Genomic DNA, 226841 nt, shown 5'->3' on the forward strand with positions numbered 1-226841 from the left:
TGCCAAATCCTGTTAGCATCAGAGGTGGGCTTAGTCTGAAATGCCTACTAGTTTTTATTTCTTACTTTCTCTCATGACAAGAGCTTCACATAGGACATAGAAGTTTGGGAATAAGTGTAAAGGGTGTGGCCAGAGAATAGAGCTCTTTTCTTTGTATGTAGAAGTAGTAAAAGAATGAGCTTGTCTAATTTTATGCCAAAAAAGTTAAAAAAAAAAGATACAAATTTACAGAAATCTAATGTATCATCAGTCATAATTCTGGTTGTTATCTTAAAATGCTATATGTAATACAAATAACTAAATTTCCTTGTCAATTGTAAAGTTTCATCAGGGTTTTACATACCACCATCATGCTATAACAAAAACTTAAAAACCATTTAAGTTTTTGTTATCCACAGTTGTTTTAAATGGTTTTTAAGTTTTTGTTATCCACAGTTGTTTTGAATTCTTTTCTAAAAACATTTACAATCAGATTCATGGGAAAGACTCCAGCAATTACTCTTAAATACAGATTTCTGACAACTTTAAGATCAATGAACTAAATAAAAATTTCCAGAACTCTAATAAATGAACTGATGGGTTTATGAAACTACTAATCAAGATCAAACTGAACAAAAGTTAATTAAATGAAATTAAATAATTGATAAAGATAATATTTTTATAACTTTTATTAAAACATTGCTGGTTTTTACTTAAATGTTTTGTTTTCCAGATTTAAGGAATTTTTTCTCCTAAGTGATCTATAATGTATGGAAATGTGGTGCTTGCTTCAGCAGCACATACACAGCAATTTGATAATGTATACTTTTGTAAACAAAGATAAAATCATTTGGGATTTTTTTTTCCTCCTTACTTGATTCCTCCAGAATTCAAAAACTATTTGTGAGTATTCTTATGGCAATATGGTTCTTTGCATAAGACCAATGAAACGCTATTCTCTCTTTGTAGCAGAATGCAATTGAAAACATTGGTTTTCAGGCTTTGACTGAAACATCACACTTGAAAACATGCATAAAATGCCTGACTTCAAGAGTTCCCAGCCTCACAATGAGTAAATAAAAACTGTCATTTCCTGGCAGGCCCAAGAACCTTAGAACTATAAGTAAGATCTAAAGTCTACCTTGGTTTGGCTTCCCAGTCTCCAGAGATTTTTAAATCTGAGATTCCTATGTGATCAATGCTAAAAAAAAAAAAAAACAGCTATGTTTTGAAAGAAAAGCTATAATACATCTGTTACTAGATTGTGGCTCTACACATTATTGATTTCTTATTATCTACCTATAGACTAGACTAGGTCCCAAATCCTTCTAGGTTCTTCCAATTCAACTTTCTTTCATAAAATTACTGAAAGTAGATAAATTTTAAGGACTATGTCTCATGCTTGATGTATGTGCCACACAGAAAGTACGCCAAGCTGTCTGCTGCCATAGCCAGAGACATTCAAACTGCACATCAGGATAAGTTGATGTTTTTCATGCTATAGACAGCTTTTTCCAATGCATTGGAACAACACTCCTTAATCTTACTTCCCTTAATGCTACTTTTTTTCATTTGACAAAGCAATGCTGCAATTAAAATTTCACAGTCAGTAAAAGCTATAGGTAACTTGACAAAATCTGACCTAAGAAATCCTGTTAGTCCACCTAGTGGGCAACTTTGACAATATCCCTCACACATCTTTTTGTTCAAATTGTATTGGTAGTCCCTTTTGTAGAGTTGGCATTCCTGGTTTAATTCAACGCAATCACAAAACGCTATTCAATGGTATCACCTGGTTTCCCCTATGGTCTTTCAATTTCAAGTTGATTTGTCTAGTTTGTTGCCCTTAGGCTTGGGCTAGTAGTTCAAAACCATTGTACAAACTAAATTTATTATATTGTTAATATTTTGTATTATAATTTTAAGCTTTGTTCTTATTGTCTGTTGGATCTTTGAAAAGCCAGCTCCCCCAATAGCATAATGTTAGCCAAACCCTTCAAGATGACTTCTAATACCTATGGAACTAGTCCGATGTAACTTGATGACGTACTCTAGACAAATTTACCTTGACAAAATTTTTCCTTCTGGCCTCTTTATTGCTAGAATGTGGCCCAGGTCCCTGACATAGACCCTCATACCTTCCCCTAATGTGGGACAGAGACAATAGGTCCATCCCAGCACCGACAATTAAGCCTATTGATCAGTGATGCTTTAAAGTTAATTACACAAATTAGGTCTTTCTTATCATACCCAACAAGATCACAGCCAAAGGGCCAGGGGGAAAAGCACTTGGGGCATACAGCACCTGCTCCAAGAATTAAATTGTCCACAAGCCCAGGTGCTGAACCTGCCTGTTGTGATCTGAAATCAGTTTTCTCTGATAGCTACTGAAATAACCTGCTGTGACTCTAAGACTAGTTTTATCCACCACCATCACCAATCAGAGCTTGCCAGCTCCCCTAAAACTTTACTAGTGGCAATAAACATTTTTCAAGACAATACATAACATTTCTCCCTTTTATAAAACCTCTTTTCTTTGTTATTTGGACATAGCAAAGACCACCTGCCCTGTGTATTGTGCCCTGAATTGCAATTCTTACTGCCCAAATAAAATATTTTAAATTTAGTGATTTGGCTCTATGTTTTATTTGACTTTTGACAGACCCAAAGTTCCCGCCACCTTTCTCTAACATCTCTGCTTTGTCATCCTTACCTGCTTGCAGAGGTGGCTACAGGCCGTGGGAAGCAGAACAGAAGGGTGGAGGCATGCCCTCGGTCCAGCACAGACCCCTACTCACACTCATTAGACAGAATGTAGTCACATTGCCACATCGACCTGAACGTAGTCTAACCTTGTCCTCTGGAAGAAGAGGATACTGGGACCTGGTGGACCACTGGCAGCCTTTGTATCTTTTTGCCCTGAATTCTAGAGTATTCCCTACCTTATTCCTCCACCTCACTAATTCTCTCTCTGTTATTGTAATATTAATTGAATCCATTGAGTTTTTAATGTATTTTGACAATCTTATCTTTTATTGTCAAGAAACAATTATTTCATTTCATTTCTACGATCACTAGTTCTTATTTAATGGATTTGATAAGCTATTTCTTTCTTTTAAAATCTTTTGTTTGCTCAGTTAACTCTATTTCCTTGGTGCCTCTATCCAATTGTGACTTTTTTTTTCACAACTGTTTGGTGTCTTGTTTGAGTGCCTTTCTTCAGTTTAAGGTTCTCTATGAGTCTTCAGAATTATTTTTGTTACCCAGAGGCAGTGAATGCTGTCTTCCAGGCTGGGGAGGTGGAGAGAATGCTGCCAGGCTGGGTGTGCTAGTAGTTGTTCTATGTGTGAGGGCTCCCTGCTGCTCCTGGGCTGCCCCCATCCTCCTACCCAAGTGCCTGCTCCCACCGTTGCCTGCTGCTGGGGAGGGAGGCCAGACCCAGCGGTCCCAGCTTTGGCTCCCAAGCAGTTTCCCTGCTGTTGCTCCAGGCCCTCTGCTCCTTCTCTGAGCCTCCTCCCAGCTGGAAGCACCCCAGGAGCACTCCCCCCTTCTTACTAGTCCTCCACTGCACACAGTGTGGGTTGTGGTTCCCTCCACTCACTAAACTCATCTTTCATCTTTGAGGGAGTCCTTGTACTTTCTGGACTGTTAAGGGTACTGTGACATGATCATATCTGGGGATGCAGGGAAAGAGGCAGGCTGTGAGTCCAGGATGCCCCTCGATTCCATCTCACTCCCACCCCATCCAGGGGTGGGAAACTTGAGCCCTTGGGGCCACATGTGGCCTTATGGATCCTTGAGTGCAGCCTTTTGACTGAATGCAAACTGAAGTTTGGATTCGGTCAAGGGGCTGAACTTTCTTGCTAATTTTGACAAGGAATCAGACAGAGACAAAGAGAACAGCTCCTTGGTATAGTTTCACTAGGGGTGGTCAATGCGTAGCAATTGCCAGACACCCAACACCTGTGAACTTAAAGCTCAGGTGGGCAAATGCCCCACCAAGAGGATAATTTTAACACTGTGCCTTTATTCTGGAGGGATAGTGCCTCTCGTTTTAGAGAACACATCCGGAAAACTCCCATCGTATTAAACAATTTAGAAATGTGTAATGCTGGCATTTCTAGTTTCCAGCCCTGTTCTGAGGACTCCTTCTTCCCCTTACTGCTCACTCCTTGTGTTTAGGATCTCTGCATTTCCCTTCCAATGCCCTTACCTCTGGTTTCTGGCACTCTGGTCCTAGATTGAGCATGGGGTAGTTTACAGAGTACCTTTGCTCTCACGTAGGGCCACAGAAACACATCTCCTGGGGCACCTTTCCAAGCCCCATCCACTATCTGTGCTCCCTGGCCACTGCTGGTGCTCCTTAGTCACACTCTGTCTCCTCCCCACAGTCCTCTGTCCCCAGGAGCATCCCTGGGCTCCTTGAGCCTGATGCTGCCGCATATGCCATAGAGTCTATGGCTCCACCTGCTGCTGTGCTTGGATTCTGCCTCCCAGGGCCAGAGCCCACCTTGTCCACACACAACCATCCCAGCTGGCAATGCCCCCTGACCCATAGGCTAGCTCAGCATTCAAAATGTTGGCCATGGAGCCATTCTTTCTTTTCCCTTACTTTTGGGCCCATATGTTTGCTTTCCCAGTAAATTCCTCCAAATTTTTCCTGGTATGGCCCTAGAATGTGAGCAGCTAAGTCAGGAAGTTCTGAATCTGCCATAATCACCCACTGCTGCCTACTGCCACTTCCCTGGTTACAGCAATTCCACTCAGGAATTGTTCCCTGTTGTCCATCCAGTACACTGTCTAACTTAGGCCCAGGCTCAACTGCTTACAGCCCTGCCTGCTGCTTTTCCCTGCATTTCACCTCACCTGTGCCTTTCCTTAGAGGCCTAACTCTAAACTTGCTGGGATATTCCCTCATAGGACTCTGAAATCCACTAAATAATTCCTAAGGCGCATGATAGTGACTGTTATCTCTTATTTTTCCAAATATAAGAAAAATAATCTTGCTATTTATTTTACAACCACCTAATATGTCTGTCCAGGTATTTCTGGGACTAGAGGGATGGGAAGGGGATGGAGGGGTGTGGAGAAAGGCAGGGGATGGAGGATTGGAGTCTGGCTTCCAAGAGCTCTTTCTTCCTGCATCTTCTGATACTTCCCAGGTTCAACCTATGCCATTTCTGAAGCAGAAATGGTTTCTAGAAGGTCTTTTTATAATATTTCATTTCAAATGCCCTGTAGTAGTTTGTGAGGTTGATGACGGTTTGCTTCTGTTTCCATGCCCAAACTGATTTCCACAGTCATCTGTTCTCATTTAGCTGTGTTTACTCCCACCAGAGTTCAAAGACAAGCTAGATTGCTCATGTCCTTCTCCATCACTTCCTTGAAGAATCTACCACCCCTCTGTGGCTGAACCCAGAATCGGGGTCTGAAAGTCATAGTCATGATCAGAGTTTGCCTGAAGCCCACTGAGGATCCTGCATCAAAAAAGAAATGCCATTGTTGTCCTCAGACACACTGCCATTAGGCTGTAAGGACTCCAAAGATGGTCTTTTTCCTGCACCTCATTTTACTCCCCACAAATCATAGCTCTGGACTTCTGCATGGACACACCAGAGCCAACTTGGGAGCTTGACAGCAGAGCAGGTGGGCAAGGCCCCATTGCTCAGCCCCATATAATCCATCTGGAGTTACTCCCAGGACTCTGCCTGCAGTCCAAACACTACCACCAGGTCCAGACGTGAGTTAGCCCATCTAGAAAGGTCTACTGATCCTGGGAGCCAACACTGCAGACGCCCAAACATCATAAACAAAAGCCACCCCTCCCAGGCAATGCAAAGCTTTGCTACTCTCATAGTGTGTGGTCCCCTCAAGTGGGCCCAGCCCCTAACATGAATGTCTATTCCTGCTAATAGCAATGAGAGCCAGGATTTAACTTTTGAAATTTCATCATGTCGTCCCATTCAGTGAGGGACTTTTGCTTCACAAATGCCAATTCTGTGCAGATACTGTACTTACATATCCTGCTGACTATGCTAAATTAGGTGTGTATATGTGTTGTGTGTATGTGGTGTATTATGTGGGATATGTACGTGATATGTGTGTGTGATGTAGTGTGTATGGTATATTGCATTGTGTGTGTGTGTGTGTGTGTGTGGTGTATTGCGTGCTGTGTGGTGTATGTATGCTGTGTGTGTGGTGTATAGTGCATGTGGCATATTGTGTAGTGTGGTGTGTGTATGTGTGTTTGGTATGTGTGCATACTGGTATGTGTGTGGTGTACTGTGTAGTATGTAGTGTGGTGTGTGTATGTGTACGATAGACGTGTACACTGTGTGTATGGTGTATTGTGTAGTGTGTAGTGTGGTGTGTGTATGCTGTGTGTGTGGTGCATTGTGTTGTGTGTGTGGTCTGTGTGTGGTGTGTGTATATGGTGTATCGTCCGGGGTATGTGAGGGGTTTGTGTGTTTGAGTGGAGAGGGCCTGAGGGTAACATTTGAGGGGCCCTAGTAGTACCCCAGCCTTCTTCCACGTCCCTCCCCAGGGTGCTTGCCTGCGCCTGGAGGCTGGCTGGAGTCTGCAGTCTGGCCGCACAGGGCTCCTAAGGTGACGGTCTCTGTAATCATCTCAGCCCTCGCGCTCCTTTTCCTTTTGTTCTTGAAGGGCTGCAAGTCCCACCTCCTCCATGTGGGAGCCGCCATCTTCCCCCGCCCCTGCGCAGTTGATTGGCCCCTGGACGTCACATGACTCAATCTTGGCCAATCGACTCTGAGCGCGGGATTCTCCACTGGACCTGGAGAAAGAAATGCCCTTCTCTGCAGAGGACGGGCGAGGGCTCTCTGCCCTGGGGGGCTGGCTGAGCTGAGCCCCACCGTGGCTAGGTGTTATATATGCTGAATATCACCTTTGACCTCAAAGAAGCCAGCATTCCCAATTCCGGGAATCAGGCATTTCAACAGGTAGAAATGCCAGGGAGGGAGAACAGCCCTGGGAAATGGGCAGCAGCGACTTTGAGCATTCTTTGGTGAGTCTCCAACAAGCCACTCTCCTCACCACACAACCAGCCCTAAAGAGGAGAGGAGAGGCTCTGAATCCAGGAAGCCTGTTGTGCCCTCCTGGTGACACACGTGCCTGTGAATAAGATGTGCCACACGCGTCTGTTGGGCCCCACCAATCACAGCAGAGGCTGCCCTGAGGCCTCCCTCATTAGTAGGGTGCAGGCCTTGGGGGAGAGGTTTACAGTCTGGGGTACCTAGAGAGGGAGGGGGATGGGCAGACCAGGCACTCAGGGGCAGAGGGGGAGGCCTGGTCAGGGGCATCAAGCTCCCTCTGACAATGGAGTGAAAAGTCTCCTCCAGGGCAGAGCCTGGGGAGGGCAGAGGAAGGGGAACCGTAGCAAAGAGTGTTAGTTGTGGACCAATCTGTCCTCCCTCCAGACTGGGAGCCCTCATCATTTTGCTATGCTAGCTCTCAGCACCACGCACTCCAGGAAACACTTAAGCAATCTGGAAAGAGCACATGCCCACTTTACAGATAATGAAACTGGGGCTTAAAGGGGCTGATGCAGCAGACTGGCACTAGAGCCAGGACACACAGGCATAGCTCCCTCCTCTCCCACCCAGCGGCTAACTTCCCTTCTGGTGGCCTGCCTCAGACTGACTGGCAGAGACCACTTGGAACAGCAAAAATGAGAGTGACAGGATCTGGGCTTGACATTGGGCAGATCTGGATTTAAATCCCAGCTCTGCTTCTGTATCTTTTTCATGAAATAAAGATAATTGTGCAAGGTTGCTGTGAGAATTCAGTGACTGACGTGTGCAGCATTCCCTACTCAGGGTGGCACAGCCTGTACTATTAGTAGCTTCACCTCTGGGGCTGCACCAGGGCCAGGTACCTATGCACAGAGAGTCCCCATGTCACTTCAAAGGACTACAGTTCAGGGAATTACCATCCTTCAGGCTAGGGGACTCTAATCAGAGCAAGGCATCACTTCCTGGTATGACAGCTGGAAGGGCAGGAGCTATTCACTAGGCATGAGAGGAGAGCACAGTGGAGGTGGGGCATTTGTAGAGAACAGGCCAGAGTGCAGAGAAGTTTCCAGCAACTTTCTGCTCCCAGAGGGATGAGACTGCCGCATCCAGTATGGGGGGAGGGCTGGTGAATGATCACAGCTCAGCTCTGCCACCCAAGAACCCGACTTTCCACCTGCAAAGGACAAAATGAAAATATGGCCACATGGAGGTGAAGGCCCCCACAGCACTGGGGACACCAGGACACTCCAGGGTCTATGGGAACCTGCCTTTTGCTTCTGAGTTGTGCCTAGGCAAAGCTGTCACCCATGGCCTCCATCTAAGGATTCTTCCAGCAGATGCTGCCTGGACCACAAGGGAGAGCCCAAATCTTTCTGCTCCATCTCGTTGCCTAACTCCTGCTGTCCCACAGCCCACAGACATCTGCTGGGGCTCACCAGCTCAGCAGCACAATGACCACATTGACAAGTCAGGAACTGCACTTTCTATTTAGACCTGATACCAGGCATGATTCCCCTGCTTATGCAGAAGTCTGTGCATGTAACAAAGTTCAGCCTTTTGCCCTAAAGATGAGTCCTTTGTTCCTGCCCCCACCCCCCACCATCTTACAGCAAAGAAGGAGGCAAGGAAGCAGGGTGGGTTCAGCAACTTTTCCAACTCCTTCCCCAGGTAAGAAAGGCAAAGAAAAAACCTAGAGATCCAGCCTTCTTTCCTGTGCCCTCCACTTCACCTTCAACCTGCATCCCTTCTTGCTACCTTTCTCCCTTATAATTTGCTCTCTATATATTTTAAATCAAATTAGCAAAATAGTTCATGGAAACACTATACATTTATAAATAATGATAATAAGCAATGCTCATGAAGGTGTAGGGAGATGGATACTTTCATATGTTGCTAGTAAGAATATAAATTGATAATGCTTTTTGGGGGGGATGCAGTTTGGCCATTTATATTAGAACTTTAAAAATTTCCATCCCTCTGATTGAGGCCTTTAATCTCTACAATGTATCCTAGAAAAATCTAAAATATCAAAGTTACAAAACTCAGTGCAAGAAGATGATATTGCCTTGCTGGCTACAGAAGTGGAAAGTTAGAAAACAACTTTAATTTACAACATATGGAACTGGCTGAGTAAATATAGCAACGTGATACAATATTGGACAGACACTAAAACAATGTTTACCCAGAATTTCTAAATGTTCATTTTGTAGTATCAAATAAATGTACTATAAAATTTCATATATGGTATCAACCTCAAAGATATTTAAAGATTTTTTTTCAAGCAATAGAAAACCAAATGAGAAGGAATAAATCAAAATGTTAACTTTGGTTGTCATTGAGTAATCAGGCTATGTGTCATTTATTTTCTTTCATGTTTTTCTGAATTTTCTAAAATGTTGATAATGTGTAGAATTTTTTTAATCTTTATTTTAAGGAAATCAATTTTTAAAGCTTAAAGTGGGTAAGTTTAATTTAATATGTTCCTTTTGTTAGAAATATTTGCAATTTAAACACACTCTAAACTTTGACTTCCCTCTTGTACCACCCTCTTGCCATTTACCAAACTGTAGTCTTCAGAGCAAGTGTTTATTATTGCTATAACTCTCATTGATTGTATTCTATGTTCCATGTACCTATTTAATTCTCATAATCACTCTTTCCATTATTTAATAATACTTCCTGACACTGAGGGTCAGAAAGCTTGAGTTGCCTCCTCAGGGTACCTCATCTGCAGAGGCTGCTTGATACTGCCAGTACTTTGCAGGTCATTGCCCTATCAGGGCCTTCATCCTAACTGTGCCCTGTAAATGGCAGCCCCACCTGGGGATTGTCCTCCTCATCCTTGAGCCGTCCTGTCTTGTCAGTTTTGTGTTGCTATAACAGAATACCACAGACGAGATAATGTGTATAGAAAAGAAGTTTACTTGGCTCACAGTTCTGGAGACTGGGAAGTCCAAGAGCATGGCACCAGCGTCTGGTGAGGCCTGTGTGCTGCATCATCCCATGGTGGAAGGTAGAAGAGCAAGAGAGCATTTGAGACAGAGAGAGAAGGGAGGAGGCCAAACTTTATCCTTTTATCAGAAACCCACTCCTGCAATAACCAACCCACCCCCACAATAACAGCATTAAACCATTCATGCAGGTAGAGCCCTCATGACCTAATCACCTCTCAAAGGGCCGCCTCTTAATACCATCACAAAGGCAATTAAAATTCAACATGAGTTTTGGAGGGGACATTCAAACCATAGTACCTCTCAAGAAGGGCACCAGCAGAACCTACTTGTGGCCCCTCTGATCCGTATCAGACTGTAGCATGGGCTGAAGGTCTCTGGTATCCTCAAGTGTCCCTCTTTGGGACTAGAGTCTCAAGGCCAGACTTGTTGATCCTACTACTGGAAGGCTGAGGAATCCTTGTAGAAGTGCGGCTGCCTTCACAGTTCCCTACGACAGATCACCAGCTGGAATCACAGAGTTCACCTCTGCTCTCCCACGAGAAGACAAGGAGAAGGGAGGGCAAGAAAGCATTTGGCAACTGAGAGAATTTAACAGGAGGGACTGTGCCTTGGAGAGCCTATGGGGCAGTTGGTAGAAGGGACCCTGATTTCCATCTGAAGAAGATATGGCCAGACCTCTGACATCAAACTCTGGAAGGAATGGGGGAGTTAACCCCACTGAGGATCTTTTTGGTGCGAGGTGCTCGACTAGGTACCTTGCATGGGATGCTGTGTTTAATCCTAGCAAACATAGTGAAGGAATGAGACTCCAAAGCATGGATGCTTCACCCACAGTCATGCAGCTGGTAGGTGACAGAGATGGACTGAACCCAGGCCCTTCCCCCCACCTAGTCACAAACTGAGACCCGGCATTGCCCTTGAAGGTTAGTGGCCTTTCTCCTCAGTCCTCTGAGGGCCCCTTGCCCTCTCTCTCAATAACTTCATAGAGAATGGGGTGCCAAGGCCACCAGTGAGCAAACCCAGGCCCTGCAGGCAGATTATAGTGAGTTGGTGGGCCTCAATACTCGGGGCAGACCCCTGTCATCTTCAGGGAGAGCCATCAGGAGCTTACTATCTGAGAGAGAGGATGACCTAACCCTGAATCTACCTGACTGGGGTCTCAAGCCCTGGGGATTTTCTAGTGCAAGCTCAAGGCCGGGGTTCTGGTGCCGCAAGAGAATGCCCCAGTTAGGAGTGATGGCCGGCTTGGACAATCTACCTGAATCCCACCAACAAAGGAAACAATGGCTTCCCAGTGACATTGTCTCAAAATGGACTGGGGCAGAGCAGGAACATGCATGAGTACTGGTGGTCTTCCAGGAGGCAGAGGTCAAGCTCCCAGTGGGGGCAGGGGCCCCCCAAGGTTCTCCTTCCCACCTCTATCTCTGGTCAGTTTGTGACTCAGTCACTCATTTAGGGGCCATGCAATTAGAGCATAAGAACAGAACAGAGGCAAGCATATGTATAAATCTATTATACGGTAAAGTCGTAAGTCAGTGAGTAAAGGATGAGTTAGTAAAAAAAAAATTGTACTGAGTCTTCTGGTTATTCATTTTAAAGAAAATAAAGTTAAATTCCTATCTCATAGCATATACAAAATTTCCAGATGGATTGAATATCTTGTTGTAAATATATACATAATATTAGAAGAAAATATTGTGTAACCTTGAAACTTTCTATTTAAACAAAACAGGAAACCTAGAACCCATAAACAGAAAAACTATTTTGACAAATTTGACTACATAAATTTTTTAAACTTTTAATTTAAAGAAAAGCCATTAAGAAGTTTTTAAAAAATAGACTAGATGCAAATAGTTGCCATATGTATAATGGACAATGGTTTGTATCCCTGATATAAAAAGAGTTCATGAAATTAGTAATAAACAGACAAACAATGTAAAACAGATAAAGGATACAAAGGGCAATTTGACAGAAGTGAGCATACCATGGACAATAGCATAAGATTTGCAACAGTGTGGGGTAATGCAAATTAAAATCCATCAGTTTGGCAAATGTTTAAAATGTAGGTACCTATAATCTAATGATGAGATTATAAATTGCTACAATAATTTTGAGAAATAATCTGGCATGTCATTACTGACATTTGAATCTATACCCTTGGACACCACTTCTGGGAAAGCACAGGGTCATGATCAAAATATTAAATTACTGGCACAACATGGGTATGCCCTGGTCAGAACAGACACTGGCCACAACAACCAATACAGCTGTATTGTACTTAAAAATAGGTACATATGAGTGCTCTCCTGCACAGTTGTTTATGTTAGCAAACAACCAACCCAGAAACAATTGAAATTTTCATCCACAGGGAGATAGATAAGTAAATTATGAAAGATCACCAATCTGAAACTCACTGTAGATATTTTAAAAAGAAAAAGAAGGTAGAACTGTTATTGACCTGGCAGGATATCCACTATAGCTGTAATAAAGCAAGTTTAGAAAATAAAAGTGAGCACAGGAAGTAATTCCATTGCAGCTTCTTCAAACTGAGATGGAAAGAGGAGCAATTAAGTAAGTGCAGTGTAATTACATCTCCCCAGGGGTTGGTTACATCTTGACCAAGTTTATCATGGCATGAACTGGTTTTGGATTCTGAGGACTGGAGCCCTAGATTTGAAGGAGCGAGAACCTCAAAAGAGGGACTCCTGTCCAGAAGCTGGAGAAGCTGTTCCCACCGCTCTTTCCCTGCCACAAAACAGCATGGCCTTGGTGGGGCAACAAGCTCTGGCATCGACCCTTCAGGTTTCTTTTCACAGTAAGATTCCCCTATTTTATCTCAGGCCTATGGGACGGTTGCTCAACACAGGAGTCTCACGTTGCTAACACTTCAGGGGACCAAGCACATGGAGCTGCAGTTCCAGGGATGTCCCTGACTCAAGACACCCTCCTCCTGAAACCCCAGACTCAGTCAGGGCCCTGACGTGCTTCCCCGTGGCACCAGGGCCTCTTCTCGGAGGCACTTACTACAAGTGCCATTTATGTTTAGATATGCACATCTTTCTTCCCCCCATGAGACTATCAGCTCCTTGAAGGTGAAGACACTTCGGGCGTCACCATCATCCTCAGCGCCTACACAGTGCCCAGCACTCTGCATACATAGGATTCATATTTACTATGAATGAATGAAATTAGTAAGTGGCTGCAAGATAGCCCAAGATGACTGGAGAGATGTTCCAAGATGCAATCAAATGACAGCCAGAGCATAGGTCAGTAGGCACTGGTTCCAAATACCTTATATCATCAATGAACTCGCTCTGTTCTTACCACAGCCCTGAGGTGGCCACGCATATTGTCTTACTTTATTGACGGAAAACAGGAGCACAGAGAGGTTGGGCAACTTTCCCAAAGTCACAGCATGAATGACCAGGAGTGTCTGGGTCCGGAGGCCATGTCCTTAACCACGGCGGGGGCTGCCTCACCTAAGTCAGTGCAGCCCCGGGGGTCCTCAGCATAACTAGAAAGGAGACCCGCTGGAGGGTCAGTGTTTGCTGAAGGAACAAATGGGCAAGGAGTTACCAGGACCCTGCGGCCATGGGGTGTGGAAAGGCCGCCGCCTCCTGCAGAAGGCAGCAGGGGCAGAGGCCTGGCTCCACTCGCTGTCTCCCCCAGGGGACGACACAGGGCCAGCCAGTCTCCTTCTGTGTGGGCCCCTGAACGCTGGTCCAGCACGCAACACCCCTCTCACTCTGAGAACGGCCTTCTGAGGCGGTGTGCTTGTGTGCTCACGTGTGCTCACGAGGACGTGGCTGAGAGAGGAAGCTGTGACCAGAGCCCACGCTCGGCTCCACACTGGGCGACAGACGGGCGTTTCCTCCTCCCCTTCTTCCCCTGCACAGGGCAGACTTGCCTGTCTACTCTGAGGCTTTCCCGCCGGCCCAGCATCCTTTCTTCCGGAGTGTCCCCAGGCTGGGTGGGGAAGGGAGAGCCACGAGGAGTAAAGCAGGAGTGGCAGAGACCAGCCCGGCCACTGCTGCTGGCGCGCCGGCCTCACTGGGAGCTCACTGTCGAGTCATTTCTTACTGTAACCATTTGTTTATTGGGGAGAGGTTGGCTGAGAGTTCCTTCTGATTTGTTTTTGCAAATTATCTTTGCTGTGCCATTTAAACGAAAAGGAAAATGGCGAGAAGGGGAGGTTTAATCAACAAGATTTCTATTTGGTTTTTCTTATCATGAACATGGAAACACCTGAGTTTGTCTTTGGAGAGAATAAAAAGGGTCACATCCACTGATGACCCGTGGGTGGGTAGATTTACCCTGGCTGCGGCCCAGTGCTGCCAGGAAGTGGCGATTACTCTCACTGCGGGGCTTCCTTGATTGGAACCAGGCGGGGCGCAAACTAGGAGACCTCAGCCTGGCTGTCACTGGCTAGCCAGGGACAGTGCTGGCTGCCTTCTCACGCTTCTGCCAGCCAGAATGCAGGGACTTTGAGTTTGAGCTAAAAAACTTGCTTGCTAGTAAGCTTGAGCACAGGCAGTTTTTGGTTAGAATTTCAGTTTCTCTGATGACTTGGTTGACATCTTAAATTGACATTCAGCAAACCCCAAATCCAGTTGATTAGGTTTAAAATATAGACATGCATGTGAGATGGCAGTGCAGGCTCTCCACTTGTTGAGATTCAGGACACCTGCTTGAATTCAGTCCATGCTCTCTGGAGGAGCCCAACGCATTCCTGGGGCCTTATAGTCTCACAGTTACAGCTCGTGCTAAAAGCTGGATCCTAGTGATCTTGTCACCAACCTTCAAGGGCCATCCTGTTCTGTACCATGGCGATAAGACACAAAGTACATTTCCCTACCTAAGGGAAAAGCAAGAAATCAGACATTCGTACAGGTTACTGGGTGTGCAGCAGACGCTCCTGAAGGTTTTGGGAGACGGAGCATTGACATCTCAGATCCACAAACAGCAGAACAGCTCCTTGGGGATTGCTACAACCAAGACAGAAGCCAGAATTTATTTTTTAGTCCAATCACCAACTGATGACTGAAAACAGTATCTCCTGGCACAAGAAATTATTTCTCTATGCTTGAAACAATATGAAACAGAGGAAAGTTATTTGCAAAAATTTGCCAACTGTGCAAATTATGCACCGGCCACTGCTTTGATACTTTCACATGAATAACGAAATAATTAAAACCATTTTCAAAAGGTGAATTGCTTTTTAAAACAGCGTGTTGAAAGTGGTCCAGAGTTAGTTTGAAGATTTTGAAAACGCAAACAAAGTTGGTACATGAATTCACAGATTATAGCCAACTAGAAATCAAAGCAGAGACAGACTGAATTTTGAGAAGGAGCAGGTGGTCATGCCAGGTGCACAATAGAGTCTGTGTGGGTGATGCTTGTCTTCACTGAAGGTCCTGCCCCTGTGTCACCTGCCCACTTGGTGTTTCCTCTTTTAACCATGCTTTCCTTTGACCTTCTGTTGTTCAAGTTTTTTCTCCTCGAGAACTTTAACTGGATTCCAATTGTAAAAAGACCGAGCCACTTTTATTATGACATTGCAGTAAGCAAATATGGCCCAAATTTGGACAGCCTTGCTAACAATATAAAAGTATCCCATAATAAATTGGCAAAACCTTGTGATTAATCTGAATTAAAATTTTATAGTAGTATCATGTCGTTATTAATAACAAAACTGTCCATTCATGAATAACAAAACCTTTCTTGATTGAATTATTCTTCCATCCTGGGATTTTTGTTTTTATAATTCAGCACATGAGTTGAAACCTTGTTACTACCCTCTGCATACTCGGCAAAGGGGCCTTGGGACAGTGGCTGTCCACACAGGGCAGGCCCAGCAAAGGAGGCAATGTCCTGAAACAGTCACTTCCCTTTCCTGAGTGCCTGGGGAGGCTGGGGGCAACAGGCATGTCAGTTCTGCCACAAGGGCTTCTGCCTCTGGGGGTGTCCTGGGGCCAGGGATTAGAATGTCTGTGGCTTACTAGGGCCTGCACGCCTAGTCCAGCCCAGACGTTTTGATTTCTGTAGCACAGAATTTTAAAAATTCAGATTTCCAGTTTCTCATGAAAGAATCTGAAGTTCTGGCCACATACTGGACAACAGCAGCCAGAGCTGAGCACCTGCTGCCCTGACTCCTTTTCTTTAAAGCCCCACTCAACATCCCCTCCTCTGGGAAGCTTCTCTGAGGCCTCTCGGGCTACCACATGTCCCCCTGATAGCACTGGACACCTCATATGCAAGGGGAGCATTTGAGTCTGAACCTCTGGACCATGGGTTTCCAGAAGAAGAATGTGTGTCTCATTCATCATTATAATCCCAGCTCTATGACCACAAAGTAAAATTTAGGCATGAACCTGACAGTTGATTGAGCTCTATGTTCAACCACATTTTAAGAGTGTGCCCCAAACCTAAAGCAAGCAGAAGGAAGGAAATAATATAGACTAGATCAGAAATAAACAAAATAAAGAAATTTTAAAATAGAGAAAATAAACAAAACCAAAAGTTGGTTCTTGAAAAAAAATCAACAAAATTAACAAACCTTTGGCTAAACTGACCAAGAAAAAGGAGAGAGGTTTAAAATCAGAAATGAAAGAAGACATTACCACCAACCTTACAAAAATAAAAAATTATAAGTGAATACTATGAACAATTATATCTAATAAATTAAATGACTTAGATGAAATGGACAAATTTCTAGAAAAATGCAAAATCCAAAACTGATTCAAGAAGAAATAGAAAATCTGAAGAAACCTATAACAAGTAAAGTGATTGAATTGGTCATCAAACACTCCCACAAAAAAAAAAAAAGTAAAGCTCGGATGGCTTCATCAGTGAATTTAAACATGTAAAGAATAATTAGCATTTAAAGAATATTTGTAAACATTTAAAGAATAATTATTATCAATTTTTTGCAAACTTCCAAAAATAGGAGAAAGCAGCACTTCCCCACTCATTCTATGAGGCCAGTATTACCCTGGTACTGAAACAAGACAAAGATGTCACAAGAAAACTACAAACCAATATCTCTTATGAATATAGATGCAATGATACTCAACAAAATACTCACAAACCAAATTCAGCAACATATAAAAAGGATTAGCCACAATGACCAAGTGCAATTTATTCCAGGAATATAGATTTAGTTTAACGTCTAAAAATCAACAAATATAATATACATATTACTAGAATAAAGAAGCAAAACCACATGATCATCTCAATAGATGCAGAAAAAGAATATGACAAAAATCCAAAACTCCTTCATGATAAAAACACTCAAAAGGAATAGAAGTGAACTTCTTCAACCTAATAAAGGTCCCCTATAAAACAAACAAACAGCAACAACAACAAAAAAATACCACCATACCTAACATCATACTTAATGGTGAAAGACTGGATGCTTTCTCCCTAGGATCAAAAAGCAAACAAGTATGTCCACTCTCACCATTTCCATTCAACACTGTATTGAAAGTTCTAGCCAGGGTAACTACATAAGGGGAGAAAAAGTCACCCAGACTGGGAAAAAAGGTATAAAACTATTGTAATTTATAGGTGACATGACCTTTGTATATTGAAAATCCTAAGAAATCCATAAAAAATCAGAACAAATAAATGAGTTCAGCAAGATTTCAGTACACAGCCAGCAAGATCAGTATACAAAAAACAATCCTACTTCTATACACTGTCAATGAACAATACAAAAATGAAATTAGAAAGACAGTTCCATTTACAATAACATCAAAAAAAATAAAATACTTAGGAACAAAGATAATGAAAGAAATGTAAGACTTACACTCTGAAAAACACAAAACATTGTTGAAAGAAATATTAAAATATCAAAATAAATGAAAATACATATCATGTGTTTGGACCAGAACACTTAATATTGTTAAGATGGCAATACTCTCAAATTAATCTATAGATTCAATAGATAGCAATCTGTATCAAATTCCCGGATGGCTTCTTTGCAGAAATTGCCAAACCAATCCTGAAATTCATATGGAAAGTCAAGGAACCCAGAAAAGCCAAAACAATCTTGAAAAAAAAAGAACAAAGTTGGAGGACTAACACTTTACAATTTTGAAATTCTCTACAAAGCTACAGTAATCAAAACACTGTGATAGTAGCATAAGAATAAACATATAGATCAATGGAATAGAATTGAGGGCCTAGATATAAATCTATACATCTATGGTCAATTGATTTTCAACAAGGCTGGCAAGAGCATTCAATGGGAAAAGAATAATCTCTTCAACAAACAGTGCTGGCACAATTGGGTCTCCACATACAAAGGAATGAAGTTGGACCCCTAATTCACACCATATACAAAAATTAACTCAAAATGGATCAACAACCTAAATAAAAGGGCTAAAACCATAAAGCTCTTAGAAGAAAACATATAAGTATATCTTCATGACCTGAGATTTAGCAATAGATTCTAGATATGATTCTAGATATGACCATGAGAAACAAAAGGAAAAGGTAGATAAATTGGATGTCATAAAAATAGTAAACTTTTTTGCATCAAGGAAATTATCAAGAAAGTGAAAGACAACTACATTAATTGGAAAAAATATTTGCAAATCATATATCTAATAAAGGTCTGGTATCCAAAATATATAAAGATCTTACAACTCAACAACAAAAAGACAAACAACCCAATTTAAAAATGGGCAAAGGACTTGAATAGACATTTCTTCAAAGAAAATATACAAATGCCAACAAGCACGTGAAAAGATGTTCAGCATCATTGGTGATCAGGGCAATACAAATCAAAATCACAATGAGGTACAACTTCACATTCACTAAGAGGAATATAACTTTTAAAATGGGAAATAACAAGCGTTGGCAAAGATGTTACAAAATTAGAGCCCTCATACGTTGCTGATGGGAATGTAAAATGATGCAGCTCCTGAGAAAACAGTGTAGTACTTTTTCAAAAACTCAAATATAAAATTACCATATGATCCAGCAATTCTATTCCTAGGTATATACCCCAAAGAATAGACAACGAGTATTCAAACAAGTACATGTACACACATGTTTATAGCAGCACTATGCACAGTAGCCAAGAGGTGGAAACAGCCTAGATTTCCATAACAAATGAGTGGTATAAACAAATAGTGGCATATATAATGGCGTAATAGTCATAAAAAGAAATGAAGTACTAATACATGCTAGAATGTGGATGAGCCTCTGGATCTTCCTATCAACCTGCAGGAAACACAGAGGATGGGGAACATGTTGAATGAGAATGCAATCAGCAAAATCCAGGCTATGGGAAACTCTACATGTCAAGTGACCTCAGTCTTCAATAAACAAATTAGAAGAATAAGAGAGGTGGGGGAGGGGAACCTGTATATTAACTGATATTTACAAGATATGTCACATTTTTATAAAATAGGTAAGACTTAGCTGTAGGGTATAGGGATGAACACAGGGCGAATAATTAACTAAGAAGCAAAGCAGGGAAGCGAACACTATAAGTCAGGAGTCAGGATAGCGGTTACTTTGGAGAGGAAGAGGGCAGGTGAGAGTGAGACGAGGCATCAGGAGGTGCCTCTGGGCAAAGTTCTGTTTCTTGGTCTGGGTGGTGGCTACAAGGTGTCCCCCTGTAAAAATTCATTGGCTGTGTGTTTGTTTCATGTGGCTTCTTATAGCTTTGTTTCATTTGCAAACAACGCACTGGGCCAGAGATTCTGATTCAGGGCAGGGTCCAGGTATGCTTTTAAAATTCTCCAAATGATTGTAATGCACAGGCAGGGCTGAGAATAAGTGAACAAGAACAGCTTTAAATATTAATCTTAAAGATTGATCTTACATATTACTGAACAGAAACAAAATAAGAGCCCCCAAAATATTTAAGTAAATCAAAGATCCATACATTCACAAAACAACTCTGAATACTTTTGTAAGGCCCATATGTAGGCAAGGACTTACTGCTAGAGTGGGTCATTGTAAGGAGAGAGGAGAATGGGAGGGGGATACAAAAAAAAGGGAAAAACAATAACAAAATTTAAAAAGAGAGAGGCCTTGTCCCCTCTGATGATGCCCTGACCCGAGAACTCTGATGCAAAGATCTTACTAACCCCATTTTACAGAAGAAATATAAGGCCTAGAGAGGGTAAACTGCGTGCTCAATGTCACACCGCTATGACATGGCAGAACCTAGACTCACACTTCTGGCCTCTTCTGATTCCTAGTCCAGTGCTCTCTCTGCAGTTTAGGTGCAACACCCCATAATAAAACCACAGCAAACCACACTGTGGGTCACACCTGTGAGTTTGCTGGCGTTGGAGCTCAGGCATCAAGACCACCCGTGGTATCTCCTCCAGGGGTCAGGGCCGAGAATACGTACTGACAGCATCCACTGTGTGAGTGTTTGTGATGTACCACGTGCTTTATAACTTACCTTCACTTCATCCTCACATCTCCCTGGAAATCAGTGTTATTTTCCTCATTTTGGAGATGAGCAGAAGGGATATCCAGGTTGAGGAGTAAGTGGCAAAGGTTGGCATCTGAGCCCAGGACTCCCTGACACCAGAACCTGTGGTGTCATTAGCCCTACAAGCAGTTGGGTGGGTGGGGGTTCATGGGAGGGGCTCTGGGGCGGGAGGAGCAGCCTCTTTGAAGGGCATCCCAGGCATGCCCTCTGGATCAACGCAGTTCCCTCGCCCTCAGCAGGGCATGGGGGCTTCCCATCTGAGGTCTTGTTACAGGGGAGCGAGGGCAGGCAGCCTGCTTCCGGAAGATAGTAGGAGGCACCTGGGACCCTGCTCTGATTGCGTCCTTCCCCTGCTCATAAACCACCCCATCACCCAGATCCCATCACCCAAACGCTCTGCTGCACACCTCGCGCCGGCGCCCCATTTGCATTAGGACAAGTCCAAAGTTCTTACCAGGGAAATCAAACCCTTCCACGTGCGGCTCCTTTCTCCTCTCCCTTCCTCCCACCACACCCAACGGACACCTCACGTTCCAGCCTCACAATGCACACTCTTCTGCAGAGTCTCCATGCTGCCACTTTTGCACGTGCTGTTTTATCTACCTGGAATTCTTTTCCCCACCTGGGACAGATTCTTTCTCCTCCTTGGAGCTGCTATAAACTCCCTCGACACCCACTTCTGCTAAGGACCCACCATGTTGCATATATATATATATGTCTGTCTCCCACACCGGGTTGGCACCTTTGAGGAAGGGCCATGGCTTATCGGAAATTTTTGCATCCCTGTCTGTCGGCTGCAGACTTGAGAGCACTCAGTACCTGGCACACAGTAAGTGCTCCGTAAATGCTGGTGAGGCTGGGCGGACCCGCGGTGGACTGATGGGCATGCCAGGTGGAGGCCCAGCAGCTCTGGAAACAGCCGACTTGCTGCACTGCTGCCGGAGTGCCACGAACTGCCCACTCCCACTGAGGACCACAAGGTGCTTCCCCCTCCCCTGGACAGTAAAGTCCAGAACACTGACTGAAGACATTCCATGCGGAGCCTGGCCAACATGCTGTCTAGGCCACATTCACTCCTAAGACAGAGGCATAGACAGAGGCGTCCAGAAATAAGGGACCTCTCAGCCCTGAAGGCAGAATTCTCAGGATACCTTGACCCTGAGAGAAATCCCCAGGACCAAGAGAGGTGGCCAGAAACCCCAGCAGAGGGGAGGGAAGAAAGTGCCTCTGAAATACACAGAAACACTGAAACAACGCTAGCGCCTCTTTCAGACGTGAGCCAGGCCAGCTGCCCATGGGCCCGCCTGGGATCAGAGCAGGATGCTACAGACCAGGCCATTCCCTGGGAACTGGTCCTCAGGGGCCACTAGAGCATCGTTGGGACCAGTTAACACGGGATACAGATGTGCAAGTCCACATGGAGCTACGAGCCCGAATGGAAAGGAAAAGGACACTTATCCGTGTGACACGCCTCTGTCGAGTCTTATTGTGAATATTGCAAGTTGCTTGAGTAACCACAGGTCACGTCCCCCACCCTGAGGCCAGCAACTGACAGTCCATGACATTGGCAGTTGCAGTCAGCTGAAATTCTGAACCCAGTGGTGCCTGCTGTTTGGAGGGAACAAAGTATTTACTTATCTCAAATTTAAACCCTCTAATATGTTCCCCCAAAATTGGAAAATTGCACACACACACAGAAGCAAGAACTTCAGAAAATGGGATCTGCATTATCGATGTGTAAGCCAGAAAAAAAAGAGGAGTTTTAAAATATATTTTGAGCCAGACTTCACAACCTCACCTATGCCGGTCCGTCGGTGGGGAGTGGGTGTGAGTGACTGACGCCTTCCAGTTACGCAATGTGAAAAATCTGAGGAATATAAGACAATTCTAATACAGTCATCAAGTCACATCACATTGTGTTCTGTTATTTTGAATATAAAGGAAGAGATGTGCAAATGTGCCAGGAATTCCCCTGTCACTGAAGACAGGGCGTTTAATAAGGAAAGAGACCATAGAAGAGAAAGAGTGGGGTCAGGGCACACAAGGCTTTCCAGACCAAGAGCCCGAGAGTAATTCCTCACTGGTATTTATTCATCCCAAGAACAAAGGATCATCGTAAATCACACAAACAAACATGTTCTAGAGACAACCCACAGGCAAACAATGTTTTATAGATTTCCATTGCCTATCAAAGCTATTTCTAGCCTAAAGCTAAACAAGAATATCAATTTGGGATTGCGGCCAGGCTGGTTTTCCAGCAGGTTGGGCATTCCTGATAGCAGTCCTAGAGCAGTTTTCCGCTCCAAGAGAGAAACTGTTTTCAGTTTCTCCTGCCCTTGGAATGTCCTTACCATTTGGAAAACAGCCACAGCTATGCAGACTGTCACATCCGCAGAGGTTCTTATGCCAGCAATATACCTAGGTCACCCTAACCCAAAATGCTTAATAGAAAATCAAATTCTCCTGCCCTCCCCCCAGCAAATCCAAGGTTACCTGTGCAAGAGGTGTCTCGGTGTCATTCACCTTCCGCGTGGCCTCTGCCTGCTCCTTCACTGACCAGGCAGCTGTGGCAGTGGCTGGTCACTGCTTAAGGCGGGCTCCCTGCAAGCTGCAGAGCAAGGGGGTGGCCTAGGACCCCGTGGGAGGTCAAGCAGGGATAATAGCTACTGCCAGCCCTTTTTATGATAATGAACTAGACTCTGGGGGCCAGATGACCTGGCCCAGCTCAAACAGCAAGGAGACCACCTGTGAGAACCAAACGGCCGCCATGTCAGGTTAACCCTTGGCCACTGGTACCTGCGAGGCAGTAGGGGTGGGGCTTCGGGCTTTGCCCTCCTGCAGAGGACGATCTAGCAACGAGCTTCTGTCCCTCACTCTGACACACCGACACCGGGCAGGTGGTGCGCCAGAGCCCCACCCTGGGGATGCACTCGTAGCAGGAAGTCTCCTGGGGCTCGAAGCAGCCCCTCTCCTGCAGGCCTCCCTTGTCTGTCCTCTCTTTCCCCTGGCCTGCTGCAGCTGAGCCGGCCTTACCAGGCAGCAGGAAGCAGGTCAGGAACAAAGCGCCCTCCCTGTCTTGAATGGGAGCCCTTCTGCAGACACTCCCTCAATGCCTCTTCCTTCAGCCAGGTCCCTGGGGCCTTGTTCTGGGCACTGGACTCAGTGCTGGGGACGGGGCTGGATGACAAGGAATGACCCTGCTCTCAAGAGGTGGGTCCCCACATGCCGGAGGAGAAGGCACGTCCCCCCAGTCATCTTATCACAATTCAGATTTCACCTCCCTCTGCGCTGGGCTCTGGGAACAGAGAGACGCCCCGCCATACCCTGTGCTCAGGGGCCTCCCCATCACCTGGGGAGCCAGACACAAAGGAGAATTGGGCGGAAGGCCCCGCTGGCCCATGCTGATCAGGAACCAACCAGCAGGAGGGGGAGCTGGCAGCAGTGGGAAACAAGGCTGGGAAAGGGAGTGGGGACGGGGATGACAGGCAGACAGCCAGAGGAGTGGCTGGCACAAGGTCCCCAAAACCCCCAGGCATGTCAGTGAGAAGAGCTAGAAGGGGAGCAGGAGGATAGGCAGGGCCAGATCTGGCAGGTCTGAACCTCGTCCTGGAAGTAGAAGGCATTATAAGCAGGAGATGGGGTTTGCATTCTAGAACAATCCTCGAGCATGGGCTAGCTAGCATGGGACAAGACCAAAGGGAGGGACAGGAAATGGTGGGTGAGCAGCCAGCCAGTGGAAGGTGCAGGCAGCTCCTGCAGACAGTGGCAAGTTGGAGCAATGCAGAAGCCTGGAATCAGTAGACCCAGCAGGGATGGGGTACAGGTGTGGGGGACAGAGTGGTGCGGGACAACTCCAGGTTTCTGTGTGAGTCCCTGGGGAGGTCGTGGCAACATTCCTGAGAGGGGGACAGGTTTGGGAGGAAGCTGGACAGTTGTCTCCAGGCCCCTGTGGTTCTCCAAGTGGGATGTGCAGGGGCATGCAGTCCCTCAGCCCAGGGCCTCATGCCCTCACCTGCACCATGGAGCCCAAAGGTTTGTGGTGGCACATGTGACAGTGGGTCCTGCTGGCGTTTGCTAGGCCATCTACTCCTGGGGTCCCTATGTCCTATGTGTGGTCCCCTCTGGGAATGGACTTCTGCAGGGGCCAGGGTGGCACACAGATAGCTGGGGACAAGGGAGGACTCAGGCTTCAAGAGGACGATGGAGTGTCCAGGAGGCCCCAATAGAGGCGAGGCACTCAGGGCCACCTTGGCAGAGAGCACCGCTAGCGTGTGACTTTGTGCGTCCCACGGCCCTGCAGGCGGGACCACCCCGCCTCTCCAGGGTCACAGCTGTGTTGATCTCCCCTCCCGCCTTGGCTGCAGCCTCATCTACGTGCCCCTGGCGAGCCCCCCTCCTTCCTCCTCTCCCTCCTTCCCTCAGCAAGGCTACTGGGTGCCTCCCGTCCCGGTCCTGTGCTGAGTGCTCAGGACGCAGAGGGAGCAGAAGGGGCCTCAGAGTCTCGTCATCTCAAAGCAGACTTACATGGACAGTTAACTCCAGGACGTGCCAAACGCCCCAGGAGAGGTGGGAAGGAGGCACCGTGGGAGACAGCACGCAGCCTTTGGCGGCGAGAGGCCGCCCAGAGCAGGCACGCATGTGCTGAGCAGGACTTCCTCAGCCGGACGCAGGGAGCAACGAACATTGCGACTGAAGACCAGCTAACGTAGATCTGTCGAATGAGACTTTATGATTTTCAAACAGGCAAACAAAAGGAACACATCCTATTCTGCAGCTGTCAGACACAGACGGCTCGAGCAATTTCTAAATAAACCTACGAGACAAAATTACATCCTGCCATGTTCTAGCAGGAAGGGAAGGTGAGGCGCCTCCAGCCCTGGCCGCCTATCTCTTCCCCCACCCACCCCGCTCTCCTCCTCAAGTGCCCGGACCTTGCCTAAATGCACAACCGTTCTGTCCTCTGAGTCCTCCAATGTCTGGTATTAAGCAGCACTCTCTCTGCAAGAAAAGCACACGAATACAGATGCACTGGGGGAAGTCCAGTCTGAATTTCAGAATGTGGATGCGGTAATGCTTTGAAACCCAGCATCTCATTCAGAAGTCATGCCTTAGGAGGACCCTTAAGGGGACTGCTCCAATTAGTAGATAGTGTTAAGCTTTAATTGCATCTCAGAACTTTCCACCCCAGATGATTCCTCTGGCCTGGCTCTGAGCTCCTCATGGGTGGAGTCTCATCTTAGTCATTTCCAAGCACCAAAACATGGCCCAGCGCCTGGCATACGGAAGGCATGCAAGAAATGTTTGCTGAATGAGCAGTTCACAAATAGGTCAGTTGTTGATTTGAATGTTTTGGAAGCACAAACTGTGATCAACTTCCATGAGTTTCCATGTGTTTCAAACAACCTGCCCTTTGGTATATCTCATATACAGTCTGGCGTATGCCTGACTCAGACTTCTGCTCACAGCATCAGGGTGAAGTGCCAGGCTCTGCACGGCCCAGCAAATGCAGACAGGAAGACCTCCAGTACAGCTGCATTTGTTCATTATTCTGATGGTTATTTTCCTTTGCCCTGGTTTTATTAAAATAGTGGAAAACAGTAAAGTGTAAGCACTTAGACTCGAGAACAATACAACTGAAAGGAGAGCCTAGGTCTTCAGGGGTGCCCAAAGAGGTCCTTAGATCTCGCTCCGGGTGTGTCTGTGTGTCCTGTGGGCCTGTAAGTCTTAGGTCACTAGGTGGTGTTCATGTGTGAAGGAAAAGAACAAAATTAAAGCATGTGTATGAAATGCCAGCAATATAGCCTCGAATGCTGTATCCGGACGTGGAGGAAGAAGCAGGGATTGTACCATCTCTTCCTTACTTCTCTGAGAAGGGACCCTCCCCCAAGTCAATCTGCTCCAGCCCCAAATGCACCACTGATGTAGGGCCCGCTCTGCAGAAGTGTAGAGAAGTCCTGCTCTGTTTGAAAACACTGAAAATGGCTTGTTCCTGGGAGCCCATCATATAACCTGCTGTGTCGTATACACTCTTCAGTTATTCAGTAAACCCTTTGCTTTTGGAGAGCGAAGGTCACTGGCAGCCCAACCTCTGCCTGAACAAGGAGAGGCAAGGCAGGCACAGCTCAGAGCCCTGGCTCTGTCCCCTTAGGAGCACAGGGTCCCTGGACTTCCAATTCTCCAAACTTAGATTCCCAGCCTATAAAACGGGTATAAGAATAACATCCTCCAAGGATGTTATAGGGATTAAATGATATCACAAATAGGAAAGCACTTTGGAACTCATAAAATGTCGTATCAATATTGGCTGATCATGCTGGTATTAAGATTATTCTATTAATAGCTCATCTCAAATGACATTTTATAGAGAATGAGTTTGTGCTTCTATTGGGCTGGCTGCTCTCCAAACCAGGAAGATCTCATGGAGAAGCTGGTCCTGCAACTTCCCTGCTGTGCCAGGGTGAGCCTGTCTGAGCGAGCCTGTCCCAGAGAGCGCCCCCTCTTCCACGCTCTGCCCCCAGAGCGGCCCTGCAAGTGGGCAGCCAGGCCTGTCCAGCCCAACCCGAGGGGGCCCTGGGCTTTGTTGTGGCCATTTGCCAGGCTCCACAGTAGCGATTCAGATGTCCCTGCACCTGGCCACGCGCTGGGGCATGTGCACGTGGTTTCTCCCAGTGCTGACTCACTTATCCATCAGTTACTCAATTATTTATTGCCCTGTGTTTATTGAGCACCTTCCAGATGCCAGGCAGCAGACAGACCACTTGTTGCGTGAAACACACAGACACACCCGGAGCGAGATCAGCCCTCGAATAATCCTGAGAAGTGTCCCTAGTGCTATAAAAGAGAAGGAAAGGGTGATGTTGAGGGCAGGGGGATGACAGCGCTAACCTGGTCTGGGGTCTGACTCTCCCCAGGGGCCCCCTGACTGACACTTTGGGAACGAGTGCTCTCGGAAGCCTGCTCCCGGCTGGTCTGAGAGTGTCCCTCCCTGTCCCACCTGCGGAGAGGGTAGCCAGCTCCCAGCCTAGGCGTGGTTTCAGGCCGGAACATTGCCCAGACTGGGAGCTGGCGAAGACCCCCTGACAAAAGTCTACTCAGGCTCCTCCAGGCCCTCTGGGCCTTGACCTTGGCCTCTGTCATTGCTGGGCCTGCATGGCTCAGTAGTAGCAAGAATCTTACCAGGTAAGTTTAGCAAGAACGGCCCCACCTTCAATATTTAATCACCTCCTCTCCCTCCCCTGCCCCAGGTGACGTCTGACCACCCTGGCCTGCCTTCAGCAAGAATCCCCCTCACCCCTAATGTTGCCTCTTGGTAATTTTCCATCCACCACTGACCTACCTGCTCCTTGGCGCTCAGTTCCACTGGTCTATGCTATACGTGGAATTGAGCCGGCTTCTATACTGAGGTCTCTCTTCCCTCATTGCAATAGTCCTGAATAAAATCTGGTTTTACTGCTTTATCTACTGTCCAGTTCTAGTTTTCTTTAGCAGTCCCCACAAGCCCTGCCCAAGGGGTCTTTCTGACAAAACCACATCTCCCTCCCAGCATGGGGTCCGCAGCTATGGCAAGGGCTGGGTCTCAGGCAGAGCCAGCCCAAGCCTGCCAGGCATCCCAGCCCTGCAGAAGGACCTGGCTTCTCCGCCAGGACAGCTAAGCCAAGCTCCATGTGTGTCCAACTGCACATGCTCAGGGCAGCACCCTGTGGCGATCCGCCTCCCACTGTGGTCCCATCCCCATCACCTCTCCCTCCCCAGGTGCCAGACAGTGCCGATGGGACTTCCTCCACACACTGCCCGGCCACCAGCACTTTGTGTGCTTATTTGCCACTGAGCCATTGCCCATTCTGGCTCTCTCTTTGGAACCTCCCCAGTCCCCTTCCTTGCCTGGCTAACTCTTCATTCCAGAAGCCTCCATCTCCTCCTAAAAGCCTTCGTTTCATCAGCATGACTAAGACCTCCTTTCCATGGGGTCAGGAGCCCTCTGGCACTGCCATGTTTGTCAGGTGAGCTTCTGCAGAGGCCACCCAAGGCTTCAAACACCAGCAGCCTCCCCTCACCCTGAGTGCCACATCTGTAGCCAGGGCACCATGGATAAGCCATAATGTGTGCTTACACAGAGATTCCCTCTCTGCAGCCTCAAGTACCCTGTAAATTCCCAGCTGGTAGGAGGTTGCTGCAGCCAGGACCTGGGGCCATGATCATCATACCTGACTCACCTGGACACCACACCTGGACATGCAACCTGGACATCTCACCTGGGCCCACAGTCTCTTTATGGACAGTATTGGCTGTTGCTGTCCCAGGTATCATTTGCTTTGAAATGAAAGCTCTTCCTATGCCTGCCGTTTCTCTCTTCCATTGACTAAATTATTAACCTCATAAACCAACTGCCAGCAAGGCGAACCCCAGGCTGGGTGAACGTAAAATTCGGGTGTGTTGATCCTCCATTCCTGCCCAGTGGCTTAATTACAGCTGTGTCCCTGTGCCTCCCAGGCAGGGCTTCCCTGTTCCACCCCAGGTGACCAGGGAACAACAGTTGCAGCAATCCAGGGACAGCCTGGAAAGCATTCTCCTAGACATCACTGCCCTGTCTCTGCGGGATTCTTATTGCCACTGGCAGAAAAATAGTTATCATTATCAGAAGTATCAGAAGCTGCCTCAAATCCTTTTTCAACGCCACAAAGGAACTAGTGCTGAAAAAAACTCAGTGAAGAGCTGGGCTTGGCTCTTTCCCTGAGGAGCTGGCCGTTTAAGCTCCACCTTGGAGCAGAGTGGTGGTGGTTCCTCGTGCCCAGGTGACGGTGTGTTTTACTCAGTGCCACAGATGCCCTGGGGGGCCTGCCGTGCACCAGCCCTGGGGCAGGTGGGGGCACTGCCCAGGCTTCTCTCTCAAACCTGCTGCCGGCATCCCAGCTCGCTGCAGCATGCAACCCACAACCCACCAGTGGCTGTGACATCTACCAAGGCTGAAACCAGTGAGTTTTTAATGAGAGGAAATGGAGGAAAAGCTATCCGAGAGTGTGTGTGCACCCGCATATGCACCGAGTCACACAGTCATTTGTGTATTTCTAACTGGGATTGTAGTCAAAAGTTTGAACAACCCAGCCAGGTGCACAATGCCAGCCTGCCTGCAAAAGCAGATTGGGAAGCCAAAGGCTGGGAATGGTTCCACTGAATCCTTCACAAAAAGCAGATTTGAGCAGAGAAGGCACAAGCAACCCTTGGGCGGACAAGCAGCATCTGCCCTGCTGGGCAAGCTGTTTCCAACAAACTTCATGCTGGAAGCAAAGACTACATTGTCCACAGCAAGGACTTTGGAGATCTCGGGGCTCAGCCAAAGGACCGCTGACTTGCCCAGGCTCCCAACTGGCCCCATTTCTACAGAACTGTGGGCCAACAGCTGTGCTCAGTGGGCTGCATGGCCCTGCCCCTCTGGCCAGTTTGGTTACTCTCTGTCCCTGCGGTTCTCACCTCCAGGTTCCAGCTGATGCCGGCCCCTGTGCTGGGCTGCCCACCCCACGTCACCCCTGGCCATGCTCCTCTCTCACCTGCACCCTACTCTTCCCATAAAAGCATTCCAGGCTGGATCATTCTTTAGGGCTGGAGTTCTTTAATCTGGGGCCTTTGCATACCCTGAATTGAACGCAAAAGTAGGTATTTGTGCCATGTGTCTTTCTAGGAAAAGGGCTTACAACTCTATTAGACTCGCAAAAGGGTCTGTGACCCTAAAGAAAGCCCAGAGCCCTGGTTGAGGAAGTCTCCTCTGCTCAGGCCGGTGGCCCTCTGTCTTTGTGTCTGTTCCCCACACAGTGCGGTTTGGCAACTGGTGCTGGAGTGAACTGCCCTGCCATCTGCCAGGACTGTAAATCATCAGGTGCGGGGGAGACAGGTGGGGGCTGGACCCCAATGGGCCCCTTCGAAGGCACTAGGGTTGGGATCTCCTGCATGCATCCCTGTCGTGCATGGCAAAAACCACTGCTGGGCAGCTGTGCAGACCTTGGTTGGATCCCAGCTCTGTCACTGGCTCACTGTGTCAGCATAGGCACCTGTTTAACCTCTGTGAGCCTCCAATTTCTTTCCTATAAAATGCCAATAATGAGATTTACCTCCCAGGATTATTGTGACAATTAAATGAGATACTGTAAGAACAGCCACTTTGCTGCCTGCAAATGCTAATTTTTAATTGACTCAACTGAAAACATTTTAACATTTGACACACCCTCAAATCCTGAAGCATTGTGGTTCTTAGCTGTGTGACCTCAGAAAGCTACTCAATATTTCTGCCCTCCGTCCCACATCTCACAAATGAGGATGGCTTCCTGCCGGTGTCTCAAGATGACAAGTCAATACGCAGAAAGCACTTGAGCAGTGCCTGGCACCTCACAGGTCTCAAGCTGTCGTTTTTGCAGGGAAGGAGTGGCGGGTGAAGAGTCCCTCCTTTAGACTGTGCCTAGGAGCACAATTGCCTTTCCTCTGTCTTGTCCATGCAGCGTTGCTGCAAAGGAACACCTGAGGCTGGGTGATTTACAAGAAACGGGGTTTGTTTCACTCCTGGTTCTGCTGGCTGGAAGGTTCAAGACTGGGCACCTGGAGACGGCCTCAGGCTGCTTCCACTCTTGGCAGAAGGCAAAGAGCAGCTATGCGGAGACCATATGGTGAGAGAGGAAAGAAAGGGGGAGAGAGAGAGCGAGGCCGGGCTCTTTTTATGGACTCACTCTCTCGGGAACTAAGAGTGACAACTCACTCATTACCATAAGGACAGCACCAAGCCATGCCTGAGGGATCTGCCCCCACCCACCCACTGTGACCCAACACCTCCCATTAGGGCCCACCTCCAATATTGGGATCAATTTCAACATCAGGTTTGGGGAAACAAACACCCAAACGCTAGCACCCTCTCTCCCTGCCTCACCAGCAGCCCCAACCTGCACCCCAGCTGACCATGTTTATAGCCATGTACCCAAAGGGCCACCAGAAATCTCTCTTCTGCCCTTCAGCAAACACCACTCAGTCTAGACAGCAGTTTGGATGCTAGAGACACACTTTTCATAGCACAGAAGCTTCCTTTCCTCAACCAAGGGCAAAACTGGGGGCTTGAGAGCTAATGAAATGGGTGCCCGAGACCCCAAACTCCCCAATGACGGGGAAGAGTCCCTGCTCATTGAGCCCATGTTTATCACCTCTGACCTCATCACCACCTCTGAGACAGAGCCAACAAGCCCATTTTACAGATGAAAAAACTGAGGCTGAGTGAAGTAAGTGCTTGCCCCAGGCCACACGGCTGGCAAAGGCAGCGCAGGGCTGCCTGAATTCATTGCCTCACTGCTCCTTCACACCACCAAGCTCTTGCTGGCATCTTCAACAACAAATGATTTTGAGAGAGAAGTGCCTGAAATATCACAGAGTCGGGCTGGCATCTCTCAGGGAGGGCCCATGGCACTGATGGGCAGATGACAATGATGGCTGCCTTCCCTCCACACCTGACTCTGGAGCCCTGGAGTCAGGGGTCAGGGAGGGAGGACAAATGAGGACCCCAGGCCAATCCAGGGGTGGCCCAAGCTGCCTCTGCACCAACTCTCCCCAAGAAAGCCTGGGGTGTCCACTCTGCCCTGCTCACCCAGAAGGGGGCTCCTCTGGGGCCAGCCCGGTCCTCCCACACACCCCAGCAAGGGCATATAGTAGGATCTAAATTTGTATCTATGTATGTATCAAATGCATGTTGAAATGCTCATAGGAAAATGACCAAAACATTCACAATAGTTATATTTGGAGAGTGGGATGATGGGCAACTTTTATTTTCTTCTTTCTGCTTTTGAAAAATTTCCCAAATGTTCTACTTTGAACATGCATCATTTTTGTGATCAGAAACATGAAAAATTCAGGGTACAGAAAGGTTTCTTTTTAAAGCAGGCAAAACAAGAGGATGCCAGGAGCCACGGACCCCAGGGCCAGTGCCGGGTGTGGGGGCCCCAGGAAATCCCCTCCCTGCCCTTCCCACTCCTTCCCGAGGCCACACTGCCCCCGGGCATTCCCTGTTTGCCTCCATGTCCGCCCCCCATTCCTGTCCATGGCTTTCCTTGCCCCCCAAGGTCAATGACCCCCCAGTGTCTGTGCCCTGCACTCTCCTCCACAGCTCACCCCCGCCAGAGTTTTCCCCCCTCCCACCCTCCCTTCTCACCCTTGACCCAGTAATTCCTCCGACCCCACCCGTCTCCACCAGCCCATGTACAAACTGGGCACGAGGACACAGGCAGAGGTTCAGCCCAGCAAACCTGTACTCTGGCTTCCCGGCTTTCCCTGAGTGAGCGCCATGCTTTGGTCATGTCGGAGGCTGGGTCACTAGAGGTCACCAGCACATCACTTGGCTTGACCCTGGCATTAAGACTGAGAAATAGCCAGGGGTCTCAGGGCATCTATGGGCTGTCCCTACACTGTGGCCTTGGGCCCACATGAAGTAGATGGTCCCCCCTTCCTTCCCAGGTTTGCAGACCTGCTGTGGAGCTCGAGCATGGCTGCCTCACTGAGCTTCCACCCCAGCCGGGTGGCGTTGGCAGGAACAACCCAGACCAGAGAGAGGCTGGAGTCAGGAAATTCCACAGTGACAGGCCCTCTGCCGAGGACTGACCTGCTACATGCACAGAGCGCGGGGCCCTGCACTGAGGCCTGGCCTGCTGTCTGCACAGTCAGGCTCTCAGAGGCCTTGGAGGGAAGGGCCCCGCCCAGCCTCAGCCTCTCAGGGCAACTCCTGGTCTTGGTGTGTGTTTCCTCCCCTAAGACCTTTCTTGTTCTGAGTACAAGGGTTATGAGAAAGCTGCACATACAAACACATACGCAGACATGTGTGATGTGTGCATGCACACACACGTACACTCATGCACATGTGCACACACACATATACATGCTTCAGAGAATTCCTCTTTTCTCTCTTCCATGTCAGATTTTGATGATTAAGCCACGGTAGCCTAAGGGAGCTGGGCTCCCACGCTGGCTGTCCAACTGCCGTCTTTGCGCACTCAGCTGAGCTACACACCCCTCTCACTGCACCTCGGCTCCTCTTCTGCCAATGCCTGGGCTGAGCGTGCAGGAGGGACTGTGTGTAAGGAGCCCAGGACATGGAAGGTGCCCCACAGAGGGTAGTGCCCACCCTCTGCTTCTCTGGAGCCCACTGCCTTGAACCATGGTAGGTGCTCCATGAGTACTCAGACAACGAAAGCAAAGGGTCAGGCTTTATGCTTCCTATAGCCTGGAATAAGGGGGGACCACCCCCCAGCCAGCATCTACTCACCATGGGTAAAGATATCAGGGACCACTCCAGGCTCAACCAGCCAGGCTACTCATGCCCCGAGGGCACAAGTGGTACATCCACAAGGCCAGACTTCAGCTGGGTCAACGATGGAAGTCAGGTAGTGTAGAGATAGCAGAAGAGGCCCAGCCCTGACAAGGAGCTGCAAGAAAATGCTTTCCTTTTTCCAGCCTTGGTTCAGGAGGTACCGAGTCGGGCAGGGTGGGCCTGCCAGCCCAGACATGCATTGTCTAGTTGGGACATGCTGTCACTCCCAGGCACAGCGAGTGCTCTGGGCACTGGCAGAGAGCCACTGGGTGGTGGCATCTTTAAGGGTTGCGGGTTGAATGCCCAATGAGCATGGGGTGAGAATGACCTTGACCCCGATACTGACTCTGCCTTCGAGACAGATGCCACTCAGTTCTCACCCTACTGTCCACAGAGCACCCAGCCACTCTCTAGCCCCAAGCAAGCAGATGCATACTGCTGGACACCCATCTGTCCCAGGCCTCCTGGCTGCCCTCTCTCCGGCCAGACCCTGAGTCCCAAGCCCATCACTTGAGCATCCACCAAGCCTCAGGCTGCGCTTGTCCTGCTGAGCAGGGATAGGGTTAAACTCTTCTCCCCATGACCAGAAAAACCAGGGGTCTTGCTGGATAATCCCGCCCTCAGGCTGACCCTCCCCTCACCTGCAGTATGTCTGTAGGCAAGATGCCCTGAGCCACCAAGCCACCATCTCCCTACCATCATAGCAGGCTGGCAGCAGCACCCCTCAAGCCAGGGGGCAGGAGGAAGAGGAGCTAAGGGGCAAAAGGCTCTTCCTCTCTCGTGCCAACTCCAAACTCACTGATTTTCTTCCTCCAAGGAAAACCTGGTAGGGGCCACATTGGTTAGTAGCAAACCACCACTGTCGTCATGGATACTGATAATAAGGCAACATCTCACGGCCCTCTAACACTGAAATGCTTTCCTTTCAGCAACGCAACCCGACTGCCCCCAAGTGCCTCCCAGACTGGAGAGACAGAAACCCATGGAGATGTGAGCCTCTGTGTGTCACAAACGGTCAGCCCTGCGGAAAGTCAAGACGCCTGGGAAAGAGCCATGCCATTGCTCAGATCTGCTAAACTATGGAACGTGAGCCTGGAAAGCCCTGGGCACTGGCCTGAGTACTCTGCCACCACTGACTTGTGTGTGTCCCTGAGCAGGTCACCTTCCTCTTGGGGCCCCACTTCCACCATCCGTGTAGGTGGGCTTGGATTGGAAGATATCCGATGGTCTGCATTCTAACCCCCTGGGTTAAAGCAATGAAATCTAGTAATAATAAAGTTGAAAGGCACCTCCATCCTGCCTCTGTTAAAAGGTGTATCAATACTTCCTACCTCCTACGATTGCTGGAGGATTAAACAAGTAGCAAATGGGAAAGGCTCAGAAGAGCCAGGTGATCTGTGGCACCAAATAAATGCTGCCTCGTGTTATCACTCTGGTTGTGGGTCTTGTATTAAACTGATTTCTGCCAAGATCTACGAGCTGTTGTCTCGAGTGAAGCATATGGTCACAGCAAGAAAGCCAGGACTGGAAAAGAGTCCCCTCATTTCCAAATGAAAAAGAAAACACTTTTGGCTACATCAAGGATGGCCAGTGTCCTGTAAAGCACTGACATTCACCTGCAATATTTACAATACTCCTCTTAAAAGCTCAGACACAGGGTGCCCCAGGAGAGAAGCCAGAAATTGCTGCAGTGCCCTGGCTTGAGGGACAGGCCCCAGGAAGTCCTCTTCTCCTGTGGGCCCCCTGCTCACCCCCACCAAGTCAGTCTTGACCCCCCCCCCGGGGCTGCAAGTGGGAAGAGCGAGGCAGCAAGGCCCTGTCAGCTGTGCCCCCACAGTCTGTGTGCTGTGGTGGGAAGAGGCCACCGCAGTCATGCAGGGAGGGAAGCAGCCTGCCTGGAGAGCAGCCGGCTCAGCTTTGCTGCCCTGCAGCGGGGCCCTGGGACTGACTCACCCCTGCCCCTGCGACACCCCTGCCCGGCTGCGATGGGAGCCGCTGGGCCTGAGGCCAGGAAAGGGCTCGTCCTGTAGCTCTGGCCTTAGAAACAGCCCCCTCTACCTACTCAGCGAGTGAGGTGCAGAGGCTCATCCCCCAAGCCCAGGCCGCAGACCCCACGCAAGCCACGCAGGTGATTCTTCACACCTTTGCGGTCCCGTGTCTCCTGCAGGGGGTGCCCTTGATCCCCCCTCGGCCTGGTGCTTTCACCATCCCATGCAGGCTCAGTCACCAGCCCCCGGCAGGCAGAGACTCTCCTCGGAAAATCACAACATTAATTAACACGTGCCATTTCCATTTAGCTGTTTGTGATTATTTATTTGCAAGTCTTTCTCCCCGGGTACATTTGTGTGTTTCTGCACAAAAGGAATATCTATATACGTCTCCTAGCACTGGGGGGACCTGTCCCAGAGCAGGAAAAGATTAGAGGAATGGGTGGCTGGGTAGATGGGTGGGTGAGCCAACAGACAGACAGGGGGAGGGACCCCTGGACGGGTGATGGGTGGAGAAGGTGGACAAGTAGGTAAGGACAGACGGTGCTTGGTCGGGAATAGTGGATGGTGGACGGATAGATGGGTAGGTTCCCGGCAAACCCCGGGTGAAACATGTCTCCCTCTCGGTCTAACAAGTTCTCCACTCCACTGTTCGGAACCATCCAAAATGGGTCCCTCCAGACCCAGAGAGTCAGAAACTCACACCTGCTCATTTACCTGTAGCTAGACTTTGGGGGCTGTTGTCTAGTTGTGTCATGTGCCTAGACCCAGAGGCGGGGTCGTTTTTTTCCACCCGAGAGTTATAAGTAACAGAATCCAGGTCCCGGTGGAGGAAGGGCTGGTGGACTCTCTTCCTTTTGGAGGAAAATGAGGACATTAGCAGAAATGTGACAGGACGTGCTTCACTGTCACCCAGCAGAAGCCTCTTGCAGACGAGGCCTGGAGCTGTGTGTGACCTGCACCCACATCCACCCCAGCGTTAGTCACAGTAGCCAAAAGACGAAGCGACCCCAGCGTCCAACAGACGAACAGATAAACAAAACATGTCCTACCTGTCCCGTGTGATATTATTCAGACTTAGAAAGAGAGGAAATTCTCACATATTACAAATGAATGAACCTTGAGGACATTATGCTGAGTGAGATAAACCAGTGTCAACGAAACAAACGTTGCATGATGCCGTCACAGGAGCGCCCTAGAGTCATCACTGTCACGGGGACAGGAAGGAGAGTGGCGGTGGCCAGGGGGAAGGAAACGGGATTGTCTCAGGGGTACTGAGGTTCGGTTTGAGATGAAAAGGTTCTGGCGATGGGTGGTGGTGACAGACGCACAACAAGGTGAACGTACTTAACGCTGCTGAACTCTACATTCGAAAACGGTTCAAAGCGTAATTTTATATTTATGTATATTTCACCACAATAACAAAAAGAGAGTGAGAGAGTTGTCACCTGACCAAGGTCCCTCAGAGAATTTGTTGCCGGAGCCAGGCTTGATCATTTCTTGACTGTCGGGGCAAGGGTGGGACCTTTCTGCCCGGCCACACTGCCCCCTGGCGGCAGACCCGCCCCGAGCAGCCCGCGACGCGAAGGGCCCCAGGTCACCGCAGAACCACACCCAGCAGAACCCCCCACGCCTGTTATTCTCTTTCATTGTGCCTATTTTTGTCCTTCCTAGCCCCCCTCACAAAGATTTTTGTCCATTTCCTAATGTGCTTGTCATTGTCTGTCTTCCCCACTAGGCTTTGGGCCCCAGGAGGGCAGATGGTACGTCTGCTCTGGTGTTTATCTGATGCCCCTGTGGGGGCCAAGTGGCAGTGTGGCCTCTTAGCACAGGGGCCAGTACACGGGAGGTGCTCAAAGAACAGGCATGGCCTGTTTACAGATGGGGCTTGAGTCCAGGCCATCCTTGTCCACCACTGGTGTCCACCCTGGGTTCCCAGGGTCCCTCCCCAGCTAGGATTTCCAGCCCCTTCATCTGACCCTGGGCCCTGGGCACCCCCTTCTGCCCCAGAACCCCCTGTGGCACCCTGAAGAAATGGCCTGTGTAGAAAAGAGGGTCAGAAGACGAGGCTGATGCTTCTGCAGACTTTGTTCAGTGGGGGCCTGACATCCCAGGCTTCCCTGAGAGCCGAGGGGTCACCAGATGAGGGTCAAACACCCTGGCCCCAGAGGCACCCCAGGGCCAGGGAAGGGGAAGCAGACGCCTCGTACTGCTGGCCCTGATGACAATGATGCGGCCTCCTGCCTTCATCCTCAGTGGCATTAGCAGGGAAGGGATGGCTAGAAGAAGGGCCTGGGTGGCAGGGTCGGGGGAGAAGCACAGAAAGACCTCCTCGTATGGGAGTTTGGGGTCAGTCCTTGACACCACGGTGTAATGCCACTTGTCTTGGTTTAAGATGAGCACGCGGATGTCCAGGTCAAAACTAGCAGGCAGTGGGTGGCTGCCAGGATCGGAAAATAAGAAGTCACCGGTCAACAAAACCATTCTCCAGCCTGTTGGCCAGCAGGTCTTCAGTGAGCAGCTTAGCTTCCTTCCACCACATGGCAGCTCTGTCCCCCCTTGGCAGCTGTAGTGCCAGGAGTCAGAGGGTGACATAGACTTGGGAGTTTGAGGTGGGAGAGAGGAGGACTTTGACCAAGGATTCAGTGACTAAATGGTGGTGTCACTTTTGTCTCCACAGCTATCAATAAGGTCAGGTCAAATAAACTAGGGACCAGCCACTTAATAGATCCATAACATACAGGCATTTTAAAGAGAGGGGTAAGTCAGCAAGTGCAGATGCGGAGTCATCTGTAAGATATTTTGCCAAATGAAGAAGGCAAGATGCAGACCAGTGTGCATAGTAGGCTTCCATTTGCGTCAAAGATAAAAAGGAAGATAATATATCCAAAGTTTGTTTCAAAATGCAAGGGCTGTTTTTGAAGGCAAATCAGTCAGGATCCCAGCAAGGAATGCACAACACACTCACACAAAGTAACCAAGCAGACCGTGCACCTTTGTAGGCAGGTGGTCTCCAGCCAGAGCTGGAGAAGCCCCTGTAGCGATAAACAGTGGAGACCCTAACGTCCCCTCGTACCAGCTGCACAGAAGTAAGGAGGCATTTCTACGTCTCAAACACTTTGTTTAAATAAGAAATTCAACAGAAGCGGAGATTCTACTATGTTCTTTACCCTTATGCACATGGGAGAAAACGGAAGTAGAAATGAATCATTTTGGTTTAATAAATAGAGCTCACAAATATTGATACATTTCAGAAAAGTGATGCTGATTTCAATCCAATTCAGTTTAAAAATTTGTAAGACCAAAAAAAAAAAAAATTGTAAGACAACCAATCTGAACGCCAGGCCTCGCAGAAATTAAAGGTTACTTTCGCCAAACACAGCAGCCATTTCTGAAGTCCAGGTGTCGCATAAAACTCCTTGGTTAGAAATAACATTTGCAAACACAGTTTTAGGAAGCAGGAAAAAAAAATGTTTTTGCTACAATTGTAGGGAAGAGGGAACATTGTCTTCCCTTAACCTTGCTGAGATGTCTTTCACCAACATCAAAAAGAGTCTAATGGTTTAACAACTGAGAACTGAAATTCTATTTCTTAACACTGATGGAAAATAGTGTGGACCTGGGAAACTGAAAAACTACAATATAATGAAGGAAAGGGTAGAAAAAATTATTAATAAATGAGGCCTAGGGCATACGAATCTGCAGGTGTAAGGGGGAAGTTGAGTCTGTCAAAGGCTGGAGGTGACTCCTGCTCACTCTGATGTATCACTCCAGCTAGGTGTCCACTGGTCCCCCCATTGTGGGGCACAGGGCAGCACCCCCCCCCCGACTCATAAGTAGCCCCCGTGAGTCTCACCTTTGTGCAGTCCCCTCCCCTTAAGTGCGGGCAGAACCTGTGACTCCTAACCGATGCAATATGGCCACGTTGAAGGGATGTTGTGGGTATAATTAAGGTCTCCAATTCATTGAGGCCTTTAAAAGATGAAAGTAGAAACTTCCTTGAAGGGAGAGATTTGAGGAAGTCAGACTCTCTCATTGGCCTTGGAGAAGCCAGCTGCCATGGATTCTGCAGGCATAAGGGAATCAGTCTGCCAGTAACCCGAGGGAGCTGAGAAGGGGATCCTTCCCTAGCCAGGGGTCTAGTGGCCGATGGCTTGGTTTCAGCCTTGTGAGGGCCCGAGCAGAGGAGCAAGCTGGGCCCTGCCTACACGCCTCACCCACGGTGACTGCCAGATAATTAATGGGTGTTGTTTTAGGATGGTAAATTTGCGGTGATTTGTTACTTAGCAGTGGAAAACTTATACAGAGGATCCAGAAGCTTCCTGTTCTATGTCCCATTGTAGAACATTGTTGATCTCTCTGCCTGTGTCTGATCACTTTTAGCGTAGCCTTTGGAGAAGCAAACACGTTAGTTTGCTCAGGCAGTACCTGTGGTTAGTTTCTCTATCAGCCGATCCTTCCAGGGACAAGTGCTGACATAGTGGTCATGCACAGGGCCACACACCCACCCTCCCCTACTCCCTGTCTTTTCAGGGGCATCCAGAGGGGACTGAGGCTCTGGAAGCTGCCACCCCTGTGGGGAATTCCTGCGCCTCCTGGGACACAGCACAGCCTGACCAGCCTCTCACCCTCGAGCTTCTGCCTGGGGGCTTCCACGAGCGCCAACCTGCAATCTGTGTCTCCTTCGCAACCTGGACCTTCCTGACAATGGTCATGGCACCGTGCCTGGGCGGCCAGCTGGCAGAGGCTTCAGACAAGGCCACTGACATTTGTTCTTTTAACTAAGCACTGCTTGAGAGTCTGTGTTTGCTGATTCCAGACATAAGTAATGTGGGAATGCGGACACAAAAGACATAGTGTCCCTGTCGTTGAGAAGACAAGATAAGTACTAACGCAGTTGAGCACAGGCCTGACTGCTCACTGCTGGCAAGAGCTGCTCACAAGGATGAGGTGCAGTAAAAGGAAGGTGACTTCATTCCAGAGCGAGCAGTGGGGAAATAGCCCAGGCTCGTGCCTCCAAGAAACCGTTTTGAAGTCGTGGACTGAGGCTAGGGGCTTAAAAAGGGAAGTTGGTATGCGGGGCATGTAGGAGTGGTGAGGAGGGTGACCTGTCCCGATGACTATCTTAAATTATTGCTTCACCTGGTGAATGGGCTGGGCCATCTCAAAGGCCCTTTATCTGTAGATTAACTGTGGCCTTCAGGGAATCTCCTGGTGGGGGTCTGGATTGTTTAGAGAGTTAGACGAGGGGCCTTGTGCAAGGGGGCGCCTGGTGGGAAGGAGGGTGTAAAGGTCAGTATTTCCTCACTAGGAGCATGACAAGCAATGGGCAGGAAAAGCTCAAAACGGAGCACTGAGAACCAGGGTACAGGCTACACTTAAGAAAGATGAAGGAAGTGCCACAAGCAGTTGCACCAAGGACTCAGCTGCCATGGGAAAGCGCTGCGTCCCTCCTCCCCGGGTGCACCTCCTGCTTCCTGTCAGGCAATCACGTGGCATTGTCTGTGCTGGGTGGGGCCCAGGCCTGCTGCTGCAAGATTTCACTCTCATTCTCTCTCTCTTGTCTCTCTGTCTCTGTCTCTGTCTTCTTTCTCTCTGTCTCTCTCCCTATCTGTCTTCTCTCTCTCTATATATATATATCTGTCTCTCTCTCTTCCTGTCTCTCTTGTCTGACCCTCTCTCTTTCCCTATCTCTCTCTGTCTTCTGTCTCTCTGTCTCTCTCCCTGTCTTCTCTCTCTCTATATATATATATATCTCTGTCTCTCTCTCTTCCTGTCTCTCTTCTCCGACCCTCTCTCTTTCCCTCCCTCTCTCTGTCTCTGTCTCTCTCTTTGTTTCTCTCCTGTCTCACTCTCCCCCACACGTCTCACTCATGCTGAGTGAGTCACCCCAGCTGGTCCTCCTGTTCTCTCTCTCCTCTCTCTTCCCCATCAAGACAATGACAATGGTCTTTCTAAACACCCCAACTTGATTCTGGTCCTCCCTGGCTGAGCCCACCCAGGGCTGCCTTTGGCTACTGGGCAACGTGGACAGGCCTCTCGCCTGTCCATGCCCCCCTACCCACCCCAGGCTCTTCCCATCTCTCCAGCCCCTCTGCTCAGGCCCCTCTGTCTCCCCTGAATGCCTGCCTGCCCCTGCTCAGGCCGCCCCTCAGTCTGGACCTGAGCACCACCCTGCGCACAGTGCCAGCCACTCCGCAGGTGGTGGCGAGTGTTAGATGCGCACAGTAGGTGCTCAGCCTCCCGGGACTGCCCCCTGACTCCCAGCTCCCACCTCTGGCCCGCACCGCCATTCCAGCCTGCACATTTGTTGGGTGTGTGTGGCTGGTGTCCTCTCTGCCTGAGCTTCATGAAGACGGGAACGAGGTCTTTCCCCTGTGTTTCCCCAGCACGGTGCCCGGCACAGAGCGGGCCTCAGGCAGTGTTTGCTGGAAGAGTGAATGAATGAATGAGTTCCAACCCTACGTATTCAGCAGACAACTATGGGAGGCGGCAGCTTCCCGGTAACCACAGCCTCCAACTCCAGCCAGAAGAGAGGGCAGGGCTTGGGCAGGCTGCCGAGGGTGTGGCAGGCAGGCCAGGGAACAGCGAGGAGGAAAGCTCCCTCGGGTGACAGCCCGTGAGCATCCCCTAGGATGTGACTGGGGACTCTGAGGCCAGGCCAGGTGGCCTGTGGTAGGAGGCCCACTGGGCCTTTTGTAGGATTTACTGCAAAGAGGCTGTGAGACCGCTGGTTACACGTGGGGGCCCTCGGGTGGGCCAGGCCATGCCCAAGGACCAGTCCCAGCCGCACCCCACTTCCTCACTGTGTCACACTAGGCACTGACGGCGTTTCCCCTCACAAAATGGAGGCGATGATGGTCCCTGCCCTGTAGGCTGCCGGGAGGCTGAAAGGAGATAAGTATAAAAAGCGCCTGGCATGTAACACTCAGTTAGCATGAATTATGATGACAGTAACGATCATTATCATGGAACCTGAGCCTCCAAGGAGGAAAGCTGGCAGCCAGGCTCTGGGACACCCGCAGGCTTGCTCACTGGCCCCACCCGGGAGCTTTAGGGATTTGCTGCAGGCTGCAGAAAGTGTCCCAGAGCGCTGCTCACCTGAAAGCGTCCTCTTCTGCCTGGGGCCAGCAGCCCGTCCCCACCCCACCCTCACCCTCTGCACCCAGGCAGCAGCCGGGCTATTTAAGGTGCAAACACAAGGACTGGGCACCTGCTGTGTATGTGTCAGGCACGTACTCAAACTAAACCTTCATAATAGGGCTTAGTATTCTAATTTTACAGATATGCAAAATATGGCTCCAAAAGAGGAAGTGACTTATCCAAGACGACACAGCTGTCTAGCTAGGTTAGCTCTGGAGCCCTCCACTGCTCCTGCCAATCTGCTGAGTCCCACGGGGGTCTGGGGGCTGGGGACCATGCCAAAGTCTAGGCTTCAGTATGTTCTTGGGGAGGGTCTTCCTAGGGCAGGGGGACACCCACGCATGCACTCCCCAGACCGTAGTGCCACGCCCACATCCACGCCCACGCCCATGCATGGCATTTTTCGAAGTATCAAACGTTTCCACAAAGTTTTCCTCGTGCTTGTTTTTGGCTGCCCTTGCTTTGCTGCTACCCTAGAAGGAGCTTATCTGGGTTATAAGGCCCTGTCCACTGGGACTCAGGGATGGTTCTTGGCCTCAACTGTATGCAGAGGGGTAGGCATGTGCCTTGTATGTCTTTCTGGGGAGAAATCTTTGGCACTCATGAGATTCTCAAAGGGTCTCTGGTGTCAAGACACCAGGAACTTCAATCTAAGCAACTCTTCTCTTTCTTCAAAGTGGGGGTGAACAGCAGTGTTTCTCAACTCGTAATGTGCTTATGAGTCACTGAGGGGTCTTGTTAAATGGAAGATTCTGATTCAAGGGCTCAGGGGTGGGCTGAGATTCCTTGTTTCCATCAGCTCCAAGATGAGGCTGAATCCCTAGACCATATGTGGGGTAGCACAGGTGTAAACCTATCCCTGCTCCTGGCAGCTGGCCCCATCAGGAGAGAATGGTCAAAGATTATCAGAAAAAAAAGGCCCAGGCTCTTGGGTCTGAGAGAGGGACAGGGTGAGGCTGGCTGTCTTGATGACCTTGACTTTTTCTTCCCTGCACCTGCAGATACCCCTCCCTTCTCTAAGAGCTGAGGAGGGCAAATCTAGGAGCCTGGACCCTTCATTTTATCCCTGAACCAGCCACTGATGCCCGTGTGACGTCAGGCAGGTTGCTTGCCCTGCCTGGGCCAGTCTTCTTTTGTATAGAAAAAGGAACCAGCTTGCCTGGTGTGGGCACCCTTAGAAGGAAATGACAGACTCTGTGAGCTTTAAAATGCTATATTTCTGAAAATGATGTCACACTGGTTCAGAGCCAGGGACTGGGAAAGCAAGAGACAAATGAAACACTGGAATAAAAAATACTTGTAATACATGTGAAAAAGAAAACATGTTATTAATATACAAACAGCTCTAACCAATCAATAAGAAAAAAAGAATCCAGGGGAAATGGAAATCAAGATGAACAGGCAGATCATAAACCAGGAAATTCAAATGGTCATGAACATATTAGATAATAAAATCTACCATTTGCCCAGCCCTTATTTTGAGCCACAAACTGTGCTAGCAGTTTATATATAGGGTGCTATTAAGTCCTCAAATCCAACTAATAAGACAAGGACCATTACTGTCCTCATGCTACAGATGAAGAAACTGAGGTCCAAGGAGGAGCAGCCCCTTGCTTAGCGTCACATAGCCCAAGAGACCAGAGCAGGAACTGTCACCTGGACAGTCTGGCAAAACACCACCTCACTCGTGGAGAAGGCATTGCAAATCAAAATAGCCATGAAGATATCTTTTTTTCACTTACCAAACTAGCCAAAGTAGTAAAGTTTGATAAAACTCAAATATTGATGTGGGTGGGAGAAAATAAGCATTTTATGTATCATTTGTGCTATCTTTCTGGAGAGCAGTTTGCCAATATCCATAGATACTTCATATATACCACCTGATGAAAATGTACCCAATGGTCTCACACATGCAAGGATATTTATTTTATATGGTTTTTATAATAGCAAAAGAAGGCCGGGCGCGGTGGCTCACGCCTGTAATCCTAGCTCTGGGAGGCCGAGGCGGGTGGATCGCTCGAGGTCAGTAGTTCAAGACCAGCCTGAGCAAGAGTGAGACCCCGTCTCTACTAAAAAAAAATAGAAAGAAATTATCTGGCCAACTAAAAATATATACACACACAAAAAAAAAAATTAGCCGGGCATGGTGGCTCATGCCTGTAGTCCCAGCTACTCGGGAGGCTGAGGCAGTAGGATCGCTTAAGCCCAGGAGTCTGAGGTTGCTGTGAGCTAGGCTGATGCCACGGCACTCACTCTAGCCCAGGCAAGAAAGTGAGACTCTGTCTCAAAAAAAAAAAAAAATAGCAAAAGAATATGGGAAATAGAAACTCTCACTCACTGCTAGTGGGAATGCAAAATTGTATAGCTACTCTGAGAGAGAGTTGGCAGTTTCTGATGAAGCTACACACAGTCTTACAGCAATGGCACTCATGGGTATTTATCCAACTGAGTTAAACTTACGTCCACACAAAAACCTGCACACAAATGTTTATAGCAGCTTTATTCATAATAGCCAAAACATGGACGCTACCAAGATGTCCTTTAGTAGATGAATAAACTCTGCCACATCCACACAATGCAATATTTTTCAGCAATAAAAACAAATGAGCTATTAAACTATGAAAAGACATGGAGGAAGCCTAAATCCATATTGAAAGGTGAAGGAAATATGCTACGTGATTCTGACTATATGACATTCTGGAAAAAGCAAAACTATAGCAACAGTAAAAAGATCAGTAGTCAACAGGAGTTCAGGAGAAAGTAGGAGGGATGATAAACTGAGGACAGGGTATTATTAGGGGTAAAACTATTCTGTATGATCCTGTAATGGTAGATACACGACATGGATTTGCAAAACCTAGAGAAGTGTGCAACACAAAGAGTGAAATTTAATGTAAACTATGATCTTTGGGTACTAATAATGTATCGACACTGGCTCATCCACTGTAACAAATGTACCATATTCTACATTATGCAAGATGTTAATTGCAGAAACTGTGTGCAAATGCAAAAGTACAGGGGTACTCTGTACTATCTGCACAATTTTTCTGTTAATCTAAATCTCTTCTAAGAAATAAAGTGTATAAATTTAAAAATATAGAGATATAACATAAAGTCCAGAAGAAGAGGATTGGTTTATTGAAAAAAGGCACTTGTATTCCATGCAATACAGTATACCAATGAGAAAGGGGATAGAATCTGTATATGGCAATATTATCTGCAAGATATCTTTATCTTAAAAAAAGAAATGCAAAATGGTATCTAAGTGGGATCTCACTTGTGTGAAATATTTAGAGGTCTAAGCTTGTAATTACAGAGGAAGGTTGTCAGAGAATCCACAGAAATTATTGTAAGTGGTAACCTGTGGGAATTCGAAGCAGGGAGAGAGCCAGACCTTCACTGTACACTACCTGAAATTCTTATCACGAACATGCATACGTTTAAAAACAGAAGTTCAAGTTCTGTACTGTTTTAAATTCTTATCGTAAATATGTATTACTTTCATTTTTGAAAAGACAGACGAAAAGACAGGCCTGTAGTCACAGACTGGAGTGTGAATTCTCACAGCTGAATTCCAGAGTTCAAATGCAGCAGCCCTCGTGTGACCGTGAGGACAGCCCCCACTATGCCCTAAAGACAGCAGAGCAGAAGTTTGGAAGAAACCTGAGGCCAAGCCTGGTGGCTGACACATGTAATCCCAGCACTTTGGGAGACCAAGGCAGGAAGGTAAACATCCCAATGGTTATGTAACTGTCAGTTCAAAATTCACTTGCTTGCAGCCAGAAGGAGCTAAGGGAGACGGCATCTTAGAGAGCCTTGTGAGGATGGAATGAGACAGGAGTGATGCTGGGGGACACAGTCACTCCCTGCCACCATTCCTACACCCCCACCAAGAAGAAAAGCCCCAGGCACAGCCCTCAGTACATCTGATGGACAACTCTCCCCAGTCCTCCTGCCACCCACCTGCTGTGAGAAACAGGCTCTCCCTCCTACCTGTATCTCAGCTACCATCACCCCTCGCTCAGCCTAGGGCACAGCTGGAGATGGAGCCAGGCAAGGCATTGTGGGGGGACCCTCTGGCTCAGCCTTCCTCCCCCCCGTAATGAACCTCAGCCCCCTGCCCCGCACCCCTCACCCCCCACCATAGCTCTTCTGCCAGACATTCCCAGCTGCAAAGAGGCCCAGTCCCCAGTGTCCACACCCTCTCCCACGGCCCAGGAAGAGGACCCTGTCTGGGCAGGCCCACTGGACACATTTAGAGGCTCTAGGTAAATTTTATGTTTTTTTATTTTTTATTTCAGCATATTACAGGGGTACAAATGTTTAAGTTACATATATGGCCTTTGCCCACCCTCCCCAAGTCAGAGCTTCAGGCATGTTCTAGGTAAATTTTAAAATGAAGGCAGACCACAGAAGTGTTACAAAAACATACAGCTTAGGTAAGATGAGGAAGTCTTCTCCATCTAGCCCCTCCGCGTGGACAATCCACATTTGGAATCAAAGGTCTAAGTAAAGTGAGGCCTGTCTTCTCTTCTGAAGGTCGTGGCTGTCCCCTACCTGGGCTCCACCCTCTCCCCTTCAATCCTCTTCTCTGGAATCTTCATCTGCCCTCCAGCTTTGTCTGGAGCACCCACAGGAGGGGAGGGAGACAGGGAAGTGCAAGGTGCAGCGTGGGCAGGCTCGGTGGTTCCCAGGGTGCACTCCCAGCTGCCCACTAGGGCTGCAGCCCCCAGCTCGTGGGCTGTGGACCAGTACCGGTCTGTGGCCTGTTAGGAACTGGACCACACAGCGGGAGGTGAGCGGCAGGCAAGCAAGTGAAGCTTCATCTGTATTTACAGCTGCTCCCCATCACTCGCATCACCTTCTGAGCTCCACCTCCTGCCAGATCAGTGGCAACATAATAATAATAAATAATAATAATAAATCAATCACTTGCAGACTCATATGAAAACCCTATCAGTGAGTGGCAAGGAGCAATTAAGCTGCATCTGGTGGCAGGCTTTATAGTGACAAGTGAGCATCTTTCTTCAATTGTACAGCTACACCTGGTGGCAGGCTCCAACACTTATTTTAGTCTACATGTGGCCTGCCCATTATTTTACTTACCACGTCCATCAGTGCCTCTTTCCCACACTGCGCACTTGTCTCAGTCACAGTTTCAGTAAGCCCACAAACTAACCCTGGCAAAAATGAGTAAAAAACAAATGCCACTGAGAAGCTCCTTTGAAAAGGGGGAAAGATCCAAGGATGAGACAGCAGAAGACCCTAAGACTGCCAACAAGATGAAAGCTGCATTTGAAAGAAAATACCAAGAGTCCTACTTAAATTATGGGTTCATTGCAACAGGCGATCATATTCTCCAAATCCACTTTGTACAATATGTGGCGACTGGCTATCCAACGAAGCCATGAAAACTTCAAAACTGCTTCACTACATAGAGACCAAGCACCCTGCATTAAAAGACAAGTCTTTGGAGTCTTTTAAAAGAAAACAACATGAACAGAAGCAATTATTGAAGGCGACAACTTCATCAAGTGTGTCTGCACCGAAAGCAGCATTTTAGTGGCTAACCACATCACTAAAGCTAAGAAGCCCTTTACTATTGGTGAAGAGCTGATCCTGCCTGCTGCTAAGGACATTGGCCGTGAGGTTGTAGGAGAGGCTGCAGTTCAAAAGGTAGCACGTGTTCCTCTTTGGCCAGCACCATAACTAGACAAATTGATGAAACAGCAGAGGATATTGAGGCACAATCGTTAGAGAGGATTAATGAGTCACTGTGGTACACAAGCCAGGTTGACAAGTCTACTGATGTTCACGAAAAGGCAACAATGCTTGTTTTTGTGTGATATATTTTTTTGGAGGACATGCATGAGGATATGTCATGTGCACTTTTATTGCCAACCAACACCCCAGCTGCAGAACTATTCAAGTCTTTGAATGACTGCGTATCAGGAAAACTGAATTTGTCATTTTGTGTCAGTATATGTCATTTTGTGTCATGACTGGACGGCTTTCTGGTTTCACTACTTGGGTCAAGGAGGTCACTTCTGAGTGTGAGTCTACACACTGTGTCATCCATAGAGAAATGCTGGCTAGTCGGAAAATGTCATCTGAACTAAACAACGTTTTGCAGGATGTGATTAAAATTATCAATCACATTAAAGTACTTGCCCTTAATAATGTCTGTTCACGCAGCTCTGTGAGGAGATGGACGCAGAGCACACGTGTCTTCTCTTACACACAGAAGCGAGATGGTTTTCTAAAGGCAGATCACTGGCCAGAGTTTTTGAGTTAAGACAGCCACTTCAGAGATTTCTTTTAGAAAAACAGTCACCATTGGCAGCACATTTCAGTGACACAGAATGGGTCGCAAAACTTGTTTACTTGTGTGACATATTCAACCTGCTCAACGAACTCAATCTGTCACTTCAGGGGAGAACAACTGTGTTCAAGTCAGCAGATACAGTGGCTGCATTCAAAGCCAAACTGGAATTATGGGGGTGACGAGTGAATATTGGGATATTTGACATGTTTCAAACATTAGCGGAGATTTTGAAAGAGACTGAGCCAGAGCCTTCTTTCTCCCACCTGGTGCATGGTCACCTATCTCAGCTCTCAAACGAGTTTGAACATAACTTCCCAACAACAAAAGACCCCAGACATGGGAAGGAATGGATCCGCCACCCATTTGTGAATAAGCCAGGTGAACTGACTTTGTGCTAGAAGATGATCAGCTGCTTGAGATTGAAAATGACGGTGGCCTTAAAAGCATGTTTGAGACAACTTCAAGTCTGCATACGTTCTGGATTAAAGTCAAAGCTGAATATCCTGAGATAGCCACAAAAGCACTGAAAAGCCTGCTTCCATTTCCAACATCCTATCTTTGTGAGGCAGGGTTTTCTGCAATGACAGCAACCAAACGAGATTATAGAATAGACTAAACATAAGCAACACACTTTAGGTGTCACTGTCTCCCATCACTCCCAGGTGGAACCTTCTAGTTGCAGAACAACAAGCTCAGGGCTCCCACTGATTCTGCATTATGATGAATTGTATAATTATTTCATTATATATCACAGGGTAATAATAATAAAAATCAAGTGCCAATAAATGTAATGCACTAGAATCATCCTGAAACCATCCCTCCACACCGTCTGTGGAAAAATTGTCTTCCGTGAAACTGGTCCCTGGTGCCAAAAAGGCTGGGAACCAATGCACTAGGGGGCATCAAGTCCCCTGAAGGCTTGCCACCTGGGCCCCACAACGGACAGGTGCCTCAGCAGCCACAGTGCCCCCTCCCCACTGCTGCCAGCACAGGGGAGGGGCGGGAGTGGGGTGGGGGGGAGGGTCCTTTGTCCCAATTCCATAGGGACCCAGGGCATTCAAGGCCCTGGGAGAGGAGAAGGCCAGGCAGGGACTAGGTACAACATTTAAGTAAATGCTAAAAGACTCAGTAACCAAGATAAATAATTTTTAATGCAATATTTTAAAATCAAAATTAATGAAAAAATAAATGACAAAATATTACATCAAAAATTCCCATAAAGCAGGATTCAATTTCCTGCCCAGCTGTCCTGCCCTTCAGCAAGGCTCAGGCAGTTCTGGCACCAGCCCCCCTGCAACCACATACCTGCCAGTTCCTGCCCCGACCCTTTCCCTGTGGCACATCACACCCCCGGGGGGAGGTGAGGTCCAGGGCAGAATTCAGTAGTTGGAATCTTCACAAGAAGCCCTTCTTCTGCCTGAATCCCTCCCCAACTCTGAAGGGAAAGAAAATTAAACGAGAGAGTCTTCCTCAAGAGACTCAGGCTGGGCTTAGAAAAGCCATGGAGCTTGCATATAAAATGACACCCTTGGCCACCATCTCCCAGACCCTGGACTGCTAAAAATAGCTAAAAATGAGAAGTGAACAGAGGGAAGGCCAGGCTACGGGTCAGGGGCTGAATGGGCAGGAATATGGGAAAGGTCCGAAGTGAGAAGGCGATTCTGCCCCTCCCAGCTGGGCTCCAGAGCCCCAGTTTAGCTCCTTGATGAACACATGGAAAATTCCAGCCTCAACAGAGTGTCTCCCCTTAGGCTCTACTTAGGCCTGGGAGTGAGGTGCATCCACTTGGGATCAAAGACAGAAATCTCCTCCCCTGGCTCCCAGCCCTGGGTCCTAGACACAAGTGCAGTTCCAGAGAAGAGGGAGGCACATGTATGGGACAGTGCATTGTGACCCCCCACGGAGGCTCAGGCCACACCCCAACCCAATTATAAGCTGAGCAAGAAGATTCTGAAAACATGGATGAGGCGATGGCCTGCCTGAAGCCAGCAGATGGGCACTACCCACCTAGTGTGCCCCTCCAGCCACCTAGCCAGCTAGTTCCCCAATAAGGGCCACCAAAACTTAGGACTGATAGGGTGCCCTTCCAGCCTGACCAAAATCCCTGCCCTCACCCAGCAGGACCACTGACAACCAGTTTTGCTTTCTGGGCAAAAGCGATGGAAACCTGGCCAAGCAACCCCAGGGAGGGCTCCTCTCTAGGAAGACGGTCAGAAGCTGTTTGGCAAGCACAGACAAGCACAGACATTGTAGTTTGCATCCAAAGCGGGAACGAAAGGACAGGTGGAGAGGGCCAGCCTAGACCCATGAAAATCAGGAATGCCAAGACCCCGGCCCAGCCATGGCCAGCCCGGGGGAAATGGCCAGATCACAAGAAGCGAGAGATGACTGTTTAGCTAAGGCAAGGCAAACCCTTGGCATAAAAGAGGGGCAGGCAGGCCGGGCGCGGTGGCTCACACCTGTAATCCTACCACTCTGGGAGGCCGAGGCAGGAGGATTGCTCAAGGTCAGGAGTTTGAGACCAGCCTGAGCAAGAGGGAGACCCCCATCTCTACTAAAAATAGAAAGAAATTATCTGGACAGCTAAAAATATATATAGAAAAAATTAGCTGGGCACAGTGGCGCATGCCTGTAGTCCCAGCTACTCGGGAGGCTGAGGCAAAAGGATCGCTTGAGCCCAGGAGTTCGAGGTTGCTGTGAGCTAGGCTGCACTCACTCTAGCCTGGGCAACAGAGTGGGACTCTGTTTCCAAAAAAAGGGCGGGGGGCAGGCAGAAATAAGGACAATGGGCGGTAATGGGGAGACAGAGGGACAAAATGTTTCTGAGGAACAAAGAGGATGTGAGGCAGAAAAGAGGGAGAGATTAAAGAGAAATGGGGGGTGGGGGAGACAGAGCACCCAGGGCAGCCAGTGCAGGACCAGCGGAGCCCCCGGCTTGTCCCTGGCTGCACACGCATAGAGACCCTGCAGCCCCGAGGCCACGTCCATAGGATACAGAGAAAGCGCCCATGTCTTTTCTTAGGAGAGATGCCGGGAAATGAAAAGTCCAGGCCAGGGCAGACTGGATAAGGCATATGTGGCTAAAAGCTGCACACCTTAAAATTGGACACACTTCCCCACCTGAGCCTAGACATCAACTGCTGTAGTCCCACAGTTTTCACATTCTCTCCTGATAAAGTGGGGCCGTGAAAGATGAATTTCAGGGTATGGATTTGGGGAGCTCATGTTTTGAGGCCCAGACCTGCCTCCTTGCTGAGCCATCTTGGGCTTGGAGGGGGAGAAATGAGGCCTGAGTCCCAGAGAGTCACTCCGAAAGTCACCAAGGGTGGCATTTACCTAACTCTTGGGACAAAGGAGTCAGACCCCACCCATCTGTCCCAAGTCCAAAGGCCCATGCCACTCTGGTTTGGTTTGGTTTTTCAATAAATATCAACTTTCCTCTGGTGTTTTTCCTGGTTTTATCATCTCTGTGTAGCCCCAGCAACAGAACTAGTCCCGTGTTCTCCGGATCAGGGAGGCCTCTACCCAGCTCTGGGAAGACGCCCACTAGAATGGGCTAGCAAACCTGAAAAGGGACTCAGTGAGGAAGGTGCTAGAGACCAGCTGCCAAGGAACGCAATTCCCCTGACCCTCAGTCACCTCCTGGAACCGCGCCGCAGGTGAGCCCTGGTGTGCTGGGAGCAGCTTCTGAGGATCCCGGAGGAACAGGAGGGGTGCCAAGGGCAGGGTGGGGCGGCTCCCAATCTCCAAACGGGCGAGAAGACAGAGCCTGCAAATCTTAGCTTGCCGCAAACTCATAGACCAGCTTGTGAAACAGATGTAGGTAAGATCTTAGAAAGGGAAGCAGCCGTCACCAGAACCAGTTTAGCCGAGAAGGAGGACTCAAGTCAGGCCATGCAACACTCTTTCGGTGAGAATAATACCAGATTACAAATCTGAATTTTAATAAATTTGCCTGAAATGAATTTGCCCATGATGACATGTAGATTCAGAGGGACCTGGGGACCTGGCTGACCTACAGGATCACCCAGTGACGTGCCCCACGCTGCACACTGGCCCTGCCCTTCCTGACAAGTTGGATGAAAACTGATAAGACTAGTCATAGCTTCAGATGACAAAACTGGGCCAGGCCAAAACGAGAAATGGGAAGGAATATAACACGGACAGATGCAAGCTCTACATTTAACTAAGGTTGCTTAGTGTGAACAGGAATGAAACAATTGTTTTAGAGCAACACACAGAGAAAAGGTCCAGGCATCTTGTGGGCCACAAGCCCAGCATGTGTCCACAGGGTGATGGGCTGCACAAGACATAAATGCAGCTGTCACTCAGTGCACCCCCTGACACCTGTGACTCCCTTTGGCAGTTTTTGTGTATGTCTTCCCCGGAGATAGGCCCTAGGACTCCATACAGAGACTTACCATGGGGCCCCTGGAGTTCCCTAGCCTGCATGCCAGAGAGCCAGCAGTGCCCAGAGGTTACACCCGCACCCCTGGGTGGCCCTTACTCTGAGGTGGAAGTTGCACCCTGGTGCTCCCCTGTGGGATCTGACTTGGCCTAAAATCACACCCTTGCTTGCACCTTCCCTGTCTAGCTCTCCCCTCCTTAATAACTCCAGATCCTCCTCCCAACCTGGGCTTCTTGGGAAACTGACCGAGGTTAAGCAATGGTGGGCGAGGGGGTGGTCCTCCTTGACGTGGCTCTGGGAAGCACAGTTTCAGAGGCACATGTTCCACACTGAGGGTGAGGGACTTGGAAAGAGGCTGGATAAGGGATATTTAAGGAAATAGGGTGTGGACCATGACCACGGCCAAGCTGGCAGGGCAAGAGCCAGCCCCCGAATGTAGCCATGGGAGTGGGAACCAAGACCACCAGCATGTGCCAAACACCATCTTGATGCCAGGAGCGTTACATGAGTTACCCCATTTCATCCTCAGCACATGCCTGTGAAGGAAGCACCATCATCATCTCCATTTTACAAACGGGGAAGTTTAGGATCAGTGAAGCTAGTAACTTGCCCGAGATCTCATGGATATAGGTGTGGAGAAAGGTTCAAATCTCAGCTTTCGGCCACTAGCTGTGGTGGCCCGCCCCATGACCCGAGTGTTAGGACCTGTATGGGGGAGGCCCCCTTCAGCCCCAGTCAAATAGATCTAGCACGTCTAGGGGAGGTGACATCACAGTGGAACAGGCCCGCTCCTGGCTCTTCTTCCACCCCCAGCACTGTGGCCTCAGGCAGCAGCAGCAGCTCTACTCTGGCAGGGACAGCTTCCTCCCCAGTTTGGATTAATGGTTTCTTGTGAGGTTGATGGCAACCTGGGGGCACGGCAAGGGACGCACACCTTGGGTCCTGGCCGCAGGACAGGCACGCAGAGAGGTGACAAGCTCCAGAAAGCCACGCTTCACCTGGGGACCCAGCCCTCCATGGAAGGAGAGCGGGTGGGCAGAAGTGAGGGGGGATTTCTGCTGAGGCTGTGAGTTCTAGGACTCTGGGGGTTTATACTCCAAGGGACAGAATTTACCAGGACAAAATAAACAAGACTGGCCAGGACCAATGCCCCTTCTATGATGGGGCCCAGCTCTGACCTTTGAACTTACATTTATTTTAAATGTAAAACAAAACTAACATATCAACAGTCAAATCCAACACCTCCTAGAGTGGAGCCTGAAAGGGACCCGACTGGATTCCAAGGGAAGGAGATCTGCAAACCAACCCAGTGGCCATGCTCTGGGGCCCTAAACCCCTGCAGGCATCAGGCCTGGCCCAGGAGGGGCTGTGGCCAGGGGTGGGGAATGCGTCTCCAGGTCCAATTCAGAAATGAAGCTGCAGTCGCTCCAGGCAGAGCCATCAGCAGCAGCCGTGCAGCCTAGTGAGACCAGGGGCGTCATTTATCCAGGAGGGTGGTCTGGGGGCCCAGGCAAGACACAGGCCAGGCTGGAGTCCAGCACCACCCTGCAAATATTCATCTTGGTCACAGTGTGGTGAGTGGGCCAGTCAAGTGGCCCCATGCCAGGCCCAGCCCTGCCTGCCATCACAGCGTGCCAGGTGCATGGAGGTGGCACAGACTGGCACACAGCCAAGCACAGCAGACTCATGAGAATCTGCATATGGCAGAGGAGAAAGTCTCTCCGTGAAATGGGTTTCACTGGTTGCAGCCAAACCCTGTGGCACGTGGCCCTTCCCCTGCCCCTCCTGAACCTGCCATCTGCCTTCTCCTGTCCCAGCTAGTGGCCTCACCCTCCTCTTGCACAAAGTGGAAACCTCAGCCTCCTGGAACTCCTCCTCCTTCCCGAATCCACCGCACGCATGCGTGTGTATGTGAGAGAGACGTGCACACACATGCGAAGCCAGCCCCCAGCTGCCCGCTCCATCACAGCCCCTCCTTGGTGGACCCCACCACATCTTCCTGGGCTCCGGGCTCCTACTTCCTCTGTGCCAATCTCTTCTCCACTGGCAGCCAAAAGGATATTTCTTTTTTTCTTTTCTTTTTCTTTTTTTTGAGACAGGGTCTTGCTTTGTCACCCAGGCTGGAGTGCAGTGGCGTCATCACAGATCACTGCAGCCTCAGACTACTGGACTCAAGCAATCCTCTTGCCTCAGTCTCCCAAGAAGCTGGGACTATAGGCATGTGACACCACACCCAGCTAATTTTTCTGTTTTTTGTAGAGACAGGGTCTTACTCTTGCTCAGGCTGGTCTCAAACTCCTGGCCTCAAACAATCCTCCCACCTCGGCCTCCCAAAGTGCTAGGAATACAGGCATGAGCCACCACGCTCGGCCAGATATTTCTAAATTGAAATCTGGACGCACCACCCCTTCCACAGCTCCCCAAAGTCCCTTTCTTCAGTCACACTAGCATCTTCACAATGGGGACCCCGTGACAGCCTCCCAACCCAACAAGCACCCCCACAGGGCCTCCACTGCAGTGACTCACCATGGCCCGGGCAGAATAGGCACCTCCAACCTCTGTCCAGGCTGTTCCGTCTGCAGGTCATTCTCCCCCTCCACCCACCGGTCCAGCCCCTCGGTGGGAAGGTCCCTCCCCCACGTCCCCACAGCCATTTGTTCTCTCCCATGTGGCCCCACCAGGCTAGAGCTCCTGTACCCATGTGTCACTACCCAGAATATGAGATGCCTGCCCTGACCACACACAGAGGGACTGGCAGGCCTAGATCCCCAAGGGGTGCACGGCACACACGGGAAAGGCACGTTTCTGGGTAAGAATGGCCCATCTTGGGGCCCTGGGAGGCATTTGGCAAGCCTTTCTCACCTTGTTCCTTTGGCCTATTAGAATGTCACTCCTGCTTTAAAAATTAACCCATTGTTGCACGAGTCATTTCCAACTCAGTGAGTACCAGGTCCTTGAGGATGGGGAAAGGTAAGGCAGCTTTCGGGTCTTGGGTTCCCAGGTGCAGACGGGGCCCCAGGAACAGAGCCAGGTCAGGGGCCCTGACACCACCCTAACCCTTGGGCTCCTTCACAAGGGTGAACTGGGGAATTCTGTCCCAGGAGCTTGGGATCTCCAACACCAAGTTCCAGGACAAGGACACAAGCTCACTTCCATCCTCTGCAGGCCTTAAGAAATCCTTGGGCAATGAAGACAGGCTGTCCCCTGGCCCCCACAGCCTCCCAGCTCAAGCCATTTCCCACCAGGTGGGAGTCCCCACCCTGTGTCCCACAGCCAGTCTCCTTCCCTGTCCCCAACTCTTCCTGCCTTCCCACCTTCCAAGACCTGCACCAGCTGGGAAGAAATCCTTAAGCCAAAGGAATGAGGTGAGAAGGGAGCAATTTCGGGCACTGCAACATATTTGGGGGGCCAGTGGCTGCCCACCTGTCTCCTCTTCCTGAGGCCACCCCCTGACACAATGACCTGCAAGGGGGGCTGGCTCTTGGAAGTGCCCTCTGTGATGCTCAGCACCCCTCCATCCCACCACACACCGTGAGCTTGGCTGGGGCAGGGCAGCCTGGCTCATTCACCATGGAATGCACAGAAGCCGGCACAGAACACACTTAATAAATTCTTCTCGCGCACACCCACACTGAACCAGACGGGCGTGTGCTGCAGGGAGCAGCATGGACACAGCCAGCCCTAGCCGTGAATCTTAGCCCAACACTTCAAGCTGTTCAATGTGGGCACAGCAGCTACAGCCTTGCCAAATGTCTTTTGTTTCATCTCTAAAACAGGGTGAAGAGGTGAAGACTCAGCAAGGTAAGGTGTTAAGCACAGTATGTGGCACATAGGAGGCTTTTGGCAAAATCAGTCCCCTTCCCTAAAGATCCAGGCAGTCCCTGTCACTGGGGTCCCACACTTCATGTAGGGAATTCATTATTTCTTGGTATTGCTTTAAAATAAAGCCACTGAGAGTCCGAGGGGAAAATATGGCAGAGCTCCAAGGGCAGGTTGAATAGAAGGTCAAGTTTTTTACACAAAACTCAGGGTCTCCCTTGTGCACAGTGCTGAAACCCTGTCTCGACATTCAAAGCCTGGAATGTGCAGAAATGTGGCCCTTGGGAAACAAGCCCTTAATAACCAGCCCAGCTACAGGGGGCAGAAAGCCCCACGCTGCAGTCCTGTGGCCTGTATGCAGCTGGCATGCAGATGAGAGCTGTGGCCAGCTGCCAGTGGGTCCAGGGGGCACGGGGTCCCCACTGTCCCTGGCCTTAGTCTAGGGCCAAGTCCGTGGGTCCAGGTCAGCTCCAAGGGCTGCAGCTCCTCACTCAGGGGCTGCGCTGGAGCAGCCACAGCAGCTGGGACGCCGCAGGGACTGCATGACAGCCCGCAGCGGCCCCCTCCGGCCCTCTGCAGACAGGCTGTCCTCGCTGGTGGGCACCCGCTGCAGCTGCTCAAACTGCATCTCCAGGTGCTTCTGGATGGCCACACCGAGCACCTCGGGGTCCACCGCGGCTCCATACACCTCCCACGTCATGCCTTCAGCATCCCATCGCACATCCCGCACAGGGGATGGCGCCTCCTCCAAGCTGGACCCCAGAGTTATCTCTGGGAACATGTGCAGGGCCACAGGTGCCTCCATGGATGGGCTGGTGGCCACATCCTTGCAGGCTGCCACTGGGGCTGCCTGCACGCCAGCATCCTGGGCTGGCAGAGGGGATGCCACTGTAGGGGCCAAGTCACTGGCTGAGGTCATGGTCCACACATCTTTGGTCCTGGAGCCAGGCTCTGTAGCCAACCCAGCGGGACCCCAATGGTGAGCACAGCAGTAAGAGTGCCCAGGGAGCCCCCCAGGCAACTTACAGTGAAACTTCACCCCATGCTGAGCCTGTAGCCCAGACTCACTCACTGATGCCACTAGTTTGGGAAAGGCCAGGATCCCTGTGGCAGGCAGGCCATGATAGCAGCTGCCAGCCCCCTCCTTACTCATGCCGCAGAATAGAGCTGCTGGGGGCAGAGCATGGCAGGAGGTGGTGGCCGGCTGCCCAGTGGCTTTGGGCTCAGCCTGGGGACTGCTGCTGCAGGTAGTTGTGCCCCCCAGGTCTGGTGACAGCACCCCCTTCTGACTCTCCCCCAGCATCCAGGCTGAGTTAGAAGTCCCATCCTCTGGAGCCGGGTCCCTTTCCAGGCCTGTAGGGAACTGGCCACCCTGGTCAGAAGAACCGCCAGGCTGCAGCTGAGCCCTGTGGACAGGGGAGCTGCCAAGGGCCACGCAGCTGAGGCTGGCCTTCCGAGCACTGCTATCATCCTGCATCTGGATGCTATGGACCAGGTCCGAGTGGCTCCTCTGCACGGCAGTGGCACCAGTGGTCCGCAGGTGACACAGGTCTGCACTGCCCACAGTGGACACATTGCCCACAGTGCTGCTCCGCCAGTAGCCCCCAGCACCAGGCTGTGGCCGGGGGCTGGAGGCCTGTGCTGGCTCCATGCTCTCAGCTGGGCAGCCCTCTTCCTCTGGGAGCTGGGGACCAGTGCTGGCCTCGCCCGGTTGGGCCTGCCACACGGTGCTGCTGGCACTCTTGCGTAGCTTGGGCCTCTGCCCTCGGCCTTCACCCAGCAGGCTGGAAGAGCTCCGGGACAGGGGCTGCAGGTGGGGGCTCCGGGGTGCCCGGGCACTCGGCTCAGGGCGGCTGGAGCTCATGGCTGCCTGTAGGAGAGAAAGTGAGGAGTGAGGTTGAGTTGGATGGTGGCACCTCAGCCAGACACTGCTGTGAACTTGCACAGTGCCAGGCCCACTGCGGGGACAGCTTCAGTCTCAGCCTGCCTGACTGGTCAGAACTGTAAGCAAGACAGTGACAAGATACCAGAGACTTCAAATCAAGGTCATCACATTATACACAGAGATGACACTGCAAATATCTCATAAGCAGTACAGAGCAGTTAGACCCTGCCCTAGGGCAGGGTCCTGGAGACCACCCACCATGTCAGCTGATGGCTCTTCACTGGCTGGCTCAAAGGGGAGGGGGAGGGAGTCCAGGGAAGAGGCCAGGTCTACTGGGCCTTGCAGAAGGGACTGCGGCACTAGGGGCAGAGGCTGTGGGACGATAGCTCTTAGTCGATCAGCACAGAAGTATTGCCGTATGTTAAGAACCAGCACAGCCTGACTGGCAGATCCTAGCCTGTTTCCTCCTGGGACTTGCAGCATCCATCACACTGAGGACTGGGGTCTCCTGGGAAGAGCAGGGGTTCCTAGAAGGTTTGTGGGTTGAGGGAGGAATGAACAGAGACACTGAGAACTGCCCTGGGCTCTCCCGGGGCCCCCTCCCCATCCTCTCTGGCCCAGCCTTGCTGAGCTGTCTTGTCTCTGGGGCTCAGTTCCCTGACTCCCAGCTCCAGCTCCAGGGGCAGGGAGAGGCCCTACGCATCAGCCTTTGGCATGCAGGAATCACTCAGGATTTGTTCATTCCAGAGCCACCTCCTGAGACCCTACCACATGCCCAGCTTTGGGTCTGGGGAACACGTGGCTCAGTTAGATCTGGCTGTGCCCCTGGAGATGGCGGGCCGGCAGCGAGGTGCTCAGAGCACGCCTGCTGTACGTCTGACCGAGAGAACGAGCACATACAAGAGCAAACCCACAGAGGAGGGCACTGAGTGCCAAAGGCAGGGTCTGAGGGAGGGCACGCCAAGGCAGGAGAGCTCACTTTGGGTGACGGATCAGAAAAGGCTTCCTGGAGGTCCAGCCATGTAAGTCGGGCCTAGAGAGAGAGGAGGGAGAAGGCGGCTGGATGGCAGGAACAAGAGAGAGGCCATGTGTTCAAAGCACACGACTGGAGTGGTAGGGTGAGGGTGTCTGGCCCCCAACCCTCGACAAAGCTGTGAACTAGGGAGAACACTCCAGGACTCCCTGCCAGGCAGGACCAGCTGGAGAAACAGGGTGGGGACAGCAGGCAACAGTTGCATTTGGGCAATCCCAGCCCTGCCTTCCCACCCCTGAGCTGATAAGGACTGTCAGGAAACTCACCACCCTGGCCAGGTGAGCAAGGCTACCTATGAGGGAAGGTGGGAAGGGCTCCAGAAGTCAGTTTCTGTGTAATTACAAACTTCGTGTTATCCCAGCACTCAGGAGACAGCTGAGCCACAGTGAGGATGATGCCAGAGCCAGAGTCCCTGAGAGTCCAGTTCCACACAACCTCCCGTGATGATGGGAGCAGCCCAATAGGTAGGCACTGGCCACATGTGGGTGCTGCACACTTGACAGGTGGCCACCACAACGTAGAAACAGACAGCTTAATTTGATTTAAGTTTAAGTAATTTAAATCTAACTGGCCACACATGGCTGACAGCTACCGCACTGGACCATGTAGCTCTGGACACAGCCCCAGCCTGGTAAGGTCTGTCCCATCCTGGCTGCTTCTTGCAGCCAAAGCCAGCCTGGTCCCTAGGAGGGTCAGGAAAAGGATGAGTAGCCAGGAAGGGACTCTGCCAGGCCTTGCCCTCAGGGAGCTCTAAGATGGATGTATAGACAGAGGAGGGCAATAAAGCCAGTGATAACTGTAGTGATGACAGTAAGAGTACCAGCTCCCAGTGCATCACTCACTGCGTGCCACAGCCTCTGCACACATTGTCTCATTTAATTGTCAGAGCAACCTCCTGAGATATGTCATTATCCCCATTCTATAGACAAGGAGACCAAAGCTCAGAGGGGTTCGGAGACTTGCCAAGGGCACACGGCTAGTGAGTGTTGTGAGCTCCTCCCCACCTGAGCACTGTGCAGAACTCCATCCTGGCAGTTCTTGCCCACCAAAAAAGTTGTCTTTTTACTTAATTGGTGCCCTGGGTTGACCAATACCAGCCCAGGGAGCACCAGCACCCAGCCCAGAGCCTGGCACCAGCAATGGTGCTCATGACATGCCCGTGGAACAGAGACTGAGAGGCCCCACCCACCCCACCTGCTCCTTAGCAGCTTCTGGGGCTGCCTGGAGTGAGGAGGGCAGAAGGTGCACCTGCTGGCTGGGAAGGCTGTGGCCACTGCCAGCCCCAGGCAGATAGACAAACACCCAGCTGCAGGTCCAAGAATGCCCAGGAAGTCCCATCTGGACAGCCCACACAGTCTCTGGCTGCGCCCCACCACCTTGGGCCCTCCTAGGGAGCAGGGCCATAAAGATCCAGGCCAGTAGCCCCTGGCCCCTGAGAAAACAGGTGGGATGGGGCACAGGGTACCCTCAGACCCCTGCCAAGACCTAGTGAGAAGCCATCAGTCATGAGGGTCCCACTGTGCCTATCCAGGGCTAGCCATCGCCCAGAAAGATCCTAGCTGGGGTTGGGGGTGCTATGTATCTGTTGTTTCCCTTCCCAAGTGTCAGTTGACAAAACTGAGGTCTGGAGCAGTTCAGAAATGTCAGAGAAACCACAGCTGAAAGTGGCCAGTTCAGAACCCCAGAAGAGTATCCTCCTACAATGTGCATTTTAAATGCCCAGAATGGCATGCCCCCCTCTGCCTTTATAACCATGAAAAAGGTTCTAGTTGCACCCTGGGAAGAAGTTTTAGCCCAAGATAAGAATCAGACACATAGAAGTATCCAAGACCCCTAGTGTTCCTTGAATGATACCTTAATGTTCTCTCTCCTGCCCCATTTGATGTCAAAGTTGCAATGGCTGTGGCTGATGTCCTGGGCCAATGCCGGCTGTCCTGCTGCCTCAGGTTCTGGTCGTCAGCAACTGGAAGATCAACGGGCCTCACATGCAGCAATTGACCATCGTTTCCAGTAAAAGCCCCAGTTCTGCAGACGCTTCCAGACTAGCCAACCAAAGAGACTTGGTCAGAGGTTCCAACTCCCTCCATGTTGCCCCAGCAGAGAAGCCCAAGCCTTTGGGACATGCGCAGGGGGACTATCAAGGCCACCACAAGTGGGTTCTATCTCCACCCACACCATGGCATCCATATAAGTCCCCTCGTGTTAAGCAGCAGGCATTAGCTGATAACTTCTGTGTCCAGCAAAACCAAAACAGGAAAATCAACCCCGCATGGTCAGGAGGGAAAACTGGTTACATGCTAAAATATAGACCTTACCTCTCAAGGACCAGGCAGGAATGCACACCCCACAAATCCCTCATTGCATAGTTGGGGTTTGGCAACCTCCAGCAGGTGGTTTAATCCATCCAGAGCAAAAGGGACCCTGGCAGGAACACACAGGGCCAAAGCTGTGCAGCACAGCAGGGAGCGCCCCAGAAAGGGAGTATCTGGAGAGGACAAAACCTGCCCATCACAGGGGGGATGAAGGTGCCTGTAGGGCAACATGCCCCAGGTCGCAGGCTCTGCCAAAAAATGGTTCTGGGGTAACTGTGGGACAATGGTCCCATGGACACAGCTCTGCTCATAAGAGGCCCAGGCTCCCAACGGCCCCTGAGCTTCCTCCTCAGGGAGGATTTGCCCACCCTCCCTGGGGGCACCCAGCTGACAGGCACTCATGCCCCAACATGGGCACACACCCCACTGTGGATGCTCCAGAGGCCGACTTGGACCTGGACACACAGGCCTTTTTGCAGTGGGGACCTGCAGGAAATAGCGTCTACACAGCTGCACTCTGCAGGCCAAGCACAGGCCGCCCCTGCTGCGGTGCCAAAGGCCTGAACACACCACACTATGCCGGCTCCCCCAGCGCAGGGCTCCCCGCCCGCCCCTACCGCACAAAGCCCACCCGGACCCTCTCAACACGGCCTAGGCTATAGACCTTCCCCGCAGCAAAGGCAGCGACTGAGGGAAGATGAGGCTGTGGGCTGCGAGGGAGGATGCGGGGCAAGAGGCGCGAAAGGGCACCGGAGGGGCGGGCCGGGCTGCGGGCGGGGGCTGGAGGGTGCGGTGGAGGACGGGGACAGCAGAGCAGCAATGGGACAGGGAAGCGCGCAGGAGCAGGGGGGGCCGAAGGAGAGGGGTCCTGGGCAGAGTAATGAAAAATGGGCGATAGGCAGAGGAGACTCGGAAGAGGGACAGGCCAGGGCAGTGAGAGGCGAGGTGGGAGGGGGATGCGGCCACCGGGGCGCCGAGCACCGGCGGAGCGGGATGCGGGGGTCCGGAAGCAGGCAGGGGTGAGGAGTGGGGTCCGGGAGTAGGGTCTGGGGCGCAAGGAGCGGGCGCCGTCATCGCACCCCTCCCCCCGGGCACCACGGAGCCCGCCGCTCACCCTGTCGCCCGCCGGGCCGCGCAGGCCGGCGGAAGCGCTGCTCCTGCGGCCGCCACAGGTGCCCGGCGCGGCGGCCCAAGATGGAGCCGGAGCCGACCGGCCCGGGCCCCAGACGCCGCCCGCCGCCGTCCGCCGGGCCGCAGTGCCAGCGCCGGGGAGGGGCCGCGAGGGGCGGCGGGCGCAGGGGGCGGAGGCCGGGCTCACCTGGGCCACCCCCGGGCCAGGCCCCGCCCCTGGCCGCTGCCCGCGCCGCCCCCGCGACCCCCTGTCCGAGCCGGCCCCGGGAGACCCCAGCCCTCCTGCCCGATGCCTCCCACCGCCAGGTCCCACCGTCCTCTGTCTCTTCGGCTCCGCCGCACCACGACCTCGACTTTCCAGCCCAGCCCAACGAACCCCCAAGACACCCACCTTCCCGACCCGCCCCCGCTGTGCGCGCCCCAGAATCCTCCGGCCCCCGCCCCCGCCCCCCGAGTCCACTTCCTCATAGCCCCGCCCCTCAATTCAGTCCCCTCCCGCCCAGCGCCCCGCACCGAGGTCTGCGGCTCCGCTGGCGACGAGGTTCCTCTCGGCCTGGCCCCCCTGTCCTTCATCCTGCTTCGTCGCTCACAGTTTTCTGCCCCCCGCCCCCGCCCCCGAGACCCCCTTCCTCTAGGGCCCGCCCCCTCGGATGCCAGGCCTGGTCCCCGCCAGCTCCGGACTTCCTAGACCCGCCCCCACGGACAGGGGATTCTCCAAGCCCTGGACCTCACAGTCGCCTACTCTCAGCTTCACCCTCACGAACCCCAAGCCTGACCCTGGCCCACTGGGCTTCAGGCTCCCGGCCTGGTCCCTGGAACCCTCCACCCGGCCTCTATGACCCCAACCTCGAAGACACCTTCCCCAAGGTATCGTCCTCAGCCCCGCCCCTCAAGGCTCTTTCCCGCCCAAGTCCCTTTCCCCACCCTTGCCCCCAAGCCAGCCTGACTCGAGGCCTTTAATCTCCCGGCCGGTCCCACGGACTCCAGTAGCCGGCGTGTGCAGGGACCGTGCGGGGGTGAACCGACCGCACCCAAGCACGCAATTCCCTGTAGCCCCGGAACTCCCTCCCTCGCTGCTTCTCCGCTCCATGACACCTGGAGCCGGTCCAGGCCATGGGATCGCCTGTTCCCGCCCTACCGGGCTGGGGGCCTGGGCATTAAGTTCCCTCAATATCCCAGAGTCTCTGACAACCGCTGATGGCCTAGGGGCGCAAAGGTGCCGGACAGGCAGCCACCTGCCCAGGCCTACTGGGACCCCTTCCGTCCTCACGGGATTCCTGCTACCCACGCTCGGGGCCACGCGGTAAGAGGAGCTTGTGCTACCTCCTGGCCCCAGTCTCAGAGAACTGGGTCCCAATGTGGGCCCTCCTCCTTTGTCATCAGCCCTGGGGACCTCCTACCCGTTTGCCCAGCCCTTTGCTGAGGGGTCTGTGCAGCTCCTCCCTTCCAGTGACCTGGGATCCAGCACCATCTCTGCTTCTCCTCCAGTTTGGGGGGCTGGGGGCTCAGTCTGCACAGGAGACTGGCAGATGGCTACACCCCAGCCCCAACAGGGGAGCCCACGTGGAGGCCCTAGGCTCCTGTCTCCCCAGTACACACAGCCTGGCAGAAGGATCCTGCCCAAAGGGGGCAAATAAGAAATTTGTTTGCTGAGGCCACTACCCACTTCTGCCCCTGCCCAGGAATTAGGGCCCCTCCCTCCACATCGCAGGAATCTCACTCATACTTTTAGTGAAGTTAGCTGAGCCCCAAGAAGGGGTGAGCTACATGTGGTTACACGGAGAGTTGGTGCCAGATCCAGGCCTCAGACCTGGGGCTCCCAGCTCGCTGGGCATCCTGAGAGCTCTCCAGTAACCTCACCAAGTGTGTTTCAAGGAAGCCCGCTTGGGGGTGGGTATCAGCAGATGTCTGCCATGCTGGATGCCCACAGACACAGCCTGGCTGAAATTTATCACCAGGGTCTCTCAGCACCACCTTAGCCTTGGCCTCTTGTCCCCCTTCTTCCATTCGTGGCAGCTGCCCAGGAAGAGCCTAGGATGGGGAGTCAGACGTGAATTGCAGTCCCAACTCCCCCACATAGTGACTGGCTCTGCGATCCCATTACCCAAGCGAAACTGTTCACCTGTCTGGGCACTGACTTTCTCATCTGCAGTGTAGCAGTGATTGTACCTGCCCCACAGGGGTGGGGGATGATGGTATTTGTGAAAGTGGGTGTTCTCGCTGCTATCAGTCATTCAATCAAATATTTACCAAGCTCCTCCTATGTCAGGTTCCAGAGGTACAAGCTAGCACTGTGTCTGGGGAGGACGGGACGGGGATGAGTAGACTGCTCTGGCAGAGAGCGGTGGCTCTGGCCTGAGGACCATATGGCCCAAGTGCCATCTGCTGAGACTCCAAAGCCTGGCAGAAGAGCAGCAAGTGTTGGGTGTGCTCTGGGATGTGTGAGACACCACATGGAGAGGTGGGCAGTGTGCACGTGCATGACTGGCGTTTCCCCGGAGGTCTGGGTATTGTGGGCACGGGGGTTGGCCCTGAAGCCAAGGGTGACTCAAGTCTCCAGGGAAAGAGTGGAGTGAGAAGAGGGCTTAGGACCCAGCAGTGCGTCTCCAGGTGGCAAAGGACTAGGGAGGAGCAGCCAGAAAAGACAGCAGGAAATGGGGGCATTGCAGTGACACCAGATGCTTAGAGCAAGCAGCTTCAGTGAGGTGACAGAGGCAGAAGCCACTGGAGTGGAGGAAAGAACCGGAGACAGTGTGTGTGTGGAAAACTCTTCTAAGCACAGCCGTAGAGGGGAGAAGAAAGAAAGGTCCCACTAGGAGAGGGATGTGGGGTCAAGAGGGGTGGGTTTAGTTCTGTTTCTGTTTGTCTGCCTGCTTGCTTTTTATGCGCTGCATCGTGTCGCAGGTTTCCTTGATTTCAAGCAACAGAAAACAGGTCTGGGTAAGTTAAGCAAAAGGGGACTGTGTCTGAAGATTGCAGGGAGTCCCAGAAGCTGATGCTGGGGAGGTAGCTGTGGTTCTTCAAGGCAGGAGCCAGGTGACTCCTGCCTCCAACAGCTGGAGCCACTTGCTCCATAGTGTCACTCTGTCACCACCACCGAAGAAAGGATTCCTATCCTTTGTCCTTGGTATTTCTCTCAGCTCAATTCAAAGTCCCAGTGGAGTGGGAGCTCATTTGGCCAGGCTACAGCCGCATGCCCTCTGTCCTGGGCTGGACATAGCTGGAGGAATACCTGGCCAAGTGCCTCTAGGAGCACCCACCGCCCCACCGAGACTGCACACTACAGGACGTTTTTCCCCAGGAGGAGGATTGCAGTCTGGGTGGCCAGAAACAGACAGATACCCACTGCACATTGTAACAAACTGAGCATACTTGACAGCTTGGGAGAAGGACTCACAGAGAGGGAGTGGATAGAGATAAAGGAATGGGAATCGCTGCCGCCATCAGGTCCCCAAGGGACGGAGACCCGGAAGGAGTTAAATAGGAAGAGGGGCAGATGGCTTCTTATGAAACAGAGGGCAAGAAGAAACGATGGGGGATTACTGAGATAGTATAGTCTCTCCTCTTAGGAAAGAAGGTTGCAGGCAGCCCTTGTCTACGTCCTCACATCCTTGGATCTGAAAATCCGCAAATCAAATCTTATCGACCCTGCTTGAAAATCCTGGGTCGGAGGGAGAGCTCTCCAATGGGCCAGCCTCTGCCATCTGCTCTTCCCGGGAGGGTCGGGGCACCGTGCTCAGACAGAGAGTGGGGAACAGTTGTCTCCCAAAGGAAGGGCAAGATGCTCTTGCCAGACCAAGGGAAAGTGACACTGAGCTGGCCCAAAGCATAAATGACCACTGGGGACAACATCTGTGGGAGTCTCTTGGAAGGAAGACATGCTGAGAGTTGGGATGTGTCACTGTGTCATTGATGCCTAAGAAAGAGAGAGCTTTGACTCAGTCAAACAGTATCTGCTTTTCTGACAAAAATCTTCCTAGAGTGCAGGAGAGCCCTCTAGCCATGGATTCGTTAGTGAAAAGGCTGTCTCTCTTGTCTGATAAAAAGACGCTGAGTCCCCGGCCCAGGCACGTAGTAGATGCTGGACAGATGCTGGATGGATAAATGGGTGAATGAATGCATGGAAGGCAGTTTATCTGGAAATACCTGTGACTGCCTCAGTCCAATCCCACAGACATTTTCCTGAGTCCCTAACAACTGCTAGTCCCAGGCTGTGAGCTGGCAGCACAGGCGGTATCAGAGGTGCCTTGACCCCCAGGCCTGAATGACTGGCATTCAAGGAAGGTGATGACACATGCACAGCAGACAGTGAGGTCACAGGGACTGAAGGGAACAGAAGGAGCTGGGAGAGCCCTGGAGTAGACGTCTGTTGCTTTTTGGCTCCCCACAATCCATCCCCCCATTTCGTTTGGGGGATTACCCTGATACAGATTGCCACTTGTCACCCAATATTTATTTTCCCCTTCTATAATAATAGAAGTCCTCTGGCCGGGAACATGACTGCCCAGAGCAATGGCCACATTTCCCAGGCCCCATGCAGCCAGCATGCTGCAGCACTAGGTTCTGAGAACCGAGATGTTAGCAGAGGTGATGTGTGCAACTTCTCAGTCGTGCGCTTTAGGAGGAATGTGCCTTGCCCCTTCCCTCTCCCAGGTTGGAGTGAAGTCATGGTGTCGAGCCCATCTGTACCGTTTAGATGAAGACAAGACAAACGAGCCTATGTCCCAACACAGTATGTTTGGCTGTCAGCCCTGGATGATCTATGACCAGGTTTTACATGAAAGAGAAATTAACCTCCAGCCTATTTAAACCACTATTTGCGCTGAGAGCTCTCTTACAGAAGGAAAGCCTATCCACTAATCAATACAGAATTCTCAACCTGGAAGAGAGGTGCTTCAGGCAACAAAACTAAAAATGTGTTTTAAATCCTGTACATAGATATGGCAGGCTGAAAATCCTCGTTATGCCATGCCTAAGCAGCTGATGGACTGATTCCTGCAATGCCTTGGAAAGTCAGCCTTAGCTCTAAAGGAAATGGTGAAATTTTCAGCATGTTGGTGTTTGTTGGATGCTTCTTGCCACTCTCAACAAAGTTCTGCCTGAGCCAGAAGCATTGGGCAGAGATAGCCAAGCAGGCAGGCAGGGATGCCAGGGAACCCAGCCGTGCTGAGAGAAGTTTCTGAAGAAGTATCAGCAGGAGGCAGGGCTGTGGACCCTGGTCTTTCTCAAGCACTTTTGATTAAGGCTCTCAGCTCGATGATGACAGCCCGCTGAGCAGCACAGACCAGACCAAAAATGTCGCCTTCCAGTCCAAGATGAGTGTTTTGGCTGGTCTCAAGTTGAGTAGAAGGGGAATGTGTAGAATACACAGGCTGATAAATAAAAAGCCACAGTTTTTAGGCTTCAATACTGTTACGGGTTGAGTATTCCTAATCCAAAATCCAAAATGCTCCAAAATTCGAAATTTTTTGAGCACCAATGTGACACTCAAGGGAACTGCACACTGGAGTATTTTGGATTTTGGATTTTCAGATTAGGAATGTCAGCTGTATTACACACACACACACCCAAAAATGAAATCCAAAACACTGTGGTCCCAAGCATTTCAGACAAGGGGTACTCAACCTGTACCTGACTGAGAGCTTGCCTAGAAGCAACTAGGCAGAAAGCCACCTGAGATGTTGAGGGGGGTGTGTTACCAAAGACAGCACGAGCCCGGCCAGTCTAAGCCTGCATTTTTGACTCCTGAAAGCAACCACCCCCTCACCACCAAACCCACACCAGGAAGAGGTGGGCTGCAGAAGCCATGCAGCCCTGCAATGCCCACTTCAGACACAGCCATGGGAGACAGCAGACAAAGAGGGGACCACCAGGCCCACAGAATCCACTCCCAGGGAGTAGTCCTGGAGAGAGGAGCTGTCATCCAAGGAATTTGCTCCACTCCTCAGGAACCTTCACAGTTGCTGCCCACCAGGATTTGATGGGTGCCATTTTCCCTTCTTGTGGATGAGGGTTCCCCTGTGGTTATCTCATTCTCACTGACTGCTGCGTAGGGGGTGTGAGGAGGCAGATCCTTGTGTAGGAGTTTGAGGGCGCTGCACCAGAAAGAACCACATCCAGACCTGAGGTGCAGGCCGTGCCTCCCAGATCCTAGGCTTGGAGCTGGACGCAGGCACCAGACAGAGCTTTGGGGCTGTCTCCCCTGGGAGAGGACACACAGACATTTGGCTGGCCAAAGGGACGGACTAGGGCTGAGATTGCCAACTGCCCTCTGATCACCCTCATCTCCTATGTTTAAAGAATCCCCGTTTTTTATCTGGGGACATGGAAATGCAGGAAAAAGCCTATATTTCCTCATCTCCCAGAAGATACGTTTGGCCAAGTAACTGACCGGCGGGATTGAAGTGGGGGAGGTGAGCGCTCCTCTTATCCCTTTCCTGTTTCCACCGGCTGGCGGTGGGGGTGGTGGTGAAACATCTCACACCACCCAGCTAAACGGTACCCAGGGAGAGTGGAGCGGCAAGATAGGAAAAAACCTGGGCTCCTGGGCTGATTACCTGCAGGCAGGTGAGGGAGAAAGAAACTTCTATCTTGCTTAAGCCAATCTCATTGGAAGTCTCTCTTCCAGCAGCTCAATACATATTCTAAAAGTTACTCACTCTCTCCTGCTCTCCGCCTACGTGCCCTGGGTGGGTCTCAGAGGAGGGGCACGTGGCCAGGCCTGAGCCAATCACTGCATCACATCACCCTGGCCAGAGATTGTTCAGGATAAGCATCGTCCCACTCAGAGCCAAGGATGAGCAATGAAGACTGTCTCTGGGAGTCCTGAGAAAGAAACTCACTCTTTTCCCAAGAGGATGTGGGGACTGAAGCTGCTGCCAACCATCCTACACACAACCCACTGCTAGAGCCACACAGGGGTGACCAAGTGAGGATGTGCAGAGAAGCAAGGTCCTGAGTACATCAAGTGAGCCTTGAATCCATTGAAGACTAAGGCTGGTCCCATCCCTCAATATCTCACTTAAGGAAGACAATAAATTTACTTTTTGTTCAAACTAGTTAGGGTTAGATTTCCACCTCCTGTTGCCAAAGTGTCCTCAGTGATACGCTCGCTCATCAGCCGGCGCTGGGAGGATTGCGGAGGCGGCATGAAGGGGGTGCCTGACTTCAGTCTTGACAGGTAAGTCCGTGACGACCTGAAGCTTGCTTGGGAAAAAATGTGTTTGTTATAAGGATGCATGTGGATTGGAACCAGAATTGGAAAGTCCTCAGGACTGGGCAAGATGGCTCCAGAAATATCCACTGCTCCATCTCTTCCTTCCTGGAGCTTCCTGGACCGCCTTCCTCCTGCATTTGTTCTGCCAGCTCTTTCCACCAACTGGCGCCCTCTCCTGGTGCGGATTTTCTGCTGCTTTGAAACCTTGAATGGCCACCACCCCAGCTCCTGGCGACATCCCTTGATGCATCCTGCCTGCTTCTTCTCTGGCAGCTGGCTGTGTAGCTCCTGCCGTGTTTCCCAACTCCCAATTCAAAAAAAAGTTACCAGGTAGGCATAGGTCATCCTTAATGCCAAACGAAAAACCACAAGTCCTGGCCAGCCGATGGATTTGGGGCCTGGCTCAGGTGCTCTCTCCCGTCCATGGTCACATGGTCTAAACTCTGGCCACTTACTTGCTGTCCCCTCTGCTAGGGGGCATGGCAGACACCATTACTGATGTGCCTTGTATGCCTACATAGAATTATTACATTAGGCATTACTCTTCTGACTTCAAGAGGCAGAAGCTCAACTCAAATTGGCATAAGCACCAAAGAAAGGGACTTTTCTTTGTCTCTTTAACGTGAAGAGTCCAGGCTTGGCTGGAGTCACTGGCTTAAATGATGTCATCGGAACATGGCACCTGTCTCCTCTTCTAGCCAGGCTCTCCCTACATGGAGGCTCTGGAGTTAAGGAGAAGCAGGATGACCCAAAGACATGGCCTGAGAATAGGGGAGGACATGTGGGATTTGTCACCAGAAGAAACAAGAATGGATACTGGGCAGGTGAAACAACAAACGTCCTCTGCAATCTGTAGCTTTGGCTGCCAACATCCACTCGTATCCTTCTTGCCATAAACACAGCTGTGAAAATATTCTTTCTCAAGATAATACAATTATACCACATACCACCAAAACGCTATTCGTATCCACTGCAACAGAAGACAACGCGGGACTTAGGTTCTCAACGAGTTGCCGCATCCAGCTCCAGGTCAGGAACCTCTGGGTTATGTGCAGTCCTTTCAGAGAGCCCAGAAAAAAACTATAAGTGAAGCTCTGAGGACCTAGTTAGCAGGACAGAATGAGTGCTCTCTTCGGAATGCTACCATCGGGGTGTATAAACTCTGATCAGTCTCCAATGAGTCTGGATGATTCCACTCAATATTCAAGTTTTGGAGAGAAAGCATCTGATTGGCCTCATCTGCACCCTGCACCTCCCCTTGCCCAGGGGACTGTGAGCGGAGCACATCTAGGGGATGAGGGAACGTGGTTTCGGTTACTGTGAGAGGGAAGCAAGGACACGGGACTCATGTGGGACATCCTCACAGCCCGCATTTCTATGCCTCGGTGATAAGATGGAGACACTGCCTAAAGGGCTGGCCAGTGAGCAAGTGGCCATGTCACCAGGCTTGTATGTGCCATCAATGGCAGCTCCAGATAGAAAGGTCTTCCCAATGCCTGGAGCTGTGGACTCTCAGTTCTTGTCATGAGGGCCACTGGCACAGCCCTTGCTCTGAGGACTTGGGCACTGTAGATGCCAGCTCAGGCCTGGGGCCTGGCTCCTCACTGGCATGACCATGACCTTGCCTGGGGCCCATGTCTGGGCACTGGTAAAAGCCCACCTGTGTCAGGATAGGCTAGGTTATTCTGCAATAACAACCCTCGTGAAAATGTCAGTGGATTAACTAAACAAAAGTCTATTTCTCACTCTTCCTGTATGTCAATCATAGGTTGACAAGAGCACTCTGTTCCTCACGGAGGCTTCTCGGCGCACACTTTTACAGTCACCACATCAAATCACACATCCATACCTAACCCCAAAGGGGGATTTCTACTACCTGCCGGAAAGAAAGAAAGCCAGATAGATGGTCACACGCTGCACCGATGACAACCACTACCCCATCTCTCTCTGCTCTGGGAAGCAGAGGGTGCAGTCAACACAGCCAAGAGGAAGCGAGAGGGCCTTCCCAGAATACACACAGGGAGGTGCCAATGTAGTCCAAGAGGACGAAGGCTGCTGTGTGACAGCAGCCCTAGATGTCCTCTCTGGGCCTTCTCTCTCTCCCCTAAGCTCACTGCCACCACTCAGAGCTCAAACTTTACCATGCCCACAGCCATGAAGGCTGTTCCAGAGAAGACCAAAGCCGGCCAGCAAGGAGAAGCAGCAAGATCACCCCCCACCACCCCACCCACCACAACTTTGAGGTGTGTGGAGGGGCACAAGGGGTGTGGTGCTGCCCAGCTCACCACTCTAGTCTCACCAAAGGAATCAAAAAGAGAGAGACAGTGTTTTGGTCAGCATTTGGTGCTCACAGAATCTGTGGTGTTATCCACAAGCATTTATATCTCCCTCTCACGTCTGCAGGTTGACTGCCATCAGCAGCATAGGCGGGACTGGTTGAGCCCAGGCTCCCAGTTGGGTTTGGACCTGCTCCACAGATCTGTCCTTAGCCTGGGACCAGCACTCTCTGGGCCGTGCTCTTCTCACCGCGATGGCCAAAGCGCAAGAGAGCAAGGCCCACCTCGCAGTGCATTTCCAGCCTCTGCTCACGTCACCTCTGCCAACGTTCCATTGGCCCAGGCAAGTCACACAGCCAAGCTCAAAGCCAAATCGTGGGGAAGTACGTTTCCCACCATGTTGCCAGGGTGTGGAAGTAGATGCCGGTGCTGGGAGAAGATGTGGGACCAGAGATTGAATTTGCCACAGAACATAACCAAAGAATGACCTTCCCCACAGGCACTTTCAGCTGACTTGTTTCTTACAGTGAAAGCTCAGCATCGAGCGCTAAAACCCAATAAAACAGCCTTGTCTAAGACCTCAGGATCTATTCTAGGGAATGAAGAGGATATGAGCGAGCCCTGAGCTCCCTATGGAGGCCACACGTGGAACTGTGCGGGTATTCAGAGGACATTCATTACTTTCTTCTATCCACTGCCCTTGCAGTTCCAGTTGAGTCATCAGAAAGGCCAGCCCAGGTAATAACCGAAATCTGCAAACTTGAGTTAAGTCTCCCCATCTGCCCCAGCTAGGGCCACCCCCTGAGAGAGCGGCATGGTCAGCATCCTCTCCCCTCTCACTGCCCAAAGCAGACTTCTGAGGTCAGAGTATGAACAGAGGATGGCCTTATGCTGTCTGGATCTGGAAGAGTTTAATGCTCAGATGGGCGCTTTGAAAGGGGGTGCCCATCCCCCACCCCTGCTCTGGAGCTGGAGTTCCTTTGACCCTGGCGGATCAACCAGAAACCACTTGCTCCCTCTTTAGTCCCTCCTCGGTCCCTGGAGAGCTCCCCTCCTTCCTTCTGCTGTGCTGGTGCCAGCCCCCACTCAGGGTAGGCCGGTGGTCAGCAGTGAGGGGATCATGCCCGGCTCTCCCATCACACGGCCCGCATTTGGTTGTGGGAGACGCGCACACATTTCACACCCTGACAAGTCCCCAGGCCCAGGCCAAGGTGATTCCTCATTACACTCAGGCCCACACTCCTGTCACAAGCTACATACCTGGTCCCCGAGATCTGCGGCCTGTGGCCCGCGTTAGAGGAAGTGCCGCTACTCCTCGACTCAGCAGCAGCTCCCCATCTCATGCCACAAGCCACAGTTGCAGTCACCAACAGTCTGTCCACCTCCCTAAGTCCAGGGGACAGGAAGCCAGCTCTCAGAGCAGTGCTGGAGGAGAGGCTGCCCCTGCTGCTCCTCACCCCCGACCCCTGTTGGGGGCCCTCGCCAAAGGAATCCGGCAAATTCCTCCCCTCTCCCCTTGCTCAGCCTTTCTATTTCACTGGGCACAAGTTGTCCGGTGGGTTCTCAGCCATCGTCGATGGAAACCTGCGTCTTAGTCTGCCACCTCTCTGGAGTTTGAGAGCTCACTTTGTGTCTCAGCCAACGCGTCAACTAAACATGTTGATGTATCAAAAAACAAAGTCTTTCCTGGCAGCCCCCTGGAAGATGCCCTCTTGTGTCATTGACCCAAACACTGCTGGGCGCCACCCTAGCTGCAAAGGGGCTGGTCGTGCAGAACGCAGCCCAGGCGCTGGGAGTGAGGCCATGCCGGCCCCTGCCGGGCTGAGCACGCTGCTCCCCTGGGAACGTGGGGCTACTGTGCACAGCGGGGAGGCTAGCGGAGGGGTGGGAGTGGGCAGGGGAGGCTGAGTCATAAATTAACTGTTGTTTGCCACAAACAGCCCAGCCTGATAAGATTCCACCCTCGAAGGGTCAGTACACCTTGGGACAGCTGAGTGACCAGAGGTGACGATTCGGGAAAGACAAGCCTCACCTCAGTTCCTGAATTCTGCTCTGTGCTGCGGGCAGCCTCGGTGCTCAGGAGCCTGGGGCTGGAAGAGCTCATGCCAAAGCTGGCTCAGCCCCCTCCCAGTGGCATGGTCTTAGCCACTCTTTGCCCTTCTGGGACAGCTGGCTGGCAGCACAGCAGGATGCAGGGCTCAGGGGCAGCAGCAGCCAGCTCTCTGTCCTCTCCACTTCCGTCCTGTGCTCCTGGAGTGGCTTCTTTCTCACATGTGCTGCTCTACACAGCGGCTCCTCACAGCCCGGGCTCAGCTCCTTCAGCTCAACAACTCCTGCCAAAAAGGGAGTGTCTCTTCCCAGTAGATCCCAAAAAATTCCAGGATTGGTCCAGATTAGCCTCCTGGGGGTCACAGGCACATCCCTGAACCTACCACTGAGGCCACAAAATGTACGATGCTGAGCCTGGGTCACGTGCAAAGTCCCCAAAACAGGTGCGAGGAGGTGAATGCCAGGTACTATGCAGACAGGGAAAGGGGAGAAATTGGTTCCTTCAAAAGAAAAGGCAGGGCCAGGCGCGGTGGCTCACACCTGTAATCCTAGCCCTCTGGGAGGCCGAGGCGGGTGGATTGCTCAAGGTCAGGAGTTCGAGACCAGCCTGAGCAAAAGCGAGACCCTGTCTCCACTAAATATAGAAAGAAATTATCTGGACAACTAAAAATATATATAGAAAAAATTAGCCAGGCATGGTGGCGCATGCCTGTAGTCCCAGCTACTCGGGAGGCTGAGGCAGTAGGATCGCTTAAGCCCAGGAGTTTGAGGTTGCTGTGAGCTAGGCTGATGCCACGGCACTCTAGCCCAGGCAACAAAGGGAGATTTTGTCTCAAAAAAAAAAAGAAAGAAAGAAAAGGCAAGATTCTGGCGCCCTGAGAAGAAGGGAAAGGCTGCCAGGCAGGGGGCAGGAAGGCAGGAGAGCAGAAACCACTCCAGGGAGACAGGAGTGATCCAAGGGCCCTGGGCTCCATCCTGGCAGCCTGGGTGGTTGTCTGTAGGATGGGACACATTTGGAGCCAGTGTGGCTCCATGGAGAACAAGGGACACTTCTGATCCAACAAGGAAAGATAACTCCCTCCAAGCTCCTGAAAAGAAGGGGCTGTAGGAAGTTAAGTCTGAGCCACCCTGGCAGAACCAGAAAGGAGACAGGACGCTGGGGAGGGAACATCTCCCGGCCTCACAAAGAGGGACCTGGGGTGACCAGGGTGGAATTTGCATAAATGTGAGAAACACAGTCTTCAACATGTTTCTCAGCGTGGCCTTTATCTTGTTATGGCCTCTCTGTTCCTAAGTGATGAGAGACGACACTTCCTTAGACAGGGGCTGATTCTTAAGGTTAATTGAAAGTGGCCTTTCTCATGAATCATCCGCTACACTGAATTATTAATCACCTGCAGGCATTTACAGGCCTTTAAATGCTTGGACTTCCTGCAACCCTCCTTGGAAATGCTTTTGCCAATGGAAATATGACTTCCTTTTGGCTATGGAAGAGAGAAACCATGTCTGCTGTTGTTTCCAGGTTTCCCAGCTCCAGAGACCAGGGAGGAACAAGATCTGAAAACAGGAAGCAGAGCCAGGGCTGCAGCCAGACCTGGGAGGCCGTGCTGTTCTGTGGAGGTGGCGCCAGGCCAGCCGGGTCTCAGAGCCCCCATGGGACAGTGGGTGGAGGGGAGTCTGACCACAGTGCCTGCGGCTCTTGGTCTGGTCTGCAGGAGATGGTCTCCTGGGGACTTGCGTGGGCCCTTCAGCTGCTCCCTGGGGAGGAGGGAATGAGGGGGCCAGGTGCTGGGCCTACCTCCACCACTTACTGGGAAGGCCACGAAGCCTCTTTGAGGGGGTGGTCCTGGCCCCACAGGGCTGACCTGAGGCAGGGCTCGGTGGGATGGTATACGCTGAGCCTGCATCCCGATGCCCAGAACATCAGGAACAGAAACGAAGGAGGAGGAAAACTCACAGCTCAGCGTGCTGGCTAGATATGCAAGGTGCATGCAGACAGCTGGAACGTGAGTGCCAGCCCCAGCCGCTGGTCTCCAGGGGTAGGGTGAGGCGCTCCTGCCAGGCCCTGAAGTGTGATGCAGGAGAACGCAGGCAGAAGCCAGGGGCAGCTCATGCCCGGGACACACGCCCTTCATCCACTGTTCAGCGCAGCCTTGGCCCCAGGGTCTGGGGACCAGAGCTGAATGAGACAAGTGACCCTGCCTTCACGGAGGGCCTGGTCTGCCAGGAGGGGTGGGTAGGCGGCAGTCACAGGCAGAGTCCCATATCAACGTGGCAGCTGCAAGGACAGTGAGGAAGGGGAGAGGGTGACAAAGGGCTTCACAGAAGAGAAGATGCTGGAGGTTCCTCTTGAAGGGTGAGCAGTGGGTGAGGAGGGCGGGAGGGTTCCGAGTGTTTCAGGCAGGCAGAGAGCAGCGGTGAGAGGGAGCCTGAGCCATCGGCAGAGCTGCGGGAGCAGCCTCACCCATCTGGGCACTGGGCATGGCAGAGGGATGGCGGGGGGGGGGGGGAGTGAGAGTGGGAGGGAGCCTGGAAGACACAGCTGGGGAGGGGGCACAGGATTGAATCTGCAGAGGCAGGAAGAGGTCAACACAGCACTCCAGACACGAAAGGATGGAGGCCTGGGTGAGGTAACCGGTGGAGATGGAGATGGACAGAGGAGGAAGAGTGGGCAGGACTTGGTGACAGCCACGGAACAAGATGGGGGCCCTGGCAACCACAGCATGGCAGTGGGGGGGAATGGCAGCTCTGGATCTGGCACTTTCTGACTGGCCACGAGGCATTCCTTTTTCAAAGCGCACCCACTACCCCACCCCACCCCCAGAACAGCCTGAGCACAGCTCAGGGTCCCCATGGAGGCAGCCGGTGTGGGTGGGTGCCGTGCCCTATTAGAGGTGGTCAGACCAGGTGCAGGGCAGCTGGGGGCAGGGGTCAAGGCAACTGAAGGGTTACCAAGCCGGGTCACGTGGGCCTTGCTAGCTGCCTGGCTTGGGACACACTGAGAGCTCCAGGCAGGAGGAGGGGAACGTAAGCCATCCCTCCCAGGGGCTGCATGGACACTGTGGTCAGTACAACAATGCCCCCAACGATGTCCACACCCTAGTCCCCAGAACCTGGAGTACGGTGCCTTACATGGCAAAAGGGTCTTTGCAGTTCTAATTAAGTTAATGATCTTGAGATGAGAGACTATCCTGGATTATCTGGTGAGCCTCAGTGATCACAAAGGCCCTTCTAAGAGGGAGCAGAATGAGCTGATGTGAAGATGGCCCGGAGCAGGAGAGACTGGCAAAGGCTGCGCTGCAGGCTTTGCGGGTGAAGGAAGGGGCTGCCAGCAGCCGCCTCTAGAAGCTGGAAAGGCCAAGGAAATGGCTGCTGCCCTGACCTTCAGAAGGCAGGCAGCCCTGCCAGCCCGTGCTAGATTTCCCACCCTCAGAACTGTTAGATAAATTTGTGGTTTAAATGGGTAAATCTGTGGTAATTTGTCACAGCAGCAACAGGAAACTAATACAGAAACACATCTAACTCAGATCTGAGGGGAAACAAGAGAGGTTTGGGAGGGAGCCCAGGCTGTATTTCCTGAGATACCCTCCACTTTCACCGGGAGAAGCAGAAGTCAGGGCTTGGGATTCTCCAGACACTGCAGCCAGTCTGACTGCCCCGCCGGCAGGTGTGCGGGAGGAAAGAGGCTGGTGGGGTAATGTCTGCCTGGCCCAGGCCAGGGTGGAATGGACAGGGAGGCCCAGCTGCGGGGAGAGTTGCTGGGCAAACCGTGCGGGGGTCTGGGCTTCTCACCACCCCACCCCACCCCCCATCCAGACCCTAGAAGGCGAGTGGCTGCTGCCTCTGCACATATTTGCACCGATGGCTCCCAGACCCTGCCCCAGGGAGGTGAGAGGGACCCCAGTTCACCACCCATCCCACCTCAGGTGATCCAAAGCTCCGGCGGGTTGGGGCCTCCTGCGATAGGCACAGGTGCTGCAGGGGAGCGGGGCCCAGGCTCTGTCTTTGGACACAATCTTCAAGGCTGTGAGGCAACAAGACCAATCCCCGCTGCCCCCTACACACACACACACACACACACACACACACACACACACTCCTTTTGGCCTCCACTTACAAACGCCTCAGGTCTCAGACGCTCCCCACCCAGAGCCTCCACGGGGGAGCTGTGTGGGGGCGACTGGCGTGCGCGTCCACCGACCGGGCGGCGCCGTGTGGGCCCTTACAAAAGCCCCTCCGTCAAGGCCCAACCTGGACTGGTGGGCGCAGGCCTTGAGTTCTAGTAACCACCGTGATAACAGGGGCTGTGGGGGCGGAGGGGACCCAGGTGATGCTGCGCTCGATCAGATGATCACCGTAAAAGTGGCTGGGACGCGCTGCGACCCCGTTCTTAAGTACCCCTTGCATACACTGTAAGTCACCATCGGGCCAGTCACCGTTGTGAGAGCCCCTTGCATACATTAATCCTTGAGGGGGTGCTATTAACCCAAAGGAGGGAAGTGAGCCCAGAGTGCTTAAGTTACATTGTCCAAATCGCATGCTGGCCAGTGGGAAAGCTGAGTTGGAACCCGGGTCCGGCTCGAAAATCGCGCTCTCAGCCTGGTTACTCTGTCTACTGAGACAGCGAACGAGTACCCTTGAGCGCTGCACCACCGTCGGGCGGGCAGGCGGGCAGCCCCGGGCCCCAGAGGGCTCCCTCCAGCCAGGGTCGGAGCCGGCCCGAGGAGGCGCAGCCTCAGCTCGCAGAGGATCTGGGGGGGCGCAGGCGCGTGCCAAGGCCACCGAGTGTGAGGAACCAGGTAGGAGCCCTCTGTCCGACGTGTGCGGAGAAGGCTTTAGCGCTGCCCTCCGGGAGGGGGCGATCCTCGCACCCGCCCCGTCCGAAGCCGTAGGGAGCCCCGGGCGCCCCTGGCCCTGGCGCCTGAGACCCGCCCTGGCCGGAGCCCTGCGGTTTCCGGGAGCGCACGGTCGGCTCCGCGGCGCTCCCGGGCCGGGGCCAGGGCAGGACGGGGCGGAGCCTTGGCCTCGGGGCGCTGAGTCCCTGCCCCAGCCGTCCAGCGCGTGGCCCCCAGCATCGCGGCAGGGCGGCGGCGAGACAACGGACCGCCCCCGCGCACGTCCGTCCGACTGCCCCGGCCGCGCTTTAAGAGCTGGCGCCGAAGCCGCAGTTGGAGGCGCCGAGACCCCGGAGACCCAGCCCGCGAGACCCAGCCCGGGCCGGGGCCCCTAGGGCCAGCCGGAGCAGCCTCATGGCGGGTAAGTGCCCCCGCCTCCCCCTCCCGGCCCCAGCGCGGCGACCCTTCTGCCGCGCGTTCCAGCACTTGCCTCCGCCCGCCGGCCCCCACTGCGGCTCCCGCCCGCCCTGGCCGGCCTCGCCCCGCTCCTACAGGGGTGCTGGGGTGCAGTAGAGCGTGTCTCGCTCCTCGCTCCTCGAAGTCGGTTGCGGCTTAAGAAGTGTGGGGGTTCCGCCTTCTCACCACCCCACCCCGTCCAGACCCCGGAGCCCGCACTTTCTTTGCCCAGCCTGGGCTGCCACTGAGTGGGACCAAGCGTCTGGAAGCCTCCCGGGTCCCCGCAGGGTGCCAGCAGCAAAGAGCGCCTGCGTCTCCATTTCTCATACCCGCTGCCCTCTCCTCACCTCCACCGCCTCCCACCGACTCCACCGAGCATGGGCTCCCCTTGATATCGGGCTAGGGAAGGGAGTGGGTGCTAGGGAAGGGAGTGGGTGCTAGGGAAGGGAGTGGGTGCTAGGGAAGGTTACAGAACCCAAGTGGAGTCCAGCCTCACAGGAGGTTCCAGGACCCCAGAGGATGGAGCCCTGAATGCCAACAAGGGCAGCGGTTCCTTCCTGGGCTTTCCCTCGGCGATGGCGCCCACCCAAGCTCCGTGTCAAGGCTCCACAGGAGCCTGGGGAAGATGGAGGTCCTGGTGAGGGAAGGTCTGATTTCTACTCAGGAGCACAAGGAAATGCTCTGGCCAGAATCCCAAGGCCAGGGCCAGTTGCTTTCCAAGGCAAACCAGAATGCTCTGCCCAGGGCACTGGGACCCCAGGGGAAATGGCTTTTCCACTGAGACCCGGCAGAGCCCAGCCAGCAGCACCCCTGCCCTACAGACACGGGAAGCCTGCTTCTGTGCTGCTCCGGATCCAACCTAGGGGGCGGGGGTGCTGTCCCAGTGTGTCCCCCGCAGGCCAGGGGTGTGAGGGAAACAGCTTTGCCTGAGGCAGCACAGGCCTGGTGGTCTCTGCCCCCAGAGCAGCTGGCCCTGGTGATTGGGGGCATCGCCGGGGGGCTGCTGCTGCTGCTGTTGGTCGGGCTGAGCTGCTGTCTGTGGAGGAGGCTCTGTGCCATCCTTGCCTATGAGGAGCTGCCAGGGACACCAGCCATGGCCACCACAGCCACCTCCAGCGGACAGGGGGACAAGCTCTGCCAGATGCATACAAGGACCCCATCCAGCAGGTGAGGCAGGATGTGGGGCCTCGTGGGCTCCTAGCCTTGTTCTAGGTCCCTCCCTGTGCAGTGTCCCTTGGGGTGGGGCAGGAAAGGAAAATCCTGTTAATAGAGCGCCTCCTCTATGCGGCGACCATGCTGGGAGTGTTCACACAGAAACCCCAGAAACTTCACCACGGGCTGGTGGCAGGCATTAGGAAACCTATTTTCCAGCTGAGGAGACTGAGGCTCAAGGGACACAAGTATCAGATCCAGATAGCAACAACTAGTAAGTGGTAGAACAGGAATCGAAACCCAGACAGGCTGGTGTCGGAGGCTGTGTTCTTTCTCCAACATCCCACTGCTGCCTCGGGCAGACAGAGGCGCTGGCTCTGTGAGTGGGGAGGGGGTTGGGGGGATGTTAGTGTGGGCCCAGAAAATGGTGCTCTTGCCTGCTCCTGGCTCCCACTGGGTTTTCTCCCTCCAGCCCCTGGGCTCAACCCCCTTGGCTGGGTGCTCTGAGTCTGAACCATTCACTTGCCACCTACTTGCTGTCCGCCTCCCTCTGGACAGCCCTCCAGGTGTGCCGTTTGTGGTGCCCCCTTCCCTCCGAGGCCGAGACTGGATGCCCCTGCACAGTGGAGAGTGGGCTCAGGCCCCACGGGACCCCTGCCTAGCTCCGGAGCTCCTGCCTCATGCCCCCAGCAGTAACCTTGGTGAGTGCTCCCGCCAGGGGTGCCCGGGGGTCAGGGTCCACTCAGGTGGACCCATCTGCTTTCACCGGCCTAGCTCCAGACACAGCCTGAACCAGCCCAGGGGATGCCAGGGTTGCCTGGTGGCCACTCTTTCTGGGTACTTTCATTTACCAAGTGCCTGCCGCGCCCCATTCAGGGTAAGATATGGTCTCATGTGCCATTTTGCAGTGAGACCTCAGCACAACTCTGGGGGGGAGGAATTATCACCCATTTTACACAGTCATAAACTGAGGCTCAGGAAGGTTAACGGTGCCTTGCCCAAGGTCCTAGAGATCATAAGTGACAGACCCGGCCTTGGAATCCAGGCGTACCCAGGTGCAGAACTTGTGCTGGGTCCTGCTCCAGAAGGATGGGCTGGCTAACCGGGAGGGCAGAATGCCAGGAGCTGGGAACACAGATTTCTGCCACCTCTTTGCTCTAAAGTTCCCTCAAGAGACCTGCCCAGCAACCACCTAGTAATCAGCTTGGCCCTTCTGATTTGAAGAGGAAGAAAAAAGGCAGCACTTTATCACTGAGTCATTCTCTAGACACCATGGAAAGGGCGCAGGCCAGGTGCTGGGCACTGTGGCCCTGAAAGCAGCCCTGACCTCAGGGATGGGGTAGATCACAGGGGCAGGGGTGTGGGGCAGTGTCAAATGAGCACTCTGCACCCTGCTGGGGCCCAGGCTGGCTGTGCAGCACCTTTGTGCTGAGGCTTCCTGGAGGAGCCGCACTGGGGAGAGGGGACATGTTCAGTCTGGAGAAGGGAGTGGGGCGCATGTGGCCGGCCAGCTGAGGCTCAGTGGAGAGGGATGGGCCAGGGCAGGGTTTGCTGCTCAAGCCACACCCTCACCTTCCCCTGGCCTGCCAGCCCTCCCACCCTCCATTGTAGGAGACACATGTGTGGTGGGGGCCATCAACCCGGAGCTCTACAAGTTCTCGGAGGACAAGAGTGAGACCGACTTCCCTGCCGGCTGCCTAGGGCGGCTGTGGTTCTCCGTGGAATACCAGCAGGAGGCCGAGCGGCTGCTGGTGGGCTTGATCAAGGCACGGCAGCTGCAGGCCCCCTCAGAGACCTGCAGCCCCCTGGTGAAGCTCCACCTGCTGCCCGATGAGCGGCGCTTCCTCCAGTCCAAGACCAAACGCAAAACCTCCAACCCGCAGTTTGACGAGCACTTCGTCTTCCAGGTACGGCCTCTGGAGCAGGCAGGGTCTGGGGTCTTCTGGCCTCCAGGGAAGGAGCGGGCATTGTGCAGGAGAGCCCCAGCCTCCTGCACCAGCCAGTGCCCCACAGCCCCGCTGGGACCCTCGATGCCACCAGCTCTGCTTTACCCAGCCCACAGGGTCAGGGCCCAGAGGAGCCGACCCCTGATGGAGAGGGCAGAGGAGAGACTTGGAGAGGGGCTGGCCAGAAGGCTGGGCTCCTCCTGTCCTGACTGTCTGGAGGAGAGAAAGGGAAAACACATTTTTGGAGCACTGACTGAATGCCAGGCCCTGGACAGTGGGGTTCAGGGGAAGCACCCCAAATCCCTGGAGCCGTGTGGAGTTTCTGGCCAGGTGATCCAAGGAAGGTGGAGGTGGGGACAGGAACTGCCCAAGAGCCATTCTGAAGGCTTTGCTGCACCTTGGCCTGGCTCAGGGTCTGGAGGTAGCGAGGCTGTCAGGGCACTGAGCCAGTTGTGCAGGGGCCTGGGAGCCTCAGCAGGTGACTGGGCCCCTTAGGGGAAGCCGGTAATCAAGATCTGCCGAGAGGCCTTGGACAAACATTTTCTCAGGCTGGCTGAACAGGTAAGGAGAGGCCAGCTTCCAGGAAGAGTGTGACTGCCCAGGCCAGCACCACGATTCGCGCTTTCCTCCCAGGCAGAGAGCTGGGAAGGGGGGGCTGTGGGGCCTGGTCCCGGGCCACCCTGCTGCGTCCAAGGCTGTGAGAATTAACAGGTGAATCAGCTCTTCTCAGGACAAGATCCAAGGCCACCACCTTGCTGGCCAGCATGGCCACATGTCATGCTTGCCTGCTTATTTTTCTTGACTCACCACTTTTCCATCCCATCCCGCCTCAACTACATCGGGCCCCTCCATGCTGTAAAAGGGAAAGGGAAGAAGGAGAAAAGGGAAGAGGAGAAAATCAGTATTGAAATCAGTATTAATGGGTCAGGCGCTGTGACCAGGGTGTTATCCCAATTTCGAAGGTGAGGAGGCCAAGTCTCAGGGGCCAAGCTGGCGTGCCTGATGCAGAGAGCAGGGGCAGGCCAGTGTCCCAGGCCCCAGGCCCTTGCTGCAGCATGGGGCCCTCACACTTCTCTGCAGGCATGTCACACCTGCAGCTCCTGCTAAATGGCAGGTGCCCATTCATGGGCCCCGCATTTCTAACAAGGCCCCGGGTGGTGGTGGACACTGTAGCTCCTCGGACCACACTCTGGGTAGCAAAGCCCTGGCACACACTCCCACTTCCTGGGGCCACTTGGCCCCACTGCTGAGAAGGATCCCCTGAAAATGCCTGGGTTTGGGGGGTGTAGGTCCCTGGTTGAGACATCCCCTCCCCTAAAGTGCCTGTGTTCAGGACAATGAGTCACACCCTCTCATGCCCCACCCCCTCGTCTCCTCCAGGTGTCCAGCAAGAGTGTCACCCAGAGGGTACTGAGGCTCTCAGTGTACCACGTGGACAGGCAGAGGAAACACCAGCTCCTGGGCCAGGTGCTGTTCCCCCTGAAGCACGAGACCCTGGCAGGTGACTGCCGGCGCATCATCTGGAGAGACCTGGAGGCCGAGAGCCTGGAGGTAAGGTCGAGGTCACCGGAGTGGCAGCACTGCCGTGGCAGCCAGCAGGTGTGCACAGGGCCCAGCACCTGTCGGCCGGCGTCAGCCCTCGCATACTGCACACCACCCTGCAAGAGTGAGCAGGCCCCACGCTGCTGGCTGAGGGGGATGCCCCGTCCCTGGGCAGGGAGGAGCCGCCCGAGTTCCTTTCACACTGGAGCGACCTGAAAAATCCATGTGTGGATGCCCGTCCAGGTCAGACAGCTGTGAAAGTGACACCACAAACGGACCAGCCCGGGGAAATGTTCCCCCACACCCCAGGAAGGACAGGTGGCTCAGAATAGGCTTTGGAGTCCTGCAGAACTGGGTACCGATCCTTAGGTCTGGTCCACACGACTGCGCAGGTCCCGCAGCTCTCCAGACCCCAGTTTCTCCATCTAGTAAATGGCGGTGGGGCTCAAAGGAGACCCTGTGGCTGTGTCCTGTGCACTGCTGGGAGGAAGGAGGGAGGCACATGGGGCTTTTGTGGCCCCCGGGCACCTGTCAGAGTGACAGGGCTAGGGCGCTTCCATCTCGGCCTCCCCAGCCTCCCTCGGAGTTTGGCGACCTCCAGTTCTGCCTCGGCTACAATGACTACCTGAGCCGCCTGACAGTGGTCGTGCTGCGTGCCAAGGGCCTCCGGCTCCAGGAGGACAGGGGTATTGTCAGTGAGTTCTTCTCTTTTGCTCCTCGGAGAAGGTCCTGCCCGCTGAGCTTGGGGCCTGGGGCTAGAGTCCGAACGTCATCCCTGACCATCCCATTTCTGCTTGCATATACCCCATCACAGAGGGCTCATTACCTCATGAGACGTGCCCTCCCTCTGTGGACAGTTCCGGTGCCAGAAGCCCCTTGCTATGTTGAACCCAAGGCTGCATCTCCTCAGCCTGCTCCAAGGGGTTTAACCTGACCCCAAGACCAAGTCCTGGCCCTCCCGTTCCCCAAGGCAGCGTCTTAGCTCCGCGAACTGCCCTGCCCAACTCCGCCTCCACCTATCCGCCCGCACCCCCTGCCCCCAGGGGAGGGATGCCCACTCACTAGGGCACTGACACAGGGCAGGTGGTACACCTGTCCCCAGCCTCCCAGAACACAGGAGCTGGGGGAGGGGGCCCTGGCTCACCCCACACATCCCACCCCTACACGGGTTGCCCCAAGCAAGGTCGTGGTCATTGGCCACCTGCTGGTCTTTGCATCTGGGTCACTTGTAAGCCAGCTGGGATTCAGATCCTCCACTGAGGATCCAAAGCCTTCTGCCCCCACCCCCAAAATCAGCCCTCTGAAAAAGGGGCCCCAGCAGGCCTGAGAACCCAGTGCGAACATGGTCCCCATGGGCATGCGGTGCCAGGCTCCGGTAAACAGGGCCAGCCTGAGCTGTGGGCGTGTTCCGGAGATAGGAAGGAGCAGGGAGGGAGCAGAGTGCTCCCGGGTGCGAGGCAGCACGCCCAGCCACCCGCTTCCTGCTGCTGGGTCAGCGGCTATGTGAGTGACCCAGCACCAGGGTTGGGCACGTGCCCTCCTGGCCGGACCGCCTGGGTGGGCTGGGTTCCTGCCCGCCTCCTCAGCCCACTGGTGTGCGCCACCCCTAGGTGTGTTTGTCAGAGTGTCTCTGATGAACCACAACAAGTTCGTCAAGTGCAAAAAGACCTCGGCTGTGCTGGGCTCCATCAACCCTGTGTACAACGAGACCTTCAGCTTCAAGACTGATGCCACTGAGCTGGACACTGCCAGCCTCAGCCTGACAGTGATGCAGAACCTGGAAGGGGACAGTAAGGCTGCTCCTCCCACTTCAGGCTGTTGGGGTGACGGGCAAGGGAGGGCCTGCTGCATGTTCGGGCAGAACGAATGCCTCCTGCCCAGGCCTCGGGAGGAGCTGCACGAGCTCTGTGCCCAGGTTAAGGAAACTAGTGCTCAGAGAGGCTGAGACACTTGTCCAAGGACATGCAGCTTTCGGGCAGCAGGGCTGGGATTCATGCCCAGCTTGAGTCCAGTTAGACTCGGTGTGGTACCCTAGAAAGAGGTTAAGCGATGGCCTCTGCTACCCATCCCCTCCTGGGGCCACTCTCCAGAGAGGTCGGGAGGCAGCACAGTGCCTGCCACCAGCCAAGGGACCTAGTGCTGTAGGCCATGGCATGCCCTGCATTTCCTCGCACCCTCTAGACAAGCCTTTAGGGTCCTGGGCGAGTTATCCCAGCCAGCTCTCCTGCACTGCCCCGTACCTGGTGCACACTGCCACTGTCTGGGAAGCAGAGCCGGTAGGCCGTGCCTGGTCCCGTGGACTGGACTTAAGGCCCTTCCCCACTGTGGGGGTTAGGGTGAACAGTACTGTTGAATATTCTCGCTGATGGAAGAGGCCTTCTTTCTGGAGGGGCCCTTTCCTCCCTCAGCTCTTTGAGGCGAAGTAGGCTTAACGTGGCTCTGTAGCAGGGAACAGGGTGGGGGGGTGGCCCTGAAGGGTGGGCTCTCCACCTGGGATCCCGTCTGGGGGTGGGGGTGGGGGTAGGGGAGAAGCAGCCCTTCCAGCCCCAGAGCAAAGGCAGGCCGGTTTGGGGGCTGTCAGCTGGTGCTTGCTGCCACTTGCTTCCAGGGCAGGGGAGAGTGGGTGAGAGAAGTCGCTGGGGATGTTGCTGGGGACCTGTTGTGTGCTCAGGAGCAGACCGGCCCTCTCTCCCCCCTGCAGAGAGCCAGCAGCTGGGCCGGGTGGTGGTGGGCCCCTACATGTACACGCGAGGCAGGGAGCTGGAGCACTGGGACCAGATGCTCAGCAGGCCCAAGGAGCTGGTGAAGCGCTGGCATGCGCTCAGCCGCACCTCCGAGCCCTGACCTGCGCCCAGGACCGCGGCTCTGCTTCGGGACCCGCCCTCCTCGCAGTTGCTCGGGATGGCCACAAGCAGGGACGTTTCATCCAAGGTCTCCCTGGTCAGCAGCTGTGGCCAGTGCGCTCCCTACACAGCCTTACCTGCGGGGCTGCCCGGGCGTGGAGTCCTGGGCCTGGGCCTGAGTCAGAGTGGGACCCCAGGGGTTCTGAAGAAATACTCCGTGTGGTGATGGCTCGGCTGTGCGTCCTGCGTAGACGTGCGGGGCACACCTGGGCTCCGCCGTCTGGGAAAGCCAACGTGTGCTGATGCAGCTGATGACCCGCTGCTCTTCCACTGGGCTTTCTCCGCCTTCCTCCTGGCAGAGGAGACACACGCTCGGGGCGGTGGTGGGGAGAATGCCGTGAGCAGCCGGCTCGGGTACCCACTGGTGGACCATGTCAGCGCGGCCCACTGTGCGGGGTGAAGAGGGCCTCACCTGTGTGTTAGGTCCCTCCCCAGAGCGATGGCCAGTCCCACCCACCACGTGATGTCGGGTTTTGCCCCCGGCCCACCCTCCCCAGAGCCCAAAACCTCACACCCCCGGCCCTGTAGGTGTTCTGCTGCCGGCTTCCGTGGTCTCCCTGATCCAACAGCACTCGGTTCCTGTTCACGTCAAGCAGGACATGGTGGAAGCCGTGTGGCCATAGTGTAGCCCACAGGGCTGAGAACGTTTCCTGTAATCCCAGGGATTCCAGTGTGATTGTCGTGCTGTGGTGTCCGTATAAAATTCATTAAGACAGAAGCCCCCACAAATACCAGCCGTCAACTCCCCAGAAGCTGGACTCAAGCTAAGGAGCAGCGGCTGTGCCTGTCGCTGTTACCGAGACAGGCAGTGGGTACTTGCACCCCAGTGCTGTGGAGCCTGCAGAGTCGATGCACTGTTGTTGTACAACTAGAACAGAACTTTGAACTAGTATCTTTTTCTTATGCAGTGAAGCAACTTCAGCGAAATAAAGTATCGAATGTTATACCGAGTTTATGCCTTTTACTTGTGTTCCTGTCTCTGTCACTGCACAAATACAAGCTTGCGTGGCAGTGGTCCATGTGGACAGAGTATGTGGTGTTTGCTTTTTCTCACTTATTTCACTTGCACATTTTCAAAGTAGTCTACAGAGCTGTCGTTTCTAATAGCTTCATAGCACACAGAATCGTTCTCTGTGTGTTTACAGAGCGGAGGACTAATGTGTCACCTGACATCCCAGGAGGTGCCAGCCGCCTCCACATTCCACGTGAGATTCATGACTAGCAGTGGCCTTTCTAGAGCCACTTGGAAAAGTTGATAAGGGTCCTCTTTGCAAGACAGAGTGACCTGGCATATCTGACTCACCCCTGAAAAATCTAAATGGCAGAGACTAACAGGCTCTCTGCTCTGTTGGGAGGGAAGAGGGTTTCTGTATAGGGCTGTTCTCCGTCTACAAACATGGAGCAAAATATACATGCATCTTCCCACAGACCAGAGAGAGCTGGCCTCAAATCCTGTCCACAAAGTGACTCCAGCAGAAAGAAGCCCTTTGCATTTCCATAAAACATTTAAGCATCAGCTGGTCAATTTCCACAAAATAAAGTGCTAGAACTTGATCGTATTTCATTGAATATGTAGACCAATTAGGGGGTCATTTGACAACTTTACAACATTGAATCTTCTAATCCATTAACATGGTGTTAGGTCTTTTGTAAGTTTCTTAGAATGGTTTTGTGGTTTCCAGCAAAGTGTTCGTACACATCTTTCATTAGATTTACCCTTAGGTGTTTTCTATTTGTTTATTGGTAGTATATAGAGATTCTGTTGCTACAAAAGTATGTTGACTTTGTATCTAGTGAGTGGCCTTGCTAATTCATTTAAATTTTAATAGTTTCCAGATTCTTTATGTATAACCATGTCTTCTGCGAGTAACAGTTTCATTTCTTCCTTTCCCAACTTTATGCCTTATTTACTGATTGCCAAATTGCAGTGTCTGGACAATTGGACAAGAAAAAGAAATAAAGGACATCCAGATTGTAAAGGAGGAAGTAAAACTATATTTGCAGATGACATGATCTTGTATGTAGAAAATCCTAAAGAGTACACACACACACAAATCCTATTAGAGTTAATAAACAAGTTCAGCATGGCTGCAAGATACAAATTGGTATACAAATTGCATTGGCTCGGTCCTCCAGCGAGTACTGACTCCCAGTAGCGATTGATAATGGGTATGCTTGTCGCATTCTCAGTCTCTGGGATGGCAGGCAAGGGCGTAGGAGCTATCAATATTTACCATTAAGCATGATATTTGCTATAGGATTTATATTGTACTCATGATAGTATATTCCCAACCTGTTAAAAAGTTATTTTTTTAAATCACAAATGGTGTTAAATTTTATCAAATACTTTTTCTGTATCTTTTGAAATAATTTTTTTCTCCTTTATTCTTTTAATGTGATAACTTATACTGATTGACTTTTGAATGTCAAACCAAACTTACATTCTCATAATAGAAACCAGCAGCGTGTGTATGTGTTTGTGTGTGTGCAAGTGTATACACACGCACAATAGTACTAGGACTTATTTATTTCAAATTTAGATGTATTTGCTATTATAATTTTAAGGATTTTTGCAGTTATGTTCATGAGAGACTTTCCTATAATATTTTTATTGTAATGTTCTTGCACTGGAAAAGAATGTGTATTCCGCAGTTGTTGTGTACAGGTGTTCTGTATATTTAAATTAGGTCAAGTTTGTAAATCAGGTTGGTCAAATCATATGCATCTTTACTAATATTTTTGTCTATTTTTCTATCCATTATTGAGAGAAGTTAAAGTCTCCCACTATGATTGGGATTGTAAATTTGTTTATTTCTCCTTTAGTTTTGTCAATTTTTGTTTTATTTATTTAGAGCTTATGTTATTAGGCTCATACTCAATTAAAATTGATATTTTTCTGGTAGAGTGAACCCTTTGTCAGTGTGAAATGGCTCTCTCTACCACTCACAATGGTTTTTTTTTTTTCATTTTTCCCTTACTTTTCAACTTTCTTATGTTCTTATTATAGAATTACATAATGTCTCTTAAATATAATCTTTATATCAAGCCTGCCAACTTCTGTCTTTTGTGTATTTAGCACATTTACATTTAATGTAATTAATGATATAGTTGTGTTCACATATACCATCTTACCATTTGTTTCCATTGTCCCACCTAATTTATGTTTCTTTTTCTCTCCTTGGCTGCCTTCTTTTGGATTAATTTGGTTTTTTAATTCCATCTCCCCCCACTCATTAGTTGCTACTTATACATTCTTTTATTATTCCTTTAGTGTTGCCCCCAGAAATTACAACTTGTATCCATTATTTATTATAGTCTAATACAAATTTTATTTTTTAATCATTTCCCAGACAATGCTATATCTCACAACACTCAATCTCTATTGACCTCCACTCTACTCTTTTTTTTTTTGAAACAGAGTCTCACTCTGTTGCCCTGGCTAGAGTGCCATGGCGTCAGCCTAGCTCACAGCAACCTCAAACTCCTGGACTCAAGCGATCCTACTGCCTCAGCCTCCCAAGTAGCTGGGACTACAGCCATGTGCCATCATGCCTGACTAATTTTTTCTATATATATTTTTAGTTGTCCAGCTAATTTCTTTCCATATTTAGTAGAGACAGGGTCTCGCTGTTGCTCAGGCTGGTCTCCAACTCCTGAACTCAAGTGATCCTCCTGCCTTGGCCTCCCAGTGTGCTAGGATTACAGGCGTGAGCCACAATGCCTAGCCTCTCCATTCTACTCTTGCATGTATGTTGTTGCTATTATTCTTTTAATTCCACATATATTTTACACCTAAGAACACACTACTACTATTGCTATGTTCCATCAGCATGCCCTTATATTGACCCACATATTCACTCTTTCTGTTGCTTTTTATTCTTTACTATATTTTTGTGATTATATCTTAGCTCAGTTTTCTTCTACCTGAGAACTCCCTGTAATATTTCTTTTAGTGCAGATCTGCTGGCAGCAAATTTTCTCAATCTTTGAATAGAAATATCTATTTCAAATTCATTTGTAAAGACTGTTTTGTGGATACAGAATTCTGGGTTAACAGTTTTTTTTTTCCCCCAGCAGTTTCAAAATGGCATTCTAGTGTCTTCTCACTTCTGTCATTTCTGCTGACAAGCGATTGTCAGGCTATTGCTTCTCCTTTGAAAGTAACGTGTCTCCCCCACCTCTCTTTGGCCGCTTTTAATATTTTTTCTTTGTCATTGGTTTTCAGAAGCATGAGTATTGTGTGCCTAGATGCAGTTTTCTTATTTATCTTGCATGGGGGGGAGGGTCATAAAGCTTTATCAGTTTTGGAAAATTCTCAGCCTGTATTTCTTTGACTATTGTTTTGGCCCTGATCTTCCTCTCCTCTACTCATAAGACCCCAGTTACACATAGGTTAGGTCTGTCCACCACTTCCTGCAAGTCTCTCATGTTCTTTGCTGTGTTTTCTATCTCTGTTCTTCAGCTTAGAGTTTTTATACTGTCCTATATTACAGTTCAGTACATCTTTCTTCTTCTAAGTCTAATCATAACTAACCCATGTGCTAAGTTGCTAATTTAAATTATTGTATTTTTCAGTTCTAAATTTCCATTTCATTAATTCATATAGATTCCAGAAAGTCTCTATTCTGTCAGTCAAGTCTATATCTGATAACACCAATATCTGGGTCACTAGTGGGTCAGTTTTACTATGTGTATGTCCCCCCCACATTCCTGTTTCTTGTTGTGCTTGATAATTTATTATTGAATGCTGACCATTATAAATTATAGTGGCTCCAGGAGACACTATGGAGATAATGTCTTTCTCCACTGTGTTCACTGTGTTCTCAGGTAGGCAGAGTGGGATGAGGTTGCCTTAACTCAATTGGTATTGCACTCGCTAGAGTCTGGGTTGCAGTTTCTGTAAGGCTCTATCTCCCCCTCTGGTTTGTCCCCATTTCTAGAGCATAGAAATCCTCCAAGGATTCCAGCTGAGAGTCTGGTGTGATCACTAGGCTTCTGTTCTTTGGTGGAACCTGAACTCCCAATTTGTATGTCACTAGTATCACGATACTGTCAAAACTGCTGTCTCTCATAGGCTTTCTGCTTAGCTTAATAATACAGCAAATGCCTCCCATAAGTGTCAGAGTCACTTTTCTGGGTCTCTTTTCTGTCCAATGTCTTAGGCCCTCAGTTCCAGCTGATTTGCAGCCTGAGTCCTTAGTTTCTTGTCTCTACTGCTCCAAAGACTCTGCTGCCCTTTCTGCCTCTTGGCAGTGGTTCCCTTGCTCAAATACTCAGCCTCTTAACTAGAATCAGCAAATTTCCTGAAGGGAAAAATGGCTCACACAGTGCCAGCTCACCTCTTTGTGTTTTCCTCCTTCTGAGATCACAGCCCTTCAAACACTTGTCAACTTAGCAGCTTTCCAATAACTTAAAAAAGAGGTTTTCTGTATTTTATTCAGCTTTCCCAGTTGCTCCTGGCATGAACATTGGTCTGCCTAAAAAAGAAAAAGATTTCTTTTCTCAGAATTCTTATCCCAGAGAAAGAATTCCCAGCAAAGAGTGATTTTATACGGGGAATTAGATTATACAATTCTTAGGAAGGCTGGTGAAGCCAAAGGAGGGGACAGTTGCTTATCAGCTATTGTCTGCAATCATGGTGCATAACAATAACCATAGCGTCTCAGTGGCACAGGGCAATGAGCACTCATTTCTCATACATCTGTGGGTCAGCTGGGTGTGGGCAGATCTAGGGTAGGCAGTTTCAAGGCGTGGGTCTCTGGGCTTAGCTCTTCACCCAGGCCAGCTCCACATTTGTTTATTCTGAGCACAGGCTGAAGGGGCAGCAGCTACCCAGGGGAAGCTCTTTTCATGGTGAAGGCAGAAGCATAAAAGGGCAAACCTCACTGTGCAAACACATTTCTACCCTCTGCTCATTTGCCCATTGGCCAAAGCAAGTCACATGGCCAAGTTCCAACTCTAGGGGCAGGAAGTAAACTATGTCTTTTTTTGGTGAGGAAGTGCAAAGCTACAGGACAATGGCATAGCTACAGGGAGGGGTGAAGAACTAGGGTGAATAACTCACTGTACCATACTGATGTTCCTTAGAAATGGGAATTTCAGGAGCCCGTGGTTGGCTGGGCAGGTGCAGTCACCAAGGAGGAACCCCCAGCTGTGCACTTGCTGTTGTGGCTCATGCCGCTGCTGCCAGTCTGGCATCCCATAATGATGATGGGCTGTAATTTGCACAGCCATTTGCCAACTATGTTTTTTCTTATTTTTCATTGTGGAATTCTTTGCCCAAATGACCGCAAGAGCCTCCAGCATTCTGCGGTCACGAGTATCAGAGTCAAACGAAGAAAAGGATGATTTTTTCCCATCTTTCTGCTTTCTAGTCTCACCTGGGTGCCTCACGTTTGGCAGAATCAACCTGGAGCCCCGTTTGTAAGAGTGTCTAGGAAATATAACTTCCAGACTCTACTTCCAGAAAAATGTAATAAAGCCCTTTAAAGGGGATAGGAACGGTGCTGTGTGCCACCCCACTCTGGGACAAATGTGGGCCACAGGGACCATAGGTAAGATTCACAGTAAAGGAAAGGCCCTAGAGCTGGGTACTCCAGCTCACAATAGCACCATTCAGAGCTTCTCCTGTCCCACAGGTGACCTCCGTCCCCTGCCCCTCCCAAACCCTGCTAGGATGATCAGAAACCCCAGTGAGAAGGAGAAGCAGAAGCACAAAATGGAGCGCTAGGAAACAATGCCACACGCCCACTGCCTGGTGGAGCCGGTGGCAGGCACAGGCCAGGTAGGGGAGGAGTGAAGAGGAAGCCCAAACTTGAAGTTGGAACTTCACTACCTGAGATTGGACATTCTAAGTCCTGAACAGAGCCTGTTTTTGTAACTAGAAGTTACAGGAGACATTTTTGGTTAACTAAGAATGATCAAAAAAGTCATGGAACAGCCCAAGATTTTATCCAAGGGGTAGGGAGAAAGAAGCTACTTGCAGAGCAGGTTGGAATGGGTGACTAGGAAAAAAGAGCAAAGCAGTTGCTGGTCACCTTCCTAAGCCTTGCTCTTTCGACATAATGGCTACATTTCTTAATTGAATTCAGTACGCCATTATGAAAATGGATTGTGATACTTGCCTGCCATGTTTTTTTGTCCTAATGGTTAGTACGGAATTATTAGCTCAAGTCACCCCACCCCTTCCCCTACTTTTAGCTTTATTTCAAAAAGCACGTTTCTCGAAGTGGAATGACTATCAAAGCGAGGAGAGAAGAAGCAGGCCCTGGGAACCGCAGTAGCCTTTACACGCCAGCTTGCGACTGGCTCGGCCCGGGGGGGAGGGGGGGGGGGCCTCCGCAACCGCCGGCAGGAGGAACTGACCCTCGGAGAGGAGATGCGGTGCCTCAGGGCCCCACGGCTAGAAAGTGGTGGAGCTGGAATTCCGGATCAGATTCCAGATGTCCAAAAATGTTACTGTTATTACATACTGCCAGAGAGACCTCAAAAAAGACAGAGACAACCTGTAGGCCCGCAGCCTTCCCGCAGCCGGGGGAGGAGTCTGTGCGGGCCTTTCCGAGCCTGTTAGAGTCTTTAGTGCCGGGGAGGCCGCGCCTTCTCGACGTTCCCTCCTTTCTCTGCCTCCTCCCTCCTCCTCTCCCTCCTCCCTTCCGCTCTCCCTTTCTTCCGTGCTTCTGCGTGAATTGTTCGTCTCCACTGGGGAAGTAAAATCTGGCAAATGATCGGCTTTGATCCCTGTTGGCTCTTTGTTTTTAATAATCTGACAAATCTTGCATGTCTGCTGATTGACAAACTTCCCGGGCTGAGGGTGAGGTCGGGGAGGGGATGAGCGGCGGGAGTGGGGCACTGTGGGGACCGAGCCCGAAGACCGTGGTGTCTCCGTCAGGAGGGCGGTGGGGGCGTGACTGGCAGGTCAGGCCGGGCCGCCAGGTGGCCGAGGGGCCGCGCGGTGGCCTCAGGCCCGCACGGTGGCCCCAGGCCGGCCCCCGCGCCGACGCGCCGGCCCCGCGGTGTGTCTCCGGCGCCCTCTGCCGGTTCGCACCGCGCTCGCAGCCACGGAGAGCCGCGTGGGGGCCGCGGCTGTAGCCGCAGCGCGGGCGCCAAGGATGGATTTGCAGCTGCAGAGGGTGCGCACCAGCCTTCCCAGAATCTTCCCTTGTGCCCCGCGCAAACACTGCCGCTTCTGTCCCCACCAGGAATAGCCAATGGGTCGGGCGCGGTGGCTCACGCTTGCAATCCTAGCACTCTGGGAGGCCGAGGCGGAGGTGGGGTTGGGGGGGGATCGCTTGAGTTCAGGAGTTGGAGACCAGCCTGAGCAAGAGCGAGGCCCTGTCTCTACTATAAATGGAAAGAAATGAGCCAAACAACTAAAAATAGAAAAAATCACCTGGACACGGTGGCGCATGCCTGTAGTCCCAGCTACTCGGGAGGCTGAGGCAGGAGGATCGCTTGAGCCCAGGAGTTTGAGGTTGCTGTGAGCTAGGCTGACACCACGGCACTCACTCTAGCCCAGGCAAGAGAATGAGACTCTGTCTCAAAAAAAAAAAAAAAAAAAAAAGCCAATGACCTGATTGCCATGGCATCCGCTTCTTTGCTTTTACCACCTTAGCAGGCAGCTTTCCACACCATATTACCATATAAAGAGTTATATAAGGAATCAAAAAGGAAGTAATCTTTTATGTCTGGCTTCCTTCACCTTATGTTTCGAGATTCATTCTCCTCTTCCTGTGTGTAGGCCTAGGTCATTCACGTTCATCGCTGTGTAATTTTGCATACTTTTCTGCTGTTTACCCATTCTACTGTTTGTGAACTTTGAGGTTGTTTCTAGTTTGGGGCTATTACAAGTAATGCTGCTATGAACATTCTTGCATATGTATCTTGGTGCAAATCTGCATACATTTTGGGAGGAGTATGACATTAGAGTGGAGCTAATGGGTCACAGAGTTTGCATATCTTCACATTTCATAGATAAAGCTATCCTGTTCTCCAAAGTAAATGCCCCAGTTTACATTCTCACCAGCAGTTCAGTGTATGAGAGTTCCCTTTGCTCCATGCCCTTGTCAACACTTGGTCTTTAGTCTTTTAAATTTTACCCATTCTCTTTAGCATGTTTAGGCATTTCACTGTGGATTTAATTTGTATTTCTCTGATGACTAATGAGATTGAACACCTTTTTTTAGGTAAGTTGGTCATCTGAGTTTCTTCCTTGTGAAGCGCCTGTTCATGGGTCTTGCCCCCGCTTTTTTCCTCCTGGATTATTTGTGGTTTTCTTATCGATTTATAGAGGCTCATTTCAATTATTAATATATGTATTGCAAATGTTTTCTCCCACTCTATCTCTTTAAATTACTAATATATTTTTGGATTATCTACTCCCACTTTATGGCTTTCTTTTGGTGAATAGAAGTTTTTAATTTTAATGTTGTCAAATGAAGCAATCTTTCTTTTATATTAGTGCTTTTTGTGTCATACTTGTCAAGTTTTTCCATACCTTGAAATCATGAAAATATTCTCCTAGACTATTTTCTAGAAGCTTTATTATTTTGCCTTTCACAATTTGATGTAGGATCTACTTGATATCAGCGTTTATATAAATTATGACACAGACTTCAAGTTTCTTTCATTCCATAAAGATATTCAATTATCCCAACACCATTTATTGAAAATACTATCCTTTCCCTACTGCTCTGCTACACCATCTAGGTGATAAATCAAATGTTCATATATCCTTGGGTCTGTTTCTGGGCTCTTTCTGTTATAATGGTCAATTTGCCTATCTTTATACTAATACCACTGATTAATTACTGATTTATAAGTCACTATCTGGTTGAGCAATCAGTCTGATTCTTCTTCTTCAAGAGCGTCTTAGCTATTTGGGCACTTTGCATTTCCATACAAATTTTGGAATCAGCTTGCTAAGTCCCTACCACTCCCTCAAAAAAGGAGCCCATTATGATTTTGATTGGGATTGCTCTGAGTTTATATGTCAATTCAGAGGAGAACTGACATCTTTGAAATACTGAGTTGTCTAATCCATCAACGTAGTATATACTTCCATTTATTTAGCACTTCTCTAATTTCTCTGAATAATGTTTATCAAGTTATGTGTAGAGGTCTTGTACATCTTTGATTAAATTTTCCCTAGACATTTGATTTTTTATGCTATTATCAATGGTTTGTTCTTAAATTTTTACCTTCTAACTCTTGCTGCTATGCAGAAATGAAGTCGCTTTTCCTATTTTGACCTATTTATCCAGCAATCATGCTAAACTCACTAATAATTTATCTCTGGATTCTTTTAAATTTTAAATATACATAATTATAGTTTTATATCTTAGCTCTAATTCTTATATTGTTTATTTCGATTTTTTGCTTTATTTCTCTGGCTAGGAACACCACAAAAGTATTGAATATAAATGATGTTAGTAGATATCCTTGTCTTATTTCTGTTCTCAGAAATTTTTCCACATTTCATCATTAAGTAACATATTCGCTATAGTTATTAGCTCCTTAAGGATAAACATTGTTAGAAATTTTTGAGTACTCTCCACTAATTTTTTACAAAAATGAAATATTTTACATACTGTTTCCTAATAAGATTTTCACTCAAGGTGTGGAAACACCAAACCCATATTTTTTTATTGTTTTGCTTACCTTATTTTTTTTATATTAACTTAAAAAACACTTCCCTGTTTATTTTTAAATGGCTTTATTGACATAATTCACATATCATACAATTCACCTATTTAAAGTGTATAAGTCAATGGTTATTAGAATCTTCAAATTCCTGTTCATTCTTCTCAATTAATTTTTAAATCAACTTACCAACTTCTATATGCAATCCTTCAGGGACTTTGGTTATTACAGAATCAACTCTGTGCATTAAATCTTTCCAAACAGCAGGAGCACAGTATAGTGTCCCACTAATTCCTATCTCCTTTTATTTCCCTCATGGTTTTTGTATCATTACCTTGGAATAAATAAAGCTTTTAATGGTTTTAGTTTTATCTGTGAGCATAATTATTTTTATTTAGAACTATATGTTATTGGTATATAGTAATATAACAGAATTTTGTAAACTTATATGTAATTAATGTAGTATTGATATATTTTTGATTGAATTCTGGGGATTATTTTTCTGAGTATTCTAGTCATTCAAAATAGTGACATTTTAATTTATTTAAGACTTTTCAATACAACTACATATTTTATTTCTTTTTTTCTCAGATCATATAGCCAGGATGCCTAATGCTGAGCAGATACTTCAAAATGTTAATACACATATCTGACTTTTACCTAGAACATACATGTGATTAGTAAAAAAACAAACAACCCAATAAAATAAATGAATAGACATTTCAGCAAGTGAAGACATACAGATGGCCAATGAGCACATGGCAAGTTGCACAGGCTCATTAGTCATCAGGGAAATGCAAACCAAAACCAGGAGATACCACTTCAGACCCACGAGAAAAACAACAATGAAAATGATTGACACCCAAATGCTGGCAAGGATGTAGAACAGCTAGAACCCTCAGGTATGGGTGGTGAGTATAAAATTGCACAACTCTGGAGCACTGTTTGGCAGTTTCTTATAAAGTTATAGATACACCTATCCTATAAACCAGCAATCTCCATCCTAGGTATTTACCCACATACTTCCCCCATGAAAGTGTATGTCTGTAACAAGATTGTAAAAAAAAATGTTTTTAGCAGCTTTATTCATAATAGCCAAAAATTGGAAACAACTCCAATGGCATTCCACAGGAGAATGGATAATATATTCATATATTGGTATGTTACTCAGCAATAAAAAAGAATGAACTGATTTCCACATAAATATGGATGAATCTCAAAAACATTGCCATGTAAAAAAAGCCAATCATAAAGAAATATATACTATACGATTTCATTTATATCAAGTTCAAAAACAGATAAAACTCATCTATGGTGACCGAAATGAGAATGATGCTTGGGTATCATGGTGGGGACTGACTGGATGTAGAGCTGAGGAAAAGTCTTAGGGAGATAAAATGTTCCCAATCTTGACTAGGGTATCGGTTACATGAATGTATATATTTGCCAAAACTCAGCGAATTGTACATTTAAGATGTGTGCATTTTATGGTACATAATTTCTTTTTAATTCTGTGGAAAAGAATCTGATTGGCCCAGCTTGAGTCAGGCATCCTTCTCTCTTTGCATAATCAGTTTTTGCCCAGGGTTCAAAACAAATAGTATAAACATGACCCAGAGGAGGGACATCAGTGTGTGCCTGGCTGCCACCCATGAAGTATCAATATCTACTATGTAGTGTTAGTTTCTGTGATCAACACCAGCCCATCTTTTTCTATATTTGGGAAGTGATTTTTTTAAATTTTATTTCAGAATATTATAGGGGTACACGTTTTGGTTACATAAATTGCTTTTGTACCATTTGAGTCAAAGTAGTAAGTGTGCCCACCACCCAGATAGTGTGCATTGTGCCCGTTAGGTGTGACTTTCCCCCCTCCCACCTGCTTGAATTCCGATGAGTGTTATTTCCATATATGCACATAAGTGTTGATCAATTGGTTCCAACTTAATGGTGAATACATGTGGTCGTTTTTTTCCATTCTTGTGATACTTCACTTAGAATAATGGTCTCCAGTTCCATCCATATTAATACAAGAGGTATCAGTTCACCATTTTTTTATGGTATACATATACCACATTTTATTAATCCACTCAAGTATTGATGGGCACTCGGGTTGTTTCCACATCTTTGCAATTGTGAATTGTGCTGCTGTAAACAGTCAAGTGCAGGTGTCTTTTATACAAAAAGTCTTTTTTCCCTTTGGGTAAATATCCAGTAGTGGGTTTGCTGGATCAAATCAGAGTTCTACTTTTAGTTTTTTGAGTTATTTCCATATTACTTTCCATAGAGGTTGCACTAGTTTGCAGTCCCACCAACAGCGTATGAGTGTTCCTAGTGATTTTTTTAGTATAGAGAAATTCTTTAGAAGTGAGGGAAATTTCCCAGTAATTCCATCAGATAAAAATAGTCACAAGTAAGAAGGTAAAATCAGGTCCTAATTCCCCATCTAAGGGCATAACTATATTATTTTGGTAAGATTCTTCCAGACAGTATGACTACGATGTTACATAAATTGAATGGTATAATACTATATACCTTCTATCAGGCATAGAAGGGCAATTCCAGGCCTTGTCCAATACGTGATTGTGCAGAGGAATTGCTGACCTGCAACTCTGCGCTTATCCGAGCATGAGTGAGGCGAATCAGAGGGAGATGGAAAGATGGAGAGAGGAGGTAGCAGTGGAGGGAGCTGAGCGGGCAGCAGACACCAGGCAGGAGCTTCATTTCCTATGACAAGAACTGGGCACATACTGTGCAGGAAGACGAGCTTCTTAAGAACTCCCACATGCATTCCAGAAACAGGGGTACTGAACGCCTGCTCCACAGATGACATCAGCAGTCAGTATTGCCTGGACAAGCAGAGACCATCCCATGAGAGGACCAGAGTGGTAGCCGGTTTCTAGAGAGACTGTGTCCCCTTTCCTTCTGCCCTCCCATAAAACAACTGGAGGAATATCTACCAAAATGTTGACAAGCAATTAGCTCTGGTTGGTAAAGTAACAGAAGGGTTACTTTTTTCCTCTATACTTTTTAATTTTGTTTAAAGAAAAATGTTCTATTATTTTAGAGTTTACAGTTTCTTAACATTGTGTTTAATTATGCCTATTCACAAATATTCTTAAATAATATAGCAAAAGAATTTATTTGTATCCTAATAGTACAGGAAAGATTCTACCTTGGGATTTAGTGAAATAATCAAGGAATTCTGGTAGCCACGCTTCAATTTCTTGACTTATACTTTCTTGATAATACAGACCTACCCAGTAAGCGAGGTACTGCAATCTCCCCACGTTGGCATTAAAACAGCAGCCAGCATTATACTGCCAGGAAAGATGAACACTTTATTCTAATTGTTCTCTGATTCAGGACCTGTGTTGCATCATTTGGAAGCCCATCAAGATACAAATGTACATTTAAAATAAAAAACAAAGATGGCTACTTTTTGTTTCATTCTATATTGTCTTGAGAAACAACAGGTATTTTCTTTTAAAAAAGGCATGGTCGGCCGAGCGCAGTGGCTCACGCCTGTAATTCTAGCACTCTGGGAGGCCGAGGTGTTCTGTCATTATTACATTAATAGAAGAAACTCATATAAAATGGTAGTCACTAATGGGGAGATGTGGAGCAATACTTAACTGTAAGTTTGGAGTAGGCTCAGTGTTAATAGATTAATAATATTGCCTGAAAATAACTAAATTCATGACATAATGAACAGATTCATTTTACTGTATTTTTTTTTAATTCTTTTGGTTCATTGAAATTATTTTCTTTGATTCAGAGTTGTTGTTGTTTTTTTAACTTGGCTTCCCTAAGAATGAACCTCAGGAGTTTTCTGATTCTTTCAAAAATATTATGCAAAAATGCATGTGTGGGAGTGTACACACACACACACACAAATACACTTTTCTGTGGGGAAGGGTCCATGGCTTTCAACAATTCCTCAGAGGGATGTGTGAGAGAAAAAAGGGTAAGAACAAGGCTTTAATTGATGAATTTCTTCATGGGGAAGATGAAGAAATTAAAGCAAATGGTTGCTAAGGTTTTGTCTACCAACTAGTACGGTGGGTAGAAAAAGAATTGCCCCCATTTTGTATCTAGAGAGACTGAAATTCAAACAAAATAGTTGATTCTCCTAGATAATTCATCTAATGGGTGACGAAACTTGGACCTGGAGTTGATGTCTTCTAATCCTTGCTCTTTCAACTACACTCACACTAGGAGGAAATTCGCAATTCTGATAGAAAATCTGCCCAATCAGTATAAGCCCACCAAGAAAGCTGTTCTCTTAAGTGTGCCCTTCCCTGCTTTGTCCTCAAGATGTGGAGGACACATCGTCCCTGTATGAACCAAAAAAAACATAATTCCCTGGAATGGATGTCTCTTCACATCCTATTGGGAAGAAATCTTTAAACCATTTCAAGCGAGACAAAGACCAGATCACACCAACGTCTTCACAGTCCTTGGTTGTATTCCATGGGTTGACACTGTGGTCCCCGACCCCCAGCCGCACCCGGAACCAAACAGTGGCTTGGTAGGAAAACATGGCCGGGCACTGCCACCTGAGCTGTGCCTCCCCACCCCCTCACCGTCCCCCACCCCCTAACTCCCATCTGTGGAAAAATTGTCTTCCAGCTCCCCAAGTGCTGACCCTCGATCACATCCAAACTTCACAGAACAAATCCCTTTATTAAAAGGATTTGCTCTGTAAAATCTGGACTCAGTCAAAAGGCTGTACTCAAAGATCCAGAAGGCCACGTGTGGCCCAAGGCCACAGGTTCCCCACCCCAAATAGGAAGAGGACAAGCACTCAGGGTTTATGAGTACAGCACAAAGGCAATTTCTAAGGGAATGTCTTGTGTGGATCCCCAGTGCAAAGCATAATGCCTGGAACGTGGCAGGGACCAAACACAGTGAACAGATGGGTGAACCTTAAATTCCAAGGAATCGGCCACATACTGCCTTTACTGTTAGATTGCTTCTCCTGAATAAAGAAAGGAAGAGACCAAAAAACAAAAACAAAACAAATTTTTCAAAAACCTCAATGGATTTTCTCAGGGGAAAAAAGCCTTAATTTATATATGTAACACAATTCTCTTTGTAAAATATATTTATTTAAAAAACCCAAAGCAAAAGCTCTGTCATTCGTTTATTTCAAAAGACAAATCATTTCAATATTTCTTCCTTGAGATGCCTACAATTTCTTCATCTGGCCTCAGAGAAGGGCATAGGCTCCGTGCTTTACTACATCAGGGTAAAAATCCAGTAGAGAGAAGTCTTGTTGTAAGGGGTAGCTGTTTTCATCTAACATGAACAGGCTCTGGATCTTCAACAGCCAAGGTTCCGTGCTGACTGCCAACAAGGAATGCACCAGGTCTGCTGCAACCATCCCATAGGTGACATCTGAGGAAGGAACTGAGGAAGATGAAAACACACACAGAGCTCTCAGTATCCCTTTCTGCTTGACAGAAACACACACAGAAGATCATTGTTTCCCTTGATTCCTCAAGTCTCAAACCCATTTTATATTTCTCTTTCTGTACTTTCTCTTTCTAGGTACAAGTTGCTAAAGGTACTCTAGAGTGACGGCATGAGATTCCTGCTTGACAGGAAAAGCAGGCCCGGATCACACACCATTCAGACAGACAGTGGATCCTGCCATGGCACAGCTACTAGCTTCTTAAAACTATACAGGAAAGAACTGAGATTAATGTTTTCCTGAGTTAAGACTGAAACAAAAAGGGTGCGTTAATATCAGAAAAGCACTCTTATCCAATCTACAGTTCTGATCACAGTTATATATATATTTTTATATAAAAAAACTTTGAATTAGTTATTTAATAAATATCAAGTCTTGATAATAAAAATATAGCTATATATGTCATTTTATTTTGTATTTGTCACATATTCTTACTCTCATATTTTTCAGGACATCTAATCAAGTTATTTAGCAGGTTGTTCAATACCAGACTGACAAGCACCATCGACTATGCTCACACTACTCTAGCTCGCTGACCAATACACCAGTCTTTCTTGGATTAGGGCTACAGACTCCCAGAGAGTCAATGATATATTTGTAGATGTATGAGAATTCTCTACAATAATTTTGAAATTCTGTATTTACACTTTGGTAAATCAACATTAGTGATAACGTGGATAGTCTGTCGACCTCTTTATAACCAATGACATTTGCACTTATGGTTATAATCTAATCAGTGCTACGTTACAACTTTAACTGTCTCAAGAATAGACAAAGCACAGGAGTATACTTGAAATGAGAATGATGCTTCTCTGAATAATAAAGACTAATTAACATTGTGTAAAAAATGAAGAGATAAGACTGAAAATATATAAAGAACATTAAGAAAAGGAAGGAAAATAGCCAAATGAATGAAAATGAAGTAAAGAAAGTGAAAAACAAAGAATAGAGGCTTCTAATTAGGATGTAGAAAGCTGGAAAAAGTGTGGCTCCCACCCTGACAGTTACTAGGAAAAGCTGAATAAACTACAAAATCATCATTTTCTTGAATGCATAAGAGAACCAAGGCTGTACAACAGCCAACGAGACTGTAATGTAAGGAAAGACAGGTGCCTCCAAGAGACGGAAGAGAGCACAGGTTCACTTGGGGCAGGACTTGAGAAGAAGACAGGTCCACCAAACAAGCAGGAAAGCAGCATGTGCTTAAATATTTAATGAACTGCTAAAAGCCAATGAGCTGCCAGTGCCAGGGATGTAAGGCAGGTTTGCATGCTTGCAGGCTCCACCAGGTGCTCACGGGACAGGAGGCAGGGCCAGACACCAGAGAAAGCTTCCAACTATGGTGAAGGCCTGGAGAAGAGGGGAAGTTGCCAAGAGGAAAAGCACAAAATACCACCTGGGCCTCCCCTCTAAAGAACTAAAGTCTTCAACAGCTGGAGGAAGGGCAGCAAATCCTGTTGCCCAGGGTAGAAGTGCAGATGCAAGAAAGGAAAAAGAAAAAATCCTCTATTCCTGGAGGGGCAGAAAACCATCCTGGCTCAGGACCATTAGTGGCCCCCTAGTGCTCTGGGAGGGCAGGACAACGCAAGACCCACCAAAGACACAAGGAGAATTTGGCTGCCATGGTAGAAGGGCATCCACCGAGAAAGTGCCACACCCAAGACCCTGTATAAGAATGAGGCTGGACCAGAATCAAGAGAATCAGTCCTGCTCCTTCCCACCAGGCTGGGATGCCCCAAATAACAACCAACAGAAGCCTGTACAACTTGGGGAAGTGCAAGAACATGTAGAGAAGCTATCTCTGTGGCAGGTGCAGAGTAAAGTGCTAAGCTGATAATGGGGCAGGAATATCTGGGGAACCACTCCCCACTATAAGAACAAGATAATACTAGAAAAATCTGAAACCCTTGGTGACCTGAGCGCAACCACAGCAATAATAAAACCTGAATCCAACTCGTTGTCCCACAAGGCTGACTCTCTCCCGGTCGTGGCTCACCCTTAGTAAAGGTCTGGAAGAGGCGAGCCCTTTTCCAGGTACAAATACTGTTTACCTAAACTGTATTGTTCTGTATGCAATGTTCATCATTCAAGCAAAAATTACCAGACACCCAAAAAACAAGAAAAGCAACCCATTATTAAAAAACAAAGCAATCAATAGAACCAAATTAGCTCATCTGCTTAGAGAGTCTGAGGCTAATGAGGACAGGCGCAAAGTCTGAACAACTAACAAGAGGGTTATCTTTGCTTCGTTCTTAGCTACTGACTATCCCTAGCATCACAGCTGAAGATCCTGCAAATCCATTCCACTGACAATAGACTATCTTCAAATATACAGTGCCACACATTCCTTTACTTAACTCTAACTAGGGTCCTAGTGTTTTTGCTTACCAATTGGAAATTCAGGTTAAGAAGAGATTAGGTACCTCCCACTATTCATGTACTAAGACAGGTGTAGAGCAAGTCTGACCTTCTAACTTACATAGTCTTATGTCTCACTAAAGCTAAACTATCCTTCTGCTTTTATATGGATGGAAAAATCCTCAATTTACAGTACAGTGTTCTTTCTCTTTCAACATACCGTCTACACTCCTGAATGAATGCTTTCACCAAAAACAACCTCTTGATGGTGCATGAGTATATTACCTATCACTCTGTTGAGGAAGTCCGGAGAGATGTTGAGAAGAATCTTCTCTATCAGCTTTGATCCTACACGAATGCAAACATTATGTCCCCCATTACCTACGGTCATTAAAGCTGGCCTGCAAAAGAGTAAACAACACATGACCTTCCAAAAGATTTTCAAATGAAAAATGCTTATATGCAATATGATTTCCAAAAGCACTAGGTTTTTATGCAGGATTAATTTTAATTGCTAAAAACAATTCTGTGATGTTCTGAGGCATCCTAGAAATGAGTGAAGGGTTTTGTCCCCAAGAGTTTGAAATGATAAATTAATACATTTTATTTATTCCATATTCACTTTTACATTTCAGATACCAATATAAGAAAAATATATTATTTTAAACTGTTGTATAAATTAGTTTTATAAATCTAAAATGAGAATCACATATTTCACAATTACAAGTATTTTTCCCCAATGGATTTTTTCCTATCAGAAATAAACTGTTTTGCATGTCAGTAAATAGGGAACTGGATTAATAATTTTCAGTACTTCCTGCATTGCAATACTATGTGGCTGTTAAAAAGAATGAAGAACATTTGTAGGTGTTATTAGGGAAGGAGTACCATGAGAGACTCTAAGGAACAAACAATATGAACAGTAATTATTCTATGCACTCTTTTTTTGTGTGTTTTGAGACAGGGTCATGCTCTATCACCCAGGCTAGAATGCAGTGGTGTCATCATAGCATACTGCAACCTCAAATTCCTAGGCTCAAGCCATCCTTCTGCCTCAGCCTCCCGAGTAACTGGGACTACAAGTGCAGGCTACCACACCTGGCTAACATTTCTATTTTTAGTAGAGACGGGGGTCTCGCTCTTGCTCAGACTGGTCTTGAACTTCTAACCTCAGTGATCCTCCCACTTCGGCTTCCCAAAGTGCTAGGAGTACAGGTATGAGCCATTGCACCCAGCCTTATGTACTTTTAAAGAAAGGGATATATATGTGCTGGTATAAGCATAATAAATTCTTGGAAGGATATACAAAAAAAAAAAATCTAAGGAGAAAAATCAGAGCGTCTGAAGAACTGAAAGAAGGCTGGGCGGCTGGAGCCCAGGGAGCAAGGGGAGAGTGGCAGCAGATGAGACCACAGAGGTGACAGGTAAAAGGGGACTGACTACTGACGGTTTTAAGCAAGGGAGGATCCCTCTGTCAGCTGGGTGGAGAATGGCCTGGAGGAGACAAGGGCAGAAGGAGCCCAACTAAGAGACTATGACTGTGATGGGCTGAGCAGGAGGCAGCAGCGGCTTGGACAAGGCCCAGGTAATTCTGACCAGTAGGTACTAACTTCCCATTTTGGCTTCCCAGTAACTGAGGGTTCAGCGAGGGGAAGGTAAGCAGGGAAGCAGGGAACCCCTGCGATGTGTGGGATGCTGTACATAATGAGAAATTGCCCTGCATAAAATATCAACAGTGCCCCTGCTGAGAAACACTTGACTAGACGCCAGCAGTGGAGATGGGAAACAGTGGATGAATCTGCAATATAGTTCTGGATGAAAATTCTTAGGACTTGCCTATAGATTAGACAGGGGAGGTTAGAAAAAGGAATAATTCAAGGATTATGTCCAAGTTTCTAGCTTAAATAATTGGGTAGCTGGTGGTGCTATTTGTCAAGAAGTATAAAAATGGGAGAACCAGATTTGAGAGTGGTGAGGAAAAACAAGAGTCCACTCTGGCTATGCTTCAGCACAAGACGCCTGTGGGACATCCATGTAGGACTGTCAAGTACGGAATCTGATTCTTTCACGCTGGAGCTTGGAGGACAAAACCAGGGTGAGATGTAAGTGCAAGTCGCCAATGTGTGGAAACAGTTGGGACCACCCAGGCAGAATACACAGAAAGAACAAATGAAGAGAAAGGACAAAGAAGAGGACTCAGGATTGACCCCAATATTTTAAGGGAGGATAGAAGAGGCTGAGAAGGAACAGCCTGAGAGGCAGGTTGGAAAACCAGGAGAACTGTCACTGCACCTAAGTGAGGAGGCTGTTTCCAGAAGGAGGAAGTGGTCTAAGATGTTGAATAACTCAGAGCAAATTAGAGGGGGAAGAAAAGAAGTGTCCATGGATTAGGAAACACCAAAATGGTTGGTAACCTTGGCAAAAGCCATTTCTGAGGCATGGTGGAAGTAGAATCGAGTATGCTGAAGCCAATTTGGAGATGTAGAGAGAGAATGTATTTACAACTCTTGAACAAAGTTTGGCTAGGTACAAACAGCACAGAAAAAATGGGTGACAAGAAGGATCTATAATATTAGCAGATGATTTTATGTGTTTTTAATATGAGAGATACTGCAGTGTGTTTACAGTAGGGTACGAATGATCCATTGGGAGAGGTAATAACTGAAGATTAGAAGGAAAAACAAAACAGGAGGCAGAAATGAATGAAGGGTTCAGTCACCACAAATAACTCTCATTCTTGTAAACCCTGCCCAGACTTCTTTTCTGAATGGCATTCCTGTATATCTAACTATTTTCCACATTTTTGCCTCTCGGCAATTCAAACCCCTTATGAATCAGTACTTTTCCCACTGTTACTTGTTTTAATAAATAACCTTATTATTCATCCAATCATCCATAATCTGTCACATATCCATGTCCTCCCTTTACCTGCCACTCATTCACTAAATCTTGCCAATTCTATTGTCCAACTACTCGCAAACCTGTCCACTTCTTCCCATTCCCACCCACTTACCCTCTAGTCAAGCTACCACCATCTCTCCCTGAAACATAAGGAAATAGCCTCTTAACTTCTCTCTGCACTAGCCTCATTCTAATCTACCCCTCATTGTACAGCTAAACTTACTTCTAATGAACAGAATTTGGCAGAAGTGACGCCATGTGACTTATGAGGCGGTATCATAAAAAGGGTGGCTTCCATCTGGCACTCTCTTTTTGGCCTGCCTGCTCTGGGGAAACGAGCTGCCACTTTGGGAGAACATTCAGGCAGCCTGCATAGACACCCAGGCGTGGAGGAGCTCAACCTGTCAGCCATATGTGTGCAGCACCCTGGAAATGGATCCTCTAACCCCAGCCAAGCCTTCAGATGACTGCAGTCCCAGCCTCCAGCTTGACTGAAATCTCCTGAGAGACAAAGACACCCTCTAGTAATGTCTGCGCAGCAGCTTTAACAAGTGGTTTGACCTATTGGTTTCTTTGCTTCTAACACAGAAAAAAAAAAACAATGTATTTCTTGTGTTCCAAAAATGTAATTCTGAATACATATCCTTAGAAACATTGTTAAAGATGGTGTTCAAGTTCTATAATAGCTTTAAAAACAGTAACTATGCTATTTATTAATATCTGTTTATTAAATGTTCATTTAATAAGCATTTGTGGCCTGGTATGAGACTTCAATACAATATCTAATGTTGCTTCCACTGGAAAACCAGCTACAAACAATAAATGTAAAATGTGATCAATCCACTCACAGTTTGGGGCTGTTACACCATATAAGAGTTCCTTAAGTGCTTCTTAAATGGACTTACAAGCTTTGTGAGTACAAGAAGCATACTTACATCAATCAGTATAACACCCACAGTACTAAATATCAGGTAAACATATGTGGATATCTAAATAAATATTTGATTGTAAAAATAAGCAATGAGAGCTTTCTCTTACTCAGTTTGCTGATTGATTTATGTAGATGATTTAGAAATAACATACTTGATAATTTGAAGGGAATCTGTTATTTAATTTCAATATGTTCTTCTCAAGAAAACCAAATAATCAAGACTCTAAACCTAAAAACAACTTAAAGGCTTTTAAATAAATAAAAACAACTCTTGCCTTAGCAAGTCTATTCAACATTCTAGTAAGACAACAAGTTAGCATTACATCTTTAATGTGGTATAGTTTAGAACTAGATGTCACGTACCTCATACTAGCTACACCATGATCAGGTGAGATTGAACTGTGAAGTCCTTCCCTTGAACAGCCCTTTTTTAGACTGAAGACTCAAAGGCCCTCCTCTCCATAAGGGATACTACTGAGCAACATTTTTGTCTAATAAATAATTACATTGAATGAAACATTTGGAATGATATAAAATGTCACCTATACATACTTTTGAGGGGTCTTAACTATTGATAAATCAATTTTAATTATTTGTTATATACCATGCATTTAATTTAATCTTTTCCACAAGAACAACTTTCAAAGTAATAGGAAAGTTGATTCACTTATTTATTAACAAACATAAATATCTGTAAAGGGAGATACAGTTTATGTAAATTTTCTTGAAGTATAGCATGATAACATGCCGAATAGATCTGCATTTGGTTTTTAGATACTGCAGTATTTAGAAATAATCAGAAAGAGCATAAAACACTGAGTGCTATTTTGTAAAGGCATATAATTTATAAGGTAAAAATAAAAAGATTATCCATGACACTGAACATTTATTAATATTATTTGGAAAACAATGTGCTTTTCACTGAGCAGCTTAGTGATTTTACCACAGAACATTTATTTGCTATCTTTAATTTCTAAGGTAAAGGTGGGAAGACAGGTATAGAAAAGATAAACATCTTACTATCTTCTACAACAACTCAGAGGAAAGATCATATACTTTTAACCCTTAAATTCTAATTATATGATATTGTGGGGAAATGAGTTATTTATGAGCCATTTAGATCTTGGTTAAAGTATAAATCAAGCAAAAATTTTCTTCAGTACAGCTGTCTGAAGACAATAAAATCTCCCAATTACTGCTTTTAAAAGTTCCTGTTATGATTGCTGGGCAATTTTGCTTTCATAAATAGCTATGTGTCACATGGGGGGAAATTTTATTCTCTTGGATTAACTCTAGTTAGTTCCTGTTAGAAAGTAAGAGTTGATAGATCTCATTTCTTAGTCATTTCCAGTCCTATAACAATAAATGTTTTCCATCAAATTGGCTTGCTTAGTTGCCTTACCTATAGTATATTCTCTTCATAGTAAACGGCAAGCAGCTAAAGCATTGTTTGTAGATCCTGTTCTCATCTGTTTCTAGCTCCAGTGCACATTTTGCACAGCCAGTGTATATGATGTGGGGAAGGGAAGAGAAAATACTCTTCAGAGAACTGTGAGCATTTAGAGCTATCTTCTGAGCTGCTGGAATAGGAAATGCCAGCTCTAAAATCCGGGCTTTAATTAGAACCACTGCTATAAAAGACAAACAAATATTATAAATTATTGAACCAAAATTATAATTTTACAAACACAGCTAATTATATGGTTGACTTACAGTCACTGATGACAAAGGATACACCAAGTCTTCTCTCCTTAACTCTTTTCCTAGGCAATCTCACTCACTTGCATCTTCAGTATTTACTCTAGGCATCTGCCTGCAACTCACTCAGGACTTACTTGGCTAATCTGATTGAACAGGTGGATGTTTTCCCTATTCTCTGGAATCATGAAAAATAAATTTAATACCCCTTTTAAAACAAATCCCTTCAAATAGTTGAAACTAGCTAACATGCCCTTTCTCCCTGCCCTGTCTTCTGTCTTTTTAATTGTCAAAAGCCAAATAATAGGGGAGTTTTTCTTCTACTCTCCACTTTGTCAAATATACCAATAACTTATCCTCTTTTTTAAGCTTCTTTCCTCCAATTTCTTGCCCATCATCATCCATACTCTGGGCGTGGGTTATATAGCCACATGGGGACTCAAAGTCTTTTTTTTTTTTTTTTGGATACAGAGTCTCACTCTGTCCCCAAGGCTAGAGTGCAGTGGTGTGATCATAGCTCACAGCAACCTCAAATTCCTGGGCTCCTGCCTCAGCCTCCCAAGTAGATGGGACTACAGGTGTGCACCCCCACACCTGGCTTATTTTTCTATTTTTGGTAGAAATGGGGTCTCGCTCTTGCTCAAGCTGGTCTCAAACTCCTGACCTCAAGTGATCCTCCCACCTCGGCCTCCCAGAGTGCTAGGATTACAGGCGTGAGCCACCGCACCCGGCTGAAAGTCCTCATTTATTAAATGTTTCTCAGATGAATCACCAGAAACCTCAAACATACCCATTCACTACTAATGGCTCATTCATTCACCTGGTAAACAAATACTAAATATTTACTATCTGCCAGACATTCTTTTTTCCTAATTTATCTTTGTCTTACTGTGTACTACTGAGGTCTATGAGATTATCTGAGCACTATTCTCCCTTCCTCTCCATCTTCAGTTTAAAGGCTTCTTTAAGCCTTCCAATTTGTTCATTTTTAACCTTTTAGAAGTTAGAACACTCCAGGTCAAGAGTGTCACTCTGGTCTCCTAGTCTTTTTTCTGGTTATCTTTCAGAGTCCAGTGGTAACTCTCCTGTTCTTAAGTTCTTCCATTTGCTTTTGTCTTTCAGTGTCCAAAGACGGTTTCATCATTTTTTCCAGTCATGTCATATATCTCTATACTAGTTAGCAGGAATGGGTTGTGATGGCATAGCTAACAAATTACAGCAGATTCCACATCACACCTTTCCAGACATGTTAAATCACTAAAAAACTGTTTAATAAAAGAATTCAAGCCAGACATGGTGGCATGCTCCTATAATCCTCACTACTCAGGAGGCCAAGGCAAGAGGATTGCTTCAGTCCTGGAGTTTGAGGCCAGTCTGGGCAACATAGTGAGACTCTGTCTCAGAAAAAGAAAATCAGGAATTTTAGAAGAATATTAACATAATCCTATCATTCTGTAAATTTATACACTTCCTTAAAAGAATTAAAAGGTCATTCTGAATGTAGACTTTGCTTTCAAAGAGCTTACAGCCTGCTAAGCACTGAAATTCTGCTGATGGTAGGGTGAGATACTGAGTGAGCATCTTCATTTCTTTACAAGGAGTCAGTCGTAGCCTCATCCCCCTCTGCTTTTGCTAAGCAAGCAGACCCTCCGAGAAAATTCTTCCATGTTGATCTCCCTTTCTCCTTCCTTTTATTTAACTAGGAAACACATTAGAAAAAAATTGCTTATATTAATATTTCCATGTTCTCTTTTCATTTTTATCTTATAAATACACAAACAATGATAGAAATTATGAATTCAGCCCTCATAACTGAACATAAAGAGAATGAAAATGTTTAAAAAGGCCTCTCTGCACACAGCCTATTAAGGACTGACTGTAACAGCACAAAGTCTCAGCTTGGTTTCCCAATGAGTAATACACCTCCAGGAGTTCCCACAACACTCCCAATTCCCAGCCTCATTCCTAAGCCGGTAGGGTTATATCCTTGAAACCAATAAGCATCAACACTATGACCACCTATTTTGTCATTGTCCATTATGTTATCTTTATTTTTAAATTTAATTCTAGGACTTCAATCCCAGCAGGTAACAGCTTTGTATAAGCAGTAGACAACAGTTCTCCAATGCACCAAACTAAACATCTGTGTGAAGTGAGGTAGCCCCTCTAATGCCCATGGCATTCCTTCTGCTGGTGACGAGCGTTATGTGCCTGTGGACTTTGAGAGGCAGGGGGCTGGAGGGGCACGTAAATATTAAACTGGCTTAGGAACCTATATGATGCCACAACATTCTCAAGATTTCACTAGTTGGTATAAATCTAGTCTTCAGTGGTCATAAGCAACTCCATTGGTTAAAGTGGCATAAAAATTTTACAGTATAGGCCGGGTGCGGTGGCACACGCCTGTAATCCTAGCACTCTGGGAGGCCGAGGCGGGTGGATCGCTCGAGGTCAGGAGTTCCAAACCAGCCTGAGCAAGAGCGAGACCCCCATCTCTACTAAAAATAGAAAGAAATTATCTGGCCAACTAAAAATATATACAGAAAAAATTAGCCGGGCATGGTGGCATATGCCTGTAGTCCCAGCTACTCGGGAGGCTGAGGCAGTAGGATCGTTTAAGCCCAGGAGTTTGAGGTTGCTGTGAGCTAGGCTGACGTCATGGCACTCACTCTAGCCTGGGCAACAAAGCGAGACTTTGTCTCAAAAAAAAAAAAAAAAAAAAAAAAAAAATTTACAGTATAAAAACTTATAAATTTTCTATCATCTGTACTTATCTCTGGGAAATATTACTAATTTAACTGTTAGTATTAATAAATGTTTCAAAGTAAAACTAGATATATGGACTTCTGAGACTAAAATCTCTGTATTCAATTAAAAGTTGGGGTTTTGGAGAGGTGTTTTTATTTTCTACTTGCATTCCCCTTAGCTTAATTTTATGATGTAACAATGCTAACCTATATTCTTATCTTGAAAAATATATATACATACATATATGAATTAATGCAATTAGTAAAATTTTAATCTGGTATTTGATCAAGGGAGTAAGAGACTACATTCATGCTCCCATCTTGTGATATAATAAAAAATAAATATTTGGTTTTTTGTCCCTGGTTCCTGGCACACAGTTCCTAAAACTCTTGGAATCTCTGGAGTCATAAGAGTATCTTTTTTATGTTAACGAGATGACTGGTGTTTGGGGGCCCATAGATAGCTTGGGGTGGGGGGCCAGAAAGACAAACGCATGGCATGATTAGAGGGTTGGAACTTTCAGCCCTACCCACAACCTGCCCAGGGAGACAGGCTAGAGATTGAGTCAATCACCAATAGCCAATGATGTAATTAATCATGCCTATGTAATGAGGCCTTGATAAAAACCCTAAACAACAGAGTTTAGAGAGCATCCAGGCTGGTGAACATATCAAAGTGCTGGGAGGGTGGTGTGCCCAGAGAAGGCATGAAAGCTCTGCAGCCCTTCCTCCACACCCTGCTCTACATCTCTCTTCCATTTAGCTGTTCCTGAGTTGTAAATATGAGAGTGTTCTTGAGTTCTGTGAGCCATTCCAGCAAATTATTGAACCTGAAAGGGAGGAGTTGTAGCAGAGTCAGACAAAGGTGTGGATACTCTAGGCACCCAATATTTGTGACTGGTATCTGAAGTGAAGGCAGTTTTGTGGGACTGAATCCTTAAGCCTGAGGAGTCTGACCCTAACTCAGGTAGGTAGTATAAGAATCGAATTAAACTGAATTTTAGGACACCAGCTGGTGTCTGCAGAGTTGGAGAACTGGCTGTTGGTATGGGAAAGAACCCCACACATTTTGTGTCAGAAGTGTTGTGAGTGAAAACAGTTCGGAGATCTTGAAAGTAACTAAAAAACCAAACAAAATGTACAAAACAACTCTCAAGACATTGAAAAACAAGCAACAAAAAAATAGTGATCCCTAACAGGTGAGAAACAAAAGATATGAGCCCTGTGACTGCCTCAGCTTACAGATGGGAGTTTCCTAGCTGTGGCACAGGGAAGGGGACCCCAGGCAGAGCCTGGTGGTTTCCCTGAATTGAGAGAGATGAAGCTTTGCGTCTGGAAGGCTAAGGTGGTTAGAGTTCTCAGGGCAGAGTACTAGGCAGATGAGAGCTGCAAAGAGAGACAACTCTGGAGAACTGCAGTGCAGACAAACCCCTTGGAGAATTCAGCTGAGTACTGACCAGCACACGTGACCAGAGGCCAAGGAAAGAATGTCCCAAAAGGATTACTGGGAACAAGGCTTTGAGCTTTTACAGAGTTGGAAATAGTGCCTTTCCCACCAGCTAGAGTAGAAAATCTCATAATGCACAGAGCACTGGACAGAGAACTCAGAAGCTTCACTTGGAGGGAAATTTATGGCACTAAATACCCATACTAGAAGAAAGAAAAGTCTCATATCAATAACTTCAATTTCTACCTTAAGAAATGAGAAACAGTAAATGCCAAGTAGAACAAAGCAAATAATAAAGATCAGACAAGAAACCAAAAAAAGAAAAAGAAAACAGAAAAATAAAGAAAAATTACTGAACCAAGAGGTGGTTATTTGGGAAGATCAATATATTTGATAATCCTCTAGTCAAATCAATCAGAAATAGAAATAGAAGACACAAATTATCAATGTTATGTAATACCAGTATTACTACAGATTCCACAGATGTTAAAAATGATGAGAGAACATTATAACTTCATGCCAATATATTTTTGTTGTTGTTATGCCAACAATTTGGATGAAATGAAGAAATTTCTTCAAATCACCAAAGTTCACTCAAGAAGAAGTAGATAAGCTGAATATCCCAACATCTATTAAAGAAATTGAATTTGTAGTTAAAACCTTCCAATAAAAAAAACTTCAGGCCCAAATGGCTTCACTGAGCAATTCTACTAAAAATTTAAAGAAAAAAAATCATTCTAGTTCTAAACAAACTCTTCCAGAAAATTGAAGAGGAGGAACTACATCCCAACTCATTCTACAAGCATTACTCTAATACCAAAACCAGAAAAACACATTACAAAAACAGAAAATTACAGACAAATTTCCCTCATGAACATAGACAAAAAAATTCTTAAGAAATGTTAGCAAATTGAATCCAAAAATATATAAAAAGGATACACACACACACACACACACACACACACACATTTATATATCTCATGACCAAGTCAGGTTTATCCCATGAATGCAAAATTGGTTTAACATTCAAAAACCAAAGTAATTATAATAACTATATTAAAAGATTTTTTTTAATTGTATGATCATCACAATAGATGGATAGAAGGCATTTGAAAAATTCTAAAACCCATTTCTGATAAAAATTTTCAACAAACCAAGACTACAAGAGAACTTTACCAATCTGATAAAAGAAGTCTATGAAAAATCATAGCTAACATCATATTTAATAATGAAAGAATGAATGTTTTCTCCCTAATATCAGAAACAAGATAAAAATGTCTACTCTCACAATTTCTTTTCAGTATTATACTGGAGGAGCTACCAATAGCAGTGAGGCATGAAAAATAAATAAAACGCATCCAGACTGGAAGGGAAGAAGTAAAACTGTCTTTACTCACAGAAAAGTGATCATCTATATAGACAATCCAAATATACAGAAGTTACTATTTAATATTGAGTTCAGCAAGTTTACAAAATACAAGATCAATATACAGAAATTGACAAACTGGTTCTATAAATCATATGGAAATGCAAAGGGCAAAAACAACTGTGAAAAAGAACAAAGTTGGAAGGCCAAGAGTACCTGACTTCAAGACTTATTGCAAAGCTACAGTAATCAAAACAAGGTAGTATCGGTGTAAAGAAAAACAGATTAATAGAACAGAAGAGAAAGTCCAAAAAAGCCTACACATATGTGGACAACTGATATTTTACAAAAGTGTAAAGGCAATCTACTGGAAAAATAATAATATTTTCCACAAATGGTGCTTGCACAATTGAACATTCTTCTAAAGAGAAAGAAAGAGAGAGAGCATGCTCATGCTTCAAAGCCATTATCTCACACCATACACAAAAATAATTAACTCAAACTGGATCACAGATCTAAATATAAAACCTAAAAGTCTGAAACTCCTAAAGAAAACACAGGAGAATAATCTTTCTGACCTTGAGTTATGCAAATATTTTTTAGATATAACACCAAAAGTACAATTCATATAACAACAAATGGATAAATTGGTGTTCATTAAACTTGTGCTCTTCAGAAGACCCAATTTAAAACATGAAAAGATAAGCAACAGACTAGGAGAACATACTTGCAAAATAGATATCTGATAAAGAATTTATACTCAGGATATATAAAGAACTCTCAAAATTTAGTAACAACAAAATAATTGGCCAGGTGCAGTGGCTCACGCCTATAACTCCGGCACTTTGGGAGGCCAAGGCAGGAGGATCACCTGAGGCCAGGAGTTTGAAACCAGTCTGGGCAACATAGTAAGACCTTGTCTCTATAAAAAATTTAAAATTAGCCAGGTGTGGTGGCACATGCCTATAGTCCCAGCTACTCAGGAGGCTGAGGCAGGAGGATCACTTGAATCTAGGAGTTTGAGGTTGCAGTGAGCTATGATTACACTCCAACCTGGGCAACAGAGCAAGACTCTGTCAGAAAGGGGACAGGGGGAAGAGGAAAGGGAGAAGGGGAAAGGGGAAAGGGAGAACACAATCAACTCAATTTTTTTTAATTGGCAAAAGATTTCAGCTGACACTTCACCAAAGATGACATATAGATGGCAATTAAGTATATGAAAAGATACTCAACATCATTAGCCAGTAGGGAAATGCAAATTAAAACCAAAATGAGCTCTCATTACATACCTATTAGAATGGCTAAAATTAAAAAGAATGTCCATGCCATGTGTTGATGAGGATGTGGAGAAAACACTGCTGGTGGGAATATAAAATGGCACAACCACTTTTGAAATCAGTTTGGCAGTTTCTTAAAAAGTTAAACATCCACCTACTACATAATTCAACTATTTATTCCACTCTGAGGTATTTACTCAAGAGAAAAGAAAGACTATGCCCATTTAAAGCTTTGTACGTGTATGTTTATAGAAGCTTTATTTGTAATACCCAAAACTGGAAACAACACAATGTCCATCAACATATGAGGAGATAAATTATGGCATATCCATACAATAAAAAGAAATGAAATATTGATATGCACAACAGCACAGATACACCTCAAAAGAATTTGCTGAGTGAAAAGATGCCAGACCAAACAGTGTACGTACTATATGATTCCATTTGTATGAAATCATAGAAAATTCAAACTAATATCTAGTGACAGAAAGTAGATTAGTGGTTACCTAGAAGGGTCAAGGGGCAGGAACATGTGGAAGGAGATGATTACAAAGGGCAGAAGGGATGCTATTTTTACTGTGGTGATGGTTTCATGGCTTTCATTTCAAAACTCACTTCAAATAAGTGCAGTTTATCGTATGAAAATTACACCCCAAAAACCTTGTTAAAAATTTTTTTTAATGTAACACTCTGAACCACAACTTTTAAATTTTGGTGGAAATATCAAATAGGAGCATAGCATGTTAGCCAAAAGGCTTCAGAAACATACTTGAGAATCTTAGCAATTGATATCTTAGGAGTTTCAATTTAATTCATTTTGGACTAGATTCTTTTTATTAAAAGAATTATAAAAGTAACCTTATTTCATTTAAACTACATGTAGCATTTCATAAAATCTAAAACCATATATAATCAGAAAATTATTCATGCAAATGGAATAATAAAGTTAATTCAGTATCAAGATCCACAGTCTCTGAGTTATTCTCAATAACCTATAAAAGTACCAAAAATGTTAAACTTATTCAAGTGCTCAGAAAGTTTTTGACCAACTATTTTCTTTTTCACTAAAAAATTCAAATTATGTAACAAAATAAACCTATAGATACATTCCACTTTCTTCAACCCTTATTTCCCCTCAAAAATGCATTTACCATTGTAGCCAGTGGAAAACTTTCTGTTAGTTTCCAAAACTGATAATCACTGTCATTTATTAACTACTGGCATTTAGCAATCCTAAATATAGCTTCAAACACTGTTTAATTTGTTATATCTTCAACTAGAAGTTAGCATCTTTTTAACACTATCTCTGTAGTTAGGAAGCTAACGCAATCTAGTGAAACGTATTTCCCACTCAAATTGTAGAGACTGATTTACTTATTTTCACTATTGAAATCTCTCTTCATTCCGAGTCTATAGCATTTTGAACCTAAAATGTATTCCTTTTGCTACTTCACTCAAAACAAATCACCTTAATTATATTTAATTAATGGAAAGTGTGTATGTCTATAAAATTCAAAATCAAAGGTATTCTATGTAGTATGCTTTTGAGGAGGAATTTTATACACACACATACACACACGCATATTTGAGTTCAGGATGTAAGTTATTACATTTTACAAAGCAGTAAGTAAATTTCACAGACTCTATATCAATGTTAAATCTTAACAACCATGTCTAGGTGACAGCTGAGTGACTTCTTAAGATGTTTACCTCAACAGTGACTCTGGTTAAGGTCATCAGGTCAATTTTCTATTTCTGGCTTATCAAATGATAAGCTGATGGTAACCATACACAAAAAATATTTTAAGTGATCTCTAATAATTATAAATTAACCTCAAAGGATTGGAGGCAAAAAGCTAAGAAGTTGCCAATATCTGGTTCAGCTATTTGCAGTGATCTATATTTCTTTTTTATATTGCATTATACATTTTCACCACAAATGGTAGCCATTTTGCTTACATTGAAACTAAGCAGTACTTAAAGATCTTACCTGAACACTTATCCTCGAAGTGGGTTGCTAAGTTTGACATCTTCACAAAGGAGGGTGCACTTTTTTGAAATTTTGCTTTAAATGTAATTGCCCTTATATCATCATCAAACAAGCACTCACAGGATGACCAAGGTGTTGTATGCAATTCCAGGTTTTCTAGTATGTAATTGCGCTTAACAAAAAGATATTTAAATTCCCAAATATAATCTTAAACAAAAATAAATAAAAACAAAAAGTTACCAAGAAGGAAAAAGTCCAGGCTCAGAATCAGCTTAAATTGATTGATCTGATTAAATCAGTTAAACATAACTTTTATCGCTAAAGAATTTGGGTATAAAGAAACAAAATATCAATGTTGCATTACAACAATAGGATAAAGATGCTAGAGATAATTTTAACAAAATCTTTTCCAAAGATTTCTTGGCCTCCTAAAGTAGTCAAATTTGTCATAACTGCTATACAGAGTAACAAATTCTCATTTTGACATCTACAGGCAAAGATTTTTTTTTCAAAAAAGGACATTGAAATGAACACAGATCCACCATAACCAATATTTTACTCATATTTTAACACCTTATTTATCTTATTTAGCTAACTCTTCCAGAACAACAAAAGCATTTAGACATAGTAGCACCTATTTTTTTTTTTTTTTTTTTGAGACAGAGTCTCACTCTGTTGCCCGGGCTAGAGTGAGTGCCGTGGCGTGAGCCTAGCTCACAGCAACCTCAAACTCCTGGGCTTAAGCGATCCTACTGCCTCAGTCTCCCGAGTAGCTGGGACTACAGGCATGCGCCACCATGCCTGGCTAATTTTTTTCTATATATATATTTTAGTTGGCCAGATAATTTCTTTCTATTTTTTTTAATAGAGACGGGGTCTCGCTCTTGCTCAGGCTGGTCTCAAACTCCTGACCTTTAGCGATCCACCCGCCTCGGCCTCCCAGAGTGGTAGGATTACAGGCGTGAGCCACCTCGCCCGGCCAGTAGCACCTATTTTTAATTCTCTCAGTAATAATTCTAATTCTTAAAATCACAGTAACATAGACCTTGCCAAATAATCATATTCTATATTAGTAAATTCAGCTTTAAAACTATAATAAAACAAAACGAAGTTTCTTAGCACTAACTTTTCTGATAATAACAGCTGTCTTTTTAGTTTCTCACTTACTTCAGGCCATAAATCTAATTCACTCCATCCACCCACTTCCTTACTTTCTTTCCCTAGACATTTTTTGTTGTTGGAGATTCATCAAACGAGTAAGTCAATCCGTACAGAGAGAGCATCATTAGAAAGAACTAAAGCATATGTATTTCGCGTTGCTGCTTAAAAGCAATCATTATTTTTAAAACAGCTTTCTTATTACAAAACTCATGCTTAGAAATTACAGAGAAGATAAGCAAATAAATAAACTGCAGCCAGAATCTCAACACCCGAAAATAAACAGTTAATTTTTTTTTTTTTAAGACAGAATTTCTCTCCGTCACCTGGGTAGAGTGCAGTGTCGTCATCATAGTTCACTGCAGCCTCAAACTCCTCCTGCCTCAGCCTCCCAAATAGCTGGTACTATAGGCATATGCCACCACGCCCTGATAATCTTTTCTATTTTTTAGTAGAGCCAGCATCTCACTCTTGCCCAGGCTGGTCTTGAACTCTTGACTTCAAGTGATCCTCCCACCTCAGCCTCCCAGAGTGTTAGGATTATAGGTGCGAGCCACTGTGCCCACTGATAGTTAACATTTTAATGGACAACCAGCTGTTTTGGATTGATTTGATTTTTACTTAATATGTCCAAATTTACTTTTACATGTGATTATTATTCTACATTACTTTTAAATGCTGTATAATATGCCGGTGGACAGGTATACCAAAATCTTAAAAATTATTATAGAAATCTTTATTTTGGGAAACTTTGTTTTTATTTATTTTTCACTAATATAAACAATGCCACGATAAATACATTTTTAGCTACATCTTTATGCACAGAAGCAATAAATTCCTAGAGCTATAATTATTGGAACAAAGGTATCCTAAATTTTTTCATATGTATTGTGAACTGTCATCAAGAAAAGTTCTGCCAATTTACATTTCCAGTAGTTTGTGGGAATAGCTGTTTTCCCGTATCTTCTCTATTTCTTATGAGAAAAATCATCTCTCATTATCATTTTCTGTGTTTTGAATTACTAGTAAATTTTTTCATATATTTATTGGCCATTTTTATTCTTCTCTGGGGACTTGCCTATTTATATCCTTTGCTTATTTATCTTTACAGATATTTGTCTTCTGCTTATTGTATTATTTCCTGACACAATGCAATATTTTTTTCTGGTTTATCACTTACCTTTTAATTTTGTACATGGTGGTTTTAATGTATAGTAGTTTTTGTTGCTGCATTTTATTTAACCTACCAATCTTTTGATTCCAAGTAAGTTTGACTATATTCTCTTCTACTATTCATTGTTTCATTGTTATTTTTTATTTTATTTTATTTTTAACCCTGACAGATGGAGAAGGATGTTTCATTGTTTTTACATTTGAATCTCCAATGCATTTGGAATTTACTTTGGCACAAACATGAAATATAGATTTAATTTTACTTTTTTCTCAAATTATTAGCTAGATGTTCCAAACATTAACTCTTCTTTTTTAAAAAAAGGAAAAAGTTTTAGTCTAGTTTCTTATTATGAAATATATTTATTATAAAATATTTAGATAGTAAGAGAAAGGGGAGGTAATAGATGAAAAAGATTGGCCATGTTTTAATAAGCTGGCTAAAGGGTACATAAGTTCATTATACTTAGTATTCTCTCTACTTTTGTATATGCTTAAAGGATTTTATAATAAAAAGTTTAAAAGTAAATGCAGATGCCCCTACACAAAAAAAATTCAAACTAAAGGTATAAAGAAAAAACAAAAACCACACATAATATTACCATACAGAAGTAACCACTGCTAGCATTTTGGTAGACATATATATTTCCACATTTTTAAATGTATATACATACTTACAGATATACTTTTAGTAAAATGGGATCCTATTATACATAAAGTTTATAACCTACTTTTTAAACTAAATAATATATCACATAATATCTTTCTAAGCTAGTGAATATACATGTTTTTGGTAGTGAATATCTTTATTTGTCCACCCAGATCACAAATGACTCCCTTCACTGTTTTGTCACCCACTGAAATAAGCTCAAACCCTCATATATGTGCTTTGTGACAATGTCTTCCTGGTCACAGCTTTTGGAATCAAATTTAGTATGGGCAACCAAATTCTCTTTTCTGGGAATTTGGAAATGGGACTGGTCTCTCGAAAGGAAAGTAAAATCAGAAAAATAGAATCACTTAAGTGACCCTTCAAAATTGTTATTTTCCCTTAAAAAGAATGACCTTGAGGTATTGAAGTAGACGTTCAAATTTAAAAATAATGGGTATGAATAAAGAAAGGTATGCTGAATGAATGAATGAACAAGAACAACTATATGTTAATTCCTGCATTTATAAGTTTTCAATAATAACCTAAATACCACAGACTATCTAGAGACAACCATAATTTCTCTTCTATAACCAAATAACTATTAATTTTAAAATAATAGTCGCATTAAGCATGGAGCAATCTGCTTTGCTACACCTCCATTACACCTTTGACCTACATTTTTGTCTAGCATGCACTAGACTCATGTTCTTGGCTCGGATACGGTGGTCAGTGATCATCAATACGTTTGTCAGATTTCTCAACCGAACAAACATCTGTCCCTGTTTGATCCTAACTTAAAAGTCAAAAATCAGACTTATCTCAAATCCTAGTTACAGGCTATTAATGATTAAGAGAGACAATATGACAGATCCTACCTACAGATAACTCTTTGGTAGGCAGAAGTTTGGAAAGAAACATTAACTCCTTCAGGTAAAAAAATAATGGGTCATACACTAAATCAATCTTTAAATTAATTTAGCAGGGTAAAATAACTCCTAAGCTACTAATGAAACTATCTTCGATTGCTACAACTAAAGGATCTCACAATAGCAAAGGGAAGATATTATACTATTTTAATGAAACATTTCATTTAACTCAATACACCATAAATAACTGATTTATGCTTTAAAGAAAATGTAATCCTGGGTCATTTTTTACCTTTATTTATTTATTTTTGAGACAGAGTCTCACTCTGTTGCCTGGGCTAGAGTGCCGTGGCATCAGCCTAGCTCACAGCAACCTCAAATTCCTGAGTTCAAGTGATCTTCCTGCCTCAGCCTCCAAAGTAGCTGGGACTACAGGCGCGAACCACCATGCCCAGCTCATTTTTTTTCCTTTCTATTGTTAGTAGCCTGGCTCATTTTTTCTATTTTCAGTAGAGAAAGGGTCTCGCTCTTGCTCAGGCTGGTCTCAAACTCCTGACCTCAAGCAATCCTTCCGCTTCAGCCTCCTAGGGTGCTAGGATTCCAGGTGTGAGCCACCGTGCCCAGCCTCATGGGTCATATTTTAAACATGAACATTCTCTGGCTAGCTAATAGCCCACACTTTAAAACAACTGGAATAAAAACCTGGAACACAGAATTTATTGAACAGTAATTATGACTTCAAAGAGTTAAGGTAACTCCCCTAGCATCTGCCCTATGACCAGAGAGAAGTTTATTCGTCAGAGTACTTTGGCTGAAAAAAATTGTAGAAGCTTCTCCAGAATTAAATTTTTAAAGAACACTATGCGAAGGAAATAACATCTTCACTAAAAGGTAAAGTAGTATACCTGAGAATAAATTTAAGCCTTTGTTTTGCCACCATTAATTATAGAAGACTTTTTAGATAACTGAATTGCTATAAGAGGTATAAAATTATAACAAGAAATTTGCAGATTATTCAATTACGATCTCTTATATTACAAATGTTGTCTAATCTTGCTGTCTAATCTCTTAAGATTTTCTTTCTCTTAGGCTCATAAGCATTAATCATTTACCAAACTATGAATAGATTAAACGCTTTTGGGTTTATTTACCTTTTTTGCTTTGAAGTTGAGGATACCAGGCAGCTCCAGGACCCCATAATACAAGCACGTAATGTTGACCTTGGGCCTGTTCCACTGTTAACACAACTTTCCTCTGCTTCTGTCCTCTATAGCTGTATAATGCCTCTGGAAACGGAACATCTTAGTTGGTATACTCTATCACATGTGATACCATACTTTAATATCTGATGATAAATACATAGTGATAACCAAATGGTGCACTAAAATGGTCTTGTATCTTAATTTTTTATAATTTAAAATTAAGGAGGTACTCAAAATATTTACCCGTCAATACAGTGATATCAATAACTTTTAGTAGTGCATGGACTAATATGTCAGGCTGAAGCTGCTCCAATTCTACAAACTCTATACTGTTCATTCTCTGAGGCTGCCTCCCAGGAAGATCTCTGAGATAGGAGTGCTTTGAAGACACATATGCCAGTAAGTCCTGAAGTACAACATCACTAACGATACTGGAATCTAAGGGAGAAAAACACACACAAAGAATGGCAACACTATATTTTTCTTGACAACACAATATTTTCTTAGAATTGTATTTCATGTTGTAAAGTGTGGTCAGATGTAAAATATGATTTCCTTTCCACAAAACATGTACCTTATTCTTTAATCAGTTTAGATGCAAAAAATAAAACCTGGTATTTTTAACCAATGGAAGCAGATTTATCATCTCCAATAAATTTGCTCTGTCCCCTCTTACTGCTCTATTTTGCTAATAATATCCTTTTTCTACTAAAAAATCAAGCATTTGTTATTTTTTACTCTACCACCCTGATATAGCCAGTTGGTTCCCCAATCCCTGGAGTCTGATTTGATCCTGCCTTTGACACTCTTCCTCAGCACTTTGAGTCTGGTACAGGCCAGGAGCCGCCTCACTGGCTCTCTCCCTGGGCACGCCTTACTCTACACAGTGGGAGGCCTGTGTCCTCACCGCTGGCTCACTGCAATGCTGTCATCCTCCTTTCTTCCCATCCAAATACCACACAGAATGACAACCACTAGGCTCACAGTGCTTCCTCCTCCAGGGAATGCAGAGAGCTTTTTATCCTAACACTCATTTGGCATTTGAGCACGTGCTACTTTGTAACATTTCCCTTGATATTGCATTGGTTATTTAATTCTTCAGTCATTATGTCTTTTTTTTTTTTTTTTTTTTGAGACAGAGTCTCGCTCTGTTGCCCGGGCTAGAGTGTCATGGCATCAGCCTTGTTCACAGCAATCTCAAACCCCTGGGCTAAAGTGATCCTTCTGCTTCAGTCTCCCAAGTAGTTGGGACTACAGGCATGTGCCACCATGCCCGGCTGATTTTTTTCTATATATTTTTAGTTGCCCAGCTAACTTCTTTCTATTTTTAGTAGACGGGGTCTCGCTCTGGCTCAGGCTGGTCTCCAACTCCTGAGCTCAAACAATCCACCCGCCTCGGCCTCCCAGAGTGCTAGGATTACAGGCGTGAGCCACCGCGCCTGGCCCATTATGTCTTTTAAATGTTTTTCTGTCTACTGTCTCAATTTTTTTCTCATTTTTTATTAAGGTATACCTGACATACAATAAAATGCACACATTTTAAATGTACAAGTTGCTGAGTTTTGCTGATTATATTTTAATTTTTCTCAAGGTAAACGAGGTATGTCTGAATACATGATTGACTGTGGATCAAAAACAGATCCTGGCAATAAACTTAAGTACTTTTTATAAAGCAGAGTCTATAAGCTGATTTATGATTCTTCTTTCCTTCTGCCATTAACATGCTCATGCTACGCTCATTATTCACCCACTCTTCAGTGGATCAGCCACTATGTTCCAGGCATTATACTAGGTGCTACAGATACAAAGACAAATCATGTCATAATCCTGGCACTGAAGGAGTCAGGGACCTAGAAGTGGACAACAAACCTAGGCATAGGGTGTAAGAGATGAAGGTAAGCATCTCTAAGAGCACACAGAAAAAGAGCTGCCTGGGAAAACTGGAAAAGGCTTTAGTGAAGGAATATTTGAACTGAGTTTTAGGGAAATGTCTAAAAAGTTTTCAGGTAGCAAACAGGGTTGGGATACATTTCTAGGTAAAGAGAAGGGGTTCATGATCCTTTATGTACGTACTATGGATGCTTTTGGTAGTCCACACAGACCCACTATTAGAGCAATATCTATTATACCTAATATAACACCTTTACTGAAATATAATTCACGTATATAAAATTTACCTTTTCATTCTTTCTTACAGGAAAGATGCCATACTATTAATACTTACATTTTTTTGGGCTCTAGGAGTATTTTTGTTGTTGCTATTTTGAGTTAGGGTCTCACTCTGTAGCCTGAGATAGAGTGCAGTGGCATCATCATTGTTCACTCCAACCTCAAGCTCCTGGGCTCAAGCGATCCTCCTGCCTCAGCCTCCCGAGTAGGTGGAACTACAGATGTGTGCTGTCATACCTGGCTAATTTTTCTATTTTTTGTAGAGATGGGGGTCTTGCTATGTTGCCGAGGCTGGTCTCAAACTCCTGGCCTCAAGCAATCCTCCCACCTTGGCCTCCCAATGTGCTAGGATTACAGACATGAGCCACCACACCTGGCCTGAGCTTTACGATTTTCATGTAACAGTGGGTCCTGGAAATCACTTCATAGAGATCTTTTTCATTCTCTCTCTCTCTCTTTTTTTTTTTTTTGAGACAGAGTCTCACTCTGTTGCCCGGACTAGAGTGCCATGGTGTCAGCCTAGCTCACAGCAACCTCAAACTCCTGGGCTCAAGCAATCCTCCTGCCTCAGCCTCCCGAGTAGCTGGGACTACAGGCATGCGCCACCATGCCTGGCTAATTTTTTCTATATATTTTTAGTTGTCCAGATAATTTCTTTCTAATTTTTAGTAGAGATGGGGTCCCGCTCTTGCTCAGGCTGGTCTCGAACTCCTGAGCTCAAACGATCCACCTGCCTCGGCCTCCCAGAGTGCTAGGATTACAGGCATGAGCCACCACGCCTGGCCTTTTTCATTCTCTTTTTATAGCTGCTTAGTATTCCACTATGTGAATGTACCATAATTCAGACAATCATTCTCCTGTGTATGGGTACTTAGATTTGTTCCAACATTTTGCACTTACAAATAATACTGCAATAAATAACCCTGTGATATGTATTTTCATTGTTGATGGTGTATCTTCAAGATGGATTCCTGGAAGTGGGACTGCTGGGTCAAAAGCTAAGTACATACGTAATTTTGTTAGGTATTATCGAATATCCCTGTAGACGGGTTGTGGCAATCTGCATTCCTACCACCAATGTGTAAGAAGGCCTGCTTCCCCAGAGCCTTGCCAAAGAACATATTGCCATATTCTTTTAATTTCGACAATCTGATAGGTGAGAAATGATATCTCCATGTAGTTTTAATTTGAATTTCTCTAATTATGAGTTATATTTGAGGGCCATTTTTATATTATTTTTCCCATTTTCCAATCAGATCCTTTGCCACTCACTTTTTAAAAGTTCTTCATATATTAGGGATATTAGCTTTTTGGTATATGTTGTAAATATTTTCTCCAAGTTTGTCAGTTATCTTTTGACTTTGTTTATGCTGTTTTAGTTATGCAAAATTTTATTTTTCTGTAGTCAAATTTATCAGTCTTGCCTTTTACAGCCTCTGGATTCTGAGTAAGACTAAGAAAGACTTTCCAAGCCAGGCGTGGTGGCGTGCATCTGTAATCCCAGCTACTGAGGAGGCTGAGGTGGGAGCAACGCTTAAGCCCAGGAGGCTGAGGTTGCAGTGAGCTATGATCGTCCCACTGTACTCCAGCTTGGGTAATAGAGCAAGTCCCTCTTTCTAAAAAGGAGGAGGAGGGGGAGAAGGAGGAAGACAAGGAGGAAAAAAGAAGAGGCAGAAGAAGTTAGCCTTTATCTCAGTGATTTCAGACACTACCTTTGTCATATATTAAACTGCCATATGTATGTTGGTCTCATTCTGATCTTCCTATTCTATTGCACTGGTCATTTGTCTATTCAGGCATCAATACTTCACCATTTTAATTATAGAGGAGCTAAAGTATGTTTTAATGTCTGGTAAAACTATTAATATCTTTCCATTTATTTATATCTTTATTTCTTTCTGGAGTGTTTATATTTTTCCTCATATAAGTTTTATGCATTTCTTGTTAAATTTATTTTGAAATATCTTATTACTACTATAAATGAGTTTTCCCCTATCATTATCCATTCTATTTATTGTGTATATGAAGTCTATTGATTTTTTTAAATATTAACTTTACAACCTATTATATCACTGAATTCTTTTATTATTTGAATTTACTTTATCTTTGATTCCCTGGTGTTGTCAGGTATATTATCAAAACATTTGTAAATAAAGATAATTTTCACTTTTCTTTACCCTTCTTGTATAATTGTATTGGCTAATAACTCTAGTTTAAGATGAATAGTTGCAGAGATAGTGGACATCCTTATCTTTTTCCTGATTTTATTGAAAATGCCTCTAGTGTTTCTCCATTAAGACACTGACATTAGGACTAAGTATATCTATTTTACTGCTATATTATAGTATTAACTATATTGTCGTTATAATGCTGTATTGATACTGAAGGAGAAAGTATCCTAGTATAATACTAGGTAATAGTATTATACCAATGTTGATTTCCTGGTATTGATATTACACTAAAGTTATACAAGGTGTCACCACTGGGGGAAGTTAGGTGAAGAGTTCATGGGACTTTATGTAGAATTTTTGCAATTCCCTGTGAGTTTATAATTTCATAGATAATATTTCAAAATTAAAAGTTTTTAAAATAATAAAATAAACAAGTGTTATCTATATGTTAACTCTAAAATTTGTATCTTAATTTTAAACCTGTCCCTTGAGTCCTGGACTTTGTTTCTAATTACTACGTCTCCACTTGGATACCTCAAAAATATTTAAAACTTAATATGCCTAAAACATAGCACTTTATTTTCCCTCATAAACCTGTTCCTTGCCAGTTTTTTTGCAAAAAAGGCTACCTAGTTATCTAAACCAGAAATCCAGTAGCAGGAGACTGATTCTCTTCCCTCATCCCCAAATCCACACCATCAGAAAATCCTGTCAACTCTATTTACAAATATGTCTTAACGCTTTGTCTCCATAGGCCTTGCATCATCTCTCAACCTCAGCTACTGTAACAACTTCCTAACTCTCTGATTCCACTCCATGACCAACCCTTCCCAACTAGAACCATGGCATTCTATATCTCAGCCCTTTGTTAGCTTTCTTCACAGCACTCACTAACACCTGGAAATATTTATATGTCTGTTTCATTCTCTTTTTTTTTTTGGTTTACCCTCCACACAAGAATGTAAGCTCCATGAGGGCAACACACCATTGTACTGCTGGTATATAGTGAAGCACAGTGCCTGAAACAATGTCGACACTTAATAAATATATATTGGATAGATGAAGAACTCTATTTTGGTTATTTTATCAGAATATATCAGTGTTGATTTTCTGCTGACGAGCTACCCTAGGACACAGTGAAATCTTCCCTGTCTGAGCACAAAAGTTATTGTTGTTATAATTGTTATTCTCTCCTGCTTACTCTGCCTTTGAGAATTCAAAGATTGGAATTCCATGTTCTATCTTGCATATATGTCATATAACTTTCCTGTTATTCTAGTTAACTTTCTATATAATCAGTATATTTCCCTAGCTCTAACATTCCCTAGTATTTTCATTATGCTCTCTCAATATTTTATCAAATATGTTTTGCTAACTTGTTATTTCTCCCACTAATCTTACTATATTGTTATTATATTACATGCAGTTTGAACACCTTATATTATCTCATTTAATCTTCACAACGACCCTGTAAGGTATGCATGTATTTTTACTTCCATCTCATAGCTGAGGAGATGGAGTATAATGAGGTTCAATAACTTGCCTAAAGACAAAGACTGCAGGGGCCGGGGGTGGTCAAGACTCAACTCCTGGTCTATTTGACTCCAGAGACCATAACTATTAATAGTAGTTTATACTGCTTCCCTTACTTTGTTTTCTTTTTTTAATTTCCTCAAGGAAAAGATTCTGCTAGTTTTTTCATTTGACAGCTTATTGTAAAGAAGAGAAAATGGACATCAGAGAAGGAAGGTAGTTTTTCCTAACAGTGGGAGATAGAACAAGGATTTCAACCACAGCTGTAGGACTACAAGGCCAATACTTTTTTTTATTACCTCAAGGATTCTCATTAGAGGCTTAGAAATTCCACAGAAGAACCTCAGAGATACATGGAATGGTTTAGAACTATAAGCAAAATTTTGTGTCTGCCTACGTAAGTCCTTTTTTTCTGGAGAAATGGCCCATAGCTTCTCAAAGAGGTCTATGACTCCCTAAAAGGTTAAGAACCACCACTATACTGACTCCCTAAGAAAAATAAGAAAGTGAAACATGAGCCCCAATACCTCTTAATGTAAATGTGATTTACAATGTACAAGTTCATTTTAAAAATATTCTATTTTCATTTTTACTAAATAAACCAATACTAACTAATGGTTTAGAAAACATTTTATAAAAGAACCATTTTAACTTTAATCTTTCCTAGTATGTTTATATTCTTTAAATACTAAGAAATGATTACATTCAAAATGTGTCTTACATTCTTCTGGCTGAACAGATGAGTAACTCCCAAGGTTTAATAACTGACTGGTAAATGTCGATTGTAGTACTGTCTCACCAACCCATTGATCCTCATGAATAACAACATCTAAAGAGAGATAAAAAAAAGTTCTGATTATGACATAACTTCCTTCACACTGTAGTTAACTTACCAATCATTGCAAAATATTATGTATACCTCCCAAATGCCAGGCAACTAAAGTTCAAATAGGTTAAATGACCTGCCTAAAGGCACAAAATGATAAAACAGCAAATCCAAAGTCTGAATTTAGGTATGTCTGCATACAGGTGAAATAACAAAATTGCTTCCATATATTCAAATGATACCAATATGGAAGCTCATTGCTCTACAAAGAAAGGTTTAGTAGTTTTCGTTTACGTAAAAAAAAAAATGTTACAATATAATGTATATTTCTGATAAATGAAAAATAAATTTTTCAGAACCAGGAAGCAAAGTAGTGGCTCCAAAGCAGTAGTGCCTAAAAGAGTAATAATATTCAATACGCACTGGTCCCTTCTTAAGGCACTCTTAAAGGATTTAATTATTTTTCCCTAAATAGCATAGTAATCACCTTCCATAGAAGTTAAAAGTAAACGACTTTGGAGGCAGGGAACACTTTCCAATGGCTCACTGGGAAAGAGAGAGCTGCATGATGTAAGCGGCATAGAGAAGAATCGTGTAGTGGAACTAAACATATCAACACATAGAAATCTAGGTACAGCAAAAACTGTAAGTTTTAAAGAGAGAAAGAAAGGGAGCTATTTCCCAGGCAAGATATAATCAGCGTACAGAGTGTTAGAGGTATAAAGATATATTAATAATAGCAAAATAATCAGGAGATAGTGGGAAAATAAAAACAAAGATGCATAAATTCTAAGTGATTGCTTCCAGATTTATATTCTAGACCCTCTCCTCAGCTTCAAAGCCCTTTTATCTACAACTGGCTAATAGAAACTCTTGCCTGGATGTTCTGTTGGCTTCCCAAACTCAGCACTGTCCGAACCTGCTTTTCCTCTCACAGTACCCACCTCATCGTTGGCACTCTGCTGCTAGTCAGATAAACTAAAATCTGAAGGCATCCTGCCTCTCCCTTCCCACCCTTTGTCCCCAGCCCCCATCCACTGCCTCCACTGCTACTGTTTTACATCCCACATTGCTTTCTCCCAGCGCGTGATCTTCCCACCTCTAATCCATGTCCACAATGCCAATGAGTGATTTATCAAGAACGTTAATGAGATTGGGTGAATTGCTTAAAAAACACTCAGTGGCTCCCCACTGCCTAGCCATGAAAGACTACCACAGCATTCAAGACTTTTCATGATCTGACGTTCAGAATGCATGCTTTTCAGACAAAAAAAAAGGAACAAATGAGAAATTTCAAGGAGAGACTTCTGAAAACTAGGACAGTGAAGCCTATGTCGGGGTTAGTGACATGTTAATCACTACTGGTGGTGGTACAGTGGTAGCCGGCCCTTGCCTCCTGGCTCCCTTTAGCCATTCACTGATGTGCCCCAGCTCCTAGCTCCCCTTCTTCTGTTTGTTCCACTCTAGTTTCCCAATGTTAAGTCCCAGGTCCTCTTCTCTTTTAACTCTAGTCAGCAGTCTCCTTTAGACAGTCTTTACTTATGCCATCTCTTCATTCTATTGCTAAAAGTGTAAGAGCAAAATGTGTACTGTGTTACTAAATGGAACATGATCTGGAATGCATCTGTTTCATAGAATTTTTCAGTTCTGGGGTGTGTATCAATCAGTAGGTAGTATGAGCTACCTGAGCTATACAAGTAATTTCACTACTTAATTAGGACAATGGAAAGTACAGATTTCTTTTTTTCTCCAAAGTTTCCATCTGTTCCACATTAAAGAAACTTATTCAGAAATCAGTGAACTAGATTGTTTTTTCCTTAAAAAATACAAAACAGAAAAAGACTGAATTTTTTAAAAAGGTGGTCACAGAAATAACCTAAAGGTCTTATAACAGGAAAACGGTCAAGTAAATTGTACTAAAGGCAATTGATAGAATGTTACCTAGTTGTTAACAAACATACAAATGTCAGGGGAAAACACAGAAATAGCAGGGTTGAATTTCCATCTGCATAGGAAAAGGCTTCCTGGAAGGCTCACAGTGACAGCAATTGCCTTGGTAAAATGGGCATGGTCCAGGGCATGGCCCTCACTTTACAGTCTGGGAAACCTAATTTTGTCAACATTCCAAAACTAGATTTCAGCTCTACAACACAAGCTCATATTAAACAGTTAATGAGACAAATAGAAAAAAAAGTGGAACACTATTTTTTTCATTTACAATGAGGTACTAATTGCCATGGAAACAATATTTGCAGCCTGTTCTCACCTTGTAGGCAGTTCTACAACTAGGAAGCCAAGTCATAGCAAAGAGGTATTCAATGAGCACTGAATCAGAACAGAGGGAGTCAGATGAATTCACTCTCCAACAATAATATAACACTAGTGGGATGAGGCTATGCTAAGCCTGTTCGTTACAATCCTGTGTTTACCTCTTTATTAGACATTGTACGTGACAATTCTACAGGAACACCAGGATACATTAGCTAAGGTTCTCATTCTCCCTGCAAACCCTTTGGTAAAACTACCAATATCGCCTTAAAGTTTTCTTTTTCTAAGCTTCTAAGGCTAACCTACACATCTTCTGTATCACATTCTTTCTTTAGATATTTTATTAAGCTTAATCAACTTCCTCCTGGCCTAATACCCTGTGTACTGATTTTAAATTAAGAAAAACATGTAACAAAATGTTAAGTTTCTTATATTAGGTGAGATAAAAATTAAATGTTCTTTCTTTTTTTTTTTTTTGAGACAGAGTCTCGCTCTGTTGCCCAGCTAGAGTGAGTGCCGTGGCGTCAGCCTAGCTCACAGCAACCTCAAACTCCTGGGCTTAAGAGATCCTACTGCCTCAGCCTCCCGAGTAGCTGGGACTACAGGCATGTGCCACCATGCCCGGCTAATTTTTTCTATAAATATTTTTAGTTGGCCAGATAGTTTCTTTCTATTTTTAGTAGAGACGGGGTCTTGCTCTTGCTCAGGCTGGTCTCGAACTCCTGAGCTCGAGCGATCCACCAGCCTTGGCCTCCCAGAGTGCTAGGATTATAGGCGTGAGCCACCGCGCCCGGCCTAAATGTTCTTTTTGATTACAACTGTATATTAAGACTATGGATTCTGAAGTCTAGGTGAAATCATAGCTTTGCCACTTCCTAGATGTGTGACATTAGGCAAGTTACTTTTCTTCTCTGGGCCTCAGTTTTCTCAACTGAAAAACGGGAATAAAATCAGTACCTTTTTCATATAGTTGCAATGAGATATATAAAGTCTAAAATGGAGTCTGACGCAAAGTAAGCTCCCAATAAATATCAGCTTATAAAGGTATATGAATATGTCTATACAAACACAATCATCACATTTTCAGGAGCACAGAGAAAATAACTAGAGGGTAACACTCTAAAACTCTACTGGTGGTTACATGAAGCTGGCATAATATCAGTTTTTTCCTTACCATATTTCTAAATGTGATTCATATAATTTTAATAATAAAATAAACCAATAGAAATCTATATCTGTTCCCTTAGTAAAAATGTAATGTGCACAGCATTATTAGGGATTGGGTAAAGAAGCATAAGTGCTGTTCTTTCATTATAAGACTGCCACTATAGTTTAAAGGGTTAAAAATAAGACATACATAGACAAAACTGTAAGAAAATGAAAAGGAGCCTAACGATATGACCTGAACACTCACATGGTGAATGAACAGGAGGAGCAATCAGGTGAGGCTTCTTCAAGAAGATGTGTGGAAAGGAGGGGCAGAACTAAGAAAAACACAACAGAGGCCCAGAAGTGGCAACACGCAGGATAGTGGCCAATGGAAGGCGACCGGCATGGATGCTACGAAGGGATCAGTTATGCTGGGCGCAGAAGAGGCAAATGGTAGCAAGAGTCCTGAAAGACTTAAAGTGGGAGGAAAACAAAACAAAAACAAAACACAGCTTTACAAAAGCTACCACTATACCATGATGTACTTACCTGTGAGTAAAATTATATCTCCGAGAAACACTGTAAGTGCCCAAAATGCTGTGGCTCTCCACAGAAAAACCTTCTTCTTAACTTCTGATTGATCAATTACTGTAATTGTTGCTAAAGGTACTTTAGAGCCAGAATTTGGTCCAGATTTTACGTTTATTTCTTTCACATGACATGGAGATAGCACCATGACTAAACAATTATACTTCTGACTTTTAGAATCACAATTTTTTATTAATGATGTTTTTTTAATATGCTTAAATCCAGACAAATTCCTCTGGTCCATTGCTACAGCAGAATCTCTTGCATTAGACATCAACTTCATTTTCTTAGATATTTGGAGGACTTCAGAGAGAGCTTTAGAATGGCCCAGTTTATCTTCAGAAGCCGAGCTTCTTCTAGCAGCCCTTTTGTGGAAGGTACTTAGTTGGGAACACAGTATTCCTGAGCTACACAACTCAACACGTATCTCATTTGCTGGTAGTTTATCTTCAGAAATGAAAGGTTCTTGAGATCCTGTATTTTCTTCAAGACCTTTATTAGAGTTTCTGTGAATATGGCTACTTTTTGTTTCAGGACAAACAGGACTAAAAAGTTCAAGGGAATATGCTTGGTTTTCTCCATTTTCATATCTTGCTGCAAAATCATCATTAGGCTGAATTAAATTATTTTCAATTGTTCTAATTTCCCCACAACTTGCCTTTGGTTCAATCCCCATGTTGACATTCCCTTTATTTATAGAATTCCGCCCTTTATCCTTCCTTTGAGCTAAAAAAGCCACCTGGCTGGAAGTCATTATACTGAGAAATTCAGTATCAGTAGATATTTTAAGGTTTGAGACATTCTTAACTGCTCCTTCAGACCTTGGCTTATCTACAGCATTAGAGGAAAAGAATTCGGGGCACTGGTTTTGCATTTCATGATGTTCTGTTGACACACACTTTGTTTGTACTGCTCCAGGCCCTATGTTAATTTGTTCAGTACTGCAGACCAAATCCAGTAGAGCTGCACACCTGCGATCTAACTGAAAGGAATCTGTTTGAAAGTTCTGACCATGTACACTGGGCTGCTCTTTAGGCTGTTTGTCCGTGACCCTTTTATTTTCACTGAGAAGCTTTTGATGTTTTTCTTCTTCGGTTAACTGTTGAACTCTGCCTTTAAATCCACATATTTGCACATCAGAGTCAGTTACATCACTCAGTCTTAAGGGGTGAGTCTTCTGGGATTTTATATTCTGTGTTTCAGAAATAGAACGTATAAAGTCATCTTTTGCATGAACAGATCTACTCATAGAGTTTGCTAAAAAATGGCCACTAAGAAGATCTGGAGGGCCAATAGATTCTGGGGCTTGATAGTTTTCAAGATTTTTGTGCTCGTGTTTTTCATCCTTCAGACATAAAGAATGCTGATTCTGCAAAAGCTGAATTTCCTTCCAGGAGTCAGCAGTGGCCATTAAAGAAGTTGTGTCCTGTGATACTGTCATTTTCAGAGGACTAACTGGAGCACCCCAAAAAATGTGGATTTGAGATCCTCCATTCATGATTTCTGATTAAAATGAAAAATCCAAAATTAATATTTTGTCAGATTTCTATATATTGATATTAACATGCCAAAAGAAAATATAATATAAACTATGAACCAAAACATAATTAATATAAGGATTTATGTGGTATTCCATTTAATTATAAAATTCATAAATGCACAAGAAATTGTTAAGGAGAAACCAAAATATTCACAAAAAAATTTTACCTAAAGATTCTCTTTAAGGGAAATAAAGTAAAGCACACTAACATCAACAAATAAATAAATTCTTAGTATGTTCATTTCTTATGTTGTAAAAATTTGCTCCACGTAAATAACAAGTTAGTAAAGAAGGGAAAAAAGAGGCATTTGTTTAATTGTATTGTAATTACCTTTAAATTACCCATTTTCCTTACACCATAGATTATCTCAGTAAATTTAGGGCCTTTTTTCTTCAACTATGAACTTGATTCCCAAGACCAAACCAGAAGACAGAGAAAATTAAAAACTAAGGCTCTCTTCAAAATGCACAAGTGACAATGTATTACCCATCTTCACTCCAATCTGTTAGGACAATTAATAACTGCTTCTATATTTTTTAATCTTCTCTAAAATACAAATAGATTAGTAATAATCATTTTTTAATACATGGATAAAAGATAAACTCATTACAATTTAAACTTTCTTCATTAATTGTGGTGCTTGATATAAGCAAATCTAAGTAAGCATCATACTCACTAAGGGCTAGGATTACAGCTGTGAGCCACCGCGCCTAGCCAACAATAACTAACTTTCAATAAATATTTACCAAATAGATCTATTCCTAGAATTCATTAAAACTTTTTTTTTTTTTTTTTTTTTTTGAGACAGAGTCTCACTTTGTTGCCCAGGCTAGAGTGAGTGCCGTGGCGTCAGCCTAGCTCACAGCAACCTCACACTCCTGGGCTTAAGTGATCCTACTGCCTCAGCCTCCTGAGTAGCTGGGACTACAGGCATGCGCCACCATGCCCGGCTAATTTTTTTTGCTATATATATTTTTAGTTGGCCAGATAATTTCTTTCTATTTTTAGTAGAGACGGGGTCTCACTCAGGCTGGTCTCGAACTCCTGACCTCGAGCGATCCACCCGCCTCGGCCTCCCAGAGTGCTAGGATTACAGGCGTAAGCCACCACGCCCGGCCTGTTAAAACTTTTTTACAGGGGCAAAAAGACAGATAAGGTTCTTGGCTAAGGGAACTGTTCATCTGGTTTTTCAAAAACCTAAAAGAAGAAAAAAATAGTAGATATAGACTAATAGTTTCAAAATAATGTAATCAACACCATAAGCTATAAACTGGAAACAATAATGATCTAGAAGGAAAGGGAAGACAGACACTGTGGCCAACAGAATTTCAAACAAAAGAAACAGTAAGAGGGCAGAGTAATGAAAGACCATGGTATGATTAAGGGCTTTTGGTTAGAGTACAGGGTCCTGTGTAAAAAGATAAGAAGGTAAACTATGATCTCCAGGAGTCACTCTTATCATTCCTTGACCTGGCCTCTTGGTTCCTTGACCTCTCTTCCTCCATGGATTGTATCTTCCACCTTACCTCAGTCATCCATTCCCATAATCATACCATTATCAATAACTATACACTTTCCCCTCATTTCAATATTAAGCTTTCAACTCTCTTATTTTCTCCTACCTTCCAACGTACTCCCTCTAGACCCACAACTCCAACAACCCTTTGACACATGGGACCTACAATGAATGCACTGATCATACCACATTTTAATAGCCCCATCCTTCACTTTCCTCCTTAACCAGCTTAGGTGCTATGGTCCGTTATTATAATCACTCCCTATCACACATCTCTAACTCTGCTGCTCTGCCCTCCAACGTACTATGCAGTTAACTTCAAACACTGGTTGAATAATCACCTACCTTGCACCTATATCCCAATGGACGGAAATAACTAGAGAAAAAAATACACAAGTATCTAAAAACTATTCTCAATTTAAATTCATTACCATTAACCTCAAGGTGAAGCCAAGGAATCCTATCCCTCTCTATCACTCTTCCCATTCACTCTCCAAGATAACTCATTTATGTCTTCTCACTCTTTACATCTCCAGCTAGTCCTTCCCTATCCTCAGCATGGAGGTGACCACGATACCTGTTTCCATTTGCAAGCTCTCAACAACGCACCTGCCAACCCACCTCTATGGGACCCATATACTCTGCCTACGTTCCTGTTACTATGAATGAGCTGTCTGTGCTTCTGTACAAGGCCATCTCCTCCTCACTTAGGAATCAGATCTCATTTCTGCTTCCCTACTCAGGCTCTAGTAATTCTCCCCTTCTCACCCACATCATGGGTTTCTCACTGTCACGGAGCACATTCATCAAAATACAAACATGCCACTACTTTTCCTATGCTGTTATTCATCTCCTTATCCCTCTCCACCTATTGCACCATTTTTCTGCTTCTCTCTATAGCAAAATTTCTTGACAAAATTATCCATACTCCCTCTGCTCTTGTTCTCTCATAAACCCATTCCATCAAGCTTTTGTCCAAACCACTCCACAGAAACAGCTTATTTCCAGGTCCCCAATGACCTGCACATTGTCATCAGTCAACTCTCCATTTTCAGCTTACTTGGCCCATCAGGAGCATTCGACACCACGGATTCCTTCTTGAAACACTCTTTTCGCTTGGCTTTAGGGATATCAGATCCTCTTGATTCTGGTCCTCCCTCAAACTACCTCACCAGTTGCTCCTTCTCAGTCTCCTTTGCTGGCTTCTCCCCATCTCCTCAGCTTCTCACTCAAGGGCCCAGTACTTGGTTCTCTCCCTATACTCCCTCCATTCAGTATCAGGGCTCTGAATATCTCTGTACACCAATGACTACCACATGTCTATTTCCATCACAGCCTCTCATCTGACCTCCTGACTCCTCGGCCAACTTTCTATGTACTCCTAATCGCTACAAGATGTCTAATAGGCATCCATGTAGAAAAGAGTTAACATAGCAGGCCTGAAACTAATATCCTTAAAAAGTCCTGCTTGTAAGGTGGGCCCCTTGGCTGATGTCTGTGAATTTAGACTTCAGGAAGATTCCAACCATTCCTTGATAAGAATGGTTCACTGCGCCTAAAGTGTTTATATAAACAATGCAGTTAATACTGTATACCAGCTTTACTTCTAGAAATATGGAATTTTGGTATGTGCTAGGCAGAGGGTGGCCATGTGACTAGGACTCCTCAGAGAAATGGCTGATTACAGGTCTGGGGCAGAAAGTGTACCAGATGAGCCAGAAGCATGTCATCAGACCAGAAAGCAAGAAAACTGTCAAAAAACTACTAGGACTATGTCAAAAAAACTCAGGAACTAACTTTGAAGAGGCTCCCACTGGCCAAAGTTGAGCAATTTGGGCATCAGTAAGTGTAAAAACTGCAATAAACTGGTATACATCAAACCTGTTTAAATCCATTTATAAAGAAAACTAATGCAAACTCACTCAATGGCCAACTTTGGAGGTTACTGAGGGATTAAATACAGTAATTGTTTTAAAAGCTAATGAATGACAGGAAGGAAAATTTATCCTGTCTTTTCTATACTAATAGCATAACAAGATGACCAACTATTTAATGAGAAGAAATATCTCTTTATAGAGGCATTCTGCTAATAAACAAAAAAGAATGACAAACTATCACCATTTTGCAACTTCTAACAAATCGGGATCTTTTAGGCAATGATCATTAATGGCTGCTAACATTGCAAAGACAGATGTTATAAGGGAGAGCAGAGGGAACCTGTAGATTGAGGCCAATTATAATGTATGGACCTAATTTAAATATTGATTTGAACAAACAAATGTAAAAATATTCTAAGACAATCAGAGAAACTGAAACCTTGACTGATATTCAATAACATTAAGGGATTGTTGTTTTTCAGTTGGATAATGTTACTGAGGTTTGAAAGAGTTATATGCTGGAGATACATAATGAGTGTCTGCAGGTAGAATGGTATGACATCTCAGATTTCTTCATATAACAGGGAGGGGAGAGGGAGTGAGGGTATAGATGAAACAAGACTGGCCGTGTGTTGATAACCATTGAGGCGGGGTGATGGGACACACAGGGGTTCACTGCACTTATCAATCTACTTTTGTATATGTTTGAAACATCCTACAATACAAGTCTTTTGTTTGTTCTTAAGAAACACTGTTTCATACCCACAGGACTGGGGAAACTTTTAAACAGTGTGACAACACCCAAGATTGGAGAACTCTTACCCTGCTGGTGGAAGAGTAAAAACCAGCATTATCACTTTTAAGAATGATTTGGCAAAACAGTAAAGCTGAGAATGTACATACCATACAAACAATTGCACTTTCAAGTTCCTTCCCCAGAGAACTCTTGTACATATATACACACAAGAAAACATGCACAAGAATGACTATGGAAGACTTTATAAGCAAAAAATTTAAAACAATCTATGAGTTCATGAAGAAAAAGATAGATAAATCATGGAATATTCCAAGAAGGACTACTATATGGCAGCAAAAGTAAATGAGCAAGAGCTACATGTCAACATGGATACACCTCACAAACACAATTTTAAATGAAAAAATCAATCTGAAGAATATATAACTTACAATATCAATATATTGAGTTTTAAAGTATGCCTGAGAACAAAACACCAAATGCAGGATTGTGGTTCCCTTTGGGAGGGAGGGATGAGGATGTGACAGGTAAAGGGTACACAGAGGGCTTCTGAACATGTTTATTTTTTTAACTGGGTGTGGTTATAGAAGTGTTCCTTATACTGTTCAGAAATATTTTATAATATTTTTTAAAATCCTAGAAAGAAAAACATTGAGAAACAAGATTGTAGATGACTTTTAAATTTTTTTTATATTATATAAGTTTATTATTATGAATAATGAATGCTTTTTATTTTCATAATAATCAAATATTTTTTGTTTGGTAATTCAGATTTTTCCTTCAGAATCTTCAAATTGAATATAATGTTCCAACAGTTATATAACAATGGACCTAAATCTAACCCTTCAGTATAAGAGTTGACAATAATGATGGCAGCTGTTAATGTATTAGCAGCTAAAATAAAGATATACTGTAATTTTCAAGCAGTTTATAACACTGAATCACAGTATCAATAAGAAAACAAAATTACAGTAATTTTAGGTGTCAAGTTTTGACCCACTGCAAATCAAAAAATGAGTAAACATCACTATAACTGCTGTAACCACATATTCCACGTTCATTTAGTCTTCACAGAAAGAACAACCTGCATGAGGAATAGCTGGTATAGCAGATCTAATTTGTTTTACTATATGCCATTAATCTGTTTACCACTAGGGGGGCCCAAATAGCACAAGAAAACCTTCAAGTTCAAAATACAGATATCAAACCCAAGTAGGAGAAATGTATTTTCCAGATGTGTTGGTGAGAATACTTAGATACATGCAAATCAAATGTATAAAACTACCATGATAATGCACTCTCTTCTCTCGGGTCTTCGGGCTTCTTCTCCAATGGTTTCTTCCCTTTAGCTTCAAATCTTTAAAAACAAACAAACAACCCAAAACTCTCCTATATTGTTTCTTTGGTCTTACTTTTGTCATTTCTTGGTCTTTTTTTTTTTTTTTTTCAAATGCAGTGGTGTGATCATAGCTCACTGCAGCATCTAAATCTGGGCTCAAGCAATCCTCCTGCATCAGCCTCCCAAGTAGCTGGGACTATAGGTGCATACCACCATGCCTGGCTAATTTTTATTATTTATTGTAGAGATGGAATCTCGCTATGTTGTCCAGGCTGGTCTTGAACTCCTAGCCTCAAACAATCCTCCTGCCTTGGCCTCCCAAAGTGCTGGGATTACAGGCATGAGCCACTGTACCTGGCTGCTTCCCATTTATCCTTCAACCCACTTTTACCTCCTATGGCTTCTACTCCAACCATTTTGCTATAAAAGTTTTCACTATGGAAACCAATGACTTTCTAATAGCCAAATCCAAAAGTTAGTTTTCAATTCTTGTCTTACTACCACTTGAAACTGTTTATCAATCCCTCTTTCCTGAAAAATTCTACTTTTTTAACTCTGTGGGATCACCAAATTGCAATTCTTTTGTGCTTAAAAGACAGATGTTTATTAGTTTATTCATTCAATCACTCATATAACAAATACTCAACACTAGGCATTATGCTAGGTACTGAGAATTCAAAACAATAATAAGGAGCTTATAGTCTGAAAGGAGAAACAAAGTGACAATTATAAAAAGTGATATGAGCTATTACAGAATTCAAAGTAGAAGTGTTCCTAGAGGGACGAAGTTGGGGACAACTCAATGAATGTGGGACTGCCCATTATCTGCATTTTTCATAAGCTTTTTTTTAGGACTATAGTGAATCACAAAATTTTGAAACCAATTTTTTTTTTTTTTTTTTTTTGAGACAGAGTCTCGCTCTGTCACCCTGGTCGGAGTGCCATGGCGTCAGCCTAGCTCACAGCAACCTCAAACTCCTGGACTCAAGCAATCCTTCTGCCTCAGCCTCCCGAGTAGCTAGGACTACAGGCATGTGCCACCATGCCTGGCTAATTTTTTTCTATATATATTTTTTAGATGTCCATATAACTTCTTTCTATTTTTAGTAGAGACGGGGTCTCGCTCTTGCTCAGGCTGGTCTCAAACTCCTGACCTTGAGTGATCCACCCGCCTCAGCCTCCCAGAGTGCTAGGATTACAGGCGTGAGCCACCGCACCCGGCGAAACCAAATTTTAATAATGTTAAAGAAAAAAGTAGTACAATACAGCCCCCAAGTCATTCCTACTCCCCATCCCAACATAGAGCCCATGAGAGCTGCCCTAGCTGCCTTACCCAAGAAACAGGCCTGCTATAGGTAGTCTTCAAAATGCTTACAAAGCATGAAAGACACTCTCTGCTTCTGTGTCCTCACTTAACATTTTCTCCTAAATGTCCTGCAATCTGACTTTCATTTCCTATCTCTATTAAAACAATAATGAAGTCCAAATTGCCAAATAAAAACTCACAGTAAGTACTTCACCACTCTAATTGTGAAACTCTTTCCTTAGTTTCTAGAATGCTACTCTTTCCTAACTGGTTCTTCTACCTCTTTTCTTGAGATCTTTTCATTCCACACATCTCTAGAGAGTTTCATCTAATCCCATTCATTTAACTACCACATACCCAATAACATTTTACAAATCTATCTGAACCAACCTCTCTCCTGAACGTCCAACCTGTATTTCTATCATCACAGTAGAATCAAAGGCAAGATTCAAAGCCCTCCTACCCCTCTAGGCAGGAGAAGATGGTGAAACATAAAGGGGAGATACAAGCCATCTTGAGAGTTTGGAGGATCTCCCAGGACAAGAGATGTCTGTAATTAATTAAAGTTCTATAAAGCACAAAGTTATTATATATAACAGTTGTTTCACTATGCCTTCACCTATTTGTCTAAATAAATACCCCTATAAGTGTGGGACTCTCCCCCTAAAAAACATCAACTAGAAAATAACACTGTTAATTCAACAAAGAGTAATTTTTTTAAAAAAAGTCTTTATACCAAAGGCTGCTGCTACTAAATACTCCAATTTGTAAGTGGTGAGTGGAGGAATGTTGAGTGGTAAGGGCAGGAGGAGACAAAATATTTCTTATAGCAAAATTACATAGAAGAGTTAAGTTACGGACAACAGATGAATTTCAATGATTCTAGAATATGTTTTAGATGTACTCAGAGGGTTAAAGCTCATTAAGATACCAGATGAAACCTGCAAGTACCTATCCATTACCACAGTTAATAATTACACAATTTCTCAATCTGCAGAAGGCCACTTCAGTCAGAAAGACCAATACAACCGTAATGCTTTATCTTTAGAGTGGTCAGAGTCTGATGAATGGGTCAAAGATTTGTAAAACAGGATGAACTGTATCAGCAGGTTTTGTCTTTGCAGAACACTGCAACCAAAAAATGCTTATTACAAAATATAAGTCATTAAAAGGGTGCTTTCTCCATCTTACTATCAACCAAAAAAACTCACTGTTATAATACCTTTTCTTGTCTATTTTACCAAAAACACTAGGAAATCATAAAGTTTCTCAATAGCATTAAAGGACAAAACAAAGAGGCAGCATGAAATCATGTGTTTGGGAACAAGACAGATGTGGGTTCAAATCCCTACTCTGCAACTTACAAGAAATGCAAACTTGAAATTGTTGAAGCTAGTTGATAGTTACATGTGGTTCATTACCCTTTCTTCTTTTTTCTTTTCTTTTTGGGAAACAAGGTCTCTCTCTCTGTTTTCCAGGTTGGAGTGCAGAAGCCTGATCATAGCTCACTGTAACCTCAAACTCCTGGGCTCAAGCAATCCTCCTGCCTCAGCCTCCCAAGTAGCTAGGACTACAGATGCATGCTACCACACCTGACTAATTTAAAACAATTTTTTTTTGTAGAAACAGGGATCTTGCTATGTTGCCCAGGCTGGTATTGAACTCCTGGCCTAAGCAATCCTCCCACCTTGTCCTCCCAAAGTGCTGGAATTATAGGCATGAGCCACCAGTTTTTAAATATGTCCAGTCAGTTTTTAAATATGTCCACAAATTCTTTGATATTCCTCCTTTCAAGAGGTAGGACTTAATTCCTCTACCCTTGAATGTGGGCTAGAGTAATTAATAGAATATGATAAAAGTGACAGTGTTTGACTTCCAAGACTTTGTCATAAAAGGTACTGTACCTTCTTCTTTGCTCTTACTCTCGAATCGCTCGCTCTGAGGGAGGTCAGCTACCACATCATAAGGTACTCAAGCAGCCCAACGGACAGGTTCACTGAGTTCTCCTGCCAATAGCCAGGAAAGAGCTGAAGCCTCTGGCCAACAGAAGCCTCTGACCAACAGAAGCCTCTGGCCAACAGAGAACTGCTTTAAAAAGCAATTCTCAAGTCCAGCCAAGCTTTCAGATGACTGAACTCTGGCTGATCTTGACTGCAACCTCATGGGAGACCCTGAACCAGAATTACCAGCTAAGCTCCTCCTGAATTCATCACACAGTAACAATAAAGTAATAAATATGTGTCAATTTAAGCCACTAAGTATCAGGGAATTTGTTATGCAGCAAAATGTGATATAAAAGTTTTATAGTTTTTGCTTTTACATTTTAGGTATATGATCCATGGCAAATTAGTTCCTGTGTATGGAGTGAGTTGGGGTGGTCATTCATTGTTTTCCACAGAGATATTGCATTAGAGACACTTTTGGCTTTCTTTCTCCTGCTGGATTGAATTGGCACTTGGGTGGAAAAATATGTAAAGTCTATTTTTGAGCTCTATATTGTGTTTCACAGATCTCTCTCTATATATATCCATAATTATGCCAAGACTATACTATCTTGATAACTATAGCATAGTTTTATGGAGGAAATAAAAGGCCTCCAACTTCGTCCTTTTTCAAAATTATTTTTGCTATTCTTTTGCATTATTTTTGCTGGTCTTTTACATTTCAATAAGCTTATAGAATCAACTTGTCCATTTCTTCAAAGCCTACTAGTATGTTAATCAAGATTGTACTGACTCTACAGATATATCTAGAGAGAATTCCAACTCAACAGTGCTGAGTTTTCTGATCCTTGAATATGGTATATCACCATTTCTCTAGGTTTTTTTTAAAAATTACATTAGCAATGTTTTACAATTTTCAGTGTTGAGAGCATATCCTTAGATTTATTGACAGGCATTTGGTATTCTTTATGCTATTAGAAATGATAATTTTTATTTGTTTTCAAATTTTTCATTGCTAGTACAGAGAACTACAAATGATTTTTATACATTGATAAATTCACTTATTAGAATTGATTTTTGTAAATTCTGTAGGGTTTTCTATGTACACAATCATGTCATATGCAAATAACAATTGTACTTCTTTCTTTTCCTGTTTTTATGCCTTTTTCTTGACTTACCATACTCTCTAGGACCACTGTTTCAATACTGAATAGAAGTGGTGAAATTGAAGCATATACTCATATTATTTTTTTAAGTATCTGTAGGATTCACAGACAGAGTTGACAAATATTTTCTGCAAAGGGCAAGACAGTAAATATTTTAGATTTGCAGGCCATACAATCTGTCATAACTACCCTTTGTGGCTGATATGGCAGGAAAGCCACAGGCAATATAGAAACAATGAGCATAGGCATATTCCAATAAAACTTTACTTACAACTACCAAAATATGAATTTCCTATTATTTTCACATGCTACAAACTATTAGTCTTTTTTTGATTCTTTTTGAACCACTGTGACTTTACAATGCAAAGATCATGCCCTGTAGGAACAGATCATGGGCTGGATTTGACCTACAGGCAGAAGTTTGCTGACTGTTTTAGATCATTGATATGACTGACACCTTTCTTCTTTTCTAACATCAGCATTTAATGTACAAGTTTCCCTCTAAACACTATTTTAATTGCATTATTTGTATCATTTCTGCTCTGTACTATTTTTTACCCATTGCTATAACATTTTCAATTTACATCTTTAACTTATCTTCAAATAGTACCATACCACTTCCTAGTGGTATAATACTATACCTAGTCTAAGAACCTTACAACAGCATTTTTCCATTTACCTCCTACCTTTATTTTTGCTATTTTTTATCATGTATTTTACTTTTGTATGTTATAAATCACAAAATATACTGTTTAACTATTTTGTTTTATATAATTAATTATCCTTTAAAGAGATCAAAAATGAGGAACCTACATAATTACCATTTCTGACTCTATGTATATATTCAACTTTCCTTCTGGTATAATTTTCCTTTTGTCTGAAGAACTTTCTGTAACATTTTTTACAGCTCAGATCTGTTGGCAAAAAACTCTCTAATCTTCATTAGTCTGCAAAAATTCTTTATTTTTTAAAGATATTTTTACTGAGTATTCAAGATTGACAGTTTTTATTTTTCTTTCAGTACTTTGAAGAAATTGCTCCATTATCTTCTGGATGGCATAGTTTGTAATCTTAATGTCTCAGTCAGTTAGGGCTGCTCTAACAAAATACCACAGACTGGGTGGCGTATACACAACAGAAACTTATTTCTCACAGTTTCAGAGGCTGGAAGTCTGAGATCAGGATGCCTACATGGTCAGATTCTGATCAGAGCCTTCTCCCAGGCTGTAGACTTCTCCTTGTAACCTCACCTGGTGGAAAGAGTACAAGAAAGCTTTCTGGGGACTCTTTTAGAAGGGCACTAATACCATTCATGAGGGCCCTACTCTCATGACCTAATCACCTCCCAAAGGTCCCACCTCCTAATACTCTGTCTAGAGATCAGTGACAAACTCTATATAAAGCAATGTAGTTAAGAAAGACAACTCGGGGATCAGAACTCAGTGCTAATCTTGGCTCCACCATTACCAACTATGTCACCCTGGGCCAGTTAACCTCTCCAAAAACAGCATCTATTTCATAGAATTTGGGGACCATTGATCCACAAATACGTGAGTGCTCATTATTCAGGATAGAACAATGAATGAGATTAATGAAGATAAATCATGAAAAAAACATATCTGTCACCCAGTAAGAGTGTAAGTATTCTCTCAGATATTAGATGGGTCCACTTAATACAGAAATATGGTCTTTAATAACAACAAATACATTATTATGGATAAGAATAGATTTTTGATTGTAGTTTAACTAACTTACTTCACTTTTGCTAAGGACCACATTTTGTAAGTAGGCCATCTTCACTTTCTGTCTTTAATAATTTCTTATCAGTCTTCATTAAGCCCTTGTGTCATAATACCATTTATTGGGGGGGGGGGGGCGGGGAAAGCACCTAAAATACAATCCTTCCAAATAACCAGGCAAACAAACACAAATGACACCATTTCTGTCATCATTATATTACAACTATAAAATACAGATGAGGGCCGGGCGCGGTGGCTCACGCCTGTAATCCTAGCTCTGGGAGGCCGAGGCGGGTGGATCGCTCGAGGTCAGGAGTTCGAGACCAGCCTGAGCAAGAGGGAGACCCCGTCTCTACTAAAAATAGAAAGAAATTATCTGGCCAATTAAAAATATATATACAAAAAAATTAGCCGGGCATGGTGGCTCATGCCTGTAGTCCCAGCTACTCGGGAGGCTGAGGCAGTAGGATCGCTTAAGCCCAGGAGTCTGAGGTTGCTGTGAGCTAGGCTGATGCCACGGCACTCACTCTAGCCCGGGCAACAAAGTGAGACTCTGTCTCAAAAAAAAAAAAAAAAAAAATACAGATGAGTTCAAGGAAAAAGAAGAAACAAAACAAGTAAACACCTAGAGGGGAAAAAAAGATTTGCAAATCATGTATCTAAACAGAATCTAGTATCCAGACTATATAAAGAACTCTTACAATTCCACAACAAAAAGACAAGCAACAAACTATAAATGAACAAAGGATTTAAATAGATATTTCTCCAAAGAAGATATAAAAATGGCCAACAGGTACATGAAAAGAGGCTCAATGTCATTAGTCATTGGGGAAATGTAAATCAAAATGACATACTACTTTGCACCACTAGAATGGCTATAATAAAAATTTTTAAATGGAAAATCACAAGTGTAGGCAAAAATGTGGAAAAGGTAGAACAGAAAACTAGAAACTAGGATATTGCTGACAGAAATATAAAATGGGGCCAGGCACTGTGGCTCACACTTGTAATCCTAGCACTTTGGGAGGTGAGGCAGGAGGATTGCTTAAGGCCTGGAGTTTGAGACCAGCCTGAGCAAGAGCAAACCCTGTCTTCTCTACTAAAAATAGAAAGATTAGCCAGGTGCAGTGGCATGCGCCTATATTCCCAGCTACTTGGGAGGCTGAGGCAGGAGGATCATGTGAGCCCAGGAATTTGAGGTTGCAGTGAACTATCATGACACCATTGCACTCTAGCCCAGGCAACAGAGTGAGACCCTGTCTCAAAAAAAAAAAAAAAAAAAGAAAGACAAAAAGAAAGAAAAGAAAGGAAAAGAAAGGAAGAAGAAAAGAAAAGAAAACAGAAGATAAAAGAGAAAAGAAAAGATAAGAAAAAAAGAAACATAAAATGTTACAGTCACTGTGGAAAACAGTTTGGCAGTTTCTCAACAAGTTAAACACAGACCCACATGACCCAGAAATTCCACTCCTAAGTAAATACTCAAAAGAATTGAAAAAGGAAATGTTTAAACAAAAATTTGTACACAATGTTCACAACAGCACTACTTACAACAGCCCAAAATGTGGAAACAACCCAAAAGTTCAACTGATGAATGAACAAAATGTGGTATATCCATACAATTCAGACATAAAAAAAGAATGAAATACTGACTCATTCTACACCATAGATGAACCACAAAAACAACATGGTTCCTATTCAAGCAGCTATAGAAAAAACAATTATGGTAAGTGAAAATATGTGACAAAAGGCCACATATTGCATGATTCCATTTATGTGACATAGCCACAATGGGCAAATGCACAGAAACAAGAAAGCAGATGTGTGGTTGCCAGGGGCTGGGGGAAGAGGGTATTGGGCAGTGATTGCTAATGGGTATGGGGTTTCTTTCTGGTGTGATGAAAAATTTCTGAAACTAGAAAGTAGAGGTGGTCACCCAACACTGTGAATGTACTTAATGCCACTAAACTGTATCCTGTAAAATAGTAAATTTTATACATATTTTATCACAATTTTAAAAAGCAGACAAATGCTTAAACAAACAAAAACAAACTAGATATAGGTTCTGGGTAAAGATGAAAGATTGAACACATATATTTAATTTCATTTCTTTCCAACAAAACTATGTTAAAATGATAATTAGGTATTTTTAGGGCATAAACAAAAGTTTGAAAGCTGGAAAGCAAGTGGACAAATGGTAACTGATTTAGTAGATCCAAGAAACTAGCAATGTGGAAAGCCAAAAACTAACCTGACTTAGTCCACAGAATTCTCAGAAGACTCAGGAACTGGCCACAGGCGGTAGCTCTAAAAACAGGGGTGAAGGGAGCACTAAACAAAAAGATGGATTTAAAGTTCCTTAAGAAACTGCTCAATCTTTCAATACCTTCCTAAATTCCATGTGGTTAGGCTACTATGTCTCTCCCACAAAGGCAAAATTCTAGAGAATTATTCTCTGAAGAGGATTTCAGAACAGAGGGACAAAAAGCACTTTAGTGGGGGAGGCTTAATGAAAAGAGGGGGATTAAGTAAACACATACACGCTGAAATCCTCACTTTCCTGCCTCCCTCACTCAACTCCCAGAGGACTCGCATATAGGCTTTCTTCCACCAGAAAGGAAATTAAAAGACCCTTCTCCTCTTTTCATAAAAGGGAAAAGAAATCAGAAGCTGACATGAAGGGCTCCCCAGTAAATGGCACAGCCAGATCACCCTACAGTAAACTCAAAGTCAACAAGTACCAGTGATGTGCCAAGAGCTTCCAATCAACTTTTAGAGCTATACCTGCAGATAGCCAAGGATAACCACTTATCTGAGGAAAGCCTCTACCACAAAAAAATAGAAAACAAAAGAAACAAACAGAAAAGGGAGGCGGGGAAGGAACTTGCAGGAAACACAGACAATGTGGGAAGAAGAAAACTTAAAATTTAAAAGGAGTTTTACATCCTAGCATTAGTGTCCATGGAGAGATAGGAGTAGATACGAGACTTTTTCAAAAAGCACTTGGAAATTAAGAAATTCCAAGGCCCTTAAGAAAATTTATCAGAAAGACCAAAGAATCAAATAGGTGGTGGCAATACGAAAAATTAGAGATTCAGTCAAGATAATTCAGCATCTGTACAATGGGGGCTCTAGAGGAGAAAACAGAGCAGAAAATTAATGAAATAATTTAAGAATGTGTCCCAGAACTAAATGATGTAAGTTTCCCATTGAAAACACAGTGCACAGCATAATGGATTAAAATGTAGTACATCCATATTAAAGCATATCATTTTGAAATTTCAAAACTGTGGAAATGAAGAGAAGATCCTTCAAGCTTCTAGAGGAAACAGGAAATAGGTTATAACAGGTGAAGCATCAGAACGATATTGAACTTTCAATAGTCACAGTGTGAGCTAGAAGATAATGAAGCAAAATCATCAAAATTATGAAGAAAAATAAGTCCCACTCAGAATGTTATATACAGCAAAATTACTAATTAAGGGTAAGAGGAAAATAGAAGTGGTATCAAAATATGTAAGGTATCAAATATTTGCCCCCCATGAAAGAGGAATACATAAGACAGAGGAAACAAATAGAAGAGCCAACACAGGAGAAAAGAAGTAACAATTCCCAGAATGACAGCTGGGCACTATGAGAAAAGAGAAACTACTCCAGATTGGAGTACTTTGCTCTGGAAGGAACTTCTTCAAGATATTAAAACTGACAGAATAAGTGATGTGAAACAAAACAGGAGATTTGGACAAATGGTAGAAAGTTTTGGGTTGAGTTAGTGAAAAGGACACAGAAAACTACACAAACAAATTATGTCCTAAACTGAAAATTCAAGTAACATCAATTCAAACATGTTACTTGAAAAACCACAGGTAAATCCCAAACACTGTGAGTTGAGAGTGGTTACCTATCAGAAGAGGAAATGATGGTGGGGGCTGAGAATTACTGTTTGTTTTAGCCATCCCTGACAAACCACTTGACTCATTAAATTGTATTTCTTCGGGGGAAAAATAAAGATAAAAAAATGTGGAAAATGGAAAATAAGGTACAGAGAATTTCCCAAGGACATAAAACCCAACTTGGCAACTAGACCTGACCTGTGGAAACTAAGTCTAACAAAATCGTCCTGCTAAATAAAAAATAACAAAAATGAATAGCTGGAGGGAAAAAGAAGAGAGGGACAGAAGCAACATTATTTTCACGGCATCCTAACTCTTGCGAAGTGCATGACAAGCAGAAATCCTTGGGTTTCTGTGCTTCTGTTTTCTTGTCTATGAAGTGGGTATAATAACAACAGCATCTTTCTCATAGGACTATAATTAAACAAGATAATCTACGAAAGCACTTACAGCAATGCTGGCTATAACTAGTATAACACACTTCATACTTTATTGTGACTTTTTAAATAACTAAAATTGTTTTTTATATCAAATCATTCAATTGCCAACAGTGATCCTGAATAGCTTATTTGAGCACTTATTTTGTCTACCCAAACATTCAAGGCTTCTGACCCTTTCACATAAGCCTCCTTTAAAAGAAAAAAATACAGAGTGGGGAGGGACAAAAACAACCTATGATCCACATCCAAGAGAAATTAAAAAAAAATTAATGAAAGTTATTTACACAATTCCTATCATACCGAACTGACTGTACCTAAAAAACTGTTCAGGTCACCATGTCACCATGCTTTATCTTACAATTTTTAGTTCCATAATCAATCATTCACTCTCACTAAGCAGTTTAGTAATTAAAAGTGGAAACTACATACAAGCTATACATTAACTTAATAATGCTGAGGCAAGCATTTTTCCATTTCACAATAGGTAAATGCACAGACTGTGTTCTCCAAGTTAAGTTATACTTTGTTATAAAACTTGTGAAACATTTTTCCAAAGAGACAAATTGTGAAATAAAGTTGAGATCTAGGGCAATAAATAAAGGCTAGTTTAATCCATAAAGTACCTAAGAAGTATGAAATGGAAAGAATAAACATAACCATGTTAGGTAACTTTCAACCACTTTTTTTGTGCTCCCCACAGCAAGCAAAAAAACAAAAACAACAAAACCAGCATGTATTTGAGATTAGAAATTGTACAGAACTTTGTGTTATTCACCTTTGTATACTGGTAAACACAACAGTATATGATACATTTGTTGCCTTCTATCAGGAACTTAAAATATTCAGTTAATGAATAATGAATAAGAATTTATAGCACTCCAGCCTGAGCAAGAGTGAGACCCCAACTCTACTAAAAATAGAAAAATTAGCCAGGCATCATGTCACCTGCCTGTAGTCTCAGCTACTCAGGAGGCTGAGGCAAAAGGATTGCCTGAACCCAGGAGTTTGAGGTTGCAGTGAGCTATGATGATGCCACTGCACTCTACCAGGGTCAACAGAGCGACACTCTGTCTCAAAAAAAAAAAAAAAGAATTTATAGCACTATTTGAACCATACTGTCTCTATGGGAAAATGTATTACGATTTCCAAATGAAAGAACATCTTCCTTTTTTTTTTTTTTTTTTTTTTTTTTGAGACAGAGTCTCACTTTGTTGCCCAGGCTAGAGTGAGTGCCATGGGATCAGCCTAGCTCACAGCAACCTCAAACTCCTGGGCTCAGGCAATCCTCCTGCCTCAGCCTCCCGGGTAGCTGGGACTACAGGCATGCACCACCATGCCCAGCTAATTTTTTCTATAAATATTTTTAGTTGGCCAGATAATTTCTTTCTATTTTTAGTAGAGACAGGGTCTCGCTCTTGCTCAGGCTGGTCTCGAACTCCTGACCTTGAGCGATCCACCCGCCTCGGCCTCCCAGAGTGCTAGGATTACAGGCGTGAGCCACTGCGCCTGGCCAATCTTCCTTTATTGTGGCAGCAAGACTAGAGTTTTAGACCCAAGAATAATGAAGTATGTGCAGATATTTCATCTATCTAACAATTATTCCTCCTAGAAATCACATTTTGGTCACACAATACTCATACTGTTTCTAAGTATGTATAAATCATTAAGTTGGGTTTTCATAATAAAAAGCTTGACCTCCAAAACTTCCCTGACTTCTTTCCTTTTACCAATCTCTTAAATATAATTAGCAGCCATAAACATTTTATCTGGGTTGATTTTTTTTTTCTTTAGAGATAGGCTCTCACTATATTGTCCCAGGCTAGTCTTGAATTCCTGGCCTCAAGAATCCTCCTGCCTCGTCCTCCCAAAGTGCTGGGATTATAGGCATTAGCCACTGTGCCCAGCCTGGGTTGATTTTTTATTTGTAGTTTCTATACTACTTCTAATTAGTAAAGAAAGTTATCAACTGTGAACTTAATACTATGGCCAAAAAAAGATTAAAAAAAAAAAGTATTAAAAGACTCAATATTCAGAGAAAAATCCTGATTAAAACCCAATTATTTCTTTTGCTGGAATGCAACTATCTATACTTAGACATTCCCAAAATGAAGTAGATAAAGTTATCTAACACAATAACATGGAAGTATTTTAGGCACCAAAATTACTGAAAATTGTAAGTTAAAATTATGGGATTTAGTAGACAATGTATTCAATGTCCATATGATAATGACCTTCATATTTTAAAACCTGAGAAATTCACCTAAGAATGAAATCCCTTAATTTTATATTACTCTACAATTTAATCTCTATACTATATCCTTAAAGGAATAAAGATTAATTTATCCTAGAGAGTCAGAGTTCACTTCAAGCTTTAAGGAATAATTTATAATAACATTTCTTCTTCCAAACATAAAATTCATATGAATTGACACCTTAAATAAGACATGAAAAGCACCTAAACTCCAGTCTAGCATTAGAAATTACTCCATATGTATTATTTCTCTTGAGCATCCTTTCTGCTTTTTTTTTTAGAGACAGATACATCTCCAAACAACCTAGGACATTAACCCAGGGTCTTTCACATAAAAACTTTTAAGTGAGGTCTTTGTATATTTTTGAAAAGTATTATTTTACATCCAAGAAAATTTAGTTATAATTAATTAAATCTACTCCTGAGGCTTTAAATTTTATATTAATTTTTACTCTCAAAAAATTCAAGCATTATCTCTGACATTATATCATAATTAAGAGAACAATTTTTATTCATTTGCTTTAAGTCCATTTTCAAATCCAATATTCATATTATAAAACCATCCCTCCATCCCTCAACTACAAATCTCCAGTTAAATTTTGATTCAAGAATGTTTTCTGTAGAAAGAGCAACAGTCAAGTCATCTGCATTAGTAAACTATGTAATAAAATATGAAACTCACTAAAGAAAAGCAAACCGGGAACCCCAGGTATGTCACTTTTAGATAACTACCCTCATACGAAAGTAAACACCATCAATTCCAAGCATACTTCAAACTTTTAGGAGAAACAGGTGGGTGGGGTAACAAGAGTGGCATAAAAAAATTGACACTATTCCTATGGTGTAGGTTTATATTTTAATGTTTTCATTCTGAAAAGTAAATAAGGCAAATTGAGACTTTTCTTACCATCTATCTGGCTTTCCGGAGGGCTGTCCCAAGCATGAATATTCTGAGGTCAACATTTTAATAGACTTTTCTTTCATTTCTTCCAAATATCTTATCATTAAAAACTACATAACATGATACAGCTGCTTTGGAAAAATAGTTTTGGCAGTTCCTCAAAAAGTTAAACATAGTATTATCCATGACCTGGTAATTCCATCCTAGGCATCTACTAAGGAGAACTGAAAACATACATCCAGTGAAAAACTTGTGTATGAGTGTTCATAGCAGCATTATTCACAATAGCCCAAAAGTAGAAACAACTCAAATGTCCATCAAGTGATGAAAGGATAAACAAAATGTGCTATATGCATGCAATGGAACATTATTCAGCCATGAAAAGGAATGAAGTACTGGTACATGCTACAACATGGATAAACCTTGAAAACCTTATGCTAAGTAAAAGAAGCCAGATACATAAAGAAACATATTGTATGATTCCATTTCCATGAAACATTCAGAATAGGCAAACCATAGAGACATAAAGCAGATGAGTAGCTGTCAGGAGCTGCAGGAAGGTAGGAATGGGGAGTGACTTTTTAATGGGTATGGGGTGACAAAAAAGCTCTGGAACTAGATAATGGTAATGGATGCATAACAATATGAATGTACTTCACGCCACTGAGACTTTTATGGTATGTGAATACATATATCAATTAATAAAAGAAACCCTATATAACGGAATATAGATGCTGACATCTCATCAGAGAAAGTTGAGTTCTGAAATAAATGTTGATTACTTTGGTACACCTTTACTAACCTTATTGTTAATTTGATAAGTTAAGTACATGATAAATATTTTCAAAATGAAACCTTTTTCTATAATGCCCAATCCTTAAGCTTGTCTATTTATTAGGAATCCTCATAAAACTTTTAGCACCAGCTTTGTAATGCTCAGTCTTCCAGGGCAGGAATCAGTTTTATATAATGTCTAAACAAGTTAATTTTAAAATGAAGAGAATACTTGATTAAATTTGGCTTGCCAATACTGTGTTGAATTTTAATACAGGAAAGGAACATTTTTTTTCTTATGAACAAGATCATTAAAAGATGAAAAAACTTTTTAGATAAAATTTACCGGGTCTGCTGTAGCACTTATGAACCTCTCTCGGACATTCTCCTTTTTTATTATTTGATATTAAATTGAGAAAGGCAACATTAAAAAAAAGCCATGCCAAACGCAATAATAATCCCATCCAATTTCTTTTACCTCAAACACAATAGAAAATACCACTCTTGCAGAACCTCATTTTAGGTATGGCAAATCCAGTCACCTACCTATTAATATGCCCAGTATTCATTCACAATGTTCCTGCCTCCTCTTAATAGGGTTTGAGTAGAGTAGGCCCTCAAAAGCCATGAATTCATTATGCAAATTATCAGATTAAACAGCAGTTTCAATTTAAAATAATAACATTTATTTTGGGCCTACACAAACCAGACAATAAACTAGACCCTTTGTACATTTTACTCATTTTAGTCTCACTATACTTTACAGATAAGTAACCTGCCTAATGTCACAACACTAGTACACATTGCAAAGCCAGGATTCAAACCAAGGTATGTTAGACATAAAATCATTTTTGCTAAAATATTCTAAAAGTGTGGCTGCAAAAGAACATAGTTTTGGTATAATTGACAAACATGCATATTCTCTCTTGAATATGGCTTCTAAATTTTTAGGGAATGAGGAAGAAAAAGGTGCTTGAAAAAAACATTACTGCAGAATGGGACAGGCGCGGTGGCTCATGCCTGTAATCTTAGCCCTATGGGAGGCCGAGGCGGGTGGACTGCTCGAGGTCAGGAGTTCGAGACCAGCCTGAGCGAGACCCCGTCTCTACTAAAAATGGAAATAAAAATTATCTGGACAACTAAAAATATATATAGAAAAAATTAGCCAGGCATGGTGGCGCATGCCTGTAGTCCCAGCTACTCAGGAGGCTGAGGCAATAGGATCGCTTAAGCCCAGGAGTTTGAGGTTGCTGTGAGCTAGGCTGACGCCAGGGCACTCACTCTAGCCCGCGCAACAAAGTGACACTCTGCCTCAAAAAAAAAAAAAAAAAAAAAGAACATTACTGCAGAATGCAGTGAAGTGTCTGGGAGAAACAGTGTATGCCTACTATACACCATATGCCATGCTGGCTATTACCTGAATACTTAATTGTTACAGAACAATTGGAGGGAAATATTGGGAGGGAAAAATTTTCCCTTGAGAGGAAAATATTGGTATCCCATTTTTTACATACGAGGAAACAGGAGCTTAGAGAAACATATCAAGGTTACAGAAGTTACAAGGGACAGAGTTGGGATTAGAAATCAAATTCAGTTCATTATGAAATATTTACTGAGTGCTTAATATGTACCAGTGCTGTGAGAGGCACTTACTATAAAATAGAATATGAAAACTCCCCCTACGTACAGATCACACCAAACCCATTTTCTCTTTGTTTAGGGAGTAAATTGTTGCAAAACTGAAAAATTCCTATAGATTTTTCTCTTAATATCTTTGTTTTACATGGCTGTCCATGCTTAGGTTATACATGTTAAGTACTGTCCATAAACTTCAAAAGCTGATTGCCATGAAAACTGAACAACCATCCAGTGGTAAATATGAAAATATAAGCAATTCTGTCCTATATACATGATATTGAACATATTGCCAGATGGAGAAGACCACTTTGGAAAAGATAATTTACATGTTCTGCAGGATGATTTAAACCATTAAGCATTCTAGGAAGCTTTTGAAAGTCTGTCAGATTTTAAATGACAACAGTGAAATTTTAAAAAAAGAACAAGAGAAGTCAGCACCAAAGCTAGTTTAACATTAATAATAAGTGAGCCAATAAATAGGTCTATGTTTGCCCAGTCAGGTTTTGCTTATTATGTCAGCTGGAAAGCCGGAAGGAAACTGGTTTTAACTCCCATGCGACCTGTACCATGATACCACCACTCCATCAGAAATGTAGCTGATGTCAGCATGAGACTGAGACAGTTCACATCTAAAATTGTTATTTAATTTTCAGTTATTTCCATAAGTCATTCATGGTACAGAATTGAGACTATCTCCTTAAGGGGAAAAAAAAAGGTAATTAAGATTGAGAACCTTCAGTGTGCCAGATACTACATGAATTGTCTTATTTAATTCTCATAGCCACATTGCAAGGTATTTTCCTTGTCTTTTAGAGGAAGAAACAGAGGTAATGAAGTAACTTTTCAAAGGTCACAGCTATTAAAGAGCTAGAGCCAATACTCAAACTAGATATAAATTATTATAATGTTCTATAGCACTAAATAGCTGTCATTTTCATAACCTGCAAAAAAAATTAAATAAATACTACTACTAATGAAAGAGATGAACTGGCTGATCTCTAAGATCTCCAAACATTAAAATTTTATGAAAAGTCAGGAGCAGAGGTACATGCCTATACTTGGGAGGCTAAGGGCAGGAGGAGTGCTTGAGCCTAAGAGTTTAAGACCAGCCTGAACAACATAGCAAGACCTCATCTCCAGAAAAAAGAAATTTATGACAATATAATATTAGAGCAGAGAAAGTAAAATAACAATTTGGACTGTAAACTGTTTTAGTACCCCAAATGTAATATACAGTGATGTCAATCTTTTAAAAATTCCTGGGAAGGTCATTGTAAAAAAGAATATAAAATGCCTTGAAGTCAAAATACTAGGCTTTCAAGTAGAAAAAGTAGCAAATAAATAAATATAACATTTAGTGTTATCAACAGAGAACCAAGTTAGAAGAAACCAGTTCTATTCTAAAACAATGCAATCACCAGTGTAGGCTGGCTCAGGCAGCATTTCCCAGGGCCCATGCCACAGACAACTGACTAATCCCTTCTAAATTTTGAAAGATAATGAGGTTCCATAGTCAAACAAGTTTGAGAAATGCTGAATTTAATGTTAAACCTGTTTCTTTACTGGTTCCAGGCTTGAGAGCCCTTATAGAGCCAGTCTTCCTGTGTAGTAACATCATTGCCCAGAACATTTATTAATCTGATATAAATTGATGTTCATTGTGAATCACCAAGGGGGACAGGGATATAGTTTGTAGTTTCCCAAACTTATTTAATGATGGAACTCACTTGTTCACAGAACATCCCTCAAGAAGACTGGCTAATGTCTTTAAAACAAATAAACAAATAAAAATCTCTTAGAAACTATAGAGAATTCCATCACTGAAATAAAATGTTTTTAAAAAATTAAATTTTTCAAAAAAGCAACTTCTGAGCCCCGCCAAGGCTTTGCAAAGCCTTTCAGGCCCACAACCCAACCTAGCTCCTCCCCCAACCTCAGTGGTGGCAGAGATCAAGAAACCCCTTGGGAGCTACAATGTCCCTCCTAAAGCTTGGGGCACTCAAGCACTCCACCTCGGGGATCAGAGTCTACCACGGACACAAAAGAACATCTTGGCAGCTGGCTGTCTCACACAAGCATCAACCAATGACAGAACAATGATATAGCTCATCCACAGCATCTTCCAACTGAAGCAAACAGGATGTGGCTAATTCACACTCACAAGTACCACCTACCATCAATGAGAGTAAGCTGGGGGACATAACTCACTACACACTGTTGGGAAGAGGTGAAGACAGCGGGGCAGAGGTAACCCAAGAGGTACACCAAACCTGCTAGAACACCCTATAGCCAACTCAGGACCAGCAATCGGCTCCCTGGCTTGCTCAGAGATCAAACTTCAGGGCCCTGGAGACAGGCCCATAAACCAGGCCTAGCACCGTCAGCTCTTGACCAAGACACCAGATGAGAAGGAATCAGCAAAAGAACTCTGGAAACATGAAAAATCAGAGCAAAAGGACACCCCCAAAAGAAAATAATAACCCCTTATCAATGGATACCAGCCAAAATGAAAAGATTGAAATGACAGATGAAGAATTCTGAATATGGATTGTAAGCAAGCTCAGTGAAATACAAGAGAAAATAGAAATCCAACCCAAAAAGCATAAAAACAGTGCAGGAAATGAATGAAAAATGTACTAAGGAAATCAAATTAGTTTTAAAAAATCAAACAGAACTTCTGGAAATGAAAGATTCATTCAAGGAAATACAAAACACAGTGTAAAACCTTAAAAATAGGCTATATCAGGCAGAAGAAAGACTCTCAGAGCTTGAAGACAACACCTTTGAGTTAAACAAGTCAGTCAAAGAGAAAGATATGAAAAACAAGAGGAACAAACAAAACCTACAAGAAATGTGCGATTATGTGTAGAGGTCTAACATAAGAATCATAGCCATCCCTGAGGGTGAAGAAGAAAATACACAAGGGTTAGAAAATCTACTTGAGGGAATATTTGAGAAAAATTTCCCTGGCCTTGCTAGAAATCTAGATATCCATATACAAGAAGCTCAAAGAACCCTTGGGAGATTTATTGCAAAGAGGCAATCACCATGACACATAGTCATCAAACTGGCCAAAGTAACATGAAAAAGGCACTCCTACAAGCGATAAGGTAAAAACAGCAGGTAACCTACAAAAGAAAACCCCTCAGACTAGTTGGAGAGTTCTCAACTGAGACCTTACAACCCAGAAGGGACTGGGGCCCCATTCTCAGTCTTCTCAGACAGAATAATGGCCAGCCTAGAATTTTGTATCCCACAAAACTAAGTTTCTTATATGAGGGAGAAATAAAGACTTTCCCAGAGAAGTAAACATTGAGGGAATTTGTCAAGACCAGACCTGCCCTGCAAGAAGTACTCAGAACTGCATTATATTATACATGGATCAGCCCAATAGATATTTAATCAATGTAAAATCACCCAAAAGCTAAAGGTCAAAGTTTGGATAGCACAATGGCTCAAGAGGTAAAACAAAGAATAAAGTTCTACTCAACAGGATGAAGAGAAATCTACCCCACTTATCTATTCTTTCAATAAATGTGAATGGCTTGAACTCCCCACTGAAGAGATACAGGCTGGCTGAATGGATAAAAAATATAAGCCAAGTACCTGCTGTCTCCAGGAAACACATCTAACCCACATCTAACCCACTCATTCAGACTCAAGGTGAAGGGATGGAAAATAATATTCCATGCAAGTGGAAACCAAAAGAAAGCAGGTGTAGTAGTTCCCTTATAACACAGACTTTAAATCAGCAAAAGTAAAGAAAGACAAAGATGGTCATTATGTAATGGTGAAAGAAACAACTCAACAAGAAGACATAACAATCCTAAATATCTATGCACCTAACACATAGGTGTGCCCAGATTCATAAAGCAAACCCTACTTGATCTAAACAAAATGATAAACAGCAGCATCATAATAGCTGGGGACTTCACTCTACTGACAGAATGTGACAGACCCTTCAAACTGAAAATAAGCAAAGAAACAATGGACTTAAATGGAACTCTAGAACAAATGGGCCTAACAGACATTTATAGGATATTCTACCCCAAAATCACTGAATATACATTCTCATCAGCTCATGGAACATTCTTTAAACTGATTACATACTAGGCCACAAAACATGTCTCAACAAATTTAAAATATAGAAATTATACCATGTATCTTCTCAGAACACAGTGGAATAAGATTAGAAATCAATTCCAACAGAAACACTCAATTCTACACAAAGTAATGGAAATTAAACAACTTACTGCTGAATAGTTATTGGGTCAAGGAGGAAATTAAGATGGAAATCAAAAGATTCTTCAAACTAAATGACAAAGGGGACACAAGTTATCAAAATCTGTGGGATTCAGCAAAAGCAGTAATAAGAGGAAAATTCATAGCCACAAATGCCTACATGCAAAAGACAGAAAGATCACAAATCAACAATCTAATGAATCATCTCAAGGAATTGGAAAAGGAAAAGTCAATCAATCCTAAATCCAGTAGAAGAAAAGAAATAAATAAGGTCAGAGCAGAGCTAAATGAAATTGATAACAAAAGAATTATACTGTAGATTAATGAAACAAAAAGTTGGATCTTGGCCAGGCGTGCTGGTTCACGCCTGTAATCCTAGCACTCTGGGAGGCCAAGGCGGGAAGGTCGCTTAAGGTCAGGAGTTTGAGACCAGCGTGAGCAAGAGCAAGACCCTGTCTCTACTAAAAATAGAAAGAAATGATCTGGACAGCTAAAAATATATATACAAAAAAAAAATTAGCTGGGCATGGTGGCACATGCCTGTAGTCCCGGCTGTTTGGGAGATTGAGGCAGAAAGATTGTTTAAGCCCAGGAGTTTGAGGTTGCTGTGAGCCAGGCTGACATCACGGCACTCTAGCCAGGGCAACAGAGTGAGACTCTGTCTCAAAAAAAAAAAAAAAAAAAGTTGGATCTTTGAAAAAGTAAACAAAATTGACAGGTCTCTCACTAGATTAACCAGAAACAGAAAAGAAAGGACCCTAATAAGCTCAATCAGAAATGAAAAAGGAGATGTTACCACTGATACCACGGAAGTACAAAATAGCATCTCTGAATACTATAAAATCTCTATGCACATAAACTTGAAAACACTGAGAAAATGGATGAATTCTTAGAAACACACAACCTCCCTAGGCTCAATCAGGAAGAAACAGAACTCCTGAAAAGACCAATATCAAGTCACAAAATCGAAGCAGCAATAAAAAAATCTCCCAACCAAAAAAAGTCCCAGACCAGATGCTTTCACAGCTGAATTTTACCATACCTACAAAGAACTGGTACCTATACTGCAGAAATTGTTTTATGACACACAGAAGGAAGGAATCTTCCCCAACTCATTCTGTGAAGCCAATATCACCTTGATACTAAAGCCAAGAAAGAACACAACAACAACAAAAAAAAGGAAACTATAGACCAATATCCCTTATGAATGAAAAATTCTCAATAAAATCCTAGCAAACCGAATTCAGCCGCACATCAAAAAGATAATCCACCATAATCAAGTGGGCTTCATCCCAGAGATACAAGGATGGTTCAATATACACAAATCTATAAATAATGTGATTCACCACATAAATAGAAGGAAAAACAAAGACTGTATGATCCTTTGAATACACACAGAAAACACATATGACAAACTTCAGCACCCTTTTATGATAAGAACTCTTAACAAAATAGGCATAGATGGAACATACCTCAATATTATAAAAGCCATATGCAATAAACCCACAGCCAACACCTATTGAACAGGGAAAAATTGAAAGCATTCCCACTTAGAACTGGAACCAGGCAAGGTTGCCTGCTTTCACTTGTGTTTAACATAATGCTGGAAGTCCTAGCCAGAGCAATCAAGCAAGTGAAGGAAATCAAGGGTATCCAAATGGGGAAGAAGAAGTCAAACTATTACTCTTTTCTGATGATATCATCTTATATCTAGAAAACCCCAAAGATTCTGCCAAGAGACTTCTGGAATTGATAAATATACTGAGCAACGTCTCAGGTTACAAAATCAGTAGCATTCCTATACATCAACAGTCAAGTTGAGAATCAAATCAAAGACTTCATACCTTTCACAATAGCAACAAAGAAAATAAAATACCTAGGAATATATTTAACCAAGGAGGGGAAAGACCTCTACAGCGAGAACTACAAAACACTGAGGAAGGAAACTGTAGAGGAAGTAAACAAATGGAAAAACATATCATGCCCATGGATCAGTAGACTCAACATTGTTAAAATGTCTATACTACCCAAGGTGATTTACAGATTCAATGCAATCCCCATTCAAATAACAACATCATTTTTTGCAGATCTAGAAAAAATAATTCTACACTTTGTATGGAACCAGTAAAGACCCCAAATAGCCCAAGCAACCTTAAGCAAAAAGAACAAATTAGGAGGTGTCACTTTACCAGACTTCGTTATACTACAAGGCTATAGTAACCAAAACAGCATGGTACTATCGCAACAACAGAGATATACACCAATGGAACAGGCCTGAGAACACAGATATAAAACCATCCTCATATAGCCATCTAATCTTTGATAAAGCAGGCAAAAAAAATACAATAGGGAAAATAATCCCTATTCAATAAATGGTGCTGGGAAAATTGGATAGCCACATGTGAAAGACTGAAACAGGATCTGCACCTGTGACCACTCACAAAAATTAATTCATGATGGATAACAGACTTAAATCTAAGGCATGAAACTATAAGAATTCTAGAAGAAGAGGTTGGAAAAATTCTTATCGATATCAGCCTAGGCAAAGAATTTATGAAGAAAACCCCAAAGGCAATCATAGCTACAACAAAAATAAACAAATGGGACCTGATTAAATTAAAAAGCTTCTGCACAGCCAAGGAAACAATCAACAGAGTGAATAGACAACCTACAGAATAGGAGAAAATATTTGCATGCTATATATCCGATAAAGGGAAAATAACCAGAATCTACAAAGAACTCAAGTGAATCAGCAAGAAAACATCAAACAACTTCATTAAAAAGTAGGCAAAAGACATGAACAGAAGCTTTTCAAAAGATACACAAATGGCCAATAAACATGAAAAAATGATTAATGTCTCTAATCATCAGGGAAATGCAAATCAAAACCACAATGAGAGATCACCTAACTCCAGTGAGAATGGCTTTTCTCAAAAAGTCCCAAAATAACAGATGCTGGCATGAAGGTGGAGAGAAAGGAACATTTACACACTGTTGGTGGGACTGCAAACTAGTTCAACCTCTATAGAAAGTAGTATGGAGATACCACGAAGAACTAAAAGTAGACCCACCATTTGATACAGCAATCCTACTATCAGGTATTTACCCAAAGGAAAAAAAGACATTTTATAAAAAAGACACACTTGAATGTTTATAGAAACACAATTCACAATTACAAAGATGTGGAAACAATCCAAGTGCCCATCAATACATGAGTGGATTAATAAAATGTGGTATATGTATACCATGGAGTATTACTCAGCCATAAAAAAAATGATGAACTAATACTTTTTGCAACAACCTGGATGAAACTGGAAACCATCCTCCTAAGTGAAGTATCACAAGAATGGAAAAACAAAGACATGTACTCACTGCTAAATTAGAACTAAATGATCAACACTCATGTGTACAAAGGGTAGTAAATTCAACAGAAATCAAGCAGGTGGGAGGGGAAGGAGGGGATGGGTAAATTCATACATAACAGGTACAACGCACACTATCTAGGTGATGGACACATTTATAACTTTGACTCAAACTGTATAAAAATAATTCATGTAACCAAAATGTTTATACCCCTGTAATATTCTGAAGTTTAAAAAAATTTAACATATTTTCATTTAAAAAAATTTAATTTTTCTCCCCCAAATTTTGCTTAACTCTAATCTGCTGCCACCTGCCATTGAGCTAAAGTTCTAATAAATGACAAAGAAACAATGTGCTGCTAACTGGCCCAGTGATTTAAAAAGATGGGAAAATTGTGAAATGTGATTTCTTTCTAACATTATCTATTATTTTGTGAGAGGCAGAAATGGTTAAACATGTAATGAAGTCATATTTCCCGCTAGCAAAATTTTTCTTGGTTTATATAACAGAATCATACATATCCATACACATCAATATTTCTTAGTGCCCTGAAAAGATACCATGTTTCATGATTCTAAGTATTCCATGACCTACTTAAGTCCGATCATATTTTAAATATGCCAAAGATTAAGGCAGGCATTTCAGGAAAGGTAAAACTTTTGCACTATTATTTTGCAACTTTATAAATCGACACATTTTCTCATTCTGAAAATGTATGTTTAATATGCAACGTGTCAGGTTATACTTTAGAACTTAAGTATGACTTAAATATTACTGCAATATTAGTAAATGTAGATGTTTTGAAGAGATCATGAATCTCTCATGCTACTATTCTACCCTATTGGGACTCAGAACTTTTTTTTTTTTTTTTTTGAGACAGAGTCTTGTTCTGTTGCCCGGGCTAGAGTGCCGTGGCGTCAGCCTAGCTCACAGCAACCTCAAACTCCTGGGCTCAAGCAATCCTTCTGCCTCAGCCTCCCAAGTAGCTGGGACTACAGGCATGCGCCACCATGCCCGGCTAATTTTTTTGTCTATATATTTTAGTTATCCAGATAATTTCTTTCTATTTTTAGTAGACAGGGTCTCGCTCTTGCTCAGGCTGGTCTCGTAGAACTTTTACACTCACTCTCAACCTGGCATCAAGCTTTGCAAAATGTCGGGAAGACCCTTTCAGACATCGGACTAGGCAAAGAATTTTTGAAGAAGACGCCCAAAGCAATCACCGCAGCAACAAAAATAAATAAATGGGATCCAATCAAATTAAAAAGCTTTTGCACAGCCAAGGAATCTATCATTAGAGCAAACAGACAGCCTACAGAATGGGAGAAAATATTTTGCTCTCTACACATCCGATAAAGGGCTGATAACAAGAATCTATCTAGAACTTAAAAATATCAACAAGAAAAAATCAAACAACCCCATCAATAAATGGGCAATGAACAGAAACTTTTCAAAAGAAGACAGAATAACGGCCAGCAAACATATAAAAAAATGCTCAACATCTCTAACCATTAGAGAAATGTAAATCAAAACCACAATGAGGTATCACCTAACCCCAGTGAGATTGGCCTCTATCAAAAAATCCCAAAACAACAAATGCTGGTGAGGATGTGGAGAGACGGGAACACTCTTACACTGCTAGTGGGACTGCAAATTGGTGTAACCTCTGTGGAAAAGAATTTGGAGATACCTCAAAGAGTTAAAAATAGAAATACTATTAAATCCAGCAATAGCACTATTAGGGATCTACCCAAAAGAGCAAAAGACATTCTATAATAAAGACATTTGCTCCCGAATGTTTAGGGAGCACAGTTCACTATTGCAAGGATGTGGAAACAACCCAAGTGCCTGCCAATCCATGAGTGGATTATTAAAATTTGGTATATGTACAAAATGGAATATTACTCAATTATAAGACACGACAGTGATCTAGCACCTTTTATATTTTCCTGGATTGAGCTTGAGCCCGTTATCCGCAGTGAGGTATCACAGGATCGGAGGAACAGCCTCCACATGTACTCACCGTCAAATTGTCACTAACTGATCAACACTATGGTGCTCACACGGTAGTAATATTCTCCAGGGACTGGGTTGGGGGGGGTAAACTCACAACTAATGGACACAGTGTGCATTGTAGAGAGGAAGGGCAAGCCTCTAAACCTCACTTGGGTGAGGCAAAGACAAAATATAACCAAAACAGTTGTACCTTCATAAAATTCTGAAGTTAAAAAAAAAAAAAAGCTTTGCAAAGACCTAAAGACCTAATTATTTCTCACCCCAACCTGGACTCAGGGTTATCTCTACCCACCCATCCACTCCTTGGAGACAAGACTGCCAAGACCAAAAGATCAAATAAGCACCATCCAGACCTTCCTCCTCACCCAGGGCTGAGCTTTGCCAAAGAATAAAACAGCTCCATCCTCGGATGCTTTATGATATGCTGAGCAAAGGCCACAGTGGATCACTAAACACTGCTAAGCAGTCCTGAAAACAATGAAGGCATCTAGCTTTGTGTTTAACCCAGTAACTCAGCATGTCAGCATAAACACACTCTTCTACAAAATTAATAAAAATCGTGAGATAAGCTAAGACCACTGTGCTCTTCATCATCATCACAATCATCCAAAATTTAAGCCCAACAACTAAGTCCCCTTCTGTGCTGTACTCTCATCTCATTCCTGCTCCCTAGTCTCCCTCTGCTCTACCTTCACACATCCTTTAATAGCTACACTCCCTGATAACTCTTAACACTGTTCCATTTAAACAAATATCCTAAATCCCAATTTCAGTAACACTCTGGCGGTCTTCTTGTCTAAACCAAAATCTGAGCACAAGCTACTCTTTCTCCCATTCAGCAAATGCCACACACAAAGTCATTCTTTGTTTACCATTACAGCTTCTTTACCTCACATAAAAGTACCTCTTCCGAGGCACAAGTCTTTTGCTCCCACCTCTCACTCTTTGTTCCTGCCATCTACTGACTTTCTGGTCACTCTTTCATATTCACAGAAGACTTAGGAACCTCGTTCAGAATCTCCCCACCCCCTGTTCTGCAACTCTTCTGAAAAACTCACTTCCTGTGCAGCTGACTCCTCTAACAATCTAGCTTTACAGTTTGCTTACAAACTCAACTCCCATAACCTTCACTTTGTCTCTACTTCAGAAACCAACTCCATAGCCAGGTCCTGTACACTGTCATAACCAGCAACTGTTCCTTGTACTCCATCTTAAATTCCACTATCCGGTCTCCACCACCAACCACTTCATATCTCAGCAGCCACCTTTCCTTTCATTTGTTCCCTCCAGCCTAGACTTGATGGCCCGTCACTTCGAACACTCTCACTACTCGCATCTCTTGCCTCCTTACCCTTCCTGTCCTACCCTCACTGGCACATAATACCCAGACCAAGTTTAACCCAATTGTTCAACTTGTCTGCTCAGACACTTAGGCTGCTGAGTCCTCCAAAAGGGGGAAAAAATCATTCTTTATATATACAACTATATATACCATTATGAAAAAATCCATTATTCCCACTCTTCTAAGTACTCCCACTTAGTTCACTCTCTCATTTCCCTCAAAGGGCTTCTTGAAATTCTTGCTTTCTCCTCAAGCTCTCCTCTACAGTCATTATCTCCTCCCCTAATCCATATTCTCAGCTGATGACATTCACTTCACTGAAAAGAATTCATCAAGTGTTGATCTCCCAAATTCCTCACCTACCACCCAAATACTTCCCTTTATGCACCATCCCTTCCCCCTTTATTCCTTTCTATTCCAGTGGAAATTCTACTCCTTTTTCTACTGGGAACCAGTACCTTCACTCCAGGAGTCCAATCCATCACACACACATCCTTTTTCCTACATCTTCAACTTCTCTCTTTCTACTGACTTTTTCCATTCAGCATATAAACATGCCAGAGTCTCTCTGCTTACTATTCTTTCTTTCTACATTTTTTCATAGTGAAGCTTTTTGAAAAGAATGCACTTACTGTCTCCACTCTCTCAACAATTATTCACACTTAGTCCTCAGCAATTTGGCATTTATCTCCACCATGGAGACTCCACTGAAATTCTATAGAAGACCAATCAGCTACTTAATGCCAAAATCAAGGGACACATCTCTGTATTTACATTAGCTGAACTGTTTGCTACATTTCACATTGCTGACCACACTATCTATCTTAAAATTTCTAAGTCCTACCCCAATGTCTGGTCAATAACAGGTCTCAATATATACTTCCTATATGAACGAATCAGAATAAAGTGTGATAGACAAAATAAACTTTAAAATCTTCTGATTAATCCAAATATTAAAAAGTTAAAAAAAATTAGGTCGAGCACAGTGGCTCACGCCCGTAATCCTAGCATTCTGGGGGGCCAAGGCACAAGGATCACTTGAGGTCAGGAGTTTGAGACAAGACTGAACAAGAGCAAGACCCCATCTCTATTAAAAACAGAAAAAATTAGTCAGACTGTAGTCCCAGCTACTCTGGGAGGCTTAAGCAAGAGGATCACTTGAGCCCAGGAGTTTGAGGCTACAGTGAGCGATGATGACACCACTGCACTCAAGCCAGAGCAAGCCTCTGTCCCAAAACAAAATAAAAAATAAAGAACTGAAAAAAATTAGTACACACCACTATTTTTTAATTTAGATATAAAAATCATATAAAAGACCAAAAATAAATTTTCTATTTCTGTTTTAAGAAAAATCCAACTATAGAGTTCTAAAAAGGTGGTATGTAAAATCAGAGAGTGCCTTCTCCAGGTTAAAGCCATTTAAAACAGAAACATGAAATAAAAACAAACTAATCCAACAAACCATCAAGAGAAGTTTCTTTAAAATTAAAATACGTGAATATATACACACACACATATATATATTAATATAGACATATACATACACACAATGCAAAGGAATGAAATTTATCCTATAAAAATTTCACTGAAAAAAACAGACTGTTTGACCACAATGAAATATCCTCCATACTCTTTAAAGGTTAAACCATAATGTAAGATATCAGTTCACCCCAAATAAATGTGTAAATCTAATGAAACTTCAAGTAGAATGTGGTTTTTAATTTAAATAATGATCAATATTAGACATACTTAGATATATAAATAACAATGTAAGTTCTGGTTTTGCAAAATGATGAGCTAGATTCAAATCAATTCTTCCTATGAAAACACCTAAAATTACTAGATGAAGTACAAACAACAAATTCTTTTTTTTTTTTTTTTGAGACAGAGTCTCACTCTTTTGCCCTGGCTAGAGTGCCGTGGCATCAGCCTATCTCATAGCAACCTCAAACTCCTGGGCTTAAGTGATCCTCCTGCCTCAGCCTCCCGAGTAGCTGGGACTACAGGCATGCGCCACCATGCCTGGCTCATTTTTCTATATATATTTTTACCTGTGCATATAATTTCTTTCTATGTTTAGTAGAGGCAGGGTCTCGCTCTTGCTCAGGCTGGTCTCAAACTCCTGAGCTCAAACGATCCACCCGCCTCGGCCTCCCAGAGTGCTAGGATTACAGGTGTGAGCCACCGCGCCGGCCCAAACAACAAATTCTTAAAAGTCACTAAGAGATAACAAGATAGTAAGGAATTGCCCAAACAAAACTGTAAGAGAAAACCAATGGAATCTACAGTAAGTTATCAGTGGAGCTGCTTTTGATCTGAGGGCATTTGATCATCAGTGAAAATATAAATTTTTGTTTGATGGCCTCCTGGGGGAGGAGAGCATAATTCAAAGCATAGGACGCACATAAAATGATGGGTCTAACAAGAGTGTACTCCGACAATAACCTGTAACCGCAAAGCGCAACACCCTCAAGGTAACACTCATCCAAATGTCCCTGCAGTCTTGTAACCAAGGTCTGCATTGTCTGATGGTCCAGGGAATTGCAAACTTTGCATTAAAAGTGGCACTTTGCCTTCCCACAGACACCTACAGAATGAAGCACAGAAAAAGTTGGAAAATACATAAGAGTAGATAAAAAACATCGAAGATAAAGTGAAAGAGGATAGAATGGGTTAGAGACAGTATTTGAAGAGGTAAGAGCTGAAAATGTTCTAGAACCTATGACAGATCCCCATCTACAGATTCAAAAATCACACAGAACAAGTATGTAATAGAGGCACTAGAAAAGCCAATAAACTGGCCCTATGAAGAGACACTCCATCTGGTGAGATGCTCCACCAGATCTCCCACCAGTCTTTCTCTGCCTGGCCCTCTTCCCTCACAGACACACAGACACACACTCCAGCCACTGCGAACTATGATGCAGTTACCTAACAAAGACCATGTTGATCAGGCTTTTATGGTGAAAGAGTGATGCCTGGATCACTTCTTAAAGGGGCTGGAGGTATTACAAAGATACACTTACATTAGAAATGAAATTCCAACTGGGGCGAGGCTCGATGGCTAGTGCCTATAATCCTACCACTCTGGGAGGCTGAGGCAGGAGGATCACTTGAGGTCAGGAGTTCGAGACCAGATTGGCAAGAGTGAGACCCTAGCTCTACAAAAAATAGAAAAATTAGCCAGCATAGTGATGTATGCCTGTAGTCCCAGCTACTTGGGAGGCTGAGACAGTAGGATCGCTTGAGCCCAGGAGCTGGAGGTTGCAGTGAGCTACGATGATGCCACTGTACTCTAGCCTGGGCGACAGAGCAAAACTCTGTCTCAAAAAAAAAAAAAAATTCAAATTGGGAAGCCATTTTTCTGACAAAGTAACATCATAGGTGTCTAGTCAGCATTTAGACTGAACATGGCTGAGCACCTGCCCAAAAGGCAATTAGTCATCTGTAGCCTGAGGAAGAGGAACACGGGATTATGGTCACAGGGTTCCAAACATGATCACCTAAAAGAGCTGAGGGCATAGCAGTGACTGTAATTAATATCAGCTGTATTAAATACAACTCCAGGTAATTTGGCAAAAAAAAAAATGCTGGTCAGCATGACAATATGGCTGAAATGACCATCAAAAATTGATACACAGGAGGGGCGAAGATGGCAGACTAGAAGCAGCCTGCATACAACATTCTTGCAGAAAGGATCGGAAATAGCAAGAAGACATTCACTTTCAGATCAATCATCTAAAACAGAGCATTGGGAATCAACAGAGAGGCAATGGGAGGCATCCAAAGTGAAGGAGAAGGAAATTGGGCGAACCACTCGGCAAGATCAAAGGTACATGGGGAAAGCACCTGCACGGGGTGGGGGAAGGAACAGAGGAGAGACCCTTTGGGCTCCTCACTTTCCCAGAGAACATTGCAATCTGAGCTGCAGGAGGGCTCCTCCATGACAGCAGGCCTCCAGACCGACACAGGGAGCGCTCGGAGACTGTGCAGCAGCACTGCTCCAGAGAGAAGGTAAAGCAGGGTCCTTCAGAACCCTGGGTGCTGCAGCTGGTGCCATTCTGAAGTCCCAGCCCCAGAACACTGAGTCTACCCAGGGGGCAGGTCTGTCCCTGCTGGGCCAGGGTGGCCACACACACTCACATACCCTGTTAGCAGGTGCCATACCCAATCACCTCCAGAGGACCTGGGCATAGCAAGCACACATGAAATGGGTGCCTACTACCACTGCCTAGATAGCCTCACCCAGCTACCACTGCTGCCAGAGGAGAGAAGAGCATATCTCCATAGCCCCAGGCACCCCAGACTAGGTAGCTCTGCCACAGCCAGTCCTGGGTGGGGACCCAGCCCTGTGCCACCTACATGCCCTGCCCCCACCAGAGCTTTCAGCAGTGACCTGGGGACCAGCCCACTCCTCTGGTGACCAGCCCACACAAATATCTCCCAGCAACTGCTTGGACTGTGACAACCACAGGAGAAAGGGGAGACGCAGAAGAGCAGCAGTGTTAAAAGCTCACAGCGCACCCATCCCTATCTTGCCTAGTCAGTCTTCCCAAGCAGGACTCAAACATGCCATCCAGAGACCTCTCCCTCTCTTCACTGAGCAACAGAGTTCCTAGCAGGGGAGAATGGGTGCCCTGTAAAGCTATCTGTTCTGAGCTGAGAGAAGAGGTTCCAGATGGGAAGCAACCAACATAAGAACTCTGGCAACATGAAAAAACAGCCTGTTTTGATGCCCCCAAAGGATCACACTAGCTCTCCAGCAATGGACTCCAACCAAAGGAAATTGTTGAAATGTCAGATACAGAATTCAGAGTACGGATCACAAGTAAGATCAATGGGATTGATGAGAAAGTTGGAAACCAATAGAAGGAAACCAAAAAAACAATTCAGGACATGAATGAAAAATTTACTAAAGAGACAGATAACCTGAGAAAAAATATAACAGAACTTCTGGAAATAAAAGAGTCATTTAGGGAGCTTCAAAATACACCAGAAAGTTTTAACAACAGACTAGACCAAGCAGAAGAAAGAATTTCAGAGCTTGAAGACAAGGCTTGTGAATCAACCCAGTCAAAAATGAAGAAAAAAGAATCAAAAAGAACAATCAATTTCTTTGAGAAATAAGGGATCATGTACAGCAAACAAATATAAGAACCATGGGTATTGCTGAGAGAGAGGAAAAAGCGAAAAGCATGGACAACCTACCTGTATGAGGGAATGATGGAGAAAAACTTCCCTGGTGTTACCAGAAATTTAGATATCCAAATACAAGAAGGTCATCAGACACCAGGAAAATTCATAGCAAAGAAGACATCACCAAGGCAAATAGCCACCAGTCTGGCCAAAGTCAAAGTGAAGGAGAAAATCCTACAAGCTGAGAGACAAAAGCATCAAGTAATTTACAAGGAAAACCCATAATACTAACAGCAGACTTCTCAATAGAAACCTAGCAAGCCAGGAGGGATTAGGGTCCCATTTTTTGTCTTCTTAAACAGAATAACTGCCAGCCAAGAATTCTGCATCCTGCAAAACTAAGTTTCATTAAATGAATGAAAAATAAAGTCTTTCCCACACAAGCAAACACTAAGGGAATTTGTCTCCACTAGACCTGCCCTACAAGAAATGCTTACAAGTGCTCTACACATGAAAAGAACAATCGATACCTACCCACCAGTGTAAAAACAACAAAAAGTGAAAACTCACAGCTCTTATAAAACAGTAACACAAGGGAGAAAACAAAGCAACTAAGTAGCAGTCAAACCAGAACAGTATCTCATACAAATAATTACCATTTCCATATACTAATAACAGTCAAGCTGAGTCTCAAATCAAGAACGCAATACCATTTACAATAGCTGTAAAGAAAATAAAATACCTATGAATACATTTAACCAAGGAGGTGAAAGATCTCTACAAAGAGAACTACCAAACACTAATCAAGGAAATCACAGATGATACAAACAAACAGAAAAGCATCTCATGTTCATGGATTGGAAGAATCACATTGCTAAAATGTCCATACTGCCCACGTGATTTACAGATTCAACACAATTCCCATCAAAATACCAACATTATTTTTCACAGATTTAGAAAAAACAATCCTAAACTTCGTATGGAACCAAAAAAGAGTTCAAATAGCCAAAACAATTCTAAGCAAAAAGAACAAATCTAGAGACATCACATTACCTGCCTTCAAATTATACTACAAGGCTACAATAACCAAAACAGCATGGTACTGGTATAAAAGTAGACAGACTGATCAATGGAACAGAATAGAGAACCCAGAAATAAAAGCAAATACCTAACAACCAACTGATCTTTGACAAAGCAGACAAAAACACACACTGGGCAAAGGGCACCCTATTCAATAAATGGTGCTGACATAGCCATATGCAGAAGAATCAAACTGGACCCCTATCTCTCACCATATACAAAAAGTAACTCAGGATGGACAAAAGACTTAAATGTAAGACTTGAAACCATAATAATTCTAGAAGAAAATGCTAAACTCCTCTGGACATTGGCCTAGGCAAAGAATTTATGACTCAGACCCCAAAAGCAAATACCACAACAACAAAACTAAATAAATGAGACTTAAAAAGTTTCTGTACAGCAAAAGAAAGAATCAACAGAGTAAACAGACAACCTATAAAATGGGAGAAAATATTTGTAAACTATACATCCAACAAAATGCTAATAGCCAGAATCTACAAAGAACTCAAACAAATCAGCAGGAAAAGAAATAACCCCACCAAAAAGTAGGCAAAAGCCAGGAACAGATTTTTTTAAAAAGGAGATATGAAAAGGCTAACAAACATGAAAATATGCTCAACGTCACTAATCATCAGGTAGATGCAAATTAAAACCACAATGAGATACCACCTTATCCCTGTCTGAAGCACCATTATTAAAGTAAAAAAACAACAGATGTTAGTGTAGATGCAGTAAGAAGGGAACACTTATACACTATTAGCAAGAATGTAAACTACTATAACCTCTATGGAAAACAGTATGGAGATTCCTCAAAGAACTAAAGTAGACCTACCATTCCATCCAGCAATCCCACTACTCCTTTACCCAAAGGAAAAGAAGTCATTTTATATTAAATTAAAAAGATACTTGCACCTGAATGTTTATTGCAGCACAATTTACAATTGCAAAGATATGTAATCAACCTGAGAGCCTACCAGGTGATAAGTGAATAAAGAAAATGTGGTGTATATACACCATGGAGTACTACTCAGCTTTAAAAAGGAATGAAATAATGTCTTTTGCAGCAACTTGGATGAAACTGGAGACCATTATCCTAAGTGAAGTATTTCAGGAATGGGAAAACAAATACCCACATGTTCTCACTTATAAATGGAAGCTAAAAGAGGGGTGTATATGGTCATAAAGTGGTGTAATGGACATTGAAAACTAACAAGCGTGGGAAGGGGTGAGGAATAAAAATCCAGCTGTTGGATACAATGTACACTACTTCTGTGACAGGTATACTAAAAGACCTGACTTCAGCATTATACAATTTCTCCATGTAACAAAAAAGACTTGTACCCGCTAATGTACTGAAATCTTTTTAAAAAAGGAAAAAAATGGATACAAGCTGTACCAATATTAATTGTCTAGCTTTGATAAATTTATTAATACCATGGCTATGTAAGATATTAACATTAGGGAAAGCTTGGTAAAGGGTGTATAGAAACTCTCTGGTATCTTTGCAACTCTTCGGTAAACCTAAAATTATTTCCAAAGAAAAATTATTTCAAAACAAATTATTATGAATAAAATTATTTCAAAATAAAAAAATAATTTTAATAAGTAGAAAAACTGAATATACCTAAAAAAACTAATTGTTTTTTCAACTATTAGTACCTTAATTACATCCGAGTTCTTTTATGATCCTTGATGCTTCTGTTTAAGCATTTTTCTTTCATTTTTCAGAAAGTTTAGATTTTATCTTACTTTTAAAATTCTAATTTTTTTGCCAGTTGTTATTTCTTCAGACTGATAATTACAGAGAAAAATTGTAAAAACTTAAGCCTTCCATATTGAGAACCAATATCATTTCTTGGCCTTTTGGCTAAGAAAAAGTCCATATTGAGAACCAATGAAAAATTAGTGATAAAAATTAGAAAATTTATGAATCTATAAAGATAGGCTATGAACGAAATCTACATATCCCTTGCTGTCCCCGTCTATACTGTTTCTCACTTCAGACAGAGTTGAGTCAATGAAGAATATCTGTAGTTGAAAATGCAGATACCATGGACTTAAAGGATAGTCTTTCCGTTATTTTCATTTGCACACTTCTTAATTGTTCCCTAAGAAAATATTAAAATAAATGAAAACCATAAAGGGCAAAGAACTATAATTTCTCAGGGCTTGAGTTTTTTAGTTTGTTCCCTTAAATTTTTCTAATTAATTTAAAGCCAATTGTGGCTGACTGTGGTGGTTCACACCTATAATCCTAGTACTCCGGGAGGCCGAGGCCAGAAGATCACTTGAGGTCAAGAGTTCAAGACCGGCCGGAGCAAGATCAAGACCTATTGCTAATAAAAATAGAAAAATATTAGCCAGTCAACTAAAAATAGAAACAAAAAATTAGCAGGGTGTAGTGGCAAGCACCTCGGGAGGCTGAGGCATGACGATCACTTGACCCCAGGACTTTGAGGTTGCTGTGAGCTAGGCTGATGCCACAGCACTTTAGCCCGGGCAACAGGGCAAGACTTAAAAAAGAAAAAAAAGCCAATTATGATTCTTCTTTTAATGTGGCTTGGTTCACTTTTTTTGTTGTTTGTATCACATAAAGAAGAGAAGAAAGAATATGAAATTACACAAGACTGTCAACATCTGTAACTCACTAGAGCAAATTTACAAGATTATACCAAATAATATTATTCAAACTAATTCCATTTCCGACTACAGACTATTAATAATACCCAATCTAGACAAAAACACATGAAGGTAGGGATAAATACTTGGTTTAACATGAGCCTTTCATCACAGACTTCTCTTGTCTGTGAAGAGTACAGCTACTTCACCTATCCCAGTATCAGTACCTTCCCACTGACATAGTGGTATGTACGTACTGTTCACTGAAACCTCATTTCTTCCTTTTTTTTTTTTAATAGCTGACCTGAACTTTCATTATGGATAGCTGGCAGATATCAATTTCTAGAATCTAAGATGTAGTCTCTTTGTGCTTCATTGGTTTTTTTTTGTTGTTTGTTTGTTTGTTTGTTTTAGGCAAGCACGAAAATGAGGTTTATTGAGGAGAGAAATATGGGATTATAGGTTATAGGACAAGAGCCAGACATAGGTTTACAGAGTGCGATACATAAGCCACAGATGACAACTGGATCCATCGTTGCAACAAAGGGAAAGCAGAAGGAAGGCTGTAAAAAGAGGCTGGTTATGGTCTGCATAGTTTTATAGTGTCCGTACTTCATTGGTTTTGATGGCTCTCCAAGAACGCAGTCATAAAGATTCTACATTTAATGGGGAAACTGTAGAGGATAATAACTATGTAAAGGGCACTTTGAATATCTACCCCATGTATCTTCAAAATAGTCTTACCCGAGCTATGCCTCTGATAATATACTACTATAACACAAGAGAATCCAATAAGACTATTATTTCTGCCTGTATGACAAATAAAGGCAAGAAGAACTTCTAATTTCAACATAAAGGCCAGTTTAGCCCCCTTATTATTTTAAGCCACTTGCCTATATGCTACACTGACAACAGCAAGTTGCTAATGGAAACTTCCTCTGAAAGTGTGCTAAAATTATTTGAGCACTTGATATTTCATTAGAATGATTCTCCCCAGAAGTTGAGGATGGGTTGCTCTTCTGTCCTCCTGTCTGGCAGCAGGCTAAACACCATATGAAGCTGTTGCCTTACAAGCTGTCAAATGGTAAAAAGCTGTTCAAAAACAGATGGCATAATCTTTATCATCCTTTATATAAGATCTCAAAGAGAACTAGAATTCGTAGATTTCTTTTTTTTTTCCTTTCTTTTTTTTTATTTTTTCTTTCAGCTCCTATTGAAGCAGAACAGATTTCTTAATGTAGGGAACATGAAACTATGAGCATCATAATTCCCGGTGTCATATTTAAGAATACTCCTGCGCCCTCTTAAACTACACTTGTATTCCAAAAATTATATTATCACAATAAAATAGCAGAGAGTAGGTTGGCTATTTTCTGTGGCAAATATGGAAAACACCTTTTATACTCCTTCCTTGCTGGCAGAGACTGCCTATGCTTCAAAGGCTTAAAGCACTGGGAAGTCCTGCTCCTTTCCTCCGCCACAGCCAGCACATGGCATGTAACCCAGCCCTAGCTACTGGGGCCTAAGAGACCTGAAGCTGGCTGGCAGGCCTTTGGAGAAGATTTTCTTCATTAATAAATGAGGTATTCACAGAAGAAACTGCTATTTCTCTGTAGTACTTAGTTGTGTCTGCATGTGACTCCTAGAACTGCTAAAGCCATCTTGCAATCATCAGAAAAGATAACACAAACTTGCTGAACAGAAAAGCATTTGGGTATCTGATGGTACCATTGAGCCCCTGCACCAACAATGGAAAAACCCTGCCTCTGGTCTTCTAGCTAGATAATGTTATCTTGGTTTACAGTTTTAGCTTAAGCCATTTTTATTTGGGTACTGCTATAACAGGGTCAAAGCATCCTAACTAATCCAGATAGCAAATATCTGTTTACTTTAAGCTATCTGGTTCAGGAAGTTAGACCACTGCTAATTAGCTGACTCAACATTTGCCAGTGTTCCTACTTTGCTCCCTAATGCTTCACTGACATGTTTTCACTAAAAAGCAAGCTCTGTGTAATTATACTCACATCTATGCTTCACAGTAAAGTCTGTTTCTTCTGCTACTTTTCCCTAATGGTCAAGGGGAAGGTAGTTTTTGCTACTCTGGTGTATTTTTCAGTTATGTCTGCTTTTAAGAGCATTACAGATATACCCTAATTTTTACATTACGTTTCTTTTCTTACTATCCAAACTCCAACACCATATTGAAATCACGATTTGAAAATCGAAAATTTTCAAAGATAAAATGTTGAAGATAGAATAAAGATTTGCTTTTATAAAGGGTCCTCCCTATAGATTAATAAACAGAGCTGGCCAATCCCAGCTTGGATTGGGAGGCCAATCCCCAGGCCTCCGAATGCCTGCAATCCCAGAACTTTTGGAGGCTAAGGCGGGAGGATCACTTGAGGCCAAGAGTTCAAGACCAGCCTGGGCAACACAGCAAGACCTCATCTCTACAAAAAATTTTAAAAATTAGCATGCACCTATAGTCCCAGCTTCTCAAGAAGCTGTGGTGGGAGGATCACATGAACCCAGACTTTGAGGTTACAGTGAGCTGATGACACCCCAGACTGGGTGACAGAGCAAGACCCTGTCTCAAAAAAAAAAAAGAAAGAAAGTCTTGAACTCTTGGCCTCAAGTGATCCTCCCGCCTTAGCCTCCAAAAGTTCTGGGATTGCAGGCATTCGGAGGCCTGGGGATTGGCCTCCCAATCCAAGCTGGGATTGGCCAGCTCTGTTTATTAATCTATAGGGAGGACCCTTTATAAAAGCAAATCTTTATTCTATCTTCAACATTTTATCTTTGAAAATTTTCGATTTTCAAATCGTGATTTCAATATGGTGTTGGAGTTTGGATAGTAAGAAAAGAAACGTAATGTAAAAATCAGGGTATATCTGAATGGTAAGGCATCTTGAATAACTGAATGTACTATCCTTTTTATATAAGGAAAACAAAAAATCTAACCTCAATTAAAAAACAAAGAAAAAGAGACATAACAACATATAGGTGAAATCAGACTCCTACCTCAGAACAGTTAATTTTTAAGAGACCTCAGGTTTCTTGCATAATATGCTTAAAGAGATAAAGATCTGACCATGATTTCCATGTTTACTTACAAAATGGAAGGAACCCTTAAGCAAGAGGTGATAAAACTTTTGTTGACACTCAGCAATGCAGCAAAATGAAAACTTAACCAAACCAGCCAAACAGATATAATTGGTATTCATTAAGAAATGAGTTTTTTAAAAGGAAAAAAGACTACAAACCCTGAAGAGTCCAGGTCTTTTTCTTCGATATACTTTCTTTTGTTGTTTTTTGTCTATTACAAAAGCGTGCCCCACTAAAGGGGAAGAAAGTCAAATTTAAAAACTTTTCTGAAAATCAATTAGAAACACAAAAGCAATTAGAAAAAGTTTTTCTGAAAACTTTGGCACAAAACTTTGAAAAACAACCCATGATGTACCAAAATTAGCAATACTTGAAAAATCTATAACCAGGGGATATTTGTTTTCAACCAATATGTTATTTCAGCCAAATTATTGTAATGATGAAATTGTTTTTACCAAAGTGTATGCTACCCTATATTTTGAAACCATGGTCTTATTTATCTTCAAGCTTTACATATGCTGCTTGCTTAGTAGAGGGTTCCCTTCTAGCCCCACTTTCATCTGCTGATTAATGAAGTATTAACTAGCACTTGTGAACTAAAATCAATTAAAATTAGAAATCTTGAGACCTGATAAAAATTTCAAGATTTTTAGTTCCTTATTTGTTCCAAAAAAGCAATCTCTAGAAAAAAAAAAGTCTTTGTTTTAAAAGTTAAATGTTTGATTTGTGATATCATTTGTTTTATTGTATCTTTTTATCTAGATAGGGTATCAATGTCAAATATGAACTAAGCAACTTTATAGAAAAGCAAAATTCTCATAATTATTAAATTCTTTCTAAGCCCAAATTCACAACTTATACATAAGACAGTAAAGTAATCCTGAGACTAAACTTTGAGAATTGTTGTTCTATGTAACAGATTATTTACTGTAGCATTATTATAACTGCAAGAAATTGGAAACAACCTACTCATTTTTTTACCATCAATGAGAGACTGGTAAAAATAATTATGATGTATCCATACAAAGAAATACCATGCAACAGCAAAAATGAATGAGAAGCATTAGGCAAGAAAATGAAATAAAACACATTCAGATTGGAAAGAAAGAAGTAAAACTATCTCTATTTGCAGATGACAGTATCTTACATATAGAAAATCTTAAGGAATCCACTAAAATAACTATCAGAACTAATAAATGAGTTCAGTAAGGTTGAAGCATATAAGATCAATATACAATAAATGACTGTATTACTATATACTTGCAATGAACAATCTGAAAATGAAGTTAAGAAAACAATTCCGACCAGGCGCGGTGGCTCACGCCTGTAATCCTAGCACTCTGGGAGGGCAAGGAGGGTGGGTCGTTTGAGCTCAGGAGTTCAACATCAGCCTGAGCAAGAGCGAAACCCCCGTCTCTACTAAAAATAGAAAGAAATTAGCTGAACAACTAAAAATATATAGAAAAAATTAGCCGGCCATGGTGGCACATGCCTTTAATCCCAGCTACTCAGGAGGCTGAGGCAGAAGGATCGCTTGAGCCCAGGAGTTTGAGGTTGCTGTGAGCTAGGCTGACGTCACGGCACTCTAGCCCAGGCAACAGAGCCAGACTCTGGCTCAAAAAAAAAAAAAGAAAGAAAGAAAGAAAACAATTCCAAGCCAGGCATATTGGCACTCACCTGTACTCCCAGTTACTCTGCAGGCTGAAGTTGGAGGATTGCTTGAGCCCAGGAGTTCGAGGTCAGCCTGGGTAACAGAGAAGAAAAAAAAATTTTTTTTAATTCTACTTACAATAGCATCAAAAAGAACAAAATACTTAGTAATAAATTTAACAAAAGTGCAAAACATATTTTTTATTAGTTGATTACACATTTTATTTTGGAATCACATACTGATCCCTTAAATTTTAAAAGCGAATTCTCCTAAAATACTTAAGCCAAATATACACAAGTTTATAAACCCAGATTATTACCGCTGCAGCCTTCATTCTCTTGCATCCCATGCTTGCTTCTAAATTGTCCTGGGGTTGAAATATGCTGGCCACTAAGGAAACAATCTTATTCTACAGAATTCTGGGGATTCACTTCTCATACAATTTTGGAGAATTGCCATCACAGCTTGCTGGGCTCTTAAGAAGTGTAAAACTTACACTCTAAAAATGACAAAACACTGCTGAGAGAAGTTTTAAAACAACTAAATAAATAGAAAAACATTCCATGTTAATGAATCAGAAGATGTAATATTGTTACAATGGCACTAATTCCCAAATTGATCTACAGATTCAACATAATCCCCATCAAAATTCCAGCTAACTTCTTTGCAGAAATTGACAACATGATCCTAAAATTCATATGGAAATTCAAGGGACATGGAATAACCAACCTGGAAAAAGAACAAAGTTGGGAGACTCATATTTCCCAATTTCAAATCTTACTACAAAACTACAGTAATCAAAACAGTGTGGTACTGGCATAAGGATAAACATATGGATGAATGGAAAATAACTGAAAGTCCAGATATGAACCCTCACATTTAGGTCAATTTATTTTTCATAGAGTGTGAAGACAATTCAATCAGGAAGAAATAGTTTTTTGAACAAATGATGCTGGGACAACTGGATATCCATATGCACAAGAATGAAGTTGGACCTCTTTCTCACACTATATACAAAAATTAACTCAAAAATGGATCAAAGACCTGAATGTAAAAGCTAAAACTATAAAACTCTTAGAAGAAAACATAGGTGTAAATCTTCATGATCTCTAATTAAGCAATGATTTCTTACATATGATACCAAAAGCATAAGCAACAAAAGAAAATGTGTATAAATTAGACTTCACCAAAATTAAAAACTTTTGTGCTTCAAAGATGCCATCAAAAATGTAAAAAGACGCCAGGAGAGATGGCTCACACCTATAATCCTAGCAGGCCAGAGCAGGAGGATAGCTTGAGCTCAGGAGTTCAAGATCAGCCTGAGCAAGAGCTAGATCCTGTCTCTACTAAAAATAGAAAAAATTAGCTGGGCATGGTGGCACACACCTGTAGTCCCAGCTACTCGGGAGGCTGAGGCAGGAGGATCACTTGAGCCCAGAAGTTTGAGGTTGCCAAGGCACTCACCCAAGCAATAGAGTGAGACGCTGTCTCAAAAAAAAAAAAAAAAAAAAAAAAAATTCAAAAAGACAACTCAAAAGCATGGAAGAAAACACTTGCAAATCATTTATCTGATAAGGGACATATATCTAGAATATATAAAGAACTCCTACAACGCAACAATAAAAAGACAAATAACCCAACTTGAAAATGGACTAAAGACCTGAACAGATACTTCAAAGAAGATAAACAAATGACCAATAAGCACATGAAAAGATGTTCAACATCATTAGCCATCAAGGAATTCCAAATAAATACCACTTCATACCTACTGGGATGCCTGTAATCAAAAAGACACATAACAAGTGCTGCTGAGGAAGTAGAGAAATTGGAAACTTTATACACTGCTGGTAGGAATTTAAAAGGTGCAGCCATTGTGAAAAACAGTTTGGCGGTTTCTCGAAAGGTTAAACATAGAGTTACAATTCCTGAGAGAACTGAAAACATATTCACACAAAACTTATATAAGAATGTCCATAACAGCATTATTCATAATGGCGAAAAAGCGGAAATAACCCAAATGTCCAGCAAGGATGAGTGGATAAACAAAATGTGATAAATACATACAATGGAATATTATTCAGCCATAAAAATAAATGAAGTATTGATACATGCCACATGGATAAACCTTTAAAACATTATGCTAAGTGAAAGAAGGCAGTCACAAAGGACCATGTATTATATGATTCCATTTATATGAAATGTCCAGAATAGACAAATCTAGCAAGACAGAAAGTAGAAAGTATGTATAACCTCTTCAAATTATTTTTTAAATGACTGTTTTTCATGTATTTATATGCTATGTCTTTTTAAATAACATTCTTCTTCTAAAATATTTTTAAAAGCGCCTGAAAGCACAAAAGCATGCTATGGGTAAAGAGCAGACCTGGAATTTTCAAACAGCTAAAGAAGGAAAACTCATATAAACCTCAAAGGCAGAAAACTGATTTGTCACTGTTGAATGCTACTAATGACCAAAATTACCTTCAAACTAAATTTTGGTCTTCTTTTGAACTGGAAATTACTATGAATAAACTTAAATTTGAAAATTATATGTATATTTTATAAACACAATCATAAACGTAAAGCTGAAACTCATTAGACTTTACATCACAGTAAGTAATTTTAACCTAAATGGAAGAAATACTTAAAATATTTCTTGGGATAGTAGAAATAGTATAACTTTGGAGTCAGATACACGGTTTTGAATCTTAGCCTATTTACCAGCTAGGTGATCACCAACAACTTACTTGGCCTCTGTGGGCCTCAGTCTTCCCTTCTATTAAATTAGGAATTACAATACATACTTTAGTCTTGAAAGAACTATTCCACCTCTTTATTAAATGGGGAGAGGGCATGGATAACTCACTGTTTTTTTAAAACAGTATGTACTGTTCAAATTTTTTTTACAATTTGTATGTAATTAAAAAACAATAAAGATTTTAAAAATAAAAACATCTATTTTATAAGGTTCTCGTGAAGCCAATTTGTAACACATGTAGACACAGGAGAATCAGTAAAGAATAATTTCCACAGCTCTATTCCTCACTCCTTCCAAAGTTTCCTGAATTCCACCTTCTAGAAATCAGGTGAACAAAGCACAGAAGAGGCAAAGTTAAACATTTATTGTTCTGAAGGCCAGGGTTATCAAGAAAGAGACAAGGACAATAGTACTGTGCTTTTAAACCACTTTCCTCAAAACATACCAAAGAATTAAATCTGAAAAGAAAAAATTTCCATAAGTTTACTGATGCTAATCACATTATTCTGAAACTTCAGGTTTTGAGGAAGTTGGGGGTCGCAATGTAAAAAGGTTAAATGATAATATTACCAAGTGAAAAGGAAATTTGATACCTTCCTCTTTTGACCATCAAGACAAATTCTGGATTCAAGTCAGAGAATATTTTCCACTGAAAAACACAATACAAACATAATTAATGACTACAGTTTATTTAGCAAATAAGGTAAAATATAAGTTCCATCTGTAAGGAAAGATCATTTTTGCTTTGAGAGTACATTTATATGAATGTAATTTTTGATCCAGGTAGGCAGTCACCTTATACTTTACAGAATATTTTGAGAATTAAGAACTTTCTCTTCCATATTCTAATATAGATAAATAAACTGAACAAGTCAGGAAGTACAGTTTTACAGGTCAAAAAGGTGTCATTTTACAACCACCAAAATACACTGGGACCTCAAACGCTGGTGGCATCTAGTGGCTTGACTTAATGACAGTCACTAGACTTTTACAAGTACCTAATTTATCCACAGGAGTGTGTAACTCTAGCATTTGCCATCAAGTATGTATAAGTACCTAATTTGACCCTCTTATACCATAAAGTTTGTAAGTCACATACTGGGTCATTTAATGAATACAAATATTCCTGAGAAGGAACTTCCTGGGGGCATTATTGCATTTCTATAGTTTCCTTGTCTTATTTTTAGACCGCTTTGGAACCTATTTCCGAAAAAGAACCACAGTCAGTAAACTGTAGAGTGATATAACAATGATGTGCATAACTATTTTATCTCAACATTGCTGACTAGCTGACTGGGACAAACTTAAAACTTGAGTGGTCAAAGCAAGTGGGTAACGTTCTGCTGATGCAGCCTCGAAGACAAGTGCCGAGTTTTCCGCAACAGTAGATTCCCCAGCCCCCTGGCTTTGTCCTTTCCAGTTTCTGCAGGCCACCTCAAAAGTCCCACGCCGGATGTCACTAAGCTCTCCTCAATCTCAGCGGATGAAGCCAAACCCTTAGCCCGGCCTTCAACCTCTGCCGCCTGGTCTCGCCTTCCGGCCCACGTCCCGGCGCCCCGCGCCCCGGCCCCCGCCCGGGGCCTGGCCCGGTGGGCCGCCCCTAGCGCGCGCGCGGCCGGAAAGGAGGGGCGCCCATGACTCACTCGCCCGGGCCCTCGGCCAGACCGCCCGGCCTCACCCCCGCCCGGCTCCCCAGGACTCGGCCTCTCAGCGCCCCCCAGAGGCCCAGGCCCCCACCCCGGGCAGGCCCCCGCCCCGGCGACCTGGGTCGCTCACAGACCTGAGAGCCCAGCAGAAGGCAGAGGGCGGGCTTCCCGCAGACCCTGAGCCCCGCAGCCCGCCCCTCCCCCCCCGGCCGCGCGAGCATGCGCGCTGGGCGGGCCCGCGCCTGCGCGCCCCCGACAACCCGCCGGCACGCGCCGCAGCCAGGGAGGCCGGGCGAGGCCGCGGCGGAGGCGGAGGCGGAGGCCCGGCGCCCTGGGCGGCGCGCGGCCCCCGAAGTCCGCCCTCCCCGTTAGGCGACGAGCGCCCGAGGGGAGGGGATAGCCAGGCAGGCAGGAAGCTGCGGCTTAAAAGGGCAGCCCGCGCTGGGCCCTTCCTCCCTCCGTCGCGGGGACTCCGAGCGCGCGTCTCCTGCGGCCCGCACGCACCTCGCCTCCGCCCGCCGCCATGTACCGCTACCTGGGCGAAGCGCTGCTGCTGTCCCGGGCCGGGCCGGCCGCCCTGGGCTTGGCGGCCGCCGACTCGGCCGCTCTGCTGGGCCGGGCCCGCGGGCAGCCCGCCGCCGCCCCGCAGCCGGGGCTCGCGCCGGCCGCCCGGCGCCACTACAGCGATGCGGTGGGCGACCGCGAGGACGACCCCAACTTCTTCAAGATGGTGGAGGGCTTCTTCGACCGCGGCGCCAGCATCGTGGAGGACAAGCTGGTGGAGGACCTGAGGACCCGGGAGAGCGAGGAACAGAAGCGGAACCGGGTGCGCGGCATCCTGCGGATCATCAAGCCCTGCAACCATGTGCTGAGCCTCTCCTTCCCCATCCGGCGCGACGACGGCTCCTGGGAGGTCATCGAGGGCTACCGGGCCCAGCACAGCCAGCACCGCACGCCCTGCAAGGGAGGTGAGCACCGGCTGTGCGTCCTGTCCGCCCTGCCCCTCCGCCGCCTTCGGTGCGGGGCCGCTGCTCAAGCCCGGCCCAGCTCCGGCTGGCTGTGTCCCCCTCCCATGCTCCCCGCCGGATCACCCCGCCTCGGGTGTGGCAGGCTCTGTGAACAGTGATTTTTTTCCGCCTTAAAACCGCCCTGCAGTTGGCCTACCCGCTTCCCCCGCGAGCATCATCCCGGGTCTCTGCGTGTGTTGATACTGTGTGCAGAGTGGACACTGCACGGTCTCCTTTTTCGGTGCCAGTGTCTGTGTCCTGCCGAAATGCACTTCTAGGAAAAGGAACGACCGGCCCGTCTGATTCTGCTTTGCGAGTTTTCGTGGGCTTCTGTGACTCTCCCCCGAATGCAAAGTATGAAATAGATTTTCTGGTTTTTTTTACTCCTGTTACAACAGTGACAGATGATGTAGGAATAGACAAAATGACTTACCTTCTGGGTTTGAAATTTAGGCAGTTTTATTAACCAAAGGAATTTACTAATTACACGTTAATATTTTAAATTAAGTTATTTTTGCATTCTGTTTTGTGCAAAAAACAAAAAAAACACGAGCAGTGTACCATCTGACAAACACCCGGCGTCCTGACAGTAAATCCTAAGGGTGTAGGTTGCCGAAGGGCCTGCCAGCCAATGGAATGAAATAGCCCCGGGGGTGTGTACCGGTCCTGGCTAGCACCAGATTTGAGCTTCGGGAAAGACAAAGTACTTAGGAGTTGAATCAGACACAGTTTGGTAGTCACCGAGTTATCCTGTGGTTTAAATTTTTGAATGTCTGCAGATTTGGCTTCTGTAGTCAGATTGCTTTCTTCAAGCAAAGAAAAGCTTTTGATTTTTTCCCCCAATACATCTCACAGCACCTCTTTAAAGGTACTTAAAAACAATCTAAAATAGAAAGGACAAAACCATTTTTTCCTACTGTAAAACAAAAAAAATATGTAGAATAAAGCACCGAGGGAGGTGAGGAGTCTTGCTGGAGGTGGATTGGCTGATAAGCACAGAGGATGTTGGGCTAGACCCTTTGTCTCCCTAAACCCGGTCCTGATCTCTTTCTAGTATGCCAGCTGACTTCAAAGGGTAATTTTTAGAATTCTCTCTAGACCAGAAAAACATGAGCTGTGCTGGTGTTCCCTGCAGAGGAACAAAGGTTGCTTCCAAGGGTTTAATGATTTACTAAATTTGCATTCACCCCACCCACTTCTAGGACTTACCTTTGGAGCTTAATTATCCTCTAGCGCTCTGGTTTCCTCTGCTAAAACCAATGTTTGAACCGCTTTGACCTCTAATTTCCTTTCCAGCCCCGAAATCATATAAAATGTACACACTGTCAGTCTCCTGCACTGCCTTCCTTCTTCCTACTGCTGCCTTGTTCTTTAAGCCAGGAATACAAGTTCAGACTCCCAAGATAAACAAGGATGTTGCATTGTTTACTTAAAATGGACATCAAGTTTATTTTACTGTATGGTTGGCAGCATTTTCCAGTCTCTTAAAAGATATGTAAATAAACCTATCTATTTGGTTTTCTGCAGGATCTTTATATTCTTCTGTTCTTCAGATGCTCAGCTCTTTCCTATCTTTGTAAGTCACAGCTCCACAGACTCACTACAGCAACTCAAGTTTACCGTAGTTTGTTAGTGCTCTTTCTGTTGTTGCCACCGCAGTTTTAGTGCCAATATATCGAACCTAGCAACAAATAGCATCAGCCATACCAAAGCACTGTTACTGTAGCACTTGTTTGTACTGGAGTGTAAGATACAATTCTCTCTTCTGTTTATCCCATTTACCAGAAGGCATGTTACTGAAAGCATTATTAACTCCCAGCATATAAACACAGAGAAACTGAATTGTAACTAGTAAACTGTAGCAAGCATTGCAAGATGATAAAACAAGAAAGAAAATTGGGCTCTGTGAAGTGATAAATGTATTATCCTTAGGAATTTGAAAGGCTTTGTAGATTGGGAAGGATTATATAGCTGTGAAAGCCCATAAAAATATTTTAAGAGTGCTTAAGATAATAAACAGCATACTAAACAGACAATCAGCAGAATTTGGGTACTGTAGACGTCCATGCTCTGCTTGCAAGACACCCCAAGATCTTCCTACCCATTTATCACCCTTGTCTGATTGCAGAGAATGTGCACCCTAGAGGGACTTATTTTCAGTGGGTTTTTTTCTCTACTTAAACATTTAAAGCTTTTTTAACTTACAAGGAAATTGTTAACCTTCTTGGTCCCGCTCTGGTCTTAGAAATACAGAATATATTAGATGATTGAGATAAAATATGCCTTGAGTAATCTCTATGAACTTCTGAAGTCTTTTTTTAACCTCTTAAATATGTTTTAGTACACTCTTCTCCCCTACCCTACTAAACTGTCGCCTCTCATAGTTTTCTTCACAAAAGAAACCTCATCTGCTCCTCTCCATCCTTTTCCCCACCCTCAGCTTTCTATATTTTAATCTTTCCACAAAAGTGACCTTACACCTGAATTTTCTAAAATAAAATTCTCAAGGTTGAGGCAAAGCAACTATCTTGTTACAATATCTGTAAGGGAAACAGGTGGTTTTAAGACCTGCAGGTGGCTGATATGTACTTTATTCAGAGTAAATATTTAATAATACATACTGTTTTTGTGCTTCGCTTTTCCTGAATACCATATTTAACCAAGACCGTTAGATTTGCCTTTGCTAAGAGTTTGGAAGGGCATGCTGTAGAGTCTGAAGGGAAGTTTTAGTGAGGCCTTAAAAATATTTCTAGCAAAGGGGAATACTCTGAATAAGCAACTTATTTGAGAAGACTTGTCCAAAGGTTCTGGTGTGTTGGAAAATATTATCAGAGGTTGTTCCTATTAACTATCTGAGTAAATTCTCATTATTTTATTGGCCATGGTTCTGATTGAGATCAGCCTACCTTTTTAGAAGGAAGTTTTAAAAGTCAGTTTGGTGGGGGGAAGTACGGATTGATGATAGCAATCCATTGATGTAGGTGTCAATTTACTTTCTCTTCCAGCCTGCCCCCCACCCAGTTGTCATCTTTTTTTCGGAGACTCGCTCTGTTGCCCAGGCTAGAGTGCAGTTGCTTCATCATAGTTCGCTGCAACCTCAAACTCCTGGATACAAGCCATCTTCCTACCTCAACCGCCCCAGGCCAAATGCCTTTTTTTCCCCACCAAGTTTGCTATAGAATTAAGACCTATGATAATGGAGATCTATACATCAGATTGTCATTCAATCTTTCAGTTGTGTGGGTGAATCCATTTAGCACGTTTGCTTTGGCAGTAAAACCCCATGTGCAGGAAGACAGCTGGGACTACAAGCACACTCCACCACACCCCAGCTAATTTTTGTAATTTTTGTAGAGATGGGATCTCACTATGTTGCTCAGGCTGGTCTCAAACTCCTGGCCTCAAGTGATCCTTGTGCCTTGGCCTCCCAGAGTGCTAGGATCGCAGGCGTGAGCTACCACGCCTGGCTAATAGCTAACATTTATTGAGCTCTATGTGTGTACCAGGTGTTTTGCAAAGAACTTTTCATATATCATTGCTTATATGTGCCATAAAATACACTCTTTTCCCTAGTTTCCAAATGTGGCTACTAAGTCTGAAGAGTGAAGTGTCCTTTAGTGTGGTGACAGGACTAGTACATAGTAGAGTTGGGGTTCAGACTGCGATCATCTGATTCCAGCACTCACTTTAATCATTATTGTCTGGAATTTATTCACATAAAATGTTACAAATTGGCTCTTGGGGTAAGCGCTGATTGAGAACCATGCCATGCTGTCAGCACAGTGATTCCTAGTACTTTGGATAGTGATACCTTTGAAATTTGCTAAAAGCTATTAGAAGACCTACCTTCTTCATGGGAAATAATGCATTCAAACAAGTTTGCAATAATATAAAACTCATAGCCGGGTGCGGCGGCTCACGCCTGTAATCCTAGCACTCTGGGAGGCTGAGGCGGGTGGATCGCTTAAGCCCAGGAGTTTGAGGTTGCTGTGAGCTAGGCTGACACCACGGCACTCACTCTAGCCCTGGCAACAGAGCAAGACTCTGTCTCAAAAAAAAAAAAAAACTCATTAAAGATGATATCTTTAGAGGTGCGTTCTAATTGGTAAGGAAATGAAATAACATTTTGAAGAGAGTTTTCCACTAAAAGAGGCTTAAAGACCTTTGGTGTTTAACATATTAATGTGCTAGCCAGAACAACTCATTTTTCTACCAACGTGTCATTTATCTTTAAGGGTTTTCAACTGACTAATTTTGAAATGGCTTTCTTCTAAGTGTCTCTTCATTAAAAACTAGGAAAATTCTTTGTTTACCGTGAGTTGCTATTATTTCTCTTGATTATTCTTAGAGAAAGTCAGACCTAATTTTTTCTGAATTGCTTATAGGCTAGAGGAAAATGTGAAAGATGACACAACTGAAAATTATAAAGGTTGTCAGCAGCATGGCTCCTTTTTTTCATTTATCATTATCATAAATATGTCAACATAGGACTTTTAAAAAGCATTTTCTACCTATTGGGCCTTAGTAGGATTTATGTGAACTCTTTTTTTTTTTTTTTTAATCTCTTTTGCCAAGAGAAAGAACAAAGGAATAATCAAGGGTGATAGCACCCATATTGGGGATTTACTGAATAAGGACTGTGTTAGTTATAAATTGTAGTCTATATTCTAAATAAATCAAATTTTCCATTATGTGGGGCTTTTCTTCCCTGCAGGCAAGATCTCTGAACTTTATGCTTAATTAAGGAACACTCCTTAGTTCATAGAGATTTCTGATAGTTAACCTGTTCTTCCCCCCACCCTTGGAATATGTTTTCATTGATTTCCCCCAAATAGAGCAAATTTCAAAATCTCTTCTGTGCTATGTCTTTCTGTTTTTCTCATTTTGGTTTTAGCTCAGTATTCTATTTCTACATTTTCCTTTCTGGGAACTAGTCAATAAATGACAGTTGAAAAAACACTAAACCATGTGTTACTGCAACAGAGTTCAACTAGGGAGAGACATTCTTGACCTGAAAGTAGGAAAGGCTGGATAGGTGTTGGATCAGGGAAAGGCCATTTCAGATAAAGAGAAGAGGGTGTGATTTCAGCCGAAAGCAGGAAGTGGAACTATATGTGAGGGGTCAGGACAGACTGTGTGTTTGTAAATAATGAGAAATAAAGATTTGTGACATAATAAATGTATTAATATTTGGTCTCTGTGCCTCGTTCCCAACAAAGAGCTCCTAAGTTCCTTGGAATTTCCTGGGTAATAGGGGTATCTTTTGTTCTAACTAGGCAACTCTTGGTCGGCTCCTGGATAGCTTCAAGATGGGGACTGGTCGCCAGAAAGACAGCCATGGTTAGAAATTTGGAATTTTCAGCCCTACCCTCCAACCTCTGGGGGTTGGAAAGGGACTAAAGATTGAGTTCAGTCACCAAACAGTCATGACTTTTTAAAGGAACCTCCATAAAAACCCTAAATGTTGGTTGGAGGAAGAGGGGTTCAGAGAACTTCCAGGTTGCCGAATGCATCTATATGTGGGGAGGGTGGTGTTCTCCCAACTCCACAGGGACAGAAGCTCCTGCACTGGGGACCTTGCAGACACCATCCTGTGGACCTCTTAATCTGGCTGTTCATTTGTATCCTTTACATAAGTAAAGTGTTTCCCTGACTTCTGTGAGCCGTTATAGCAGATTATTGAATATGAGGAGGGGGTTGTGGGAACCCCTGGTTTATAGGCAAGTTGAACAGAAGTATAGGTGCCCTGGTCCTCCAATACTTGGCAACTGGCATCTGAAGTGGGGAACAGTCTTGTGAGACTGAGACATTAAGCTGTGGGGTCTGTGCGAATTCTGGGTAGTTAGTGTCAGAATTGAGTTATATTGTAGGACACCCAGCTGATGTCCAAGAGGATTGGAGAATTGCTTAGTGCGGAAAACCCACATATTTGGTGTCAAGTGTATAAGAAGAAAGTTTTCCTTTTAGGTTTATTGGATATCCTGATAAACGTGGGAGGACACAGAAAGCTAGGCAGCAGTAGAACTGAGAATGAAGTGACAGGTAATAGCAGAGAAAATGAAGAGGAAAGGACAAATAAAACATTTTGAATAAAGGACAGTACGGTATTCCCCAACAGGTAAGATATATAGGATGAAGGAGAGTAGAGTCAGAGATAACTACAGAATTTATAGCCTGAGAGACTGGTAGGAAAGGGTAAATAGGAAAAAGGATTGGATTTTGAAAATAAAAATCTGGTTTAAATATGGTCCTTAGGAAAATGGAAATACAGGCATGTGTTTTTCTCCATCATGCCCTTGCCTAGTACGGTCCCTGGGCCTCTGGTGCCTGCCCATGGCTTTCCTCCTGCCTCCCTGTAACTCCTCTTCCTCCCTAAGACCCATCTCAAATGTCACCTAGACTTGTAAATGATTTATATGAAACCATATATCTGAGGTTTCAAGCCTTTACTCCCTTGAACCTTTTTATAACATTACCACTTTTGCTAAATGTTATGCAACTTTATATTCATTGGTTTAACTACCGTCAATCTAAGACCTTTTTGTTATGAAGGTGTAGCTAAGTTTATAGTTAATCATGATCAGAATAAGGAATCTATAAAAAAATTAGCAAGATTCCTCTTTTAATGTGTAATCTTCCCTCCATTGGGCAGTAAGTTAAATATTTAACAAAACAAAGCTATATGTTTTCTAGATATGTATGGATATAAGTGCAGGGAAAATGATTTTGAGGGATATACATTTAAATTGCTAAGATGGGCACCCCTAAGGAGAAGGCTGGGGTCACAAGTGGTAGTCAAAGGGAGTCTTCAGCTTTTTCTATATTTAAATTTTAATGAAAAGAGGCTAGGCATAGATTAGTCCCAGCACTTTGGGAGGCCAAGGTAGGAGGATCGCTTGAGGACAGGAGTTTGAGACCAGCCTGGGCAACATAAGCAAGACCCATTCTCTACAAAAAAAATTTTTTCAATTAGCTGGGCATGGCATGTACCTATAGTCCCAGCTACCTAGGCTGAGGCAGGAGGATGGCTTGAGCTCAGGAATTTGAGGCTGCAGTGAGCACTACACTGCAGCCTGGGCGACAGAGCAAGTCCCTGTCAATCAGTCAGTCAATGAATAAATAAGTAAATATTGATGAAAACATATATGTGTTATATAATTTTAAAATTTTAATGAAAAGAAGGAATGAAATATTTTTCCAATAGGTTCTGGTGAGTAAGTGACAAGAGTGTTAGTGCATGAATTTTAAGAGTTGTTCTAAGGCCTTCTTGCTTTTCTAGGGGTTCTGTGCTTGTGTTAGAACTCTTGGTTATTGAATAAATAGTTTCTGAAAAGTAGGAGAATACAGCTGGACATTGGATTTCTGATGAATAAATCAAACCCTATTAAGAGATCCATATTCAAGTAATTTTAAAAACCATTTGGATTTTTATAAATGTTTAGTTAATGATTAATTATAAAAAACAGTGATGACTCAGTAGCTGAGGCGTTTGTGTGTGTGTTTGGTTTTGAGTCAGCTAGCCAAAGGAAGAAACATTCAAGCTAGTCAGTTGTGGTTTTCACTGAATCTTATTTAAAGTAATGAGCTGGTTTGTTTTCTCCATCACTATAGCAACTTCAGCTAGTTTTTGCTTTGGATTTTTATTTCTAGAAAAACTTCTTACGTTCAGACTCTTGAACGTGCTAAGGAATATCTGGTAATTGAGTTAAAAGCAGAGCAGTGTTTTGCTGTATATGGTTTGCAGATGTCTGCATTTCATGAATGTTCTTTGGAAACATCTAGATACTGTTTAACTCAAAGTAACTATATAGTCAGTTTCTGTTGAGAATTGAAGGCATGATTTCAAAGTTCCCATTATAGTATGTGCTTCATTCTATCCCTAGCCCTTCCCCCAACTTTAACTGAGATTGATAAATAATAAACATTGTCACAGGTGGTGTTTCTTTAGTTTCCTCTGGTGAACTGGATGCATAGATTACTTTGTCAGCAGGTCAGAATGTGGTCCTTGGTTTTTTAGGCCCTGTTTCCAGTGGCCTCAGTTCTGTGGTCCACGCCTGTGTAGCTAACCCGTTTGCTTTGTAGCTTAGCCAGCCATGGACTCCTGCTCTTTCTTAAAAGCATCACCTCCATTCTTCTTGGAGTGATAATCTGCTAGCACTGTCAACCGCAGACCCAGATGATCTCTTTTCAAACACTAGTAATGTCAGTATCATTAGAGGCTAAGACATAGTGCTTTAAGACTTTAAGATACAAAAATACCATAATTTACTTTCTTCCATTTCCAGAATAAAATGCTAATCCTTCCAGTTTGTCTTGTGCCTCACCCCCACCCCATTCTATCCCTGTTGGTCCTGCTCACCTTTAGTGTTCTCAGCCACATGTTCTATCCCATAGAAAAGGAGGGAAGGCTTGGTTTTATAAAAAGTGCCAATATTCAGACTGTAAATAAGATCTTTCTTCATTTTGGTTTAAAATATTTTGAGATTTTCTGGTTTTCTTGTATGTATGTGTATATTACCTAGTATTTTGCCTTACTGAACAACTTTGAATTGAGTATGTTTGAAATATAGTAGGCATTCAGAAATGCTAGGATTTCCCCTTCTTTCAGAACTTTGATCTATATGTTGCGTTATTTTGTCTTTCACATATTCCAATTGTGCTAATTTCTCCAAATCCACTGCATGAAGAAGTTCTTTCTTTCTTTCTTTCTTCCTTTCTAGTCATATTCTTTCTGAGATATCTTAGTATCCGTGTGGTTAAAAATTTTTAGGTGACAGTTTATTTTTAGTAGTTATCTTTGGTTCCCATTCCCAGTGGAGGAAGAGCAACTGGTTTTCCGTAAGTGTGTAGGTATTTCTTGGCTTACTGGAGTTTGTTTTGTCTCAAATATTGCTACAGAGTAGTTTATTTATGGGTGCACTTTGAGATTTTGTTTTTCAGATTAACAGTTTAAATAACCCCGTAATAGTATACCTGCCAATTTCCAGAATTAAAAACATGTATGTGTCACTGATTAATTAGAAAGTTAAAATAAAAACATGTTTCTTCTTTAGCCTAGGCAATACCACCTGCATTAACTTCTGTTTCCTGCCCACCTTCATCTGTTACAGGGCCTATTCCGCTAAGGCTCTGTTCCTTTCCTTATAGCTCCTCCTTTGCCTCGGTTCTCTGAAAGTTCTTCATTGGTCCATAACCTGCACATCATGCCTGTGGTATGAAAAGTAATCAGTAGAACTACTCTTCAGTGTCTGGCAGTTGTGCTCTCTAAACGGGTGTGGCTGAGAAAGAAAATTTCACTTTACAAACAAGAATTCCTGGGTTCCATCCAGTGGAAACTTGTTTTTTATCATACATGCAAAGTTTCTGACTCATATCATTCCAGGACTTTTGTAATAAAATGGACATATTGTTTATACTGTTTTGTAGAAGAGGTGTCTGGTTTCTAATTAGCATCTGTGTCTAGATTATTAGGCTTGCCATTTGAATGCTTTTGCTATTTGATTTATGAATATTACTGGTTCAGTTTTTAGTTTCCTACTAAATACATTACATTATAGATACTTTTTAAGTTTCTAAGATAAGGGAAAGTAACTTTTCCTCCCATTTAAGAAAGCAAGGAAAATTAAAATAACATAGTGACTACTTCCACAGGTTCCTAAAAGGTCAATGAAAAAGCAATTTATGTATAGAAGGAGAAATACTACTCACTCACAGCAACCTCAAACTCCTGCGCTCAAGCAATCCTCCTGCCTCAGCCTCCCAAGTTGCTGGGACTACAGGCATGCACCACCATGCCTGGCTAATTTTTTCTATATATAGTTTTAGCTGTCCATAATAATTTCTTTCTATTTTTAGTAGAGAGGGGGTCTCACTCTTGCTCAGGCTGGTCTCAAACTCCTGAGCTCAAACAATCCACCCACCTTGGCCTCCCAGAGTGCTAGGATTACAGGCGTGAGCCACCATACCCAGCCCTTAGTAGTGTTTTTAATAATTTGAAAATCACATTTTAGGTTTTAAACAAATTTTTGCTTTAAAGACAAATGTTTCCTATTAATAGTACTTATAAATTTTATTTCTTTTTAATTTTCTTTTTTTTTTTTTTTTTTTTGAGACAGAGTCTCACTTTGTTTCCCGGGTTAGAGTGAGTGCCATGGCGTCAGCCTAGCTCACAGCAACCTCAAACTCCTGGGCTTAAGTAATTTTCATTTTTTTAATTGTAAATCGACAAATTATAGTTGTGTATGTTTATGGAGTACAGAGTAATTTTATGACCTATTAGTACAATGTAGCATAATTAAATCAAGCTAATTTTTTTTAAGTCAAGATAATTAATATGTCTATCACTTCAAATACTTACCGTTTTTTGTGGTAAGAACGTTTCAAATTTACTCCTAGCAATTCTGAAATGATAATATAGTAAATACATTATCATTTACTATGTTCACCATGTTGTGCATTGTATCTCAAAAAAAAAAAACCTTATTCCTCCTGTCCAGTTGAGGCTTTGTACCCTTTAACCATCATCTCCCCATTATTTCCACCCCCCACAAATTTTATTTTGATTTTTTTTTTCTGGGGTACTTTTTAAGACCTGGTACTTTAACTTTTTAGTACTTCTTAGTCTTTTCATGATATGTGTAGATGCTTATGGTAAATAGCTTAAAACTTAAATGTATGTCAAAATTTTTGTGGCCTTGGCTTTTTTGTCTTTTTTTTTTTTCCCCTTAAATTTTAAGAGTTAAGAATATTCATATATTCATTCAGCATGTATTTGAGTGCCTAATACATGCCATTTTCTGTGTTAGGAACCAGGAATTAAAGCAGTGAATAAAACAGATCTGTCATAGTGCTAACTTGCCAGGTGGAGAAACCAAGTTAGTAAACACATGTATAAGGTCAGTAATAATAAATGTTACAAAGAAACAAATAAGGTAAGAGGGGCTAGAGAGTGGTGGTAAGGAATAGGTGCTCTTTTAAATAGGGTGGTCAGCCTGTAATCCCAGCACTTTGGGAGGCCAAGGTAGGAGGATCGCTTGAGGCCAGGAGTTCGAGACCAGCCTGGGCGACATGGAAAACCCTGTCTCTACAAAAAATAAAAAAGTATGCTGGATGTGGTGCACACCTGTAGTCCTCGCTACTCAAGAGGCTGAGGCAGGAGGATCTCTTGAGGCTGTAGTGAGCTGTGATTGCACCACTGCACTCCAGCCTGGGTGACAGAGTGAGACCCTGTCTCTAAATAAATAAATAGATTAAATAGAGAGAGAGAGAAGTTGGAGAGAGCTCCGCAGAATGAAGTAAGTTTTTAGTAGAGACCTGAACAAAATGGGGGAGTAAGCTATAGAGATATCTACTATATGCTAGAAAAATTACTTGTCATTTCACATTCTAAAATTTTAATAATGAGTACATTTATTTCACAAATATAATTTGAGAACTAGTTATATGTACAATACAATTCTAAGAGCTCACTGTTCTAAATCTAATCATTTATTTTTCAAATAGACCAAAGAAATATGTTCAGCTTCAGAATTGGCTTTTTAAAATTTATTTTAATTTTTTTAAAGACAAGTGTCTTGCTATATTGCCCAAACGGGCCTTGGAACTCCTGGGCTCAAGTGATCCTCCTACCTCGGCTTCCTGAGTAACTGGGACTATAGGTGTGCGCCACCATGCCCAGCTCAGAATTTGCGTCATGTATACAAATAAAATTTTCTTAAAACATATCATTAACATATAGTTGATGTTTTCTGAAACGTATAAAAAGACAGCTTTTAAAATTGACTAGGGTCTGGGCATGGGGCTCATGCCTGTAATCTCAGCACTTTGGGAGGCCAAGGCAGGAGGAACACTTAAGGCCAGGAGTTTGAGACCAGCCTGAGCAACATAGCGAGACCCTGTCTCTACAAAATAAAAAAATTACTAGGCACACGTGGTGATGCACACCTATCGTCCCACTTGCTTAGGAGGCTGAGGCAGGAGGATCACTTGAACCCAGGAGTTGGAGGTTGCAGTGAACTATGGTTGCACCACTGCACTCCAGCTCTGATGACATAAAGGAAGACCCTATCTCATATAAAATAAAATAAAATTGACTAGGGAAGTTTTCTCAAACTGCACGTTCATAAGATGTTATATATTTTCTCTCTGGAAAATCTTTTATTCCCAGAATTCTTCTTTAAAAGAGATGTCTCTGGGGCTCTCATTATGTAACCTGTGACTCTCAGTGAAGATTGTACCTAGCCCTTCTAGGGGAGCTGAATCTGTTGAAGGAGGGGGAGTAGAAAAAAAGCTGCAACTTCATGTGGGTATCCGTCACACACCAAACCCAGGGAGCCCACGCAGTGAGTGTGCAGTCAGACATCACCCCACTCAGACCTTCCTTCTTCAGACTGAAAAGCAGTGGACTATAACAGAGAGAGAAAGGTGGCTTAATCCTGCAACACTTGGAAGGGTGATTGACCAAGACCCCCACAGCCAAAGCAGTGGGCATCCTCACTTCCTGTGTCCCTTTCACCAAACACCTAATGGCTTCTAGATAAAGGGTCATTAGGACTCAGAGTTGCCTGTCTGCTTGGCCATCCTCCCCTCCTTTCAGAAATGGCGAAGGGAATTGCTTATCCCCAGGAAGGGGAAATGGCTTTGTCATCTTCCGGTTGAAAAAGGTTGGCAGGTGAGGAGAGTATCAGGTCAGGATCTCTTTGGGTGTGCACATTTGGAGCCAAAACCTCTATTTAGACATGGCATTTCAAACTTGGTGACTATGCATTGCCCGTGTTTATCTATTATCAGAACACCGAATTCTTGAACTCCCTGCTACCAAGTCACCCAAACCAAAAAGGAAAAGGAGTGAGTTGCCTTCTGGAAAGCGTAAAAAACATTCATTCCTGCGTAATTTTTGTCTTGTGAAATCATAGTTGCTGTTATTAGCAGCTTTTCCTTTTAGTTTTTTGTATTGACTTTTTATAGTGTTCTGACACATTAACTTCTAGTGTTCTTGGAAATATCCTGGGTGTAAAATGTAAAAAGTGGACATTTTCAATTTACAGTTTTGTTTAGTTTTGAAACCTACTGAAGTTTGTTCTAAATAATATCCCGTTCTTTCTCCCGACTCTGTTTTTTTAAAAAACTCCCAGGTATCCGTTACAGCACTGATGTGAGTGTAGATGAAGTAAAAGCTTTGGCTTCCCTGATGACATATAAGTGTGCGGTGGTTGGTAAGTGATCACCTTTTTTTGCTACCTAATAACTCTTTGGGGAAATATGTTTATACACAAGGTTACTTTTTAAGATGCTTTAGAAATAGACCTCATCAGACTGATTTTTTTTAAAGTTGTGCTCTTTAAGACTTACATCGTTTTTCAATTAGTCTTGATTAAGATTTAGTCTTTCCTTAAGTGGGGTATTTTTTTATAGGAGCTAACTGGATTTTCTTTTAAGTGTAGGTCTTTATTCTAAATCATTTTCCGTATTCTATAAATAACACCAAAACATAGTAGAAGGAAAGTAAATGGGGCATTATCTTTTAGAGTAGTAAAGAGCACTGATTTTTTTTTAAGAGCACTGATTAAATATACATTATAACTTGGCTGGCCTTATAATTTCTGTTGAAGAAAATTTTAAAGTACATTTTAGAAGAGATCAGTGTGGGTTTATTTCTGAATTTTCTGAAATTCAAGTTTCAAGCATCACACCTTTTCTTAATATTGCGTGGTACTTTTCTGTTGCTTTATTTTTTTTACTTTTATGTGGAATAACAACTTTCCTTTCAGATGTGCCATTTGGGGGCGCTAAAGCTGGTGTTAAGATCAATCCCAAGAACTATACTGTAAGTATCACAGTGCTATTTGTGCGTTTACAAAGGACTTGAAATTGCTAGACTTCTGTGTATCATCCCCCATACCAGTGAGATTAATGGTCCCAGTTACTTTTCAACTGGAATGGAATACAAGTAAATAATTAACTCATTGAGTGTTTTGCCATATAAAAGGTCACCTACTTAACGTCAATGTCTTTTTTCATTTTCTTACTTGGTTAAAAGGTGATTAAAGCCGGGTGTGGTGGCTCACACTTGTAATCCTAGCACTCTGGGAGGCCAAGGAGGGAGGATCACTTGATCTCAGGCATTCAAGACCAGCCTGAGCAAGAATCAGACCTCTTCTCTACTAAAAATAGAAATATTAGCTGGGCGTCGTGGTGCAAGCCTATAGTCCCAGCTACTTGGGAGGCTGAGGCAGGCGGATCACTTGGGCCCAGGAGTTTGAGGTTGCTGTGAGCCATGATGACACCGTTGTGCTCTACCCGGAGCAACAGAATGAGACTGTCTCAGAAAAAAATTTTTTTTTACCATTTAAATGAAAATATACCATAGGGGAGGCTCATAGGGTCCATATTAATACAATTACATCATTTTCCAGTTAGTGTTAATTAAGATTCAATTTTTTTTATTTATTTATTTATTTTTTGAGACAGAGTCTCACTCTGTTGCCCAGGCTAGAGTGCCATGGCGTCAGCCTAGGTCACAGCAACCTCAAACTCCTGGGCTCAAGTGATCCTCCTGCCTCAGCCTCCCAAGTAGCTGGGACTACAGGCATGCGCCACCATGCCCAGCTAAATTTTTCTATATATATTTTTAGTTGTCCAGATAATTTCTTTCTATTTTTAGTAGAGAGAGGGTATCGCTCTTATTCAGTTTAGTCTCAAACTCCTGAGCTCAAACAATCCACCCACCACGGCCCGCCAAGATTCAATTTTTTTTAAGTGGGGAATTAATACAAAGAGGAACTGGGATTTAAGCCCTCATTCTACTATCTTGTTTTTTTACCTAATTTCTAATCCCTTGTTTTCTCATCTTTATAATATAGAAATGCCTAATTTATTAGTCATTCTAAAGATTACATGAGAAGATATATGAAAATGTCCTATAAATAGAAAATATAATGACAACTGTAATCTCCAAGTAATTTTTATATCAAAATTTTTTTTATTGTTGCTTTTGTTTTTGTTTTTTTTTTTCTTTATAGGACAGTGAATTAGAGAGGATCACAAGGAGGTTCACCATGGAGCTAGCAAAGAAGGGTTTTATTGGTATGTATTGCCATGTATGAATAGATTTCTGTATAAAGTGGGAACACCTAAAAAGTAATTATCTTAAACTCCTGCTTTTATCTATATGTGCCTAAACAGAGTTGGCCTTTTACTTTGAGAAATTAGGTTCTGTGATAGACCTGGTGAGCATACCTGGGCCTGTGTATGACACATTTCTAATAGAAAGGTTCAGATTCTCAGTGTGTATTGTAAACACCAGGGAGAGATCTCTTCCCCCTCTTCTCCTTGTACAGACATTGTGAGCGTTTTAATCAGTATAGCAGCATTTACATTATCTACTGAGACATCCAGAAAGACCAAGGCCATACTTTTAGAATTAAATAGTATCTGAATTTAAAACATTTTTTTAATATGTGAAAGCAGTTTTTAAAATAGCAGTTCTGTAGTTCCTAAAGCAGTAAGAAATCTGATGCCTTTTGGAGCTGGAGGTTTAAATGGTCATAGCTGTCTCTTTAGAGCAGTGGGACAGGCAGGGAGGTTAATGTGATCTTTTCTGGAGAATTCCTGAGACTCCTGCTATTTGTTATAGGATCTTTTCCCAAACACACTGAATTTCACCTAAATTATACCTCCTAACTCATTCTATGAGGTAATTACTACCCTTGAAACCAAAATTGGACAAAGGCATCACAAGAAAACTATAGACCAATATCCTTTACAATAGCATCAGAAGGAATAAAATACTTTGTTGTTAGGACTTTTACACTGACTACTACAAAACATATTGAAAGAAATCAAAGAGACCTAAATAAATGGAAAGACAGCCCATATTCAGGATTGGAAGATTTAATATGACTGAGATGTCAGTACTTCACAAATTGATCTACAGACTCAACACAATTTCTATCAAAATCTCAGCTTTTTCTGCAGAAATCGAGAAAATGATCGTAAACTCAAAATGTGACAAGGCCAGGACTCAGACTCAGTTCTGAGCCTCAATCTGAAACTCTCTGTGGAAACAAAAGTCAGTGGGTAACAGATAAATAATTCAAGGCTTGCCCAGGAGTGAAGAAAAACTCCCTTTGCCTACCTGCTAGGTGCAAAGCTTTGTGGTGCAGAAGTCAGGTTAGTTCTATAGGGATTGTGTTGAATCTGTCCAGTCTCACTATCAGGGTAATACTGACGTCATAGAACGAGGTAGGAGGTGTTCCTTCCTCATCTCTTTCTTGGAAAAGCTTGTGAAGGGTTGGTATTAATTCCCTTGTGTGAGTTTAGGTACCACCTTTGTAAATTGTGAAGTGCTCCAGCAGATCCCTGATGTCTCCACTCCTCATCCGCTGTGTCTCCAGGCACATAGTTACCCTTTCAGCTCTCTCCCTGTGCTCATGCTCTGTTAGAGCAGTTGCTTGTTTTAAAAGAATGGACTTCTGTCCCAGACCTGTTCTTTGTATGTTTGAGAAATTATCTGTTATTCAGGAATTACTTGTTATCCGTGCATCCCTATACATTGGTTTTTATATGGAGTAGAAAACTCATAAGCCTAATACTTAATACTTTGTGCTTTGTTTTGGGTAGGGAAACTGTCTCGTCTTTAGCATGTCTAGACTGATGTTTGTGAAGCAGCTGATCATTCTTCTACATGTCTGATTTACCAGCTCTGTCCCTCAGACTTGCCACTTGCCAAAGCCCTTCTCCGACTGAAATTGTTCTTTGAGGGACCAACTTATTTAACCGTTAATGTCGTTAAAAACAAGTAGTACTCTTGTAGATACCTCTAGAAGGATTCAGGAGCAAGTTGTCATTTGTACCGTGGGAGAGAAGGAATGTGGTTAAACAGAGTTGCACTGGCTTTGGCTGAGGTATGTCTCTCTGAAGGCAGAGAGAGGGAATAAACCAGAGCAGCAGAGCCCTTTGCCAGTGGAGATGGATAGATTATGGCCTTAACCCTTCCAAGTAGGTACTGTGCAGAGTGAGAGTAGCTGTGGGTAGGTTGGACTTCATGAGATTCATAAGGTGGCCAGGGGAAAGGGTGCTAAGGCGTAGGAAAGTTACAGATTGGGCCAGGGTGAGGGTGTAAAAAATGACCCTTGAGCATCCCAAAGTTGCCTTATGCCAGCCCTGTGTCCTTGACAACACTACTTGTTCAAAGAAGAACATTCGCTAGGACCTGGGCCCCTGACTTGTAGAAAAATATAAAAATGTACCTATTCAGTTAGCTAAAAAGTAAAAATTATAGGAAGAACTTGGGAATGGGAATAGCCCTTAGAAAGGACTTTAATTATTTTCTGTGGGGACTTAATATTTTAACCATTTATAAAGTGTGTTTTTCTTTTTATGAAGATAATAAGTTTGTATTATACAATTGAGATAACATAGAAAATTATAAATGAGGCTGAAATTCAAAGAGAACACAATGAATAAGTTTTTGGACATAACTTCCCAAACCTTTGCATACTATATACACACACATACACACACACACACGAAAGTAGAGAGGGGAAGGAAATAGGAGAAGAAAGAAAAAGCATTTTATGGAAATAGGAACATATTATACATGCTGTATGAAACCTGCCTTTTTCCACATGTATGCTTTGGTGATGATTCCAAGTCACTTACATAGATATAAATCATCCTTTTTAATGGTTGTTTAATACTTCTTTGTGTAGGCATACCACATTTCATTTAATTGACATACTAGATACTTAACATGGTTTTTATTTTTACTATTTTTGAGAGTAGTATTTTTGTGCCTTTACAGATTTGAGAGAGCATCATTTAACACGTTTTTATCAGAGATCTCACAGTGGCCATCAGTATTAGTGCCATCAGTGGTATCTGTAGCTGCCTGTGAGCTAGCTTCTTGTTATCCTTAAACTTTTTAATTTGCTGTGATCTGAGGAAATGAAAGCCAAGGCCTAAAACTTTATATACGCTAAATGTTGAATAAGAGGTCAAACGATCATTCTTCCACAAGCAAAAGTATGGTGCTTAACACAATGGCTTCAGCAATGTGACTTTCTCCCATCTCTTTCTACTTGCTGAGGAGGGCTTACACCCCCAGTAAGCAGTGTGTTAGCATACTATCTCATAGATGTATATCCCTAACCTTAATAATCCTGCTTATGTGGGGCAAGGTGGCACTGTTATCTCTGACTATAGTTTAGGGAACCAAGGTCAAGAGAGGTTCACCTGATTATCCTCTGGTCACACACTCAGAAGTCCTATGGGAGCAGCACAATTCACAATTGGGAAGATGTGGAAACAACCCAAGTGTTCATCAATACATGAGTGGATTAATAAAATGTGGTATATGTATACCATGGAGTACTACTCAGCTATAAGAAACAATGGTGATATAGCACCTCTTGTATTTTCCTGGAAAGAGTTGGAACCCATTCTACTAAGTGAAATATCCCAAGAATGGAAAAATAAGCACCACATGTACTCACCATCAAATTGGTTTCACTGATCATCACCTAAGAGCACATTTAGGAATAACATTGTCTGGCAGATGTGGGTGGGGGAGGGGATGGGTGTATACATACATAATGAGTGCGATGCGCACTGTCTAGGGGGTGGACACGTTTGAAGCTCTGACTTGGGGGGGAGTGGGAGGGCAAGGGCAATATATGTAACCTAAACTTTTGTACCCCCACAATATGCTGAAATAAGAATTAAAAATAATAATAATAATATAAAAATAAATAAATAAATAAATAAATAAAAGCTCAAATACAGTATCAAAAAAAAAAAGGTCCTGTGGGGGTGGCTTATACCTGTTTTACATAGCTAACATCCTTCCATACATAGAGCAAGTAAATGCCAGTGGGAGAGATGACCATGTAACGTGTGTTTCTAAGTTCAGTAGTGAAACATTTAATGAGTATTTTTATGACTTTGATTAGTTGCCTAAATGAGATCTAAAGTTTTCTAGCCATGGTGACTTTGTTATTATAGAGAATTACAAGGATTTTTGTGTTTGAGAAGAGCTTATCTTAAAAACTGGTGCATCGTCTTACACTTTTCTCCCAAAATGCTTGTGTCATTTTACCTTTTCATCATCTATTTCCCTCCTAAAATGGTCTGGGAAAATTGGTTTGTTCCTAAAGTATGGTGTCTGTTTTCATACTGGATTTTGAAAACCTATTTTGGATGTAAGGTCCAGGGCCAAAATAACAACTGGTAAGGTTTAATTATTCCTTTTATCCATTCAACGAATCTTTATTAAGTTTCAGGCTGTGAGAAGCACTAGGAAAGATACTAGAGACACAAAGAAACAAAAATGTCCTCATTGCTCTTAAGGAATGTTTCTGAAGCCTCAGTTTCCTCGCTTGAAACATAACAGTAATAATAATAACCCCTGTCTTTCACAGTTGTTCTAGTAGTTAGAGAAGGTAATGCATGTTAAGTTTTTAGCGCAGTGTCCAGTGCATTGTAAGCACTTAATACAAACTGCCTGTTACTAAATTAGGTAGAAAGATGATAATACTAGTGTTTCACCTGATAGACAAAAGGTATATTGTAGTTTTATCATGGTTTGAATAAAGAAGTACTTACAGAAAAGAAAAAGAAAACAACTGCTGCACTACCCTTTCTCTGTGTCCCCAGGTCCTGGCATTGATGTGCCTGCCCCGGACATGAGCACAGGTGAGCGAGAGATGTCCTGGATCGCTGACACCTATGCCAGCACCATAGGGCACTATGTGAGTATCCACTGGGTGCCCCAAGCTACTGCATTTGCTGTCTGTGAAAAATAGTAATTCAGCTGATTATATGAGAAGTTGAGAATCACTGGGTTTTTTCCTTCTCCCTTTTAATCATAGTCTTGACGTGCATATTATTTTACATCGATTTCTCTATTCTTAAATTGTAAATGTAATGAATAATGATGTAAGTAGATGGAGATTTTACTTATATGCTGTTCTATACTGGGCACTGGGGTGGGACCCTCACTAGCCAGGGAAGCACACTCTGCTGAGATGCTAGAAGGTAGATCAAGAAGCCTTCAGTTCTGATTTTTCCCACAAAGAACTTTCATTTAAAGAGGAGCTAAGACACATATGCAAATTAGGTATGGAGATAGTGTGGTTTCTGAAAGAAGGCTTTCTAGAAGAGATATTTGGGCTACACCTTGAAAATGGGTAGAATTCAAACATCTGGAGATTCAAGGGATAAGAGGAAGAGAAAGAGGAGAGCTCGGATTGTCCAAAGGTAAGGCATATTCACAAAGGTGTAGAAGATGAGAGTGAAGAGGTAAGTGTTAGTGTTTTACCTGGTAGTCAGTGGAGAGCCTTCGCTGCCTTTGCTCAGGAAGAATAGGCTGGTAGCACTGTCCGGCTATACTGGCTCTGGGAGAGAATCCCTTCTATAGTGTCAGTGCCCAGAAGCCAGAGGACTGGGACGGGGCACTGGCACCTGTGAGGGACACGACAAAGAAAGACTTGGTGAGATTGGGTGGGATGTGTAGGATCAAGGAAAGGTACCAGGTTGAGTCTGAGAGAACCAGGAAGAACTGAGTCTGGGGAATGAGCAGAGATAGTGCCACCAAACAGAACACAAGAGGAAAAAATAACTCCCATCCCTGAGAGAGATGGACCTTGAAGAACAGAAACATTTAAGGAGTGGGAAGAGAAATGGAGTTGGAAACAACATTCAAGGCCAAGTGTAAGCAAGGTGTTTGCTACAATTGGGATAAATGCTAGAAGTTGTTTTGAAGCTATGAAAAAGAATAATGGGTCCATCCAAGCCTTTCAAGGTTAAGCTCAGAAAAGGCCTCCTAGGCAAAGTAAACTTCAGGTCTGTGCTCTGAGGGATGAGTGGACATGGACTAGGGGAAGGAGTAGTGGCAGATATTTGGGTCAGAAGGAAGCACCTGGGTGAAAGTTCTGAAGTTCCGAAGCAACGTGAACTCAGGAGGCTAAGGGACAGCTGTTGTGGCCAGCGTCGGGATTGAGGCAGGAGAGGGGGTACGAAAGGCCAGTAGAAGGAGGACCAGGCCAAGTTACTGCCTGATAAGTGACCATAAGGTTTTTGTCCTGAAAACAGAGGGAAAACAGTAAAGAGCTTGTTATAAGCAGGTGTGTGACATAGCTGAGTGTGTGTTTTAAGCCTTGCTGTGTGTGTGGCAGAAAATGGGATTGTTGAGAGCAGGAGACTATTCCAGGGGCCCAGAGGGAAGAGAGTTGTGAAGAGGGAAGTGGGCCCTCTAACTAAGAAAAATGGCACTGAAGACAAACAGAAAGAAGACAGCTTGAGAGGTGGCCATTGCCTGAAGAAAAAGGTTTTTGTTGTCCTTTAAAGTGTTTATTGGCTGTGGGTGGCAGATTCATTGGTGCAAGGGATAGACAATGCAAAAGAGATGCACGATGGTAGATTTAGCAAAGTCCCCAGAGGGTATAAAGACTGGGGGACTCTTTCTCTTAAGGGCCCTAGTGGAAAGACGGCCTTGGGCCTTGGGAAAGAGGAGGAAGGTAGAGGTGAGCTGTCTTCAGAGGTGAGGTCTGGCTGTGGTGGGAGCGTGGACAGCAGTGGATTCCAGCCCTGGGCCCTCTGTGCCTTGGGCTCCTCTTATGTAAAGTAATGATGATGATAGTACACACTCTGTGAGACTGTTGTGAGGATTAGATGAATAATAATCTAATGCACTTAGAGCAGTATACAACCCGTACTTAGTAAGCACCAAAAAATAAACATTTGTAAGTGTTACATCAGGTAGATTATACAACTCCCCTGAAATAAAACGGGAGCATCAACATTTCAAAGAATTGTGGTTTTGACTGCCATTCCCAAAAAGGACACTTTCAGCATCTGATGCTTTTTTATGTTAAATAAGCTCTAGGTATGGTCTCTTGTTCATTTTAAGCAAGACACTAGATTAAATAGTGCAAACTATTAGGCAGTATATTATTATTCATAGTTCATTCTCAAGGGTGGCAGCAAAAGAAAGTTTTGTGAGGCACTGCCAGCTAAAACCTTGGACTAGTAAAAGGTTTTCCTTCTTTAAGTGATAGGAAAATCCAAAATCAAGGCCTAAGGTAAGGAAGCTGTAGTTTTTGTTACTCATCTAGATGTGAACTGAAACCATGTGGCTGCCTTTGTCTGGCCCCTCCTAGAAGTGTGGTGTCCATGGGAGAGTGTTTTCCCCTGGGCTTCCAGAACCATTAGGTATGCTGGGGCGCCTGGCAGTTGGCACCAGGCCTGACCTCAGACAGTATTTCCTTCAGCTCCAGCATTTGCATTCTCGCTGTCTAAAAGCATTTGGCACTAGATTTGCGATTCTGCATTTATAAGTGTTAATTATTCATGAAAGCAAACTGTGGGAAAACTACTAATTCAGTAAATCACTTTACTAGACTGCTTTTTTTTTTTTACTTGCTTTCATTTTTTCTGTTTAATTATACAAGTAATATACTTTTAAGTTCTATCTGTAAAAATGTGTAAACAATACAGATACAGACTAGGGGACTTTTTAACTCGCCCAGCGGGAACATAGGGGTATGCTGGGGGTTAGGGCTGTGGCATGAGGTAAGGCACTGGATCTCGATCACACAGGTAGCAAATGGCTTCAGTGCATTTATTGAATAGTTCATACTTTTGCTACTGATTTAAAATTTTGTATTGATTTTCATTTTATAGTAATCATATTATACTGATTTATTCTGTATAATAAGACTATCTAGTTTCTCCTGTTCCACGGGTGGATTGTCTGTTCTGCAGTGTTCTGGTTGCTATGTTTATAGCATGTCTGGTGCCCTGGAAGGGAAGCCGTCCCAAGCTCCGTTCTTTGTTTTTCTAATTATACTTGTTTCTGAACAAGAATACATGCATACCCTCAATTCAAAGAGGACAGAAGGCCAGGTGGTGAGGACTGTTAACTCCCGACTCCAGTTTGCAGAGCCGATTGCTGCTGCTGAAAGTGCTCTGCTCACACACAAGCATGAGACTCTGTCTCGCCCACACGTAGCTTTCTTTTTTAATTTCTTAAATACTTTTGTTAATCTACTCGTTTACATGAACATGAGTATCATCTTTAAAAGCTCCTTTTAAAAAGTGGCATTTTATTAAATTTCTAGATTTGTCTGGCGGAAGAATACATCATTGAGTCCTCTCATCCAAGAAAATTGTAATGCTTTCTCCGGTCTTCGGGCTCTGTTTTGGTGACATCTTTTGATAGATTTTAAGATACTTTGCCGGGCGCGGTGGCTCACGCCTGTAATCCTAGCTCTGGGAGGCCGAGGCGGGTGGATCACTCAAGGTCAGGAGTTCGAGACCAGCCTGAGCAAGAGTGAGACCCCCGTCTCTACTAAAAATAGAAAGAAATTATCTGGCCAACTAAAATATATGTATACAAAAAATTAGCCGGGCATGGTGGCGCATGCCTGTAGTCCCAGCTACTAGGGAGGCTGAGGCAGTAGGATCGCTTGAGCCCAGGAGTCTGAGGTTGCTGTGAGCTAGGCTGATGCCACGGCACTCACTCTAGCCCGGGCAACAGAGCGAGACTCTGTTTCAAAAAAAAAAAAAAGATACTTTATAAGGGGGATGTGTACTCTGACTTAGTAGGGCTTAAATATTTGTTGAAAGAATAATAGCTTCAAGATGAACTGTCTCTACTTAGTGATATTGTTATTTTTATTTACTTGATGCTAAATTCCTAAACTCTGTTTCTGCCATTGGAGAATATAGTCTACTTTATTGTATATTATCTAGGAACAGAAAGTTGAAAAGGTGAGTCTTATCTCTATTGGTGAAAGTATACCTTGAACACACACACTCAACACACATTCACACACACACTCTTAATGAGCATATTTTTAGTTAAATGAGAATGTGCTTTGACTTTAATTCATTACATCGGCTAATCATAGAATGGATGTGACTTTTCATTCTTTAAATTATAACTTCCTCTTACAGGACATTAATGCACATGCCTGTGTTACTGGTAAACCTATCAGTCAAGGAGGTATCCATGGACGCATCTCTGCTACTGGCCGTGGTGTTTTCCATGGGATTGAAAACTTCATCAATGAAGCTTCTTATATGAGCATTTTAGGAATGACACCAGGGTTTGGAGATAAAACATTTGTTGTTCAGGTAAGAAAAAAAATTATTTTCTTAATAACTGATAGATATTAAGTAAGTTTTTAAATGTTTTTAGATCTGCAATTTTAAAATTCAATTATTTTGAATCTCTTACATTTTAGAGTGGTTGTTTTCAGAGTAATACATCCTCTGTTTTTTGAACATTGGTATGATTCACGTGACTAGAACTTAAATAAATAATCTCTCAAGTACACACAAAACAATCACCAACTAACTTCTTTTGATCAATATTTAAACTTGAAGTTGTATCCAGAAGAGGAGATCTCTTAACATAATTTTCTAAAACTATTGTGGATGAAAAGTTTGCACATTGACCCAAACTTGTTTGATGTGCTAACATGTATTTCACTTAAGGGGATCAAAATTAAGTTGACCATTTGTTTCTTTCTGTATTTTGAGACAACAAGGTCTCACTCTGTCACCCAGGCTGGAGTGCAGTGGCGTGGTCATCCCTCACTGTAGCCTTGAACTCCTGGGCTCAAGGGATCCTCCCATCTCAGCCTCCCAAATAGCTAGGACTACAGGCATGCACCACTTCACCTGGCTAATTTTTTGTAGAGATGGGGTCTCTCTATGTTGCCCAGGCTGGCATCGAACTCCTGGCCTCAACTGATCCTCCGACCTTCGCCTCCCAAAGTGCTAGATTACAAGCATGAGCCACCATGCCCAGCCCACATTCTTAAACATAGAATTTTATTGTTGAAGAGAAGCCAATGAGTGCATTTTCTTTTGGCAAAAAGATTTTGACAATTGCTTCTGAACTAACAGAATGTGGATTTACACTGGTCAAAGTATGACTCTTATAATTTGTACCAGGATTTTGACTTTTGTGTCATGGGTAATTGTTCTTCACAGGGATTTGGTAACGTGGGCCTGCACTCTATGAGATATTTACATCGTTTTGGTGCTAAATGTATTGCTGTTGGTGAATCTGAGGGGAGTATATGGAATCCAGATGGTATTGACCCAAAGGAACTGGAAGACTTCAAATTGGTATGTTAATCTAATATCTGAACAGTTTGACCACCGTTGTCATATAAAGTTGAAATAAGTTTTATTTAAATCTATTTTCATTGCTTATTTTTTTAAGTGTAACTCATAGAGCTCTTAATAAATTTTTGTGTCATAGGCAATAAATATAAACATTTAGATTCTGGTGTAGCCATTAATTCTGATTGAAAAATCAATTACAGCAACATGGATCCATTATGGGCTTCCCCAAGGCAAAGCCCTATGAAGGAAGCATCTTGGAAGCTGACTGCGACATACTCATCCCTGCTGCCAGCGAGAAGCAGTTGACCAGATCCAATGCACCCAGAGTGAAAGCCAAGGTGAAAGTATTTTAGAAATTGAAATCAACATTGTCAGTGTGGAATGACATTAGGAGGGTCATAGGAAAGTCTGATTGAGTTTCTTTCTTTTTTTTTTTTTAACAGTTTTATTACCATATAATTTACATACCATATAGTTCGTTCATTTAAAGTGAATACAGTATCATGGCTTTTAGTATAGTCACAGAGTTGTGCAACTATGACCATGGGTTTCCTCTTAAACCAAACTTCCAAAAAGTAGTTAAGAAAACTAGGGAAATAGAAAGGTGAAAGGTAGTTTTATATACTTTGTAGAGCAAAATAACTTTTATTAATTTCATTTTAACTGAAATTATGCCTCTTCCCACAGCCAGTTATTCATATACACATATCTCTTGCCCTCAGTGGAGGGAATTTGACAATGTTGTTGGCATTTCTGTGTTTCTGACTCTCTTGCAGATCATTGCTGAAGGTGCCAATGGGCCAACAACTCCAGAAGCTGATAAGATCTTCCTGGAGAGGAACATCATGGTTATTCCAGTAAGTCATCTACATTTGTCAGGTTTTACATGTACTTGGAATCATAATTGTGTTTTTCGAAGAATTGAGAGAAGAGAGAAATTAGTCTCCCAAGCTGTAGTGAATTCTTCATCTTTATTTTGCTTTTTGCTTTTAAGAAAATATAGTAGAAGCATGGTTAGTGTAATAAGCCTGTGACTTCTCACTTTGACATGAGCATTTATTCCAACTTCAGGCTCTTTCTTAAGTATGTATTTTAGTCTTAATTTAAGGGTCTGGTTATATAAATGTATATATTGTGCTTAGAAATACTATTCTAACTTAAGCTCGTAAGATTTTCTTTATGGTTCCTAACCTTGTGCATTTCAAGTGTCCCTTCCTGTTTCACTCAGAAAGCTAATATGACGAACATGTTCTCAGGTTTTTCAGCAAGTACGCGTGAGTCTACATCAAAAGATTATTGGAAGTTAGTGTGGGCTCAGAATGCATTTTGAAGACACCCCCCCCCCACTTTGCCAAAAGCCCTTAAGAGGTTTAATATAACTAAAATAGGCTGCCCTAGGACAGCGGGAGAGGGAATGCTAACCTGGTAGATGCCCTATAGTCAGTCCAATCCAGTGGTTGGTGGGCAAGCAATTTAGTCTGAGAACTTTTGGTGAAGAAGAGGCTCTAATCAAAATTGATCATATACTCGATTAATAAGCCAAATAAATGATTTATTTTTTCCTAAATGGAAAAATCCTTAGGTGGATTGGGTAGGGGTTCTGTTAAATTAAGTGTGAAATTCTATATTTGGGAAGTTTAAAGTATAATTTCAATACCTTGATATTGAAATTGAGTACTTAGGTTCATTTTAAGGTTTTACCAAAACCATCATCTTCTAATTTCTTTGATATCTTCTTGTCACATTTTTGTGTGTAGGATCTCTACTTGAATGCTGGAGGAGTGACAGTATCTTACTTTGAGTGGCTGAAGAATCTAAATCATGTCAGCTATGGCCGTTTGACCTTCAAATATGAAAGGGATTCTAATTACCACTTGCTGAGTGAGTGCCAATAACTTTACTCTGTAAAACTAATATTTTGGGCCAGTTAAAAGGCTGGAAAAAGCTATACTTAAGAGAACTTGTCCCTTTGGTAATCATAGAGAATTGAGTCTCAGAACAGAAAATTTATTATATTGTCTCATGAGGCTTAGACCAGAAATATACAATTTCTTTGCAGATACTCAGTGTATTAACTCTCAAATATATTTAGATTTTTATTCTGTGATGTAATGTTCCCAGAACATAATCTATAAGATAGTACTATTATAAAAAGTGTGATTTTAAAACTTGAACTCCAGTGTGATACTCATCCATTCCTGTCTCTGGTTGCCCTTGGCAAAGGCCTATCTAGTGTCAAGAATTTTTTGAGTCTGCTGATGAGAATACTTATTTTTCTGTGACTAGACTAAGCTCCACAGTTCATAGTAGAATCTCTCATCAAGCTGAAATAAAACCAAGACCTCCAGCTGAGCTTCTGTACTCAGTCCGCTCTGGAAATCTGGCTGAAATGTTCCATCTATTTCCATTTCTTTTTCCCTCAGCGTTTTCTTTTTAATGGAGCCAAGGAAAAACCCTGGTAATGGGTGTTATGGAAACAGAGCAGTGACCTAAATTCACATTTATATAGAAAATTGGCAAAGTGTTTTATTCCTTTTTAACTCAATTTTAGGTGATTAACTCTTTTATGTCATTAGTGTTGAAGATTTCTCAAACTCCATGTTTTTGCGTTGTGGATATAGTTTGAGAGGACTTTTGGTTCTACTTTTTTTTATAGTGTCTGTTCAAGAGAGTTTAGAAAGAAAATTTGGAAAGCACGGTGGAACTATTCCCATTGTACCCACAGCAGAGTTCCAAGACAGGATATCGGTGAGTGTGGTGACCCCAGAGTTGTGCCTTACACACGCTTCCTGTTCTTTCCTGCAGACAGCGCCAGGTAGATTGGTTGGAGTTGAGGGGTGATAATCAGCGTGACCATAATTGTGTGATGCTTGTGTTTCGTACCTTCCCCTGTCATTACATTTTTTTTTTAAATGTGGTAAGAATCCTAGTGACTAATAACAAATATAAAATAAATAATGGTTCTGCTTTTAGTACTTTTTGCAATACAAATGTCTTAACAGTGATACTGATATAATCATGAAGGATTATTATGTATTTGAATTCTTGTAAGCTTCAAAGAAATGGAAATAATTGAAAAGTAAGCATTATGAAATTACTATATGAAAATTTGAAATCATTATATGGACACGAGAGTTAAAGAGTTAAATTAACAAAAACAATTAATGGGTATATATGGTGTGTGGTAAAACAGTTGTACCTTTGTTTTGATGACAATGCAGACAGATTGGTGTAGCTCTTTGGAATATTTGAAGTTATTGAAGTGTTCCTGCCCTTTGGTGCTATGATAATCTTCCCTCTGGGAATTTGTCCTAAGAAAATAATTCAAAAGCAGAGGAATGACTCCATGCCTGATGATGTCATTGGAACTATTTGCAGTCAGTTTTTAAGTTAGGTTTGATTTAATAGTCCGATGACAGAGAAATGACTAAGTTAGATCTTCTTATGAAATATTCAGCCATGAAAATAATTTCATGTTATTGTAACATGGTAAAAAGTTAAATGTTTTGGTTTGAAGGAGAAAACGTGCTCTAGCCCGTCTGGATGTTAACTGTTGCCCTCAGCAAACTTTCCTCTCTCCCAGAGCCACATCTCTGTTAGTTCTGGTCCTTCTTTCTGGAATGCTCTGGCCCCCTACCTGCCTAGGTGTCACTGCTGCCACGTGGCTTTCTCTGAAAGTCCCATCTGTGTGCCAGAGTTGTGTATGTACTTCCCTTCTGTCACAGGTGATGTGCAGTGCACTGGAAGGGCTTGCCGCTGCCACCAGTAGAGAGAGGGGCTGCTTGCCCTCCCTGGGGTCGCCCCCCTGCCCCGCGTGTGCTGGGAACATGGCCCTCACTCAGACGGAGCCTCGAGGGAGCACAGAAGCAGGACAGGCAGCTAGTTAGGAAGATAGCTGTGAATAACTTTTTATCCTTTTTGAAAGATAAGGTCTCTCAACTTTTAAATGCTTTCAGTGCTTCTAATTTTAGGCTTCCATGCTATTCCTCACTTCTTACAGAGTTACTTATTACAAGGAGTCTTATAAGTGTTAACTGAAAAACCAGTGTTTTCCAGCTCTCTCCCTCTAGTTCCCGCCTATCCTACCCTGCTTTGGCCCTACATGATTGACCCTGTCCTCATCCCCCCTAATGCCCTCCTCTCCTTATCTAACTTAATTTCCATGCGCCGTCATTACAGCCATTCCCTGGTCTTGTTGTGCTTCATCATACTCCTTGTTCACACCTAAACTCTGATTAGATCCCAGCTCTCTGCCTCCTCCATGCCTGTGCCCCTGTAGCCAGAGGCCCTGCTGACAGCTCACATTCTGACCATTAACCTCAAGTGGGCTCCCACTGCCCAACAGTCACACTGCTTTTCCATGTTCCATTCATTCTCTCCCCATCCTGGGTGATATTTTCTCCTCCCCTGCACACCAGCTCACAACCCTGGTATTCATTCACAGAGAAAATTGAAGTAGTCCGAGAACTTTCACCTCTCCCCAGCCCCTGGTATCCACACCCTGGCCTGTGTTATCTGTGCTTTTGTTGTACATAGGCTCCTTGTGCTTCCATCTAAGCCCAGCTCTGAGCATGGGCTGGCTGGTCCTCACCTTTGCTGATACACTGCTCTAGCAGGTCTTCCATCTCTCTCCTGCACCATCAGTTGTCCCTCTACTGAGTCATTCCTCTCAGTGTACCAGATACCGTTTTTTTTTTTTAATACAAATCTTAATCCCACTTCCCCTTCCAGTTATTGCCATTTCTGTTTTCCTTGAAGCAAACCTCCTTGAAAGAGTTGTTGTATATACTCTGTCTCCAGTTTTTCTCTACTTGAACCTACTCCACCAAAACCATTCTTGTCAAGATAGCCAGTGACATCAGCATTGCCACATCCAAGGGTCATTTTTCAGTCCTCCTCTTATTTGACCTATCAGCAGCTCTTATCACAATTGGTCACTCCCCTCTTGAAATCTTTTCTTCTTAGCTTCCAGGACACCACATTGTCCTGGTTTTCTTCCTACCTCACTGGCCATTTCTTCTCGTTACTTTGCTGGTACCTTTTCAGCTCTCCATCCTCTTACCACTGGAAGGCCTCAGTCTCTGAACCACTCTCTGTCTTGATTCAAAACTTCGGTGATCTACGTAGCCTCATGGTTTAAGTCCATGTATGTGCACTCTCCTCATACTAGAGTATAAACGCCTATGAGAACAGAGTTTTAATTTTGCTTTCTGCAGTGTCCCCAGTACCTGGAGGAGTGTAGTATGTACTCAATAAATATTTGGTAAATAAATAAATGAAAGAAACCACAGTATTCTGCCTGCAAAACAAGTTTGTTTCCTCTTTCTAATCCTCCCACCTCAGCCTCCAGGGGGTAGCTAGGGTTACAGACACATGCCACCACACCCGGCTTTCAAATGTTTCTTGATTAGTATAAATGTTATAGAAATAGACTTTCTTAAATGAACACAATATGAATTGAATAATGTTCACTGCAGATAACTTTTATTGGTGACTCGCTTTAAGTTTTTATTTGACATTTCAGGATATGTGTTTTGTAGCTCTGTATGTCACGTTATTAGGAGTGCTAGTGATAGTTAATTGTCCTTAACTTTTTAGAAAGCATTCCAAGAAACAAATTAGATGAAGGTAATTAGCATGGGAAAGAGATAAGCTTACTTGATGTTGGAAGCCAAGTAACCTTGGCCAGCCTCTCGTCCTCAGTTTCCTCATCAATAGAATCAAAGAGCTGCTAAGATCATGTAGCTTTAAAAGTTGGTGGTACTACCGAACATGCAGGCAAGATTCTACCCCAGAGCCACTATTGTATTTAACTACCTTCCCCTGCCTGGTGTCCCTGTTCACAGGGACTGCACTATGATGTGGACAAGGTACCATGTTGCTTTTAGCACGTCTGTATCTCAGACCAGTGATGGGTGCTAATCTCACTACTTGCCCTCGTGTTTCTTGGTCCATACTTTTCCATGTTCATTGTTTTACCATAATGTTATTTCATGAGTATTTGGTTTTTGTCAAATATAATTAAAATTATATTGTGGTTAAAGTGCAGCTATTTCAATAAATATCAACATACTATATCTTTTTTTTTTTTTTTTGAGACACAGTCTCACTTTGTTGCACGGGCTAGAGTGAGTGCCATGGCGTCAGCCTAGCTCACAGCAACCTCAAACTCCTGGGCTCAAGCGATCCTCCTGCCTCAGCCTCCCAGGTAGCTGGGACTACAGGCATGCGCCACCATGCCCAGCTAATTTTTTCTATATGTATTTTTAGTTGTCCAGATAATTTTTATTTCTATTTTTAGTAGAGACGGGGTCTCACTCAGGCTGGTCTCGAACTCCTGACCTCCAGCGATCCACCCGCCTCAGCCTCCCAGAGTGCTAGGATTACAGGCGTGAGCCACCGCGCCCGGCCTGTATCTTGATACTGTTCAGAAATTACATATATCTTTCCTGAAAGATAAAACACTTCTGTCTGGTTGTTCATTGATTTAAGAACCCTTTGTAATCCTATGCAGCGACACAGCATGTCTTTGTGGTTTTGTTAAACTCGTGTTCTTTTTCCTAATAGGGCGCCTCAGAGAAAGACATCGTCCACTCTGGCTTGGCATACACAATGGAGCGTTCTGCCAGGGTACGTGTGCAGGTGCTGTTTGTTTCTGGAAGTCACATGAAATGCAAATCACCTGTGTTATCTCAGCTGCCAAACTCGGTGTGCTGATAGAAAATAGGAATCTGTGAAATGGTCCTCATTTATGTGTGGCAAAACACATGCCTTGTCAGTTGCAAATGATCAGCAGTTTTCTCAGAGTCTTCAAATATGTTTACCAGGCTTTGGAAATAAATAATAATGCCAGGTTAGGAGGGAATGATGTTTGGCAGTTAGCCCGATATGGAGTAGTCAGCGGAACTGTATTACAGCCCAGTGCCCCACTAGAGTGTAGCTGTAGGAGGCTATAAAAGTTATTTTGACTTCCAATCCCTAGTTTAAAGTCTTTTTTTTTTTTTTTTTGAGACAGAGTCTCGCTTTGTTGCCCTGGCTAGAGTGCCGTGGCATCAGCCTATCTCACAGCAACCTCAAACTCCTGGGCTTAAGTGATCCTCCTGCCTCAGCCTCCCAAGTAGCTGGGACCACAGGCATGTGCCACCATGCCCAGCTAATTTTTTCTCTATATATTTTAGATGTTCAGCTAATTCCTTTCTATTTTTTCTAGTAGAGACAGGATCTCACTCTTGCTCAGGCTGGTCTCAAACTCCTAAGCTCAAACGATCCTCCCGCCTCGGCCTCCCAGAGTGCTAGGATTACAGGCGTGAGCCACCGCGCCCAGCCCCTAATTTTTTCTTTATGTTTTTAGTTGTCCAGCTAATTTCTTTCTTTTTTTTTTTTTTTTTAGTAGAGACGGGGAGGTCTCGCTCTTGCTCAGGCTGGTCTCAAACTCCTAAGCTCAAACAATCCTCCCACCTCGGCCTCCCAGAGTGCTAGGATTACAGGCGTGAGCCGCCACGCCCAGCCCCTAGTTTAAAGTCTTAAACACAGTTTGAGACCATTTTTCCCAATTTCTTCTTGAGTTCAGATATTATCCACTTGGATTTAAGTTGAAATAGCATAAAACAGATATTGATAAAGAAGATGATGCTTCTTAGTGATGGTTTTGTTAATTTTTTATTGAGGTAATTGATATAGTATAAATTCATCCTTTTAAAGTATATAGTTCCGCAGCCTTCAGTGATCACTAGGCTGTGTACTGTGTAGCCATCACTGCTATGTAATTCTAGTTTTCCTCATCTCATTGTTAGTCGTTTTTTCTTTCTTTCTTTCTTTTTTTTTTTCCGTACATAGGGTCTCACTCTTGCCTGGGCTAGAGTGCAGTGGCATCATTGTAGCTCACTGCAACCTCAAACTCCTGGCTCAAGCAATCCTCTTGCCTCAGCCTCCCTAGTAGCTGGGACTACAGGCACTTGTCATCACACCTGGCTAATTTTTTCTATTTTTAATAGAAAGGGGGTCTCGCTTTTGCTCAGGCTGGTCTCAAATTCTTAGCTTCAAGCAATCCTGCCTCGGCCTCCCAAAGTGCTAGGATTACAGGCATGAGCTACAGTGCCTGGCCTATTGTTAGTTCTTTTAAACAATCATAAAGTATATCAAATGAACTTGTTCCAGATAACAGGATGTCTAAAGGGTGATTTCTTACTGCCACCTAGACTATAAGTATTTTTATTAATTCCAGAGAATTAGTCTTTCCTGCCTAGAGATTGGTCTACTGCCAAAGTAGTTTGGCTTTGGCTGCCTATGTCCTGCCCTGAAATGATGACAGGGTAATTTGTACCAGGCCAGTCTGGGCCTTTTGTGGTCATGGCCCAGCTACTTGAGTTGGGGTGGTCTTCACTACATTTTCTCTTTCATTTCAGCAAATTATGCGCACAGCCATGAAGTATAATCTGGGATTGGACCTGAGAACAGCTGCCTATGTCAATGCCATTGAGAAAGTCTTCAGAGTGTACAATGAAGCTGGTGTGACCTTCACATAGGTGGATCATGGCTGACTTCTCACTACCCTCTTCCCCTGTAACTTCTGCAGACCTATCACAAGTTTACATGTAACCACAAAAATCCTTCTCTCCTGACTCATTAGATAATGGACACCATTCTCAACAGGTCAAACCAAATCAGCCCCTTAGAAGAAAGAAATTAAGGGTAGGGGATCATGTACAATCTGATAAGTGTGAAAGTAGATACCACCTACAGAGAGCCATGTTAGGTGTTTTGCCTTTAAAAATTCTCACTCTGGCTTTTCCCAGTACAGTGCTGTCGGGGAAGGCATGGTCAAGAGCAGTCGATTCTTTTGCTCTGGACAAGTCTGGGACATGCTGTAACTTTAACACATTTAAGCAGTAGGTGTGAGGCATTTTCAGTATCTGGCATGGTCCTTGAGTGAGTTATTGGTATTTTACATCAGCAAAATAACTCAATTTTACAGATTGCAAACAAAAATAAAAGCTGTTTCTGTTTATGCATTTTATTCTTCTAGAATAAAATAAGTACATGCTGCTGTAATAAGATTGCCTTTAATCACTTAACAAGTCTAACCTTGACTCAAGCAGTGAATGCCTATAAACATAATAAATGAAAAAAGCTAGTATTTTTATATCATAAAACACTATCATTTATAGTTGTCAGTCATGTATTATCATCCAACAAAAACAAAAAGCCCTATGAAGAATTAAGTTATCTTCATACCTGCAAGTGATGGAGGCTATTTTTGTTAAGACTGTCAGAATTTGCTAACTTATAATTATGACACATAGTCCAAAGAATTCAGTAACCTCCTTATCATGTTCATTGATTGTTCTCTTTTGAAGATCTGTTGTGTTGACTAATTGAACAGTAATTTAAGTAGAATGTCCTAGGGGAAAAAAAAAACCACTTGGGCTCCCAGTTTGGACTCTGGCTGGCTCTGAGTGTTGCCAGTGGCCCCTTGTCGCCTGACCTTGCATCGCTCCTTCTAGAGGCTTTGCATTCTGTGCCCAGCTGTGTTAACATGCGGCTGAACACAACCTTGGGTTGAGTGTTCTGTTTGGGGGCTTTTTGGCCAGGGCCTTTTGAACAGTAGTGTCCCAATGAAGTGCTAGATTATATCTGCATAAGAATGAGCTTGTTTTTTTTTTTTTTTAACTATAATACCCCTTCAGAAATTTCTAACTACTTTGTAACTGCATGACTTAACCTGGTGATAAAAGCAGTTATTAAAAGCCTACCTTTTCCAAAACTTATGTTTCTTTTCTGTGTTTTTATATTTGGCAGTTTGTCTTTTAGTAAGTGACATTGGGTTTCTGAAATTTTTGTAACAACCACCTATGTACCATTTCCTTCCACGGTGTTGTAAACTGCCCAAATTTTATTCCTGAATTCTTATGCATTTTATTGTGTTAAACAATATCAATGGCTGTTTGGGGGGAAGAGGTTCTAATGCTTAAAGCTGACACACTGAAGTAATTTTTAGTGCCTTTTTTAATGAAAGGAAGTTTTGTTTGGAATAATTTAGCCACAAAACGTAACAGCTATTTAAGACAGAATACTAACTGTAATCACAACTGGATTCTACACCTGATGCCACAAGTTACTTACCTGCCAAATTTGAAGCCTTTCATTTGATCTGTTTGTGTGTTTTGTCATGGCTCTGCCTCTCCATGCTTCTGAGAATCCAGTCAGACAAACAAACCCCCTGGCCCGGGGACACAGTGAGCCCTTCCTGAGCATGGGGGTGTCTGTCTGCACTCTAGGTGGAGTACTAAAAAGTGTTTGGGGGGTGGGGGCCAATACAAAATCAAGTTTCCAGAATGTTTGAAATAATAGTGTGTAGAACAGTAGATTCAGATCACGTGGAACGTGGGATAAAGTCTTAGTTGTGGCCTTTGGCTAGATATTGGGTTATTGAAACTGTTGCCTTATGAGCTCTTACACTGGAGTGTATTCTAATTATCCTGATTGGGTTTGAGGAGGGGAAAAGGAGAAGCATATTTTTTTGTGGTTGTTTTTGGTCTTTTGCAGTGTTTTTGGCAGCTCAGCTATTAGGATTAGTGATTTACTTTTTTTTTTTACAAAAAAACCTGACATCTGAACCCACAACCAAGTAAATTCCATATTCCCAAACATCCCTGGCAGGCTTCCTTAAGCCCTGCTATTTGTTAAGACCATCAAAGCATGGCACATGGAGAAAACTCCATCTGTGGATATTGTGCAAAAGATTTTTTTAATGATTTTTTTTTCACAAATAACTTTTTTTGGGGTAAGGGAGACAGGGTCTCACTCTGTCGCCCAGAGTGGAGTGCAGTGGTGTGATCACAGCTCACTGCAACCTCCAACTCCCAGGCTCAAGTGATTCTCCTGCCACCTCCCAAGTGCTGGAATTACAGGCACACAACACCATGCCCAGCTTAGTTTCCTTTTCAATTTTGATTAAATCCATCTTATTTTTCCTTTGGTTGCTGTGCTTTAGTTTAGATGTTATATGTAAGAATTGTTGCCTAATCCAGAGTCAAGCAGATGTATCCCTGTGTTTTCTTCTAGTTTTATAGTTTAGCTCTTATGTTAGGAAAGATATTTGATCCATTTTGAGTTAATTTTTATATGTGATGGGAGGCAGGGATTTTTTTTTTAATTCTTTCCTAGTGCATATAAATATAGTGGATCAAAAGAAAAACAAAAAATACAACTGATGTTTTTATATTGTGTATCCTGCAACCTTGCTGAACTCATTTGTTAGCTCCAATAGGCATTTCTTGTGCATGTAGATTCTTCTGGGCTTCCTGTATATAAGGTCATGTCATCTATAAATAGAGATATACTTTTACTTCCTTTCCAATAGGGTTGTCTTTTATTTTCTCACCTAATTACCCATCCTTGAACCTCTACTACAATGATGAATAGAAATAGCAGTAGTGGACATCTTGTCTTGTTCCTGATCTTAGGGGGAAAACTTTTAGTCTTTCATAATTAAGAATGATGTTAGGCTGGGTGCAATGGCTCACACCTGTGACCCTAGAACTTTGAGAGTCTGAGTAGGAAGATCAGCTAAGGCCAGGAGTTCGAGACCAAGCCTGCGCAATATAGCAAGACCCTGTCTGTGCAAAAATTTTAAAAATTAGCCAGGTGTGGTGGCATAGGCCTGCATTCCCAACTTCTCAGGTGGCTGAGGCAGGAGGATCACTTGAGCCTAGGAGTTTGAGGTTGCAGTGAGCTATGATGATTACACTGCACTCTAGCCTGGACAACAGAGCAAGACCCTAAGATCCTATCTCTTAAGAAAAAAAATTTTTTAATTAATTTTAAAAAATGATGTTAGCTGTGGTTTTGTGTTTTGGTTTTTGGTTTTTTGTTGTTTTTTTGTTGTTTTTGTTTTGTTGTTTTTGTTTTTGTT

At 43.9% G+C, this 226841-nt stretch overlaps 4 protein-coding genes across 15 annotated transcripts; 2 read left to right on the top strand and 2 right to left on the bottom strand.

Moving 5' to 3' along the window:
• Nucleotides 1-57608: 57608 nt before the first annotated feature.
• On the bottom strand, nt 57609-59312 carry GPRIN2 (G protein regulated inducer of neurite outgrowth 2). The gene has a single exon (XM_045569014.1). The coding sequence runs from the start codon at nt 59295-59297 to the stop codon at nt 57921-57923; it is 1377 nt and encodes a 458-aa protein (XP_045424970.1). The 5' UTR covers nt 59298-59312; the 3' UTR covers nt 57609-57920.
• A 21099-nt stretch (nt 59313-80411) lies between these two features.
• Nucleotides 80412-89113, top strand: LOC123650303 (synaptotagmin-15). Of its 7 annotated transcripts, XM_045569018.1 has the most exons (9): nt 80412-80591; nt 81594-81793; nt 81998-82052; nt 82337-82479; nt 83369-83685; nt 85105-85275; nt 85841-85961; nt 86877-87056; nt 87968-89113. In XM_045569018.1, exons 2-9 carry the CDS (start codon nt 81694-81696, stop codon nt 88108-88110), a joined length of 1230 nt encoding a protein of 409 aa, XP_045424974.1. In that variant the 5' UTR covers nt 80412-80591; nt 81594-81693; the 3' UTR covers nt 88111-89113. The 7 variants fall into 7 exon arrangements, with proteins under 7 accessions (XP_045424974.1, XP_045424972.1, XP_045424975.1 ...); XM_045569016.1 differs by lacking the exon at nt 81998-82052 and having other exon boundaries at nt 81589-81793; nt 85841-85952; XM_045569019.1 differs by lacking the exon at nt 81998-82052 and having other exon boundaries at nt 80413-80591; nt 82378-82479.
• A 14751-nt stretch (nt 89114-103864) lies between these two features.
• Nucleotides 103865-188983, bottom strand: SHLD2 (shieldin complex subunit 2). Of its 6 annotated transcripts, XM_045569025.1 has the most exons (11): nt 188918-188983; nt 187731-187786; nt 184406-184472; nt 136712-138253; nt 132641-132748; nt 126290-126484; nt 125996-126130; nt 120999-121205; nt 111876-112104; nt 106927-107042; nt 103865-104219 (listed from the first exon to the last, which is right to left on the bottom strand). In XM_045569025.1, the coding sequence occupies exons 4-11, from the start codon at nt 138246-138248 to the stop codon at nt 104020-104022; spliced, it is 2727 nt and encodes a 908-aa protein (XP_045424981.1). In that variant the 5' UTR covers nt 138249-138253; nt 184406-184472; nt 187731-187786; nt 188918-188983; the 3' UTR covers nt 103865-104019. The 6 variants fall into 6 exon arrangements, with proteins under 6 accessions (XP_045424981.1, XP_045424980.1, XP_045424979.1 ...); XM_045569024.1 differs by lacking the exons at nt 187731-187786; nt 188918-188983 and adding an exon at nt 184699-184886 and having other exon boundaries at nt 111876-112101; XM_045569023.1 differs by lacking the exons at nt 187731-187786; nt 188918-188983 and adding an exon at nt 184699-184886.
• Nucleotides 188984-189031: 48 nt separating this feature from the next.
• GLUD1 (glutamate dehydrogenase 1) lies at nt 189032-224690 on the top strand. The gene is made up of 13 exons (XM_045569029.1): nt 189032-189751; nt 202924-203004; nt 203560-203615; nt 204811-204874; nt 209444-209538; nt 213746-213925; nt 214790-214927; nt 215128-215265; nt 215704-215784; nt 216685-216808; nt 217584-217675; nt 221495-221557; nt 223333-224690. Exons 1-13 carry the CDS (start codon nt 189307-189309, stop codon nt 223450-223452), a joined length of 1677 nt encoding a protein of 558 aa, XP_045424985.1. The 5' UTR covers nt 189032-189306; the 3' UTR covers nt 223453-224690.
• Nucleotides 224691-226841: the final 2151 nt, after the last annotated feature.

The sequence above is a fragment of the Lemur catta genome, chromosome 14 (assembly GCF_020740605.2).
Source record: "Lemur catta isolate mLemCat1 chromosome 14, mLemCat1.pri, whole genome shotgun sequence".
NCBI lineage: Eukaryota > Metazoa > Chordata > Mammalia > Primates > Lemuridae > Lemur > Lemur catta.

What these genes read in the sequence shown, in the direction of transcription:
- GPRIN2 (XM_045569014.1), bottom strand. Translation starts at nt 59,297, where the DNA reads ATGAGCTCCAGCCGCCCTGAGCCGAGTGCCCGGGCACCCCGGAGCCCC.
- LOC123650303 (XM_045569015.1), top strand. An exon ending in ACGAGCACTTCGTCTTCCAG is followed by an intron (nt 83,686 to 85,104) that starts GTACGGCCTCTG and finishes CGTCTCCTCCAG; the next exon opens with GTGTCCAGCAAGAGTGTCAC. An exon ending in GCAGAACCTGGAAGGGGACA is followed by an intron (nt 87,057 to 87,967) that starts GTAAGGCTGCTC and finishes TCCCCCCTGCAG; the next exon opens with AGAGCCAGCAGCTGGGCCGG.
- SHLD2 (XM_045569023.1), bottom strand. Translation starts at nt 184,728, where the DNA reads ATGGGATGCAAGAGAATGAAGGCTGCAGCG. An exon ending in CTTCGAGGATAAGTGTTCAG is followed by an intron (nt 112,105 to 120,998) that starts GTAAGATCTTTA and finishes TGTCTTTTATAG; the next exon opens with CAGTGGTTCTAATTAAAGCC. An exon ending in ATGAAGAGAATATACTATAG is followed by an intron (nt 107,043 to 111,875) that starts GTAAGGCAACTA and finishes ACTCTTTTGCAG; the next exon opens with GCCAGCTTTAATGACCGTAG.
- GLUD1 (XM_045569029.1), top strand. Translation starts at nt 189,307, where the DNA reads ATGTACCGCTACCTGGGCGAAGCGCTGCTGCTGTCCCGGGCCGGGCCG. An exon ending in CCGCACGCCCTGCAAGGGAG is followed by an intron (nt 189,752 to 202,923) that starts GTGAGCACCGGC and finishes AAAAACTCCCAG; the next exon opens with GTATCCGTTACAGCACTGAT. An exon ending in AACTGGAAGACTTCAAATTG is followed by an intron (nt 214,928 to 215,127) that starts GTATGTTAATCT and finishes AATCAATTACAG; the next exon opens with CAACATGGATCCATTATGGG.